Source organism: Vidua chalybeata, chromosome 22 (assembly GCF_026979565.1).
Source record: "Vidua chalybeata isolate OUT-0048 chromosome 22, bVidCha1 merged haplotype, whole genome shotgun sequence".
NCBI lineage: Eukaryota > Metazoa > Chordata > Aves > Passeriformes > Viduidae > Vidua > Vidua chalybeata.
This window is the reverse complement of record NC_071551.1, coordinates 7,216,473-7,495,484: the sequence shown is the minus strand read 5'-3', so window position 1 is coordinate 7,495,484 and position 279,012 is coordinate 7,216,473. Positions and strand designations below refer to the sequence as shown.

General features: G+C 49.7%; 5 protein-coding genes and 2 long non-coding RNA genes across 16 annotated transcripts; 5 read left to right on the top strand and 2 right to left on the bottom strand.

Annotated features, from left to right (window-relative positions):
- Positions 1-19,145: 19,145 nt before the first annotated feature.
- On the top strand, positions 19,146-30,903 carry GPR157 (G protein-coupled receptor 157). 4 transcript variants are annotated; one of them, XM_053963037.1, is made up of 6 exons: positions 19,146-19,755; positions 24,320-24,445; positions 24,890-25,103; positions 26,472-26,666; positions 27,102-27,406; positions 29,141-30,903. In XM_053963037.1, exons 1-5 carry the CDS (start codon positions 19,379-19,381, stop codon positions 27,369-27,371), a joined length of 1,182 nt encoding a protein of 393 aa, XP_053819012.1. In that variant the 5' UTR covers positions 19,146-19,378; the 3' UTR covers positions 27,372-27,406; positions 29,141-30,903. The 4 variants fall into 4 exon arrangements, with proteins under 4 accessions (XP_053819012.1, XP_053819014.1, XP_053819013.1 ...); XM_053963039.1 differs by lacking the exon at positions 29,141-30,903 and adding an exon at positions 28,993-29,083; XM_053963038.1 differs by lacking the exon at positions 29,141-30,903 and adding an exon at positions 28,845-28,865.
- Positions 30,904-31,056: 153 nt separating this feature from the next.
- On the top strand, positions 31,057-40,740 carry LOC128798995 (solute carrier family 2, facilitated glucose transporter member 5-like). 2 transcript variants are annotated; one of them, XM_053963035.1, is made up of 13 exons: positions 31,057-31,739; positions 32,235-32,364; positions 33,938-34,036; positions 34,403-34,563; positions 35,045-35,169; positions 36,941-37,093; positions 37,179-37,304; positions 37,585-37,772; positions 38,137-38,247; positions 38,525-38,626; positions 39,006-39,081; positions 39,343-39,470; positions 40,092-40,740. In XM_053963035.1, exons 2-13 carry the CDS (start codon positions 32,308-32,310, stop codon positions 40,317-40,319), a joined length of 1,554 nt encoding a protein of 517 aa, XP_053819010.1. In that variant the 5' UTR covers positions 31,057-31,739; positions 32,235-32,307; the 3' UTR covers positions 40,320-40,740. The 2 variants fall into 2 exon arrangements, with proteins under 2 accessions (XP_053819010.1, XP_053819011.1); XM_053963036.1 differs by lacking the exon at positions 32,235-32,364.
- A 441-nt stretch (positions 40,741-41,181) lies between these two features.
- CA6 (carbonic anhydrase 6) lies at positions 41,182-60,573 on the bottom strand. Of its 3 annotated transcripts, XM_053963033.1 has the most exons (11): positions 57,994-58,017; positions 57,388-57,672; positions 50,522-50,613; positions 49,403-49,585; positions 46,445-46,593; positions 45,985-46,080; positions 45,342-45,408; positions 44,714-44,871; positions 43,057-43,180; positions 42,534-42,632; positions 41,182-42,046 (listed from the first exon to the last, which is right to left on the bottom strand). In XM_053963033.1, exons 3-11 carry the CDS (start codon positions 50,598-50,600, stop codon positions 41,433-41,435), a joined length of 1,569 nt encoding a protein of 522 aa, XP_053819008.1. In that variant the 5' UTR covers positions 50,601-50,613; positions 57,388-57,672; positions 57,994-58,017; the 3' UTR covers positions 41,182-41,432. The 3 variants fall into 3 exon arrangements, with proteins under 3 accessions (XP_053819008.1, XP_053819007.1, XP_053819009.1); XM_053963032.1 differs by having other exon boundaries at positions 57,388-60,573; XM_053963034.1 differs by lacking the exons at positions 57,388-57,672; positions 57,994-58,017 and adding an exon at positions 52,445-52,531.
- Positions 60,574-60,896: 323 nt separating this feature from the next.
- ENO1 (enolase 1) lies at positions 60,897-73,110 on the top strand. Its single transcript, XM_053963045.1, has 12 exons — positions 60,897-60,985; positions 64,264-64,357; positions 65,644-65,739; positions 67,944-68,002; positions 68,632-68,701; positions 68,888-69,021; positions 69,170-69,392; positions 70,919-71,116; positions 71,351-71,552; positions 71,696-71,804; positions 72,203-72,261; positions 72,644-73,110. The coding sequence occupies exons 2-12, from the start codon at positions 64,273-64,275 to the stop codon at positions 72,711-72,713; spliced, it is 1,305 nt and encodes a 434-aa protein (XP_053819020.1). The 5' UTR covers positions 60,897-60,985; positions 64,264-64,272; the 3' UTR covers positions 72,714-73,110.
- A 10,715-nt stretch (positions 73,111-83,825) lies between these two features.
- Positions 83,826-257,523, top strand: RERE (arginine-glutamic acid dipeptide repeats). 4 transcript variants are annotated; one of them, XM_053963019.1, is made up of 22 exons: positions 83,826-83,907; positions 139,499-139,969; positions 149,337-149,407; positions 169,955-170,060; positions 172,125-172,221; positions 174,887-174,991; positions 187,316-187,364; positions 189,777-189,901; positions 190,680-190,779; positions 198,086-198,184; positions 216,788-216,868; positions 243,055-243,217; positions 245,252-245,344; positions 246,089-246,288; positions 247,367-247,528; positions 248,690-248,800; positions 249,455-250,830; positions 251,046-251,268; positions 251,711-252,434; positions 253,689-253,835; positions 253,999-254,179; positions 254,603-257,523. In XM_053963019.1, exons 2-22 carry the CDS (start codon positions 139,645-139,647, stop codon positions 254,634-254,636), a joined length of 4,572 nt encoding a protein of 1,523 aa, XP_053818994.1. In that variant the 5' UTR covers positions 83,826-83,907; positions 139,499-139,644; the 3' UTR covers positions 254,637-257,523. The 4 variants fall into 4 exon arrangements, with proteins under 4 accessions (XP_053818994.1, XP_053818993.1, XP_053818991.1 ...); XM_053963018.1 differs by having other exon boundaries at positions 248,687-248,800; positions 251,714-252,434; XM_053963016.1 differs by having other exon boundaries at positions 248,687-248,800.
- An 87-nt stretch (positions 257,524-257,610) lies between these two features.
- On the bottom strand, positions 257,611-264,611 carry LOC128799001 (uncharacterized). Its single transcript, XR_008434621.1, has 3 exons — positions 264,166-264,611; positions 259,457-262,314; positions 257,611-258,500 (listed from the first exon to the last, which is right to left on the bottom strand). It is a non-coding gene; the product is annotated as an uncharacterized LOC128799001 (long non-coding RNA).
- Positions 259,494-263,038, top strand: LOC128799002 (uncharacterized). Its single transcript, XR_008434622.1, has 2 exons — positions 259,494-259,576; positions 262,552-263,038. It is a non-coding gene; the product is annotated as an uncharacterized LOC128799002 (long non-coding RNA).
- Positions 264,612-279,012: the final 14,401 nt, after the last annotated feature.

Genomic DNA, 279,012 nt, shown 5'->3' with positions numbered 1-279,012 from the left:
AAACCTTGAATTTTGTGTGATTTAATGCAGACTTTATGCAGCACACTCACACCCTGTTACTTCTGTTCCTTACATCATCATCTTAATGAGCAAGGAGACTCAAATTCATTTGTACAGTACTTATGCATTTGTTTGTGGCATTCATGGAGAACTCTCAACTGGTAGAACAGGAGCAAAGTAAAAGTAACTGAGCTAAGAGCAGGCTTGGTGTAAATCACCGAGGGGCAGGGAATGCGCCAGGGTGTTCCTACATTGGGGTGTGCAGAAAGGTTCTCAGCACAAATAAGTATCAGTCTCTGCCTTGAGGAGAAAACACACAACTGCTGTGAAACTGAGCAGAACAGACTCCCCAGAGGTGGTACAAGTGGGGGAAGCTGCTGCATTGCCTGGAGTTCTGCCCTCCAGAAGTGGGCAGACAGCCTCTCATGTCTCCCCACAAAGCTGGCGTGATGAGTGTCCAGCAGAGGGAAAATAAGAATGGTTGTAGAGGGTGAGAATGAGGCAAATCAGAGAACTGGGGGCTTCAGCTGGAAGCCCCTGTGTTGAAGTGTCATCTGGTGATCAGGTGATGTGTAGCTGGTGCCCTGCTGCTGTAGGGAAGTTCATGGCAAAGACCCCTTCAGTGCTGAGCCGTGGCAGGAAGAGTCCCAAAAGACAAAATAACACCAGAGTGCCAAGGCAGGGAGGATGCACTTCCTGCTATTTCTCCTCTTACATCCTCTGCTGCTCCAGCAATTCTTGCTTTGCACACCTGGGAAGGAGCCCTCAGCACACATTAAATCTTAACAGGAATTCACAGCCCCTCCAGTGCCACCTGAAACTCCTGTGCTGTGCCTACAGCAGCCCGTGATAGATCCCCAGGCAGTGTGAACATAACCCCAGCCAGGTTCTGAGCAGCCTGGGAGCAGAGATTCAGTGCCTCTGACACCTCAACTGAGCTGTGCCTGATGAAAGGCCCTATTTCAGCTGATTTCTTCCTCCAGTGCCAGTCTCTGATGTGGAAAGCAGTGATCCTTTCCTGTCTGCCATAGTGAATTTTAGGGTGAGTTTTACCATTTTGGTCTGCCTGGGGTATTCGCTCCTGCTGGAGCCTTTTCTTTTAATGGGAGTAAAGTGTCTTGAGAAAGTAGTAGCTTTATAAAATGTGAGGAGTTCATTCCTCGTGCTGATGAGCTTGCACAGAGAGATGCCATCTGAAATCCTCTGGCTACAGCAGCACTGCTACCAGCGCCTCAGACAGCTCTGCTTCACCACATGCTTAAGGAGTGGGACTTCAGCTGTGCTTTGCTTGTTGCTACTTGACTTTTCAGTTGTTTCCAGGGGCTGGTACAGAAATGTTCCTGAAGGACTGGGTCAAGTGGCAGCATGTATTTTTGGAGAAGGTCACGGGTCCTGTGCCTGGTGCCCCACTGCAAAGGGCAGAGAGCCATCCAGTATCTGGGTGTATTTGTCTGAACTCCCTGGTGCTGCCCAGGCAGGGCAGGGCAGTGCAGCAGCAGGCTGTGGGCTCGGCTGCAGGGATGGAGCTCCTTTCCAGGCCAATTTGTGCTCCTCATTCCCTCCCTTAATTTACGACAGACTCTGTGGGTATTGAGCAGCACTGCAGCAAACCCACGTGCTCCAAGTTTCTTTCTTCCAAGAGCTCTTTCTTCCAAGGTGTTATCATGAGTGAAGGAACCCAGAAGTGTTGTGAGGAAGGGTCTTCTATACAAAGTGGGATTTAAAAATTGTTCCTGGACCCCGGTGGAGGGTCACTGGCAATGCCTGTTCCTGTGAGGGATTGGGAAGATGCACTTTTCCTTCCTTTTTAATGGAAGGCTCACTTTCCTGGAGACCTGGAACTCTCAGGTTGGGGCAAGGAGAGAGGCTGCTTCTTGCAAAACCTCTGCAGGTTCTTCCAGTTGGCTTTTCCCTGCAGAACTGGAGTGATCAGGAGTGCAGGGGGTGGGCAGCTCGTTGGCTCAGTCCTGTGCTGTGATGCACCAATGTATTAAAAACCCTCACCAGCTGCTGCCCATCCCCGCCTGACACGTGAACACAAGAATTCCCATGTGCTGGGAATCTTAATGTTTCCTTCTCCTACCTCTGTGCCTGGGCATAAATGTCCTTAAGATGTAATTTTTCCAGCTCAGCCTTCAGAATTTCTAATTATGCCGGGAGAGCTGAGCTGCAGTGGGGCTGCCATCCGGCTGCCCTTGTGCCTTTCCCCTGCTTCCCAGACAACTGAGCTTTTGAGAAGGGACAGCCCCTGCTGCTGAGGGAGGGAGAACTAAAATTTGGCAAATCTCAAAGAGTTTTCACTTGCGTCAATATTCTGCAGCAAATAACTTTGCACATTTGTAAACAGAGGGCAAACTTACCACATTTTAAGGGCTTTCTTGGGCTGAATTGGGAGTACTCTGCTGTTGTCTGACAGAACAAAATTCAGTGAGGGATGTGCTTATCGAAGATGCCTTTCACTTGGCTTAGCAGCAGAAATTGTGTTGAATCCTGTGGAAACAAAATAAGGTCCCTGCCCTAGAAAACTCACAGACAAGAGCTTGTTCAAGAAAAGAGTGGAAATGGCCTTGAACTGTGTGTTGACCTTGAGTTGTTGGTGAAATTTTTGGTTTTAAAATCTTGGAGGATTGTAACTGAGCATCACTCATAAGCCCTTTGCCTGGCTGGTTGGTACCGTTTGATGAAAGGGAGGGGAGTGCTGTGGAGAGCCATTGTCCACTCTGAAGGTCACTGGCAGACAGGGCAGGGCAGGGCAGGGAGGAGGGTGCTGGCTGAGCTGTGTTTGGCCCCTGTGGAGCTCCCAGGCCCTGGAATGTTTCCCCACAGCCCCATCTCCCAGGGGACACCCGAGTGTGCCTTCACTCAGTAATGAACACGCTGCTCTTGGCAGCACTCGCTGTGCCAATGCAGCGCCATGGCAGAGCAGGTGACTTCCCCTGTGTCCCTTGCAGGGTTTGCAGAGGTGTTTGACGCTCAGGGAGCACCCCCCGACCTGCTCGAGGCAAACAGGGCCCTCAAGGAAAGGTCCCTGAGGTGAAGGGCAGGAGACAGAGGGCACACGAGGCTTGGGAGCAGCCTGGACACGGAGCTGGGCGAGCTGGAGCAGCGGCTGCAGTCCTGGGGAGCCAGACCTGGGGCCGAACACCAGGGGATGCTCCTGGAGCCAGGGAAATGGGCTGCTCGGGGCAGAGGGGCTCTGCAGAGGGGCCGTGCCAGAGTGCTGGTGGCACAGGGAGGGTGGCACAGGAGCCTGGCTGCTCCTGGAGCTGCTGCTCCTCGGAGGCTCGGTCCTGCCTCAGGGAGCCGGTGTCCGGTTACCGAGCATCAGCTCCGTGTCTGGGGGAGAGGGGAGAGCAGGGAACACTCTGTGGTTTGCTGGCAAGTCACCCGCTCTTTGATGCACTGCAGCAAAAGCCCTGTCTGAAAACTCCTCGGCAAAAAGGACATTGCAGGGAAAGGGGAGGGGGGACGATGGACGCCCGGGACGCAAAGATGCTGCTGCAAGGGCTGTGACAGCCAAGCCTGGCCTGTGCTGCCTCCCCTGCAACCATTTAGTGATTGAGTTGGCCAAGCCCATTGCCTCGTGTCCGTGGGTGGGTGCAGTGTCCTTTCCCTGGATGTCCTTCAGGTGCAGGAGGGACAGGACCGCGTGCTGGTGCGTCCCCAGGGGCTCAGGGCAGCGATTCGGGGACCTGCCAGCGCGAGGGAGCAGCTCCAGGAGGTGCAGTGAACTTTGAGAAGCCACCACTGCAGCAGGCGCTCTGCAGTCGCCTCAGGCAGGCTGCTCCAGCCCCGGGGACACAAGGGACAGACGCGGCGCCTGGCGGAGCAGCAGGGCTGGCGGGAGGGAGCCTGAGGACCAAGGAGAAGCCTCCTGCTGATGCAGTGCAGGCGATCCTTGGCTCGGTGCTGCAGCATGTGCAGGGCACCCTGCCTGTCCTGCAGGGCACGAGTGAGATAAGGGCTGGTTCCTGCACCTTATCTACTGGGGTTGAAGCTCTTCCCTTTCAATGGCCCTTTCTGGCCCCCAGCTGATTCCCTGTTGCTGCAGATGAAGACTGCAACCTGCAGGCCACCCTGTCAGATCTGTTCTGCCCCTCTTGGGGCAATTACACCCGAAGTGACAACCCAGGGATGGGAGAAGATCCCCCTGGCCTCTGGTGCCACATCTGGGCAAGTGCAGGGCTGCTGGCCACAGTCTGCCAAGGATCACAGGAGGGCTCAGGAGGGTGGGCATCCCAGCTGGACCTCTTGGCAGCACAGCAGAGCAGAGTGTGTCCACCTTGCTCAGGAAGGAGTTGCAAGGGAGTGTGGTAGGGCTTTTTAACCTGGTGTTTCAAAGCAAACCTGTTATCTTAACTCCTTATACTACAGAAAAAATAGAGAGGGAGAGAAGGGGGACGCTTGCTGACGTTACCTGAGGTGCAGCTCCTTGTGGTGCCAGTGGCTCATACTTTGGCATTGGAGAAGCAAAGTTTGAGGAGCCCCTGGATGCAGAAAAGCCTCATAGTTCTGCTCCTGATGCTTGTTGTGTGCAGTGCCCCCTCAGTGGCCTCAAAGCTGCTTCTCCCCAGGCAGGAAGGGACAGGGAGTTCGGAGAAGGGTGGATTAGGAAAAGCATTTCTTTCCATGGCTGTCCTTTCAAGGAGAACCAAGGGCTTGCAGTGGCAGGAGAGGAAGTGTGCACAGGTGAGCAGTGGCAGTTTTCTGCTGGCCTTGCACCACCCCTGGCTGCAGTGCTGCTGCTCAGACTTCCCTCCCTAAGCACCTCTGCGTGTGAGGCACTGAACCTGACCCCTTTTCTTGGTGGAAGCTCTGTCGGTTCTGCAGATGTGAGCGTGGAACAAAGTAAAAACACCTGCAGTCTGCTGACAGCAAAAAGCCCAATTCTCTTAAACTGATCCACCAAAGAGACCCTTTGCTTCCAGCTCTCAGTCTGAGCTTCCCCCAGCTGTCACTGAAGGAGAGTGTCCCATCTGCACCCCCTGCCACCCCGGGTGCCTGCAGGGCCCTGGCTGGGGGGTGTCTCTCCAGCAGCCTGGAGGAGGCCAGGAGATGTCACTGCCAGGACAAGGTGTCCCCTCTGCCTGGCTCCCAGCAGAGGGAAGCAGCAGCTCACCAACCTGCAGCCCTGAGCTGCCCTGTGCTCCTCCAGCCTTGGTGTCACTGAAACAGCCAAACAAACCCCACAACACCTGCCCAGGTAAAGATTGATTTCTCTTGCTGCTGGACAGTAAGACTTTTGAGTAGCAGGGGATTGCTACCTGTAATTGCACCAGCTAATCCTACCTGCAAGCTCTGTCCTTCACCTCAGGTGCTATTCTTAGTTCAGTCCCTGCTGGATTCCTGACAGAGCAAACGCTGAGGCTTGGTCTGTGCCTTTGGATAGATTAGTAGGATGAGTGAATTGGGAAGGATCTTCCCTTTTATTCTCCATTGTGCAGGAGAATAATGGAGACCCTGCTTTTCTGAGGGAAATAAGTCCAGTGCTGATGGAAATGCTCAGAGAGTGGTGGGAGTGCAGATGGATGAACTTGGTGAACTGTAGCTGGCCCTAACTCAGCCCGAGGGAGCAAACGGAATGGCTGCACTTTCTGGTGACTCTGCTCTTATGACCTTAGCCCAAAAGTCTCTCTTTTCTCTTTTTGCCTCTTTTTGATCTGAAATTGGGTCTCCAGCTTGCTGCTCTCCATTTTTTCCACCAGCTAATTGGCAGGATCCCCGTGCCACCCAGGCCCTGCTCCTGTGGGTGAGTGTGACAGTGTGACCCTGGAGAGGAGGGACACAGTCCAGGAGGAGATCAGCAGCTGTTTAAGGGGTGTCTGCTTGCTGCAGGAGTGATGTGGCTGCCATGTCCTCAGCAGCATTTCCCTCCTGAGACTACAGGAATAGGTTTTTCCATTGCAGGAGAAAAGCAGAAAATATGTTTAAGTCCCTCTACTTTAGGCTTTTGCAGCCGAGTGGAACTCAGTGTGTCTCAGTCCCTCAGTCCTTTCTAACAGGGCAGCAGCAAGACGTGTCAGGTGTTGAGATGTACCTGCACCTGCCAGCTGAGCCTTCCCAAGGAACACAAATCCTCCTCTTGCAACTGGTACATGTCTGAGCAGGACCAGACTCTCAGAGGGAGGAAGGCACTCGAGTGTGAGCAGCCTGATGTTTCACTGGGAGCACACTCAACTGCCTGGAACACCATCCCTCGCTCTGTGCTCGAGCTGGTCCAGATCCTTGTGCTGGCCCTTCTGTTTCCTGTTTCTGCACAAGGGGAAATGTTCATGGGCTGTTCTATCTGCAGTGTTTTGGGAAAGCTTTTGCCATGATCCTGGGGCTCCCTGATCCTGGTCACTTTGCTCCGTGTTTACACCTGTGCACCTGAAGAGACATTGTGCCCATCTCATAATCTGTGATTTGCCTCTGCAAAGTGTGTGTGCAGTCGTGCATGGCTGCAGCAGAGGTGCCAGAGGGATCTGCAGGGCAGCTGAGCAGAGCTGGACCTGCACCTGAGCTTTCCAGGCAGCGCGTTCCTGACAGCTCGTGTTCCTGGAGCAGCCTGAGGACTTCTCCTGTGCTGCTGCTCCAGTTCCAGCTGTAAATGTCCCTAGCCCCCAGGCCCTGTCCCCTCCTTGCTGTCAGCACAGCAGCAGGAGGCAGCTGCAGGGGGAGGTAATGACAGGTTCAGGCTGCAGCGGGGTGGATCGCTCTGGAGAGGGAACCAGGTGCCTTCGCCTCCCTCCACAGCCTGCATTTCTAACAGCGGGTGCTGGGGGGAGAGGGGGACCTTTCTGGGAGATGGGCTTCATGGACGGGCAGAGGAAATCCTCCAGAGCCTGTGGGGTGAGTTTGGGGTGTGTGCTCCAGCCCTGGGTCCTGCACTCAGGGAGTTCAGCTGCATGATGGATGCACCCCAGCTCCCAGCTCCCTTTCCCAGCTCCTGGAGCCTGTGAGCGGATTTCAGAGTTGGGGGTGACATCCCTTTGCCAGGAATCTTGCATCCCTCCTCCTCATATGAAACACCGCATTCAGCCCTGGCACAGTGTGTGGCACTTCAGCTGTGGCAGGAATCAATCCGGAGCTGTGGCAGGAACCTGTGCTGTGACAGGAATCAGGAGCTGTGGCAGGAATCAGGAGCCGTGTCAGGAATCCCGTGCTGTGACAGGAATCAGGAGCTGTGGCAGGAATCCCGTGCTGTGGCCGGAGTCGCTCCGTGTCCGTGTCCGTGTGCGTGTGCGTGTCCGTGTCCGTGTCCGTGTGCGTGTCCGTGTGCGTGTGCGTGTGCGTGTCCGTGTGCGTGTGCGTGTCCATGTCCGTGTCCGTGTCTGTGTGCGTGTCCATGTCCGTGTCCGTGTCCGTGTCCGCGTGCGTGTCCGTGTCCGTGTGCGTGTCCGTGTCCGTGTCCGTGTGCGTGTGCGTGTCCGTGTGCGTGTGCGTGTGCGTGTCCGTGTGCGTGTGCGTGTCCATGTCCGTGTGCGTGTCCGTGTCCGTGTGCGTGTGCGTGTGCGTGTCCGTGTCCGTGTCCGTGTCCATGTCCGTGTCCGTGTCCGTGTCCGTGTCCGTGTGCGTGTCCATGTCCGTGTCCGTGTCCGTGTCCGTGTCCGTGTCCGTGTGCGTGTCCATGTCCGTGTCCGTGTCCGTGTCCGTGTCCGTGTGCGTGTCCGTGTCCGTGTCCGTGTCCATGTCCGTGTCCGTGTCCGTGTCCGTGTCCGTGTCCGTGTGCGTGTCCGTGTCCGTGTCCGTGTCCGTGTCCGTGTCCGTGTGCGTGTCCGTGTCCGTGTCCGTGTCCGTGTCCGTGTCCGTGTCCGTGTCCGTGTCCATGTCCGTGTCCGTGTCGCCGCCGTCCCCGCGGGGCTGGCTCTGCCTCCGGCCGGGCAGGCTCAGGAAGAGCCTTCCCGGGGCTTGTCCGGGCTTGTCCGGGCCTGAGCCCGCCTCTGGCCGGGCCCGCGGGGGCTCTGGCTCCGTGTCTGCGGCAGCCCTGGAGCCCCGGGAGAGCCCCGGCGGAGGAGCCGAGCCCGGTGCGAGCCCCGAGCCCCGGTAAGCTCTGACCCCGGTACCTGCCCCGAGCCCCGGTGCCTGCCCCGAGCCCCGGTACCTTCCCCGAGCCCCGGTACCTGCCCTGTGCCCCGGTACCTTCCCCGAGCCCCGGTACCTGCCCCGAGCCCCGGTACCTGCCCTGTGCCCCGGTAAGTTCTGACCCCGGTACCTGCCCTGTGCCCCGGTAAGTTCTGACCCCGGTACCTGCCCTGTGCCCCGGTAAGTTCTGACCCCGGTACCTGCCCCGAGCCCCGGTAACTTCCCCGAGCCCCGGTACCTGCCCTGTGCCCCGGTAAGTTCTGACCCCGGTACCTGCCCCGAGCCCCGGTAAGCGCCGAGCCCCTGCTCGTCTGCCAAGTCGGGGTAAAGGATGTTTCCTTCTCTTTTCTCTCCCCTTCCTCTTCTGTCGCCCTTTTCCTTCAAGCCCCTCGTGCAGAAGCGCACACTGGATTTGGGGATGCTGCTCTGCTTTTGGGGGATCCCGGAAAGCTCGCACTGACCGTGTGGAGCTGGGCAGGCAGGGCTGGGGGCTGCGGAGCCTGGGAGTGGGGAGGGATCCCGAGGAGCTGCGTGAGACCAGGCACCTGGACTGGTGTGGAATTAGCCTCTCTGTGAGGCGTTGTCATGTCAAGTGTTTGCATGGGGAACACAAAGCTGGATGCTTAATTCTTCCTGAGGAGCTGGCAGCTGCTCCCCTCTCCTGCCACCCTTGGCACAAGCTGTCCTCTCCATCCTGTTTCCAGTGCTGCTACCTGGCTCAGTGTGTTGCCCCCAGTCCCCTTTGTGCTGAAAGGATAAACAACACAGCTCAAGTGCTCACATGGGGGAGGAAAGCTCTGTTTTGCCTTTATTCTGAAGACAGGCCCACCCTGCTTTCTATCTGATATAAAATGCATTCATTGTGAGCAGCCTACCTCTCATCTGTACAGTCAGTTTGATATTTTATTAGCTGTATATGTGCCAGGGTGTTTTGGAGTTTCCAAAAGCAGTCAGTTTTGTAGGCATGTCTGTGTTTCCTTGTATTTTGAAGGTAAACCACCAGTAATCTTCTAGGAACTGGTACAGATCATTTCTTAATGCAAATGGAGAGAAATTCATAACACATGAGCCATTGTTTTGTTTCCAAAGAGAGACTCAGCTGAAGGGGCTTATACAAGAGTGGGGATCTAATTCAGCTTTCAGTTTTATACATTTCTTTTTGTTTTCATTTGAATACATTGTGGGAGAAGTGACCAGGCATTCAACCTATGCCCAGCCTGCCTGGAGCAGCCTTCACCCTGAAAAAAGAATCCTGCACCCAGTGGACCAGAGAAGGCTTTGGTAAGAGAAAACAGAGTTTTAAAAACTGCATGCTACTGAAAATGGAGTTGGACTCTTTTCTGTGGAGCCTTCCTGCAGATGTTCCCCCTGGTGATGGAAGTCTGCTGCTGTACCCCCACGGGGGAAGCAGCTGAGGTGCAGGACTCTTTCCTTGTCTGCAGTATTGCACTGCACTCCTGGGGAGCTGATAAATGCATTAAATGCATCTCCCAGGGGTGATGGTCCTTTGTTAGGGAGGTGTAGCCAGGGTCAGGCTGGGAGGAAGATGTGGGAGCATCTGCGGGTAACAAAGGTAAAATTGGGTGGGTCTGGCCTTGGAAGAAAGGAGAGAGGCATGTCCAGGGGGTTCTCCAGAGATCCCTCAAAGTCCTGATAAAGGAGAAGGCTGAGCCTAACAAGTTAACAGAGGTGCTGTGGCAGTAAAATCTCTGCAGGCTGATCTGGGGGCCAGGTCAGGAACATCTTGACTTGGATAAACTTGTTTTTCCAGGCCCACCTCAGCTGTAACCCCCAGATCCCTGTTAGGGCTGACGAGCTGGAGCAGGGACGGGATGCTGAGAGCCCAGCCTGGCTCCTGAGCCCAGCCTGGCTCCTGAGCCCAGCCTGGCCTGCGCAGTGCTGGGTTAATGAGTCACGGCTCTCCCTGGCTGCAGCGGTCTGGACTCTGCCCAGGCTGTTCCGAGCTCCTGAATCAGCAGAATCCCTCAGCCTGCTGTCCTCAGGCTGTCCTGGCTCTGCAGAGCGGGGCTGGCAGGAGCAGGGGCAGCTTTGCCTGCAGGAGCATCCCTGCAGCCAGGCTGGCCTGGCCTGGCCTGGGCTGGGCTGGGCTGGGCTGGGCTGGGCTGGCAGCAGGCTCTGCTCACAGCCCAGAGCTGCAGGGTGCCATGTCTGCACCACAATTAACAGCTCTGGCAATTAACAGCTCTGCTCAGCTGCTGGTGGAGCTGGGAGCTGATGGGGTGGGCTCCTCAAAGACCTTCTCCAGAGGCAATATGGGCAGAGCTGGTGTCTATGGTGTCTGACAAGTGACCACAGAGCAGCTTTGGCAGAGCATTTTGGCTTCTGCTTAAACCTTTGGGCTCAGTCTGTGTGTTTTATCTAAGTTGGCTGAGATACAGGGAGGGAGTGGTGTAAAGGGAAGAGAACATGCACCAAGTCCATGCACTAAGGTGTGAAATACATTCTGGGTGGCACAAAGGTGCTCTTGTGGTCACTGAGGGCTGCTTTAAAAGCCTTACAGTCAGAGCTTAGGATGCTGCTGCTGGGCATCTCTGATCTCATTTGGGAGAGAAGAGGGTGGAAAAAGGTGATGAAAGTTCTGTTACTCGTTGTTACTGCAAGGGGAAGAACAGGAATTCCTAGAACGTGGAAAGCAAAGTGTGGAGTTTTTGTTCTCAGCCGCCTGTGGCTCAGGGCAAAGGTGTTGTCCCATTTCCAGCCTGGGCCCGGCCTGGGAGTGGTGGCAGTGCTGGGAGGAGCCACAGCCCCATCAGAGGGTGGAACTGCCCGGGTGTGCTGGGAGCTCAGGTGCCTGCACCTGCCCGAGCCTCCGCTCCTCTTCCCTGCCTCGGAGCAGGAGCATGGCATCACCTGGGAGCAGGAAGGGGGGGTCACCTGGGCCTCCAGATGGACCTCAGGGACTGCTCAGCTGGACCAGCTCGTGCCACAGCCCTGGAGGGAACTGGTAAATCGCTCTCCTCTCTGGGGAGTGTCCATTCATCTCTTAGGGGAACCTTGTGCCGTGTGGTTAATTAAAGAAAGGCCAACGGGAGTTGGTAACTGCTGTCTCATATTTGGGGAGTGAGGATGCTGTGGGGAGCTTGGAGGAGAGAGAGCACAGGGAGAATACAATAATAACAGGGCTCAATAAGCATTGCCAGGAGTCAAAGCCCAGAACCTTTTTCTGGATGATTTGGTGGGATATGGCAGGAGAAGGTGGGACAACACAGCACTGACCTGAGAGTAAGATCAGAGTGTAAAACTCCACTTGTTGACAGCAGGAGGAAGACACAATGCTGGGAATGAGCTGAAACAAATGTGCTTGGTTAAATGAAGCTCGTGGTATCACATATTTCTGTGCTGACAAAGTGATTGCTGCAGATCTTACCTGACAGGCCCTTTTACCTTTCCTGGAATGCAGAATTTCTGTAACAGGAGAGTTTTTCCACCTTCCACACCCCTCAGCTTGTTGTTTTACAGTGAGGATGTCTTCATAGGCTAATTCACTGTTACATGATCCACCAAACAGCTTTTTCCTGCTGCTTTCTCACCCCCACAGTGAGATTTAGCACGAGCTGGCATGCAGCCTCCTTCCCCAGCAGGCAGGGGGGAGTTGCTGTGATTTCTGCAGGCTGGGGCACCTCTCTCCAGGTGGGGCACCCCAGGAGTCAATAGGAAGTGAAACAGGTCATGTGTTATCTTTTCTCTAAAGAGAAAATGGCCATTTTGGGGCAAATGGAGCCCTTAAATGGAAAATTCAACAAATTGTGACCATGTAAACTTTGAGTGGCGCCTCTTTAAATTGTGCTTGTGAATTTATTTTTCTCCTTTCCTAAAGCACTAGGGATTCTTAGAGGTAGCAAGCAGCAGAGGGGAGCTAAAATGATTTGAAAAATTAATAGCAGGGTCGTTATCTTGCTGCAAAGATGTTGCCCAAAACATCTTTCCCTGGCCCTGTCATGCTTGGGTTTTAGTGGCTCAAAGGAAAGTTTTACAGTTCCCAAAACAGGAATTCTGCAGCCTTGTGTGTCCCCCGAGGAGGATGAAAGATGAAGCAGGATCTTCCTCTTCTGTACCAGGTTGTTTTGCTCTCCTGTGGCTGTGCTTGTCCCTGACCTGTTAATTGCCTTTGAGACAGTCGGGCTTGTGCTGGTGCTGATGGGAGATGTTGGGGGGATGATGAGGGCAGTGTTTGAGCAAGACAGCTCCTTCAGAGGGGGACGTGTTTGCAGGACAGGCGGGTACCGGGTGCTCTTCTCTTCTCGGGTCTTGGTCCCGGTGTTTGAGAACCGTTTGCTTTTTTCCTCAGGGTGAAAAGGTCACGGACAAGACGTGGTTGTTAATGACTTGGTGTCGCAGTGCCTGGTGGGTGTCGCTGCTCTCTGCTGTCCTGGCGGGTTGGATGGGCAGTCACAGCACCCTGTGTCACCTTTGTCTGCCCCCGGGTGTCAGAGCTGTCCCCACCACCTGCTCTGCCATCCTGGCCGGGGGACTCTGGCAAGAAACCCAACAGCTCTGTCTTTAATCTCTCTGTGTCTGCTGTACAAACATCTGCCCGTGCTGGGGAGAGCCAGGAGTGTGGGGCTTTGACATCTGCTCTCCAGCCCGAAGTGCTCACCCCTTTCTCTGCAGGACGCCAGGGTTTGCTAACTGGGTGTAAGAGGAAATGTAATTTCACTGTGAGCAAAGCAGGGTGAGAGCAAACAAGAGCCCAGAGTCTCAGCTCGCTCTGTCTTGCTGTCTAAACACCATCCAGATTCTGGAGCTTTTGGAATTTGAAACGTGGTGCATCGGGGCAGGGGGGATGGAGGTTTAAGTGTCTGGGAATCCACAGGTGTGGTGTGCCACTGAGGCCCTGGCAGGAGCCAGAGGCTGGGGGAAGGCACAGGGCTCCTCCTGGGCAGCACCTTTGCTCTCAGGTGTTGCACAAGAGGCCCTTGGGCAATCACTCACCTGCTCCCGAGGCTGTGGGGAGAGGGGTAACCCTTCCTGTGTCCTGCAGGTTGTCTTCTCACGTGGTCACGTGTTTCCAGGAGCTGAGGGCTGCAGGAATGCTGGATAAGCCCAGACCTTGTGCAGCCCGGGCTGTTGCAGTGTCTAACAGCAAAGTCCAGTGGACAGGTGAGCACTGGTGCCTCTCTCCTTTGTGTCCCCAGTGAATTCTCGTTCTGCCCAGCCTGTGTGCCCCCTCTGCAGTGCAGAGACCACACCACCAGTTTAAAGAGGTTTGTACCTTAAACTATTCAGCGTTCGGAAACACTTCATTGTTCCACTGCCTTGCCTGAATGGTGGTGTGGGAGACTTGGGAGCTCCTTGAGATAAATACTGATTACAGACAAGTCAGCTGTGTTTGTCTTGTTAATATTGCTAATTTTAGAGGCCCTAACCAAGATCTGGGGGTAAGGGACAGGACAACTGTTGATTTATGAGTTTGAGCCTCTTCTCCCGTGAAAGCTTTTTCTTCAGTACTGCTGCAGCTGCTTCCCTGACTCTTTGTTTGTCCCCAGGCTCTGACCCTCTGTGAGTGAGAAGAGAGGAGGATTTCAGCCCACCTGCCCCAGCTCCCCCCTTGTTTGATGCCAGCTGTGAGTGTTTCTTTGGCAGTGTCTTAGCTGGTTGTTGTGAGCAATAGTCAAGGAAGCAATCAGCAAGTATACTGCCCTAGAAGTGCTGCACATTGTTGGGCTTGCCTCACCCCTGCCCCTGCCCCCAGGCTGGGATGCTGCCCAGGGGTCTCTGAGGAGCTGCAGCTGATGGCAGGAGTGCCACGGGATGCCTGCTGTCCCTGCATCAGAGGAGAGGAAGAGCAGGAGGAGATGAGCACGCTGCTGCAAGTTTTGTTCTTTCTTTGTCCTTCCCGAATGCCTCTGGAGGGCTCTGTTGCACCCTTTCCCTGCAGCAGAGCTCTCCTTTTGCTGCCTTGCACTTTTTCTGTTCCAAATCACTTGTGTGAAACAACTGGAGTGAGGCTTCAGGGCAGCTGATGTGCATCGTGGCTTCCTTGCAGCCTGAGGCTCTCATGATCAGCTTTTCTGTCTCACCCGTGCTAAAACCAACAGCCTGTGGGCAGCCCTTTCCCTTGCACAGGCTGTTCGATTGGCACCCCAAAAATCCTGCCATGGTGCACTCCATACCTGGCTATTATAGACAAAGAGAATGTTAGGAAAATACCAGTGGAAGCTCCACGAAGATCACTGCAGGGGCAGGCTCTGCATTCTGTGTAAATGCCCTTTCCAGTGCCCTCTCCCAGAGTGCCACCCCTCCCTCCCTGCTGGAGTCTGGGCTGGTGGGTCTTATGATCAGGTCTTAAATGTAACTTTTGATGTTTGTTGGTGGCATGCTCTGTTTCATTATGGAATGTACAATATTAATATCTTTACTTTTCTCCACACAGCTGCAGCATGAAGGAATATCCCATATTAATCCCCTAATTTAAATTTGGAATTAATAACCATCGCAACACTTGGAGCATCCTTTAATCCATTGATTGCTGCTGGCTTGGTTCCAGCAGTGCCACTAATTACATTCTGCCTGCAAAAAAAATCCTCATTGCTGGTGGCTTTTCTTCTGAGAGCTGCTGGCTGGAATTCTTGTGCCATCTCTGCAGCCTGAGACACTTTTTAATGCTAATGGGACTGTTTAAACTGACTGAGCAGCTCTGCTTGCTGGAGGAGAAGCCCCTGGGCTTGCTGAGGGGTGGGGGCTTGTGTGGGGTACAGACTGTCTGCTCTGGGGATGGGACAGGACAGACTCAATCCCGGGCTCAGCCTCACCCAGCAGCTTTTTCCAGGGTCGTGTTTGTTCCTCCATCCCCACCTGGGCCTGCCAACAGCTGAAGGTTTGCTGCTCCAGGAGCTGCCCCTTGTGTTGGTCTGGTAAAAGGGCGCTTCCAGAGGACTGGGAATAAATTAAAATACCTTTAATTCAACTTGTTTTCAGTTAGTGGATCCAGAGGACGTGGAATAAGCTAAAACTAGCTTTAATTCCCTCATTTTCAGTTACTGTGATGGCATGAGGGTGCCTTGGGTGGTGCTGCCCCCACGCTGGCTTGTGCTGTGTGACACATCTGGCTCCTGGAGGAGAGTGTTGGAATTCAGGGTGGGTGGAATGTCTGCTCCTCTTTAACTGCCTGCCTGCCCTGCTGCTCCTTTTTCTTGGTAGACACTCAGGGAAAGTATTTCCTTGTGGGGTTTTACTTGAGTCTGCTGAATCTCCTTGAAGAAAGGTGTCTGGAGGGGGGCAGCTGCTGAGAGATGGCTCTGAGGGCTCTGAGTGATCATTTCTGGAATTTTCTGAGCAGCCCTGGATGTCTCTCAGCAGTGCTGTATCAAAAGCTGTTGGTATTAGTGCCTGTCCAAAATGGAAGAGAAGGGGTTAATGAACTCAAGGATTAGGTCCTTAATCTGTGCCAGGAGTGCAAGAAGTGTAGACTTTTTTTTTTTTTTTTTTTTTTGTCACATGCTAGAAAAAGCCACAAAGGACAAGCATGAGGGCTTTCTCCTCTCTCGGGAGCCTTCTCTTAACCATGCTCCCCTGGCTTTCCTTTCAGCCCACGCAGTGACCCCGAGGATCAGGTGCTGACTTGGGAAAATGCTCCCATTCTCCTGGAAATGAAGAGCCCAGGTGCTGGTAAAACTCTTGGCTGGCTTTCTTTCTGAATTGTGCTCCAATTCCGGAGTCAGGTCTCTGTTTCAGGTTTGTTCCCTCCTGCCTGGGGTCTCACACAAACCCTGCGTGCTGAGGGTCTGTGGGAAATGGATTTCTGGAGAATTCCCTGTGCCAGGGAGGGTTGTGCAGGATGCATTTCATTCTGGATTCCTCTGAGAAGGGTGGGACTTGTGTGTCTCAGCTGTTCTTAGCCCTGAGGAGCTAAGGAGTGTAAGAGGCAGTTGTCCTGGCTTCCTTGGCTGGAATCAGCTGTGTGGTGTTTGAGAACTCAGACATTGAGGGGTTCTGGTTATTGCAGTGCTCATCTGCTTTTTAACTTTTTTTTTTTTTAACGGGTTCAATGAAACTGGACTCACCTCCTTTTCCAGGCTCCCACCTGAAAGTACTGCTGAGCTGAGGGAGTGATGCAGGTACAGAAAAAGGTGACCAAGGCCCCTTGGCTGCTGTTAGAGGCTCCTGCCTCTGTCAGAGGCGGGGAGGAGCTGGTGATGGGAGAGCAAGAATCCCTGTGCCTGGGCCAGCAGTGACCTCTTGTGGGTGCTGGGCTGCTGGGGACACTGGCTGTGCTGGCACTGGGGTCAGGGTGTTGATCCATCCCTGCCTTCAGGTGAGAGGGGGGAAGGCAGCTCGGGCTCTCTTGGCTCAGCTGTCAGGAACAAAATAAACGGTGCAGAGGCTGGGATGTGAGGCAGTGGTAATGGCTCAGGAAAAGCCCGGGCTCTCCTCCCTGGCCAGCCCAGAGCTGGCTTTGAGCATTTCAGGGCAGTAAAACAGAGCCAGAGCAGAACTTCTGCTGATGTGCTTCTCCCATGGAGTGTCTTCATCTCTGATGAAAGTGTCTCGCTGGTGTGGCACTAGATCCAGGAGAGCAGCAGGCCCTGTGAAGGCACTGTCTGTGATATGCAGAGGTGCTGTGGGGTCTCAGCTCCTAATCTTCACTTAAAAGCCCCAAGGCACATGACCACGTTCCCAGTTAATGGAGAGCTGTGCCTCAGCCCAGCTTCCTACCCAGCTGCAAAGGCAAAGTAAAAACTTCTTCTTGAAGCCATGAAAAAAAATAATTTGAAGGTTATATCAGTACCTTCTGTCTCACAGTGGAGGTAAATTTATGTAGTTACAGCTCACCCAGTGCTTTATAAGATGCAGAGTGCAGCCTGTGTGTCAGAAAGCTCTTTTAGTAGTTGGTGGGGTGAATTCCAGTCATTAAAAAAGATTTTCTGTGTCTTTTCACCAAATACCATGTTGCTTTATCTCCCTATGCTGTAAAAAGCATCTGAAGGTGAAATTCTGAAAGGAGAATTTTCATTGTTGCATTGCTATATGACAAGCCACTTCTTTAGACTTTTGTTCCTGAGCTATAGACAATGCTGCCTTTGAATTGAGATGTGTCTTTGGGCACTCTCCAAATATTCCTGTTCTCTGGGCAGCTGCAGATTCCTTGGGGCTGGAGGAGGAACAGACAGCTGCTCCCCTGCCCTGCAGTGAGGAGGAGACAACATCAGGTGACAGGAATGCCACAGGGATGCTGAGAGTCTTGCACGTGGAGGTGCTGAGAAAGGGGAAGGTGATGGGAATCTTCAGTAAGAATTCTTTGCCTTTTGTCGCTCAGTTTTGAAGCACAAACTCTGAGAATGGCCTGCTGTTGAGTGGTGACTTCTGTGTGCAAACTTCCCATACCCCTATTTTAGAAAACAGTGAGAGACCCGGCAGAAAATCCTCTGCCTGTCCTGTTTCTGATTGTTGAGGCAAAGATCCATTTCTCTGGTTTTTATTTCAACAATTTATGATGACCTGAGGAGCCTTTTTTTTAGAACTGAGGGGAAAGGAATATCAGAATCACAGCCACAAGTCAGTGGAAATGCAAGTTCTGGATTTGTCTTGGTTCCCTATCTGGCAAGACTTAATTAAGCTGTGTTGTGGAGCCACATCCATCACCCAAAATAAAAGCAGCTCTCACCGGGCAGGGTGTTTGCTGACGTGGTTTGTCTGGATGTCTGTGGTAGGTGGGGCTTGTTATAAAAGTGGGGAAAAGGGAAACCAGGGAACAAGGAGGAAGCCAAGAATGTGTAAGAGCAACAACTGGGAATGCAGCCTTGACAAAACTTTGTCTCGTGGGGTTTTTTTGAGGGGTCAGATGGTATCAGATTGTGTGGGGGGCACATGGAAGTTGCTGCAGCTTCCTTTTTCCTATAAAGAACATGCAGGAGGCATCACGCTCCAAAATAAATTCCAAAAAAAGTAAAGGCTGCTTGACTTAAGTTTAACCGAGTGGCAATTAAGGTACCTTGAAAGAAGATCTTGTTCCCAAAGGCAGCAGCTTGTGTATAAATCTGTGTCTAAATCCCGGTGGCTGTGGCTCAGCAGGGAGGGCTGTGTGCTGTCCTCGGGGAAGGAGGTGTCCATAGGGAAGGAAGGAGACAGCAGCAGCCCAGGGGTTTGTTCCTGTCTCGCTCCCTGCTGCCGCGCTGCTCCCGCCGGCCAGGGCGGCTTTTTTGATTGAAAGGAAAAAAAGGGGAAAAGGATTTTCCGGGCTGCGGGGCCGCGGTGGGTGCGCTCCGAGCGCCCCGGCGGGAGCGGCTCCCGGTCCCGGTCTTTGTCCCGGTCCTGGTCCCGGTCCCGGTGGGGATTCCCTCGGCAGCGAGGGGGCCGGGCCGGCCTCACATGACGGCGGGGGCGGGCCGGGCCCCGCCGCTCCCGGGGCTCTCCTGCGGCTGCTGCGCTGCCTTCCCGGCCGGTGCCGGGCTCCGGCCACTGCGGACAGAGCGCTCCGGCCACTGCGGACAGAGCGCTCCGGCCACTGCGGACAGAGCGCTCCGGCCACTGCGGACAGAGCGCTCCGGCCACTGCGGACAGAGCGCGCCCGTCCCGCGGGGCTGCATCGCTCTGTCCCCTCGCTTCTCTCCGCTGTCCCCCCGCTCCATCCCGCTGTCCCCCCGCTGTCCCCCCGCTCCATCCCGCTGTCCCCCCGCTGTCCCCCCGCTCCATCCCGCTGTCCCCCCGCTGTCCCCCCGCTCCATCCCCGCTGTCCCCCTGCTGTCCCCCACTCCATCCCGCTGTCCCCCCGCTGTCCCCCCGCTCCATCCCGCTGTCCCCCTGCTGTCCCCCTGCTGTCCCCCCGCTGTCCCCGCTGTCCCCGCTGTCCCCCCGCTGTCCCCCCGCTGTCCCCCCGCTGTCCCCCCGCTCCATCCCGCTGTCCCCCCGCTGTCCCCCTGCTGTCCCCCCGCTGTCCCCCCGCTGTCCCCCGCTCCATCCTGCTGTCTCCCCGCTGTCCCCCCGCTCCATCCTACTGTCTCCCCGCTGTCCCCCCGCTCCATCCTACTGTCTCCCCGCTGTCTCCCCCCTGTCCCCCCGCTGTCCCCCCGCTGTCCCCCCGCTGTCCCCGCTGTCCCCCCGCTCCATCCCGCTGTCCCCGCTGTCCCCCCGCTGTCCCCCCGCTGTCCCCGCTGTCCCCCCGCTGTCCCCCCGCTGTCCCCCCGCTGTCCCCCCGCTGTCCCCCCGCTGTCCCCCCGCTGTTCCCCCGCTGTCCCCCTGCTGTCCCCCCGCTGTCCCCCCGCTCCATCCCGCTGTCCCCCCGCTGTCCCCCGCTGTCCCCCCGCTCCATCCCGCTGTCCCCCCGCTGTCCCCGCTGTCCCCTGTCCCCCGGGCCATGCCCGCCCCGCTGCCCCCCACGCGGCTGTTGGCCGCGGAGCGCGGGGCCGTGCTGCTGTCGTGCGCGCTGTCCTGCGCGGGCTCCGCGCTGCTGCTCTGCACCCACGCGCAGTGGCCGGAGCTGCGGACGCGGCCGCGGCAGCTGCTGCTCCACCTGTCCCTGGCCGACCTGCTCTCGGCCCTCTCCTACTTCTACGGGGTGCTGCGGGACTTCGAGCGCACCTCGTGGGACTGCGTCCTGCAGGGCGCCCTGTCCACCTTCGCCAACACCAGCTCCTTCTTCTGGACCATGGCCATCGCCCTCTACCTGTACCTGACCATCGTCAGGGGCTCGCCCACGGGCACGGGCTTGCTCTGGGGCTTCCACGCCGTGAGGTGGGTGCTGTGTGCTGGGACCCCCAGGCACCCCCACCCTGCTCTGTGACGGAGCCTCGGGCGTCGCTTGAGTCTCTGCGCTTGCCTTCTCCTCTTCTTCCCCTCGGGCTCCTCTTGAACAGGGGTTCTGCTGTCTTTTAACTAACCGACCCTGCTTGTTCCCCCTTTCCCTTCCCAAGTGAAGAGTTGGAGACGTGGAAAAGTTGAAGTTTTTTTTGTTCAAGGTCACTTAGAAAAATCTCTGGCAAGTTCTAATGGCTGAAAATCCTGGCTTCTGCTTTCCCCGCAGTCTGCTCTGATGTTCTAGAAATAACAAAACAAACCTTGTGTCTGTGATACCTGCCTGCTGCTGCCCAAGCTTCCGTGTTTGGGATCTGTTTCCACAGGTCCCCAACTTCCCTGTCAGCCTGGTCTGTGGATCCTTCCCCTCTGCCCAGGCAGGTTGCTGTAATTCCATACTCACAGGAAAATGTTGCCCACAAGTGATGAAACTGCTAGAGCAGCACTCTGGAGGTTGTTGTGGCATGTTTGATTGTAAGCAAGACAAACCAGTCCACAGTGTAGCTTTATGTCTCAGTTTCTGCTATTTAGGGCACTGATTTTCCACATCATGTTCAGTAAAAGCTTTCATTATGCAATTGGAGCTTGTGGAATCATGTGCTACGTCCACGCCGAGCAAAGCAGTGATCCTTTAGTCCCCCGTGTTGCCAAGCTTTTGCAATAAATTATAAGAGGAGCGATCTGGTTTAAGAGGGGGGAAAAAAAGCCCTCAGGACAAGTAGAGGATTTTCTTTGGTTTCTTAGTCAAATATTTGACACCTTTTTGATTGGCAGATGATTGCAGTAGAGCTGAGTCCAGGTGAGGATGGACCAGAGGGACTTGGAGTGTCTTTGAACTTCAGCTCCTGCCCTGCTGGAATTGCTGCGTGGCAGCAGTGTGAGGAGCTGAGGGGGCTGCACGTGGCCCTGGGCACGCCAGGGTGGTGCTGAAGCTGGGACAAGAGGCACTGGAGGAGCATTTCTGTTATTCCATCTCCAGTAAACGGAGAGTTGCACTCTGAGAGCTGTGCTGAGGACAGGGTGCTGGTAAAGAGCCACGTGTTGCTTAATGGATATAAAATCCAAGTCTGACTCCTTCCTGGGCATTCTGGCTCCATCAGGCACATCAAAGAGCTCAGGCAAATCTGGCCCAGTTGTAATTTTCCCGCCTGCTAATTGCTTGTGTGGCTTTTGTCTGTGCTTCAGTTTCTCCATCTGGATTAATGCTCCTCAGCCTTGTCAGATACCAAGTGTGGAGTGAAACAGAGCCACTGAAACTGTGCTGGCTGCAATCTGTGCACTCCCTAAAAACTGTAAAAGTCCTGGGAGAGAGATTGCTCTGACCCCTGACACGGAGGGAGAGGTGCTCAGACTGAGCTGCTTCTGGGTGAATTTGTTCTGTTTATTTTTGGTTCTTTACAATAAAAATGAAATGCCATCTTCAGTCATTGCTATTGATCAGCACCATCTGCTCTATTTAAAGGCTGTTGAGCACCTGTGATCAGGTTCTGCTTTGTAAATGCCTCCTGTTCTGTGCAGAGCCAGTGTTCAAAGCTGCCTCTGATTTATGATGTGTCTGAAAAGCCAGAGACAACAAGTCAGGACGTGTTCTCTGCCCATCCCCTCGTGACACATCATCCTGCTTTCCTTCCCTGCACTTTTGTAGTTACCTGAGAAATGAAATTCTGGGCATAATGCTTGGAGATGGAGCTGACTAAATATATGTTGGAAGTCAGAGCCTGGAATTTTCCTGAGGGAAATGAGGATGTCACAGTGGATCAGACCCGTCGGACAGGTTTGTGCCACAGGGGTGCCTGTGGTAACACATCCACCAATTCTAGGCTGGAGAGCTGCAGCCTCTGCTTTGGTTTTAAACCTGTTGAGCTCGGATGAGCTTTGAAAACAAGCCCACAGCCAGCTTTGGAAACACTTACGTAGCTGCAAAATGTGAGTTCTGGCATCCAGCGTGCAAAGGGCCAGGCTGCCTCACTGCTTCTGAATTTCCAAGTGTCAGGTGTCATCTGGTTGGAAAACATCACCTTTGTTGTGAGAGAAGTTGATCCAAACTCGGGGTGAGGAATGGACCAGACAGAGCCCACCTTGGGATTGTTTCCTGCTTGGCTTTTGATACCAATTGCTGACAACATTTGAAGGGTTTCCATTTCATGATCAGGCTGTGCAGATCATTATAACCATAAATATACTTACTTTTAAAAAATCTATAACATATGCATGCTTATATACTAAAATATATGTTTTTTATATATATATACACACATTTATAACCATGCATATCTGTTCATGTCCATGGAGTGCCTGGGGTCCTCTCATGCACTACTGCACTGCTCATCTCACTCCTTCATGGGCTGCCTCCTGCAGGATTGAATTTGGGCAGATTTGGAGTTCTGGTTACAATGTGTGCTCAGAGCTCCTTCCTGGACCTGCCTGGGATATCCAGGAGCCTGATTTTTCCCTCCTTACAGAGTAAAAATTCCTGTCCCCAGAAGGAACTGCCTGCAGGATGGCTCCTTGTCTAACCTGTGCAGGCAGGTGACAGCAAAGCACCTGCCTGTGAGAGCCTCCGGGGGGGAAAAGCTGTGCAGCATAAATCAAAATGTGGTTATTGGGCAATCTGACCCCAGAAAACCAGGGCAAGTCGAGCTGAACACTGCTGGAGCTGAAGGGTGCTCACCTCGCCTTGTTTTGGTGTGGCTGTGCAAAGATCTGCTGGGTGGGATGATTTTTTTATTCCTAGATCACCAGGAGCTGTATTGGAGGAGTAAGTACTGCTGTGTCTGTGTTACAGGGTGGATTTCCAGCCTTTTTGCAGGAAGGAGGAGTCATCTTCCCTTCTCTCCCACAGTTTGCATCCAGGTGTGCTGTGGAGAGGCCCAGCCTACCAAATTGCTCCTTGGGGCTCAGAGGAATATTGCTGCTTCTCTGTTATCTTGGATCCTTTTGATTCCAGTCCTTACACACACCTTGGGTGATGATCTGTCCTGATTCTTCAGTTCCTCCACTCTCCTGGTTCACTAAAAGCATTGACATTTGGCAGCCCTCCTGAATCTCTCACTTTGGAGCTCTGAAGAGCAACTGAATCACCAGTCTCAGTTCTCCTTTCCAGCCTGCTGAAATGGAGCTGAACTTCACAGAAATGTCTGGTTCCTTCCTGGGTCCTCTCTAATTTCACTTTGTTGGTAATCCTTTTGCCTGGTGTTAGTGGTAAATATCCATCTGATCCCAGAAGGCTGTTCCAGTGAAGATTAATTCCTGTTAATGCAGCAGTTTTATTCTTCCTTTCACCAGTTATCTCCTGAAGGTTTTTAAGTCCCTTTCTCAGGGGTGAGTTCTTTCCCCCTGTGGCCTCTCTGTGCCTGTACTTACACTGTCCTGTCTGACATCCACACACCATAATTTGACCTGGTTTTATCGTCATTCTTTTGCAGTTTCAGCTCACTGATGAGATCATTATTTAGGCAAATTAGTTTCTTAATCCAGTTCCTTTTTCTTGCTGCCTTCATGCCTTTACATGGTTTCTTTAAGGAAGTGCCATTTCTCTTGAATTCTCTACCTTAGTGCTCAGTTCTTGCAGGAGTGCTGAGAATGGAATGTCTTTGCATTTGCAGTTGTTTTCTGAGAAATCACCCGTTTTACCAAAAGGACTCCTGAATTGTGTGGAAACTTTCATGGTGGTGGTGACGTTTGGGATGTTTTTAGAAGTCTGCTCTGATAACAGAGTGGGGAGGGCTTCCTGCAGCACAACTGTCCTTAAATAACAGCACTGGCTTGGAATAGCACTGCCTGTTCTGAGCTGAACCCTGAGACAAAATGTTCTAAACGGGCTGGAGAGTTGACCCTAAATTTTTCTACAGCCTTATATTTATATTTGTTTATTTTGTGAGTAGGTGAATCCAGACATTATTTAAGAGTAGGAAATGGGGCATTTTTGAAATCTAATATCATGGGATTATCTCTGGTTCTACAGTTGGGCTGTGGAGTTTCAGATAATCTGGTCAAGGCAACTGCTGTTTGCCCACCTGGTCTGGTGCCTGATTTTTGGGGGCAAGATCCTTTCCATGCTCCCTGCAGCTGCTCCAGGCTGTCAGTGGAAGGCTGTACGAGAGCAAGGCAGTCGTGGATTTGTTTCTGTGCACCTGGGGCGAGCAGGAGGGTTGTGCTGGAAGCCCAGCCCGAGCCCCTGCCCCTCTCTGCGGGGCGGCCGTGGGGAGGGCAGGTGACACCCTCAGCTGCAGGCAGGGCACTCTTGGGGTGGAATTTTTGTTTGGGCTGGTGGGATTTCTCTGTTCTTCCTCATGGTTTCTTGTGGGCAGCCCAAGCTGCTGAGTGACTTCATTCAAGTGTGTCATCACAGTTATTTTTCTTCTAAAGGCTTCCCTGTATTTGCCTCTGCCATCAAGTGAGAAGCCAAAGTCACAGGTCCAAGTTATGTGGATGTGGCTCCTCTTTGCTTTCTTAGCTTTTTGCTGTTACTACCAGTACTTTTCCCTGGCTCTTTGTCCTTCAGAAACCATATTGTTGCTCCCAAAATACTGACTACATCTCCACTTAGAAGCAAAGCAAACAAACAAACCAGTGGCAGAATGAAGCTGTGGATTGCTTTGTGTGCAGAGTTTCACTTTGGAATCAGAAGGTGGGACTTGGCTGCTTGTGCTCCGAAAGCTCGGGATCAGCTGGCTGGGTCCTGCAGGAAAATCACATTTTACAATGCCCTGGCCTTGGCAAATCCTCCACCTCCCTGTGTCCAGGAGGGAGTGGAGAAGGGCAGGAGGTGGGATGGTCCTGCTGCCCTGGCTGCACCCTGAGCGTGCAGCACATCCCTGCACCTCTGCCCTCAGGGCTGGGCTCACACTCCCACCCTGGGTCCCAGGAGGTGGATTTGCAGTCCTGGATCATTCACTGCCCAGAGCCTGCTGGCCACTTGCCCTCACCTGGTGCAGCAGTGCTGCTGGTCTGGGATAAGTGCTGGAATCCTGCCTGGGGGAGAATCCCTGGGTCTGCCACCCATTTCCTGAGGTGTGGGGGGCTCAGCTGAGGGTGTTCCTGGCTTAACCCCATTCTCTGTGTCCCCCCTCAGCTGGGGTGTCCCCCTGGCCATCACGGTGGCCGCTGTGGCTCTGAAGAAGATCGGCTACGACGCCTCCAATGTTTCTGTGGGCTGGTGCTGGGTCAACCTGGATGCTGAGGATCGGCTGCTGTGGATGCTGCTGACAGGGAAGGTCTGGGAGATCCTGGCCTATGTCACCCTGCCAGTGCTCTACATCCTCATCAAGAAGCACATTAACAGAGCAGTGAGTATTTTGCTGGGTGATTCCACCCCCCCACGCTCTGCATTTCTTGCTCCTTGTTCAGGCAGGAGGTGCTTTGTGACACTGAAATGTCCCTGGGAGAAGCAGTGCCCTGATCCAGCAGCACCGTCACACAGTGACTGAGCACAAGCAGGATGCAAAAGCTCTTTGAAAACGAGCAGGGGTTGTGGGATGTTCATGAGAGAACTGCTACAGTAAGAATTGAAACAGAATGTGAAGGACAAATTCAGCTTTAATCAGATTTCTGCAGTTCCACTTGTACCAAGATTGGAATTCTCAAGCCTCAGTCCTTTTAGTGTCTCCAGTGATAGTTTGTGTTTGTGAATGTCATTTTGTACTGGCAGCTCAAAGCTCCATTTGGGAGTCCAGGCACTGGATGGCTCTGGGCACCATACAGGAGACTCCCTGTCCTAGCAGGGGTTGGAATTCAGAGCTTCAGTTGCTGCTGTTCCGTGTGAACTCACAGAATCCAGACATCTAGGACAGCATTTGCACAACAGACAAATCCAGATGAGAGTGGCAGAAGGAGCTGCACCCAGAGATTCCTTTTCTCTCTGAGCTGGGTTAGGGAAAAAAAGCCCCACGTGTGGGTAGACGTCCTTCTGGAAATTTCTGCCTCTGCTTGTGGTGCAGCTGTGGTGCTGGTGGGGATGAGCACAGCCCTGGTTAGGGCAGGATCCTGCAGATGATTTGGAAGAATCAGGCGATTTTCAGCAGCCCTGAGTGTCCAGGGAAGGGAAGGGAAGGGAAGGGAAGGGAAGGGAAGGGAAGGGAAGGGAAGGGAAGGGAAGGGAAGGGAAGGGAAGGGAAGGGAAGGGAAGGGAAGGGAAGGGAAGGGAAGGGAAGGGAAGGGAAGGGAAGGGGAGGGAAGGGGAGGGGAGGGGAGGGGAGGGGAGGGAAGGGGAGGGGAGGGAGGGAAGGGGAGGGAAGCAGAGCTGGGGAGGGTTTGCTGGTGCCTGTCAGCATCACCTGGCGTGCAGCAGGCAGGACACGATGTCCCAGCCCGGGCAGAGAGAGCAGCGTGACCTCCTGGAAACCTGAGCCGGGCTCCTGCCTCTGCCAGGGAATGCTGGGCACGCTGCTGTCCCTCCCCACTGCTGGGGGCACTGCTGGGGGCACTGCTGGGGGCAGCTGGCCCCGTTGTCCCCTCGGCTTTAGGGCAGCACAGGGAGCAGTGCCGCTGCTTGCCTTCAGCAGGAATGTTGGCGTTCCCAAAGGCAGAGTGTGGCTGCTGCTCTTCACTCCCCTCCTGAGGGACTCCTTTGCTCTGGGAAGGAGCCCTGGAGCTGTCCCATGTCTGCGGGCTCCTGCTCAGGCCCCCGTGCCCGTCCCTGTCCCCCCCTCCTGCAGCACGCCGCGCTCTCCGAGTATCGCCCCATCCTGCCCGGAGCCCCTGCCCTGCAGCCCCGCGCCAGCGTGGCAGACAAGAAGCTGATCCTCATCCCCGTCATCTTCATCTTCCTCCGCATCTGGAGCACGGTGCGCTTCGTCCTGACCCTCTGCGGCTCCCCCGCCGTGCAGAACTCCGTCCTGGTTGTCCTGCACGTGAGTGTTTGCCGGGAGCTGCATCCCGGGGGCCGCCTGGGCCGGGCAGGTCCGATTTGGTGCTCCCAGTACCTTTTCCTGGTGGGACGGAGCATTGCAAGAGCGCCTGCTGCCCTCAGGTGCTGCCTGGGCAGCAGCAGCGCTGCAGCAGAGACAGAAATGCAGCAGGAGCTGTTGCAGCAGCATCTAGCGGCTGCAGAGGAAAGCTGCACTGGCAGGGAAGGACGGGGTGACACCAAACACTGCGGGAATGTTGGGTGTCCGTCCCGCAGCAGGGGTCAGCCTGCGCCTGCCCTGCACACAGCAGCCCCCCGGTCTGCTTTTGGGTGCTTCTTGGGGAAAAAAACCAGCTCATTTTTCTCTGACCCGGTGCTTGCTGTTCTCTGGGCGTGCCTGTGGGAGCAGCCCTGGGTGAATCCTTTCCTGCCCTTGCAGGGAATTGGGAACACGTTCCAAGGAGGAGCCAACTGCATCATGTTCGTGCTGTGCACGCGGGTGGTGCGGGCCCGGCTGCTGGCCCTGCTCTGCTGTGGCCACTGTGGCGAGCTGGCCTGGGCTGGCCAGGGATCCCCCAGCTCCTGGCAGCGCCCGCAGCCCCACGGGGACAGGGACAGGGACAAGGACAAGGACAAGGACAAGGACAAGGACAAGGACAAGGACGTGCCTGGCCCCGGGCAGACGAAGCCGCTGCTCCCCAGCACCTGAGCTGGCCCTGGCTGCTGCTGATTCCTTCTCTCATGGTAAAATTCCAGAGTGAGCCTTTCCTCCTGTCTGTGCCCCTGCCTGTGCACCCATGGGAGGGCTGGGGGCAGGGACAGGGGGCAGGGACAGGGAGCAGTCACAGGGGACAGGGACAGGGAGCAGGGACAGGGAGCAGTCACAGGGGACAGGGACAAGGGGGCAGTCACAGGGGACAGGGACAGGGAGCAGTCACAGGGGACAGGGACAAGGGGGCAGTCACAGGGGACAGGGACAGGGAGCAGTCACAGGGGACAGGGGACAGGGACAGGGAGCAGTCACAGGGGACAGGGGACAGGGACAGGGAGCAGGGACAGGGAGCAGTCACAGGGGACAGGGGACAGGGACAGGGAGCAGTCACAGGGGACAGGGACAAGGGGGCAGTCACAGGGGACACGGACAGGGGGCACGGACAAGGGAGCAGGGACAGGGAGCAGTCACAGGGGACAGGGACAAGGGGGCAGTCACAGGGAGCAGTCACAGGGGGGTTCTGCTGCTGCTCTGGGGTTCCCTGTCTGACTCTGCAGCCCCATCACGCTCCCACGCCGTTTACAGAAGTGCCTGTGAAAGGAGGAACTGGGCTGCAGGGCTGTCTGGCCCACAGGAGCAGGCACCAGGCAGAGCTGAGGAGGAACTGGTGGCTCTTTTTAGTGTGAAGTGCCACGTGCACACACATTTTGTCAGCACTGCACAGATCAGATGTTTGGTGCCCCAAGTTCTCCCCACAAGGCGATGCCTCTGTGGGCAGAGGTGACGCCAGTTCTTTCCTGAAGCCTTGGCATTCACTTTATAATTATATTAGTATATTTAAACCCTAATGTGCCCAGGCTGTGTAAACACTCGTGAGCCCATTTCATGGGGCTGCAGAATGGCTCTGCTCTTCAGCCTCCCTGGAGCCTTTGAAAGGAAGATGGAAGCATCTTATCTGTGCCATAGATGACTTCAAGAGTTGTTTTTGCTCCTTTCAAAAGGCTTTTAGAAACTTCTGAAAGCTAAATAGCAACCTTGATAGCTCAACCTCTTGTGAGTCCCACAAGGCTTGGAAAGAGGAGATGTGTTAAACTTCTTGCAGAAAGGGTAGAAATGTTTAAATTTTATGAGACTTAGCATCGTGCTGTGTTCAGGTGTTTTTGGAGCCAGCCCTGAAGAGAGAAAGTAGAATTGTCACCAACTTGGCTTAAGGGAAGACAAAACAGCCGAAAAAACAACACCAAAAAAAAAAAAAAAAAAAAAAAAAAAAAAAAAAAAAAAAAAAATCAAAACAGATTCCATGTCCTCAGTTTGCCTTTTTCCATTACAGAAATGGAAAGAGCTTTGAGAAATGCTTTTGGAGGAATGGGCCAGGGTTGCATTTCCAGCTCCAGGGCTGTGACTGTCACACTGCACGCAGCTACAGGGTGGTGGCACAGCCCCACAGTGTGACTGTCACTGTTCCTGCAGGTGCAGGGTGGTGGCACAGCCCTGCAGTGACTGTCACTGTTCCTGCAGGTGCAGGGTGGTGGCACAGCCCCGCAGTGTGACTGTCACTGTTCCTGCAGGTGCAGGCTGGTGGCACAGCCCCACAGTGTGACTGTCACTGTTCCTGCAGGTGCAGGGTGGTGGCACAGCCCCACAGTGTGACTGTCACTGTTCCTGCAGGTGCAGGGTGGTGGCACAGCCCCACAGTGTGACTGTCACTGTTCCTGCAGGTGCAGGGTGGTGGCACAGCCCTGCAGTGACTGTCACTGTTCCTGCAGGTGCAGGGTGGTGGCACAGCCCCACAGAGGGAGCTGCAGCCCGGGGAAAGCGGCGCTGGAGAGGCTGAGCCCTGGACAGGTCCCGTTCCTCACTCACCCCGCAGCCTCTGCTCCTCAGCCGTGTCAGGATCCTCTGGAACAGACTGCACTCCAGTTTATCTCCGCTCCTTCCCTCTGCCTCTGCTGGGAATCTGAACATTATTTGGGGTCTCTCTTTTCTGCCTGCCGAGGCCAGTGCGTGGTGAGTTCTGAGCTGAACAAACCCCGGGGCCAGGAGAGCTCCAGGAGCTGCTGGAAGGACTGGCCTGGGCATGGCTTTCACTCGTGGTGTGGGAGCCCTCCCGGGGGCTCCAGCCTGGCTCTGTTCTTCACTTGAACAGGGACAAAATAATATTTATTTTGTGGTGCTGATGGATGGTGCCTCTGGATGTTTACCCCTCCGTGGTGTTTAGGGGCTGTCACCACTGGGGTTTGTGGTGCAGAGTGGGGTTCTCCTGAGGGAATCAGAGCCCTGCAGGCTCCCTCGGTGCTCAGGGATGTGGGGATGTGCCCCAGGCTCCAGCAGGGACAGCCCCTGCCAGCAGCAGGACAGTGCCTGGCTCAGAGCTCCCGGGCTTTGTCTGTGCCTTGGGCCTGCTGGGTCAGACTGGGGAGGGCTGGGGCTTTGTGTGCCATTTGGAGATAACGTTTTACCTCATTCACAGCTCCTCACTTGCTTTTTTAAAGTATTTTCTCCAACTTTTACAAAATAAAGCTCAGTTTCTTTACCAGGACATGCCCAGCATTGCATTTGTGCAGCACAAACAGGATCTCATCTGGCTCTTGGTCCCAGAGCCCCAGCTCTGCTGCTGTTCCCTGCAGAGTCCTTCCTACTGCTGGGGATCAGACTCAAATCTCCCTCTCCATGTCTGATTGGAAGCCATTTGGAAGCTGATAAATCAGGGTCTGTGTACAGCTTATTTTCAGGCAGACCATTAATTTCTGAAATCCTTGTCTCACCTAAAGTCCCGTTGTCGCTCCGGGGCCCAGAACACTGAATTAGCTTTGCCTGAACATGCAATTCCTTCCCAAAATGCAGGTGAGAAGGTGTCACTTGTGGATATATTCTGAGGGATGTCTCCTCAGGGTGGGCACCCTGCAGCAGGGCTGGCTGCCAGCTCCTGCTCAAACTTCACATTTTAGAGCTCACCACTGACATTCTCCAGCACATTTACTGTCCTGCAAACTTAGTTTGCCCTATTAATCATTTTTTCCCCCCAAAGATATCAGGGTATGATAGGATCCAGCCTTGAGCACAGATCATTAGGCTGAGGGTGGATAAATCCCTGCACACGTTCCCTGCAGGGGAACTCTTGCCATGAGCTGGGTGAGGGCAGGGGGGACACGGAGCAGACTGGAAGTCTCCAGGCACACATGCTCTGGGGTGAAGATGTAAAACTTGGGATGTGCTGCAGCTGAAATGGAAAACGTGCTTGTAAAATGCCTGTAAAATCAGCTCTTTGCTCGTTCCTGGCTCTGTCCTTTGCCAAGTCCAACAGCATCCCAGCTGCTGAAGATGTCACACCCCTGCAATTGCTTTGAAAATCCAAGCAGTTGATTTACCATCCTGTCTCCCTTCACCAACCTCTTCCAAGATCATCCCGGTGCCAATTACAACCACAGAGATGTTGTTGCCACGCTCCTGCTGTGTTTGGAAAGTATTCCAACTGTTCTGCTGCCATAAGCAAATATCTACTCTGATGAAGGGGTTTTGATGGCAAACATGTGTGTTCTCTTTGATTCCTGCATGTTTCAAGACTATTTCTTCAAGTTGAGGAACAGAGTTTAAAGACCATGATAGAGAATTCTCCTTCCCTGTATTTGCTGAGTGTCAGAGCAGCTGTTATTCTGCCAAGAGCTGCCAGAGGGTGATACTGCTTTTAAAGGACTGGAATTCCATGATGGAAATTTGTCCTCTTTGCAGTTTCCCCAACTCTGGGGCAGAATTTTCCCTCTTGGCTTAAGATCTGTAAGGGTGAGGACAGCAGGAGCTGCTGAGTGAGCTGTGGGCTGTGACACAGGAGCGTGATCCCCACCAGGACACCTGGGAACAGTGCCTTCAGGCTGTTCACTGAAAAGAAATGCAATAAAAGAGAAAAGCCAAGGAGTCTGGGGACTGAATTCCTCCACACTGAGAGCAACAGGGCTCTGCTCTTCCTCCTGCTTCAGGGCATGCTGCTTCCACGTGGAGGAGGAGATGCTGCAGCCAGCCAGCAGACACGTGGAGAAGAGGTGTTGCTCAAGAGATGCCTTCATTCTCAACTGGCTGATAAAAATAGACAGACCAATAAAGAGCAGGTTTTGTTCTAGTTTATGTGGCTGCTGGGGCCGCCTATGAACTTTGCATTTCTCTGATAAACTCTGGAGTTGTAGTGGATGATTAACCAGGTCCTGGGCTCCTGGAGCAATCCCATAACAGAGGAGGTTAACAGAGAGCCAGCAGCACGTGGTGCATGGAGAGGGAAAGGAACTCAGGTGCTCTGGAAGAGACACGGCCACAGCTCTGGGAGGATGAGCTCTGAGGAGTGCTGGAGTGCCTGAGCCAGCTGGTCCCTGCAAGGTAGGACAAGGAGCAGCATTTTGGCCACTTTGTCTGCAGGGGGATTAAGGGGCTTCAGCTGCACTGCTGTGGCTCGGGGCAAACACCCTCTGTTGCCAGGGCTGCTGCCCGTGTTCCCTGATGCCAGCACAGCCCCCGGGCAGTGCCTCTGGCTGTGCCACCCCCCGTGCCCAGCAGCTGCAGCTCCATGGACTCTCCTTGTCCGTATGTCCAGATATCGGGGGGAAATTGGCTCATTTTACCAACTTTGGTGAAAGTCTGCCTCTTCCCCTTGGAGAGACGAGCCTCTCACTGGGCAGCACCTCTGTTTGAGACAGGATCTGGTAAAAGAACATCTGGCACTGGCAACAGAGTTGGAAGAAAATGAAATTGCAGCCGTGGGAGAGACAGGCAGAGGGAAGGGGATGATGGATCACAGTGCCTTACCCTGTCTGACAGAGCCTGTCACTGATTGGAAGGGTTTGGGAGAGTCACAGAAGGGGTTTTGCTGTGCAGGGCGTTTCCATGCCCCCCGTGGCTGCCGTGACTGGAAGAAGCTGTGCTCAGCATCTGTGATTCACACACCGGCATGGAGCTGAAAGGAGGGAAGCAGGACAGCTCCCAGGGCGGCCAAGGTGCCAAGGGGGTGAGTGTGCTGCCTGCTTCCAGCCTGAGTGTCCCACAGGGATACAGGATAAACCCTCCTGTGGGTACCTGTAAAGAGAGGAAAGACCCTGATCTTTTGGGCTGAGATGTTTCTATTCTTGAGCCCAGTCTGTCTGCAGTGTAGTGTTGCACCAAGTGATTGTCTGCAGCTCTCCCACCCCATAATTTCTGTGGCACTTTCCCCCTCTGTGGCACTTTCCCCTTCTGTGGGACTTTCCCCTTCTGTGGGACTTTCCCCTTCTGTGGGACTTTCCCCTTCTGTGTGTGTTTTCTTTCCCATTTTCCAATCAGTTTTAGGCTGCAGATGCTTCTGGGTGGGGCTGCCTTTCACAGCAGTGTTTGGGGAGTCTTGCACAACGCACTGCTGGGGAGTGCCAGAGGTTTTCTTGAAAGTGCTGGATGTCAATAATTAACACCAGTGGCTCTTTTGAGCTCCTGGGATTTGGTTAATGAGAGCAAGGCAGCTGCTTTTCTTCACCAGTGAGAGAATGTCAGCAGTCTCCTCCCAGAAAACAGACCTGGAAGCCCGAGCTTCCTTCCAATGCTTCGGCTGAGATAGACCCGAATTTCCATCTCCTGTAACACCTTAAACTCTGCAGATCCCTGGAGCTGAGCTGCCAGAGATTCTGAGGAATAGAAGGAAGCACCAGCAGCTATTTGGACAAATGTTCAATTAGGGAAATGACAGAGCCCTCTGAGTGCTGGGACGGAAACCCTCGCAGACATTAAGGCCATTAAGGCTGGTAATGGTGGCAGCAAACGAGATGAAAATGAAAAATGACTTTATTGATGTAGCGGCAGCGAGATGCATTAGTGAGCTATAAAACCCAGCCAAACAAAACCCCAACAACCCAGCTCTGTCAACACAGCCCGGGGGCTGAAGGGCAGCTAAACTGTTGGGGAAAGAGAGTGGTTTTGGTTGTTTGTGACGCTGGGGAAGATGTGCCCACAACGGGGTGTTGATCCCGCTCCAGATGGCAATTCCCCTCCTCAGTTCTGGTGCAAAGTGCAGCTCTTGTACCCCACAGCCAAGCACTCTGGGGGTTGCCTGGATAAGTCCTAATTGGCTTCAGTGGCAATCAGTTAGATCCATAAATAGCCCTATCCCAAAGTACAGAGGAAGAAAAAACAAACAGGAAAGAGATGTTGCCACTTGATGCAAAAATCACTTCTTTTTAAAGCTTTCCTGTGCCAATATCCTGTGTTATTCCACTGCCCAATTTGCACATTGAAAAGGAATAATTGCATACAACCTCTTTCCCTGCAGGGTGGTGTTTTAAGAATGGTAACTTGAGAAAAAAATTAATCATCCAAATGATTCATCAATACCAGCAGAGCAGAGTGAATTACTCTAATGACTGTGGGCATATCAAGCAGAACAAAATGAGTTGTAATGGAAACAACCCATTGGGCTTCTACATGCAGCAAAATGAAGGCAAAAACACACAAAGCAAGACTTTGTGTATTTCTTTGTTTTTACTGAATGGTATTAATGCCTAAGAGCCAGACCCACTTCCAAGGTGGTGTTCATGGTTTTTTCTCTCCCTCTGCAGAAAATGACACTTCCCCTGGCCCTGGTAGCTCTGATTTCTGCCTTTGGATCTTCCTTCCAGTACGGCTACAACGTGTCTGTGATCAACTCTCCTGCCCCGGTGAGTGGCCCCAGCCTGGAGGGGGTTAGAGCAGAGCGAGGCAGATGTAAGATTCTGGAAATTAAATGTACTTTGTGGGTGCTTGTGGGCACGGGCTTGTCCTCTCTCTGTGCCCGGGACAGACGAGCTCTGGATGCCAGGCACATCCTGAAGGGCAGGACAGCCTGTAGGAACACAGGCTTCTCCATCCTTCTCCACGCCAGGCTTCTCCATCCCTCTCTTGCATTCATTTCCCAGTTCACCCATTCAGTTTTTTTCTCAGGACAGTTGTTTTATGGCAGAGCTTTATGGCAGCTGTTGTTATCTAACCCTCAGAGCACGAGAACCGTTCTCACTGTGCCAAATCTGCTTTGTGTTTCCTGCCAGTACATGCAAGACTTTTACAACAGAACCTACCTGGACAGGACTGGAGTGCCCATGGACAGAGGCTTCCAGACGCTGCTCTGGTCTCTCACTGTGTCCATGTTCCCTCTGGGTGGCCTCTTTGGGTCACTCATGGTGTGGCCTATGGTCAACAACTGTGGTCGGTAAGCGAGAGCCCAGTCTGAGCTCCTGCCCTCACTCTGGGAGCAGAGAGCATTTATCTCATGTCACTGCACCTTGCCCAGCCCTTCAGCAGCCTGAAATTCCCCCACACACCTGAGCCTAAAGCAGGTGGGATGAGGGGGAGCTGCTGGGCTCAGCCACAAGAGTTGTCTCCCCAGTGTGAAGGGATTTATGGGGTTCTGGTATGGCCAAGGATGTGGGCTGGCCACTGAGCCAGTGGGGAAAGAAAGTCCTGGGGTCTCAGATCAGGCCCAGCTTCTGCTGCTCAGGTTTCCTGAGAAACTTCACTTCTTTCTGGAAGCCTTCATTGCCTGCAGGAAAAATGTGGCAATTTCCATTTCCTCCTTGAGCAGTGTTTGGCATGATGATTAATTTGAGTTTTGGACAGCATGGCACACAGGGGATCTTTCTGCAACTTAGAAATGCCCAGCTGAATCTACCTCTTCTCCTGTTACTTTGCAGAAAGGGCACTTTGCTGATAAATAACCTCTTTTCCATCACTGCTGCAATCCTTATGGGAACCTCAGAGCTGGCAAAAACCTTTGAAGTAATCATCCTTTCCCGGGTTGTCATGGGAATATTTGCTGGTAAGTGGATGGTAAAGGGAGAGCAATAAATATTTCTTTGGCTGTGTAAAGGTGTTTTTATTCTCCCAACAGAAGCTCTCACAGGTATCACACTTTGGGATCTGCATGAGGAGGCTGTGCTTTAGCCTGGTGCAGAAGTACTAAAGATCTTGGGGAGATAATGGCCCTGGGACTGGAATTTAAGCTGCAGGGAGGAGATGTGTGTCTGTAAATGCAGCAATAAACATCTGCTGGGCACTGCAGCTCCAAACCTGCTGAGGATAATCTGTTTTCCCAGACAACTTAAAGCAGATAGTCTACTTCTTTTCTTTTTCACATAACCAGAATAATCCATCAAAAGCATTGCCAGATCCAATAATCCAGCCCTGGAACTGACTGTTCTTCCTGCAGGAGAAAAGAAATGTTAAAAGGGAGAGCAAAGGGCTCAGAGCCACTGGATTTCCTGCAGAGGTAGATGGAAGCCAAGGATATCTGTGTGTTCCTGGTGTGAGTGGCTGCATTGGAGCTGCAGGAACAGAACAGAACCATGCTGGGTGCCCCGAGCACAGCCAGGTCTAGAAGGGTCCTAAGAGCATTTAGGCTCAATTAATTGGCTTTGGGCTGGTGAGACTGGCACACTCCATGGTTTGTTAATGAGCTGGGGTAGCTTGTAAAAACAAATTTCCTGCCTCACCAATTGTAATTGCTGCATGTACAGATCAAGTTGCTTTCCTGAGCCAGTTTCTTGTTCTTCATTTTTTTTTTAATCCAATGGTTTTACTTTGGCTTTTGACTCCCTTAAAGCTGGCAGCTGCTCTCAGCACTGGAGCTTGGAATAAATGCCAAGGGTCTTGTTAAATGTGATCCCTCTTTGCAGTTATTTATAACCAACAAGCAAGTCCAGCCTGGCTGCCCTGGCTTGTCCTTCTCAGGCTGGCCTGGCCTGAACTGTGCCTGGGGAGGATCCCAGTGAGTGGCACCCTCTGGCACTGCTGGCACTTGTTTCTGTGCCTTTTTGGCCTTTTAGCTTTCAAAAATCAGCCTGATCACCTTTGTAACACCCGGCTCCTGAAGCCTAGGGACTCTAGAAATGTCAGGTAAGAGTTCCCCGTGGTCATTTGATTCCAGGAGTTTGGGAGCTGCCAGGATTTCCAGCGTAAGCACAGGAGCTGGCAGCTCGCTGGGGTCACTGTGGGCAGCCCTAGAATGTTCCTAAAAATAACCCGTGTCCCTGGTGCCCTTATTGGAGCATAAATACCTATTCCAGCAAGCCACCTGCAAGACATCACAGAGCAGCAAAGCTCTGAGCACAGCCTTAGTGAGCAGGGAAGTTTTAAAAGCCAACACAAAGTCATTTCCTTCCACTTTCACACCAGCATGTTTGGATACTGATTTGTCTTCTTGTTTGAGAGGAAGCAAAAACTTCCTCTCTTATACTTGGAGTTTGTTTCCAAACCTGAAGCAGCACAGTTTTTCTTTGTGTGCCTTGTGCTGTTCCTGGCAGAGCCTGCTGGGAGAAAGCTGCATTCAGGAGGGTGAACCCTGAACACTCAAACCAAGACACCCCCAAATCAGCTGCTGGCTCTGTAGGCACGGCAGGCTAATCCTGTCAGACTCCAAAAGTGCTTTGCTGCCCAGCAGCTGATAACCCAGACACTCAGAGCAGGAGGGTCTGAGTGTGAAGTTTCTGTGCATCCTGTGGTTCATCAGGAATCTCTTCTGTTGCACGTGGGAGATCAGCAGCTTGCTGGAGGCTGAGCTGCATGTCTAACACTGTTCTTTTAACTTCTAGGTCTGGCTTCCAATGTGGTTCCTATGTTCCTTGGAGAAATGTCCCCCAAAAACCTGAGAGGAGCTATTGGGGTGGTCCCACAGCTCTTCATCACCATTGGCATCCTTGCAGCTCAGATCCTTGGTCTCAGCAGCATCCTTGGGAATGCTGAAGGTGAGGCTCTGGCTCAGGATCTCTCTGTGGGCTCCCCAGGGGAGGATTTCTCTCTCTCAGCTGACGTGCTGTGACCTTGCTGCAGGGTGGCCTGTGCTGCTGGGGCTCACTGGGATCCCGTCCCTGATCCAGCTCCTGACATTGCCCTTTTTCCCCGAGAGTCCCAGATACCTGCTCATCCAAAAGGGCAACGAAGAGCAGGCACGGAGAGGTACAGTCCCCTTCTCCCATGGGAGGGCAGGTGGGACAGGGTGGATCTGCTGAGGGACACTGCTGACAGCACGAGGCTGGGAAATTCTCCACTGATGTGCTGCTGGAGGGTGGGATTCTCGGGGCACTGCTCCTTTCCCTTTCACCTGGGGTGTGTGGATCCCCAGGTGCCCAGCACGGAGCCACGGCTGCCCAGGGTCACACGCTGCTCTGTCCTGCTCTGAAGCAGGACAGCTCTCTGTAGACCTGGGGCTCGTAGCTCCCTGTGCTCTCCCCACCAGCTCTGCAGAGGCTGAGGGGCTGGGAGGACGTGGATGATGAGATACAAGAGATGTACCAGGAGAACCGGTCCGAGAAGGAGGAAGGGCAGTTCTCTGTGCTCAGCCTGTTCACCTTCAGGGGCCTGAGGTGGCAGCTCATCTCCATCATCGTCATGATGGCAGGCCAGCAGCTCTCGGGGGTCAATGGGGTGAGTGGGGAAGGCTGGGGGGTACAAACAAGGGCTGGAACTTCAGAGGGGTGACGGGGGCAGTGCTGGCACAGGACACACACCTGGGAGTGCCCCTTCACCCAGCACATGTCACACGGGGGTGGGTCAGCCCTGGCCAGCACCCCATCCACGGACAAGGTGCAGGGTCAGCTGCCCTGTTAATGATCACTGGAGCGTTTTTAGAGCAAAGTGCTTGTGCCCAGATCCAAACCAGCGTCTCCAGAAATGGACAAATCCTGTCCTCGGGCTTCTGTGCACCAGTGCTGGGATTTAAAGCAGCCAAAAGGGGGATGCCCATGTTCTGCCTCGGGCCTGTATTAACACAGCTGTGGTTCTGCTGCAGGTCTTCTACTACGCAGACAGAATCTTCGAGTCAGCAGGGGTGCACAGCAGCAGCATCCAGTATGTCACCGTGTCAATAGGTGCCATCAACGTCGTCATGACTCTGCTGGCTGTGAGTCTGTGCTGGGGCTCTCTGAGCTCTCACTTCCCTGCTCTCCCCTCGCCCTGTTTAAATCAGGTTGTGCTCATGGAATCCCACAGTCACACAGAGTGGTTTGGGTTGGGAGGGACCTTAAAGATCATCTCACCCCAAAAACTTTCCACTGGAGCGTTATTGGCACACACTGGGAGATGTTTTCCACTACAGATGCCCTGTGGTGTCCCTTGGACAAAAACATCTGCAACAGCTGCTGAGCCCCTGGTGTCTCCCCCTCTCCTGTCTCTTCCAGGTTTTCATTGTGGAATCCCTGGGGAGGAGGATCCTTCTCCTGGCTGGCTTTGTGCTGTGCTCTGCCTCCTGTGCAATCTTAACTCTGGCCCTCAATCTCCAGGTACGCATGAATGGCTCAGCTGCTCCCTCCCATGATTTCTGGGCTTTCCAGGGAACAGGCCATTGGAAAATTTTGGGGATGCTTCTACACCCTGGGGAGGAGGGGACAGCATGGAAGTCTGTGTACTTGCATATCTGCCTCAAAGAAAGGCTGTGATCCTGCTTGCCTGGATGCTCCTCCCAGGATGTCACGGTCCCAGTTCCTGCTGCATCCCTTTGGCAGCAAGGGCCACACCCAGGCTGTGCTTTCTGTGTCTCATTATGGCTCTGAAGGGTCACGCTGCCTTTGAATGCCTTCAGATCTTCCTGTGAGCAGTGCCTTAGTGTGCTGGTGATGTTCAGACAGGAAGCACCCCTAACCTGTGACTCAATCCTCGCAGGCCACTGTCCCCTGGATGTCCTACCTCAGCATAGTCTGTGTCATTGCCTACATCATTGGACACGCCGTCGGACCCAGTAAGTGCCCACAGCCCAGGTGCTGTCTTCAGTGTCCAACCAAAACCTTTGTGGAGCTCACCCAGGGAGGCTGAATTTCATCTCTGTGTGGCCATGCCCTGTGCAAGTCATTTAATTGCCCCGTTTTTTCCTTTAAATTTAATCCGTGTTTGATTTACTGGTAGTTGAAACCGCTGTCTGCCACTGAAATGAGCAGCCTGATTAGGGATTCAGAGTGAGGGGATTGCCTTTGGGGTTTCCTCACCTGCAGCTGCCTTGCAGGTCCCATTCCTGCTGTGATGATCACGGAGATGTTCCTGCAGTCGTCCCGACCCGCGGCGTTCATGGTGGGGGGCTCTGTGCACTGGCTGAGCAACTTCACCGTGGGGCTGGTGTTCCTCTACATGGAGGTAAGAACCCACCCCGGGGCAAAACCTGGGCTGCACATCGGCCTCTTCACCCTGTGTTCTTACAGAGAGCCTTTGAGGAGTGTAAATGCACTTGTTGGTTCCCAAAACCTGTGTGAGGGATTGCGTCAAGGGCAAGAGAATGATGCTCCTCAGCATTTTCTCATCACACCTGGCTGTTGCACAGGCTTTAAAAGAAAGCAGTTTGATTGCCAGGTCTTATCCTGAGCTCAGGAACTTGGAGAAGATGGTAAATTCCCCATCTTCCACTGCAGGATGTGCCTCGAGGGGACAATTTTAGGTTCTGAAATGTGGGTGCCTGGTTAAACTGCCCCCAGCAGCAGTGACCCATAAACTGCTGCAGTCCCTGACTTTAACCTGAGTTTCGTTTGAGTTACAGAGCAGACCCTCACCCTCCTTTCCCAGTAAGTTTCCAGTAAACCTGTGGTGGTGGTTTGAGAAGACAGAATCTAAAACCACCCCAACTTTGAGTTGTTCAGGTTAAAACATGAGCACCTCACCGTGGCTGTTTCCACAGCCAGTGCCGGGTGCAGCAGGGCCAGAGCAGGTAACTCCCAGCTGGAATGTTGCCCTGACCCCTGCTCTCTCCTGTCACTGCCCTAGGCAGGGCTGGGGCCCTACAGCTTCCTCATCTTCTGTGCCATCTGCGTCGCCACCATGCTTTACATCTTCTTCATTGTTCCTGAGACCAAGAATAAAACCTTCATGGAAATCAACAGGATCATGGCCAAGAGGAACAAAGTGGAGGTTCAGGAAAGCAAAGAGCTTAAAGATTCCTACCCCCTGAGCAGGCAGGAAGAGAAGAAATCGCTCTCCAGCAGTGAGATGTGACCCAGCTGTGTTTGGCCTGACAGGATCTGTTCAGCAGGAAAACAAATACAGGGATTCCTCCTTTGATGCTGATCTGACAAGCACAGAACTCTTAAGGCTGGAAAAGACATTTAAGATCAAATCCAACTGCAAACCTAATGCTGCCAAGTCCTCCTCTTGTTCCAAGGAAAAGGAAATGTCCTCAGCCAGCCCAGTTCTGTGACCAAGTAGCCAATGGCACGAGCTGATGTGTGTCCCTGGTGTCCTGGTGGCACATCCCGGGGGAAAAGGCAGCCCTTGGGCTGGGTGTGGGGCAGTCGTGTGCAAGGAGTGCACTAAACTCCTCTGAGGAACTGTCACTTGTGTGTTTGAGGGTCCAGTAAGGGAAAATTAAATTCAATTTGGTATAGCAGTGTGCTGCCCTCTGTTTTGAAAAAAGCAGAATTGTTGAGCAGCTTGGCATGGATTTTGTGTAGTAGATGGAGAATCCTTTACATGATTTACTTTAACCTTAGAAAATCAGTTTATATATACAATATACCTGTGCTCAAGTTTGTAGTATATGTGTTGAAAAAGGAGCTGTTTCTTTGCTCTGTCTCTACATCCACTATAGAAAAGAAGGCAAAGCTGTGCCACAGGCCAAGGCACAGGGATTGCACAGGACCTGTCCTGGGACCTGCCCTGCCAGAGCTCCACATCCACTCTCCTATGGGATACGACTGCAGGGGAAGGGGTGGTGAGTTGGTGGTGACAAACAGAAGGAGAGACAAGCAGGGAAGATGATGAGAAACTGAGATGGGGTGAGGGAGGGGAGAGAAATTTTATTTGAGAAAGCAGCTCCTTTGACCAGAGAGCACCTCTTTGGCATGAAAAAAAATCTGTGTGTGGGGATCTAAATCAACCCCCTGGGAGGGACGTAACAACCCAGGGTGCTGGATTGTGCCAGATTCTGCAGTTCATTGCTTTTATCTCACAGATGAAGGCTTGGTCTCTTGGAAAAGCACCCTGGAGCACCAGGAGGTGCACAGTGAGCCTTTACAAATCAGGAGGAGGAACAAGCAATCCACCCCAGTTTTTCTCAGTTTTCCCAAGAAGCAGTTCAGACTCTCTGGACGCCTTCAGAGGAGGCTGTGCTCACTGGCAGCTGGTGTCGGGCTGCAGAAGCACCCCCCCGAGGAGGGCCATGGGGGTTTGTCCCCAGGCTACGACGTCCCCCGTGGGCCGCCCTGCTTTGCACAGCGCCAGCGCCCGAACCTCCGTGGCGCTGAGGACTCGGCTCCACAGGTTCACCTGGCTCATCCAGCCCGCAAAGCCATTGGAGAAGGTGCCAAGCAGAGCGTCCCTGTCCTTGCCGAGGACCAGCGTCCCCCCAGCCCGGCTCACGTAGCCCTTCTGGACACTCTTTGCTTTGCCAGCTGCCCCGTTGAGCCAGAGGCTGGCCGTTCCCTCCGCGGAGGCCCAGGTCACGCAGTGGTGCAGCCAGCCCCGAGCCTCGTGCTGCAGGGGGAAGCTGAGGAAGTGGCCTCCTACCCACAGCCCCAGCTCTGTGCCCACGGTCACCACCAGCTCGTGGTCGCTCTCCCCAGTGGAGTAGGACAGGATGGTCTGGCTGCCGACGGGCTGGGCTCTGCTCCAGAAACACAGCGTGAAGGCTTGCAGAGACACAGCACGGAGGGGATGAACCTCCACAACGCTCTCAATGTTTTCCACGGGGAAGTAGAAAGCTGGAAAGGTGCTGGATTTTGTACCTGAAATAACCCAAAAGCCAGCAGTTACATTTCCTGTAAACAAGTCAAATTCTGGAGAGTAACACCCACAGAACTGGTAGGGCTGTGGAGTCTGAGTTACTGCTGTGTGTTGTGCCAGCAGGGAAGGGCTTTGGAATGATGAAAAGCTGAGTTCCCCCACACAAATGTTTGGGAAAATCATGGTTTCCCCTCCTTCCTCCTCTTTTCTCATGTTGTATAAAATAGAGGTGATGGTTATTTATCCTGGGGGAACTGAGCTGAGCATTTTTACTCTCTGTAAAAATGTGTTCCCGTGTGGCAGGAGAGAGCTGTAGCTGGCTTAGGGCTGGCCTTGATGATGGTGAAGGATTTCTATCAGCAGGCCCAGATATGGGACAGAATTCTACCTGTGTGTGCCTGTATTAAACCTGTCAATGATTTGGGCCACCAAGCTCAGCAGGGCTCTTCATCCTCACAAGGTGAGCTGGACTCAACCTGTGTTTCTTACCTGTGTGGCTCAGTCCATTCAGCAACTCTGTCTTCATGTCCTGGAGCTGCATCTGGATTTGATCCAGCCTGAGGGTGAATTCCTCTGGATGACACTGTGCTGGAGCAATCAGACAGCTGGATTTACAGAGGGCTGGGACCTGCACAAGCTGCATTTTCTAGCTGCAGCAAAAGCTGTGTTCCAACACGCAGCTCCTCTCCTCGGTGTGGCTGCCCAGCCAGAGCTGTTCCCACAGGCCCCATGCACCAGACACACCTGAGCTGGGGGTCCTGACGTGGTGCCAGGTAGCACCAGCTACCCTGGAGGTGTGACACTCAAAAGGCAGGGCTGGCACACCCCTTAAACAAGGGGTGCCAGCGGGGAGGCACACGGGACACCTCTGCCTGAGCAGGGACACTGCCCTCCCACACAGGGGATTCCAGCCCGTCCAGCTGCAAGGACTGGCAGTGTCCAGCTGCAAGGACTGGCAGTGTCACACCTTCCCCGCGGGTGTTTGTCCCCCCCCCGGGGCCCCTGGCCCTACCCTGGCCCCGCTGGGCTCGGAAGGAGGCCTCCACCACGCGGCCCTGCAGCGGCTGCGCGTGCCGGTAGTCGTTGCGCAGGGTGCGGTTGTGCCAGTCCAGCAGGGTGTTCTCCAGGAGCTGGACCTGGCACAGGGACAGGGACAAACACAGGGCACAGTGGCACGGGGACATCACTCAGGGCACGGGGACATCACACAGGGCACAGGGACATCACTCAGGGCACGGGGACATCACACAGGGCACGGGGACAGCAGCTCTGCCTGGAGCTGGAGTGCAGAATGGCACAGGGACATCACACAGGGCACGGGGACAGCAGCTCTGCCTGGAGCTGGAGTGCAGAATGGCACAGGGACATCACACAGGGCACGGGGACAGCAGCTCTGCCTGGAGCTGGAGTGCAGAATGGCACAGGGACATCACACAGGGCACAGGGACAGCAGCTCTGCCCAGACTTGCAGTGCAGAATGGCACAGGGACATCACACAGGGCACAGGGACATCACACAGGGCACGGGGACATCACACAGGGCATGGGGACATCACACAGGGCACAGGGACAGCAGCTCTGCCCAGACCCGCAGTGCAGAATGGCACAGGGACATCACACAGGGCACAAAGGCATGGGGATATCACACAGGGCACAGGGACAGCAGCTCTGCCCAGACCCGCAGTGCAGAATGGCACAGGGACATCACACAGGGCACAGGGACATCACACAGGGCACAGGGACAGCAGCTCTGCCCAGACCCGCAGTGCAGAATGGCACAGGGACATCACACAGGGCACAGGGACATCACACAGGGCACAGGGACATCACACAGGGCACAGGGACAGCAGCTCTGCCCCGAGCTGCAGTGCACATCCTGCAGCTCGGGATTGGCCTGAGGATCACACAGGAATCCTCAGGGTCTCTTGCTGAGCAGCAGCTGGGGAAGGAACAGGACTGAGGGCTCTTCTCAGCTAATTCACGATAAAGGCATTTTTGCCTGGGGGAGTTCTGAGCACCTGCCTGATGATAGCATGGATGGAGATTTTGCTGCTATTCTCTACCTTTCTCACTAGTGCCTTCCAGCCTTTCTCTGACAAAAACAGTATTTCTTTTTCAAAGAGAGCACACTGTGATCCTCCACTGCTGTGGTCTCAATTTTATCTTTTTCTTCTCCTGGAAGAAAATGTTTCTGATGCTTCTTTATTATTTATTAACTTAAAAGCATTACTTCCAGTGTGAGTCTAGACACAGAAAAACCCTGAAATACCTTCTAAAATCTGGCAATTATTCTGTAATTATTTTAATGTTATTTATGGTTCTTTTTTGGTTAGGTTTTTGTTTTTTTTTTTTTTCAGGGGGACTCTCTTGCAGTAGTTTTTGCCTTGTTAATTCTCACTGGTCTCTTCCTTTTTTATAGTGCTTCAGGGTGGCTGAGCTTAGCTGAGCAGAGAGTTTTGTTATCAGTCACCAGACCTCAGGTCACCTGCTACACAGCCTGACCCTGCTGCCATGCAGAACGGCAGGCACCTGTAAGTCCAGTTTTTCAGGAATCCACCCCAAAAGCTCTGTAGGAGAGGTGCCCTAAGAGCTCTTCTGTTCCCAAGATCCCTGGAGGACAGAAAGGGAAACGTTGAGAGGGAAGAGGAGCTGGTGAGAGGCAGCACTGACCTGAGTGTGTGACAGGACAATTGGGGAGTGGAAGATGGTCCAGATCACGCTCTCGGAGCACGGGGGGGTGGTCAGCGAGCCCTGGTACCTGTAGAAGTGGGAGAGGTCTTCTGGCAGCATGGCTTGGATGTCCAGAGAGCTGAGCGTGGTTGACTGACCTCCAAAGGAAGCAGAGATGGTATCAGACGTTAATGGGCAGGGAAGAGAGAGGTGGAAATGCTCTTGGAGCTGGGGTCAGCAAATCCCTCTGCCCAGAGCAGTGGCTCATCAGACTTTTTGTGGAACTGGGAGGAGATGGAGAGGCATGAAAGGCCCTTTCTGGTTTGTCAGTCAGACGTGTCTGGGGGTGCTCTCAGTGCTGCTCTCAGTGCTCTGCCAGTCCCTGGGGTGCTCCAGGAGGCATCAGGGGGTGTGCAGGCTGCAGGAAGCTGATACTTGGTGCTGCACAGACCTCCAGGAGTGCATTTATTGCTGCCCTGAGCACCTTCCCACGGCCCTGGGCTGGAGTTGTGCGGGGCTGAGGATGCTCTGCCAGCACAGCAGCAGGAAAATGTCTGTTCCCAGAGCCAGAGTGTGCACACAGGCTGGGAGCACATCAGGGACAGAGAAAGGCATCCCCAGGTCTTACCTGCAAACCTGATCCTTGCCAGTTTGGAAATGAATTCGCTGTAGTAGGTGTTCTCAAAGTGCCCATCCTAAACACAGCACAGACACCTGATCAAAAGGAGTGGCCTGCCAGTCCTTCTCACTGCTGAGCACTTGTGGTGGGGCTAATTCATCAAAGAAAACAAATACCACCACAGATCTCCTGATGGGCTGGACAATGGTCAGGTTTGTACAGCTTGGGCAGAATAGTGAACAGGATTCTTTTTTACTGCTTTTAAATCCACACTGAATCAAGAGTTCCCACTGGCAAAGCAGAGCAAGGCTCGGAGGCACAGCAGGGAAACCCCACCTGATATTCTTATAACACCACCTGATATTCTTATATATGGGATATATATATAGATATATATGTGGGAGATATAGATATAGATATAGATCTATATATATATAGATAGATATAAAATACTACTTATGGGGCAGTTTTCTGGGGCTCCCAGGGGGTATTGGCTGGAGCTGTGTGAAGTCCAGATGCCCAGGGGAAGCAGCACAGCCCCCTAAAGTGCCAGACCCCATCTCTGGGGACAGCTGAACAAACCGGGCTGCTGGTGTCTGAGGGAGGTTTTAGCTCAGGCAGTGCCCCCTGCCCCAGCCTGGGTCACACCTACCGTGTACAGGAAGGCCAGCACAGCCAGCCCCTGGGGCTTGTCTTTGGCTTCTTCAAAGCTGGAGTAGTTAGCAGAGTTGTAGTGCACAATGTGCAGCTGCCAGGAGAGAGATGGGGTCACTTAGCAGGAAGTGATGAACGGCTCCTGCGTGTTTAGAGGGGCACACTGAAGGGACAGTCACCACCCCAGTTCGTGCTGTTTGTGCCTCATAGCAGGCCAAAGGGACCTCTGGTTTAACAGAGGTGACTTTGTGGTGACTGTGGGGGAACAGCTCCACCTCTGAAGGACACGAGTGCTCTTACCATGGCTTTTCTTGGAGCCTTCTGTGCCAGCACTGTCAGGCTCAGCCCTCCCATTGCCCTGCTTTCCCCCTTGCCTCCCTGCAGGCCCTGTGGGATGCAGCCCCCCCTTTCCCAGTGAGAGCCCCAGAGCCCTCCCTGCAGCCCTGGGCCGCACGAACCTCGGCGAAGTAGCGCATCCCGTCGATGGTGTGCTCCGAGCCACTGGTCTCCAGGTCCAGCCCTCCCCAGTGCAGGTGCATCTGGACAGCTGTGTAGACACCTGGGAGCCCTCTGGAGATGTTCATGGTGGGTGGCAAATCGATCTGAACTGAAGAATGACAGGGCTGGAGGCAGCAGGGGGTGCAGCCTTGCCCATCCCCGTGGTGGTTCCACCTGGAAGGTGGCACCTCCTGGAAGGAGCAGGCACGGTCAGCACAGCACCCCGGTGTGGGAGGGAAAGCAGTGAACCTTAAAGCTGGGTGTGCTGGAAACCTTTCCTGGGCTCAGGCTGGTGCAGCACACCAGGCACAAGCAGGACTGGGCAGTCCCCAGCTGTGCCTGCAGAGCCCTTCTCCCCCTGAGAGCTCTGGCTCTGGCAGCAGGCACTAATGAAAGCTTCAATGCTCACTCTCACCCAGCACAGCACACCTGGCACAGGTCTGTTAGGCACCTCCTTTCCAAGGCAGGAAAGGGGAGTAGGAATCAGCACAGAGTGGCCTCATCTGTTATCACAATTCCCAGTGAGGCCCAGCCATTCTAGGAGCACCCTGTGGGTTTGAAAAGGCTGTGTCACTGCTGAAGGATTTGTGGAGACAAACCTCTTTTCTTCTCCTTGCCAAGGAGAAGTCACAAACCCTTTGTCTTCCTGCTAATTCAGTGCCAGAAATCATAGATTATGTTAATAAATCTAGGAGTGAAAGTGGAGAATTGCCTCATCTCAATGAAAGCCCCCAGCATGTTATAAAAACTAGCAACTATCCTTGCAAAATGCAACACAACATATTATTAATTAGTCATAGTTTGTGTTTCTGAGGAGTTTCTTTTGTTTGTGAACTGTTTATAGACAGACAAGACGAAAGCATGTTTCCTTTTAATATCCCAAAGGCTCTAGAGTGGGAGGGATAACATAATCTACCTTTTTCATAAGTTCCCTGCTGACTGCCTTCCATAATGAGGGTTATTTACTTCAAGTACCTCACCAGGGTTTCTACTTTCTACAAAACACAGCCAGGGATTTGTGTTGTGAGTTTGTAACAAGCTTAAGGCCCCTCTAAGATATTCTAGGCAAATATTTGCTGCAAGCACAAGGCAGGGAGCAGCCTGGCTTGCTTCTGCTTTCAGGCAGAGCGTGAGCGGGGAGCGACTGCTCCGAGCTGGCAGTGCCTCCCTCCTGCTCTGCCCCGGCTCTGCCAGGCGGTGGAGAATCAGCTGGGCTGAGCAGGGCGAGTGCAGCTGAGCCTTCCCCAGCACTCCTGCTTGGCCTCTGGCCATCGCTGCCCGCAGGGACAGCCAGCCTGGCTGCCCGGCTTGGCCCCTGGGCAGGCTCACTTAACGGGGCACACTGGAGGCCCCAGTTAAATCTGCTCCTGGAGGAGGATGCACACATAGATGATGTTTTAATTTTCCTTGTCCTCACTACCAGCTGGAGGAACAGCCCTCTTTAAAACAAAAAGAAAGCTTTTTGTTTTAATACAAAAAAAAAAAAAAAAAAAAAAAAAAAGGCTTTGTTAACCCCAGGCTGTCTGTGTGAACACTCCCACCACAGCAAACAGGCATTTTCAGGTGGGATTTAACCTGGTGCTAACAGACCTGCAGAAAAAATGAACCTGGTTTCCTTGGTGAGGCATTTGGGGTTTGGCTCTGAGAGTCTGTAAGGAGAGTCCTGCTGATAAATCCCTCTCCTGTCCCTTTCAGATGTGCTGAGTGCTTTCCCTGGGAGATTCTGCTGCCCTGTCCCATCTCACTGAAGCCAGTAGAAAAGCCCAGCCTGACTCACAGGAGCTGTGAATAGCGACAGTCGTTTGTCTTTGTGCTTTAGGAAACTGCCCTGCATCAGAAAATCATTGTTGGGAAGTTAACAAAAGAATGGGCAGATACACACATGCAGTCAAAAAAGCTAAACCTGCAAGAATTAATGTCTAGGCAGGCAGGGCAGAAGTGCTGACAGAGAGCTCCGGGCTGAACGCTGAGCTTGTGCGGGCCGCACAAAAGGAGGTACAATTTTCAGGAACACAGTCACAGCAGTCTTCCTCTGCTGGCACTTTGTCCCTCGGCGCTCCGCTGCCCTGCCCTCACACCGATTTCTCTCTCTTTGTTGCAGGCAGGAAGAAAGCTGCTGTGCAGGACTCAGGAGCCGAGAGCTTTATGTTCCCGACACCTTCCCAAAGCGCTCATCCTCTCTCCCCTGCAGCCATCAGAAAATTCTCTCATTGCTCATCTGTAGTCCGAAGGCGTTATCCCAACAGTACCAGCTGATGAATTATTTAGGCAATGAATTACAGATTGCAGCGGGGGAATCTGGGATCTCCTAAATTATAAGCATTGCCCGAAAGGGTGTAGCCAAAGGCCAGGGTTTTAACATGTGCTGTGCTTCAGTTTCCTTTCCTGAGCCCCAAAATACCAATCCTCTGGCTTGTGATCCTCCTCCGTGTTGTACTTAGGGTGACCTACATCCAACCAAACCTGGGAGGCAAAGGTTCCATTCCTGTCACTTCTGATTCATGCCCAGGCCAAAAGATGAATTTTCTGAATGCAGAGGAGTCAGTGTGCCCCAATTACCACTCACTGCTGCACTCCTGTTGTCTTGCAGCACATTAAAGGAAAGGATCAATCTGGAATTCTCCAGCTGCATTTTATCCCCTTTCCATGTCCAACAGAGAAAATGCCTTGCAGAAACCTAACTGCCTTTTATTTATTTGATTTATTTATGTATTTATTTGATTGATTGATTGATTGATTCTGATTTATTTATGTATTTCTGGAGAGCTTTCCTGGGTGACTGAGGAAAACAGCAAACCTAAGGGAGCAGAATGAAGCGAGACGGCAAAGTGAGGTGAGTTCAAAACACGGGCATTGTCTGGGAATGCATTTCCACAGCTGAAACAAAAGATCTGTTCCCGCAGTGCCCTGAGCCTTACCAGAGTGGCCGTTGTTGGTCATCCTGAGCTGGCCCTGCAGGGGCCCATCGTAGCCACCGAGCTCCAGCTGCAGCAGGGGGTTGTACCTCACCTTCCTCCTCTGGATGTCAATCGGGGATTGCTGCTTGCCAGCACAGTCTGGGAAGTGCTGTCCCCAGTGCTCTTCATCCAGCTCTCCTTCTCCTGGAGCGGGGGCAAGGCAGGTGACAGGGATGTGCTGTTAGTCAGCAGCCAGAGCACTGCCCTCCTTTGCCAGCGGGAAATGCCAATCTAATTATTGGAGCGCCAGGAGCTGCAGCCAGAACAGGTTGCTTTGCCTTCCCCAGAGTGAAAATGCACATTATTGTGTCTGCAGGACAACTGTGCTGCAAAGAAAGAAACCTGCATTGCAGCAGCGGCTCGGTGATCGCTGGGGGCTGAACCCCCACCAAAAGAGAAGCAGTGTTTACATGGAAATGGGGATTTAAATGGGTCCCAGCTGCCAGAGGTGTGGAATTGGCTTCTTAACCAGTGCGAGTGAATAGGATCAGGGCAATAGGCAGGAAGGCTCAGCTTGGGATCAGGAACTGACAGCAATTAGCTATTTTTAACTAGGGAGAGAGCAATTGCAATATTGCAAGTCTTCAACAATATCCTTTGTTGTAAGCCCACTGAAGATTATAAAAGGATTAACACTTCAGTGAGCTCTGCAAACAACCCCCTGACACAAATGAAATTTAGATAAAAATTCACCCAAAAAATTATAAATACCTAAATAAGTACTTCTTAGTGCTCTGTACTGCCTGGTATATAACAGTAAAATAAGAAGCAGGCAGTATTTAAAGCTCTTCCTTGCAGGATCATCCAAAGGGCAGCTTTTCTTCTAACACATTCTGAAGATTTCCCCCATTGTTTGAACCTCGTTGTGCTGCCAACCCTGACAACGTCTCCTAACCACACAAAGGAGTAAAAAGAGGTGACATTGAGGAGAATCACTTTCAAGACACTGAGGCATCAGTGGAGTGGAATAAATCAGCTGCTCTGTGATCTCTCACTAAGGGACAGCCAGGCTGCTCCTGCGGCACAGAAGGGAAGGGAGCCTGTGCAGCAGCAGCAGCCCCAAAGCAGCCCCGTTTTTACCTGTGTACGTCCAGGGCACCTCGTGGCAGTGGCTGAGGGCCACCAGGAGCAGGCGGAGCAGGAGCGCTGCCATCAGCATGTCTGTGTTGTACCTGCAGCACAGCCGAGGGAGGGACTGGTTAAAAACCCCTCAGAAACCCCAAATGCTGATTTTCTGCAGGCCTGGCCTTTCCAGCAGCCCTCCTGCCCTCCTCCTCACCCACCCGAGCAGCAGCAGCGAACAATGCCGTGCGGATCATCGGCTTGGCCAGTCAGCTCTGCTGGCCCTTTTGGCTAAGCTGTCCCCGCAGAGGGGACAGGTCCCCCCGATGGCCAGAGCTGATGGCCTCGGGTCGCTGTCTGACCCCTGCACAGCTCTGCCCACTCTTCCTGTCCATTCATTGCTCATGAATGGGTTGAAAAGCTTCTGGCTGCAAGTGTGGGTACAACAGAGCTTCGTAAGCAGAAATACCCAGCCCAGACCTCAGAGCTGCTTCCTTTACTCAGAGCGAGGACCAAGGCAAAGGCATTCAGAGGACTGGATTTCAAAAGTGCAGAGCATTCACAATCCTACTAGGAATCAAAACTGTAGACGCTTGGCTCCTCTGAAAATCGGAGACGGGGTTTAAAAGCACTCCACACCCCTAAGCCTCAGCATTCAAAGCATTTTGCTTTCAGCACCTTCCCTCATCACTGAAAATCCAGTTTTGAATGGGAGAGATTTGAAACCTTTGAAAAATTCAGAGCTCTCAAAAACTACTTGGACTTGAAAGGTGCAGGCACCATACAAGAGACTGAAACCCTGATGGCTTTTCAAAAAACGTGCAGGAATTCAAATAAAAACTAGCAGGTGACAGGTGTCTAAATGCTCTTGTGGACTTCTGTGTCTCTTCAGATACTCAATTTCCTCAAAAATGTGTCCCAAGCAAATACTTGTCTATGGTCCAGTAAAAGTCATTTGGCAGAACAGGGAACAGGCCCTGGATTCTCTCCCTGCCTTTTTGTATCCTGTCACCAGGCAAATGCCATTCCCTTTGAAAATCCTCCTCCTCCCCCAGGAATGACACACTGCTGGCAGCCCTTTCTTCCCAGCCTGGCCCCAGCTCCTGGACCCGGGGTTTCAAAACAAAAGAGGAGCAGAAATCTCCCCAGGAATGGAATTTTTACCTTCTATGGAAAAGAATTAGAGATTCCAACAAAAGCAGCATAGCTGGGCTGTTGGTTTTAGGTGACAGGCAGCAATATTAAGCACGAAGCGATAAAACTCAGATCAGTGAAATCTCAGCACTTCTGTTCCCAGTGTCCCTGCCACTTGTGATAAAATTGGCAATTATTTTCAGGAACAAGGTGATTTTCAGCCACTCAGCGAGGTGGCAGCAGCTGAGGTGAGTCTGGGGGTGAGGGTCAGGCTGTGCTGCACAGAAGGCAAGACCTGGCCTGGCAGTTTGGGGGGCAGTTTGGGGCAGTTTGGGGCAGTTTGGGTGGCAATTTGGGCAGGACAGGCCCCAGGATGCTGCAGCACAGGCAGTTTGCTCATTCTGTGATTCTATGAATAATAACAGCAATTGAACAGTAAGAGGCACAAGTGAGCTACAGGTGCCATGGGAGCTCAGGTTTCTGTGCTGAAGAACAGAAACAGGTATTTTATACTCAAAATCTTATTCTTTGCAAGTGAATTGTTAACATAAAACTGCCTTTCCTGGGTTGCTGGTTTGTGCAGTGCATATTTAATCTTTGGGAACTGCTGTAATATTGAGCTGATTAACCAAATGTGTTTTTTCCCTCTCTCCTCTGAAGAAGTCATTTATTCTGACAGTTGCACTGAACTGTGTAAGGACCAAACTAAGCAAACCTGCCCCGCAATGCACTTCTTAATCCTTGTGTATCCAGTTGTGTAAATAGGCTTTGAAATTTAGCTGAGGGTGAAATTTTGGGGGTTTATACCTCTTTGCACTTCAGGATTCCACAGAGCAGCACAGGAGGGTGTGAAGAAGAGTCAGGCACAGGGGGTCACCTCTGTGCTGGAGCACCTCTCCTGTCACCTGCAGGGGAGGGGAATGGATGTCACCCAGTGACAAGCTGCTTCCCTTGCCTGTGCTTTATTGATCAGCCAGCCCAGCCTGCACAAAGCACTTGAAATGAAGCCCATTCGGGAGTGTGCAGTGCCAGGAAACTGGAGATGACAGCAAATTCATTTTTAATGGAGCTTCTGCAACATCTGTGACATTTTGCTTGACATCAGCAGGGGCTGTGGGTGCTCAGCACACCCAAAAGCCACATCTGTGTTAGCTCAAATTCTTGTCTTTAAGGTCCCTTCTAACCCAAGCCATTCTGTGATTCTGTGAAGACACAGCAATCCGTGGAAAGGATTTACTAAGGGCACAAAGCATGAATTTGTTTTGGGGTTAGGACAGAACAATAATTTTAATTAAGTTCTTTAAATGTATTTGGATGCTGAGCTTCTAACTAGGAGCTGATGGCCTAGTTAGAAGCCTAGTTAGTTATGGAAGTCCTCCTGTGTAAAGTATTGTCCACGTCAACCAGTGGTTACTGGTTCTTGGAGCTTTTTTAGTGCATGTGGTATTAAACCTGGCTGGCCTGAGGCTTGTCTGGGTCAGCTCTTTTGCTACCTGGACATAATTTCTGGAGAGAAGAATGGACATAGTGCCTGGGAACTCCAGGCAGCACAGCAGCACCGTGCCTGAGGTGAGCTGGGGGTTCACAGGTGGAGACTGGAACAGGACTCATCTCTGCACCGAGATTCAGCCAGTGAGAAAATCTGATGTCCTGTGTGTCAGCCATGAATATTCTTGGCATGGTTTCTTTCCAGAGACAGGGAACTTTCACACAGACCTCAGCCCTCCCCCTCCTGCCTCAACTGCAGTAGGAAATAAGCCTTTTATCCCACATCGTTGGCTTCCATGCACTTCACTTTTATCTCTACAGTTTCCCCTGATTCTTTGCCATCTTTTAAATCCTGCTTCTCCCAGGCTATTCTCTCTGTCCTCGCTGGCCTAAAGCTCAGCTCAAGTCTGACATTCTGGTGGCCACATTAAAACCTTGATGTGGCATTGAAGTAGCTGGCTCAAACCTCAGTGCTCCTTTGACCCAGAACTTGAAAGGGTTAACTCCTCTGCCTCTGAATCAGCTGGAATTCCATCAGGGCTTGCAGTAAGAGCTGCATCACTGCCAGCCCAGCAAACATTTGACCAGGAGCAGGCTGTTTGAAGTGAGATGGACAGAGTGCCTTCAATCAGGCCATTCGGGTTTTTCTGAGTGAGTCTAAAACCTCTTCAAACAGAGCTCTCTCTGCTGAGGTTGTGCTGCATGAGTGAAGGCATCCAGAGCCTACACAAGTTTTATGAAAGGCAAAGATCAGCCAGTGCTGGCAGGCCCAGACCCATGAGGAAAGCTGACAATAGCTGTGCGGATTGAAACACGAGATTCTTTTATTCAACAATTCCTGTAATGTTTCTACATCTTATTTCCAAAACTGGCCCTCTTTTCTTTGATATTTTGCCCAGGTTCTTTTTTTTTTTCTTCTTCCCTTTTTGCCCCTGGTTTTCAAGTACATACAGAGATCACAGAGGCAGAAAAGCACTGGAATTCATTTCTCCAGTTCACACAATCCCTTTAGACCTCCTTCATCTTACACAATATTTTGATGTATTTAACTAAATTTAATCATGGAATCAGAATGGTTTGGCTTGGAAGGGACCTTAAAGAATATATCTAGTCCAACCCTCTGCCATGGGCAGGGACACCTTCCTACCTTCTTCTGATATAAATTCAGACACCTTTATGATTCTGCTGAAGCTTTGTGGAAGAAATGGGCTTTGAGGCAGTCAGAGACAGACACCAGAGATCTACACCAGTGCTCCTAAAGGCAGGATTTGCCCATTTAAAAGCAGAGAGGTTTCCTCTGCGAATTCCATTTCACGGTCTAACAGATCTCAGCATTAGCTACCTGCACTTCATTGTCAACCTAAATTTTCTTTTGCTCAGTTTCAGCCAATTACTCTTAGTTATAGCTGTAACCCTTGGATTATCTTAAAATAGTTTCCCTTTTTAATGTTCACATCACTTCTGGGGTGGTTATCACCTCGCTGCACCATGGGCAGGAGCAGCCCTTCACTGCCATTTCCCCAAGGTGGAGAAAAGGACAACGTGATGCTATAAAAAGGAGAGAACATGGCCAAATAATCCCTCTTCATTTTCATTTCCAGGAAATGTCATTACAGCCCTTGTAATGTCTCTTTAGGGCTGCTCTACAGACTTTGCTGAAAGGGGATTTCACATTCTGGATCTCTGCTTGAGACTTTGGAAAAAAGCAAAGCGTGAAGGCAGGATTAGGAAGGGAGAGGCCAAACTTGCCACTGCATTGTGTGTGAGGAGCACTGGAATGTGGTCTGAGTGTGGGGATCAAAGGAGCTGTGTGAGAGAGAGGAGGAAACCTTGGAGAAAGGTTTCCATCATCCCAGGGCTCTGAGCTGTGCACTGGGTGGGACAGAGAAGGAATAACTCGGTGAGAAGGCAGCCTGGCAGCATGTGCCAGTACCTGTTCATGGTGCAATTAGTGCTTTATAGCCACCTGCACTGCTCCCCTAAAAATGTTCAGTTTGCTCCTCATCTCCCAGTGTTATGGCAGGCAGGGGAAGCACAACTGCTGCTCCATCTCTGAAAATGGACATTAGCAGTGCACAAACAAAGGAGAAGACCCCAAGGCCCTTAACAAACAAACACAGTGCACAGAACAAGAAAAGGCTCTGGAAAGTGCTGCTGCTCATTGCTGGGTAAGCACTTTCCCTTTCTGCATTGTGTGTTGAGCAGCTGTGACATCCAGTGGCCAAACACAATACGGTTGGGTCTGGTACAGACCTCTTCATACGTGGTAACAATAACAGAGCCCTTCCACGGCACTTTTCATCTTCAAAAAGCTGTATAAGCAGGAATTCATTAACCCTGCACAGCTCACGGGGCAGAGCAATGCAGCGATCCCAAAAGTCCACATAGGAGGGGACAGCACTCTCCAAAGGCATGGCAATCAGCTCTCCAGGCACGTGGAGAACCTGCTGCAGGAGCAGAGTGCAGGACCTTCAGCCCCAAGGCAAGGAGCTGAGAGATAAGGGATCAGAAAGGTGCAGCTCATTCAGCACTCCATGAAGAGGCCACACCTGAGGGATGAGTTGTGCTTGTTTTCCCAAGAGCAAAAAAGTCCAAGGAAAAAGAGGGGAAAAGATGGGGAAAGGTGAGAGATCCCAGCAGGACCAGAGCTGCTTTGGAAGAGATCCTTTGTCAGAGGCCAGGCCTGAGGAAAAAGCTTCAGCAGAGATTTTCTGAAAACATCAGAGGACATTGCTGATAGATGTGGAAGGTAGGGAAGGCAGCACAGATTGGATTTGGATTAAGAGATGCAGTGGTGGAATGGAAGAAATGTGACTACAAGGAGATGCCACCCTGAACTTCCTTTCCAGCCCATGCAGCGAACCAGCCTTGAGATGCTGTGTTTTATGGGTATGTCTGGCACCAATGCAGACATGCCTGCTCCTCTTGATGATAAAAGCAGACCTCAATGAGATGCATTCAGAGATCCAAACTGGGGACAGATGCACCCAGTTTCAGTGACCAAGGGACCAGTCCCTGCTTTCCCAAGGTCATCAGTGCCCAGTGTTTGCTTGCTCAGCTCTGCAGTGTTTTTATTTCTGCAGGCAAGGTCATTGCAGGGACTTTCAGAAGGAGCAAAGTGCCCACAGTCCCTCCTCTCCCAGCAGCTCATCCCCACTGCACTCTGAGGAGCTAAAAGTGATGATGGGAGCTGAAAGTGTTTCCCATGAGAATGAGGTTGATATTTAAGGCAGGAAGACAACATGAAGGAAATTTAAATCCTACTGTCTGTGTTGTACCTGTTCCGTGGCAAGAGGATCCTGCTCGATAACTCTTGTGCTTTACATAAGTATTTTGCACCCATTAAGGAAACAAATGAGTTGCTATTGGACTACTCTTTTTTTTTTTTTTTTTTTTTTCAATTTATCATTCAAAAAAACCCCAATCCTAAACACCAAATACAATTTCTTCATGGCAAATCAATTCCTAGCTTGCTTTCCCCTTTATAGTGGAATACATTTCAAAGAGAGGGGGAAGGCCCTGCTCAGCAAGGAGCCTCAGACACTCTGTGAGAGGCAGAGCAGGACTTGCACTCTGGCCTCCATAAAGAGGATTACTGCATGGTTTCAGCATGGTTGCAACAAGCAGCTATGGCCTTTGGATCCACAGCTCCTGGCAATTAATATCCAGCTGGTTCAGAAGCTTTCAGTCTCCCTACAAATCACCGTATCAGATCATCAGCTCCTGGGAAATGTACTCTTTGGTATCAGCACCCTGATTCATGCATTGGTTCCCTTCCAAATGACCATTCCCCGTGCCCTGAAAATGGATGTGGTAGTTGTAAACGTAGGTTAGCATTTCCAGTAGTACAGAATATCCTGCCTGGTACCCGAGGGTCTCACACAGCCCTCGTGTGCTCAGGGAGGCTGATGATGGAGCCACACTGCATTTCACAGCTGCACACAGACCCACACTAACCAGCATGGACTAACCAGCCCTCCCCTAAAGCCCTGCAAGACAGGATAATGAAGACTGGAAGTTAAGAGCATTAAGAAAGCCATGAGGTCTGTCACCTCCAGCCATTTCACTATTCATGTGCCTAAAGGTGCCTCACTGCAGGGTGACGCTGTGAGACAAAGGCATGGCAGAAAATGGGATGAAAAGTGGGGGAGAAGGATGTAAAGTCAGAGGAGGTTCTGAATGCCTGGAAGAAAACATCTCGAACAGTCATTCCACAATCTAATAGATACCCAGAAAGAACATTAGTCAGACTCTGCCATTACCTTTCCAATGGATGTTCCTTAAAAACACCAGGATCTGCAGGGTGGATGAAGAGCAGAAATCTGAGTGACGGAGTGCTCACGTCTGCATCCAGTGGCTTCCCTCTGGAGGTCCCCGCTGGACTGAAGTGAGGTGCAAAGCCTGGCTCCCTGAGATGCAGAGCTGCCCTCCCAAAGGAACCTGCTGAGAACACGAACAGGCTGGCACTTGCTGAAGTGTCGGATGGAGCGGGTGAGGGAGGTGCCAGCGCAGCCACCCAGGCACATCTTCAGGTGTTCTGGGAGGCACTGGGGGGAAAGAGAAGTCCCTGAGCATGCAGGAAGTGCTTTCAAGGTGCTCTGAAAGCTCACGCCCTGGAATGTGCCCTGCGCTGCTAATGGTTATTAGCACTTGAATGCATCGCAAACAAGTTCTGATCTGCGGTGGTTCTGCTCTGCCCTGGCACCCTCAGCTGCCTGAACCAGTGATTTCACACTCTGCAGAGCTCAGAAGGCTCCTGCCGAGCTGCTCTAAACAGGGCAGGGAAAGGCTGGCCTGGCTGCCTTCTGGGTTCATCGGCGTGTTGCAAGCCACCAAAAAATTTACATTTATCACGCTTGCAATTTTACCTGTAAAGCACAAGGAGTGTGAGGCCTTGCACTGGAGGGATTTTGCTCCTGAGGGTCGTTCTCCATTTCTGGCTGGTGGATGCCTGTGAGCCAGGTCTGTGCTGGTGGTTTTTCCCCCCTGCTCCATCAGCAGTTCCTCTGCTGTGTGAGTGCTCCTGCGTGGGCTGTTGAAGGGGAACACTGGCTTTATGTGTCCCCAAACTCTCTGTCCCCATTAGCCATACAGGCCCCTTCCAAACCGTGAAATATTTAAAGAGTGTACTGAGTATTTGATAAACTGGTAACAAGCTTGGATTCCCGAAGAAACTCCTGCTTCCTAGAAACCTCATAGCCTTGGGGATGCTCTTTAAAGCAAGACAAAATGAAAAATCAGGCAGGATACACGACAGAGCTGCAGCACTTTTAACATCAGCTCTGAGTTTAATTTTAACATGTATGGCACAGTGCAAGTTTAAATCTGCTGATCCAGGAAAAAAAATTATACCAGCACCTGAACAGGGCTTGTGCTCAGGGATGCCTGAGCACTGCTGCCTGCAGCCCCAGCGTCCCCAGCTGTGCCTCCTCGGGGACACGGGGCCAGCGTGGCTCCTGGCACCCAGTCGCTGGCCAGGGGTCCTGCCGGGATGGGGGATGCAGGCTCTCAGCCCTCGGCTCATTGCCCGGGCTCCAGACGAGGAAATCTGCTTTGTGCTGCCTCTGTGCCCTCAAGGGAAGGAGGGCGAGGCAGGGGACAGGTCCTAAACTCCTCCTGACAAGTTCTGAGCTCTTTCTCACAAGGAGGGGTTTAGGCTGGTCTCCCACCGCCAGCTCTCCCTCACAGCTTTGGTTTGCTTGAATGGGAATAGGGCAAGAGCTCAGTGCTCCGGGCAGGGGGTTTGCTTTAAACCCCACTTCTGCCTCCCACCAGGCTAATTATGACCTTTCAGAAAACGTTTTGTCCCCAAAGAGCACCCTGCTGTATTCAACATCAGCCTTTGCTGGCTACTACAATATTTAATTTCCTCAGCCTCAGGCTTTCTTGTGCTCCATTTTCCTTAGCTCATTATAAGACTCGACACCTCTGTGTGATTTTCCTGCACGGCAATAAAGGCACTTTTACGAAGTGCAAAGATAGTGAAGCATCTCTAATCCAGCAGTTAACCAGCATAAAAATGCAGCTTTAGGATTTTCAGCATCCGGAATGTGTTTTTACAGGGAATGTTCCCCTCTGGTGCCCTCACACCAGGCAGGGTGAGGCTGCAGGATAAGCCAGCGCTGCCAAGGACGCAGCTATAAGGGGTACAATGTGCAGTTTTTGGGGGGGGCTGGCGCTTCAGAGAATTATCTACCTGTGACAGTTTAATTCCAAGGGCTTTCCCTGCCCAACGGTGCCTTATCTCAGCTGGGTACAACCCAGCAGCATTCCGACCTGACTCATGGCTGTGCAGGCACACGGATGTGCAGGGAAGGCACAAAGCCCACACACAGTGGGACACAGGGCACTGTCACAAAGCAGCCTGGCTGGCACAGGGCTTCTCCCTCTGGGGAGGCTGCTGTCCCAGCCCGGGGTCACAGCATTCCCGTGCAGTCCCTCGGGACGGTCAGTCCTGCAGACTTCCTTTGCTCTTTATTAGAATTTAAGCTTGTCCCGAGGGGATGTTCTCAGGAAGGAAAGAAAAATGTGCCCAGAAGGTACATCAGGCACAGGCTGGCAGGGCGAGGCAGGGCTGGAGCAGCACGAACTTCACTGATGTGTGAGCAGTAAAACCGCTTCGTTGGTGCAGTCAGGGTGAACTGGGCACTGCCACATCCTCACAGACAGAACACAGAATGCTTTGGCTTGCTGCGACCTTAAAGCTCGACCCATCCCAGCCCTGACACGGGCAGGGACACCTTCCACTATCCCAGAACAGAGAAGTTTGTGCTCCTGCTGGCACACTGGTGTGAGCTGTCACAGCCATCACCTTAGTGCTCCTTCTCCCCCCCTCCAGGAAGTGTGATGGTTATTCACTTCAAAATCTGAGTGGATATTTATTGCGTTTGTAATTAACCTTTTCCTGGAGCACACACATCCCTTCCAGCCTTCCTCCTTCCAGGTTTACTCGTTATTCCCACACCCCCTCAGGCTCCCTGGCACTACCCAGGCCCAGCCCTGCCGTCTCTCCTCATCAGGGAGATGCTCCAGACCCCAACTTTGTGGCCTCCACTGGATCCTCTCCAGTAGCTCCTTGCCTTTCTTGTGCTGAAGAGCCCAGAAGTGGACACGATTGTGAGGAAAGGCTGAGGGAACTGGGATTGTTCAGCCTGCAGAGCTCTGGGGCGGCCTGGTCACGGCCTTCCAGTGCCTGAGGGGAACTTAGAGATGGGGAGGGACTGCCTGCAAGGGCGAGTAGTGGCAGGACAAGGGGAATGGGTTCAAACTGACAGAGGGCAGGTTTAGACTGGAGATTAGGAAGAAATTCCCCGTGAGGGTGGTGAGGCTCTGGCACAGGGTGTCCATGGCACTCTGGATGGAGGATAACTCTGAAAGCATCCCAGGCCAGGATGGACGGGGTTTGGAGCGAGCTGGGGCAGTGGGAGCTGTGGCTGCCCGCGGCAGGGTTTTGGCACGGGCTGGTGTCCAGCGTCGCTCCCCAGCCAGAACATCCCCTCCCTCTGGCGTCCCTCACGCCGCGCCCGTCCCTCACGGCTCCCCCCGCGCTCCGCTCCACATGGTCCCGCCCGCTCCCCCCGCCCGCATGCGCCGCGCCGGCCCCGCCCCCTCGCGCGGGGATTTTCCACGAGGCCGCGGCCGGGCCGCACGTAGCGCACGCACGCGAGCCCGCCGCTGGCGCGAGGCGGCCGCAGCCAATCGGGGCGCGGCGGGGGACGGCGCTGGCCAATGGGCGCGGCCGGGGGGCGGGCCCTGCGCGCGAGGGCGGCTATAGGCGGGCGGGCGCGGAGCTGTTGGGCCTCAGTCAGAGCCGGGGCGGCGACAGCGGTGCGGCTGCGGAGCGGGGCTGCCGGCACAGCGGTGAGTGCGGCGGCTCGCTCAGCGCCCCGCGGGCCCACAGGCCGCGGTTCCCTTCTCCGGGCAGCGGCCGCGGAGCCCCGCTCGTCCCCGTGGCAAAGGGCCGGGCCGAGGCTCGGTGGTCCCAGGGGGGCGCAGGCCGCTGTGTGCTCCTGCAGCACCGGCGGGGCGGGGAGGGCCTGCGGCGGCCTGAACCCCGGCAGTGTGCGGGGGTGGGGATTAAAAACGGGGGGGTACGGTGGGTCAAAGCGGGGGCAGAATCAGGGGGATACGGTGGGTCAAGGCATCCTCAAAGGCAGAGTTTAACCTCTTTTCTCTTAATCATTAACAGTCGCTCTCGGATTGCGTGTGGTGATTTGGACCTTCCCCTCTTTAGTGGATGTCCTTCAGCTTCCCATCTCAAATATTTAACGTTTGCTAGCGCTCCGTCTGTGCCTGAGGTGTCTTGGTGGGTGTTTAAGCGCTGGTTATCCCGAGGCAGCGTTGCTGGGGAGCAGCAGCTGGATGTGCAGGTGTGGATAAGGAGCTGCCTGTTAAGCATCTTGCCTCGTGCAGGGCTGCCAGAGAGGATCCTGGCCTTTCTCCTGCTCCGTTACTTGCCTGCTGAGTCACAGGGTAGGGCCATGGCTCTCTGAGCCCGGCAGGAAGTACTGAAGTTTGTCATCCAAACCCACAGGCTGAGCCAACGCAGTTTCAGGCCTCCATCTTACCAAACGCAGAGGGAGAAAGTGGTTGAACGTGTCTGTGGTTTGCTCCCTGCCAGGCATCCTTTAGAACCCGGTGGATCACGTTGTAGAGGTGGATTAATACCCCGTGGAGTGCAGAGGAGCAGGCTTGGAATGCGCACATTTGTCCAGTTTCAGGGAGTGCTTTGGCAGGGGAATTAATACGTTGGGATCTGATAGAGTGCACTCAAAGGTCTCAGCTTTTTTCAGAGCACTGGTGGTATGAGAGTTACGGTCATAAGGACCTTTAAGTGTCAAGAGAGGCTTCCACTGATAAATGTGGCAGGCCTGTGTAATAAGACACTCACTAGGGCAGTTATTTCTATGGCTAAACTTTAGTGTTGCTTTTTAAATCTCCATTCAGATGCTTGCAGTGCTCAGCCATAACCCTGTATTGATTTTAGAGAAGTTTGGCTGCAAGATAGCTCACAAGGACAGGTTTTGGTGGTAGGGTTGCCTATAAAAAAATGTTGGGAAATAATTTTCAATTGGAGTAATCTCCAGTTGAGAGTACTGCATTCCCTGTGCAGGGTCAGATGAGGAATAAGTGGTGATTTCTTAGACTTGAGCTGGTAGTGAAGAAGGTCCTCAGAGCTGGCAGGGGTTGTAGCTTACCCTTGGAGTAGGTGCTCCTGGGCAGGCCAGGCAAACTGGAGCGTGTGGCTTCCCCTGAAGGGAGACAGTGACCTTGTCAGCCGATTATGCTGCAAAAAAAGGTTTAAGGCAGCGTGCTCGTTAAATGCCACCGGGGTGTTTGCGTGTTTGGCAGAGGACAAAGGTCCTCTCTGCCTTCAGTCAGCATTTCTGTGGTTAAACCTGGGCACGCAAGGGCTGACCCTTGTGTTCTGGATGAGTTGACTGATTTGATTGAGGCAGAATACGTCGTGGTGAGCTAAACAGCATCAGTTTTACCCTATAGCTCAAAGGGAGGCTTGTTTCTTGAACACAGGAGTAGGGAGTTTGCAAAAGGAGCATCAAGGATTTCTGGGGTAATGCAGTGCTGTGAAATGCCTCTTTCTGCAGAGGAGGGAGGGACTTGTGGTCCTTTGTCGAGGATGGAGTAATGTCTGACCTGGCAGACATTCCCAGTGGAAGTTGTTGCAGTGTGTGTTCCTGAAGTGCCTCCTTCGTGAAGGTCAACAAACAGCTGTAGCACTGCACTGAGAGGTCCTGGAAACTGGCTGTGCTTTCAAAGAATGAGCCACCAAATTCTGTGGCAAAGCAAAAATCATTCTAAAAAATGAAAGTAAGGTTTAGCAGGTGATAAACTCTGAAAGCCCTTCTTGGATAAGTGGGCATTCTTCCTGTTAGCCATTGCTCAGTGCGTCTGCAGAGAGCTAAGTGTGGGTGGGACTGATAAGCAGAGCCTTGCAGGGATTTATTTCTAGCTTGTGTGTTCACTGATAGAAGCTGGGTAGTGGCAGCGTGAAGGTCAGCTTGAAGAAGCTGTCTTGTTTCATATTTTAGTCATATCATGTGTCAGTGTGGGGGTCTGACTGAAATCTTAGACAACATGCAGGGGCAGGACAGCTGGAAGGGACACGGGAAAGCCAAAAGGGGGAAAGCAAAGGTTGCCTGTGCTTTTGACCTGGGGAGGGCAGAGTTTGCTGTGGGGGAGGAACGAGTGTGTGCAGCTACCCCCTCACAGACCGTGAGCCAGCAGCAGCATTTCTAAGGTCATGGTTTTTAAACTTTGCAGTAACTGTGGAAGGATTCATGACCATTTCTGTAAACAGGGTTGCCACCCACATTGGCTTGCCAAAAAAACAGCTTCCAGATAGTTGTGCTTCTGAGGCTGAGCTTTTTTCTGTGCAGATGGGCTGGGTTTGGTGCCAGTCGATGGCTTACAGGCATGTGTATGACTTGATTTTTAAAATGTAGCTGGGCTTACATAAGAATTCCCTTACTGCAGTTTTCTGAAGTGGATAAATGTAAGAAGGGGAAAAAGGAAGTATTCAAAAGACTAGGGGGATGGTTTTTTTTTCCTTTTAAGATGAAAAGTTAAGAGGAAAAACTATTTGTGTAAATGCTCAACAGGGTGTAACTATCAATGCAAGTTTTTAATGAGAGCTGTGGCTGCTTCTCTTTCGTCATTGGTTCCGTTTGGCTCTGAGCAGCTGCTGTGCATACTAAGAGCACTCTGTGCATGCTGAGAGCTATTGCACTCTGGTCTCTTATCAAAAAGAACTCTTAACTGATAGCAGAGAGTTGCTGTTTTGGGAGCTCTTTGCTGCTCTGACATGGTGAGGTGATGTCCCTTTAGATTTGTCATCTGCTCCTGCTGCTCTGTCTAGTCTAGGGTCTGATACTGCAGTTCAGGTCATTTGGAAACATCAAGAGATTGTCCCTTGCACATAAGGAAGTGATTTTTTTTCTTTATAATAAAAGTCATGGGACACTGGAAGAGCTTGCCCAGAGAAGCTGTGGCTGCCCCATCCCTGAGAATGTTCCAGGCCAGGCTGGATGGGGCTCATGGCAGGGTGTGTGATGGATTGAGCTTTGTGGTTCCTTCCAGCCCAAACCATTCAATGACTAATTCTAAGCTCCTTTTTTCAGGTACTAAAGATGTCTATCACCAAGATCCATGCCCGTGAAATCTTTGACTCCCGTGGCAACCCCACTGTTGAGGTAGACCTCTACACCAACAAAGGTGAGTCCTCAGCTGCAGGTGTTTATCCCTGGCCTAGAGCTGACAGAACTCCAGGCAGGCAGAGTATACAACCTGTCCTGTTCTAGCAGTGGAAGTGTGCTGACGTCTTCCTCCACACATAAAACTTGTTAGAACTTGCTGTGAGTCTTGCAGAAAAAGCCTCTGCCTCATTCTGTTGGATGAGTTTGCTGAGCTCGAGTTCCTGGCCTGGGCAGTGCAGAGTTTTTTGGAGGGTGCTGCTTCTTACAGCCTAAACTGTGGGAGAGCTGTTCCAAACCTGCCCTCCTTCCCTTGCCCCAGCATAAACTGGGAAAGCTCCTGGAAACTCTGTTCTTGAGCAGCTGCTAATGGCCCTGGTTGTCAGTGCTCCCCACACTCTGTATGAGTACACTTGAAGTTTAATTCTTAATTTGTCTGCAGTGGCTTTCTGTAATGACAGAGTCTTCTGCTGCACAGTTGAACTTTGGGTAATGATTTCTCCTCTGCCTAAGTATTTGGGCATGACTAAAGAACTTGTCTAATTGGGCTTTCACATGTAGCATCTTATATTTTTAATTACTGTAGGACTTTCCCTTGGTTTGTTAGTTGTTCATCCCACATCTTGATAGGATCTGACAAAAGCATTGTGCAACCTCATACCAATGTGATTTGGTGGAATGAGCAAACACAATGGCTGTAAATACACTGACTAAAGAGCTGATCTTTCTGCCTCAAAAGATTAATGCAGTCATTTAATGAGACTGCCCCCACTAAGCTCTTTGATTTAGTGGGATAAGGGAAAGACTGGAGGCTGAAGTTGGCATCTTGAGCCCCAGAGCAGGCTCCAGAGTGCAGATTTGCTCCAAGATCAGCATCCTTGGCTGAAGGAATGGGCTGTCTGTTCTCAGAAGAGCTCAGAACTCCTGTGAACAAAATAGTTCTCTAATTGTCCCTTTTATGCCATATCCTAGAAGAATTTAAGAGCTTGCCTTGCCTGAGCTCAAAAGCAGATGCAGTGAATGAAGCAATCATTTTTGGAAGGGGAATGGATGCCTTCCTTAACTCTTGAAATGTAGAGGAGGATTCAGTTTGCTGTTGATCAGTGTGAGGGAGATGCTGATAAATCGGTGATGCTGTAAATGAGCAGAAAGCCCTTGTGGGATCACTGTGTGTGAGCAGAGGTGTGGTTTGGAGCCTCCCTCTCCCAGCTGCAGGGCTGGAGGTGTGTGGCAGGCTGGGATGGTGTGTGCCTGGGGGGTGTTTAGTGGGTTTGAGTGTGCCAAGGTGTTTTTTCCTGTTGTGAACAGGTCTGTTCAGAGCTGCTGTTCCCAGCGGTGCCTCAACTGGAATCTATGAGGCTCTGGAGCTCCGTGACAATGACAAGACACGCTACATGGGCAAAGGTAAAGCTGGGCCCTGTCACTGCTGGGCTCCTGTCCCACTGTCTGTGTTCTGCACAAGGCCTGGCAGCTGAGCAGGGCCAGAGGGGACAGACAGGGAGTGACAGCAGCACCTGGCAGGCGTGGGCTGTGAGCTGGCCAGAGGCAAGGCAGACGTGGCTGGTTTCCCTGGGCATGACCTGGAGGGTGACTGCCTGCAGCAGTGCAGCTGCCTGGTGCTGCAGGGCAGGGCACCTGCTCAGGTGGGTGTGTGGAGCTGGGCACACCCAGCCAGGTGACAATGTCTCTGGTACAATGTGTCCAGGTGTACTTTGTTACCCTGCTCCCCTTGCACTGTGTTGAAGCGTGGCAGAGTGCTTTACCAGTGTTGTAATGGCATCTAAACTGCCAGCTCCAAAAGCCTCAGTCATGCTGCAGTTAGTCACAAGGTCTTTTCATAGCCCTTACATCTGTCAGCTCTGAGACTGCAGACTCCTTAGATCCCAGCATGTTAAATCCTGACCCTGAGCTTTTATGCCAGCTCTGTCCCCTGTGAATGTGCAGCTCTGCACTGCTGGTCCTGGAAGGTGCCTCTATTTCAGACCCCACAATGGCTACAGCCACTCTGGCTTTTTGTCTGCCATTACAGGTAGCCAGGATACTTAAGTTTGTGTTAGTGGTGTAATATTTTACTTGTCTGGAGACTGGCTGTGCGTTCTGAATAGAACCTGAACCCAGCAGTCACCAGGCTGGCTTGGGAACAAGTATGGGTGAGAATGAATAGCTGCAAACAAGATGCCATTACCTCATAAACATCCCAGTAGTACTTCTGGTGATTATTCTGAGAGCTTGGACAGGCAGGGCTCCTTCTTAACTTGCTGCTCTAAAAGCATTGATGATGCCTCTGAAGTGTGAGCAATCATCTTGACTTCTGGCTGGAAGAGAGAATTATTTTCAAACTTTCCTGCCAGGCAGGTGAAAAGAAGCTGAAATATTTTTTGCCTATTAAGAAAGAACAATTAAAGTGGATAACTAAATTGAACTTGGAGAGCCTTGTCTTAGGAGATTCATGGCTGTTAATATCTTAACAGAGAATAAATGCCTGGATGACTGAATGTCCCAAAAAACCTGAGGCTCTTATGCTCTTTACCCAGGGCACTTCTTCCTGCAAAGAGTAAATGTGTATTTACCCCACTGTGCTAAATGTGTGTGCTTAGACCTCTTAAGTCTGATCCTATGGACAGTTCTTAATGGCATTTAATTAGACTGTAGTTAACAGGCTGTAGCTGAAGGGCTTTGTCAGCTGGGAAATAACACGAGTTATGAAAAAATAATAATCAAATTGGAAGAGTTGCAGATAGCTGTTAGGCCTTTTGTAATAGAGGTCTGCAGACTTAGACCATTTGGAAAAGCAATTAATATTGTTTAGGATGCAGTCAAATAGCATTCATCATTCTGAAGCTTGGGTTTTTGGAAGTCTTTAAACACTGCACAGTAAATAAGGTGATGCTATGGCAGAGTTACAAAATAGTGTCAGGTAGTGAAGTGCCTGAGCTGTTGCATGTGTAACTTCTGGGGAAACCTTTTCCCTCCCCTTACCCCTGGATTCTCCGAGTTGGTAGGAGAGCCCATCCTAAAACCTTCCCTAAAAGCTGTGGTTCAGGCCCTTGAGGTTTGGGCTGGCAGTGGTGATGGCAGAGTTACAGAGACCTGGGTGGAGAGCCCACACAGGGCCTTGCACAGCTTCCTCTGCTCTTTGAGCCCTTTGTCTCTAGTCCACTGCTCAGTGCCAGGCTCCTGCTGCCTGTTTGTGTCCTCTGCTGCATTCCTCTGGGGTTGGCTGGGAGTTGTCACCTGTGCCTTGACTGGGGTGTCCGTTTCGCTTCTGCCAGGTGTCTCCAGAGCTGTTAAATATGTTAACGAGTTCCTGGCCACGGCCCTGTGCACACAGGTAATGGATGTGCTCCCAGTGCAGCCCTGGCACTCGGATGAGTCTCTCCAGTGCATGGCCTGGCAGACTAACCTGGCATTCCTGGACAAGTCCTAGCCAACGCCTCCTTCATGTGCCTCCCAGTCTAGCCAGGGCCTTTCAAGTGTTCACACCTGGCCAGAAGCTCAGCTTGGGCTGGGGTAGCATGAGGTGGTTTTCCTGGATGTTCCTGAGTTCCCCTACTAATCCCTGCATAACCTGTGTGTTGACCAGTGTCTGATTTGCTTGTTCCTTCCAGGTGTCTCAAAAGCTGTTGAGCACGTCAATAAAACGATTGCACCTGCACTGATTAGCAAGGTAGGAGCAATCTGTCTTCTCTTAACATCTCCCACAGCCAGGCAGTGTCCAAACCATCCTCTGGTGGGGTGTCACCTGGGGGGTGTCAGCCTGTGTGTTGGAGTGCATGTGAACAAACTGACCACAGCAATGGTTTTACTTAATTTACTTAATGAGTGCACATCTAACACGTAATGAAACCTTCTCCAGCAGCCTGGTGTTGTAGTGTGCAGAAACACTTCAGCCCCTGGGAGCTGCAGTGGTGCAGCTAGGATACAAGCTGATTTATGCTTCAAAGAGTGGCTGAATGATGAGGAGGAGCTAGGTTTTATCCAAGCAGCATAATTTGAAGGGAAGATCTAGAAAAGTCTGCTTGAATGAGACTCCTTTGTGCTTTGTGGGCACCAAGCCTGGCCTACAAAGGCTGATGCAGACCTAAGTGATAGTGGGTAAAGCGATGGCACATCCAGCTCAGCTGTCAGCCCTGGCCTGCTGCTGTGTGATAGTGACAGGAATTGGTCTGGTCAGCTCTTGGTAGCTGCCCTTGAGCAAGTGTTGGTGCCTGCCAGGGGTGTCAGTGCTCTGGTGGCTAGGTGAGGGTTTGTGTGCCTGTGCTTGGTGTCAAACTGTTTGTTTGCTTCCCTCTGCAGAATGTGAACGTTGTGGAACAAGAAAAGATTGACAAGCTGATGCTGGAAATGGATGGGACAGAGAACAAATGTGAGTGGGCTTTGTGTTGCACTGAGGGGTGAAAAGATAAAGATGGGTCAGTAGAATTCTATTTACCAGAACCAATAGCCAGTGTATGGCCATGTGCTGTGCACTGCCACAATTCCAACCACGGGCTGGTATTGCCGAGTCTCTTTTTATAACGACACTTCTCTAATCAATTTCTTCCCATTTCAGCCAAATTTGGTGCTAATGCCATCCTGGGTGTGTCTCTGGCTGTGTGCAAAGCCGGTGCTGCTGAGAAGGGTGTTCCCCTGTACCGGCACATCGCTGACCTTGCTGGAAATCCAGAAGTCATTCTCCCAGTTCCCGTAAGTCCCTGGGTGGGGCAGGCTAGGCCTTGGTTTGACTTTAGCCTGGTGCTCTTGGATCAAGCTTTAGAGTACGAGGAGTGTGACTGTAAGGGCTGTTACCACGTCCCCTGACATGTTCCAACCTGGCTTTTCCTGGTTCATTCAGGCTTTCAATGTGATCAACGGGGGCTCCCACGCTGGCAACAAGCTGGCCATGCAGGAGTTCATGATCCTGCCCGTGGGGGCAGAGAGCTTCAAGGACGCCATGCGTGTCGGGGCAGAGGTCTACCACAACCTCAAGAACGTCATCAAGGAGAAGTATGGCAAGGATGCCACCAACGTGGGGGATGAGGGTGGCTTTGCCCCCAACATCCTGGAAAACAAAGAAGGTGAGAATGAGCCAAGTGTGGGAGGAGATGTAACTGACAGCTGGGGAATGAGCTGATAGCCTGCCCAATATAATGACAAGCAGGATCAATAGGATCAAAGGTGTAGAACTTCCTGCTTTGTCTTTACTCTGTGTCTTACCTTGGCAGACATCCTAAGATGCTCTACTGATGTGGTCGGGTATTCCCTTGGACATCAGTTTATGCAGTTGGACAGGATGCTTTTTACTTCAGTGCCTCATTACTCTCCTTCCTGTAGCAGCTTAAGGGAACCTTGTGCCCTTCCAGTTGAAAAGTGATGTGGGAACTTCTGTGCACTGCAGGTGTTCCAGAAGTCAACAGAGATCAGTGGAGTTGTTTTTCTGCAGACAAAGAGGGAAAACAGCTTGTGCTCTGCCTGGTTGTGTGTGGGAGGGCACGAAGGCTTGCCTGGGAAGCTGAGGCAGTTGCTGCTTCCATGGCCAAACAGTTCTGTTCAGGAACCTGTGGGAGAGGCAATTTGCCTGTGGGAAGCAAAATATCTGTTCCTACAAAAACTGTACCAGAGGAGCTTTCTCTGCCTCTCCTGAAATGGAGCTGCTCACAAGGCAGTAGGAGAGGAGCTCAGCCCAGTTGCTTTTTGCTTTACAGCTGTTGGTTATGTTACTGTGGAGGGGACTGGTGACCTGTACTGCCTTTTTTGAAGATACTGAGACAGCACCAGCAGTTGTGTCATTTCTGAGTCCCAGTGTCACATGCAGCTTTGCTGGGTCTGTACCCTTGCAGACATCAGTGAAGATGACCTTGAATGACAATTACATTCCAAGGAATTTTTGTTGCTGGCAGCAGCTGCTTTTGCAGTTTGTGCTACATTAGCATCTTACAAAACACAACCAAACCCACACAAAAAGATCCCAAACAACAAAAGAAAACACTTTATCTGAGCTTCCTGCTGCAAACAGAGCCCAGCTGATCCCTGCTGCTCCCCTGCAACTCAGGGTCACTGGGACTCTGACAAATAGTAGCACACTGGGCAGTATCCAGAGACTTCTGCTGAGTGGTTCTGTCCCCTCTTGTGCAGGTAAATGTGCACGTGGAGAACAGGTAGATGCCAAGAGGGGTCTCGTCCTGGAGGCAGGCTCTGTCTCCCTGCTGCCAGGGTTTGGATGCTCACCACTTCCATGGTGAACACCTGCTCTGGAGCTAAAAGGGATTAGAGTGCAGGCACTGCTTCCTGCCCACATGCATAAAGTTGAAAGAGGATGTGGTATCATCTAGTATTAAGCTTTCTGGGCTGACATGTAGTCCTGCCTGAAGAGATTAGGAATCCCATAATGGTGTCTCAAGGGTATTACAAGCTAAAAGCAGCATTAAAGTAATATCTTGTTCCAGTCAGTTCAGAAGTGGGAGAATTTTAAGAACCTTTTCCTTTGGGCTTTCTGAAGGGGTAAGGGAGCTCCTTTGCCAAGTGAGCGTGCTGCTGTTGGGCAGTGAGGGGCTTTGGGGTTAGGATGCCTGCAGGCACTCAGGAGCCCCTGTGTGTGTTGCAGCTCTGGAGCTGCTGAAGACGGCCATCGCCAAGGCTGGCTACACTGACAAGGTGGTCATTGGCATGGACGTGGCTGCCTCGGAGTTCTACCGCGACGGCAAGTACGACCTGGACTTCAAATCCCCTGATGATCCCAGCAGATACATCTCTCCTGACCAGCTGGCCGACCTGTACAAGGGCTTTGTCAAGAACTACCCTGGTAAGTAGCTCATCAGTGAGAAACACAGTAGTAGTGGTGAATCAGGGTTGATTGCTGAAGGAGGGAGTTGGTGTGCAGCCCCTCTTACAGGAGAGCTTGAGAGCTCCTGCTTTACTCAGCCTCTCGGGGTCTCGGGAATGTTCTGGGAAGTGGGTAGCACTTGTCTGCAGCACTTTGGTACCAAAGCAGACCTTAGTGCTGGCAGCATCCTAAAGCTGCTGTGTCCCTCCACAGTGGTGTCCATTGAAGACCCCTTTGACCAGGATGACTGGGGTGCCTGGAAGAAGTTCACTGGCAGCGTCAACATCCAGGTGGTTGGTGATGATCTGACTGTGACCAACCCAAAGAGAATTGCCAAGGCTGTGGAGGAGAAGGCCTGCAACTGCCTCCTCCTCAAGGTCAACCAGATTGGCTCCGTGACAGAGTCCCTGCAGGCGTAAGTTCTGCCCTCTGGGCCAGGCCAGGGTGGGGAGGTGGATGTACAGAGCAGAGTCCTGTGCTGCTCCTTGGCAGTGCCACTGGAGCAAAGGCTGCTGGGCACAGGGCATGGTGTGAGCTGCTTCTCTTCATCTCTTGCAGCTGCAAGCTGGCCCAGTCCAACGGCTGGGGTGTGATGGTGAGCCACCGCTCTGGAGAGACAGAAGACACCTTCATTGCTGACCTGGTAGTGGGTCTCTGCACTGGCCAGGTTGGTATCTGCAGCTGCTGCAGTTTGGCTGTTTGCTTCATGGGATCATTTGGGGGTGAAGCCAAAGCCATGGTGCACTGCACTGCCTCCAGGGGTGCAGATTTGCTGTGTCTGTTTGCAGGGAGGTGATTTGTTAATGGACTGTGATAAGGGAACACTTTATCTTTTGCAAACTCGCCTTTAACCAGCAATGTCAAAGGTCTTGGCTCCAGTGGCTGTACTGGGGTTTCCTGGTCCTGCAGCTGACAGCAAATGCACAACCTCTATTGCTCCCGAGACCTGTTGTGTTTGCATGTCTGAGCCTGATGCCCAAGCAGAGCTTGTGGTGATGCTCATCACTCTGAGCAAGTTTTGTGTTGGCACTTCGAGTTCTTCACTAACTTTGTGATTTCCCTCAGATCAAAACCGGTGCCCCGTGCCGATCCGAGCGTCTGGCCAAGTACAACCAGCTGCTGAGGTGAGCCTGGGGCTGGGAAAGGGCTGCTCTGGGGCACAGCTCGGGCTTTGCCCCTCAGAAACTGCTGCAGTGCAGCGCATGGCAGAGGTGCTTGTGGGTGCAGGTGGCTGCTGGGTGGGTGAGAACAGGATCACACCATGTGATGCTGCACTGTGACACTCCTCTGTGCATGAGGCTGTTCTCTTGGCAGGCATCTCAAACGTTTGGGTGGAGTTGTGTCAGATGTGTGGCACTGCCCCACTGTGCAGGGGCTTGGTGGGAGCTGCCTTGTCAGTGTAGGGCCCCCAGGACCAGGTGGGCCAGGTGTTTCAGTGTGAAGCCTGTGCTAGTGCAGGGGTTCTCTGCTGGCTGCTGACACCCAGTGCTCTCTGTCCTTCATCAGAATTGAGGAGGAGCTCGGCAGCAAGGCTCGCTTTGCTGGGAGGAACTTCAGGAACCCTCGTGTCAACTAAGCGTGGAAGAGTCCCCTCTGTTCTGGTTCAGCACTAGATTATTTTGACTTAGATCACCATTACCTGTACTAGAAAGATAAGGGCAGCTGAAGGAAAAGACCAGTCTGCAGGTCCTCATCCTCTAGATGATCCCTTCACCCAGTGTTTTCACCAACTCTGGTCTGTTAATTGTAATGCTCTGCTGCTTCTGTAGAACAGTCCCTGGGGGTGTTCTGTGTATTTAACACCCTCGGGGGTCATGACATTGTGATTCTGGGCATAAACACTTTAGTTCCCTTCTCTGCCTGTCTCATCTTCAACGTTTGGAGCCGTGTGATTTGCAGTGCAGCAAGAGGTACCTGCAGACAGAGACAGTAGTGTTTTTACATGTGGTAAATAAAAGCATCAAACAACCCAACCATGTGTGTGGCTTGGAAGTATTTGGAGGCGTCTGGGGAGCAGGGATTCCCCCCTTTTCATCATGGAGTCATGGAATGGTTTCTGTTGAAGGGACCCTAAGGCTCATCAGAGTTTTTGGGGTGTCTCTGTCCCCAGAGTGGTTCTGTTACTGTGTGGGTACTGTCACAGGCAGCTGAGTTGTGACCTCAGTCCATTCCCAGACAGGAAAAAACAAATTATGACACAACCGAGCGAGAGGATGTCTAAGGCAGTTCTTGCTGCCTTTTTTTTTTCCGCGGTGGCAGGTTAGTAAGAGCGTAATTAATTCCCGATTCTGTTAATGACTCTTGCCGCTGCCCTGGCGCCGGGCTGTGCCCAGCACTGCCCCCCGGTGGGCGCGCCGGGCATTGCAGCGCACTGGCACAAACGCGTTCTGTGTCCTTGAACGTCGCGGTACAGCCAGCGCTGCTGCAGGGCACGTGTCACCCCGCCGGGGAGAATATCCTCCCTTCTGGGGTGGGAATAACAAGGAAACAACCTTCCCTGGGCACCTGGCAGCTCTGTTTCCTTAGGAGGTTTATCTCCTTTGTCAGGCTGCTCTTAAGAAGAGCTTTGCTATAAATACCAAATTTACCAGCCCCAGCTCAGCACCGGGCCAGGGCCTCCTCTCTCCCACATTTGTCCTTTCCCCAGGCCTTGCTCTGAGCTGTTTGCACTCCGTGGCAGATTTGAAGCCCACTGCACTTTTCACACTTAGCTGATCTCTGAATTAGACCTGTTAAATGAATAAACCAGCTAATTACACACAAATCCTATCAAGGGATTTTTCTTCTCTCAAAGAGGCAGCTTCTAATATCTGCAGAATGGTTTAGGAAGCCTTTTAGCAGAGCTGTGTTCAGGAGCACGAGTAGGGCTGTTCCTCACCTGGCAAGTGAAGTCCAAATGCTCAACCCCTTACCTGGGCCTCTATTTCCACCTGGTGGTTTTCTTTTAATAAGCATCAGGAAGCAAAAGGAGCTGGAAAATCAGGTCACTGGTTGCCATAAATCGCTCAAACCCCGAAGGGCAGTGAGGCTGTGATGAAATGAGTGACAGGAGCAGGGCCTGGCACCTGGGCTGCTGTGCTTGTGTGCAGCCACATCATTGTGGGGGAAAGCCAGGCTGGAATCCTGCTCTGCTCAGAGGAAGAGCTCAGTCCCAGCTCTGACAAAAGCCCCTTCCACGTGTGCTGGTTAACACTGCGGGCATGAATTCATTATCGTTCACACCTTGTCAGAGCAAGGTGGAGAGAACAGTTACAGGTCAATTACCAGGTGTGCTGTGCCTTAAAATAACCAGGAAATGGCAGGGTTGGAACATTGCTTGGGCTGTGCAGCCCAAAGCTGGAGTCAGCTGCCATTGAACCGTGTGTTCCTCCCTGCACTGCGAATCAATCCTGCCGTGTCAGATGCTGTGCTCACCTGTCCCATCAAACCCCTCACAGAAAGCTTTCAAGTTCAATCTCTGAGAGTATTTGGGCCAGATCAGCGAGGTGCTTCCAGCTGCAGCAGATTCAGGCTCTCCCTAATGAGGCTGCAGCGTTGAAAGGAGTCACTTGCAAAGGAAGAAAAGAGCCCCGAGTGGGGAAGTGCTGGAACGTGGGGCTGGGGTTTGTAGATAAGAATTTTAAGCGTGTTAGAGAAAAGTGAATGATTGGTAACGCTGTGTGTGTTTGGAGTGAGGGGAACAAGATTTGATTGCTGAAAATCAAGACCTAAACCTGAAGAGCTGGAGAGGGGGGGAGCTGTGTCTGCTCCTTAATCAGGGCTCAGCTCCTGCTGCTCAGCTCCTCACCTTTCCCTGCTGTCCCCATGGAGTTGGACTCGAAAGGCTGTGCTTTATAACAGAGAGGAAATGTGGCACAGCCAGTGGCTTTATTACTGCAATAATTTGCAGGGATGGCACTCCTTGGAGCAGAGGAGGCATCAGCTTAGCAAACACGAGCTGGGAGGCTGCTCTGAGAATAGCAGCCAGGCTTAAAAGCAGAGCTGTGGTGACTGATGGGCGAGGGGAGAGGCAGGAGGTGCTCTGGGAGCTGTTTGGGAACAGGATTTATAATGGGGTGATGCAAAGGAGTGCAGTGGGAAAGCTCTCCCATTACCCCTGGCTGTTTCTAGGTGTGTAGGGCTGGCTTTTCTGCCTTTTAGCCCAGCCTGCTCTTAGCACTGACTTCTCGTGTTGGTTTTGAGGCCTGGCACAGGCCCTGTCCCAAAGAGTTTGCCCTGGACAGGACGGAATGTTGCCATCCCTCAGTGATCTTGAGAAACCAGATGATTCAACATTTGGCTTTCCTGCCAGCCATCAGCCCCTGGTGGGAGTGAGGACATCACTCCTGACCATCCCTCAGCAGCTGGGGCTGAGCTGGGACACCGAGGGTGGCCGTGCCACGGGGACAGGGCTCAGAGCCAGCCCTGCCTGCCCCCAGCAGCTCTGGGGCTGTGGCAGCACTGGAGGAGCCGTGCCAGGCACCAGCTCAGGCCCAGCACTCCCTTGGAAAGCTTTCACTGCTGTGCATTTGTGTTGCAGGGTGAAATGATTTCCCTGCAGATAGAGCTGTGGGTGGGTGTGAGAACGCAGGAGCCTGGCTCCTCTGAGCAGGTGGGAATGTGACCTCTCCCTGCAGCTGCCACCAGGGTGGAGCTGGGGCTGGCCCAGCCTGGGGAGCCCCGCCCTGGTCCCTTCTGCAGGGAGAGGGACCCAGGGGGACCCAGGTGCCATCAGATGTGGTGCACTGTGCACGCACCTTGTGCTCCATGGATAGACACTCGGAGAGGGGACGTGCAGGGTGTGGAGAAGGGGAACAAGGAGAAGAAATAAAGCCAAACCAGCTGCAGACCTCAGTTCTGCTAGGAAAGCCTGGAGGTAAAAAAAGACGGAGGAAAAAACCCCACAAAAAAACAAGGAAGAGAACTGAGGAATGGAGGAAGAAAAGGGGTTGAATAAAGAACTCAGATGATAAAAATGACACATACAAAATAAACTATGAGGAAGAAAACAATCACAATGCCCAGGTGACTTCCTTGAGCCACACTTGAAGTGTGTGGTGAAATCTCAGGCCTGAAGCACGAGGCACAGGCGCAGCTCTGTCTGGAACCACACACATTTAATCATCCAGGTGCCACTTACAGGCTTAAGTTACAGGAGAGAGGAGGAATACGGGCTAATTCTGCAAAATAAACCCCTTGGACAAAGGCCAGGCAAGCTGACACCGTGCTGACAGCAGCGTCTGCAGGAGCATCCCGGGGTCAGTGTCCCCCTGCCGATGGGGCTGGCAGCAGCCACGGGGCCAGCGGGGGCCTGGGGGTGCCTGTGGCAGCCACGGGGGTAGGGTTCCCTTGGAAAACGAGCCAGGGAAGCACCTGGCCTGGAGCAGTCCCAGAGCAGGCTACGTGCTCCCAGGGAGCTCCAAAGGGCAGCTGTCTGCAGCTCTGAGCCTGTCCCCAGCCCCACACAGGAGCGGTGGGTGGCTCTGGCCAGGCAGACAGGTCTCTGTGGTGCTGAGCAAACCCTCCCAGGCTCCTGCCCAGCTGCTCGGGGTGAAGGGTGTGAACATCCAGGCTGGGCAGTGAGAGAGGCCCCGCCGGGAGCCGCAGGTGTGAGCCCTGAGCACCCAGACCTCGGCTCTGCTGTGTCATTTCCCTGCTGCTCACTTGTCTCACCTGTCCCCAGGGATGGGTGACACTTCCCAGGGCGCTGGGGAGGATTCCTCAGTCGGTTTTGTGCAGTGCTTTGAAGATAACAAGTGCTGAGGGGGAAAAAGAGATGGTGCTTGAAATGGAAATGTTCCCATTGCCGAGGCTCTGTTTTCTCTCCCTTCAGAAAAGTCCATTCAGAGGTGCCATCAAAGGCAGCAGTGTTGCAACAGCAGGAAAAGAGCAGCTACAAGGGGGAGGTGGGAGCCAGGCACCTCCTCCTGGAGGAGCAATTTGCAGTGGGAAGGACAAAAATGCAAATCTGAAATCAATCCATCTCTCCCTTGACTGCTTTGGTCATTTATAACAGCTCAAAGGGAAGTCGGTCACTTAGGACAAGAAGGGAAGCTTGTAAATGCATTTACTGCTTCCTGCACTGGAGGAGCAGTGTGCATTTACAGTGGGGTGCAGAAAGTGCCCAGCTGGGGAGTCCCACCTTAGCAGGAGAGGGAGGCTCAGCAGTGCCAGAGCAAACCTGTGAACAACCAGAAAGCAGCAGGCCAGCCCTGGCAAGCAGCCCCTGTTTTGGGCTCCTCTTCCCTCCCCTGGATATCAGATTCAGCTGTTTGACATCTGCTTCTATTGTGAGGGCTCAGTCGATAATTGATTATGAGCAATCAATTGATATTAACTGTAAGGAATGTAGAAGTGAGCCAGCTCTGTGCTGTGCTTGTGGCTGACAGTGCATTCCCTTTAGCAGAGTCCAGGAGTTTAGAAGACACTGAAATTGCCCCTCTTTGAGCTGTGTGAGGTCCCCACTGCATCTGCACAAGGCACCTTGTCCTTGTCCCTGTGCATGGCCTGGTGGAAAACTGCTTTGCTGTTGGAAAGGAGATGGAGAAGCCTCGAGATTTGGTGTGTGTGGCCATCGAGCTGGATGTGAACGTGCCCCTGTGCTTGTGTGAGTGAATGTGCATGAGCTCAGTGCCCAGTGGCTGCTCAGACACGAGCCTGGGAGCCTTGAGGGTGAAAAGGCACCAAAAAAACACAACAAAAACTCACCCCAAATCCTCCGGTGCTCGGATCCCTTTTCCATCTCCCTGCTTCAAAGGGCTGCTGCCAGTTTGTGATGTTGGTACAACCCAGCAGCTGGTTGGGGTTGAAAGCAAGTTAGTTCTATTTAATTTGTTTAGCAGGTTTCAGCTGGAATGTAAATCCCAGAATGGGTTCCTGTGCCTGTCCCTAGGTGCAGGCAGGATCCAGAGCTGAGCATCAAGGGGTGATGCAATTAATCCCACTCCTGAGGAAAGACTCATTAGTCATTTGCAGCTTCAGCACTGGTGCCTTTCAAGGTGCACAAATCTCTCGTTAGACACGTTTCATGTTCTGCAGATGCCATTTTGTCCCTTCTCCACATGCACTGGAACATGCCCAAGTTTACAGAAATGAGAGGAACGATTGTTAGGGCTGAAATTTTTTTGTTCCCTTTCAATGGGATTTTTTTTCCCTTTGCACGGCGCACATCCTGGGCTTTGATAAATGAGTCTCACCAGACACTGTGGTAAGCCAACCTCTGCTAATATTCATTATGCAGAACCCACTAGGAAATGGTCTGAGTCAGGGAAATTGAAAACCTTTAAAAGATAAAAAGGTTTTAAATTTTTTTTTAATTTAATGAGGAAACTAATTTATAACATTTTACATTTCTGGGATTTAAAATATTCAAAATATTAAACCCAGAAATTTCGTGGTTGTATGTGCTGTGTGTTAGAAACCTGCGAATGGTCACACAGGAAATAGAGCTCTTCCCCCCAAATTCCTGAGGTATCTGGGAGGTGTGTCGGGACACGGTTTGGTGGTGCACTGGGCAGGGTTAATGGTTGGACTGGGTGATGTCAGAGGGCTTTTCCACCTTAAGGGTTCTGTGACCCATGCCTTCAAAACTTCCTGGCCAAACAGAAGGGCTGAGCCAATACAGAGACAAGGCCCCTCCAGGCGGCAGGAAACGCGTTAGAAGGTGGCTGAGGATGCCTGGGGATCTGCAGGGAGCCCCGAGGTGGGGCTGGCTGGGAGCGGGTCCCCAGCTCCCTGATCTTCCCATCCCCAGGAGTTCTCCCTCTCCCAGAGGGACACAGAGTGGCTGTGGTCACCTGCCAGCTCAGCCCAGCTCAGTCCTGCTGGGAACTCGTTCCTCCAGCCTCCGAGAAGTTGCATAACTCAGGGAAGAGCACTGGGCTTTTTCAGGGGCTCTGCTGAGCCCCTGGCACTTGCTGCCCCCTCCAATGGCTGTGAATATGCCCAGACTGATTTAAATCTCATTTCCATGACTTCTGCTTCCACTGCAACCCATACAGCCACTTCTAGACAGAGATCTCTGTGGCCAGGGGGAGTTCACACGTATCCAGAGCACTGGCCTCCAAGTGGGATGAGCCTTCCAAAAATTCCCTGGTAATATCTGTGGAAATGAGATTTTAAATTCCTGAGATTTCTACAGTAAACAAAACAAAGCAGAAAACCCCCCAAAGCAAACAGTTTTCAGCTAAAGGGCTGGTATTCAGATATGACAAAGGGAAAGAAAGAATATAATCCTTTTTTGTGAGTGGAGTTAGGTCATCTGTAAAAGCCTCTCAGAATATTATCTCCCGAGCTAATCGCTGTATTGACATTTGCCTGTTTCATTAGAGCTGAGTTTTTACTGCATTGCTGAGGTTACAACCTGTCTCATCTGTCATGGTCAAGGACTGGTTTGTAATTTCATGACTGGAGAATTAAAGACCAAAAAAACCCCTCCATTATTTTAACTAGCTGGGCTGAAATGGTGATCACAAAATTCCCGGTATTGGTGTGTTTTTACTTCATAGTTCCTCGTTAGATTTTTTTTCTCATAGATTTTTGTTTCAATCAGTTGGCAAAGTGTCAGTTATTTAAAAAAAGAGCTACGTTAAAACAGATTTGCAGAGAGATAATTTTAAAAAGTTAAATACACCACATACACTGCCATATGGATGTCAAATAAAACAGGTGCAAGGGTTGGCAAAGGGAGAAAGAACCACCCAGTGGACTTCTGCCACTGTTTGGTTTTGTTCCCCTGAAATGAAGGGGATGGAATGGTAACAGGTCAAATGTGGTGTGATTTTTCCGTGACGACACCACCACCACCACCATAACAGTAATAATTTGAAGGTCCTGATGTTTTCTTGCCTCAGTGGATCTGGGGGTGCCCAGAAGAGCTGAACTCTGTGACTGAGGCCCCAAGGCCCTGGGAGGGTGTGGGAGATGGGAACCAGGCAGGGGCAGGGGCAGGACAGGGAGCCAGGAGCGCTCAGCAGAAACTCTGCTGCTCAGATCCTCACAGGTATCCAGGGGTAAGGAGCAGGGGTGTGAGGATTAACATTCTGTGTGGGTCCCCCACCCCGTGTGGCACGCTGCAATTCAGGTGTCTCTGTGGATTTGGCCAATTAGGCTTTCTCTGTGCCAGCAGTTCCCACCTCCCGGGAGCGCTGGGGGACAGAGGCACAAACATCCAGAGATTCCCACTCTGCCTTGCCAGAGCCTGCCAGGATCTCACAGGGACAACCTGCATCAGCATCAAGTATTTTGCACACAGAACATAGAACATGCCCACCCATCCCACCAGCCACCTCTCTCCACTTGGGTGTGACCCACGAAAATCTGCAGTGACCACACAGAGGAACAAAGGCCTCCCTCAGCAGCATCTGGGGGTTCCTTGATCTCCCTTGTGTTAACTAAACCCCGTGGCTTTAGCTGGGAGAAGATTATGGGACAAGCTCTGTGGCTTTGTTTATTATTGTCCACAGGGAGAGCTGCATCTTTGACCAAAAAAAAAAAAAAAAAAAAAAGACAACCCAAAAAAAGCAGCAGCTTCAAGTGCTATTCCTGCAGCAATCCCCTGGCTATGAACCAAACTCATAATTGGATCACTTGTTCGTGGTGTGAGGATGTGGCTCTGCCTGCTAGGACTGGCTGGGAATAATTTTGGGGGCTACACAGATGTTTATTACACAACAGAATCCCAGAGCCCCAGACTGGCTTGGGTTGGGAAGGACCTCAAAGCCCATCCAGTGCCACCCCTGCCATGGCAGGGACACCTCCCACTGTCCCAGGCTGGCCCTGGGCACTGCCAGGGATCCAGGGGCAGCCACAGCTGCTCTGGGCACGCTGTGCCAGGCCTGCCCACCCTGCCAGGGAACAATTCCTGCCCAAAATCCCATCCAGCAGTGGGAAGGCGTTCCCTGTGTCCCTCCAGCCCTCGTAAATCCTCTCTCTCCATCTTCCCTGCAGCTCCTGCAGGTCCTGGAAGGCCACAACGAGGTCACCCCAGAGCTTCTCTTTTCCAGGGTGAACAACCCCAATCCTCTCAGCCTTTCCTTGTGCCCCATCCCTCTAATCAAGGTGGTGGCCTCCTCTGCACTAGGATACACACATTATACATATATTTATGAGGCTATTCCCCCCCCAGGAGTGCTTGGGTTTGTTTAAGAACAAAATCTGGCATCAAAACGTTGTGAGTAAACATTTCCAATCCTTGTGTGGCCACTCCCTCAGCAGGGCAAAGGAGAGCAAAGAGGAAGAGAAGGGAGAGAGGCTGCTGTGGAGAATTTCCCCATCACAGAGAGCACGACTGGGAAAAGCTGAAGGCAAACCTGCCACCGTGGCAATTCATGGAGATTTTAATGCAGACATCCAGAGGCCAAGGAACATGAAATTGTAATTAGTGCAGAAAATAGGAGAGATGGAATCGGGCTCTATGAAGGACAGCCTAAGTGCAGCTCTGAGATGGCTGTGTCAGCCACTGAGCTGATGTGCATTTCCAGACCCTTATCTAAATTAGTTATTAGAACACAATCAGCTCTGTGTCTCACCCTCTGGTGGCAATGCCCCCGAAGTTATGCTGGGGATAAATTTGTCCTGCATGTTCCGGGCAGAGAACCGAATTCCTCTGATGTGCCGAGCTCAGATCTCCCTGTGTGTTCCCTTCTCTTCAGTGAGAACAGTTCCCACTTCCCCCTGCTGAAGGCAATAACAGCCTCAAACTTACCTCTGCAGCACCACTGGCACCGACCACGGAGACAGTTTACAGAGACAGCAAACAGTTGGGGTTACACGGGTGTAATTGAGGGCAAAATCTGCCCTGACATATCCGAGTGCCTTTTCAGAAGGAAGATATAATTTCACATGAAAATGCTCAGATGCCCGGGAAGAATGTGTGACTTTCTTTACAGCCATGTGATTTATTTTGCTGGCCTGTGGAGGAGAGGTGAGGTTAATGTTAAATAACAAGTTTGCTCTATTTTCAGCTCTGGTACCTTCGTGTTATCTTGTCTAAATATGTGATAACTCAGAGATGAAGAAGCTTAAAAAATCTCCTAAGTGACCAAGCGTTTTATTAATTGCTACCCAGTAATTTGGAATTCTGCTGTTGTGTCAACTTCCTCGCTGCACAGAGCAGCAAGAAGCAGCATCAGCTGTTTATCCAGAAAAGCACTTATGCATAATCTGAACATTCAGTGCAGGGCCAGCAACAGCAGCTGAATGTGACTGATCCAGAGTGTGAACCTTGGAGGGCTGATGGGCTGCAGCTTCTGACAGAGCCATAAAATTCCCTGCCTCGCCTCCCATTGAAGACACTTCACGCACATTTACTCCTAAGGCTGATGACTGTTCACTAATTCATGAGAACGAGCCAGCCCGGGGCAAACGGCGCACGTCGGACACGTCCAGGACAGAGGGACTGAGCACAGCAGGGCTGCTCAGCCTGGGGCACCGGGGTCATCCTCACCGGGGTCATCCTCACCGGGGTCATCCTCACCGGGGTGAGCATCCCTGAGTGTCCTTGGGCACAGGGGTCATCCTCACTGGGGTGAGCATCCTTAAGTGTCCTTGGGCACAGGGGTCATCCTCACCAGGCTGACCATCCCTGAGTGTCCTTCGGCACTGGGGTCATCCTCACCAGGGTCATCCTCATGGGGCTGAGCATTCCTGAGAGCATCCTTGGGCACCGGGGTCATCCTCACTGGGGTCATCCTCACGGGGCTGAGCATCCCTGAGTGTCCTTGGCACCGGGGTCATCCTCACCAGGCTGACCATCCCTGAGAGTGTCCCGGGACAGGGGAAGCTGTGGGATGGGCTGGGATGAGATGGGCTCTAAGGCCCCTCCAAACCAAACCATGCAGCGGCTCTGTCAATTTCCCCCTGAGCAGCACCAGGGAAGGCTCGGGTGGGACCTCTGCAAGGCCTGTGCCGCCAGGCCGGACCTCTGCAAGGCCTGTGCTGCCAGGCCGGACCTTTGGACGTTGAGAATTTCCTCACGTTAAGGGTGGTCGGACGCCGGCAGGGGCTGCCCAGGGGGGTTTGGAGTCCCCATGGCCGGAGGTGTCCCCATGGCTGGAGGTGGCTCTCAGTGCTCTGGGCCGGGGACAAGGTGGGCATGGGGTCCCAGAGCTCCTTTCTAACCTCACCCACGCCGTGACGGCACAGCCGACACCTGGGCTGGGAGCAGCGGGGGACAAAGACACCTCAAAACAACCCCGGTGGCGCTCGGGACGGCGATCACGGAGCCGGCCCGCAGAACCGGGGGAAGGAGGGAGGGAGGGAGGGAGGGAGGGGCGGCTCGGCTCGGCCCCGGCGGGGCTCCCCTCTTTCCTTCTCCTTCCTTCCCCTCCCTCCCTCACGGCCGCCTTTGTGCCCGGCGCCGCCCCCGCCTCCCCTCGCGTTTAAATCCCCTCCATCCCGCGCCGCCATTGGCCGGCGGGTCACGCGGCGCGGCGCGGCGGCCAATGGCGCGCGGCGATACTGGCGGGGCGCGCGGCCGGCGGCGTTGCTGGGCGCCCGCGGTGCGTGCGTGCGTGAGGGCAGGGGCGGGCGGGGGCAGCGCGGGACCGGCCGCTCCTCCTCCTCCTCCTCCTCCTCCTCCTCCTCCTCCTCCTCCTCCTCCTCCTCCTCCTCCGTCCCCTCCTTGTTCCCCGGGAAGATGCCCCTGGGCTGCCGCTGCTGAGGCACCGCGCGGGGTCCCCGCCGCTCGCTTCCCCCCCACCCACCCTCGCGCCGCCGCCGCCGCCGCCGCCGCCGCCGCTTTGTCCCGGCAGCGCCCCGGAGCCGCCGCGGATGGTGTAGAGCCCGCCGAGGTGGGTGGGCCGCGGTGGCGGGGAGAGGCCGCGGCCGGCCCCGGGGAGCGCGGGGAGGGCGCGAGCCCCGCCGGGGCTGCGGGGATGCTCCCGCGGGGAGCTCCGGGCGGCTCGGCGGAGTTCTGCCCGCCGGGGCTGGGCGCCGTGTGCTTGGGGGTTATTTGTTTGTTTTATCCGCGTTTCCGTATTGATTTCTTTTATTTTACCGCTCGTCTGCCGTGTCTGCCTGATGCTCCGCGGGAATAATGTGCTCGGGGAGAGGCTTAACTTGTGAACCATCCGAATAAAGGGGGTGTATGGCTTGTATTTGATTTAAGTGCACGCACACGGGTGGACGGCTTAGCTGTTTAAAAGGCACGCTTGCTTTCGTGTGTGTAGGTATGGAATCCTGAAATGAAGATTTTATGCAAATTGATTTAATCATAACATTTTCGGTAGCATAGGAAGGGGTGGGGTTTTCTCTTCTTTTTTTTTTTTTTTTTCTTCTTTCGTTTGTTTTGTTTTGTTTCCATTTCTCTTTCTAAAGCGTGAAAAGAAGATGCCCAGAATCAGGAAAGTAGTAGGAGGTAGACAACATTGGAGGCTTCATTGCTGAAACTGACTGCTCAAGAAATTGCTGGGAAGAAAACAATATGATTCATTGTTGAGGTGTCTCTGCCCTTAGATTTATTTTTACAGGCTGCTTGCAGTTATTTTGGTTTGATGAGTTCTTATGCTGAGTTTTTCCTCGAAGCAGCAGCGTTCTTGGAGATGAGGAGCTCAGAGGGTTTTTATGCAGTCAGCAGGCTGCTGTCTGATGGCTGTTTACTCCTGGCTTACACTTGGCCAATTATTGAAATCAGAGGTGTTATTTCGCTTGTGCACCCGTGCAGCTGAATTGAGGAGCCTCGTGCACTAGGTCATCCTGTTAGAATTCAGTAAAAATGCGTTCTCAGAGCAGATCTGAAGTGACAATTCAGGTGGTGTGCCTGTTCTAAAATGTGGGGTTTAACCGGATAAAAATGAACACCGTGTCAGAAGTAGTTCTTGGTCGTGAAAGGCACATGTCAAATTTTTGAATAATGTGCAACGTACAACATATTATTGTTTTGTTGTTCTGCTATTGCCGGGCAAACATTGTGGGGCTTTCTTCCTTTTTTTTTTTTTAATTTTTTTCCTTTTGATACCCAGCTCCCTTAGACTCGAGAAACCCATGGTGGTTTAAGAGGCGTGGAAACGTTTCTGTGATAATAAAAGCACTTGTGGTAAAGCCGTCTCCTGCTGGTTTCCGTGCCCGAGTTTGCCCCCGGGATGGCGGAGGGGGCTGCTGTCCGTGCCCGGCTGGCCGGGGGGCGGCTGTTTTGGGTGTTTTGGGTGTTTTGGGTGCCGCGCTCCGGAGGGCAGCGCAGGAGCTGGCTGCACACAATGCCCGGGCTGCGAGCTCATTGTTCTTGTGCGCCCGCCGCCGCCGGGACTCCGCCGCCTCGCACGGCGCCTTTCTCCGCCGAGCAGGGGCACACCGAGCCCCGGCGGCGCTCCCTGCCCTTCCCCGCCTCCCCAGCACGGCCTGTGGGTGCCTCGGGGAGGGGGAAAAGGGGCGATGGGCGGCCGCAGGGCGCGGATGCGGCGGGAGCACGCGAGGTGAGGCCGGGAAGCGCCGTGCGCTCCATTGAACTTTCCTTCCTTCCCTGGGCTCCGCTGCTCCGCGCGTCCCCGCGCTGCCCGTGGGGCTGCGCCGAACTGCTGCCAGGGCACCGCGCGTCGCGTAAAAGCCTCGGGATGACAAAAGCGAGAAGGAAGTGCAGAGGGTTGACTCCAGCGTGTGCGCGGTTTCCCTTCCTGGCGATTGTTTCAGGCTTTTGTTTTGCCGGCAGCAGCTGGGGAAAGGCCCAGAGCAGCTGTGTAGAATTGTGGGGTGTCTGGAGCTGGGGGGCACCCCCAGGATCACTGAGTGCAGCCCCTTCCTCCTCGCAGGGCTGGGCTGGTGCTGAGGATGTAAAGGAGCAGCTGCTGGCTGGAGATTTGGGGTTGTTGGGCTGGTGAGGCACGGTAAAATCTCAGCTGGCTAGCTGGTGATGCTGAGGTTGCAGAAGGGAGTGCAAAATAACGTGGTTGTTGAGCAAAAGTTGCCAGTGTGCTGGATCCTTTGGAAAACAGGAAGCAGTGACTGTCACAGTTTAATCATGAGGTCCCTGAGTTTTGGTTTTGCCTCTTTAGCTGACTTCAGTGTGTAATTGGGGCGCATTACTTCATTTTCCTCACCTGAATAAAATGTGGTGGTTGCCTCTGGATTGAGGACATTTTTGGGTATTTTTCTCCCACTCCCGGCTTTGGTGTGGCCAGAGACTGTGGCTATTGTCTGCACGGATGCTGTGGTGTGAGGTCAGAGAGGTGCAGTGAAGCACTTGTGCTGCCTCTCCGTGGCTCTGGGATTCCTGTGCCGTGTGAATTTGCACTCTGCAGAGCCTGGGGTGGGTAACTCTGCCCCTGGACAAAGCTCCTGACGCTCCTGTGCAAAACAGGGAGCATTTCCTGGGCAGAAAAGGCGAGTGGGACCAGGAGAGACAGCCCTGCCCTCAGCAGTCATCCCTGGTGGCTTAGCAAGCAGTGATTTCTCTGCATCCAGGGGTTTGTTTTACCTTGCTGGGGTTTGTTTGCTTCCTCTGGAGTCGTGGCTGCAGATTCAGGGCTGCCACAGCAAAGTGAGTGACAGCATTCATGGGTTTGAAGAGATGTGTGTGTGTGATTTTTGAAGCTGTGCCAGGGGAGGGTCAGGCTGGATTTCAGGGAAGTGTTCTTCCCCCAGAGGGTGCTGGGCACTGCCCAGCCTCCCCAGGGAATGAGGCTGCCGGAGCTCCCAGAGCTCTCAGGGATGCACTGGGTGGGATTTTGGGGTGTCTGGGCAGGGCTGAGAGCTGCACTCTGTTCCTCATGGTCCCTTCCAGCTCAGGAGATTCTGTGACCCTGCAATTGTTAACACTGGTTGCAGCTTAGGTGAGAAAAAGGGCATTTTGATGTTGTGCTTTAATAACTGACTTTTTAAAATAGCACTCAATCTGTAAATTTATTCTCACAGCTCCGAGCTGCATCTTTCTGTTGAAGCCACGCCGGGTGGTTGTTTAGCCCATGAAGAACTTCTTTCACTTTTGGGAGCGGGAGGGGACACAGGTGTGCCAGGAGCACACGGAGTTTAGAGTGTGTGTTAGTGGAGGGGTAATGGCCCTGCAGAAGGTGCCTTGTCCTCCCAGCAGGGCTGTTCACAGCTCGCATTGCCCGAGGGGGCTCTGACTTCATTCCGAGCTCTGTGAAGGACCCTGGGAGCCTCAGTGCCAGGTTACACTCTGCTCTTGGTGTGTGAACAGTGCCCGGATTGTGCTTAATTTCTAGTTGGAAAAATAATGACAATTGGAAAACAATTAGTTATTATGTGATCCTGAAATGAGATGAGGGAGCAAGGACATAAATTATAAAGCGGTGGCTGGGGTTGGAGTTAACCATTAAAAAACCCAAACAAACTCAAAACAACCAACTCTAAGTTCCTAATGAACTGGTATTTGGGTTTTTTTTAAGTGGCATCCTGGCTAGACTAACTATTTTTAATGTTCAGCTATTTTTCACTCTGGTTTTAGTATATGTTGCAGTTGTCTCAGTTGCATGAAGTCCTGCTTCACTTAAAGGGATGCATACTCTCTGATTTTAGCTCAGAGCTTAAATTTAAATCAATAGGTTTAAAATGCGGCATATTTTTAAGCGAAACCTATCTTTGAACCGTAACAGAACAACCCCCCTATTGATTGGAAACCTGTTTATTTAATGTGCTTTTTTTCAAAGCTGCCTGAAACGAAGTTTGCAGGTTTGGGCCAGGGAGATGGGGGGGGCGAGCGTGATCAGCTGCTCTTTGGGAATGGCTTTTCCAGCCAGCTGCTGGGGAGAAAACCCGCGCCCTCCTTGCAGTGATAGAGGTGTTGGGCAGCAGGGTCCACAAGGCAGCTTTGTGCTCCGGCTGTGCCTTTGCCAGCAGCGTTTTCCACAGGCTTTGCTAATGTTGGTGGCTGTGCCCAAGTGCTCCTTTCAGAGAGGCTGATGGGGGAACAAAGGAGCAAACAGGATCTGAATGCTGCACTGGCTCCTTGTGCCTTCGCAGCCCACGGGGGCAAGGGCTGCCTGCAAGGGACTGAAAAGCACAAGCAGATCGAAATATTGGCCTGGCTGTGCCTGCCTCAATAGGTGTTGTGTGCCTGGGCTTCGGGTTTGTTTTTTAATGCAAATGTTTGTTAGTTCACTGAGCACCCGCAATTGTACACTGACCTAGAGAAAAGTGAGACTAGCCAGGGTACAAACATCACTTTTCCCTCTGTGCCCAGCGGGAGTAATGGTCACCGTTTTTATTTTGTAATTCTTAGAAACGTGTATTTGGAATGCACTGTGTCAAGGTGCTGGTTTTTCTCTGGATTCCAGACAGAAAGGGTTCCATTTGCATTTGCCATCTTAATTATATTAGAAGTGCAGTTCTGAAAATGTGGATCACTTTAGGTATCATATCAATGCCATAGATTAAAAAGTAAGTTTTGATGATTGAGTTACTGAAAAATGGGCTATTCTCTGACTGTGTAGGTTGTCTTTTGTTCTTCCTTCAGAACATGAGGAAATGAGAGGCCAGTTCACATTATAAGATTCAGGATAAGTGGAGGAAAATGAGTGCTCGTTAATTTTGAGGTCTTAGTTAATCTATGTATTTAATCTACTTGTCTGTAATAAAAAAAAAGTTACCATGGTATTATTAATCCCTGGTACTGAGAGTCACTTTTGGCCTGTTTCAGATATGTAACAGGATTTCTCTTTTATTATGATGGCTGTTCCGTGATCATTTCTAGTACAGGCAGTGAGGGCTGGAGTGTAAATTTATTTTCCTGATCAGCAGAACTACTGAAGGTTCTGCTTTAGTGTTTCTGCCGAGGAGACAGGAGCTGATAAGTCCTGAAGTTTGCTCCCTCCATCCCTGCTGCCAGTGAAATCCTCTTTTTTCCACTGTCCTTCCTAACAGTTGAGTGGGCAATAACATGGTTGTGCCTACGGGCTCCTGGCTGCCAAGCAAAACCCCAAATGCTGCTTTCTGTCTGGCCATGCCTTACTGGGGATGTAATTAATTAGAGGGTTTTTTCCTATCCATCTGCTGGCTTGCACAAAACTTTCAGGAATGTTGGTTATTGCTGAGATGACTGTCGTGGCAGGCTGGTTGGAAATTCATTATGCACTACGAGTTACTGGCATGAAATAAGAGAAGGAGGGAATTGGGGAAGGGGGAAGGGGGAACTGAGGTGAATTAGGGAAGTTTGTTTTCTCTGAGGAAAGGGGATAAAGAAAGAGAAAGGAAGTTGTGTCATCCAGTGCTAATAAATATTTCTGTCTGGGTGATGAGCAGTGTCTCCTTTATGTTGGTCCTTTTCATGTGGCCAACTGGTTTGGAGTGGAAGCAGACAAATTGTTGGGCACTGGGCCCATCTTCCTGCAGATTTTCCTTCTTTTTTTTTGGAGCTCTTTGGAAGCACTGTAGTGTCAGCTGGTCTGGGAGCAGGCATCTCCTGCAACTGTTGGTAAAATGCATAGGGGAAACACTCTTGTCATGTACTAAAAATGAATAAAATCAGTAAGGAGCAGAAATTCTTACTGGTGAGAAGGCACTGTTTAATCTTTTAGAAAGCCCAGCTTTTCCTTGGTTTGATGTGAACCTGTGTGTGTTTATGCCATTTTCCCCACAAATGCCAGTGTTAGTCATGCAGCAGGTGTTCACGGCCATGGCAGCACGTGGAAGGTGCCAATTTTCCTCCCCTGAAGGACAGGTGACTTCCAGCAGCCCTTTTGTGTCTGTGCTTTAGGAAATGGCTCTGGACACTTGACTCAGAGTGGCTCTGACTCCTGGGATCTCAGCCCTGCACTCAGAGCTTGGCTCAGCAGACTCTGAGCACTGCCTGTTCCACAACCACCCATGTATTGCACAAACTGACACATGGTCTCATTTTAGCTAATGGCTTTAAAATTTTAACAAAAACTGAGCCAGAGAGGCCTTTTCTCTATTGCTGCTGAGGTCACAGTGGTCTGGAGGGAGCTGGTAGGACTGCACCATGGTTTAAACCTGAGCACCTACAGTAATTATGTGGTTGAATTGCAGAGTAAAGCAGGATGATCTAGACTTGAGTGTTTTGGTGTGGTGAAATAGAGAATTAAACCAGAATATGATGGTTTCTGTCAAAGCTTACTGTTCTGGCAACCGGTTTATTCCCTGGTTTAAAGAAAAATGGCAAATTCAGTTAGTAATTAACTATGCATTATAGGGTGTTAGGGGATCAGCAGCTTTGTGCTAAATATCAAAGCTATTAAATGTATGTGTTTAAGAATTATGACTCTTCTTAAACAAGTGCATATATGGCAGTAGTCTGCTGATGCCAGCATCCACAAGGGACTGGAATATGTTTACATGGAAAGTGTCATGAATATGAAAGAAGAAAGTGCTGTAGATCATGGAATTCTAGTGCTTGAAGGGTCGTATTTCCCTGAGAAATACCCAGTAAAAAATGGTGGTGTCAGACAATTGGGACCTTCAGATGGGCTTTGAATGAAGAAAGAAGCCAGGTTCATCAGAGCAGCTGCTCCCTGCTTTAGGGGAAGGAAACACAATTTCCCAAAGGCTGTGTGTCCTTTGGTGCCTGGTACTGCCGTGCCAGGGGTGCAGCCTGGGTAGGAAGGAATGCAGTGTCTCCATTAGAGATCTTCTAATGAGGTCGGTGCAGGAGACTTAAACACTTAATCCTCATTTCTACAAACTGGGAGTGAGATGCAGGAAATCTAATTTATGTCTCTAAGGTCATTCATTTTCATGAAACTTAATAGACCTGGCTCTGACTGCTCCTTAAACCACTGAATTATGTTACTTGCCTTCCAACATGAACCCTTCAGATGAGAACCTTTACTCAATGATTCAACAAACCTATTTACCTGTGCACTTAAAGATTGCTGTGTGTCAAATGCCCAGCTAATAACTCCCCAGGAAATAACTGGCTTACCCCCTTGGTTTGCCCCTCCTGTCGGTGGCTGATCAGGGAAACCTTGCTCTTGGAAGAAAACTGAGGCAGAATCCAGGTTCTCTTCTGCTCTGCTGGAACAGCCCTAGCTGCTGTTTGAATGCTTCAGCAGAGTTCTGAGCTATTGCAGGGCAGTAGGTGAAAAGGCAGTGGTGCACACAGTCTGGTGATCTGAAGGCTGTTTGTTAATTGCACTAATTCATAGGGAGGATCTGGATTTATCAGTGACGCGTTCCTGTATCTCACACGTCCTTTAGCAGGTCACTAGAAATGTATGTGACTTGTGACATGTTTATTTTGTACCTCTGCTTAGGTGTTTTTCATCATTCTGCTCATTTCCCCACTGTAGACTTTGAGATTCTCCCTGTTCTGCTTTTTGGTGATTTATGTGAGTGTTTGAGGATGTTTCTTTTTCCCCGAGTCTCAGTCCCTGTCACAGCTCACCTTCCAGAGCTGGCTTTGTTAAACAGCCTGTAAACAGCATATCTGCTCATTCTTCTGGCTGGAAAAAGTCATTTGATTCTTATTTCCTGCTTGTCTTCATGCTGAATAGCCTCAGTCCTTCATTGTTGGGTTTTATTGTGTAACTGCTTCTCTTTGGAGCGTGAGCAGCGGAGCCGCTGCTCGGTTCTCTGGGTCCTCACTGCTCTCTGCAGCCCTGCCTCAATTAACGTGCTCTTCCCTGCGCTAATTAGTCAGCAAATAACTCCTTCCACAGCTTTTGTCCCAAAGTACGAGTTGGCAAGATGTGGAATGTAATTACTTTTGTGTATGTTTAGTCAAGTCTTCGGAGTCCCCAGAAGTTCCTTCACGCTCGTCCTTGCTGCCCTGCCCAGATGAACATCTGGGATGTTCTGGGCAGAGGCGAAGGCTGGGAGGGATTCCTGGTGAATCCCTTGTTCAGGACGTTCTGTTGGAACCTGAGCACGTGTCCTGCCTTAGATCCCCAGGATGTTACACTTGGTAATAATATCTGTAATTCCTGGAGAGGATAAAGGGCCAGGGTACAAGCAGGCAACAAGAGAGACCGGGAGGATTCCAGGTTAATTCCTGACAAGAATTTAGATGTTGGTACCACAATATTTGGATTGTGCTCCAGACACTTAAAGACGCCAAACTCATTGCACCAAGTATCTCATTGCAGCTGTGTTGTTCTGCTTACAAGAGAGGTGTGAGGGTGCTTTGTTATCAGGGAGCTTTACAGCTCTTGGGCAATGAGAAAGTGCCAATTTGCTGTGTCTGTTTACTCTGCTAATCTAAAAATGTGTTTAACTTAGTTAAACGCGATGTTTCCTTTTTGCAGTGATCGTAAAGCAGGTAGTTAATGAATAAAGAGCATATATATATATAAAAATATATGCATGTAATGGTATATTTGCATCAAAACATCACTGAGCTCTCTGTTCCCTGTCACTGCAGATCGCCACGTTCTCGCTGGACCTTTGAGTTTAAGACATTTGCTTTTTTACTTAAAGGCCTAATTCTGATGGCAGCTGTATGTTGTATCTTTGCATTTGTTATTTTGTGTCCCGATGTATCTATTTGGTATTACTTGGCCATAGCAAAGTAGTTTAGGATTTTGCCATACCAGCAGCTGTAGAGAATATCTAATTCCTTGGTATTGAATGGAAATTATTCTTATTGTTTTTTAAATGCCTCTTCTGTTAGATGCCAAATTTGAGCTATATTATTTTTTTTTCCTTAAAGGTTTTGGAATAAATTTCTGGTTTGTTGTTTTCTGTGATTTTCAGAACTCTTTTATGTCTTGTCCTGGATCATGTTTGCCTTTAAAATAAGCTTTGTAGGAATAATCTTGCCCTTGGTTTAGGTATTTGTGCATTCAGTGGAGCAGAAAGATGAGGCAGGACAGCTCTGAGCGTTCCTGGTGCTGAGTCCTGCCCTTGGTGTCCCTCCTGTTCCTGATGGGCTCCTGCAGAGAGCCCTTCCCAATCAATATTGGAAATACTCCCTGAGGATCCTTCTCTCTACCTCCTGAAACTGCAGGGGTTGGGATTTCACTTTCAGGTGCACAAAGGTGAAGTTCTGAATGTTGAATGAGCCTTCCAGGATGGAAGGAGGTGGAGTCACCCCACTGGAGGAAAAGCCAGGGGGATATTTGCTGTGTACATGTTTGGTTTTAATAAAAATATGTTCTGTAGAATCCAGTTCAGTAGGAACATAATTTGCACCTCATTTAAATAAGGCTCTTTAAATCAGTCTGTGGTCCAGTGGGTGTATGAAGAATCAAATCTGTGTTCTCTCTTCCCTGGGGAGAGGAAGGGCGGGCTCCGGGGAGGAAAATGAGGCAGAAGAGATTAATACTTGTAGTGCAGGAAACACTGATCCCTCTGTGATCTAAAGTTTCTGTTTGAAGTCCAACCAGGTCTATTCTCTGTGTGCCTGGATGTGTTTTTGAGCTGCTGTGGCCTTTCTGTCTGGGCTGTGATTAGAGAAGAGGTGGTGGCTGTAGTGAGCTGGTGTCTCAACTAAGACAAAATAGTCCTTAAACTCTAAAATAAAACTCAAGCAAACAATTATCAGGGAGAATGGCTGGGGCAGGAGGGTTTGCTTCTCTTGTGAGTGTACTTAGGCATGTGCATGAGTTTGCCTCATTTATGGACTGGGACTTATTTTTTTCCCCTCTAGTTGGGTTTTTTTGAGGTCCAGTGCATTCATTTTCTACGTTATGTTGATACAGAAAGACAGCAGACTTAAAAGGTACCTTAAAAGTACCTCTTGGCAGCAGCAGCAGCAAAGCCCTTGTCTTCAGTGCTCAGGCAAATGCCTCAAAAAACACTTTCAGTTTTGAGAGGAGTGGATTTTGTGCGGGCAGAACCTACTTGAGTAGCATCCTTAAGCATCCCTGGGAGATTGCTGCCTGCTTAGTTCCTTGATGTTCCCAGTCCTCAGGTCATCAGTTCCTGCTTGCAGAAATAGTTCTTCAGGGGCCAGCCATCCATAGCACAGTTTGACTTGTGCAGCTGTGGAGAAATGCCTGGTGTTTCAGAAGGCTGCAGATGTTAAGTGTTTGTCAGGAGGAGCTGCCGAGCGTGGCACGTGCCTGATGTGCTTGCTCTGGTGACTTGATTAGCTCTGGCTTTGGACTGCAGATAAATTGGCTGTCAGGGAGGGCTGCCAGTGTTGTCTCTATAGCACAGCGCAATTTTTAGCTGGTTTGGTTTTGCGTTTTGTTTTTAAGCCACTGGTATCAAAACAAGCCCCGAGTGCTCTGGGGACTGAGCTCTGCCTGAGTTGGAAGCTTTCACGTTCGTGAGAAGCGGAGCTGAAGGGAGCACTGGGAGCCTGACATTTGGGGGTAGCTCTGGGCAGTGAAATGCATCAAATCATTTAGAGCAGGGAGCTGCTAAATGCTGTCAGAGTGCAGCATCTGAAGGGGTTGCCCTGCACGTGTGGAAGCCCTTCCTCGGAGCCACAGCACCCTCCCAGATCCCTGCAGGAATGGGGATCCAGGGGAATTGCCTTTGGCTGCTGCCAGCAGTGGAGTGGGCTCCTGAGAGGACAAAGCCTTTGTATAATCTGGCTTTTATGATCATCCCGAGCTTGAGGAAACCCACATTTCTCTGTAGTGGTAACTCATTCAGCTGTGTCTAAAATTTGATTTTGTCTTGTAGGAGGCAAAAATATTTGCTATGCCTTTAGTTCTCAGTGAAGTGTCAGAGCTGAAATGTGTTAAAAGGAATCTGTGTTAGATCACAAGGTTTAGTTTTGCTTGCTTGTGCACTTTTTTTCTCCAGCATGGGATTTCTTGCTATTTTCTTGGTGTGAAAAAGAGCCCTTACAGTGCCTTTCACCATGGCACAGCCCCATCCAAAAGGAAAATGGAAAAAAAAACCTGTGGAAAACGGAAGGGTTTGGGGAATGTGCTTCTCAAAAAGAATGTGACAGCTCACCTACACATCACTTCATTCTGTGTGTGTCAGGAGGGTTCATCAGAGATGTATTTGCTCATCTGTGTTAAAGAGAATTCCTTCTGTGACTCTGAGCAACTGTAAAGCTCAGAGTTACACAGCTGGTGGTTGAGGTGAGAAAGTGATTCAGGTTTGGGCCACAGGTAGGTGCCACTTCTGTGTTTGTGACAGTTTGATTGTTGGAGTGAAATTCTGGATTTCATTATTCCCAGAGCAGCGAGGAGCTGGACACACCCGTGACCACTGACTGTCCCTGGAGTGGCCAGTGTTGGCCTGCCTGGACTGGTTGTTGCTTGCCACACGGTTGAGGCAGTGACTGTGGTCAGAGTAAGCAGAAAAAGCTTTCTGGAGGCTCCCAGGCAGTCGGAAATATTTCTGACTGGGTTTAGGAGAAGGGGAAAGAGCTGTGCAGATGATTATTAGGGGAGCTTGGGAGTGCAAACTGTATTTATTGGAAAGAAGCCAACTCTTAAACAGAACTGTAAAGACCCGTGCTCTGATCAGCTTTTGAATGTGGAAAGAGCTCCCCGGTCTGAATTACAGGGCTCTGGTTAAATGATTACATGAGGTATGTTTAAAAATAGCAAATGTCTTTTATGTCCAGTCAAATAAGGTTCTTGGCAGTCAAATGAAATCTATGTTGACTTCCATCTGACAGCCAAGTGACTCAAATTCTATGTTTCCTAAAGGAAAATGGCTTTTTTATTTTTAGTTTCCGATTAATTCCATTGTAGCCTGTAACAATAAATAATCTTGTACTGGATTTTCTTCATAAAAGTAGGATCCATAACTCTGCAAGCAAGCGTTAGTTCAGCTGTTTAAAGCAGGGGGGGTTTAAGTGCTGTGCTAAGGCAAGCTAGAATTTGTGAGGGCTCTTTTTTCAGTGGGAAATGGTCTGTTGAATGCTTCTCCAGCGTGTTCCTGTGCACTTCAGTTTGCCAGATTAACGGAGCTATTAGTAATAGCCACTCCTGCTCCTTCAGCCTGAAAGAGTTGGTGAGCACGGAGCTATATGTAGTTTGTATTTTTAATTAAACTTGTACTGGGATTATCTTGTATTACCAGCTACCTTCTAGAAGATTATGTTCATAAAAGGTTCATGAGTTGTTAAGTGGAAGAGATTAAAGTGATTGTTGGCGTGTTAGTAGAATTATTTGTTGCCTACGCAGCATTTGTTCATAGCTTTAATTTGCCAGTAATGGAAGACAAGTAAAATGCAAGCATCTGACTTTTAAAATCTACACTAGCTGACAAAATGAGGCCATATTTCAGAGTGATTGTCTTTTGTATTATTATTCTTTTAATGTGATGTTTGGTTGTTCAGAAATACTGAGTGGAAGAACATTGTTTTCAGTGTTTTCGGCGCTCTTACATTCTGGTGATGCTCTTCGTGGTGTGACCAGAAACGTATTTTATTAAAAAATGGAAAACCACTTAAAGCGTGGAGGGGATAAAGGAGCACAAAGAACTGATGAGCAGATGCTGGAGGAGATGGTTTCTATTATAGTGGACTTGTAAATCCTTGCTGTGTTGGTCATTTAATCAATACAGGAGAGGTGTTGGAGGGATCCTGTGCTGGGGGAGATAATGTCTTTAAACGCAGTGCTTAGGATGATTTTATGCATCCAGATCTGTTTAGAACGAACTGTGAAATAGGTCGGGCAGTGAAGAAGAATACAGCGGGTGTCTGTGCTGTTATCAAAACCCATTTGCCTGCCTGAAAGGCTCCCTTTGTGGGGCTGGGGTCCGTCCCGGAGCAGGCAGAGCCTGGCCTCGCTGGGCCATGAACGGTGCCTGTGTGCTGCAGGCACAATGCGGGCACAGTGGGAATAAACATCTGCTGGCTTTAATAATGGATGCCAGGCAGCCTGGGGAGCTCCGGGCTGCACTTGCGTGTGTTTTAGACCCAGCGAGTTAAAACAAACAGGACAAACTTAGATCGTGTGGCTCTGCTGTGGAAACGCGGGTTGTTACTTTGAGAGATGATCTGTGGGACGAATTTCTGTGTGCAGAGTGTTAATGGGTAGAGTAAACCCAGTTTCCAGTGCCTTCAGTGGTGCTGCAGGAATGTGTTGCGCTGTTCTGCTCTGGATGTGGTGTAAAAAAAAAAAAGGATATTTTCCCCTCTCCTTTTTACCAAGAAGCTGCCTTGCAGTTGTTTGGGTTGGCTGGGGGCAGGAGCAGGCTGGGCTGGTGCCCCTTGGCAGGGCTGTGCCAGAGCTGCAGCCCCAGCTCCACATCACCCCCGCCTCTGCCCAGCCTGAAGCTCTCCACCGTGGGGATGCTCGAGATGATTAAGGATTCCGATGGTAATTGCTCTTCGGTTGCCAAAAATGTATTCTGTTAACAATACATCCAATTTCTGTTGCTGCAGCTCTGCCTGTGCCCGGGGTGAGGCTGCTCTGGGCTGGCACTGCCAACGTGTGCCTGCCTGGTGTTAGGGACTGGCCAGGGGCCGTGTCCAGGCTCTGGGTTTGACTGGAAAGCTCATACAGCACTGACCATCCCCAGGCTGCTCTTTGGAACTGGGAAAACACAGCTCCTCTCTGGAGCAACCTGCAAACAGGTTTTCAGGGCCAGGCTTGTGAGAAGTGCATCGCTGTGTTTTCAAACACGGTCCTTGGTTTCTCAGTGCTCCTCCAGGCAGGCAGTGGATCAGGGCAGTACGCAGTGCATAGGGCAGTCACCACATGGTGGCAATTTTCTCAGGAAAGCAATCTGTGTGGATAGAAAGCCTGAACTTCCCTTGCTCAAACATGAAGAATGCAAGTGTGCTTTAAGTTAGGCTGTGAACTACATTGATGGCTCTGTTTTGCAGATGTGGTGAGTTTGAGAAGGTCCTCAGATCACAGGAGACTAAAGAGAAATTAACATTAGCTCTGCCATTGAATTTGGTACTTCATGCATGTCTAGCTGGTAAAATGCTAAATGCAATTTTTTCAATTATAAAGGCTTAGCAAGGCTTAGAGATGATTTTCTGAGATTCTAAAATATGTACTATTTAATACATAATGCAAAAGGAAAAGCTGGTTTCTTAATGTAAGGACATGAAAATGGAACCAGCTGCAACATTATGCCACCCTGATGCAGCTTTGATGCTACACTTTTAGCAGTGGATTAAATATTGATACCTCTTTCTGCCCCCTCACCTCCCAGTACACTTAAAGCTTTTGCAGTTGTTTTAAAGTGTTTATAGAAGAGCTGGTCAAGTTTCTGTAGTTTGTCCCACTAGATTTTTTGTGAAGTATTAAGAGTTTATGTTTGTAGTTTGGGAGGAGGAATGTATGAGCAATTCTCTTCCATAAATACATGGATTTGCTGGTGAGCAGGAGATCTGTAGGACTTTGTAAGCTCCACCTTTAGATGGGTAAGGAGGAGCATGATGTCCCTTGGCTGCAGTAAGATCAGACCCCAGATCAAGTAAACAGTATATGAAATTAAACTATAAAATGGAAAATAAATGTGTGATTATGTCACAAATGAAAGACAGATGTGAGGAACTCGGGGATTACACGAGCTGGTATGAAAACCATGCAAAAATCTGATGCTTGTTTGAACCATATATTAACTCAAGTGTGAGTTACATCCCCCTGAAACTGTTCAGGATGCTGGGGAAAAGTTCCTGTACTGCCAGGGATTAGGAAAGTGGGGAGGTTAAGAGGAGATTTATAAGGCTGTTGGAATATTCAGCGAGGAGTGGAAACTCTGAGTTCAGCTGGACAAGGAGCTGCCTGGCAGGGTTACAGTCAGGGGCAGTTCTCACCGTGTCACTGGTGCCTCTGAGGCTGAGCAGCTCCCCGTGGCCCTTGTGCCAAGCTTAGTCCATCCCCAAATATCTCAACCTCTCCATAAGCTAACTTGTATTTGTGACACAGATTCACTGGAGGATCTCTCCCTGCTACCAGAGAAGCTGGGATTTCCCCATAGTTAATAGAATCATCTTAGTGAGCTAAAGGTGGCTGCAGCATTAAAACTGGAGTTGGATCAGGATCACTGAAGATGTTTCTAGGTCCTGCTGTAAGCTCTGTAAAATACTTGGTGTGCTAAATTTTGATGTCTTTATTTAGTCCTCGCTCTGGTGGAAATGAAGTCAGTGGCAGATGTTGCATGTCTGGTCCATACTGACCCAAATATCAGCAAGCTAAATTTATTCTGTTTTTCAATTTCTGTACATTGCATTGCCTTGCTTGTTTCTGCCCTGGAAATGGTGCCTGACTTCCCTTGCAGGATCACATCATTGACATTCCAGGGATGGAAGGCAGTCGATATTCCCTGGTCCTAATAAAATGTGGCAGCTTTGCAGTGAGAGCCCAGGATCAGCCTGGAGACTCTCCCATTTACAGCACTGCCAGGAATAAGCCTTCTGACCTTGTTTTTCTGAAGAGCCACGAGCACTTGTGTGATGCTGTGGGTGATTCCTGTAAGACAGGTGGTTCCTCTCCACCTGGCTCCCAGACTCCTGGATGTTCCTGCTGGAATAGTGGGAAGCAGTCAGTGCAGGGAATTTGGGTGTTCCCCACAGTCTGGCTGCTTCTTTGCATGAGCTCTCCCGTGTGTTGGGGTGTGTGAAGTAGATTTATCTGTGCCTTGCCTGCTGAAAGCTCTGCTGGGATGGAGAGGGGTGGTGCTGTGAGAAACCACTGCTCCAGAGCTGCTGTGGGAGACAGGCAAGGCAATAAAAGTGCAGCTCCACGGCAGAATGCTCTGTTCTGAAAAGCAGCATGAGGAGAGAACAGTCATATTCTGTGACAGCAGAATCAATAGGGCCTCTGTGGAAACAAATGAGAGTTTTATCTCTCCAGGCTATTGTTGAGGGCAGACTGAGGCAAATGTCTAATGGGTTCATGCTTTTGAAATCATTCTGTAACTGTAAGGGAGAGGAACATGCTTTTAAAAATGGAGTGAGCAATTATGAAAAGGAGGTTACTCTGCACTCCTGGAAATGGTGTTTTGTCGGGGCTGGCTGTTGGGTGTTTGAAGCAGCCACGGGCAGGCAGCAGTCAGAGCTGCCCCAGAGTGGCTCTGTGTGTTTACACTCGTGTGGGTGGATTGGTGTGCCTGTAAAACCTGGGTGTCTGTGCTCAGGAGAGCTGAGCCTGTGAATTCTGGGAACCCCTGCTTTCCCAGGGAATACCTCTGCAATTATAACCTCAGAGAAACGGGATGATTTGGCAGCATCCCTGTCATCCCTGAGTGCTGGCATTTGGCTTGTCCCCCGGGATGGCTCTGAGGAGTCTGTGCTGCTCAGCTCTGAACACGCTGTTCTGCAGCTCTGCAATCCAGAGCCCATTAGTGACTGCAGAGGTGTCCAGAAACGTTTGGGAACAGGAATGGGAACGTGGATTACTCACAGGAACGCTGTGGTGCATGGGAGCAGGGAGGAATGGGCTGTTCTGAGTGTTTCCTGCTGCAAAGCAGATGAGAGGAACAAATGATTTGGGAATACAACACAGACATGCACCAAGTTTTACCACAGCCTGCACTTGGCTGTTGGAAAGCTGTGATGCTTCTGCCAGCTCATGGAGTTCTTGGGTTGTGGGATTTTTGATAGAAAACCTGGGAATGTGGGGATGCTCTGTGTTTGTTTTTGATGAAATAACTGGATTATGTGGTGTTTTGGCCAGGCACACAGCTCACTTTAACTTCGGAAGGAAGAGTGAGAAATTCCAGCTGGAATTTCTTGTTTATACAACACATGTGCTGTGGCTCTTGCCTCTTCCTTACATTTGTGTGTGTATGTGGATATATATATACACATATATATATGTATAGCTGTGGTACTGATTATGCAAACAAGGAGAGAGGAGCACTCACTGGATTGCCAGGGTTGTTTGAGCGTCAGCAATTTATTCAAACTTAGTAATTTCATGTGAGATGGGAGATGTTTGCTTTGGCCGCTTGCCAAGTTTGAAACTTACTTGTTTTGTTTTTAAAACACTTGGAGTGCCAAAAGCCTTTGTTACATCCTCACTTCTGTTACTGGAGTGGGAACCAGGAAAGAAGAATGCTATTTTTTTTTTCCTTTTAAATGAAAGAATAGCCTGAATTTCAGAAATACTAAGCTGAAGTGATTTTTTTCTTCCCCCTTTTACCTTGTCAAATTAACATGATTGCATGTTTCACTTTTTATGCTAAGGAGTTTCTGATCTTCAAAGACAATTTTCAAAAAGACATGCTGGTTCAGCCAAGGAGACTAATATTTTAGAAGGAATATTACCAGTAATAAAAAGACAGAGTTATGATAGTTTGCATTAATTTTAATAACTTTTTGTGCGGCTCTCGAGTCGAGATGTGAGAAATTAAAGGGAGGCAGTTCTTGCTTGGCCTGCAGTGGTTTGTTCCTGCATTATCTCACTCAGACATGGAAAAGGCTGCAGGGAGCCTGCTGGGCTCCTGAGGGGTCACTTCAGATCCCTGGGCAGCAGTGGCACCATCCTGTATCCCCCCCTTGTCAGCTCTGCCCTTCAAATGGGACAACACAAAAATTCTCTTGGATTTCAGGAGCATTTGGGTTAGCAGAGGGTAAAACAATAATGTGCTCTGTGCTGCCTAAATTCTCAGTATTAGTAATTAGCTGTGCAAGTCGATTCCTTTAAAACAGTGGGGTCAAAAATACCAGTTCAATATCTACACTGTGTGTCTTCCAAAGAGATGTAAAATCAGAAACACTTTAAATCTGGGGTGTAAGTAGAATATCTAATGAGTTCCTGTGAAATGTCAAATCTCATTTATCATGGTAACCATCAATAATGCACCAGATGTTTTGACTGCATTTGGTTTTGTATTAAATTAAACATAGGCAGGGGTGCATGAAGTTCATCATTAATGCTGCCAAGGCTGGTGCTGTGACAACCACTCTGTGTTCTGGGGGCTTTGGTGCTGCTGGTGGCTCTGTGTGTGACTTGTGTGTTTGGAGGTGTCTTGCTTGTAGTACAGAATGGCTCTGAAATTGGTTGTCTTCATTCAGCTGAGCTCATACTCAAGTTAAAACTGCTTTGAACCGATTTTTTTTTCCTTCCATCCTGTCAATCAGGTCTTACATTATTAGTTTAGTGAGTAATTACATTCACTGTTTGCATTTTACTCGCTGAGATGGAGGCAAGGTTCTAAATGGTAATAATTAGATATAATACCTCTGTTGTGAGGTGAGCAGGAAACTTCAAATGCCTGGGATCTTGTAGTTAATGACACCTCTGTCTGGGATGCAGCCCCCTGGGATTTGTCAGTGAGGGAGTGATGCACTCGGGGTTTTTGCTGCTCAGAGCTGCTCTCAGCCCTGCCCTGGCTGCTGAGGGGACAAGGACATCTGTCCTGAGCCTGAGCCACGTGTGGGAGCAGAGGGTAATTAAGATGGCAAACCTTGGAGATCCAACATCCCCTCCCTCTCTCCTTAGAAAATCAGCTACATCACTGAAACAAGACTTGAAAAGCGTGCTCTGAAGCCAGAATAAACACCCTGAAATTTTTATCATAATGTTGCTTTTAAAAGTCCTAAATGTCCTCTATTTAAAATGAAATTCTTTTGTATTAACCTGCTTTCATATGCTAGCTTTCACCAGACTGCAGAATTGCCTGATTTGACTTTCTAATGTAACTGTAATGAATCTTCTGGGAAATGGAGCGATTGAGTGCATACACTGTGCAACTCCATTGTGAAATACTCTGTTAGATCTGCTAGATTCCCGATTTTATTTTTTCTAAGGGGTGGGGTGTCCCTGTCAAGGATTAAAATTGAAACCAAATGCATTCTCTAGGGGACCTGGGGAGCTCAGGCACTCCAGCGGGTAACATTGCCTTGATTAAATATGTTTGCAGCATCACACACATAAATATGCTGGGTGATGGTGGCACAGTTAGATTAAATTCAAAGGCGTGCATTTGGAGAGAAAAGAATAAAGATGAAATTTATTGGCAGATACCCATGTACCTCCTTTGAATACCTACAGGACAGATTATTTTTAAAAACGTATCAAAGTGCACACAAAACTCTACATAGGGAGTGTATTTTTGTGTTAAAATGCTATGCCTTATTCTGCAGCTGTACTTGCACAATGTCTGCCCTGTGAACAAGACGACCCTTTGAAGAATATTGCATATATGATATGTGAAAGGGAGGGGAGAATCTGAGTATCCAGTGCTCAGCTTGGCACCCAACAGCCATTCCTTTCATAACTGATTTCAGGGCCAAAATGCCCATTTTTTGCACTCTTTGCAGTCCACTCCCAGGGAAGGCCATACCCAATTCTCTCCTGTCTTGCCTTTCTTGATACCTTTAAAAATGGTATATGTAGTCCTGGGGTTTTTAGTTTCTGTGTCTTTGGGCTTTCAGTTTCTTTTTTGCCATTTCTCCATAGATTTTTTTCAAGTTTACAAAATACTAGGGCTACCATTCAGCTTAGATCTGGTACTTAAAAAGGCCATACTTGAGACAAAAATTGTCCAGCCCACCTGGGCTTGCTGGCTGTTCCAGAGGTGACATGGAAATCACAGTGCTGGGTGGAATCTGCTGCACATCTCCCTGTGGTGGCTTTGGGAATGGGGTCAGGATACATCCTCCAGCAGGGAGGACAGGAAATACTGGCAGCTGGAACTTAAAGCAGCAAAATAATAGAGGGAAATTATCTGTAAGTGCCAACTTCCAGCTCGGTGGCTCGTACAGCTTCTCCTGGGAGGTCAGTGCTGCTTAAAGGGGGATTTCCCCACTGCATATTCACCTGATAAGGGCTGATCTGTTCATTCAGAGCAGCTCTGTACAGTGCCCTTTCCCTGAAAGAAATGGAAATTGCTGTGAATAAAACTAGACACAGTTTATATATCTGTGGGGGAAAAAAATCAATATTTTCTTTGGGATCTGATGCTGAGTCCACTTAAATCTGTTTAACTTCAAAATGCAGGTAGTATATTGTAAGATGAAGACAGATAAGTACAAAGCAGGTTCTCAAGCCTTGGAGAATGTTAAAAATTCTATATTTTTCCTGCAGATAACCTTTTTCTTCTGTCAGTTGAGTTGGGCAATTGAAATAAAGGCTGGAGTTGCACAGAAAAGATGTTTTGTGGGCTTATCTCCAAATTGTGTCAGCGTTTTCTGCTCCCCCCTCTCCCCTGCCTGGTTTCCTTCCATATCAAATGTAATTCCTTAAATCCATCGTAGTAGGTGGATTTGCATGTCCCTGTGTGTGAGAGGAGTTATGGGCACGCCAGCCTTTGGTCAGGGTGTTGGGGACAGGACTGGGGACAGGATTGGGACAGGGGGCACACCTTGTCCCCCCCCGTGTCCCCAGCCCACTCTGCGTGTCCTGGGTGGCGAGCGTCCCTCTCGTGTGGCTGCCAGCTCCCTGCCAGCTGTTGCCATTTTGCATTCTGCTTTTGTAATCACCCTTTCTAAAATGGCTTTATTGTTGGCTGATCAGGTGTATCCTGACATAAATAAAACATTGGCAGTAATTGGCTGTGACAGCTCCGCCGCCGCCGCCCCTGCCGGCTCGGAGCCCCGGCCCCTCTCCCCGGGGTAATTGGCTTTGACGGGTTCTGGTCGCTGCAATAATCCTGATCCATGAGCCTGTGTGAGCTGCATAATGCCTCGAGGATTTTGTACCCATCAATATGTCCTCAGCTTGAATCATTTTTTTCATACTTTTTCCGTGGCAGTTTATTAAAAGGAATGCTTGCTGCATTTACTGTGTGTTTGGTATCTACACAGCCTCAGCTGTCATGGCAGATGAAAACACCAGCCTGCAATTCCAAACGCTCCTGTGTGCCTGCTGCTGATACAAAGCAAACCCCCCTGCCATTGCCCAGAGACACTTGCAGTTCAAGTCTCTTATTTCTGTAGGTACGCTCATGTTTTAGAATGATCCGTGATAATAAAACGCGATAATCTGTTGGCAAGAGCGCAACTGCTTTTGTTTGCAAAACTTAATAAGCTGTGAGACAAACACAGAAATATGCAAAGGCAGAGCTGTACGTGCTAAGTGAGGCCTGACAGTTTCGGTTCTAACCACAGCTGAAGGCGTACTGACTTGTTTGCTACCTTGGGTAATAACTCAGATTTCTTTTGTGGTGTCTGGTGGAAAAAAAAAAAATCAAAATCTCGTATTTGCTGGTATTGGATCACACTTGATCTTATTAGGCCATTCTGAGAAATGTAAATGGCAGCAAATCCAACTTGGTTGGATCCTAATCAGTTGCAACACCAAAGTTATTGGATTCTTAACCAGAATTGGCACGTAGAGCTGAAATTCATTAAAAGTAGTTCTTAAAGTGGGATTAGTTTTTCTCGGTTACAATTACTGCTGGCTCATCACGGAGTGCAGAATTTCTGTGGGTGAAGTGTGCCCAGAGTAATTCACTATCCCAACAGGAGTCGTGACTCCACTGGGAAGGAAGTTTGTATAAATATCCCTGTAAACTTTGTTCCCTGACAAGCTTAGGGAATAATTTCTAAAGGATTCCAGGAGTGATTCAGGAGCCACTCCAGAGCAGACCATGTCTGCAGTGGCTGAGAGGAAGGCATTCCTGCTCCTGAGGAAGGGATTCCTGCTCCTGAAGAAGGGATTCCTGCTCCTGAGGAAGGCATTGCTGCTCCTGAGGAAGGCATTCCTGCTCCTGAAGAAGGGATTCCTGCTCCTGAAGAAGGCATTGCTGCTCCTGAGGAAGGGATTCCTGCTCCTGAGGAAGGCATTGCTGCTCATGAAGAAGGCATTCCTGCTCATGAAGAAGGCATTGCTGCTCCTGAGGAAGGGATTCCTGCTCCTGAGGAAGGCATTGCTGCTCCTGAAGAAGGGATTCCTGCTCCTGAGGAAGGCATTCCTGCTCCTGAAGAAGGGATTCCTGCTCCTGAGGAAGGCATTGCTGCTCATGAAGAAGGCATTCCTGCTCATGAAGAAGGCATTCCTGCTCCTGAGGAAGGCATTACCCCTTGTTTGGAGTCAGATCCTCTGGGCACCCCCAGGCCAGCCTGCTGTGTGCTGCAGGCTGGAGCAGTGATGCATCCTTGGGAATGGCAGTGACTCAGGCAAAGGGCAGGGATTTCATCTCCTGTGATCCCGTGCCAAGCTCTGCTCCTTCACTAAAATCACCTTTTTTTTGAACTGAAGTGTGCTGATCCTGACGTGGGTTATGGGGTTGTGCAGTACCACAGTGCTGATGGCTCTTGTGGGGAAATAGCAGATAATTCCTAGTGGGATAATCTGCACCTTTATTTTTAGAAACAAAACCCTTCCCAGAGAAACAAACCCTCTGCTTGCGTTATGTCATTGTGGGGACGTCTGGCAAAGTTTTAGCTCCTTGTGTCATGAGCTCAGCTGTGTCTTGATACTGGAAACAAAAGTTGTCTGTTTAATTATGTGCTACAGAGAGGAGGTTGATGATCAATGCCTGGCTGCCTGTTCACTTTTGGGCTCCAGCTTTCCGTGGCAACAAAAAATGTTTCCTACTCAGCTCATACTTTGTTTTTATAATTGTGTCTTGAACCTTCAGGCAAAACCCTGAAGCAAAGTATTCCTCACTCTGTGTTCCTTCCACTGGTGTTTTGGAGGAAAAGGTACTGAAATGTCATTCTTTCCACTAGATGAGCTCCCAGTGCAAATAAAATTTCAGAATGGGATTTCCCTTATTTTTGGTAGATTATCTCCCCTGAAAATTACAGTAATCACTTGGGTACAAGCTTTTCAGAGGCAGAAAAATACAGTTTGAGGAGCTCACTTGTGCATTCAGAAGTACCTAGAAACCAGAATGTGGCAGGGTAGTGTTTGAATCCCTTTTCAGCTTGTGTGCACTGTGAGCACTCGTTCTGTCCCTGTTCTGGCCACTGCAGATCATCTTCTGTGTTCCAGGTAAACCTGAATTTGGGAACATGAGGATATTTCAAACCATTCAGCCTCTTTTGTAGTCTGGCATTTTTATCCATCCCATCCCAGGAACCAAAACCAGGGAATGTCAGTTTGTCAAATATACCCAGCAAAGTCTTAGGAATTAAAAATAGCAAAATGCAATTACAGGCTAATTGATGAATGTAATTAGCTGTAGATTTGACCAAAACTAGGTTCTGCAGCATTAGCAATTTAATTACAAAATGCCTTGTGATTGTAAAACTAGCGAGAAATACTTTGCTGGTAGCTGTAGCTGCTCTTTCACATCCTGTTTTTCACAAAATCAGCTTTAGGAGCCATCGTATGAGCAAGTGAAATATTCAAATTTGCATCTGAGTGAATCTTGCTCTGGAAACTTAAGCACAGTTCGAAATTTCTTACCAAATTTAGACTTCAGGAAGCAGGGAGCTGGCGCAGGTGGTGACAGGTGGGACAGGACACAGAGGGGAGATGCTGCTCTGGCCAGGCTGGCATTATTGTTGGAACAGTGTCAGGGAAGGGCACAGTCCTGCTGAGCCACTGGGAAAGCCACACAATCTCGTTAGCAGACACTGTGCACCCAAAGAGGATTACACTGCAATTATGGTTCGTAGGGCATCTTCTCATTGCTCTCCAAAGGAGATTGATTTATTTGTCAGGTGTGTGAATGACAAAACACAAAACTCGAGTTAAGTTATTTTCTTAATAAAACGTACATTTCATGTAACACTTGAGATGGGCTCTTCTAAATAACCTCATAATGATCTACAAGCTTGCCTTGCCTTAAGAAGATTAAGGAATTAATGTCAAATTACAGACACAACTGCAAATAGTACTTGCTGTGTTCAGTGTGCAGGAGGGGTAGGCAGTTGATAAACATGAAATATATTATTACATTTTTTGTTTTCTTAGAGGAAGAGTGTGTGAGGGGAAGAGATGCCCTGGCCAGTGAGACTGTCGTGGTCTGAGGGGGTTTGGCTGAGGATGCAGGCAGAGCTGCTCAGCAGCTGAAGGTGTCAGCTCAGCTCTGCATCAGGCACTTGCTGTATGTCAGCACAGGGGGTGAGATCACAGTTCCACAGTCAGTGTTCTGTGTGCAGGGCTGAGTTTTGGGTGACACAATGACAAAATGCCTAAGAAGATTGTCTGTGTTACATAATGCTAATGGAATTATGGTTGGATAAACACATTAATATAAGGGAGGGAGAAGATGCCCAGACTTCAGCTGTGGGAGGCATAAATGTTGCTGCTGAAAGCCATGGCATAATTTCTGGAAACGGTTTTAAGTTCAGTGTAGCTGGTTAAAAATAACACTTCATAAGTTTTCTTTTTCCGAGCTGTAAATGGCTTACCTTAATCTTTCTATTTTGGTCAAGTGAAAGGAAAATGAGGTCTGAAGAATTGCTCTTTAGCAAAAGATGTGAGAGGCACCAAGATTACTGCTCTGTCAGTGGAATTGCAGGTGATTTTTGTTAGTGCACGGCAGTTTGCTCACGCTCAGAATCAGAGCAGGGGGGTTACAGAAAGAAAGGGTTCTGCTAAAACAGGGGCTGCACCATTGGTCCTTTTTGAGGAGAGTCTGTACTGAGGGCTGGATCTATCACAGGCTCTAGGTTTGTCTTTCAATAGATGCTGGTTTTACCTACTGTTCTTAATGCTTTGTTGATGTTCTAAGGTAAAGAAACTTGTGAGAAGGCTTGGGCTTAAAACTTCACATTGCTTCTTGCACTGAGTGTCGTAGAACTGCAGATTCTGTGAGCAGGAAGTCTGGCAGATACTTTGGCTGGCTGTGACACTTAATTTTGGCCTTAAAAGCTGTGATTCTCTTGCAGCAAGTGTCTCTGAGGAAGACAGTTTGTGATGGAAGTGTGCTGTATCCTTTTTGTACATCAGCGTTTCCGCCTGTTTGTGCTGGCAAGGATTTTTCTGACCTTTTCCAAATCCTGATTTTCCTGGCAGTGACTTTGTGTTGAAGAGACAAAATTATTTTCTTCTGCCTCTTTGGCTTTATGTTGAACTTGTTTAAATATTTTAAAAAATCATTTTATTTAAACTCCTCATTTCCCCTATGATTTACTTTAAAGGCATGGTAGTTTGGAGGTAGCCCTGAGTTCTGCCTGTGTCCAGAGGAAGGTCCTCAGGAGATGGCTCTGAATCCCCCCCGATGCAGGATGAGTGTCCTTGCCAAGGCAGATGAGAAGGATAATTGTAGATTTTCTGAAGGATAGGTTCAGGTCTCAGGGGTGTGAGTGAAGCTCTGTGTGTTCCCCTGCCTTCGTGGGCTGGAGCCTGTGGCCCTGGCACTGAGTGAGGATGAGGGTGGTGGGGTGAAGGAACAACATTCCCCCTTATTTCAGGATTGCCTGCACAGCTCCCTGGGAATCCCTGGCATTGTGTAACTCGTCCTGTGCCCTCAGTCAGCACTTGTGAGCCTGCCTGATTCGGGGGATGAAACCAAAAAGACATCATGAAATTCTGCAGTCTGGCTTTTCTGGGGCCCTTCTCCTCCTAAGAGCTGGGATTTGGAAGAAATGAATCCCTAATAATTGAATTGATGAATAGTTCCTGGTTAGAGGCTCTCTGCACAGCTCCTTGTGTCACTGTGTCCTTTGCATGTACCTGCTTGAAGCAAAAAGTTTACAATCAGTGAGTGAGAGTTTAATGGCACACTTGCAGTTACCCTCATTTGAGGTTGAAATGGGTCATAGTTTGATAACTAAGTGGATTTTAATTAACTGAAATCCTCTGCCTTAAAATCTTTCACTTACAAATAATAATTAAAAGCTCCAGTTCAAGGATGGCTCCTGCAATCCATCCTCGGCCTGATATGAAAAATCTGGGAAGCAGAAAAGCTTCTTTATTCACTTCAGTGAAAGGTGCATGTGAAGTCTTGGGAAACAAAGCTGGGTCTTTATTCAGGATGAGGTGGTTAATTCTCTTCCAGCTGAGAAACAGTGCCTTATTTTTAATAGCTTTGTACTTTCATCAGAGGTGGTGTCTAATTTTGTCATCAGCACACGGCTAGGACTTCAGGGAGAACAGAGATGAATGTACACTGGGTGTAAATTTAGAAAATACATTTATTCCCTGAAGCGTGCAAAGCGCTGCTGAGTTTCCCGATATATAAAGGTAAAATATTGCTGATTTCAGAGCTCTGCAGGGAGCGGGGGCTGTGCTGAGTGGGACACCAGAGTGGTGTCAGGGATGAGGAGTTGGCTCTAGAGGGTGCTCTGAACCAAGGCAGCGCCTCCTTCCCCTCTCTAACAGCCACTGGTGACGTTTTCCTGTAGAAAAACAATAAAAATCTCTCTGCCTCCCTCCTGCCCTCCTCCCCAAGCACATGGGCTTGCACTTTATTGGAAACCTGAATATTAGTTTGGCCTGGAGAGTTTTTTCTGGAAGATGCTGCTTAATTATTTAGCTCTAGGGGGATTCCTGCACTGTGAGCTCCAACATCCTTCCGTGTGTTCTCATGCTGATTTAAATAATTTGGATGTTTAAGTGTCTTTGGAGGTCTTTAGAGAGCATAAATAAAAGGATGAATGGTTCAGACTTGATGGCATTTTCTCCCTTTCTTGGACAGGAGGTGAATCACTGCATTTTTGCCTCAATATATTAACAGAGAAAGAAGCAGTGTCTTGACCTGCTGTGATTTTTAATATCCCTTTCTAGCAGCCAGTAATAACTGGTAGTAAAACATGTAATAACAGACAAATTCCACAGTGAGATTTCACACGGGTTTTTTTTTTTTTTTTTGCTGTTGGCTGTGTCTGTGTGACACTTTGATCTTTTCCTTTCATTTTCCAGTGCTGTGACCCTGCCCCAGACGTCCATGGGAGGGAATTTCCTGGGCACTGTAAAACCTCGAGGTGCTGATGGTGCTCAGGGCTGGGCTGCAGCACAGGGTCACTCCCAGGTCTCTAATTCAGGTTGAGTTTTAATTGATTTTTCCTCTAAGCATGGCAATTGTTGCCAAGAAAAAGTTTGAAGCTGGAGTTTTTGGCCAAGGAATATTTTACATCTGCAAGTGTCACATCTGTCCAGATCTCTTGTCTCTTTGCTGGTTTTTGGCAGGGCTGTTGCTCTTCTTTTCTAGCTTAAAAGAAATCCTTGGGTGCCAGCAGTGCGTGGCCATTGTGGCACATTAAAAACCGGGGGCTGTGATTGTTTGGGCTCTCCTCTTTTGTTCCACTGATGGTACTTTGTGTTTTTCCTCTGGAAAAATGTAACTGTTTCCCTGAATATGCAGTCGGGTAATAGAAATCTCGTAATTTTTACCTCTGACTTGAGTGGTTATGAGGACGGTAATTGTTTCAGCCTGATGGAGATTAAAACTTGTCTCCCATGTCAGTTATTAAATGTGGAAATAGCTGCAGGGTGTGGAATAAAATATTTGATTTACAGTGCAACTCTGTGAAAGGCTGTAACACAAGAGCTGTATGGATTTGTTTGGTTTAAAAGCTTCATGTGAGAGGAGAAGCAGCAGCCTCTGACCATTTCTGGTTGTGATTTCTATTTTAGTAGGTGGGAGCCCAGTGTGGTGATTTGTGTGGTGTAATGATGATAATTCTGAGCTGGAAGATGAGTTCTCTGTAATTCTGAGCCTCTCTCAGTGCTCCAGCTTCTTATCAGCAGAGTTAACTGGGGCTGAACTGCCTGTAATTCATGGAGTTTTCCTTTTCCTGGGTTAAAGTTATTACAAGCACGTGTGTGAGCTGTTGTTGGCATTGCAGAGTGCTCTGGATGCTTGCACATTATTGCTGTGGACATATTTTTCTACTTAACGTGGTGAGCAGTTGTTTAATTGGAAAAGCTGTTACTTCTCTTGATCCTGAGCATAGTAAAAATCAATGTCTTCTCTGCAGTCTGAACTAATAGGAATCAAACTCATTGAAGGATGGAAATGGTTTAATCAACAGAGAGGTGTCTTAAAGGTTATTTAAAAAACAAAAGCAACCACCAAGCCCACAAACAAACCAAAGAGCCCAGGCCAGGTCTGGAGCCAAAGAGGAGAACGTGGTGCTTGCCACCTCCAGCTGGACTGGCAAGGGAAGGGAGGAAGGTTTCCATCTGCCATGGATGGAGGGATATCCTTGGGAGCCGTTTGATTTCAAAGGCTTTTCTTTTAAACACCACTTGTCTGTATCTTCAGCCTTTGTATGAACTGACAAGAATGAGGTCTAATGATGGGTTTCTTTGTAGTGCAAGCCATGAAAGGGACTTTGTCTTTTCATTCCCAGAACTGAGTCTAAGGCGATTGTCAGCCTTGTTCTTGACCTCATTTGTCCAGCGAGCTCTGCTTATTTCAGATGCATTTCAAATGCAGTTTCCTGGCTGGCTACTGGTACCCCAAAGGGGAGATTTCCTTGGGAAGGGAGTAGCAAGAGGAATGACAGCTGCATGTTTACCTGCTTGTGAAGTTACACAGACGTGTGCTACAGCAGAGAAATGTTCAGAGTTTTCCTCCTGGAACCTGATGGCTGAAGGTAATAAAGAACAAAATGGATAACCTGGCGTGTGTTCTGTGGCTGCTTAATGCTGATTCTATGAAACTGGGACAAAGTGTAACCTTTAAATTATGATTTTACCTCTTGATGTGCCACACCAGCATGTTCAGATCCTAAAAAGCAAAGCAGCAAATCTCATTTCATGAGGAAGTTGCCTGCCAAGCTTTACTACAAGTCTTAGGAATGGATTGTTAACAAGCTCATGATGTGACATGTGTACTTCTTTCTGATAAAACATTAGCATGAAAATTGAGCAGTTCCTGTCATTCACCTCTCCAAACCCAGACAGAGAGCTCAGAAAGGGAGGGAGCAGCACTCAGAAAGGGAAGGTGCTCATGGTTTGCTCTGGGAATCACAAGTTGGGATCTGCCTGAGCCCCTTCTGGGTTCCTGAGCCCCCCTGGGTCCCTGTGCCCTTTCCAGGCCCCTTCATCTGTTCCCTGGTCCATGGCTCGGTGCATGAGGGCACTGGCAGCTGAGGGGAGCCGGGCACCTTCGGGGCTTTCCTGGGATGTTGCTGAGCCTGTGCTCTCTGGATTTTTGTGCTTTATGGATTCCTGTGCTCTGTAGATTTCTGTGCTCTGTGGATTTTTGTGCTTTATGGATTCCTGTGCTCTGTGGATTTAGGTGCTCTGTGGATTCCTGTGCTTTATGGATTCCTGTGCTCTGTAGATTTCTGTGCTCTGTGGATTTAGGTGCTTTATGGATTCCTGTGCTCTGTGGATTCATGTGCTCTGTGGATTTAGGTGCTTTATGGATTTCTGTGCTCTGTGGATTTAGGTGCTCTGTGGATTCCTGTGCTCTGTGGATTTAGGTGCTCTGGATTCCCGTGCTCTGTGGATTCCTGTGCTTTATGGGTTCCTGTGCTCTGTGGATTTAGGTGCTCTGTGGATTTAGGTGCTTTATGGATTCCTGTGCTCTGTGGATTTAGGTGCTTTGTGGATTCCTGTGCTTTATGGATTCCTGTGCTCTGTGGATTCCTGTGCTCTGTGGATTTAGGTGCTTTATGGATTCCTGTGCTCTGTGGATTCCTGTGCTCTGTGGATTTAGGTGCTTTATGGATTCCTGTGCTCTGTAGATTCCTGTGCTCTGTAGATTTCTGTGCTCTGTGGATTCCTGTGCTCTGTGGATTCCTGTGCTTTATGGATTCCTGTGCTCTGTGGATTCCTGTGCTCTGTGGATTTAGGTGCTTGGATTCCTGTGCTCTGTGGTCTCTCCCTCGGTGCTCTCCGTGGGGCTGCTGGCAGCACTGAAATCCCATTTCCAGTTGCAGTCCCAGCTCTTCCCTGGGTGTGCAGTGCCCGGGTGGGCTCCCACTCTGGTTTAAGGCTGGCACCAGATGGCAATGCCCTGGCACCTCCCTGCAGCCCGGGCACAGCTCGGGCCCTTCTTCTTCAGAGGCTTTTGCAGCATCTGCTGGCTCCAAAGCTTTGTTGTTCCATTGGGAATTGCCTCCCATCCTCTGGAACCCCCCATCCCTTGCTCCAGGAGGGTTTGTTCTGCCCGTGGGTTTCATGCAGGACGCCTAAGGACTTCCTTAAATGAGTGTTTGTTTCATGGAATTGACCCTCTGTGCGTGTGTTTCAGGGCTGGGTTTGCAATCTGCAGGAGGTTATTTCATCCCAGCTGTAATGCCTGGGACACGGCTTAGCGTGGCGGGGAATGGGGCTCTGGTATTTTACAGCTTGCTGCAAAGGCTTCCAAGGAAATTCCACAGAATCCTCTCACACATCCTTACTGCTAGGATGCCTTGGAATTATGTGCTTGCCTCATCCTGGTGGGGGGTTATGTATTTGAAGCTTTTGCTGGTTTATCTCCATATCACAAGAAGCTAAATAGAACACCTGGGATGCCTTTTATGTTGAATTCTTTAATAGGCCACTGAAGGAACCATGTAAAGGAAAAACTGATGTGTTGCAGGTTTAGCCTTCCTAAAAATACAGAATTTAAACATTCCTGTAGTAGCTGAGGTACACATGAAGCCAACATAAATGGAGTTAAGACTATTGTGTGTTTTACTTGAGAATTTGAAGGAAGTTCAGAGTCAGGACACAGCCATGAGAATGGGATTTTTAAGCCTTCAGTGTGATTCTGTTGTTTTGTGTTGCATACTGACAGGAAAACGTGCATTGTGTTGACAAGCAGCATGGAGCTGATTTATGCTGAGATATACAGCAGGATCCTTTGCTTCTGAGAGGGTTTGCTAAGTTGGTGTAAGCCCTGCTTGGCTATTGCCACCTCCTCATCTCCAGCGTGAGCAACATTGTGAAACTAATTTTGAAAAGCTTTTTTGGCTGTTAATTGGTTGATAGCAGCTATCAAAAATCTGCTGCTTCCTTTCAGTTGACTCAAAGTTCCTGTGTAGGTGGCTGCAGACTGAGTGCTGTGTGAAAGGCAGCCCTGCACCAGTAAATCCCTGTCTGCTGAGAAAAAACAAATCAAAACGAGTCCAGCAAACTGCTAAAATAATAATGCTTCCTGTGGGAGTGAAGCTGTCTAGTTTGCTTACTCTTGGAAGCTGTGGAGGGAAGAGAGGAGGGATAAACTGAGAATCTGTGCGTGATTCCATGATCTGGGCATTCTGGGGAGGTGTGGAGGAGCAATGCCTGGATGAGTTCCATCCACTGAGTGCCTTGTGCTGAGACTTTGGGAAGGGAAGAGTTCCTTCCTCCTGTAACTGAACGGGAGCCGAGTGGTTTCAGACTGCTGAAATTTTTTTCAAGACTACAGTAGAAACTTCCTGTTTTTAGAGCTTATCTCCCTGTCTGGAGGGAGAGGTTATTATAGGTACGGTCACATCCTGTGCTTGTTGTCACTTGTTAAAAAAAAAAATCATTTGAATTTTCAGAGGCCTTTGAATGTGTGAGTGATTACTGCTCCAAAAACTGAGCTGCAGCCTCAGTTCCCATCTCCTCTGTGATCTCAATAAAAGGCTGTAAATCCATTGCAAATTTTACATCTCTGTTAGTTCCATTTCTGTGTTGAGAAAATCCCTTGGTAAAGGATCTGTCTGGCTCTGGAAGGAGGATTGCAGAGGGAGCATTTGGGAGTCATTTCCTCCAGCGTGAGTACGAGCATGCTTTATGCTATAATAGTTTAAACATTCCACGGGCTCTTGATGGAGGTATCAAGTTTTCCATTCCCTGAGTTACTTTTAGTTTAAACTGGAGGGAAGAACAGGCAAACTCCCATTGTTTTACAGCTGCTTTGATAGAGCTGAAAAAGATGCAATTGCTTAATTCTTCCTTCTCTCCTTTGGCTTCACCCCTCCCACACACATTTAACTATTGAGAATTTTATTTTGTTTGCTTTTTCATATTCATCTGAGAACAAAGAGCTTCTTGTTGGTTTTAATCCATTTGTTACATTTTCAAGTATGTAAATTTTTCCTTTTAAATGACTTTTTTGACAAATATTTGGATTTTTTTTTATTTTTGTTCTATGTAAGATAATACGTTCTAAAATGAGTTGTGTGCATTCCTTTGTGTTAAATTCAAGAAGCTGCTGAACAGGTTGGTGTCTTGCCGTAAGTACCACAAAATCTGGCAGACACACTGCATTTTGTTTTAATATTCTTGGCTTACAGTTTACCATTCTGTAATCTGGCGTTTCCCAGGGCAGGGATTTTTTACAGAAACACTTTTGAATTTAAGTGTTGGTCCCTACAGAGAAGAGGAAACAAACCAGAGGAGAAGTACCAGAAAAAAAAGTGATTTCTTTTCCCCCCTTCTGTCTTCCCAGAAAAAGCATCCTGTACTTCTGGCTGAATTCTGCCCCCCTTCTCTGCCTCAGGTTTGCTTCTCTTGACCACGGGGGTCAGGGCCCAGGGGCTTCTGTCCTGGCACAGCTGGGTGTTCAGGAGGGTTTGGGGTTTGGGGTTTCTGTCCTGGCACAGCTGGGTGTTCAGGAGGGTTTGGGGTCTGGGGTTTCTGTCCTGGCACAGCTGGGTGTTCAGGAGGGTTTGGGGTTTCTGTCCTGGCACAGCTGGGTGTTCAGGAGGGTTTGGGGTTTGGGGTTTCTGTCCTGGCACAGCTGGGTGTTCAGGAGGGTTTGGGGTTTCTGTCCTGGCACAGCTGGGTGTTCAGGAGGGTTTGGGGTTTCTGTCCTGGCACAGCTGGGTGTTCAGGAGGGTTTGGGGTCAGGGTTTCAGCAGGATTTGGGGTTTCTGTCCTGGCAGAGTTGGCTGTTCAGGGGGGGAGAGCAGGGAGCAGGGGCTGGGCTGGCACTGCTGGGAACACTCTTTTCTTTGTATGGGCACCTGGGAGTGAACTGTGACAGGGCTGGGCTCTTTCTTGTTGGGCTGTGGTTGGTTTTTCTGGTATTTTTTGTTTGTTTGTTTTCCCCGACACTTCCTAAGCCAGGCCTTCCTGTAAAACCCTGCTTTTCTCACTGTTATCATGTGAACTGCTTTCGTCTTCACAGCTCCCTGGGGGAGCCAGCGTTGCTGTTTCATTCCTGCTGTGACAGAAGGGCAGCGTGCACAGGATGCTGTGCACAAACAGCCCAGGGGATTTCTCCCAAGCACACACAGAGAGCAGTTGTGTCCTTGTCCCCTTTCTCAGGGATCCTGTGCCAGTTTTGGGCTGTGTCACAGCACCAAGGCTGAGGGGCAATCCCAGGCAGCTTTTACCTCCCAAGGAGCAGCAAGGAGCACAGGTGCTGGCAGTGAGCTGGGTTTATTTCTGTGGGAGGCTTTGCTCTGTGTTTGTGCTTTGCCTGAGCTGCGTGCCTGCGTGGTCAGCTGGGTTTGTCAGAGGTGTGACCCTGTAGGGCTGGCATGGGGCAGTTGGTGGCAGTTGCTGGTGACAGTTACAGGAGGGCATTGCCTGCAATTGTGGGGCCCAGGGGTCGTCAGGAAGAGGCTGAAGTTGCTCACACTGTTCTGTGCTTGGGAGGGCTCTCTGACCCCAGAGTGCTGATGTGGTGCTGGAGTTTAACAGGACCTGTGAGGGCTTAGAGCTTGGTCAGAGGTCACCTGGAACATCCTGAGCACCAGGCAAGTACAGGGAAGGAGCCACAGTTCTTGAGCCATAAAATGTGCGATAGTGTTGGTAATTCGGTTTAACAGGGGGAACCTCACCCCAGCAAAACAAAATCTAACCCAGCAAAAAAAGCCAAGCCTCTTAAGGTCCATGGTGTGTAAAGGGTGCAGGTTCCTTTTGGGGATTGGAAAGAGGCAAGGAAATGGCCCATCCCAATGCCAGCAGTTACAGTGTAAATGAAAATACAGGTTTGTAAGAAGTGCTGTGTGTGTAAATGTGGTGCAGCAGAAGTGGCCGTGGCTGTTTAGCTGTGTGCAGAGTTTACAGCAGAGTTCACAGCACTTACAGCCTCCCTGGGCTGGCACTGCAGCACCAAATGGCCTTTGGGTTGTGCTGGGGCAGGAACAGCAGTGCCCTGGGTTTCCTCTCACAGGCTGCGTTCAGCGGCTGGAGAAGCACCCTGGTGGAACTGAGGAGCAGGGGCTGGGTTGGTGCTGTGGCTGCTGCAGCTCAGAGCAGGTTTCCTGTGGGTGCTCACAGATCTGCAAGTGCAGGCACGACTTCTCCTGCTGCGAGCGGATTTGAAGAAATTTGTGTGCAGACAGCAGTAACTGTCTTGTCAAGAGCTGGGTATCGGTTCCTCTCGCTGTTTGTGCCAAGAAAACAGCGCATTATTTACACAGGAACAGAGCCTCACCTCTCACCTGACCAAAGGTTTTGTGTTTAGATAGAGCCCAGGTGCTTTGATGTCCAAGTGCAAACAGTCAGAAATGGGTTACAGACACTCAGTGCTGCTGCTGGGAGCAGAGGGAGGTGACCTTTCCTGCTGGCAGCCCAGCCAGCGATTCCTCTCCCCTGCTGAGAGATCTCCAGGTGACCGCTGGCCCCTGGAATTCTCCAGCTCACTTTCAGTTTAAGCTGCCTCTGTGTCAGGTTTTTGTTTTACTGGAGGCACCGTGGGGGTTTTGGCTGGGGTTACACCACTGACAGAGACTGGGAAACTTGTGATGAGCACTGCAACTGATGACACACAAGGAAAACACTGTTGGGACAACACGAAGCTGTTAGTTTGTTCTCCATGAACCTACTCCCTTCCTCTTTCCCCCCTGCCCAAGGCCAGATCTGAGGGGAGACCTTGATTTAGTGGAGCTCTGAAGGCAGTGATAAGTCCCCTTTTAAAAATAGGTCCAGCTTAGCAGGGGGTTAGTGTTAGCCTCGCTGCTTGCCTAAGCTGGGAAGTCGTGTTGGATTGGCTTTTAGGAAACACTTGTTCTGTTCATGTCTCCATGTGTTCCTAAAAGGAGTTTAAGGCTTCTTTGTGTTCAGTCTGTGTGAGCCACCGGAGTTCTCCAGCCTGCTCTGAAACCTGACTGCGTGGGTGAGCCCCGAGTCAGAGGGAGCTGCTCCCAAGGGTTTGTGGTACCTCTGAAAAAAACCAACTTAATGTACCCGCTTAATCTGTATAATCTCATTAAGCCTGTTTACGGCTAGTTTGTGTTCCAAGTGTTTGGATACCTGGGAGAGCCGGAATTGCTCCTTTGGAGCGGCTTTTCCAGCGGGTGGAATGTTTGTGTGTGCTCGATGGCTCATTCTGTAAGAAGTGGGGAATGCTGCTGATTGATAGGTCTTGTGTCTTGGAGGGATTACATCTTTATTTAATATTCCTCCAATTTGTGTGTCTGTGTTTAATATTCTTCCAATAGGGTCGGACTGGTGCGAAGTTATGAATTATTCGCGTTTGTTATGAGTCGTGTGTCTCGAAAGCAGCACATTTTCCAGCCCTTTGAAGATACACTGTCTGTCACTTCTCAGTGCTCAATCTTTCATGAGCTGAAGTGCGTGGGTACAGGATACAAAGTGTTACAGGATTCGGGGAAGCGCTGAAAGCCAAAGCTGTGAGTTAACAGGTGCTTCCCAGATTTTAGCTGCGAGAAGAGAAGGTGTGCAGGGCTGGATGTGCACACGCCTTTGAGCAGTGTCAGGAATTACTGACAGCAAGTCAAAGCCTTATTTCTTCAGATTTCCAGCTTCTGTTGTTTATTGTCACGACCTTAATGTTTCTTCAGCTAGGTGTTCTATTTAATTATGATGTTTATAGTAAATATCAGCTCCCTTGGCTGTGTGCTCAGGCCTGTAGCATGCGGAGTGCTTTGCTTGTAACTGCATCCCTTGTCTCAGTTCATTATCTGTTAATGGTACTCGACATGACAGGCTTGTTTTGATAAATGGAGCCTGCCAAGAAAGCTGGGATGGATTTTGCAGGCGCTGGAGTCGAGCTGTGTTCCATTGTGCAACACCAGAGGACTGATGCACGCTGGACCAAACACCAGAGAGTGCAGTGAGAGGTCTCTGGGCAGTGGTTCCAGCCCTGTCCATCCAGGGGATCTCCACTCAAGGTCTCCTCTTTCCCCAGAGTATTTTCCTGATCCATGTGGAAGTAGATTTTGCCTGGTCTTGATGGGCTTTGTGAATCTGTAACTCACATTTCCCCCTCCCTTTTCAGATATCCAGCTTTCAGAAGGGATACAAAAAGAAATGCTGTTGTAAGTTTATAATGTTGTGGCTAGCAAAGGTGTATTTCATGGCCAGGAAAAGATCTTTTATAGTCCATTTTCAAAAGATAAAAAGTCCCTATTGCAAAATGGAGCTTGAGGCTGTACTCTGTGCATGTTTTTTTATTTTAGTCTCTGAAATGGGGGCAGATCTCCATATCTCCTAGGAAAGCCAATTAGTGAAAGTTGAGTTGTCTCTGATGTCGGTGATTGAGTGCTGTGGCTGTTCTGCTCATTCAAGGATCTCCAGAATGCTGTGTACAAACAGATGGGACTTGAGATGATTTCTCTGCCATCTCACACACTGCTGAATTCAGAAGTTGGTTTGTGTTGGATTTGCAAGACAGTGTCTGAGATTCAAGAATAGTCTCCAGTTCTGTTGCTGTGCTCAGACTGCCAGATGCTGTGCTCTGCACTGTTTGGAACAACTTTCATCCTAACGGGATACAAAGAAATCCACGCATTTTAAAATTATTGTTATTATCTGAGTGCATTTTCCCAATGCATACTGACTTTAGGGATTTGTGATTCAAGCTGGCTGAGTCACCTGCCCTAGAGGGATAAGGTATTTTTGAACAACAACCATCAAACAGGGTATTTTTCAAATGATGAAACCTGGCCTGAATTAACTTCCTGCTGGAGAGCTCTTTTGGAAGTCATTAGGAGGCTGATTTAAACACGCTCTGGAGCAGTGAGTTCCCTTCTAGGATCTGCCAGGTGTTGGGCCACATTTGATGAGGAAATTGAGGAGCGATGTGGTGGCTTTGTGCTGACTGGAGGATTGAGTTTCAGCTCTGGCAGCTTTGGGGCTATCACACGGCTCCTTGGTTACAGAGCGTGTTTTGCACCAGCTCTGGCCAAGGCAGGCTCCAGTTCAGGAGCTGTTGTACCATGAATATTGCAGGAGTGCAGCTCGTGCTGCACCACCCTCGATTTGTATTGATCACAGCAGCCCTGCGACGCGGCGAGGGCGCGTTGGAATTAATCAGCTTTTAGGGAGCTATTTCTAGAAAGTACAGAATAAATTTCAAACTTAGATCTTTGTCTGCTGAAGGACTCCTGGGCTCTAGTATGAAAATGGTAGAAATGGGCATGGATAAATAGCGGGAAGATACACAACTACAAATAATTAGCATCCTCTGGAAAGATGAAGTTGGCAGGCAGTACTTGAGGGTGTTGCTCCAATTAACCGGGTCTGTGAACCTTAATGATTATCATTTTTTCCTATTTTTTTTTTAACTTGGCTTTGTAAAACTAGCTCAGCTGTGGCGTACTCCCATATTTATTTTATAGGTAAAATATTACTGTACAGCTAGGAAATGGATTTGCTCGGCAGGAATAAAGTGTATGTTGCCCCAAGGTAATGGATTACACAGATGACTTGTTTTGCATGTTGTTCTGCAAGGGAAATAGCTCTAAAATTAAGGCGGTACTGACAACTGAAAGGTCATGGCTGTGGTGTTGAGGACCAACACAAGACATTGGGAGATGAGTTACAGGTCTGCGTGGAGATACACAGTCAGATAATTATTCCTTCTTTATTAAAAAAAAACAATTAAAAGCAGACGAATTTCTGCTCCTAATGGGGGGAAGGAAGGCGTCGTAGGATAGCTTTTGAACAAAATGGCTCACTAATTGAAGGCAGCGCAGCCAAATCCCTGTGCAAAGTGGCTGAGAACGTGGCCCCGGCCCGGATCGCTTCCCCGCCGTGCCGGGGCTGCCTTATCTGCATTTCCCCCCCCCCGTCCCGCGGGCCGGGCCCGGGGGATGCTCGCCGCTCCGCTCGCCCGTGCCATTTCCCGCTGAGCGCGCTGTTGCAGCGCTGCCATCAATCACGGGGCTCCCGGTTCCGGCGGGAGGCGGAGCGGGGCCGGGCCAGAGCCGGTGCCGAGCCCGCCGCGGGAGCGGGGCCGGGCGGGGGCTCGGGGCCCGGGACGCTCCGCTCGGCTCCGGCCGCAGCTGCCGGCCGCCGGAGGGGCCTCCTTTTGTTCACCAGCTGCGCCTGCCGGCGCCGCTTCCTCCGTGCCTGCCCTTCCCGGAGCCCTCCTCCTCCTCCTCGGGCTCCTCCTGCTGCCGCTCCTCCCGCCGGGCTCCGCCGCCGGCAGCGGGGCCGGGCTCGGGCTCGGGGCTCGGGGCTCGCCCGCAGCCGGAGCCGCGGTGAGTGCCCCCCGTGCTCCCGGAGCCGATGGATCGGGTGACTCGGTGCCTTGCAAGTTGTACTCCCAGCAGGAGAATTAAGGCTGCTCTGCAAGTTGATTAATTGTTACCTGGCTAACGATAACTGCCTGGATGGAGGAAAGGCTTGGCTTAATTCCCTTTTTCGCTTTGGGTTGCTCCAGTTTTTTTGTGTGGTTGTTGTTTTTTTTTTTTTTTCCCAGAAAAAGTTGGATCGACTTGGTAGGTGAGACGTGGGTAGGTTGTTATTGGCCTGGGAAGTTCAGAACGCTCTAAAGGCTGCAGGGTTGGTTGTTTTGGTTTTTTTTTTTTCCTTTTTTTTTTTTTTTCCTTTTTTTTTTTTTTTTTTAATTTTTATTTTTCCATAACAAATGCTTTGCCTCCCTGTTCTAAATATAAACAGTTCGGGTAACTGGACTGCTGTGTTTAATTCTGTTTTTTGAAAGCAAATGGGATGAGGAGATAAGGATTGCATTTTCTTTTTCCTGGAAGAAAGTACTTTTTCATTACGCTTGGTACAATGGAATGCCTTTGAAGCACTAATTGGGACAGTGTGTGGTATAACTCTGTAAACGATGTTTAATGGTGTTTTAAGATAGTGACAGGAGACCCGCTCGGCCACTTTGTTTCCTGAGGAAGAAGCCAGCTCTGCTTTGTTTTGCAATTGGTTTTAAGCTCGTCTGAGTCCATGTGGCTTTGCCCTGCGTGGGGCATTGTGTGGCTGGATGGTCCTTACAGCCATATGGGGCTGCTGTAATTGTCGGGGAGTGGAAATGGCGCTTGACAAGGCCACTTAATTCCTTTCTTTGTTGTTTTAAACTTAACGTTAATGTTTGGCCTGAAGCAGCAGAAAGTGGCGAAGAGAAGCCCAGTGAAGTGCAGTTTCAGATGCTGCACAGATATGTTTCTTCTGGGAAGCCAGTTTAGAGTCAGCCGGGTTTCAAACCCCACAGACAGCATTTTCCAATGGAAAGCCGTTAATCTGCAGGCAATTAGTTCCAGACGTGCAACCGACTCCACATTTTTCCCAGTTTTTGTTCTTGCAGGCAGTGGCGTTTTCGCATCCTTGTGCCCAGTGACTCTCAGCAGACAGACGTCTGAGATGCCTGACAGCAAGCTGAGCATGGTGCAGGAGCAGCATTTAAAAGCTCGTATTTGTTTTTCCAACGCTGTAATTTGGTAGTGCTTAAACTATTTTATAAAGATCTCCGGGAGCAGTGAAAGGTGGTTTTCAGTCCCGAGCACTTGAGTGCTCATTGTGCTCTGGCAGGCTGGGTGCTTGGCAGGCACTTCCCGAAATGTTATTTGATCTGGCAGCACGATAGAATTCACTTGGATTGCACAGCTTTTTTTCACCTCCCGGTTGCTGTTTGGAAGTGATGCATCAGCGAGTGTTGTTCGAGAGCGTATTTTAAGACCCAAACTGCGTGTATTGGCTTTAAACAGGATTCCAGAGAGAGGCAGTTCAGAATTTGTCTTGTTTTGTGGTTAGGATTTATGAATTGAGGCGAGGGCTGACGTAATCTATCCGACCACTTCCTTTGTGTGTGTTTTAGAGTTGATAGTGCTTTGTTTTGCTTAAAATAGCCAGGACTGCTTCTTGAATACTTTTCTATCTCCTTTCTGCTGTGGCCTTCAGTGTAAGCAGACAGCTTGTTCCAGTTGTGTGTGATTACGTCCCTTTGAGGAAATGGTTCCTTCCTTTTGTCACTAAGGTTCAGTGAATTGCTTGTATGCTAAGTAGATGAGACTTTAATTTTAATTAGCATAATGATGTGTACAGCTGTTCTGTCAGAACGCATCGCCCCTCTTTGCAATTTTACTACAGGTTGTAGAGAATGCCTTGATGTGCCTCTCAAACCCTCTTTTGCTTACTTTTGTTTGTGTAAAGGTGACAAAGATGGGGCTTTGTCTCCTGATGTGTGGTTAACAGCTCCCTGCCAGAGAGCCTGGGTTTGATTTCTGTGTGGGGAAGGAAATAAGCTGTTTATCACTGACCTAATCCTAAACCTCCTTGTCTTTCGGGTGGAGGGGGATTATGTTACCTATTGTTCTGCTTCAGAGTAGGCAGAAGTGACCTCTACATTTCTTACTGTTTAATTCTTTAATGGCTCTGCAGCTTTATAGAGCTGGCTCTGAGTGTTGGGTCAGTGTGCACATGTTAATTGTTAATTGTTCTGGGACTTCTTCGGGAGATGTTGGGGGTTCTGCTGATATGGTGTATGTTGGATTAGAAGGCACACACTGTTTAGTTTTATAACAGTGCAGAGCAGCATTTTTTGTCACTTGTTGATGTATGTGGCTGACAGGATATTTCTGAGAGCCAGTGACTGGTAAGAAAAGCAGCTGTGAAGGCAGGGTGCAGAAATGGGTGCAGGATGTTGAGGTTGTGCAGTGCTGGTTTGGCCAAGTGCTTTCCAAATGAAGGCTGTGCCTTTGGAGCATTAGGCTGGGCTCTGACACAGTTAGGGTTAGGTTTCACATCCAAAGGTGAGAACTCAAACTCCAGGCAAACTTTGGAATAAACTCTATTTTAGACAGGTTAGAAGGTGCTGCCTGGGGCTGCTGGAGTCCCCAGCCTGGTGGCTGTGTCACTCTGGCCAGTGGCCACTGACAAACCCTGCCTGGAGCTGGGGTTTGGGCTGCTGCTGGTCCCAGGCAGGCCGTTGGGTTAAAGAATTCCCCGTTGGGTTAAAGAATTCCCCGTTGGGTTAAAGAAATCCCAGTCCTGCTGAGCTGAGAGCTGCTCTCAGGGCTGTGAGTGGCCCCAGGGCTGAGGGTCAGGGATATGGGACAGGAGCAGCAGCATTTTCTGGGCACTGGCAGCAGGAATTCTGCAGCCTGTGCTGCTGGAAGCACTGCCAAGCCCGACTGCTTTCCCGGGGGTGGCTCACGCCTGGGACGGGGTCAGCAAGCTGCACATCACTTTTATTAGTTTTTGTGAGCTGTAATGTTTTGGCCTAGACACCTATTCCTGCTCTGAAGTAACTTTTATTTTTGCTCAAACCTTGTGTATTTAAAGTGCCAGACTCAGTAAATGACACGTGAGAGCACTGAGCAGTTCTGTTTTGTGTTTTAAAGGTAAATAAAATGAGAAATGGTTGCTAAAGCGCTGTAGGCAGGCGCCCTGCTGTTCTGCTGGAAGTGGATATAAACCTTCAGTGCAGTGGGGAGGCCTTACCTGGAGTAATCAGCAGCCCCTGACAGGCAGATTAAGGTGCAAATCTTTATAAATGTGTATAAAAGCATGTCAGGAGGGCACTGGGGAAGCAGGGCTGTGTCAGCAGAGCTGCATAATCCAAACTCATGTCAACTGGACCTTGCTTAGCCTTGCTCCTTTGGCTGCTTCTCCAGTACTTCAGAGCACAGGACAAATTTCTCTGTTACTAAAGACTGGAAAAGCCTTTAATGATGTGATAAATAAAGAGGACCCATAAAATACATGCTATCGGAACAACTGCATGAAAAATAATGTCAGGAATCTTGAAATGAATCAGAGGGAAATCTGGTTTATCATACTTCAGCTGTCTTAGCAGAAGTGAAACTCTTTCCAGAAGAGTGGACAGAAATAGTATTCCTTCCAAAGTTTGCCTGGAGTAGTGGTTTGAGTTCTGACCTTTGGATACAAAGTGAGAACAAATAGGGTTGGAAAATGTAAATGATTAAAACAAGCTGGCCTTCCCTAGGAAACATTTGTGTCAAGTTTATCCAAGGAAAGGGCTTGGTAATTGGAGAAATGTTTTACTAGTGGATGGATAGTATTTGATTGTGATGTGTAGATTTTGTCATGATGTTTTTTTGAGTAATTGGTGTGTTTGGAATTCAGGCATTTTCTAATGTTAGCAGAAGTACAGAAGAAGTGGAGGCTGTAAATTCAGCATTAACGATGTAGCTGTGCTCTTCTCTTGGGAAGGAATGGCAAATTTTGAGAGGAAACTTGGTTTAATTAGTCTTTGAATGTGAATGGATATCACTTTCATTTTCATAAGATGACAATACAGTGTGAAATAACAAATCTGGAATGTGTTAGTACTGGGATCTAGAAGTTTTGATACTTACAGGTTTTTCATTCCTTATTTTTCCCTTTTTTAAAAAAATGAGCTGACTGTAAAAAGCTGTGATTAGGTAAAGCTTTTACTGAAAGCAACCAATTTTGGTGTAGATAATTGCTGCTTCTGTAACACCAATTTTGTACATGAAATATATTTTGTCTTAAGTGCTGATTTGAATTTTCTTGAGACTAGCAAGAAAAAATGTCTTGGTTTTGGCAGTGTTTCCTTTGTGAATCTGCTTATTTGCAGAGATCAAAATGACTTGGTTTTTTTTTGAAATAAAACTGAAATTTTGCTAATAGGCAGTAAGTGTTCCAGCAGCATCTGCAGTTCTGTCCTTACTGTGGGAAGTTCTCTGCTTTTCTGTTCCTGCCCACAGCAGATTTTTGAAGCCAGGCACAGATTGAACCTGGGAACTCAGTTAGCTGTGGTTTCTGCTGAGAAGTTTCCTGGCTTTGCTCAGTGCCTGATGAGCACAGTGCCCCAGTGAGCAGTGAGATCAGTGTGGAAATGACTGAGCCATAACATGAGTCAATACAATTCAAGCACTTAAGGTTGGGGATTTTTTTTTCCTGAGTTTGACATAGTAACAGATCCCTACAGAATTTATTCTTTCAAGCAGTCAAAACACACCGTATTTGCTCCTTTTCCTATTGAAATCTAACAAAGAAGCCAAAAATCAGATTTCCATTTCCTGGTAATAAAGCTATTCCTTTGAGATTAGAGCTGGGAATGGATTTTTTACATATATATATGGCAGTTCCTGCTTAATAATTGAATGTTCTTTGATGTCTTGTGTGCTGAAGTGTGAGAGTATGTGAGACAGAACTCATTTTCCTGTGTGTTTAATATCAGACTGCTGTAACTGGCTTAGAATTGAAGCCCCAGCCCAGGCTTGTCGTTAAAACTGGTATTAAAGAGTTAAGAGCAGCCCAAGGTTATCAGATTGTTGGGAAAGCAATTGCCCTTTCCCAGTGCAATAAAGTCATTATGAGTGGTGTATGAAAATGGGGTGCAGGCTGTTTGCACATTCTGGTGCCTGTCTTTACCAGGAATTGCTTCTCCCCTTTGTGTTGATCTCATCATTTGCACATTCAGAGCATGTTTGGTATTTGCCACTTGCAGCTGGAAATGCTAAGCAGCATTTAAAACCCAAATGATGCCATCTGTTTCTGCGGGGTTTCGGGGAGGTTTTTCAGATCCTGACAGTGTTTCACCTTGGGTCTGTTCTCTTTCTGCTGGGGGAGTGCAGCGTGTTCTGGCTTCAAGTGAAGGGATGGAGGAGCTGCAGGGCTTTTACAGCTTCATCTCTTGGTGCTTCTGTGCTGCCCTGGCAAAGCAGAGGTGGTGCTTGGAAAAAACCCACTCACAGTGCCCAGTTTGTAACTCAGGAGCACGCGACCCAGTGCTCCCGTGAAGTTTTTAAGATTAAAAAAATAATAAGTTTTAGTCTTTAGTGCAAAGAAAATGAGATCTGTGGTTTGAATTATTGTAGTTTGTGACTACAGTAACGTGCAAAATAAATACAGCTGTGATTTTTAAATCAAACTAGGCCTGATTTACCTTGGGGTTGGTAGTTTCACTGGAATTTAGGAGGGTTGGGACCTCGTGTGCCGTGCCAGGTGTGTCCTCTGGTGCCTGTATTTGCCCTAGGAAGATGTACAGCCTCCACGAGTTGCTAAAAGCAGTTGCTGTGGATTTTTAGAGCCTGTAGTCAGCAACAGAAATGGGAATGCAGCTAAACATGTACACGCTGAACTTTAGACTTTGGCTTTTTTTAACAAACACTGCTGTATGAAGTTCTGTTTTGGCACAACACTTGATTGAATCCACGCTTTTGGCTGGGCTCTTCTCTTCCCAGGGCTTGCTGTGGCATCTGAGATGCCAAAGGTGAATATTCCTCTGGTTCTGCTCACCCGTGGGGGCTCCACCGTGGTTTAGGATTCCAGGAGCGTGACAGAGTTCCTGCCAGGGAAATCTCTGCTCAGTGCACAACTCAGCTGAAGTGGAGAGAGTTGAATTAGGAGCACTGTGTGTCAGGTTAATAAAATTCCGAGGGCTTTTCCTGCTCTGTGTTACCCTCACTGGGGTGGATGTAGAGCTGCTGTGGCTCTCACATCCTTCCATGGATGTTTAAAGTGTTCTACCTGTTCTTCTCGGGCACATAAACAAGTGCTTCAGCCCTGGAGAGATGCAAAATAAATAATAAAAACCTCCTGGTGGTTATCTTTAGGAGAGGGTTGAAATTTTCCTGCCTTTTCCAGCCCAAACAGTGCTCGGGACAGCTTCGGTGTATTTTTGTTTTGAAGCATAATGTGTGAGGAAGATAGTGGTTATGTTAGGGGATTTTTTTATTTTTTTGTCTAGATTTATATAGGGATTTTTTCTTAGAACTCTTGCTGTGGTTTTTGCTTTGTTTGGGGTTTTTGCTTTGATGTGTTGTTTTCTGGAGGTTTTGGTTTGGTGGTGTTTTTTTTTTTTTTGTCCCCTCTCCAAAAAAACTGTTATGGGAGTTTTTTTTTTTTTAAACTCTGAGCAGCAAGTGTGGAGTTATCCCTGTCTGGGAAGCCATGGACAAAGAAATAATACACACAGCACTAGTGGGAAATAATGAAAAGTTTCTCACTTGGCCATTGGGCTGAGAGCTTGAGAAATACCCTTCGAAAAGTTTCTTTTTTCTTGGTCTTATCAATACCATTAGATACTAAAATGCTCGGCATTACTTCTTATTTCATGTTTTGAATAAAAAATAGTACATAACTTTGAAAACAGTTTTGAAATGTCACTTCTAGCCAAGTTCATTCTGATTCAAAGGCCAGATCAGCATATGTGAGAAGCAGTCAGCAAGTAATAAATCTGAGCATAGCTGTGTGTGTTATCTCAGGGGAGAGGCTGGAGGACGGCAGGAGAGAGCTGCCTAATCCCTCAAGTGCTGGCTGCATTTAATTAGGTCCCAGTTGCTTGGGCAACTGGCACCTAGTGAATTTTCCTGTGTAGTATTTTGAAAGTAGCTCTTAAGTCAGCTCCTGATTAGGTTAGTGTTTCAGAAAACACTGCCTGACAGGACATCCTTCTCACTCCTGCTTGTTCAGCTGCTCTCTGCTCACGTGCAGGAAATGATGGAAACTTCACAGTCAAGAGTCTTCAAAGCTGAGCTTTTACAAGGAAAACTTCAGTGCATCAGATCCCTAATAAATCATGTAATTTGTTTGGCTGTCTTTGGTTGCTGAGGGATCACAGGTTTTCATTTGAAAGAACAAGGAGATGTGGTAACCCCAGTTTGTTATTGTGGGAATAAAAAAGGTCTTGAAAGACTTTCCTTGGTCAGAGATAGATCAAACACTGCTCTGAGCAGTTTATGGTGCTCTGCTCAGCCTGGTGTCTCCTGCACTATAGACTGCAGGTTGCTTTATTAAACATTTAGTGTTGTTTCAGAGCTGTTAGTGGTGTCTAACCTTAAAGCTTCACCTTGAAAATAGAGTCAGGAGTTTCATATTGCTTCATTTCAGGAAAATAGCCTCCATTTGGAGGGTGTTTTCAGTGTGAGACGTGGCTTGTGTGATCTTCATTTGCATGTAATGGAGTATTAGTGTGTCATTACAAAAGCTGGGAAGATTTCTTTTTTATTTTTCAGTTTTATTTCGTGTGTATGAGGCCACAAACCCAACCTGCTGCCACAGGACTTCTGCCACGTCCTGGCTTTGCTGGTGGCAAGTGATGAGGTGTGGTGGTACCACAGCGTGAAGGAGGCCACCACATTTCATGTGTAGCTTAGTGGTTATTTGCATTGGTTATTCTGTGCTTAATGGCTTAAGGTCTTACTCTGCAGCCTTGTTCTCAGCAGCTTACAAGATCAGACCCAAATACAGGGATCCAGCTCGTGCTGCCACAGCAGATCCTGCCTGAGCCACGCTGGAGTTCAGAGCCTCTGCTGAGAGCCCTGCCAGGAGAAATGATATTAATGTCTGAAGCGTGACCACAGCCAGAAGTTATTTCATGCAGTGTTAAAGTATTTCCTCCTGGTGTAGATTAGAAGCAGATTAATCACTTGGAGCATTTCTTTAATATTTTTTTTCCCTCTTCTCGTGGAAGTTGGGGCCAGTGGTGAAGCCCCTTACAGGTGGGCTTGTTAGCAGTAGGTAGCTGGGCACTGATGGGGTCACTGCTGTAGCAGAGGTGTTGCTGTTTGAACAGAATTTTATAGAGTTGAAACCCCCAATGTGTGAGAGCTGGTCCTTTTTTAAAAAATAGTGCTTAAAATTACTCAGGAGCTCAGTTGGTTGTAGCCCAGGAGCAGTGATGTGGCTGCAAAGAAGGTGAATTTGTCAGTTGTCTTTGAAACTATGTTCTTTTTTTTTTTTTTTTTAGAAGGAACCTTTCTGACTTCCAGAAAAGCAAAGCAGACTGAAGGGAAAAAGCCTGTGAAAGTCTGTGCAGTGAGAAGCCATTGGATGGCCTTGGGGCACTGGGAAATTGGTGTTTGTGGGCTTTGGGAGCTGGGCAGTGTGGGGCTTCTTTGGGAAGTTCACCTCGGGCACTGGGATGTGTGGGAGACTCCCAGACGCAGTTCTGGGGTGAAAATATGTTGGAAGTCAAAGGCTGACATTGACAGCTTTGGTTTCTCTCACTTAAGGTCATGCAAGAGCTCATATGATCCCTTGAAACACAGACCCTCTTTGCAAATACCTTTTAACACGTGTTTGGAGCCCTTGGGCAGGAACCCGGAGGGATAAGGAGCTCTTGTGTAGGACTGCTGCTGACCAACTTATTTTTAAGCAGTGCACCTTTGTCTGACAACTTCGTGCTTATTCTTCCTTGCACAGGATTGTGTCTGTTTGCTTCTCAAATCATTTTCCTGCTGCCTCGTGGCAGAACCTGCTCGTGCAGCCGGAGATTAAAGATCAAAGGTCACCCTTGCAGCAGCGAGGTTTTACTGCTTTAAATGCTGGGTATTTATTAGTGTTTCTGTGCGTGCAATAAAGGAAGCCAGGTGTAATTGAATCCATCTCAGTTGTTAAGCATTCTGAGCTGATGAGGAATAGGCTGCAGCCAGGCTCTAATGTGAGACAGGGCTCAGGCCTGCATTTCACACATGAATAAGCACACTTAATCTCCTGATTACAGCAGCTCGCAGGGAAGGGAACTCTGACGTCTGCTCTGTCATTAACCAAAATAAGCCTCTCCTCGGAGAAAATGAGACCAATGGCTGAAATTAAAGGCAGCTTCTCCAGACAGAAATATCATCTGTCTTCATGCTTATGCATAAAGTGTTTAAAACAGTGGACAAGAAAAAAAATGTCCTCTTAATATCTCTTGCTCATCCTGATAACCTTGTACCATCCTCTGCCCTTTGACTGGGAGCAGGATTTCTTTGTTTCTGCTGGTAGGGAATTGATGGAGCGCTCAAGTGGCACAGCTTTAGTTAGTCTTACACATGGTCTCTAAATCTCAGGATGCTGCTTTCTTTAGAGAGAAATGGCTTTAATTATAGGCACGTTTCCCTGGGCATGTCTGGTCAGGCAGCTCGTGGTGGGAGCCCACCCTGCACTTACTCTTCCCTTTTGAGAAGCTGGGATGCACAACTGTGTCTGGAGTTAAATAAAACAGCTCATGTGGCTGAGGACCAGAGGTTTTGCCTTTCCTGCTCAAAGGGGTTTTCCAAAAATAACCTGATCTAGTTCTCTTTTGGGCGATTTAAATAACTATAGTTTGAAGCTTTCTGGAGGATGAAAGGATTGTGAGGGGACAGCTGAGTGTTCAGCCATTTAAAAATGAAACTTCCAATGGAGAAAAGCTCAGCTAAAAACATGCAGGGAGGGACAGTTTGGTAGACACGTTCCAGAGATGGAGGCACCAAAATAAAATCTAGGATGGAAACTGGAATTAGTTGAGAGTTGGAGATGAGTTCCACTTGCAAAGCAGCAATGGGCTGGTTCTATAAACACCACAAATGAATGTGGTCAGTATTGTGCAGAATTCATTTTTGTCTTAAAATAAGTGACCTACAGGCAGCAAAGCGTGATGTACTGGTGGCTTCAGTAATCAGGCATCCCATAAAACCAGAGGGACACATGGTTCTGTTCCATGGAAGGATTCTTTCCTGTTACCATTAGCTTGGCTGTTATTGTGTGCCAGGAATTTCTCTTTATGCTTTGATTTCTTTGTTGATATTTCCCAGATCTGAATTTACAGCACTTTGGAGTGTTTTTATTTCACCTATTTTAGTAACAATACTACAGACTTCTCTGTTTTTGCCACAGACTTGCCTGTCAGGAAATCCATATGCATGCTTTCAGGCTTTACCCTTGTTGCTTCTCAAAGTCTGTCTATCTATTCAAAATAGATTGCTGTGCAGAACAACAAGTTTTTGTTCAACTTTTTTTTTCCTGTTTTCAATGTTGTTAAGCAACCTCATAATGCAGATGTTTTCATGGCTCCAAATGACTTCAGGTTCCCCAGATAATTGTTCTTGTTCTGCAGGTCCCGTGGGCCTGTTCTCCCCTAACAGGGGAGTTATCCTGCATTATAGGAGGGAGTTATCCCACATTATATGGTCATTTTTTAAAGTTCTGGTTTTTAATGGTGTGATGGGATGACTGTCTACATTACTCAGCCCTGTATTGTGGTAATCACTTACATTAAGGCTGAATGACTTCAGAGAAGGGTAAATACACGGCTTCATATTTATTGTCTGTTTGCTCCCATGTGTTATGAGTATAGAGGCCATTAAAGCAGCTTCTGAAACGACAGCAGGAGCTCTGAGCAGCCACTTAAGGCACGGATCAGTGCAGTGGGCTGGGAGCTGAGGCTGTGCTCCACTCCTGCCCCTGCCCCTGGGCTGCTCTCTGCTCCTGAATCACCCCACAGCAGCCAGCTGCAGGAGCTGGAAGGGGATTTGGGAGGGTGATGTGAGTGTCACAGCCAGGCAGAGACCCGAGCACAGCCCTGTGTCACAGCGAGTGTGCAGGCTGCCCCTGCTGTTCCCTGCCTTCCTCACCAAACACTAATGGGACAGAAAGCCTAGCTAATTGATCTGCTAATTTTGGCAGTGCAGAAACTTTCTAAGATTGCATTGATCTTATGTTGCTGCTCTTGAAGCAGCGTGGAGAGAAAATGTGGCTTATTTGGGATGACAGTACTTTCATGGGAGCCTGTGTGTAAAACTGACCAAGAGCAGGTGTTGTCACATCACTGTTGTGGATGTGGTGCATAAATTGCCCATCCATTTTTGGAGGAGGTAGGAGCTGCTCTGTTCACTCCAAACCTCATTCCCAGCCCTTCAGTCTGCGCTGGGGTCAAAGCTGACTCTTGTAGAATTTCACTCCCAGTCCTTACTGAATTCCTGACCTCTCACAAATAGAAAGCTGTTCTATTTGTCCTCCCCATGCCCATTAGAATAACACAAAGGGAAATGTTACTTTGCTGTCTTGGGTCCTCAGGATTGCCTGGTGTTCCCTGGCAGTTCCTCTTGTGACTCTGAAGACACACCAATAACCTGTCACTTTTCTCTGGGTAAGTGCAGGGATGTCTTTGCCCTGTGAAATCTTGCTTTGCTGCTCTTCCCCCGTTCCTGTGAGTTGTGTAGCATCAGGGCTGTGTTGAAGAGAGGGGCTCAGGGTCTTATCTGAGCTGTCAGCCTGCATGTCTGGTGTGTCACACAGCCCCTCGAGCCGATCTCTGCCCAGCCAGGGCTGTGTCAGTGTGGGTGGAATGTGCAGGGGAGCCGAGCCCTGCCTCAGAAATGTGAGATCTCCTGTTTGCTTTGCTCAGGTCAAGTTGGGTAAATAGCAGGGGGGAAGGAGAGGTCACTGCCTGTCATGGGAAACACCTGGAATTGTGTGCCTGGGCTGGAGTGGCAGTGACCTCCCTGCTGATGGAGCAGGGCTGCCTCTTTCCTCCCCCTGCCCTGGGCATGCACAGAGCACCCAAAGGGAACAAACACGCTTTAATTCATGTACTGACAGGGCTTCCAAGGGCTGGGGGCTGTAAAAATGGAACTCACAGTGACCAGTGCTGGCCACAGTGCTCCAGGGCTGTGTTTGTGTTATAAACTCCAAATGCCAGGGAAGGAGATAAGGGAGACAACTGATTAGAGGCACATACATTACTGGAGAGACTCCTTTTTAAGACTTTAAGCAAATCTTTTTTCCCCAGGAGGGTCCCTGAGCATTCCAGAAGAGATAGTGGGACCCCTTCAACACCCACTGGGCACCAGCAGGATTGGCACAGAGGAGGAAACTGAGCATTTTTACTGACTGGGGTATTAATGTTATGGGGAAAAGGTTTTGTGTGTGTCTGTGTTTACTGGCAGGGAGAGACCTGTGGTTTTGCCCTGTGTGTGGTGGTTGGAAAATTCTGTAGGTAAACCCAGCAGCATCTGGATTTTCAAAGTTGGGGTGAGTGTCTTTAGCAAAATCTCACCCAGCAGTGAAAAACTGTCCAAGAACAGTGAGGTAAAACTCTTGCTGAACTCCCTTTTCCTTTTTTCTTACTTTTTCCTCCTTTTCTTTCTTCTCCCCTCCTCTGCTGGTGTCTCTGAGTTTGCCCTCAGTCTGCAGCTGCTGGGTGTGTTGTTGTCAGTGCTGGCAGTCTGAGATGATGAATGGACCCTGGGAGTGGGGAATATTCTCAGGGATATCCTGCAGGAGCTCTTAGTGTACTTGGTCCCTCTGAATATCTGCAGCTCATATTTTCCATGGCAAACAGGGATAGGGGAAGAATGTGGGAGAAAGTTGATAGCACACGTTCCCAGTCTCTCCTGAAAGCTGAAGGTTAAAGGTGTGTGGCTCCCCTGCAGTTAATGAGCTTTATCAGGGAGCTGGGATCAGGGTGGGCTGTGTGGAAACTCCCCTGCTCGGGCAGGGTGTGAGGGTGTGAGCCCCTGGATTCCTGGAGTTCAGCTCTGCTTCTCTCTGTGGCACCTGAGATTTCCTTTCCTTCATGATTGACTTACCGGCGTTATTTTTCCACAAATGATCTCAAAGCTTTTCTTAAAACCTTATAAATATATGGGGAAACCTTTATGGGCTGTTTTCTCTGTGCCTTTTTTTTTTTTTTTTAAAGTTTTAATCCCTTGCACTTAAACTGAGTTAAAATTCTTCCTTGACATCAAAATTAGAAAAGCTCTGTGGCAGGAACTCTAGCAGTGGCAGCACATAGTTCCTTTAATCTGGCATTTGCTGAAAACATTGCCTTTTTATCTGGCAATATGAGACTAAAAGCTTACAGAAGAATGGCCCTGTTGTGTTTATTAAGACTGGTAACACATGACCAAACAAATCTTGTTAAAAGATTTATCTGTCTAGCTTAAACAAGAAAAAGGAGCTCTTCTCCATATTTTTAGTTGCCCTGCATTCTTAGATGCCTTCCTGTTACAGTCTTGTAGCACTTCTGGTGCTTGCTTTCACATTATCTTTAAAACCTGACTCTTTAATTCTGGTTAAGAGGTTTAAGTACTTAATGTGCAGTGGTGCTATATGTGCCCTTTGCTCTCACAGGGGTTTCCAGGTGTCCAGACAAAACAACTCTGTGGAGCAGGTAACTTGTAGGAGTAGCAATGTCCTCCTCTCCAGGCTGGGATTGGAGTGTGAGAAGGGTTTTGTGGCTGTAAAAAAGGTTGAAACTTTAATTTGAACTAGATTCAAAATGCTGGGGGGTGTGTGGGGAAATGAACCAGGTGAACACGGGGTAATGATCAGTTGAAAATAATGGTTATTAACTTCTGCACTTCAGATTATTAGATGAAGTTAAAGGTTAAATTGTGCCTGCTGGATTTCTCCAAAATCCTGGTGGGAAATTCTCGTTTCCTCATCACTGGAGACCTGAGCATTTTAACAGGAATGTCAACATTTGAATATGATGGGACATTGTCAGTATCTGCATTTTCTGCTACAAAGCAGAGAACAGGAGACTTTAGTGAGTAACTCTGCAAACACATTTTTGGCTCGTGTTTGATCTCTAAACAATTCAGGATAAAAAAGACCTTGCAAGTCTGATAGCAGAGTGGGTGGAGATAAAGAAACTTATCCCAGAGTGCATGTAATAAACTTATTGAAATGGCATATCCTGAGGATCCAGTTAGAAAATAACAACAAAAAGGTCTTAGGGTGTGACTGCAGCGAAGTTAAGGTTTTCCCTCGGCTTTTTCAATTTGAATTGAGCAAATAATGGATGGGGGCTGTTCTCTGCATGGCACACTCAGCTCCTGTGAAGTGATAGTTCCCTTTGAGCTTCCCTGGCTTGCTCCCGGGGTGAATTCCCTGTGCCAGGAGAGTGCATTGCTGCCAAAGGCAGCCCCTGCCCCGCAGCCCGTGGTGCTGTACCCTGCACGCCTTGGCTGGGGCAGAGGGACACAAGCAGCTGCTCTGGTGGGGTTTGGTGCAGAGAGAACGAGCAGCTGCCAGGGAAAATGCCCAGAAAGCCACAGCCCAGAGCTTGGCAAACCCCAGTGCAGAATTTAGTGCTGCCCTAATCCCAAATCCAACGTGTGTTTCATTGCTGCAGGGAGCAGGGAAGGAGCTCCCAGTGCTTCTGTGCTTTCTGTCACGGTGGTTTTGGGGTCCCGTGTTCATTCCTCATTGCACAGACAGCGGCACAAGCGCTGAGCCCACTCAGCAGCTGGAGCTGGTGAGTGATGTTGAGTCAGCAGAGCAGTTTTCACAGTGCTCACATAGGGAGTGATCAGGCAGCACGTGGAGTTTGTAGCAGCTTCCTGTTCTGTGGTGGGTGAAAAATGAATGTGAGAGGTGTTTTTTTCCTGCTACAGCTACTCTGAAAGTTATGGAGCTGCTTTATTCTTAGACAGAAGTAGTCAGTGCTTCATGGTGATGTTGGTTTAATCGTGCAAAATCTTTCAAGTTGAGTATTGGGGGCGAAATCGTCTTGGAAATGTGATATATTTATGTAGGAAAGCAATGGCTGTGAAAATTATTTTTTATGGGATCTCCCTGAAATGGGAGCTGGGAGGAAAGTGGCCATTTGAGTGGAAATTTCACAGATGAACAGACTGAGCAACGTGTGGCACACACTGCTTCTTGCACAGCCCTCCAGTGAATGAAATAATCTGAACATGGTGTTTGTTTATTCAGTGTTACTCTATGCAGAGCTGTGTTGTGCAAAGAAATTAAACCCAGGAAAAAAGATCCCCGTAGCAATTGGACTTGTAATAAAAAGACTGAAGGATTTCTGTGAAGTGCTTTACCCAGCAGGCACCCGGAGCTCACTGGGTTTGCTGTGGTGTCGGCCTCAGGACAGGCTCCACTGCTGAAAAGTGCTTCACTTGACATTTACTTTCAAATTAAAGTTTAGCAAGGAGCAGCCTGCGCTGGAATTGTGGCTTTCTCAGAATTGTTTGCACAGCTCTGGCTCCTTGAGACTTACACAATACGAGGTGGGGCTCAGAGTGTTTCAGATGCAGGTAAAATAAATATGGATGCATTATCTGTCAGTTACTAATCAACTTCTTTATTTGTCCTTAAGACAGGAACTTTTAAAATCATTTTGCCTTTAAGTTTAGAGGTGTGGGGTGGTTGGCACCTTCTTAGCTCTTCATCCTGAGGCTTCAAGGAGAAGCCCTGGAGCTGGCCAGGTTTCAAACTTGCTCTTTCTGTCATTTACTACCCATCCTCAATAATGAAATGGTGACTGATGGGGATTTTTAAAATTGGAAACGGTTTAAAGGAAAAAAATGGACATTTTGCACTTGTCAGTCCAAGGAAGGTGCTCATGCCAGAAGAGGGGTGTGATCCTTTCACTGAAGTGATCTTTGTATGAACAGCAATAGGAAAAAACCCAGGCTTTGCTGCTGGGGAATTCCCTCCCCTCTGGAAATGTGTGAGGTTTCTTCCTGAATCCCTGCAGGCTCTCAGCATTCCCTGGCAGCTGCCAGGCTCACTGGGGTGCTCTCCACTGCAGCTCCATCCCATCCCCTGGGAGCTGGCAGAGGTGCTGGGGGCAGAGCAAACAGCATCATTTCCTACCTGCCCCCGAGACCCCCGGCACAGCCTCTCTGCAGCAGCACAAGCAGTCTGCCCCTTCCTGTGTCTGTGTGTCCCTTCTTCTTGTGTCTGTGTGTCCCTTCTTCTTGTGTCTGTGTGTCCCTTCTTCCTGTGTCTGTGTGTCCCTTCTTCCTGTGTCTGTGTGTCCCTTCTTGTGTCTGTGTGTCCCTTCTTCCTGTGTCTGTGTGTCCCTTCTTCCTGTGTCTGTGTGTCCCTTCTTGTGTCTGTGTGTCCCTTCTTCTTGTGTCTGTGTGTCCCTTCTTCCTGTGTCTGTGTGCCCCTTCCTGTGTCTGTGTGTCCCTTCTTCTTGTGTCTGTGTGTCCCTTCTTGTGTCTGTGTGTCCCTTCTTGTGTCTGTGTGTCCCTTCTTGTGTCTGTGTGTCCCTTCTTGTGTCTGCCTGCCTCTTCTTCTCCCTGCCTCCTCTGCTGCTCCCACTGCTGCAGGAGCAGGAGGGACGGGAGCATTGAGGGCTGAGATCTGTGTAGGGCTGAAGGAATTTCCAGTGCACGGGATCGGGGACTCCTCAGCTGACTTCTCAAAAATCAAACCAGCCTTTTTCCTTCTCTGATGTGGTTTCAAAAGCTTAATGCATGAACAATCAATGTTCTCAGGTCCCTGCCTTTCAGACATTCTACACCATGGGCTAATTCTGAGTTGCACCACGTAGTAGCTTCCTGGAAACTTAGGAACTGGATGTGGGCAGATTCAGCATTATTGGTGGATTAGGGGGAAAAAAAAAAGGTAATTTGTCTTTGTGAGTTGAACGCCTCCTTTTGGAAATATCCTGCTTTCATGAAAGGTCCTGCTTTTATATATGGAAAAGCAGATTTCATTAGTGCAGTTGTGACTACTGTGGTTTGGTTCTGTTTCAATTAATTAATTCCTGTAATCTGTGGATTACAGGTTAGCTCTATTTTTGGCAAAGCAGGGTAGGGGCAGGACTTGCTAACAGATTGCCCTGGAAGTGGCAGATGGCATCCCTTACCCTGTACCAGCTTTGTAGGGCATTGCTTGGGAGCGGTGGTGAGATGTAAAACAATACTGCCATTTGCTGAACTCCCTCATTTGCTTCCAGAGGAAAGCTGGAGCCTCTTCCTCTTTGCACTTGTCCTTTCTGAAATGTTTTATGGGTTTTGTTTTTGGCACTGGCATGCTCCCTGTTAGCTCCAGGTATGAAGTGATACCTGCTCTCAGCGGGCACTCCCCATCCCAGAAGTTATTACGTGTCTGCAGTGAACTGGAGAATTTTTTTAAGGAATTGAGGGATCTTTTTTGAGGATGGAGGTAGCTTCAAACATTTACAGACACTGAAGTTACCATTTCTGTGAAGTCTTCAAAAGGTTGCTTTGTATTTTACTGCTTGTGCTTTCCACACTGAATTGCTGTAGGATGCGGGGTTTTATTCGGTTTTAATTTTTATCTTAAGGGATTGAAAGAATTTGGAATACTAACGTGGGCTTTTTCCCTCTTTCTCTCCCCTCACCTCTTCAAGAACCTTTTTAAAACGCTGGGGTTGTTGGAGTGGTTGAATTTTTCCTGGCTTTGAGTGAGAAATTCAGAAGACTGAAGCCCAGGCTCACTGTCTACCTTTCACGGAGGCCCAGCCGTGAGAGGACAGAAGAAGGCACGTGGCGAATCATGACAGCGGACAAGGAGAAAGACAAAGACAAAGAGAAGGACAGGGACAGGGACCGGGACAAGGAGCGGGACAAGCGGGACAAGGCGAGGGAGAGCGAGAACTCGCGGCCCCGGCGCAGCTGCACCTTGGAGGGAGGCGCCAAGAACTACGCGGAGAGCGAGCACAGCGAGGACGAGGACAATGACAACAACAGTGCCACCACCGAGGAGTCCACCAAGAAGAGCAAAAAGAAACCCCCCAAGAAGAAGTCGCGCTACGAGAGAACGGACAATGGCGAGATCACGTCCTTCATCACCGAGGACGACGTGGTGTACAGGCCTGGAGGTGAGCAGCTCTCGTTTCGTGTTGTCTCCGGTGCCCCAGAGCTGCTCGGTGTGCTCCTGGGAACTGCACTTATCCCTGTCCTGGGCCAGGCTGCAGCCTTCCCCTTGCAGGCAAGTGTGGCCGTGCATGGGAAGCTGCTGGCTGTATCTGGTGGTGTCTGATTTGTGGGAATGAGCTTAGCTCCCCTTTGGAAAAGAGCCACCCTTTTTGCTTCCTGTTGCATTAATTATCTGTGCATCACATGGAGCCTCTGTCCCTGGGAGTTTGGAAACTAAATTGGATAATGCATTAAATGCTTCACTCCCACTTTGGAGCGAGACCCACCCTGAGCTGGGGGGATGTGCAGACATCCTCAGCCTTTCTGGCAAGCTTTTCTGGGAATCTCTGGTTGCTCTGTGAAATACAACCCCGATGAGTGAGGGTCTCAGAGCTGCTGTTGCACTGGTTCCACCCCTCGTTCCTGCCTCTGCCTGTGCCCAGCTGTTGGGCAGAGCAGTGCTGGAATCAGGGATGTTTTGGGGACAGCACCAGCAGCTTGCAGTGTGCTCTGCACATCTTGGATGTGCCTCTGAATTACTGCCAAGTTCACAGGAATTTTTTAGGCTCTCATGTAAGGTTTCAAGGTCTAACCTGTGGCTGCTGCCAGGGAATGTTTTCCTCAAACTGCGCTTGAGATTACCCAGCTCCCATTTGTGGGTCCAAGCCTCCCTGTCTGTCTGCCCAGCACTTTAAAAGTGCTGCCTGGAGTTTGTTCCCCAAGGCTGGGGTTGTGTTTGGCTGCTCTGTTGGCAGCACTGCCTAAAGGGCCCTGGCAGTTTCATACCCTGCAGTGGCACTGCTGGGGCAGAGCAGAGATGGTGTCAGGCTGGAAACAGGGAGCCAGTGAGGTCAGATCCTGTCTGATTTTCCACGAGGAGCTGCTCAGCTGAGCTGCAGCAATCTCCTGAGGTCAGAGGGGGTGTTGGAGGTGCTGCATGCAGTTTTAGTGGCTGTGAGTGCTCGTGCTGTGTGTGGGGACACGTCCAGGTGGGATGTGCAGCGTTCCGTCCTCCTCCTCCCACGGGAGCCTTGAGCAGCCTGGCTTGCACTTAGCTCTACCAACATTAGTCAGAATAGCTTCTCTCTTGAAATGCCTCAGCTTCAATTTCAGCTCATTTCATCAATCACTGCAAAGGAGCTGTTCTTGCCATGGTGTCAGGGCTCATGGCTCAGTAATATTTGTTTTTCAGCAGGGGCAACTGGGAGCCTGCAGAAGCGTCAGCTTTGGTGGCAATCTTATTTTCAGTGTCAGAGGATGAAAAATAATTCAGAATCTGTTGAGAACAGCTGTTGTGTGGGCCCAGGAGTACAATGTGATTCACTGGCTTTATTGCAAAAAGAGTTTGCTTAAAATGAAGATGGGAAATCAGTTTGTGGTCTCAATTTTATCCTGTAGAAGGATGGAGCAGTGGCTGTGGCTGATCTGGAGGAGGCTGTCCAGGGAAAGAGCAAGGAAAGCCATACTGTTTGTGACAATGGGGACATTTTGTAGCTGTCCTGTAACTGAAATCCCTGCTTATTAAATTTTACATTTTGTCAATAGTAATCAGCATAAGAGATGTACCCTGGCATTGACACTTTTCTGTTGTGTGGGCTCTTTGTGCTGCTGTAAGACTTGTCTTGGAGACTGCTGAGAGTGATGAGAGCAAACGTGAGCTCAGCTCTGGGGAGACCTGGGCACAGCTGGAACCTTAACTGAATACACCCACTTTTAAATTTGATTTTAAAGGGAATTTCTTGTCAGGAGTGAGATCTTGACTCCACATCCCTGTGCTGGAGGTGTTCTAAACCAATGTTAGCATCCATTACAGAAGGAGCTCTTCAGCTCCTTACATACACGGAGATGTATTTGTGGCTAAGGGTGAAAATTACATTAATTTTAAGAGGGTTTAGAGAGTTTAAATTAATGAGACACAGCAAGGATTAGAAAGATGAAAATTAAAGGTGTGAGCAGAAGGGATAGCTATCTTCAGCTTACATCTTCTGGGCTTTAAGGAGAGGAAATCCTTTCCAATCATTTGATTCTTTCTCTTAAGTGCTCTCATCTGACGTGGACAAAAGTTCAAGGTCTGCATTTCTTGGTTAAAATCTCATTCTGTGCTTACCCCACTGCTGTAGAGTACTTAATCCAGCACTTAATTCTGCTTTTTTTCCTGTGCTGAACTCAGCAGCTGTATTGGAGTAATAGCAAATAAACTGTAAATAAACAGATAATCAAGATCATTGAATTTTTTTAGAGTGAAAGGTTTCACTGTATTGTTACCATGTAAATACTGCTCTTATTAATTTGCATAGATATAATGAATGTGAGCACAGCTTTAAATAATGTATTAAGAAGAATTGAGTAGGGCTTAGACAACACTATGCAATTAATCTTCTCTACTTTGCTGGAAATCACACAGGCCTATCCTAAAAGCTTGTTGGCCCAGTTCCCCATCTGTCCTCTCAGTTTCCACAACCTCCCTCCCATTTCCTTCCAAATCTAATCTCTGGGGTTTTCCTTCTTTTTCCCCTTGCAGTTCTCACCTTGCTGTTGTCAGATTGCCTGTTGGAATAACATTAATTTTTGTTGCACAGGGTATATTCAAATTTGCTTTAGGCTTCCTAAGCACAGGGAGATGACAATGAAAGAGAGTTGTGTTAAGACTGAGAATTATTTTTTTTTCTTCTCTTGGATTTCAGTTAGATCATTTAATGCTGATTTTCCTTCCATTTCCCATGCAGACTGATCCCTTCTATGTCCCTGGCTTTTGGCAGAATCCACCTCAGGAAGGGCTGTGATTGAATTAAAGGCACGGAATGGGTGCTGAGGATATTGGTGCTGCTGTGGGGTGCTGGGTGAAAGTCTGACTTGGTTTGGAGCCTGGGCAGAGCAGGTGACTGTCACCTGGAGATGGGGACAACGTTGTTTGCTTTGCCTACGTAGAACCATTTAAAAGGATCTGCAGGAATTAAAAGGATTTGTGAGGATCTGTTTCTGCAGTGACATCAGTGGCTGTGCAAGCAGCCCTTCAGCAGGAGGTAAGGCAGGGTGAAATGCTGAAATGCCCTGCTGAGCCTGCAGGATCCAGCAGCACAGCGTGCCAGCCTGCAGGACAGGGAGGGGAGGGCACAGGGACACCTGCCCTGGGCACCTGGCAGGGTCTGCCTCAGAGCCATGCCTCACATCAGCACCGTGGCAGCACATCCTTCTCTCTCGCAGGATTTGTCATAGAGGAGCACAGAGGGAAGAAAGAGAAAACAATTTCTATTCCTGCTCCTTGTTTTCCCATGTGGAATGTGTTTGGAGAATTGTTTACCTGGGGTGGTTGCTTGGTTGGGTTCTGGTGAGGATTGTTTGAACCTGGTGGCCAATCCAACCCAACCCAATCCAACCCAACCCAATCCAATCCAACCCAATCCAACCCAACCCAATCCAACCCAATCCAATCCAACCCAACCCAACCCAACCCAATCCAATCCAACCCAATCCAATCCAACCCAACCCAACCCAATCCAATCCAACCCAATCCAACCCAACCCAATCCAACCCAATCCAATCCAACCCAATCCAGTCCAATCCAATCCAACCCAACCCAATCCAACACAACCCAGCCCAACCCAATCCAACCCAACCCAATCCAACCCGATCCAATCCAATCCCATCCCATCCAATCCAATCCAACCCACCTGTGGCTGCACTCTCAGAGAGGGTCACGAGTTGTGAGTGGGTTAAAGATGGGAGTTAGAAAAGCAGGTTTGTAGTTTTAGTATCTCCTTTAAATAGCATATTAATGTGTTATAGCATAGTTCTAATAAGGAAATCATTCAGCCTCCTGAGCTGGAGTTGGACATCAGCATTTCTTCCCACCAGCTTCACCTGCATTTACAATAAGCACTGCACAGGCTGGGGAGCAGCTCCCATGTGCAGGGACTGACATGTGCCACTGCAGCTGCTGAGAAAAGTGGCCAGGCCAGAATTCAGTATAAAAATACACATAACACAAGCAGGAACTTCTGCTGTAAGCTTTGACGTTCTGGCAAGTGTATTTTGGGCTGCTGGAGCTGCAAGGAGGAAAGTTAATTATTTTCTGGGTGGTTTTAATTTTAATTTGTTGCTTGGGCAGAAGGAAGGAATGCAGGGAAATGATTCTTTCAGCTGTACATTGTAATTTTAGGAGGTCTTTGCCCAGACTGTTGTGTTCTGTGCATGTTGTGTGGGTTTGTGATGTGTATTTTTGCACATGTGGGCTTCTCTTCCCTCAGAAGCTCCATAGTTGATATGAGCATGTGCTCTAGAATGGTGCAATCTGTATTTTCCTCTTCTTTTGAAAGTCTGTTAGCATTGTGATAGGAGATTGTTGAAATAATTCAGTGACAGACTTTCAGCTGCTGTAAATAGGAGTAACCTTAGACTGTGCTGCTTCATGTGGTTGTGAAAGTCCCCTTATTTTTCACACTTCCACCACTGTTTTCAACTTTTCTGCATATGTGAATAGTGGTGAGGAAAAATATTATCTTCAAAACTTTTGTTTTAATGGAAACAAATGCATTCATTGCCCATTCCTCCTTTGGTAATTAAAAGAAGGAAGAACATTAAAGAAAAGGCTTGGATTAGTAGCTGAGCCTTAAAACATGCCAGGAGAGTTAAGAAAATGCATGAGAGCATCACAGGAGGGTTTTCTTTGAGGCTGATTGAAGTGTGCAGGGCAGGAACAGCCTGTCCCAGGCTCTGTCCTGTGCTGGGACATCCCAGGGCTGGAATTAGTGACCTGGCACTGGGATTTTAGGGCTCAGGTGGAGAATTCTGAGCATGGAAGAGAGCAAAGGCTGCACTGGAGCCCGGCTCAGCCCCTGGTGCAGAGGTAACTTTTGTCCCTGCTGTCAGTACAAACAGTGAGCAGGAGCCAGACTGGATTAAAAAAGACATTTACTGAGTTCACATTTCCTTCTAGCAGGGAAGGCACTGCTGTGTCCAGGGCAGCTGCTGGGGCCTGACAGATGGAGCCTTAAGTGCAGATCAAGGTTGAGCTGGCAAATGGATTCCTCTGGCTTTGTTTGGCTCTGGATAAATTGCAGAGAGCAGCTCGGAGGGGCTGGGGGTGCCCAGGCTTGGGTGTGTGGCTCTGGGGATGTGGATTCACCATTAGTTTTCCATCCTGACCTCATCATTAGGCTTGAAAATGAAGGAGCAAGGTGCCAGTGCTGAAAGGAAATAAATACACTTGTGCTGCAAGCTGAGCTTCACAGCTGCTGTACTGTTCCCTGGGAAGGGCTCCTCAGAGCCTTTTACAGGCAGGAAAACTTCTCCTTTCAGGAGACACGTGCTGCTTGTGAAACGTGGGGTGATTTTGCAGGGGCTCTTTGCAGGTGGGCAGTCTGGGGCTGGCAGGCAGCAGTGGGGCTCAGGGGTGTCAGGGTTTGGGGCTGCACTGCTTCTGCTTGAGGACACCCAGGTGAAGCCCATCACATGCTGATGAGGTGTGCTGTGTTACACTTCAATTCTCATAAGGACAGCGGAGGGAGAGGAGTTCAGGAGCCACTTGGTGTTGGTGACGGGCTTGGGAATAGCAGAGTTCTCTTGGTGGGCTTGAGGCTGTTGAGAATAAATCAGGTGGGGTCATGAGGTGCATTTTTGGTGCTCTTTGTCCTTCTGTCCCCCACACTGTCCATGAAGAGCTGTGGGAGGCAGGTGGGGTTTCACGTGGGGATTTGTGAAGCATCACTGAGGAGCACTGGGGGCAGGTGTGGCACCTCCAGCAAAAGTTTTCTGTGGCCTTCAGAGGCCAGAAAAAGCCTGTCAGAGGTGGCACACGTGCTGCAAAGCTTATCTGCTGCTAGAGGAGGAGTTTCAGACGAACTGGTTATTTAATTGATTTCTTTTATCAGCCTGGATTCTTGTTCTCACCCCTCCTCCCTTTTCATGTGTTTAATTGAAAAAACATCTCCGAGGCAGGAGGAGCCCCTGGCACGAGGTGGGGGCTGAGCAGACACGATGCCTTTGCTTGCAGCGTGGCATTTTTGGTGACACAGCTTCATGTAAAAAGGTGCTTTGTACCAGATCTGTTAATGAAGGATGTGTGGATGCACCTTACAAGGAGAGCTGTGCAGTGTTGTGGACATGCTTGAAAAGTGCAGGAAAATAATTGGTGTGGGAAATGATGTAGCTGGGGGCCTGAGCTGCAGAACAGTTGCTTTTATGAAATTGGGAGCTGCAGAGTACAATTAGCTGTCATTAATTTTGTTGAATAGAAATATGTTCCATTTATTGTACAATCAGGAGCCAGGCTTGAATGAGTTTAAATAGATGAAATCTAAATTATACTGACAGTCCATTAAACAGCAGCAAAACCCCTTAAAGAAAATGGATTCACTATGATACCGGTTTATAATAAAATCATTTGCCAAATAAGAACTATAGTCCAGGCACTGGGAATACTCCTGTGAGCTTCAAATGAACACAGTAAATTGCTTGAGCCATTTATTGCAGAGCAGGGCTCCAGCTCGTCGTTCCCTGACAAGGAGCCAGCAGCGTTGCTTGAAATCTGCTCAGCAGGAAGTGACACTAAAAGATCAGACTGGCAATTTGTTTGTTGTCAGCCATATGGGGGAAGAGAGGCAAGTGCACAGCTCCCTACCTGTCAGTGGGAATGCTGCTGGAGCCCAGAGCACGTGTTTGGCATTGCCAGGGCCCTCCTCGCTGCCTCTCCGTGTTTGTCACTGAGCCACCTTCCAAAGGCATTGCTGCTGCTGCTCGAGGTTTGTCTCCACTGCTGACCTTTGTGTGCAAGGCTTTGGCAATTTTCCTGAGCTTGGGCTGCAGGCAAGTTCAGATTTCAGCCTTTCAACTCCCTGAATGTTGGTTCTGAGCCTTTGGAAGGTACCACTGGCTCACTGATGATCTGTGAGTGCTGGCACCCTGCTCCTAATCCCATTTAACTGCCCGTGGGGTGCTGACATTTAACCTGGAGCACCTGGGAGGGTCCTGGGCTTCCCACTGGCTCTGGCAGAGCAGTTTCTGACCAGGGTTGCCTGCTCAGGCTTCCTCAGGGGCTGGCACAGGGCTCTGGGGCTGCTGAGCCTTTTCATTTCAGGCACCAGGATGAGCAATGTAAATAGTCCTGATTTCAGGAGTGTAAATATCCTTCAACTGCTGGTGCCACAGCTTGAGTTCAGGGTTTATACATGTCTGTAGACACATGCAAGGAGTGAGCTGGAGACCTGAGGGGGAGGGATTGTAGAGAATTCCTTGACAAAGGCTTTCAAGGAACATCCTCCCTGTGGAAGTGTGTGCTGTGCAGAGAGCCTATGGCTTTGTTCCTTGGATGATGGAAGTGTTGACTCATTAGGTAAGACATGAAAGGGTTCTAATTGTGAAGCTGGTTACTACAAAAACTGCAGCATTTAAGCTGCTGAAGGTTCAGAAAATGGAGCTGGTTGGGGTGTTTTTCCAAGAGAATTTTTTACGTCCATGCATTGAAGCTCTAATTTTAAAAGCAGCTTTGAGTGTGGGAATATTAATGTAACCCTTCAGAACTAGGGCACATCTGGTGAATATCACAAGCCCAAAGGCAGAATGACTCTGTACCATGTGTCAGGGAAATGCTTCATCTCCAGTGGGACGTTTTACACGGAATAGGGAAGTGAGCAATGCACTCATGGCTGCAGACAGGCAGGGAATCCAGTGGCTGTGCAGGGGACTCAACATTTCCTTACTCTTTTGCAAAGGTTACAGAAAGCCCTTTTCTTTTTATTTTTATTGTTAATTTTCTTTCAGAGCATTTGCTGGTTTGTCATTGCTAAACTCTGTGATTGATGTTGAGGTTGACATTCAGATGTTGAATTTGGCCGAGTTTTGAGTGGCTGATGTGAGTGCTTCTGTAAATACTCTCCTTTTTCTGGAGGGCATCTTTCGAGTTTCTGTCATCCCCAACCTTGCTGTGCACCTGGATAAACTTGTTTTTCTTATCTGCCTGGCCTCTCCTGCTTTGGAGCCTTGTAACTGGATGTCATCATTGTTTTAGGGCTTGGCAGGCAGCCAGCAGTGCCTCCCTCTAGTGCAACCCAGAGCAAGTCTTTATCCTTGGGAGATGCCACATCCCCTCACTCTGTGCCAGCCATTCCACAGGGCTGCTCAGCTGTTGGTGCTGCCTGATAAAACTCTGGAAAATGAGGCTTGCACAGCCCAGATACCGAGGGGAAAAAAAAGAAAAAGCTCTTGCAAGTTGTGGTGCTCTGTGTGTGGAATCTCACTGGCTCCCCTGTGAGTCCCCAAGAGCTCCTGGAGGAGCTCCTGGAGGAGCAGGACGTGCGTGGATGGTCCCTCTGGGTGGCTGCAGCCGTGTCCAAGTGCAGTGATCAGCCAAGGAAATGTGGGATAACCAGGGCTGTGGGAATACCTGGGTGTGGTGAGATTGCTGGAGCTTCCAAACGAGCTGGATTTGAAACGTGTCTTACAAAACTCCGAGATTTTGGAGGTTTTCTGTAGAAATCCAAGAAAGTCCACGGAAAATCCCTGCTAGGACAGTGGTGTTTGTTGTCTCTCCTGTGTTTTGAACAGCAGCTCCTTATCTGTGTGTGAGAGGGGTCACCAGGACGTTCCTTTAAATATTTGCTTGGCTTTGGGGTTGGCATCTTTCTGTTTAGCAAGCCCTGTGTGAGTTTGCTGAGTTCCAAGGTCAGGATCATTAATCAGGCACTTCTCTCCCATCCGTGCTGTGTTTTCATTCCGAGGGCACTGCTTTTGTTGTAGTTATTGCCAAGACTGTTTTCAACACAACAGACCTTATGTTACAGCAGCCTTGGAGAGCCCAGTTGTCAAAAGCAAACAAAAATAATTACTGTGTTTCTGTCTTGTCAAATGTAATTCGAGAAAGCGCAGGCCTTCCCCGAGGTAAATCTAATTTAAGTTTGCTGTGTTTCATCTATGATTGGTTGCCTTGGTTTTCTTCACAATTAGAAGAGAAAATATGTTAGTGCTTGGTTCTTAATGGCAAGCTGACCACGAAAAATCTGATTACTTTCCTCTCTTATTTTGGTCTGGTTCATAGGCTGTGACCTGGTCATTGTTATTAACTCAATCCAGAGTGGTCTTTAAATTCCTCTCTTTTTGTTTTCCTAGCAAAATGTCTATTCAAATCAAAGTTATTTTTTATGCAGTTAATTCCCTTATTTATCATCATAAACGGTTTCTATTTTTAGCTCACACTCAGAATAAATTGCACAATATGCAAATGAACTGGTGATTCTTTCAAAGTTTAAGCTGTATTTGAATTTATCCTGTTGTTGTGTTCTTTCTTGGAGGCACAGAAGTTAATGCCCATTATTCTAAAATCTTGTGTTTTTAAAGATTGCGTTTATATCGAAAGTCGCCGGCCGAACACGCCCTATTTCATCTGCAGCATCCAAGACTTCAAACTGGTAAGGAACATTTTCACATCTCCTCCTTTCCCCTGCCTTGGGGGAGGGATATTTCTTAGCCTGATCCCTTCCTGCAGCTCCTCTGAGTGACCCTTTACCCTCTGAAGCAGGAGCTGGTTTTTATTAAGCCCCAGCTCTGTCTTTGGTGCAGCCTCAGTTCACTGGGGGCGTTGAAGCTGTGATCCCTGTCGTGTTTAGCTGAACACAGACGTGAACTTTGAGTTGTCTTGTGGGGAACTTGTGGCTCAGGAAGTTCAGTTTGGCTGTGCCTTCTCCAGCACAGCTCTGGGATCAGGGCTGGCAGCCTCTGCATCTCAGCTGACACCACGCCAAGGCGAAAAGAACGTTTAAGGACCTGTTAGCACTTCATCCTCTAGCAGTGAGAAGTCAGGGAGCTGAGCAGGAACCAGTCAGAGCAGGGTTTTTGCCCCTTTCTGTCTGACTGCAGCCCTGGGGGTTCAGCCTGTCCCCCCTGGCTGCAGCAGGAGCTGCTCACGGGCAGGGCACGGGGCTGGCACCTGGCAGAGTTCTGCGAGCAGGACATCTGGGCACTTCTGGGAGGTTGTTACTGCTGCTCCTTATTGCTGTATTGAAGTCCTGAGCACACAATAAACTCTCCTTATCAATGTATTGTCCAGACATAGATCACCACAGGCTGCTGCTATCAGAATAAAGCAACCTTCCTTCCGAGCTTTTCCAGGGTATTCTGTGAGAATCATGGAGATGTTCCTCGGTGCTGATGTCCCTGGTGGTACTTGGCACTTGTGGGCTTCTTCCCTCTTTCCTCCCCCTGTTTTTAGGGAGTCCCTGGGTTTGCAGTGGGTTCAGCCCCAGCTGGGCCACTCCAGCCCATCAGCAGGAGAAAATTAACAAAAGCAGCTGCTTTTGGGTCTGCCTGAGTGCCAGGGGGCTCTGGGTTTCTGCTGAGCTGCAGTAATTGCTCAGGAGGTGAACAAAAGCCTCTTGGACTGGACCACAGGTTTCAGCTCTCTGCAAGACTCTGGGCAGGGAATTGCAGCTTTAGTTCCTTGACAAGGTTTTGAAGTGCTTTCTCTTCACTCATGTTTTCAGCACGCAAAGGACTTGGCACGAGGGCTGCTGGCAGTTTTGCATAATTTCTGACATGGAAACAGTGTCTCTGTTCTATGTTTACTTTTGCCTGCTCGGAGTTCTCAAATTTCTCTGTTAACTTAATTTTTCTTACTGACATAATGCATAAAAGGAGCTTGTATAAATGAGAAAACCAAAAACCTCTTGATGCTGATTATACCAGCAAAAAATAAATCCCCAATTTGTGTGTGTGGCTGTTGATTTTCCTGTTGGGGGAAAGGGAGGAGGAGCAGTGGAAAGGACACTTGATTTCTCTTCTAGTGTGAGATACCAACAGGAAAACAGCCTTGTTTTGCCTTCAGCTAAATATGTCAAGTGAAGCAGGAAAGTTAAAGTCAACAGCTTTGAAATGTCACCTACTAATTAAATACATTATCATGTTGGTTGTCACAAAATAAAAGTTTTTGGCTGCGTGTGTGAACCTTACCTTATGCTTCCCCTGGTTCTAGGTGCAGTCTGGGTACAGGAGTTGATGGGGGTGTTTTACTGATAAAAACAGGAATATAAAGCTGTATTTAAAAAAATGAGAGGGAGTTAAACATGACACAGCCAATGCTGTGCAGGGTGAGAGGTGCTGAGGGCCATGGAGTAAAGTACCACTGAGTTTCCTTCTTCAAATAAACTGGGGTTTAATTTGCTGTTTCCAGTAAGATCTGAAATCACAGTGGGATGATTTTATGTTTTTTGCTGAACTGGAGGTGTGCCTTTCACTGCAGGATCAGCAACACCCCTCAAAATCACTTCCAGCAACGTGCTGGAGGGCTCAGATGTTTTTGGGGAAGGAGCTAAAGGGCAGCAGCACTGAGAAGTGCTCTGCCCTGACTGTTCCTGCAGCTGGAAAGCCACTTGGAAAAAGCTGAATTTCAGTCCAGTGTGAGCCCCCCAGAGCACTGCTGCTGTGCCACGTCCTGCTGGGGTCACCCATCCGTGCTGGAGCAGCTCTTGGTGGGGAAGAGCTGCGAGATGCAGATGGGGAGTGATTCCTGTGCATCCTCTCGTGCTCAGAGAAGGAGAAATTTTTCCCCCAGCTGCCCAGAGAGACGAGCTGCTTAAATAAAAATGACATGGCAGTAGTGCTGCAAAGGGATGAGAAGGGTGTGTGGTGCTTGAAGGGAACATCACTTTCCTCTGCAGGGGCATCTTGAGGTGGCCCTGGCCCAGCCCTGGCCCTGGCCCAGCCCGGGGTTGGCTCCCACTGAAAAGCAGGATGCCCTTGCTGGACCAGGGTCACTGGGGTGGTTTGGGTTTCGTTGGGAATTTTGCAGAACTTTGAGCAGTTCTCTGGGAATCCACTGGTTTATTTTTGCCCTGCAACACTGAAATGTTGGAGTGTTGGTTGGTAAAAGTGCAGCTGCTTTTTGTTCTCCTGACGGAGGAGGAGGGGCTGGCAGGTCAGGTGAGAAGGTGTGATGGCCACAAATGCTCTTCTTTGTTTGCTTCACTTCACCTGTTTGAATTATTGAACTTAAAACATTTTAAGAGTGAAATTGCTGTTGGCTCTCAGAAGAGTATGAGATAGTTGTCTGTATTTAGAAAAAAGGCACCAGATGATTTTTTTTCTCTACTGATTGGGTTATTTTGTGCTGTCTGTGTCCCAGAACATTTTATTAATCTCTTTTTGGTGCTAGTTCATTTTCTTTGGATTAATACTATCCTCTTTCAGGATTCAAGACCAGATTATTCTTAAGGACTTTGATTAGGAACAAACTGTGGTGAAGCAATGATTAAATCAGAGTTTGCTCTATTGCCTTACATGTTTTTATTAGTTATCAGCTCCTGCTTCGTTGCTGATACTCAATATTTGCTCTCCCTCCTGATGGGGCAGCTGAGCCAGTGCTTGGGTTCAAGTGGTCTCCTGGAAATCTGGATTATGCAAGGTCATGATTGGCTTTAGAGCCACTTTTCTCACCTTGTTTTTCCCTTGGGGAGCACTTCTTTCCCCAGTTTAAGCCTGTCCTATCCAGCTTACCATGTCAGTTACTTTAAAAATGTTGTTTTTAAAAACAGGAAACAGCAAAATGTAATTGGGAAGCTGGAAGGTGGAGAAGCCTGGGCAGAGTAATGTGGCTTTAATACTTTCCTGGCATTGCCTGTTGAACAGCTTTAAGGAGGAAAATGGTGAAAGTGGGATCCTCAACATGGGATTCAGGTTTTGCTTGCTGTGGGTGTTTTTGTTCCAGAACAATCTTACAGCTTGGGGTTTAAATTACACAGGCAAATCAATAAAATGGAAGCAGTTAATGCTCCAGTGCATTAAAAAAACATAAGTTTCTCTGATTATTTTTTTTCGGTGAGAAAACGTTCAGGTTGTTTACATCAGGAATTGTCTCCTCGATGTCAATCTGCTGCTTTTCCCTTCATTCTGCAGCAGCACCAGTGCATTTTTAACAGTGCAGTTGTTCCCACAGCAGCCTGCTGCTGTCAGAAATCCCCATTTCCTATTCATCAGGAAGTTAGGGAAGCATACTTCTCGTTCATTTTAATTTGGCACGAGGCAAGCATTTTAAAAATCTACAGGCTTGACGAAGTATTCCTTAAATGCTCTTTGCTGCTACAAATACCTTGATCAAAGCAGAGCCAGCAGAGCAGGGCTGGCTGAGCCCTGTTTTAGCTGGCAGAGCAGGGGAGGTGAACTGGGAATTGGCTGCAGCTCTGACAAGAGGAGCTGAGCTGGGACTCCAGTGTAGCTTCACCTCCTCAGTGTTAATTTTTCCCAAACTGATCCAATCTCCACTCGTTTCATGCCCTTCAGCCTGGCTGCAGTTGCTTATCCCGTTGTTGTGGGCTCTGAGCTCTGCTAGGAATTCATCAAACCTGGCCAAAATCTCTTTGATCTCCGGAGTTTCTGGCACAAGAGTGGCAGCTGGAATTTCTGGAGGAAATAGCAGAGGGTCTGCTCAGCCAGTCCTGGCTGTCACCCACACCCAGCACCTTCTGCTGCTTCCTTCCACCCACCACCACCCCGCTGCCCCCAGAAGGGAACAAGTCCTTTTGTCAAAAATTCTCTTTTAATTGAAGAGTGCTGTGTTTCAAAGTGGAAATTCTCACTGAATTTCTTTTCAGCTCAGGCCATTTGAAGAAGCAGATTTGTATTTTCTTCAGGCTGAGGGTATGGCTTCAGAGCTAAAGGGTTTTTTTTTTTTATTAAATAGTAGTATTTAATGTGTTTCTTTTGTAGTTTACACTGATTGTAATGCAAGGAATTATGAACAGTGAGATTTCCTTTTATCTCTTTGTTTGTGGTTAACAAGTCCTAAAATTCTGTCCATTCTCTTTATCTTAATTAAAATGTTGATTGTGATTACTTCTGGATGATGAAAACACACAATTAAAACTTAGCTGAGTGGCTTGTGTGAGAAAATCCAATAAATGTGCAGAAATTCAGTTCCTGTGTGCCCCCAACGGGTCGAGGGACATTTTATAACCCCACACCCCCCAGGAACAGAAATTGAACCTGCTTTAGGGAGGGCTCTGATGCACTGTGGTGGGAAATCCAACAGGAATGTCCTCGTGAATCCTTGAGGATCTCAGCAAAGCTCTCTCTGCACAGAGCTCAGCCAGGGGAGCTCTGTCCCAGGCTCTGGGGTGTCCCTGGTGAAGCTGCCTCCTCAGGAGTGGTTGTGAGCAAAAAAAAACCCCTGCAGTGTTGGTTACAAGATTGTTTTATCCCAATGAAAGTGTCTTCCTCACCTTAAATAGCCAGATGTTGGCTTTAAATATATGATGCAACAGCAGTAATTACATTTCAGATATGAATATATTAATTATGTAGTGCCTCTAAACCCATGCGTATCCAGCTTTGATTAAGGCTCAATTTAAATATCAAAAGTAGTGCAGAGCCACGTCTGTGGGAAAAAGGGCTTTATCTGCCTGCAGAGATCACAAGTGGGAGAAGTTGACTGAATGTTGGAGTTCTGGGAGAGGGGCACGAAGCGCCAGGGGGCATTACCTGAGTGCTGAGCCCTGCCAGGAGGGCTGTGCTGCTTTGGGAGTGATCCTGGAGCATCTCCCGGGGGCTCTGATGGGCGTGCTGGGACCAGCAGCTCCTGCTCAGCCCTGCCTGAAGGGGAAGGGAGACACCTGCACAAGGACAGGAGCACTGGGGCTCTCTTCCAAGGAGCTGCCCTGCCTTTTCCTCGGGGACAGCAAGTGGAGGTGAAGGGAGAGGTGGAGAACGAAGAATCAAAGCCCACGGGGTGAGGAGTGACAGCCAGAGAGAGCCAGCTGCTGCAGGAGCTGAGAGCAGCTCATTCCTACAATTACACTCATTTATTTCTGCATCCCCACGAGCTGCAAACCTGCCCTCCCGTCCTGCCGTTTGGACCTTTCCTGGTGCGAATTTCCAGCTCGGATAAATGAGTCCAAATTGCCTTTTTAAGGTTTTCCTGTGTTCCAGAGGGACCCAGAACGCGACCAGCAGATGGATTTCAGCAGCATGTTTGTGCTTTCTCCTATCGTGGCTTAATTTGATGTCACATTTAAAATGCTAATGGCCACGCTCTGAATCGGAGCATCAGAGGGAAACTTTACAGCAGAAAAACGCTGAATTTGCCACACAAAAGGAAACGTTATTAATTGTGATGCAGTTGCCCTTTGTGCCTGTGTGTTTACTTGATTGAAGCATCTTGACTGTGGAGCTTTCTCCTTGAAGCCTGATTTGAATGGAGTATACAGCTGGATTGCCCCAGGGCCTTGTAACAATTTATAGTCTGGATGGAAAGGCAGAAGTGCATAAAAAGACAGTTGTGAAATGCTGCTAGTGCCCTGTAATAGAAAATCTGGGTATGATGACCTTGGCTGCGTGGGCCTCTGGGATCGCTTTGCTCCAATCCAGAGGATTATAAAATGGAAAGTATTGCATCTCACCTGGAATAAAGGAGGGGGAAAAAACCAAAAGAAATTTGTTTTTCTAAATCGTGCAGTTCATGCTTCCTCTCCTTTGCATTCCTCCTGTATATGGCTTTGCATTTTAGCAAACATGTTAAATTTACATCTGTTCTCCTCTGCACTGTTACAGGAGCTGGGGGTTTTTGCATGCAAATATCTGGGTGAGGTTTCTGTAGCCACAAGCATTTATGTATTTAAAAGCCTCATTCTGTTTGCAGATGAATTGATGTTCTGTTCCTGAACTGCAGCTGAATTAATTTGTGGCAAATTTTTCCTGGCCAGTTCCGAGGCAGCGTGACCTTTCCTTTTTGGTGTGGAAAAAATGCTGATTAGTACAGATTTCCTTTCCTGCTCCTCCAGATCCATCGCTCTTTCTACGGCCAAAAAAAAAAAAAAAAAAAAAAAAAAAAAAGATTTTCTTCTTCCTCCAAATCACTGCTAAACCTTTTCAAGGCGAGGTTGGACAGGGCTTGGAGCAAGCTGGAGCAGGTTCTTTCCAGGCTGTTGCATGGCTCTGGAAGTGCTGCCCCGTGGCTGCTCAGTCCTGCCTCAGCTCAGCTCACTTTGCCATTGAGGGGCAGAGCAGCCTTGCTAACAGGAGCCAGACGAATGGGGCGTTTGAAGGAGCACTGAATTATTTAAAATACAAAAATTTAGCCTGCGAGTGAGATTGGCTTTCGTGCCCGATGTGCAGCGGGTTGAAGTGCTCTGTGCTTGCAGTGGGGCACGTGTGGGGTGGGAGATGAGGGTGGGGATGTGGGTGCAGGGCTTTGGAGGCAGAGTGATGGAGGAGCAGAGGTGACAGTTTAAGGATTGCATGGCAGGGGCTGCACAGTGATTAAATCCACTGATGCTGTCACTGAGCCGTGAGGCTGCAGATAACATTCTCTCCCTGTGCTGGAAACAAGAATCAATACAAACTCCTTGACAGGGGCTAAATTATTAAATAGAGCCTTCCTTACAATGTTTCATTATCTGGGATTTACCTCAGCTGGTGATTTGTCAGCAGCACAGGGAGATTTGCTGGGCGTTTTGTATTAAAATAATTCCAGATGCATATGAATCCATTTTGATAATTCCCCTCCTTTTTACAATGCTTCTCTGTGTATTTTTTTTTTTTTTCCTTTGGTTGCTATTACCCAGATGCCACTTTGAATTCTCACACAGATCCTAAGCTGTGCTGCACAGTGAGGTTTGGGCTTGTCACATCTGTGTAAAAATAAATCCTTTTTGTATGGCAGACTGTTCTCTAAGTGCTGCTTTCAGGCTGTTAAATTAGCAGGGGATTTGCAGTGTCTCTCAGGTGAGCTTCAGAACTGAGGGAAGAGGCACGAGGCTGCTCTGTGGATTTATGGGTACTGGAGTTTCACTGGACTCGGCTGAAATATAGAGCAACATTGCTTTTATTTTGTTGTACATCTTGTGAAGGAAGGCAGGAGCAGGAGCCATCCATTCCGAGGCAGCTAAACCAGAATATTTTGTACTCCCGAGGTGCTCAGGGCTGTGTGGAGATGCTGTGCTCAGACCTGGCTGAGATGTGTCATTTCATCCGTGCCATTATTTTGCCAATTAACGAATGTTTAACATTTTTGTGGGATTTTGGGGTTGTTTTTCCGAGTAGCCTTGATAGTGTAATGCACCAGTGCAAGTGAATGAATTCCTGCAGGGCTGCAGTGTTGTGTCACAATTGCATCATGTGGAGAGGCAGTGTTGATATTTGGGGGTTTAAAGCAGATGGCAGCATTGTTCAGAGTGAGGATTAACAGCTGGAAGTTAAGGCTGGATGTGTGTTTTTGAGGGCTCAAATCCAGCTCTGCCTCCATTCCTTCCATATGGCCTGGGTCTTTGCAATTGCAGTCCAGACCTTACAACTTAAGGGCTACATAAAAAAACCCAAACACATACACAAAACAAAACAAACAAACAAACAAACCCCACAGAATAATCCACAGGGGGTTGTTTTGATTTTTTTTCCCTTTTTGATGTGATTGCCCTGTTTGTTTTTGCCCCACTTGGCATCCAGCAGTTGGGATTTCTGTGGCTGGCTTGTTGGCACAGGAGCACTGGAGGCTGTGGGGGATTATTCCCCCCAGGAAAGGCTCCTGGGCTGTTTCCCTGAGCTGATATTTATAATTTAATTAAGCCCTTTGTCATGACAGTGTGGTCTTCACCACCTTTAGCTTTTTATTTTATCTTTCTCCTGCCTTGTTTCCTCCCCCTTACCCGAGGTAAACCTGTTTCCTACACCTGTGCTGAGATAATTGAGTGCTAAATAAATCATTGTGTGCCAGCTGGAAAATACCGAGAAAAAAAATGTTATCTCTAGCTTTTAGGGGGGAAAAAAGTATCAAATTGTACATTAGCTGGGTTTTATGTAGCAAGAGAAAATGGAGTTAGAATAAATGTAGCCATGTCCTCTGGTGTTGAATAGTGAGAGCATCTGTCATGTTTAATAATGCTTCTGACCTTTAGGATTATTGAAGTCGAAATTTTCTCTCTGGTCATTTGGGGCTACTTGAGCACTGTCAGATTTCTTGTGTGTCTGCTCAGCCTCCAAAGACACATTGTTATGCTTTGTGAGCTGCTGAGGATAATTCATTAAAGAAATTTGTTTTCCTGCTTTCGGAAGGGTTTCCTTGAGGAATGTGAAATGTCACTGTGGCCACTGAGTTGCAGAGTGTGTCCCATCCCTCAGGGATGTGCTTGGAATTGCTCTTTGGGCTGGAGGTGATGCTTTCGGTGCTCCTGTGGCAGTAAAGGGCTCAGGGCAGGTTTGGGGTGTGGGACACCCTAAACCTGGCACTGCCAGCTGGCCTTGCAGTGTGACCTGAGCAGGGCAGGGTGTCCTGGCAGGGCAGGGGTGCTCGGGGGGTGAGCCTGAGGTTTGGGACCACACTGTGCCAGCAGGGCTTGGTTTGTGCAGGATCAAAAAGTGCTGGGAAGGGTCTCCACAGGCTGAGAGGGACAGAGGAGCACGGGGAGGGGAAAAGGGTGTGGGTGCTCCCTGAACAACTGCTCTGTGCCTCAGTGGCAGGAAAGGCAGAATCTCCCTTTTTTGAGTACTTGTTCTGTGCCTGAGTGGCAGGAAAGGCAAAATCTCCCTTTTTTGAGTACTTGTTCTGTGCCTCAGTGGCAGGAAAGGCAGAATCTCCCTTTTTTGAGTGCTTGTTCTGTGCCTGAGTGGCAGGAAAGGCAGAATCTCCCTGTTTTGAGTACCTGTTCTGTGCCTGAGTGCCCTGAAAGGCAGAATCTCCCTTTTTTGAGTGCTTGTTCTGTGCCTGAGTGGCAGGAAAGGCAAAATCTCCCTTTTTTGAGTACCTGTTCTGTGCCTGAGTGCCCTGAAAGGCAGAATCTCCCTTTTTTGAGTGCTTGTTCTGTGCCTGAGTGGCAGGAAAGGCAGAATCTCCATTTTACTCAGCAGGGACTGATGGAGCCACTTAGGGAAATGCTTCAAGTCAGCTCCACCTTGTGCCTGACAGAGCTTCAGATGCTCTCAGGCTGGGTTTTGTCCCCTGGTGTCACCTCTGGGGAGGGTCCCTGCCCAGCACTCACAGCCAGGGGTGTGATGGACCTGCATTTTTGACACTGCAATCACTGAACACTAATCCGTGGAGGATTTGGACTTGTAATTTTGATTAAAGTGATTGATTTTTAAAGCAGCCTCGGTTCGTTTTGGGCCATTAGAGGGTATTTGAAAGGAAAACAACTCTTTAATTTAATTAGTAGTGTGTAAGCATCCTGCTCTGCATTCTAAGCAGAACTTCTGGGGGTTTTGAAATCATATTCCCTTCAGTTGTTTGTTGGCACATTTTAAGGTTAAAAGTGATGCAAAATTATTAAGACCAACAAACTCGTGCTGAGCAACTCTTAAACTTCAAATAAAGTTTTTCCTTTGGGAAAACACCCAAGTTGTGTTGTTGTGTAAAGCAATTCTTGTCCACCCACCTGGATGTGATATTAATAAACCCCACGGAAGGAGCGCTGTGTAAACAACAAAGTGCTTCCCTTTTATTTGTAAAACATCCTTTTTAGACTCCAAACACGTCTAAAACGTTCAGTTTATAGAGAGAATCAAATAAGTAAGATAAAAGAATGTGTATGTTTCAGTGCTGTGGAATAGAGAGACATAATTTATGCTCTGTATCTCCCGTCGTTGCGATTAGTGACCTGAGGCTGTTGAACTTCCTCTTTATGGATTGGGAAAATGCTGTGACAGTTTTCAAGGGAATTGCTCTCTTTGAGTTTAAAGAGATGAAAATGGGTCTGCTAACAAGGACCAGCTTCAGCGTGTGCTTTCATATTCCTCGTGTTTAAAAAAAAAAAAAAAAAAAAAGAAGGCAAGAAAAGAAAAGGCAATTGGGTGCTTTGATATGTGTGAACCCCGGGACCCTGGCAGGCAGAAGCTGCAGAATGTGGAATATCAGACAGGGCTGCAGGGAACCTGCAGGAAGGTGTTCCCTGGGGTGCTCTTTGCTGTGGCTGAGGAGATTGAGAAGGGTGTTTTCCAAGAGGGGAGCTGCCATTTGGTGCCAGTTTTCCTGTTCTGAGCTGTTGTGGTGCTTCCCATATTGATATTCCAGGACATTCCCAGATATTCCCAGAGCCAGGAATTCCCTCTCCCTGTGTTGGGCTCTTGATCCAGGCTGATGATCACCAGCCTGGACTGGGGTTTAGAGCTCCCCTCCCTCAGCTGGGGCAAATTTGTGAGAAAATACCTGAAAACTGCCTCCTGATTTCAGGTGTGCATTCGTGGGCTTTGCTGCACCCTCAGAACACAAACTCTGGGAGTTTTCAGCTGAAAACTTCACGCTCTGAAGTGCAAAATTCCATTAACTGCGGTGAAATATCATCATAAATCTCTGATCTGGAGGTGATTAAACCAAGGGGCTGTTTGTTACTAAAGACATTGGGCCAGGAAAACAAACAGCTGGGAGCACATCTGGAGCATGGCTGCGTTTGCACCAGGCACGGTAAATATTGAAATTGGAGCTAATACTGCGTTCTGTTACAGATTAATTTATCACGTGCTCCTTGGGAAGCACTTGTAGGACGAGTGCTGCAGTTTACACCAGTTCAAGTGCTGGGAAATGCCTTTGGATCTGCCAGTGTTGCTTGTGCCAGTGCATGAATATTTGATTCCACTTCTCCAAGGTACTGAACACTCAGGGAGCTCCAGGGCTTTTGGGGTCAGGCTCCCAGGGAGATGGCACAGCCAGAACTGCAGACAACTGCACAGGCAGCTGAAATATGGGCTTCACTATTGATCCAGGCTTCTCCCCTTAACTTGTGTGTCACGGAGAGGCAGAGCTCCTCTTTGATGACACAGTCTCTAGCACTTCCATTTTCCCAAAGACAGGCTCCCGCTCAGCAGTGTGCAGAAGCAAGTTCATGGAAGTGTTAAAACCTTTCTGAGAAGATTGTCTGTGGTGAAAGGAAGCTGATGGAAGTCATGAGCTCTCTCTAAACCATCAAACCAAGTTTTGTACAAATTCCCTGAATGGCTTCTGGTCATTTTTCTGTTTTGTGAGGTTCCCTGCCAGTTTTCTGCATTGCTGGGTGCTGGCAGCACGCAGAATCCTCCTGTTCCCAGTGAGTCTGGAAAGAACTGGCTGTGCTGCTCCCCTTGGGGTGAATCCTTGTGCCCAGGCATGGGGGAGAGGCAGCAGCCCTCATCATCATCCTCAGGAGGATTCTGGAGTCAGAACCTTTGAATCTGGCACTGATGGGTTCCATCCAGTGCCTCCAGTAATAGAGGAAATTAATTTGAGTTCTGCACAAGGACTGAGTGCTTTCTGCTGCTTGGTCTCAGAGCTTTCTGCTGCTGGACCTGGGAGTGAATTAACACCTTGACTTCTTTAATAGAAGTTATTAGTGGCTTCATTTGTTGAAGTTGTAATGCTGTGGTGATTATATGGCCCAAGACAAACGATTAACTTTGGGATTGTGCATTAGCTTGGCTGGCTGTGCTCACTGCAGTTCAAAGCAGAGTGCCCATGGTGGCCACGGGATGTGCTAGAGGTTTAAAAACCACATTTCTCTATTTCAGAGCTTTTTCTCGTGGGCCATCCCAGTTGTCTGTATGTTCACACTTCCAGCATCCAAGAAAAGTGGTTTTTTTTTCTTTGTATCTCTCTCCCAACTTTTCCTTTGAGATTTTTTCTATTCTAGCAGGTAAATGCATCCTGTTTATTCTCAGTGTAGTTATTTCTGATTTTAGTGTTTTCAATATCTGGCTATTTCCAGATGAATGGAGAGCATCTTTCCAATCTTTCTATTCAGATTAGATTGCAGCCTGTGGAGCTGGTTTGGGGTATGTTTATTTAGTCCCGATTTACATATAAATACAAAGAAAAACTCTAAAGCCCGGTGTTGCTAATTGAGCTATTGATACCAGGGCAGGCAGCACCAATCTGTGTTAAAATTCCCTGTGTGGTGAGATACAGCCTGTCTCCTGCAAATTGACATTTTTAAGATTGCTGCTTTGTTCCCTTGATGAGCTGCTCTGGGTGTTGCCCATTAATTACGGGCAGGGTTTTTGTCGAGGCTGTGCCTGGCCCTGTGTGTCAGCCCCCTGTGTGAATTCTGGGTGAAAAGCTGGTTTTGCTCTGGTTCCAAACATCAGCTGGTCACTAACACGCGTGTTGGGGCAGTTTCTGAGAAGAGGTAAACATTTCAGTAAGTGACCATTTCCCCGGTAAATGACATCCTCTGGGGAGCTGCACAAGGAAACATTCACTTCCCAGGCATTTCTTTTCCAAACACACTTTGTTTCCTCACAGGAGCAGCGTTTGCTTTGTGGTGAAACAGCCAAGTCACAGGATCTGGCTGACCAGTGCACTTTCTTTCCTTTTCTTTTTGTAATTTCCAACCCCAGCCTCTTGGCAAAGGTGCTTTAATTTTTCCTGGTATAAAATTGCCTCTCCATGAGGTGATATTTTAGCAGGCAGCAACTGTTCAAACCCGGGGCTGGGTTTGCAGAGCAAACTGTCTCCTGATTGTTTTATCCTCCAGCTCTTGGTGTGTCTTTGTTCAAAGGTAAACCCCTCAGTGAGACGGTAAAGAAAATGTGGCCTCTTGATATTTAAAAGGTGAGAAATCTATTTAAACTGTGTATGATGGCTTTGAATAGCCCCACTGCTGAGTGCTGCTTGTTTTAATAGAAGTGATAAATACTGTGGCTGGTGCTGCTCTGCAATTAGATCTGAGCTATGTGCTATAAATGACATTTAATGGCAAATGTCAGGCGGGGCCCGAATGGTGTCTTCATTTCAGTCTTGCACTTCTTTGGCATAATGCTAAAAAAACCTTAATGGAATTTAATTACTGGAGCATCCATTCAATGATCAGTTAAATGCATTTGTGATCCCATTAGGTGGTGGTGGCTGCTGGCTCCTGGTGCTGAGCTGAGCAGGAGATGCTCAGGAGGGTCCCTGGCAGTTCTGGGTCAGCAGCTCCCCCTGAATCTGCTCCTGGGGAAAGGCAAAATCTGTAATCAGAGTGGGGCTGGGAGAGGCAGAAAGCACGAGCAGGGATGCTGTGATCAGAAGTAGTGCTTATTGCTTTCTGTCTCAGTGGTTTTAATTACAGCCCATTAATGACTCTGGCTGTGTGTCTCGTTTTGGGGTGTTTGTGCAGTGACAGCAGAGATGTGGCACCTCCATGGCTCACCGGGGAGCTCTGAGTTCATCTGAAGTACATGTTGGTGAGTTTATTGTGAAATAGGATTTCCCTGCCCAGCTGGGTGCAGTGTGATCCCCTTGAGGGGCAGCAGCTTTGGGTGCTGGCAGCACCTTCACCTGGACAAATACCTGGAATTAATGTGGAGAAGTGGGGAGGAAAATAAACCCAGGAATCCTGGATGGGGAAAAAAGGAAACGGAGCAGAAAGAGACCACAAAGGGATTAAATGAGGTAGTAAGCAATGACCCATAACCTTCATGCAAGATCTTATCATAGTTTTATTTTAAGCCAGTCAGTTTTAAAGCATAACTGCTTTTTTTTTTTTTTTTTTTTACAAGATGAAATTATCTTTTGTCATCTAGGATCACAGTGAAATTTTAGGGGTATTTTGTACCTAAGTGTATTTCACTTAAATGAAAACAGGTGACTTGCTGGTTCTCAGCACAGTGAGCAGCTTTGTTTCTGGTAAAGCTGGAAAGCTGATGGAATAAACAGTAGAGTTTATTTTAAATACAGACATCTCTCACGGCCATTACCTGAAATGAATAATGTTCTTTTTCTCCTCTAAAGCCCTGGATGAGGCTGTGCTCAAGGTGAGACATACGAGTGCCACTCAATAAAATAAAGGGCTGTCAGGTGACACTTGTTCCACGTCAGTCAGCTTTTGCAGACCGTGCTGGGTTCCCTGAACTTCCTCAGGACTGCAGCACAGGGAGCTGCAGTGCTGGCTCCTGCTGAGCTGGGTCTCACTCTGCACTCGCCAGGCTCGGTTTGGTGCTGTCCACTGCATTTCCTGATGGGGCTGTCCCCGCTGCAGAGCTGCCACAGCTCTTGTGCCATGTGCAGCCCTGGTGTCCCAGCAGAGCACGCCGTGCTCACGGAGCTCTGCCGGAGCTCGGGGCTGTGCTGAGCTGTGTTTTTCAGCAAGTCTGGCAGCTCCAGTGCCAAACACCCACGCTGGGAGACAGCAGATGGCATCTCCTGGGCATTAACTGCGGGGAGGGCGGGCACCAGCGCCGTGTTCTGGAGAGCTGCAGCCCTGGGAGCTGGGCTTTGGGGCTGGGGCTGCCTCACGTGCACAGGCAGCCCTGCAGCTGATATGCCCTGGCATAAAGGGGGGTTTGGCCACCCTGTGCAGCTTTTAAAGGTGTGGACACACTGCTGGTTGATACTTGGGTGGGTCAGCGTGTGCCTGTAGGCTCAGCTGTGTTTGTCTGGTACCTTCCCCTGTCCTCCTGTGAGGGACAAGGCCACAGATGACCTGGTTGTGATGGTTGCAGACAGTGCTGCTTCCCATTTTGTAGGTACAGAACAAACGCTTCTCTGAGCAGCGTCTCTGAGGTGCATCCCGTGGGGTCTGGGCCAGGTGTGTCCCTGCAGGTGTGCAGTGCTCTGTGCACCTGTGAGAGGCTGGAACCCAGGGCAAGGTGAGTGTGAGGAGTGCTTTACGTCTCAGAGTTCCTCCTACGCCAGGCTGAATTCATTTCCAGCGTGCTGGGGCGACTGGGTGAATCCCAAAAGGAGTTTTATTTGTGAATAAAAAGGACACGTGAAAAATTCCTGCTGTAAACAGTCAGAAAATGTCAGGTGCGAGCCGTTGTGAAAAAACCCGATATTGTTTTGTCAATAAATTCCTCTGTGCCCTGCACAGATCACAGCAATGGGCCTTTACCCTGGGAGCAGCAGTGTTTGCTCCCCCCGAGCCCGTTCCCAGCTCAGCTCCCACCGGAGGGAACGCGCTGCTCCGCGGCTTCCCCAGGGCTTCTCATCTCCTGCCTCCCCTTGCTGCGCTCCATCAGCCCCAGGCACAGCCCTGGTGCCCTGCCCCGTGCCCAGCTGAGCTCCCAGGACCTGCCTGTCAGAAAATCCTGCTGGATGCAGCAGTCATTAGATAACAGGAGCAGGTCTGGGGGCTGCAGGCTTGGCCCGGGGTAAGAGGACAGCCCTGCCCTGCTCCGGCCAGGGGCACAGAGGATTAACCTGCAGGTGGCCACATTACTGCTCTTATTTCACATTTGTATTTCTTGCTGAACGCTGACAATGCTGCTCTGTTTGCAAGGAGTAATTATGTGTTGCTATGCAGGCGTCTGAATTAAATAATCAAGCTGCAAAAATAACATTCATTTGTAGTAATAACCTCTGCATTTCCAGGCTGGGTTTGCTTGGCTTACAAACAGCTGATCGGTTTTCTTAATTAATTAGCAAACAGCCTACAAAAAGATACCCTGAGAACGTGGAATCACACGTGCTGCTGTGGAGAGGGAAGAGAAATAATCCTTGCTGTGTCTCTTTAGCTCCTGATTTCCACATGGGTTCATTTGTGTCCTCCTTCTGCTTTTTTTTTTTTTTTCCCCACAGTGAATCTGAGTGGTCTTTATTTTTCCCTTTCTCTCCTTTGACTGTTAGTAAATGTCAGAATTGACTGAGAGTAAAATCCAGTTCTACAGCAGGAGTGAGGATTCATGGTGGCAGACACGTTGGGAGGGAAGCTGTTCTGCTCCTTGTCCCTGTTTGCTGTTTGTTTCTCTGGAATTGCTGCTAGTCCCCCCATCTGTCACCTCCAGCATTTGGCTCGCTGTGCCCAAAGCTAGCTGTGATTTAACGTGGGTCTAAATAGGGCAAGGAGTGAAGTGCAGTGATTAATCCCTCTGGGAGGATCTGCAGGACATCTGTGGTGGTTTGCAGGGTTTGGCTCCTCACCCCCCTGGAGATCTGCTCTGGGTGTGCAGGAGCTCTGTTCTGAAGCGTGTCCCAGGGAGAGCAGGCACCTTGGAACTGCCACCAGTGCTGTGGGAATCAGGACATTCCTGCTTTTTAAAGAGAACTTGCAGCATTATTTTTTTCCCCTTCAAGGCAGAGGCTCATTTTAAACAGAAGTTGACCAGATGCTTGTGAACTGGGATGCTTTAATCCATTTACAGATCCCATCTAATTCTTGTTCAATGTCCAAAACTGATTCATGCTGTTTAAAAGGAACAAAACCCAAAATGTCAGCGAGAATAAAACCCCCAGATGAGCACTTTGTGAGCGCTGCAGCAAAAGACAATATTTTCATTAAAGGGGAGAATGTGGTTTTGCAGCACGGGGAATCGTTTTGAGCTGACAGAAAGACACTTGAAATTTAAAGCTCTTGCCATGGCTGCAGTTTCTGCAAGCCTGGATTTGGCATGTGACTGTCTGCAGCTTTTCAGATGTAAAGGTGTAAAAAAGGAAAAACAAAAAAAAAAAGTCACACTTCTAGGAGGTAGGGGACACTTCTTTTGTGTGCACATGGTTTGAAAATAAATAGTCTGCCACAGAAGTTGGCGCCTTGACACCTCTGAGTGCAGTCTGCTTTATAAATGACATACGTATTTAGGAAGTTGGCTGACAAAATAGCATGTCTAGGAATTTCTGTGCCATGAGGGATGTAAATGTGAAAAGGGAGACTCTGACAGACGGTTTGTATTTTTAGCAAGATTGAAGCTTCAGGTTTAAACCCCACAAAATCGTCTGTGCTGGAGAGCGGGCACAGAAAAGGGGGTGTCAGGGTGCAGCTGTTAAATGAATTGGACAAAAATGACCAGTGGTGGTAAAAAAAGGATTTAGGAAGGAGATCAGCTCATCTTCCCCCCAAAAACACCCCCAAAGAAACCCAGAACCCACAACCCAGCCAACCCGACCCCAAGTGCAGCATTGTCACAGACTTTTCTGTAAAGGGTTCCTTGCACATCTCATTGTAAATGGTATTTTTGTCGCTGCTTTGCCCGTGTGGAGGCACGGAGCCATCCCACAGGCAGCATTCCATGCTCCAAACGGGCACTGTCAGCAGCACCAGTCTGAGAATGGCTCTGGTCTTTACCTTGGCCCCGTTTATCTTCTCATTTCTGAATCACTTCAAATGCCTCTCTGATAGAATTTAGGTGTTAGGAGTTAAAAGCTGGGAAGTGGGGGCAGCCCTGGCTTCTCTGAGAAGCGCAGCACATTTGGGTTGGCTGGTTTTGCTTCTATCACCTGCTTGGTTCTAACTCTAACTTCATGTGTTTTCTCCATAGCTTTAAAAGACACATGATGGTTGTTTTCTGAGGTGGAAGAAAAGCCAGTTCTGGGTGTTAGGGACCCCCCTGTAAGCTCCTTTGCTTTGCAGTGGTGCCCTGGCAGTGGCATCAGTCCCAGCCTGACGGGCAATCTCATTTCTGAGTGATAAAACACCGCAGGACGCCGGAAACTTTGTGTTCACTGTGAATGTTCCTGAGAAGCTCTTGTGTGATCCCTGCTATTCCAGGTGTTAGCACACACTGGGTGTTTGAGCTGGGGCTTCCACGACTTGTGGCAACCAGCAAAAACTTCTTTTTGCCTTGCCTGAAGGACCAGAAGGATCTTTTGGGAGGTGGGACGGAGTGAGGTGCTCCCTTATGGCAGCAGGGGGAAAACCTCACTTTGAACCACGGATTTCTTCCCTCCAGTGCCAGAACGAGTGTGAGTGCTGCCCTTGGCCTTGTGCTGTGACAGATGACAGGGAAGGGGGTGGTGGCATCACCGTGTCCCCTCAGCCTTGGGCTGGGTGTGGTGAACCCAAAACAAAGAGCTAAGTGAACCAGTGCATGACATACAGCCAAAAAATCATATATACGTTAAGTCTCTTACAGAAAAGACTTTGGAACCACAGTGAAAAAGACCATTCCAAATGCTCCTCACCACCTCCACCACAATCAGGATTAAGAAGCAGAATGCCCAAATCCACCACTCTCAAATGAAGCAGGCCCCAGAAGCCCCTTGGAAAGTGACACCAGGAAACAATGAACTGAAACTAAAACTTATCCAAGCAAAATGAGTATATTGGGTGAGGGGTAGTTTGTAATTATATTTATAAAATTGTTTTATGTATAATTGTAATTCAAGTCCTAGAATGCCTCTATCTGAAACAGGGCAGTGGGACACTGGCAGTGCCATCCCTCCTTTCTGTGGGATCCCCTCGGGCATGCAGATGCCAGGGATCACCTGCACACAGATGTGGGCACTGCCAGAGCTCCCCCTGCACAGCTGTGCCCTCCCAGCAGGGTCTGGAAGGACACTCAGCCATCCCTTCACATTCCCTGCATTCCTCCTTTGCCCAGCTGGAGCAGCTCCCTCTTTCCTCTGCTCTCCTGAGTCTGTGGGTGCTTGCTCACACCTGGGAGGATCTGGGGTTTGTAGGGAAGCTTTGGCAGCCCCTCCCTGGCAGATTTCCAGTCCTCCTCCTCCTCCCCTGCTGCCATTTGCTATTCCAAACCAGCACCCCAAATTCCAGGCTGGATTTTGCACTCCTCCCTCATGGCTCCATGTGCAGATGTGCCTGTGCCTCCTTCGCAGGGCTCTGAAACACTCCAGAGGCACAAAAATCAGAGCCTTGGTGCTTGTTGTGAACTGTCCTTATGTGTGTGAATGGGATTCGTGCCAGGGAAGCTCTCTGAGCATCCTCTCAGGGTTTGTGTAACAAAAGAGTGGGGTTTTTGTCCTCTCAGCTGACAAACACAAAGAGAATTTGCAGAGAAATGCTGGGTTGATGTTTCCCATCATTGCTGCGAGCTCCACTAAGAGAATTTATGAACTCTTAGCGAGAGGCTAACAGATTATTTACTTGGACTTTTTTTGTCTCCAGAATTCAGAGAGACTGCTCATAAAAGCTGTGGTGCACAGAGCATTATTTCAGGAGAACAGCCGAGCCTGCAACCCCAATTTTTGAACAGCAGGCAGCAGAAACCAGAGCCGCCTCTCACTCGTTGTCCTTTTGATTTTTTTCCCCTGCGTTAGACAAGCTCGTTGGCTTTGATTGCAGATGTGTTGTTTCAAAAGGCTCGGGCTGCTCCTGCTCTGCCCGGGGATGCTCAGAGCGGTCTGGGGACGTGCAAGTGGCTCAGTCCCAGCTTTCCTGGCACAATGCTGCCACTGGCAGTGGTGTGCTGGTATTACACGGGCTCTGCTCGGGAAATGCCTTTGCCGGGAGGGTTTGGATGGTGTTTATTCAGCAGAAAAGCTCTGACACCCGGGCTGCTGCAGGGGAGACAGCAGAACCCCCCGGCCCAGTGACCTGCGGCGTAAGCCGGGCTTGGCAGCGGCTTAGGAGCAGCCTTAGACCGGTCTGGAGGATTGCAGTCCAGGGCAAAACACGCCTGCAGCTGCCTCATGCCAAAAGAATGTTCCTTTCCCTTCAGCCCTTTGTTTCTTCAAGGGTTTGGGAGCAGCAGACCAGGGGGTTTGGAGATAAACTGAGCAGAGTCTGGAGTGCCTTGATCTAAAAGTTCTCTTTGAGTGGTGTTTATGCTCCGGTTTCCTTCTAAGAAGGAACAAATTGGTGGCTGGAACCTCAATGAAAAAAGAGCATTTAGGGAAGATAGTTTAGTGTAAATTTTGCTGTGAGGTTGATGAGCAGTCAGAGCCTGTAATTATTGTGATTCAAGTGCAGCATCCTATTCTTTTGTGTAATAAAGAACATCTATGATTATGTCTGGATCCATCTGTCCTTGGGGGGAAAAAAAATCTATTATCTCTTGGTTTTCACTGCTAAGAATGGTTGCACTGAATGGTGTTACTGTGGATATTCTTTTTTGCATGTTTGGCCATAAATACTTCTTATTTGTGGAAATCAGCAGACTGCATGAGGCCAAAAATTGCAATCCTTGTCTGATCCCTGCCTCTTTCCTTGGGTTAATTAACATGAGTGAGTAGATTGGGGTTTGCTGGTCAGATGCAGAGAGACAGGACTGATGCAGGGCTGGAAATCAACCTGTCACCAGCACAGGCTGCAGAAAGGCTTTCCTGCCTCTGGGTCTGACCCGGGGCTTTCCCCAGTGAGGGCTGTGGGGCTGTGGGCTGGTTTCTCTCTCAGTAACGCCCCAGGGTTGTTTTGCAGAGCAAGAGGGACCATCTGCTGATGAACGTCAAGTGGTACTACCGCCAGTCCGAGGTGCCCGACTCGGTGTACCAGCACCTGGTGCAGGACAGGCACAACGAGAACGGTGAGTGGGCTCTGGGCAGCCTGCCCTGCCCTGCCCTGCCCTGCTCTGCTCTGCCTCAATCCCAGCTTTAGCAGGGCCAGTCTGCCCTGCCCTGCCCTGCTCTGCCCTGCCCTGCCCCAATCCCAGTTTTAACAGGGCCAGCCTGCCCCAATCCCAGTTTTAGCAGAGCCAGCCTGCCCCATTCCCAGTTTTAGCAGGGCCAGCCTGCCCTGCCCTGCCCTGCTCTGCCCTGCCCTGCTCTGCCCTGCCTCAATCCCAGCTTTAGCAGGGCCAGTCTGCCCTCCCCTGCCCTGCCCTGCCCTGCCCTGCTCTGCCCCAGTCCCAGCTTTAGCAGGGCCAGCCTGCCCCATCTCAGCTTTAGCAGAGCCAGCCTGCCCTGCCCTGCCCCAGTCCCAGCTTTAGCAGGGCCAGCCTGCCCCAATCCCAGCTTTAACAGAGCCTGCCCTACCCCATCTCAGCTTTAGCAGAGCCAGCCTGCCCCAGTCCCAGTTTTAACAGGGCCAGCCTGCCCTGCCCTGCCCCAGTCCCAGCTTTAGCAGGGCCAGCCTGTCCCAATCCCAGTTTTAACAGGGCCAGCCTGCCCCAATCCCAGCTTTAACAGGGCCAGCCAGCCCCAATCCCAGCTTTAACAGAGCCTGCCCTGCCCCAGTCCCAGCTTTAGCAGGGCCAGAACACTTCTGCACTGGGTATGGAACCAGGGCATGGTGTTAGAAAAGGGCTGGTGGTTTCTCACCTGCCTGGTGTCACTGCTGTGTGTCCTGTTCCTGTAATCAGGGGTGTTCCAGGTGTGCTGGAAGTGCTGGGCTGCATTATTAATAATAATTAATAGCAGCAGCAGCAATATTAACAATAGATTCTTATTCTTACTCTTATTCTCTCCGTGAGAGAGGATAGAAAAGCAAAATCACCCTGGATCCTTGGCAGGCCTCCTGGACACTGTACTGATAATGAACTGAGCACCAAACTATCTGCAGAAATTGGGGATCTCCTCTGGTTTTTTGGTTCTGCCACAGGTTCATGAGAACTGTGTCTTTTATAGTCGTGCTCCCTTGCACCTGTGACTATTCCCTGTGACTGATATTGCAGTGAGGGATGGAACTGAAGCACTTGGAGCTGAGTTTCCCCTTTTCTCTTTGCAAAAACAAGTGTGATCTTGTGTTTCATAGAAGCAGAAGAAACTTTAGTACATATCCCAGTGTCATTTATCTCCTGCCTCCAGGGAAGACATAACATTTGCTTCTGTTCTTACCAGGAAATTTCCTTGAGGCAACTGTTAAAAATTCTGAAGATACTCCAAGGTGAACTGTGATGATAAAAGTTGATGATTGAAATATGGAATGCAGCAACTTTCTGGTGCCTGACAGACAAAGTTGAGCACACGCTCCCCTTTTAAAGGACATTTTGTGTGTGCTTTTAGCAAAAGCTCCACAAATCCAACATTTCTGTTACTAATTTATTTGAAACTTCTAACAATGAGATTACAGGCACAGTGTCAAAAAGTATTTTTGATAGCATGGCTGCTTTTTAATGCAGTCTCCTGTGTGTGGAGAAGTATTTTTGTGTCTTCCTCAAAGGTATTAGAAAGAAGTCATGGAAAAAGTTGTCTTCCAGTTCTTTTGTTAACTCAGAATTTTCTGTGTTTGAACATGAATGTCAATATTTACCTCAAAGCCAGAGAGCACTATGCATTACCACTGTCAGGATTTTGTTGAAGATTTGACATTAAATGTGCTCAGGAACCTTTACCTTATCTGGACACCAGAACAAATTCATTTCCTTGGTTCCTTCCACGGGGAGTGAGTGCTCCCAGTGCTCCAGATGAATCACCCAGTGCCCTTAGAAAGGTTTTTCCCTTCAGAAGTCCTGGGAGCATTGATGGATGAGAACAGAGATGATGTTCTTCCACGGGAATTCTCACATCCCACACCCGACTGACCCCACAGAGGGCGTGTTTGTCCCCCCAGAGTGCATCTGAGGAGCAGCCTGGAGCTGTGCCCTGCTGGGGCAGTGGCAGTGGTGGCCCAGCTGCTGTGTCAGGGCTGTGTTTGTGTTTGTCTCTGGCAGATTCGGGCCGGGAGCTGGTGATCACAGACCCGGTGATCAAGAACCGCGAGCTCTTCATCTCCGACTACGTGGACACCTACCACGCTGCTGCCCTGAGGTCAGCAGGGCTGGGGCCAGCTGGGGACAGCTGGGGCCAGCTGGGGACAGCCTGGGGCTGGGGGAGAGCCTGGGGACAGCCTGGGGCTGGGGGACAGCCTGGGGACAGCCTGGGGCTGGGGGAGAGCCTGGGGACAGCCTGGGGCTGGGGGAGAGCCTGGGGACAGCCTGGGGCTGGGGGACAGCCTGGGACTGGGGGACAGCCTGGGGACAGCTGGGGACAGCCTGGGGCTGGGGGACAGCCTGGGGACAGCCTAGGACTGGGGACAGCCTAGGACTGGGGACAGCCTGGGGACAGCCTGGGGACAGCCTAGGACTGGGGACAGCCTGGGGCTGGGGACAGCCTGGGGACAGCCTGGGGCTGGGGGACAGCCTAGGACTGGGGACAGCCTAGGACTGGGGACAGCCTGGGGGACAGCCTGGGGCTGGGGGATAGCCTGGGGACAGCCTGGGGCTGGAGGACAGCCTGGGACTGGGGGACAGCCTGGGGACAGCTGGGGACAGCCTGGGGCTGGGGGACAGCCTGGGGGACAGCCTTGGACCAGCCTGGGACTGGGGGAGAGCCTGAGGACAGCCTGGGGCTGGGGGACAGCCTGGGGGACAGCCTTGGACCAGCCTGGGACTGGGGGAGAGCCTGAGGACAGCCTGGGGCTGGGGACACAGGTGTCAGGGGCTCTGGGGGCACAGCCAGGGGGCACAGAGGTTCCTGGGGGTCACTGAGCCCCAGCCCAGCCGTGTCCTCTCCCCTGCAGGGATGTGTTCTGTGCCCTGGCCCAGCTGGGAGCTGCAGCCCTGCCAGGCAGTCAGTGGTGCCCAGCAGCTGCTGTGTGCCATCGCTGCCAGCTCGGGGCATTGCTGGTGCCTGCAGCAGCCCTGCCCTTCCCTCAGCCTGATCTCCCTGTGAGCCTGGCACCTCCTGCAGCCCTGGCTCTCTGGGTAAACTGCATCAAAGGCAGTTCTGAGTGCTTTCCCTGGCCACAGCTCAGCCCAGAGCTGGGGGAGATCTTGCCTGCCCTGCAGGGAACGGCCCAGGTGTGTGCCCTGCTCTCTGCCCTGCCCTGGAGCTGCTGCTCTTCCACCCTCCAGCCTTTTGGCTGGGCTGCCCAACCTTGACAGCCTCACTTCAGGATGTTTTCAGATCCCGACAGCAAGGCATTATTTGTCAGCTGATTTTCAGCATGCCAAACGTGCATGGATATTGTCAAGATGCAAATTGAATAATCTCCCTGATAATGGTGCTCAGATGGTGTTTCACCACAGCCATCTGGAGACATTTTTTTGTTCAGAGTCACTTTGCTGAAGCCACTTACTTGAAGACAAACTGGCTTCTGTTCTGGTGGGGGAAAGTCTTTGATTTACATATGAAACCTTTCTTGTGAACTCGGAGCATTCCAGCGGTGTGCCAGGAGCCCCTGGGACTCCACAGTGCCTCTGCTGAGTCCCCTTCCAGGCTGCCGTCAGCAGCCAGGCTGGAAATCTGCTCAAACCCAGAGAAGCTCAGCTCTGTGGCTGCAGTTTTCCCTGGGACTGTTCTAGCTCCCCCTCTACGTCCTTTCAGTTCTTTTTCCCTTTAAAGAAAGGATGGGAGCGGAAAGATAAAAATGGAATTTACGTGTGTGCCAAGCAAACTTGGAAAATAACCTCTGAGTGTACAGGATGAGCAGAAGGATAATTGCACATGGTGTTCTTGCAGAGAACATGGGGGAGGCACAATGTGTCGTGATGCATGAAAGGTTAACACGAGATTCTAATTTATTCTAATACCAGATTATTTCTCTGCCCTCTGCAAACAAATGGCTCTGGACACACAATGAACTGATGACAAACTGGGGAATAAAACCAGTGATTGTAACGACCAATATTCTGCTCTAACCAGTGGAAAAATTTAACTAGAGGGCAGTTGTAGATCTCTGGGGAAGTGTGTAATAAACATGAAGTGCTTTTTACCTCTCTGGTAAATCTTCTGGTGAAATGCAGAACTCCTGGTCTGGAGTGCTGGGAACAGGAGGTGCTGCTGCCATCCACAGAGACAATGCAGCTTATCTGGAAAATGCTTATTAGCTGCCAGGTGAATTATGGAAAGGAAGCTAAACCTCTTTGCCCAGAATACTTTTAAAATGTGAATTCAATGTGAAATATCAAAACAAACCCCCCTGCTCTTTTTCTGTCTCTCTAAATGACTAAACTTGGAAAGCAGTGTCAGCCTGCAGGGAGAAAATCAGTGTTAGAGAGCAAGGCTGGCACTCGGGGTGTGTGTGGGGCCTCTCACAGACCTGCTGCTGGTCTTTACTGCAGCAGAGTGGAATTTTGGAAGATGGAACTGTAACAGCTTTGCAGATTAGAGATTGGGGCTGCATTTCGAGCTATTGTTTGTTGGGCTGATGGTATTTGGGCTGCTCAGGACTGTGCTGGCTGAAGGAGAATTAATGAGTGTTTGCAGAGCAGCATCTGAGCCTCTGTGACTGCATTTCCTTCCCTTTCCACCGTGGGAAGAAGCCACACTTTTGTTAAAGGATTTTTGTTAAGACAGCCTTGTATTTATGATGTTTTGGACATTTATGAGAGCAGGGCTGCCAGTGGCTTCTACCCAGATTGCAGTGGCAATTAAAGTAGCTGTTACTCAAGCTAGAATTCTAATGCCATTTTCTCCCCTTTCTTCCTTTCAGAGGAAAGTGCAACATCTCCCATTTCTCTGACATATTTGCTGCTAGAGAGTTCAAGGCACGAGTGGATTCATTTTTCTACATCCTGGGCTATAATCCAGAGACAAGGTAAGTGAAAATGGCTTTTAAACTCCACTTCACCACTGACCTGAGCTGGTGTTCACTCAAAGGCTGGACTCGATCATCCTGGAGGTCTTTTCCAACCCTAATTCTGTGAAAATCACTCAGGGGAAGAAAGGTTAAAATCCAGCTGGCAGGAGGCTGGGGTGGAAGGGATGCAAGGGAGAAGCTGCATCTTTCTGAGTGTGTGTTTATACAGGAGAAAAATAAGAGTAGGAAATAAAATTGTGCAGTGAGACCTGATATCCAGGTGCATCTCTGGGTGCTGCTTCTAAACAGCTTCTTGGAAATATGGAAGTTTTTTAAAACCTCCAAACTTCAGCAGGAGTTCTTGGCTGTCTTGTTGGCTGAATGTACATCCCTGAAAATACTTCTAAAAATCATTTGCATGTTCTAGTCGGCAAAGTCGGAATTTAGGCCCTGGTAAGAAATCAAACTGAAAGTTTTTAAGCGTGGAAATTCCTGCTTTCATGTGTAAATAATTGTCCAGGGTCCCATATCAGGAATTCCTGGTTTGTGCTTTGCTGGCCTGGAACAAATGGGAGGCACAGAAAGAACTTTTTTGGGAATCAGTTCATATTTGAGGAAGGTGTGTCCATGCTCTTCTGCCTGGCTTTGTTCAGCCAGCCTTGCTCAGCTCTGTTTGGAAAGCTCAGTCCAGGCTGTGGCTTTGTTATTTTCTGGGTCCAAACACGACACTTTCTGCATTTATGGGATTTTCTAGCACAGAAAATGCCTCACAAGTGCCAGCCTTGAGGAGTTTGCTGTTGAGGGGGGTATTTCCATCAGCACTCCAGTGAGAGATGAATAATTTGGCTCAGGTCTGTGCCCACTGGCAGGGATTGTTCTTTGAACACAATCAGCTGTGCACCTTGATTTCCTGAAATATCCTGGAGGAAAGTCTCCTTGGAAGTGGGGGTTAGATAAGCATATAAATAATAAATAATTGACTTGTTCCGTGGTGGATTTACTGTTTCTAAGGCAGATCTGGATCTTTGTGCTTCAGGATCTTTGTGCCTGCAGGTAGGAAGGAGCTCCCTGCGTGGGTATTTGTTATTAAATTGCCTCTTTATGAGGCTTCCTTGCCTCATTCTGAGGTGTCCCAGTCTCTCTTGGTGGCTGGGAGGGGATTGGACTGGTGAAACTCCCTCCCTCGAGCATTTCCCAGTCCCTTGCTGCTGGTGGATGGTGCTGAGCCCTGGGGACATCCCAGATTCCAGCACCATACCCCAAAGTGCTTCAGGGACATCACTGGTGCCTTTTCTTTTGAGCAGTCCATGAGGCAAGGCGTGGTGAGGTTTTCATGGAGAGGTTTTCACTGGTGAGGTTCTCATGGTGTATATTGTGTTACACCCTGACCCCTGTGTTTGTCACTGTGCTTCAGTCTTGGGTTGGAGTGTTGGTGTTGGTGCCTAAGGGATGATTCCTCCTGTGAAATGGCTTTTTTTTGTTGCTGTCAGGGGGTTTTAAACCCACTTTCAGGGTAGAGGAAGCTGTTAATTCTTCCAGCTGTTAGAGGATGACTGAGCCTGAAGGGATCAGTGAAAGGACAGAGCAGAGCACTCAGTGATCATCTGGTCACTCAGAGGGGCCACTGTTGCCCTGATTTTTAAAAGTGTTACGTTTTCTTTTATAGTTCTTTTGAAAGTTTTAAAGTTCTTTTAAAAGTTTTCTATGCCTTCTGATGTTTCCATATTTCTACTGCAGTTCTCCTGCACTGTTCATATAAATAATGATTGTTTTGCATTCTCCTTTGTGGGAGGAGAGAACTGGTGGATGTTGGTTTGACCAGTGTGGCTGGAGAGGTGGCAATTCCATCCCCCAATCCACTGTCACTTTTGGAATTCTATATATTGCAGAGTCAGAAATAAAACTGGCTCTTTTTCTCTTTTGAACTCACCAAGCTTCTGTGTACCCATTTTGTGTCTGATAGCAACAGGCCAGCTCTGAAAAGTCAGTTTGTCCTCATCTGGTCACAACCAGGTTTCTTTTTCTAATTCAGGCCTGTACTTTGTCTTGGGATGGAGGAGTTCAGAGAGAGGAGCCGAAGGGAGGTGCTTTGGTGGTTTTTGAGCTGTGAATTTCTGCTGCCGGATTTCCTTGGCTGTGGGAAGTGAAAGTGTTTCAGGGCACATTTCAGGCTGGGGGTTTGTCAGTTCCCTCTTCCACTCGATCTGCTTTCCTAAAGAAGTGTTTTGGTTCCGAGGGAGGGTGAGAAACGCTCCTGCTTGTGTGGAAGTGTTGTGGGAGAAGGTTCTGAAGGCTGCAGTGAGCCTGGGGGGTTTGGGGTGGGACCCCCTGAGCCCAAACCACCCGAGCTGGGCACTGTGTGTGCAGAGGGCATTTCTGGGCTCACCATCAGGGGCTCAGGAACTTTGCAGCACTCTCAGACTCAGCTCAGCGTGGTGGGGATCTATTTTAGCGTGTTTACCTGTTTGCAAAGAAGCTGTTGTTGTGTGTTTGTGTTTGCAAAAGAACTTGAAAAAAACCCAGACTGCAGAAACATCCCCAGCACTGGGGGGATGTGTAGGACGAGGCCCTTGTGTTGGTGGAGGACACAGAGCTCAGGGAAAGGTTGTTTTGTCCTTTCTGTGCCGTTTGAAATTTGTGATTCTTGGTTTGCCTTGGGGGGATATCAGCCCTGGTCCTGGTGTTGGTTGTTCTCTGCTCTGGAATTGGCCAGCCTAGGCCTTTTGGGATAACTTTTAGGATAACTTTGGGGTACTTTAGGCTGGGTTTTCTCTACAGAGTTCAGCACAGGACTACAGCCAGTGTGTCAGTAATTCTCACATCCCTGAGAAAACTCTGGTTGTGGAATAAACCCCTGAGCTCATCTAAAAGGTAGAGGCTGAGTGTTCTCACCTGGAGCAGTGTTAGCCAAGCCAGAGCTGCCGTGGTTCCTGGCTCTCCAGAGGGGGGGATGCATCTCAGCACTGCCAGCTGAGAGCAAAAATTCATTTTATGTCAAGGGCTCGAAAAGAATTAATTTAGTGTCTCTTCAGAGGAGTGCCTGCTTTGACAGTGACTGATTCCACTGACAGGAACCCCACTGCCACCTCCAGTCCTTGCTTCTGTGCACCCTGTGAGGACCTGGGGGACATCTCTGAGCTCTCCTGGAGGATGCAGAGGTGCCACGGGTGGCAGTGGCTCCTTTGTGTAATGCTGGCACCTTCCCAGCCAACTCTGCTTTGGTCCCAGGAGTAAATAAAGATACCATAAAGTTCTCTCTGGCACTGACATCTCTACATATAATAGACTGAAAATCTGCTGAATTTTTGCTTGGAACTAGAAATAACCAGGTATTATTCTACAAAGAGTTTCATAGATCAAAATTACTCCTCCCCAGCATTGTTTGGTGTTGCAAAAAAAAAAAAAAAAAACCAAACATTTGAGGCTTGGGTGAATTTCAGAATGGATGTTTTGGGAAGTGTTTCTCTGTGTTTTGGTTGCACAAGGTTTGCTTTTCCTTAATTTTTAATCTTCTGGAGATTCTTGTTGGGGGGTGTTGTGAGCTAAGTGAGTTTTGGGGTGTCCTGTATCTTGGGGAATGGCTTTAGATCCTTTCAGCAGAGCCACAGGAGCTGAAACACTCAATTTACTGAATATTTCAATTATTAAGGCACGTTCATTGAAGGAGCCAGGCTGTTGTCAGAGGTTCCCAAGCAGGGTATGGGAGGTAACAGAGAATGAGCAACAAGGAAATTGTGTATCCACCTCTGCTACAATGAAAATTCCTCACCGGGTTGTTGTACAAGAAAATTAAGGAATGTTCTGGGGCCTGATCTGTTTTGTTTACTCCGGCTTTCAAAATACAATATTTGGGGAACTTTTTATCCCTCTTTAGGCTCATGGTGGATGGAGGCATCTCAGAAGCTGGAAAACAGAGGGATGCATCCCAATTAAAGCCGTGGGTGCTGGAGGGGATGTTGCCTTCACATAAATGGGTAGCCAAGAGCATATTTATAAATACCCCCAATAAATAGAGGAGTCAGAGATGCAGGCTGGTGCAGGAAGTTCAGGCAGGGAGAATCAAGCCTGGTTCCTCGGGTGCCAGAGAATATTCCTTAAATGGGAGAGGAATGTTCCTTAAATGGGACAATAATGTTCCCTAAATGCTTCCTGCTCTGCTTTCCCCGTGTGTTCTGACACGGGGCTTTAGCCCCTGCACCCCGGAGCCTTGGCACGGAGGGGATTTGGGAGCCTTGGCACGGAGGGGATTTGGGAGCCTTGGCACGGAGGGGATTTGGGAGCCTTGGCATGGAGGGGATTTGGGAGTCTTGGCATGGAGGGGATTTCCTTTGCTTTGGGGCCGCTGCTTGGATCACTCCTGGAGCCGGGCAGGGCTGGGCTGGGTGCAATGAGGGATCCCCCCAGCCAAGGCCCCTCATCCCTCCATCCCCTCCCTCAATCCTCCATCCCTCCATCCCCTCCCTCAATCCTCCATCCCTCCATCCCCTCCCTCAATCCTCCATCCCTCCATGCCTCCCTCAATCCCTCCGTGCCTCGCAGATCCCCTGTGTATTTATCAGCAGATCCCCTCTGTATTTATCAGCAGATCCCCGCTGTATTTATTCAAAGATCCCCTCTGTATTCACCAGCAGATCCCCTCTGTATTCACCAGCGGATCCCCTCTGTATTTACCAGCAGATCCCCTCTGTATTTACCAGCGGATCCCCTCTGTATTCACCAGCAGATCCCCTCTGTATTCACCAGCAGATCCCCGCTGTATTTACCAGCAGATCCCCGCTGTATTCACCAGCAGATCCCCTCTGTATTCACCAGCGGATCCCCTCTGTATTCACCAGCGGATCCCCTCTGTATTTACCAGCAGATCCCCTCTGTATTTACCAGCAGATCCCCTCTGTATTTACCAGCAGATCCCCTCTGTATTTACCAGCAGATCCCCTCTGTATTTACCAGCAGATCCCCGCTGTATTTACCAGCAGATCCCCTCTGTATTCACCAGCAGATCCCCTCTGTATTTACCAGCAGATCCCCGCTGTATTCACCAGCAGATCCCCTCTGTATTCACCAGCGGATCCCCTCTGTATTTACCAGCAGATCCCCTCTGTATTTACCAGCAGATCCCCTCTGTATTTACCAGCAGATCCCCTCTGTATTCACCAGCGGATCCCCTCTGTATTTACCAGCAGATCCCCGCTGTATTTACCAGCAGATCCCCGCTGTATTTACCAGCAGATCCCCGCTGTATTTACCAGCAGATCCCCTCTGTATTTACCAGCAGATCCCCTCTGTATTTACCAGCAGATCCCCTCTGTATTTACCAGCAGATCCCCTCTGTATTCACCAGCGGATCCCCTCTGTATTTACCAGCAGATCCCCGCTGTATTTACCAGCGGATCCCTGCCGTATTTATTTACGGAGCGGCGGCGGCGTGGGGAGCCCGTTCCGGAGGGAGGAGGAGGAGGAGGAGGAGGAAGGAGGAGGGAGGGTCACAGCACATGCTCAGTGCCGCCGGTCCGAGGGCGAAGTTTCTGCGTTCTGCGTGCGGGCTTAGGTCACAGCACAAGCTCAGTGCAGGCTCGGCGAGGTCTCCCAGCCCGCATGTGCCTCCATTTTGAGTTGGTAGAGGGGAAAAGGCAGAGTTTGGGCTGGGAATAGAGGGCTCAGCAATCCATCCAGCCCACGGGCGCCTGCCACAGTCATGGATGATCCATTCAGCCCCTGCAGGTAGGCTACATCACTCCGGCCTCCCCGAAGCCACGGCGATTTTCGCTGCCGTCCGTGGCTCCTGCGGTGTTGATGGGCTCGTTCCGTGGCTGTTGCATGTTCCCGAGAGCCCTGCCAGCCCGGCTGCAGCTGCTCCCGGGGCTGGAGGCCACTGCCAGGGGCTGTGCTGGCTGGCTCTGGGGGGATTTGGGGCTCCGGCGCAGCTGCAGCTGTGCATGCAGGTGTGAGCAGCTGCAGCGCAGCGCAGGTGAGGGGTGCTCGGGCTGGCTGGGTGCTGTGACAGGAGGGTCGTGCAGCTCCCAGGATGGCTGGTCCCCGGTGATGGAGGGCACTGATCCCTGGCACTGAGCCTGTCAGTGCCACGCAGGTAGCACTGGTGCATCTGATGCAGCAGTGCTGCCCCGTGCAGGATGGCAGCTCGGGGGCAGCTGTGCAGCGCCGCAGAGGCTCAGCAGGCTGATGGAATAAAGGGCAGTGCTCGGGCTCTGGGTCCCTCGTGGGACGGCCAGCAGTGTCACTGCTAGCTGGAAATGGCTGTGAGGGGACCTGGGTCACACCTGTGTGTGCTCTCATTGCCAGGCTCTGTCCCTGTGCCCGTCCTGCAGAGCTGGGCTCACTCAGGGCAGCTTGTTCTGGGGCTGTGCAGGTTTGGGTGGGAAGGGGACAGGACTGTGTGTGCTGCTCACGGTGACACCTCTGGCCTCGGGAGCAGGAGGGTGGCCCTGCACACATTGTCACTCACCTGGCCGGGGCTGGCTCACGGAGCCACAGCGACTGCTCACCTGGGCACAGAGCGACAGACAAGGGGGAGCAGCTTCAGACTGACAGAGCAGAGATTTGGAGGAGAAGTGAGGAAGAAATCCTTCCCTGTGAGGGTGGGCAGGCCCTGGCACAGGTGCCCAGAGCAGCTGTGGCTGCCCCTGGATCCCTGGCAGTGCCCAAGGCCAGGCTGGACAGGGCTGGGAGCAGCCTAGGACAGTGGAAGTGTCCCTGCCATGGCAGGGGTGGCACTGGGTGATCTTTAAGGTCCCTTCCAACACAACCCAGTCTGTGATTCTTGTCTGAAGCTGAGGAATGAGTGATGCATAAACCTGCAGAATTCTGCCCGTGTCAGTGCCACGTCCATGTCTGTACCCTGCCCCAAGTGTCATTCCTGTAACCATCTCCTTTTATTCCTGCAGAGCATAAAAAAAAAAATCAAGAACACCTCTTTCATGTGGATCACTTTGGCCATTGGCTGATGCAGAGTCCTGCTAACGATGACAGAGCTCAGTTCCCCTGAACTTCAGCCTGGCTGCATCTCCTCATGGTTTAGAGAGGAGTCTCCATAGGCCTGAGCTTTGGGCACATTCTTATTCCTAATAAAGGAGCTCCTTGAGTGTGTGCAGGAATCCATCAGTGCTCTGCAGGAATACAGGGATGTGGCAGCTTGTGTCCTTAACACTGGTTTTAAAAGTTCACTTCTGGACAGAAGATAAGGGCTTGGGCAGCCAGTTTGTAACCAAGCAGCTCCTCAGGTTTGTGTGGAGGTGTACCCTTGGCTTTAGAAATAAAACCAAACAACATAAATGGAAAGCCAACCTCCCTGCTCCCCCCACCCAGGGCAAAGCCCCAAACCCCACAGCCCTCCCCAGAAGAAGCAGCCCTGGCTGGCAGGAGGGTCAGGCTGTGCTGGTGCTGGTGCTGGTGCTGGTGCTGGCAGGACCTGCAGTGCCTGAGCTGCCCCGTGCTCCCTGGCAGTGCAGCTGTGCTCCTGCAGTCATTCCCTTCCTCAGGGACAGCTTTGTCCTGGCTGGATGCCCAGCAGGTCCTCCAGTCCAGGCACTGCTGGTAGGTGGTCTGGTGAGGTAATGCCACTCCAAACAGCTGTTAGAGATTGCAGATGTATCATGGGAAGTGCTTGAATGTTGTCCTTTGGATGAAGAATAGTCTCTTCCTTTTGTTCTGCCTTCATTTCAGCTTTTTTTCCAGGCATAAATCAGCAAGATTACCTCTTTCCCCTTCCTTCCAATTCTTTAGGATGTAATTTGTTTTAATTAGAGCTTGTTTCCAGGTGCATGGTGGAACTAGGGATACCTTCCAGCTCCTTTCATGCTTCCCGTTCTTCATGCTTATCACCTCTGACACGAGCTGTTGCTTCTGCCCGTGTGTGCTGCTCAGGGGAGCTGCAGATTGCTGTTGTCAGGCAGGTTCAGAGCCCAGAGGTTGATCACTGCTTCTGATCTGACAGAGCTTTGTGGAAAAGCTCCCACTGGCCTGCACAGGAGCTGGGGCTGTGCTGGAGCAGGGCTGCTGCCGTGGAGCTCAGGCTGGTTCAACAGTGAATATTTGCTCTGGGAAGTGCAAAGGCACTGCCTGGCCATTTTAGAAACTGTACAGGACAAACACCTCAGCAGCAGCAGCAGTCCGTGCTGGGCTCATCCACAGCTCACTGTTCACTCCAGGGTCAGTGCTGCTGGTGAACAGCACTCTGGTTCTATCAAAATCACATGCAGGCAGATAAAAACCTTTGCATCACACAGTGGTTCCCAGGAATTCATTTATTTGAACTTATGATCAAAATGCTGGTGTCTTCCTTATCTGGAGGTAAACAGGTGTCAGAGAGGTGCTCCATGGCACCTGCCAGCAAAACACTCCCCACACAGGTACCTCCTGTGTGGAGAGAACACTTCCTTCCTTTGCATTAATTGGCTGAATTACTGTCACCTCCATCCCACTTTGGGTAGGGGACACCACTGAGGACTCTCTGTAGGCTTTTTTTTTTTTTTTCCCTCCTCTATAAACATGATGAAAAAACAACTTTGTCTTGAAAAAGCTTTTCCTGTGTGGCTCGAGCTTGTGCAAGTTCTTCCTCCTGCAGCCCCTGCCCTCCAGGGGTGCCCCTGCACCAGGAGCAGGCTGGGGCTTGCTCAGTAGGTGCAGCTGTTGGGACACGTCTGTTCCTTCCTGCTTTGGCTGAGCAGGCACTGAGAACCTGCCCTTAGAAGCTCATTTGCCTGAAATACAGGTGGGATTTTTCACCCAGAAGACAAAATTACTTCTGCTTTTTAAAAAAAAAAAAAATTAAATTATTACAACACACAGTTACAACAGGTTTTAAATGAAGCAAGCTTAAGCATACAAGGGGCAAGGATATTTTCTGAGCATTAGGATGCTATTTCTGTAAAATGAAATTTAAAATCTTGCTTAAAGAGTGAAGGTTTAAGACACAGGTGAACTGAGGGGACTCGTTCCTCTGAGGTATTTAGCTCAGGTTTGTGGTAGTTGTGGGGTTTTTTGGTTAAAGGGTGAGCGGCCTGAACGTGTTTGTGTTTGTCCCTTCTGTACTTTGGAGTGTGCAGTGTTTGAACATGACATGCATAAGACAATTTTGGGTTAAAATTACGGATCCCCTTGGCTCAGTGTCCTGCCCCCCAACAGTGACCATAAACAGATGCTCTTGGCTGCAGTGCCAGTTGCTTTCAGGCCCTGATAAACTGGTTTTTAATCTGCTGAAGTTGGAGCAGAGTAATTCTGTTCTCCCCTGTTTTGTCCCTCTAGAGATGGAACAAAATGATCCTTGCCAGATGTTTTTAGAGCTGCCTCTGAAGAGCAGAGGTCTTTCATCTTGGGTATTGGACTATTTGAATTAAAGGATTAAAAAAAAAAAAACTTTTCTTGGGACTTTCTTGAGAGTTTCTATTGATTTTACAGAAATCACAGGTATCTAGGAATTGCTTTGCTGTGTCCCACTCTCAGTGGGTGTAACTGATTGTCTGGACACTAATAATGGCTGGTGAATCAGTGCCAAGTGTGTGACTGCACTTTATAATCTATTCTATAACACACATACCTAACATGGGCCTGCTTTTATTCAGCAAAGCCACTGATGTTGATACCAGGCTTCACAGACAGCCCCAAATCTCCTAAGATTCATTGCTCAGTGCTACAGCTTGTTATTGCCTGTTAAAAACAAACATATCGGCCAAGCCCCTCGATATCCTGCCTTGAAGATGTGCCTGTCCTCTTTTACTCTTTGGCTATATAGAAATAATGACCTTTTCCAGCTGGTTTTGGACACTTCCTTGGCTGTTTGAGAGGAGGTTTGTGGCTGGGTTAAAAACCTTCCTCTGTTGAAGCACCCCTGTAATTTACTTGGGGATCACCTCAGTCTGCAGAAGCAGGGATGGCGATGCCCGGGGTGGTTCCGTGGGTGGCACAGAATGCTGTCCTGTGTGTGATGTCTGGGTTCTGCTTTTGCTCTGGCGTTTTGTTTGGGTTGTTTTTTTAAACTGAAGGGCAGCACTGAGTTATCTCTGGGGTTGGAGCTGTTGCTGGCTGGCAGAGGGTGGCTGAGAGCACTGCGGGCAGGGTGACCACAGCAGGACAAATAAACCCAGGCTGCTGCTGGCTGGAGGGAGCTGCAGAGGAGCACATCTGGGCCCTGTGGTGCTGCAGCAGGGTGAAAATGTGAAAAATGTGGAGTTGCTGCAGGGCAGACCTGCTGCTGAGCTCTGGCAGTGAAAAGGGAAAGGTGGAAGGAGCAGCAGCACCGTTGCAGAGGTCCCACCTTGCCCGGTGATCCCTGGCCCTGCAGGGCCAACGGGGCATCCAGCCTGTGTGCTTCCATCAGAAACCTGCCAGCCTCTGGCCAAGGGCCTCCCTGGGCAGGGAGCTGGCTGGGAATGACATCAGGGACAGGGCAGGGCTGTGCACAAATGCCCAGGGCCTTTTGCCAGTGCCCCCAGCCTCGGGAGAGCTTTGCTGTGAATTCCCAGCCCTGCCTCCTGCCCTGCTCTGGGCGTTCTGTAAGAGAATCCTCAGCCCAGGTCCTCCCCAGAGCTGTTCTGCTGTGCCTTGGGGCAGCTCTGGTGGCCGTGTCCCAGTCCTTGGTGGCACTGTGTCCATGGACAGAGCTGCCAGCTGTGCCAGCTGTGCCAGCCTTGGGGAACTGGGCAGTGGTGGGGACAAGGCAGGTGACAAACAGAGGGTGAAGCTCATTTCTGTGTTGGGAATTGTGCAGGCAGTGCTGTGCCAGCCTCATTTCTGTGTTGGGAAGTGCTGTGCCAGCCTTCTCCCTGTCTCCTCCTTCCCCGAGTGGGAGATGAGAGCAGTGCCCAGCCCTGGCCGTGCTCAGCTCCAGGCTGCCCTGGCTCAGGAGGGAGAGGCCAGGGGGAGCAGCCTGGCTGGGGCTGCTCCCTGCCCTGCTGGGGCTCTGTGGACACAGCTCTGTGCCTCAGGGCTGTGCTGCTTGCCCTGCTCTCCTCCTGCCTTTTTGATATTCCAGCACTGGCTCCCAGCTCCTTTCTGACCAGCCCCTGTTTACTTTGCAGAACACAACGTTGCCATGGCAACAGGTTACTTTTCAAAGGGAACATCTTGTCATTATATTTAATCCACTGCAGCTGAGGAGGACTGAAATATTAAGTTGTTGTTGCTATGGATACTGCTTTGTTACAGCAGTTTCTTTTGTGTCACATTTCATATACAGTGTTGGCTCCTTTTTTCCCTTTCCCATCGAATAAACACAGGATGCCATTCCATTCTCATTGTAATTGCTCTCACCAATATGATTTAGCTTCAGATCTGCAGTGCATTTCAGTTTCCATAGCAAGAATTTTCCTCTCCGTTTGAAAGCCATTCCTGGGGATGTGGAAGCAGAAATCACAGAGCAGATCGTGTGTCCTTGAGGAGCCAGGGCTCTGTGCCCTTTTCAAATCCAAGTGGGATGTCAAGCAGCCTGCCAGGGCTCCCTGCACAGCAGCTCAGCCCAGCCCTCACCTTTCGGGCAGGGCAGGGAGCCCCTCGAGGTGTGAATGTTCCCAGGAAATGGGCATTGGGTGATGGACAGACACACAGAAATATTTCTGTCCATGCTTCACGAGGAATGCCTGGAGAGCCCCGCTGAGTTCCCACAGAAGGAGTTGGGAGCACAAGTCCCATCCCAAACTTTGATTTTAACTTTGCAATTACAGGATGGTCCAGCCTTGGTTCTTAAATGTCTATTTATCATATTGAGTGTGGGGCAGCTGAAGAAATTGGGAGCTGGGGGATGTTTGGTTCTTCCTGTCTGAGCTGAAGCCAGCCCAGTGCTCAGGGTGGGCACAAACCCTGCACAGGAACGTTGTCAGCAAGGCCTTAAAATGAATTCTGGGAGGAAAGCAAGAGCATCAGCATTTTCTGTTGTCAGCTTCCTCTTTGCTCCTCACAGGGGAGAATTCTGACACCTTGTAGTAACCTGGTATTTAATGTATAACTTTGTAAATAGAAAATTGATTTCCTAGTTCAGTCATTTCCTTGCATAGCCTGAAAACAAGAAAACAGTGTCAGGTTGTCTTGCAAAACTATGCATTGGGGGGAGGTATTTGACGTGTTCTGATTGTTTTCTGGAGGCTTTTGGCTCATATTTGGAGTGGATTTGTTTCCTGGGAGGGTGGCACTGGCCCAGCCCCTGCCCAGGGACACCTTCCCCAGACCAGGTAACTCCACACACCTGAGCACATCCCCTCTTGTTCTCTGAACAGTGTGTTATTTCTGCTTCTGCTCCATTTGCATTGGAAATGCAGTGACAAAAAAGGGTATGACTCTGAATTTCATTAATTGCAATTCTTTCTCATTGCTGTTTTTTCCTTTGTACCTTAGGAGGCTGAACAGTACCCAAGGTGAAATCAGAGTTGGACCCAGCCACCAGGTAAGGGGTTTGGTTTGTGTTCAATATCCAGAGATGCTTTGGCCTCTTGATCTGTGCAGATGACAGTTGTTTAAAATTGCAAGTGCTCAGGCACAGTGAGGGTTTTTAGAATCATCTTTAGGTGACTCACTTTAGTGAGTTCTTCAGCCTTCCTTAGCTCAGTTACTGAGATTTTTCTGTGTCAGATGTTGATATGTTAATGATTTTTCAGTAGCAGAAGTGCTGTTGGGTTAATTCTTGAGTAAGATTGAGGGAATGTGAGTAACTGCTGGAAGTTAAAGAAGTGCTTTAAGTCATTTGGATTGTTAAAACAGAAATTGAGGGAGCTGCTGAGTGTGTTCACACACTGGGAAGCAGAGTAAGGTTAAGACTCTAGATGTTCCTGGTATGTTAATTCTAATTTCAGAGAAATCCTTCATAAGCATTGAAAATAATCTGTTCTTAAAGAGCATTAACATGCAGCTTGCTGTGGTTCATAGGGCCACATCTGTCACTGGGAGCTGAGGCCTCTCCTTTTCCTGAGGAATTGACTTTGTAGTGTCCAAGTGCTGGAGTTTTGCATCCAAGTGATGAATATTCATTCAGACCCTCTTAAAAATCTTGTTTAAGAACTAGTGAAAGTAAATATTTATGGAACCTGATGTCACATTCTTGAGGATGTTTTGCCTTCAGAGGAAAAAAGTCCTTGGCAATTAAACCTGTAGTGTTCTTTTCAGTAGTCATAACGAGAGTACTGTAAATGATACCTTCAAAACAACTTTCATCTCAAATTGTCATCTAATATTTTGGCAGGCATTAGTCACCCTGCTCTAAGGTGTAATTACCACGTGCATTTATGGATGGGGAAGAAAAAGGAGGAAGAAGGTCCATTGATTTAGAATGCTGTTAATTCTTGCTTGCTTCATGTTTTACACTTCCATTGTTCCCTCACTCATCCTTGTTTCTGACTAATGTCATCACTGACACCCCCCTCAGTGAGCTGCAGGTGGAAGCAGCAGAATCCAGAGGCTGAGGTCCCAGCAGAGGTTCCTGCTGGCCCTGGAGCCCTCCTTTTCCCTCAGCTGAGCACAGGACAGGTGTCAGAGGTGTTGGGTCGGGGTCTCCCCAGTGCCCTGATCCCCCACGCTCCTGCCCGTGTCCCCACAGCAGCAGGGGACACGAGAGGGGACAAATGTTCTGTAGGGCTGCAGAGCTGTGAGAATTCACCTCCCTCTACTGAGTGTGCCCCTGGGACAGCTTCTGGCTCCAGGTGACAGCCAGGGAGGTCTGGAGTGCCCAGCCCTGGAGGTGGCACTCAGTGCTCTGGGGACAAGGTGGCCACGGGTCACAGCCTGGGCTTGGCCATCTCAGAGCTCCTCTCCAGCCTCGGTGGTGCTGTGATGAGGAGGAAGCTGCTCCTGGGAGTAACTGCAGGAGTGCAGCACATTCCAAGGGTACAGGAGGCTGAACATGGGCTCGTGCAGCCCCCTGCTTGCTGGAGTGCCTCTCTCACAGACATCCCAGGGCTGGCTTATCCCTTGCCAGAAGAGAACTTCAATGACAGACCCATTTTCCCAGGCAAGAAGTAAAATAAAGTACAGATTAAAGAGCAGAACATGAAAGACATCTGAACCTGTGACTTGTAATTACTGGTTATGTATAAATGTTGCCTCTCAAATACGTTTAGCGTTGTGAGTATAGGAGGTAATTATAGGGCTTAAAAGCTGTTTCTGAAGAGGCTCTCAGCTATCTCATCTCAGAGCAGGAGATGACTAAAGATGCTAATTGGGGCTCTGGATAGAGTGTAATACTTATTTAGAGGCAGTGTTCATTTTGCTGAGCTATCTCCCTTTCAGGAAATGGCTTTGTTTCCCTTCAGAGTTCTAATGATTTACCAAGCACTTCATTTTAAACTTGGTGTCAAATCTGTGGGGTTTCTTGCTGATTTCAAATGGGACCCATCTGGTAGCTACCTTCCTGCCTTCCTTCATGTGTGTTCTGGGAGGGTTTCAGCCTGGCAGGCAGCAGCTGGATCAGCATCCCTGTGCCACGTGCAGCTGCTGTGCCTGAGGGGAATTGTCCATCAGCTCTGGACTCCAAACCTCGGGGCTGTGCACTACAAAGTGCTTTCCTGCCCATCTCTGCTGCTCCCGTGTACAGAAGGGCTCCACTGGCAGTGGGCTGAGGTGGTGTCAGCCCGGAATTACCATCAGGAAAGTCACTGCCCTTCTGAGGAAGGAATGCTGGATGAAGGGGATGGGCTGGGCTTGATGCCTCAGCATCCTCAGAGTTCTGAAGCTTGGAACAAATCCTTCACCTGCTGTTGTCTGAACATCTTCCACCTGCCAGGTGCCACTGTTGCAGGGAATTTGGGAACCTGTGGTGCTCCCGAGTTAGGAGCAGCTGCCATGTCTGTGTGCCCTGGTTTTGCAGGCCAAGCTCCCTGACCTGCAGCCGTTCCCGTCCCCGGACGGGGACACGGTGACACAGCACGAGGAGCTGGTGTGGATGCCAGGAGTCAACGACTGTGACCTGCTGATGTACCTCAGGGCAGCCAGGTGAGTTCAGCCACCATCCTGCTGTGCCCGTGGCCTGCTGGGCTGGGGGTGGGCAGGGTTCTGGTGGCTGCAGCCCCTCCTCCACTCTGGGATGCTGCGGGTGCCCGGGGCATCAGCTGAGACGTTGGCTTTGAGGCAAGAACTCCCAGATTTGGGCCAGCACAGCACCCTCCCTTCCTCTGTGGCTCTGGAGATAAAGTGCAAAGGCAGCAGTGTGGTGTGGGATGGGTGACAGGGGAGGAGCTGCTCTGGGTGGAGCAGCTGGGACAGCACAGGATCCCTGCAGGGAATCCCCTTGGGAGCTCCAGTTTGCATTTCAGTTCTTCCCTGGTGGGCTCAGCAAAGCACTGGTGGGCTTCACAGTAATTCAGAGGCTCAGTAAATTACTTGGAGCTTGCAAGAATTCAGAGGCTGTGGAATCTGCAGTTTCAGTCAGTATTCTGACATATTAAAACCAAGATGACAGCACAAAGTTTGCTGTCTGCTGAGACTGTTCTCCTGTCTGCAGGTTTCAGCTTCTGTAATCCTGCTCAGGCTCTGCTCCTTTGGCAGTGCAGACTTCTGGCTGATGAAAGCAAATTAGATTGGATTGTAATGCTGGATTTATTCTGTGTGCTGGGGTGACTCAGCTCTGCAGTTTTGTGGTGCCTTATTTGATGCACGGTGTCGCAAGGCCCCAAAGCCCAGGATTCCAGGTGTAAACACAAAGCCTGTGCAGTGCACTGTGAGTGCATCCAGCACAGCTGAGGAGTTTCCCCCTCTCCCCCTGCCCTTGCAGGAGCATGGCAGCCTTTGCAGGGATGTGTGACGGGGGATCCACGGAGGATGGATGCGTGGCTGCCTCGCGGGACGACACCACCCTCAACGCCCTCAACACCGTAAGTGACCCCGAGGGAGGAGCGCTGTGGCAGCACATCCTTCTCTCTCTTCTCAGGATTTGTCATAGAGGAGCACAGAGGAAAGAAAGAGAAAACAATTTCTGTTTCTCCTCCTTGTTTTTGCCATGTGGAATGTGCTTGGAGAATTGTTTACCTGGGGTGGTTGCTTGGTTGGGTTCTGGTGAGGATTTTTTGGGGCTGGTGGCCAACCCAATCCAATCCAATCCAACCCAACCCAATCCAATCCAATCCAACCCAACCCAATCCAATCCAATCCAACCCAACCCAATCCAATCCAATCCAACCCAACGTGATCCAACCCAATCCAACCCAACCCAACCCAACCCAATCCAATCCAATCCAACCCAATCCAATCCAATCCAACCCAACCCAATCCAATCCAACCCAACCCAATCCAATCCAACCCAACGTGATCCAACCCAATCCAACCCAACCCAACCCAACCCAATCCAATCCAATCCAACCCAATCCAACCCAATCCAATCCAATCCATCCAATCCAATCCAACCCAATCCAACCCAACCCAACCCAATCCAACCCAATCCAACCCAACCCAATCCAACCCAACCCAATCCAATCCAACCCAACCCAACCCAACCCAATCCAATCCAATCCAATCCAACCCAATCCAATCCAACCCAATCCAACCCAACCCAATCCAATCCAATCCAATCCAATCCAATCCAATCCAATCCAATCCAATCCAACCCAATCCAACCCAATCCAATCCAACCCAATCCAATCCAACCCAACCCAATCCAATCCAACCCAACCAATCCAATCCAATCCAATCCAACCCAATCCAACCCAACCCAACCCAACCCAATCCAATCCAACCCAACCCAATCCAATCCAACCCAATCCAATCCAATCCAACCCACCTGTGGCTGCACTCTCAGAGAGGGTCATGAGTTGTGAGTTAGATTTGGTAGTTAGAGAAGTAGGTTTGTAGTTTTAGTATCTCCTTTAAACAGTATATTAATGGGTTATAGCATAGTTCTAATAAAGAAATCATTCAGCCTTCTGGAGTTGGACATCAGCATTTCTTCCCCCCGGGTTCACCTGCATTTACAGTAGAGCAGCCTTCCTGCCACTGCTGGGCCTCCCAAGGCAGGGAGTGCCTCTGGCTTTAGCCAGATTTCGGGATCACATTTCTTGCTGGTGGCTTGCTCTCAAATGCCGAGTGATTTCCAGAGCTCTGAGCGGCAGAAGTTCGGCGATGAACTCGTGGCTGGTGCCTCGAGGGTGACCCCCGTGAGAGTTTTTGGGAAGCTGCTCAGGTCAGGGCCGCCAGCAGGAGCTGGGGCTTGCTCAGCTGCCCCAGGCCTGGCTCTTGGGGTCTAGTGTGGGCTTTAACTGGAGCTGAAATGCCTGCATTCTGCACAGGGAAATGCTCCCTGTGTTCCTTCCCCTTGGGATGGAGCCCCCCTGAGTGCCTCAGCCCTCTGCACTTGGCTGAGCTGTTCCCTGACATCCTTCTCAGAGACTCAAATTCCTGTTAAGGTCAATAATCATTAAAGAGCCTTTGGAATTGGAATTTCTTTCCCCTTATCTATAATAATAGGCTAATGCAGAAAATTCATTTAACTTCACTGCTCCTCTATCTACTTTAATTACTGCCTTTAATCGCTTGGCAGCCCGAGGAATCTGCACTTGTAGAGTTCTTTCTTCTGAAATTAGATGAGTCCCAAAATATTTTGGTTTTGTTCTTCTGGTTCTTTTCTCTTTGTGTTTCTAGTGCATCTCTATTTTAGGAAATGCTTTCCTTGTCCACTTGGAATTTTTCTAGAAAAGAGTTTCCTTATAAATAATAGTTCTGTCAGGGATATTTTAAGAAACTTTGACTTATTTCTGAGACTGCTTTTTTGACTTTAAACAAGTTTTGATAGGTCGCCTGTTGTCCTGACAAACTGGTACCTTTTTTGTCTTTCAGTTCACCACCTATTTAAAAGAGATCAGATTTATCTGATAAGTGATTTGTGAGCCTCTTAACCTGCACTAAGCTGTGTCTTTGTTTAGAAATTACCATATGCAACCCAGAAGATGAATGTAAAAGAAAATGGTGTGGTATGATTTCTTATTAGGGAAATCCAATAAACTTCAGGGTAGCACTTCACATAAATCAGTCTTGACAAGCTCCTTTGCTGCTGTTTTATTTATGTAATAACAGGTGCTGTAAGCCCCCAGAATGATTTATTGTTAATTATGCCAGATAGAAATGAAGATCATGGAAGGCACAATGCAACATACAGGCATCACATACATGTATTTACATCTCAGCTCACTGAAAGGATTATTCACTCAGCATTCCAGGTGAATTCCAGCTCCAGGTCCTTTGTTTGGCTGCTGCTGCCACATTTCTCACTGTAACCCTGAGGAAGGAAATGAAGTTTTCATTTGGAGTTTGCTGCCCTCCTGATGGGTGCCCCTGTGGGACTGGGGGGGCTGGAGGAGGGCACAGCAGCTCCTGCAGGTCTTTCACCATGATAATGGAGAAGAAATGATCCCAGAAAGCTCCTCCTGCTCTGGGGGGGAAGGTGGTGCCAGGTCTGCTAATCCAGGGGGGGATGGAGCAAGGTGAATATTGAGCACACACCTTGCTGCTGCTGGCAGTGCTGAGGAGGGAGAGCTGGGGGAATTTGGGAGTAGTTCCTGCCCCCCCTTCCTTCCCTCCTCTTTGCCTCCAAACTCTGATTTAGCCTCAGATGTGGTTTAAGATCCTTTCTGTGTCCACAGCAGTGCAAAGCCAGAAACTCCTGACCTCTTTCATCCTTGTGACCTGTGCCTGCTGGTCAGAGGTTCTGCAGTGCTGTTCCCAGAGATCCCAGGCCAAGCAGGGATTAATTCACTGCTTTGAGCTCAGCTTTGACAGAGCTGCAGCGGAAGAATTCATTCCCAGAGGTCAGCCTTGCCTGGTGTTCTGTGGAACAGCAAAGCCTGGAGCAGACCCTGGGGCAGGCAGGCTGCAAACTCAGTGTGGAACTTGGAATCTCTGGGGTTTGGTTCGTGTTTTTGCTGGGGAAATCACAGCCAGCCACTCCTATTTATCCTCTTAAGATGAAAAAATAGCACCACACCAGCTCATGTAGTGCTACGTGGGGGAGAGCCCAAACAATGATATGCTAATATTGTGTAAATCTCTCTTTACTAATAGTGTTGTTGTGCCTTCTCATGGCTCTGCTGCATGGGAACGTGTCATTATGAGTGACAAACATGACAGGCTAATCTCAGTGCAAGGAAATGCAGTTCTAACTAAGATGTCACCCAGACAAATTACTCCCTGTTTTAACTTGCCCTTAGACCAGATTTTCTTGTTCATTAACTACAGACAAGGTTGAAAGCATAAAAAAAAAAATTATTTAAATATATGTTAGCATTTCTCCTTCTGACTGGTTTTCCTCGTGGATGATGTTAATGAGCAGCTGCTCTCCTGGTTCACACGAGGCAGGGCCAGGCTCCCTGCCCAGGCCTGTCCCAGCCTGGAGCCACCTCAGTGCAGGAGCCAATCCTGCCACTGGAATTTCCATTCATCCTCATCCTCGCTCTCACAGGCAGCTCAGAAAGGGCCAAAACCCACGGCTGTGACTGCTGTTAAAATTTTGGGGGAGTATGCAAAATACTCCTCTGTTTTTTGGAAGGTGTTTTTAAAGTTGTGCAGGTAGTTGGCGAGTTCTTGCCCTGGCTCTGTGTGGAGCACTGGCCATGCCTGGGTTGCCCCACAGCTGTTTTGCAGCTGCATTTGGGCTGTTTGGCACCTCCCTGGCAATGCCAGTGCAAAGTGGCTGCATCACAAATACCAGGCTTTTTAATCTTCAGCAGCAGCTCTTTAGATGCTTAAAACAGATTAGAGCTGGGGGAAAGAGCTGGAAGTTGGGTTTTTTGTTTTTTGGTTTTTTTTAATTATTTTGTCTGATACACAAATTATACCCCAAAGGGCATTTGGGGCTTTGTCTTGCTGGGTTTCAGAAATGGTTGGTAACAATGAAAAGCAGCATATTCCATTTTCATAGTGGGACAAGATGTCCATAGCTGTACAGAATATCCACAGCCCACTGAAATTAGTCAGCTCTGCTACTGAAAGGAGTGGCCTGAGTTACATTTTGAATTAAATGAGGTGTTGGGTTGGAGTTATCACCCCCAGAGATGGAGCTGCTCGTGGCAGTAATCCCCATCCTGCTCCTCATTTTCCTTCTTTTTCCTTCTCCCTCATCTTGGGATGTGGGACCTATCATCATCCCACGGAAGAGCCAGTCTGGAACTGGAGAACTCTGGAATTCCAGTGCTGTCCCATCAGTGCTGGACTTGCTGCAGCCCCATAAAAGAGGGTTTGGCTGAACAATCCTTGTGCTTTAAGGTCCAACCCAAACCAGGCTGGGACCCCGGTGGTTCTGAAGCAGTTCAGTAAAACTCTGATGAGACAGCAGCAATTTTTCCTTGGAGAAAAAGGCTCTGGGATCTCAGTGCTCTTAATGGACTGCAATTATTTAATGCTGAGCCCTGAATGCAGCCTGGCTGAGCCGGGCTTTTCAAGGCAGAGCATAATGGCTGTAATTGCCAAAGGAAGCCTTGCTGGAGCAGGAGCTGCCAGCTGCAATGGCACTCTGCTCTAAAGAGGTCACAGGAAAGGGACATTTAAATTAAGTTATAAATTACAATTGAAGAACAATATTTTGATGAGCAAGCCCAGAGATGTCAGAGCTGCAAGATGTAATTCATGGGTTCATTACAGACTGGAGGTGCCTGACAGCTGAGCCATGCCAAAGGAGAATTTATTTGCAGCATCACCCAGACAGAAATGGCAGCTCTGCTCAGAGGCTGCAGTAGGAGCTGGGACCTTGTGGGAATGTGCAGCCTTGATGTGAAATCCCTTCCCTGGGACCTGGCTTTCTGTAATAGCAATGCAGAGGAGGCTTTTGAGCACGTGCACATCCTGAAATTTGCTTTAATCCTGTCCAGTGGTGCAGAAGTTGCTGTATTTTCTGTCTCAAGGTACGTTTGTGGTGGTTCCCTTTGTTGCAGTTGTTCACAGATCAAATCTCACGGTGGTGCCAAATTTGGATGCAGAGTTAATGCTAAAGATGGAGATTCTCTGGCTGGCTGGACAGTGATGCAGTGTTTATAGAAATACCTGGAGAAGTTCAAGCAGAAGTTAATGAAACCAGAGGCAGTCATCATTAGCTGTTATTTATACTCTGAATCTTGCCAATAAAGTGCTCAGGAATACTGAATGGCTGAAAGTAAAAAGCAGAGACTGAGCCAGACTGGAGCATGTAAATTTAACTCCAGCACTTAGAGAAAATATTTTTCCTTTCTGCTGCATTATTCTACTCCTGGCATTTATAAAACTTTTTTTTTTCCACTCCCACCTGCTAAAATTAACATTTTTCAGGAGACTCTAAGCTTGCCCCATGTTTTCACAGGGGTCTTCTCTGTCCCACGGCTCTTCTGTCACGTCTGTGCTGATGGGGTTTGGGGTTGTTATCAACATAATTTCTTGCTCAGAAGTTCATGCCCGTACAATCTGTGGCTGATCTGGGACAGCCTTGCTGCCCTGTGAACTTCTCTTTTGCTGGAGTAGCTGCCTGTCAGCCCAGGCTGTTCTTTCTGGGCTTGTCTGGTTTCTTTTCCTTGCAGATTGAGCTGCTTGGGCAGTGGGGCTGCCAGGGAAAAACACGTGTTGTCCTTGAGGCAAAATAAAGATGCCCTCCAAGTTACAAAGAGGCTTTGGCATTGCTCGTGTTCTGGGAGGGAGCAGAGAGGGGAGGGAAACAGGAGCACCATTCTCCTCAGCACTGTCACATCCCCTGAGTGAAAAATCCTCCAGGTAGTGGCATGTGCAGAAAAGAGGCGTTTGCAAGGTGAGCTGGCAAAACAAACCGTGCTTTTTTCTTTGAGATGGATTTGTTCCCAGTGCTGGAGTGCAAACAGGGAGGAAAATGAATGTGCACCCAGCAGAAAAGGCAACATCTTATTTCCATGCCTGTAAGTAGGCATTGCATACCACGGGAGCCTTAGAACTACTTTTTTTAAAGGTTTTTTGGTTTTTTGTTTATTTTTTTCAGGCAGTTTTGGTGCTTGAGCAGAGCCAGTGAGGGCTGGCAGTGCAGGCTGAGCTCAGGTCAGGGGGCCTGGGGTCCCTGTGCCCCTCAGCCCAGGTTTGCAGCATCCCCTGCTGTCCCCAGGGCACGGCAGGGCTGGAAGCAGGAGCTGTGCCCAGGCAGTGACACTCAGGGCTGCTGCTGGCCCTGATAGCCCTGCTGCTAGCCCTGCTAGCCCTGATAGCCCTGCTGCTGGCCCTGCTGCTAGCCCTGCTGGCCCTGCTGCTAGCCCTGCTGGCCCTGATAGCCCTGCTGCTGGCCCTGCTGGCCCTGCTAGCCCTGCTGCTGGCCCTGCTGCTGGCCCTGATAGCCCTGCTAGCCCTGATAGCCCTGCTGGCCCTGCTAGCCCTGCTGCTGGCCCTGCTGTGCTGGCATCTCCCAGAGCCAGGGCTGGAAGGGGGCACCAGGAGGAAATGAACTTCTGGAAGTTGGAGCACTGTTGTCTTTGGTTGCCCTGCATCAGTGCAGGGAATGAATTCCTGTAACCTCCCTCAGGTGCCAGATAAAAGCTCAAAATTAACAAAAACCACTGGGGCTTCGTTTGCTTTCTTGTCCACCCTCTGTCATCCAGGAACTCGTTTCTCTGCAGAAAACCTGTTTGTATTGTTGTTTTGGTTGTTGGTGAGGGAAGAAAGTTCTGGCTGCCAGTTGAGGACCATTTGTGTTTGTTCCAAAAACACACTGCATTTACAGCAGAGCTCTGTGCCCACGACTGAAGTACTTTTTATTTTTAGAAGTACTTTTTTTTTTTTTCCCTTTAAAATCCCCCCAAGTACTCCAAACTAAGGAATGCCCCAGTAACTTGGTGGAGGGGGAACCTTCAGCAGTTCACATCCGTTCCTGCAGCCGAGCTGTGTGGAGTACAACCCATCACAGATTCATTTCTATTTTCTCAGGGCTGACATCACTCTGAGCCCTGTGAGTGGAAGGGAGCAGTGTGACTTTGGCTTAAACATTCCCTGGGGCAGCTCTAGGAAGGAGGGGGGATCCCTGGTTTAATGCTGCTTCTTCCCCTCCTAAAACCTCAGTTACCCTTCAGGTTGTTTACATCTCACTTCATACCTCAACAGTAAAAATAATTAGGCAGAGAACATCTCATGTGGCTCCCTGTAGTGGTTTTTTTTTTCCCCTCCAATATCAGATCACTGCTAATTCCTTTGAATGATCTATTTGTCTTTATTTTTCAGCTACATGAAAGTAACTACGATGCTGGAAAAGCCCTGCAGCGCTTGGTGAAGAAACCTGTGCCAAAGCTGATTGAGAAGTGTTGGACTGAAGATGAAGTGGTAGGAAATGATTTATCTCCTCCAGCCTTTATGGTTCACCTTGCTGCTCTTGCTTTTTTTATGTTGTTTTTTTGTTTTTTTCCTAAAGAGGTTCTCTTTATGAGCAAGAAGAGGGCGGGTGTGTAAATAAAAATACACATGCATGGGTATATAAATGAAAAAAACCTGATCCAGTGCATGACAGAATTAATTACTCATGGAAAAGTGACAGGAGAAAAGTTTGGTTGATTTTTTTTTTTTTTTTGGCTTTGAGTGGGTCAATTTTTAAGCTGGTTAATTGGTGAAGTGTTTAAAGAAGTAAACAAAAATAAAAATGTGATCTTGTTAAGCTACTAATAAAGCTGGCATTGGTGTTAGGAAATAGAACTGATTAATGGAGGAAACTTTCCTGTTCTCTTAGTGGCTTTAATTATTCAGGCAATGGCTGGAGAGATTTTTTTAAGCTGTAGGTTCTCTGCAAGGCTTTCAGGGAGTTCTTGCAGTGCATGACGTGTGCTCTGCTCTCTCCTCATTTAAACCTTCCTGCAGGAGCTGGAGGAGGCTGGGCCAGCCCAGAGCCCCTGTCTGGGGCTGGTTCCAGGCCCAACAAAGACCCTTTGTGGCTGCCTGAGCCAGGGAGGGAGGATGGCAGGGCAGGGCAGGGCCTGGGACACGCTCCCCTGCTCAGTTCTGCACTTATCTCATCCCAAAAGGGAGCTTTGTGTGGGGACTGGCTGCTGGAACAAATCCTTGGAGGGCTGTGCCCTGGCTTGGCTAAGTTTGGGTTGAGATTGCTCCAGCCTGTGCTCTCTGCTCACATCCAGGGGTAAATTGTGCCAGCATCTCTCTTTTTCTCCCCGTGTAGCTTTTTTCTCATTTTTTTCCATCAGCTGCCCTGAGCTGTGAGCGCTGGAGCTGCTGCACTCAGAGGTTTTGATGGTAAATGAGAGAGAATGGAGCCTTACCAGTGGAAAAAAACAAAGTTTATTGAAAAGTGAAGCATTACTGCAGAAGTGCAGCCTGTGAGCACAGAGTAATGATCACTGACTCCATAAATCATTGTCAGCCCCGGCTCATTTTATCATATTTGTTCTTGTTCTGCTCCATCCAAGTTTCCAGAAACATTTGGCAGCCCTCCAGGCTGGGCAGAGCCAAAGATCAAACTGTGCTCTTATTTATAGACAGCAGAGCTCCACCTGCACAGCCTCAGAGCCTCTTGGTCCCTGCAGCCCCAGCCAGCTCCAGCCCCAGGCAGCTGTGCTGCATTTTGGAGCATTTTGGAGCCTTGCAGGAGAAGTTTCCTTCTTGCAGGCCCTGGGAAACTGAGGAGAGCTCTGACCCACAGGGTGCTAAGGCTGCAGAGGAATTCTGCAGTGAAGCGTTGGTCAGAAAATACTGAGGTGTCAAACCCTAAGTCTGGCCAAACCAATGAAACTGTGGTGACAGCATTAACCCTGTGTGTGCCCCTCATCTCAGGGTGGGTGGGTGACAATCCCAGAGAGCTCTGAGGGAAATGGAGACCCAATCCCTGTCCTTATGTGGGCTAGACTTGTAATAAAGCTCTTCTTAGCAGCCCAGCAAATGTGGCTTACTTAAATTTAAATACTTAGATTTAAGTTTGCAGTTGGGTAAATAAGCAGATCCTACACCTGATACAGAGCTTTAGTCAGTTAACCTGAATAATGATAATTATAATAATGATAATGATAATAATACCACCACACTTAAAACTTTCTTTGTGGACTCTCAGCTGCCCAAAGACAAAGCCTTTGTTTTCCATTAGAACAGCTCTGCTGCCTGTGTCCAAACTGTGAGGTAGGAGCAGCTTGGCAGTGTCAGACCTGATTAAAACAAAGGATGGGAGTTGTGTTATTTTTCCTGCTGCTGCTGTGGTTGCAGATGTTTAGATGGAATTAAGCAGAGGATAAAATTGGCCACTGATTGAGTTACATGAGGGCTGTGTAAATGTGCAGGCTGGGGTTTGTTGTTTCCCTCGTGCCTCCGAACCTGTGGCTATTTTTAAAGCTTTTTTTGTCCCAGTATGTAAATGCAGAGGCACAGGGGGGGAGCCAGCCTCGCACACAGCCCGTGAGCGTGGCCGAGGCACCTCCTGCACTGTGTGCAGGGCAGCTCCAGCAGCTGTGTCCTGTTTGTGGGGCTCCTTCCCCACCTGGCAGCATCCATTTCCAGCAGGGCTGTCACAGGCAGGGCTTGGTTTCTCTGGTACTGCTCAAGAATTCACTTCTGTGGGCAAGCTGCAGCAATTGTCCCATTTAATGCCTGACTGAGGCCTCCTGAGCACACACAGGGCCTCCAGCAGCATCTCCTGGTGCTCAGGGGCTGCAGCTTCCACAGACAGCAGGATGGAGGAGGGGGATTGTTTGGGGAGAAGCCAGGAGCAAAGCTGTCTTGGTTTGTGCCTCCTACAGGTTTAAATCTCCACCCAAACCCAGCCCAGGGTGTCAGAGCAGTGAGTTCTGCCCTGCACCTCGTGCTCACCTCCAAAAATGCCCCTGTAAGTCGTTGCCAGATGTGGGGTTTTGCCAGGTGTGGGGTTTTGCCAGGTGTGGGGTTTTGCATGCAGGCAGTCAGAAATCCTCCCTAGGGGTGGAGTGGTGCTGCTCTGCTCTTCTCCACTTGGAAATCCTTTGTGACTGCTGTGGTCACAAAGGTTTGGAGCCATGGGATGAGTCTGGCAGTGCCTCTGTTTCCTCTTGGTGCCTGCCCTGATGATGGAGTTGAGATCCCAAATCTGGAGCCAGGATCAGGAACTTCTCGAGCTGAGGTTAAATGAACATCCCCATTCCCTGCTGTGGCTCCAGTGGGAACATCTCCCAGGACAAACTGTCCTTACAAAATGACCATGAAAAATCCTGGGAGAAAATCTTCTCTGCAAGATGGCTTCTACATGTACAACACAGCCGTGCTCAGTGCAGTTCTGCCCCTGCACGTGCTCCAGGTGCAAAAATGAGCTCCCAGCTGGGATCAATAACCTGTCAAAGAGTGGAATTAATACAGGGTACAGGGATCATCTCTAGCTTTGGTAACCCAGTGGAAAGGCTTTCTGTGCTGGAGTGCTTCGTGTGCTGGAAGTGTGGAAGGAGAGGAGCTGCTTCTGACTGCTGCTCACCCAGCAGTTCCACCTCACACTTTTATCTCTTCATTCAGAATGTGCTTTTTTCTCTCTAGCAGAAGTTCTGATGAAATCAATAGGGCTTCCAGGAGAGAGGAATCCGAATCAGAACTAAAGGAACCTCCAGTTTATTAGGTTTTTAATTAAACATGATGAACACATTTTAAATACCACAAAGGCCTGGGGCCGAGCTGCATCTAATCGAAACAGATTAAGTCACCCGTCCACACTTGGGTAGTTATTAATTCTGTTTATTTATGCATGCTTGCTACAGGCAGAGTTTGCTGCTGCTCTGCTGCAGTTTATTGCACAGGGATGCTCTCCTGCATGGAGCTGTGCTCCTCATTAGCATTCAGATGTTGATTATGAAGAGCTGCTGAGGCTTAATTGAAGCACCTTTGGAACTCGGGGCTGTGTCTTCCAAAGTTGAAGGAGATCTGGGTGAAGCAGCACCTGAACATTCTTTCCTGGGCAATTCCACCCTTTTGCTCTACACTTTGCTCCATCCATGTTAAATTCTCCAAAGGAACTTGCCAGGTGTTCCTTAGCAAGGCTCTGTCACCGTATGCACCTCTGTGCAGAACTGGCAGTGCCACCCCTGATAACTGCCTTTTATCTTGAAATATTCTGCCTTTTAAATATTTTACATGGCTCTTGATGTCGAGTAGTTGAGGTAAACAACCTCCATTCAAACAACCTCCTCAATTTATGTGCAGGGGTAGTTAATCCTGGCTGGTGCTAAATCTTAATTGGCCGTGTACATCGATTTACACGTTCATGAATTTTAAAATATCCACACCTGGCTTCAGCTTAAACCTGTTTATCATAAAACACAAGTGGAGATCCTTCTGCCAGAAAGGACAAGATACAGCAAACTACTCTCCTAATATGTTTGCAAGTGTTTGTAATCCAGCGTGGCAGGTCAAGGAATTACTTATGCAAAACCCACAGACTTATTTGCTTGGCTTCTTTTTCTGGAATCATCCTCAAATGTCTCATCCACCCTTTTTGGAGTGCATGCTGATGAAAACATTGTTCTCATGTTCTCCTTTGAAACCAGGGCTCTTCAGATATGCTGGGAGATAGAGCTGGGGCAAAAACACCGTGGATTTTATTTACTGTTTATGTGGCAGCTATAGAAAATGGAATTCAGAGCCAGATTGAAACAGAGCCTCTGGAATGGTCGAGTGGAAAGAAATCATAAAGGGATATTGGAAAAGCTGAGCAGCATTGCAGGGCTGACTCCTGGAGCAGGCTTGGAAGGTTGAGACACCAGTTACTGCTCAGTGTCATTGTTCTACCCACAAAAAATAAACATTGCAGCTTCCCAGAGGAGTGAGAGTCCCACTGAATGAACATTTGCTGGAATTTAGTGATCCAGCCACGTCTGCAAGTGTGATAGTCAGTAACAATTGCAACTTAGCTGAGCACTGGGATAAAAACCCACCAAACTCAGGTTGCCCTGGCCTGCTGGGAGCTGTGTTTTAAGAATAAATAAGATTTTAGTTTAAGCACGTGCAGGAAGGTCTTGTCTGTGTCTTATTCTAAGAACTCAGAGTGGAAAAGAACCCTCAGCCCTCGCAGTCAAAAGTGACCAGTGAAGGATGAAATTATTCTGCTTGTGGGAAGAAGTTGTTATTTAAAGGTTGCATAAAATTATAGTTACTGAGTAGCTGGCAGGTTTACAAAATGCTGAGGTGCTGTGCTGGAAAATACAAGGTGTATTACAGCTCAAAAAGGGGAATTTGGTTTAAACACAGGTTCCTAGATGAAAGATAACAATCTTTTGTTTGTGATTAACTTGCATCAGTCTTTGATCCAAGCCCTTGTTGAGAGGGATCAATACTGCACATACAGCACCGAGTTTATTGTCAAGTCCTTTTGGAAATAAGGCAGTGAATTAAAAATCAATTATATGTGCAGAAAAGTTTGTGTAGGGCAATCAATTCTGTCCTTTTAGTTTGCCAAAAGATTCCATTGTTTAACCAGCTGTGAAAAGGAATGAATTCTAAAGGCCTCCAGCAAGTGAGGGAGCCCAAAGGGGCGGGGGGAGAGATTAAAAAAAATTATTTCAGCATTTCATGTTCTGCAAAGGCTCTTCAGGGATAAATCTATAAATCCTGTCAGTGACCTTGGCTTCAGAGTGGGTGATTTCAGAGCTTTCCCTGACGTTGATCTTTGCCCAGCTGCCAGAGAAGTTGCTGTTTCCTTAACAATATCATTTTGGGCTTTGCCTAAGTGAGTGTGCTTCTTGACCCGCCGTCTCTCTGCCCTCACGTGGAACATTTTTATCTGTCAAGCCCTTACCGTGCTGCTGATCCCAAAAAGCACCAGCTCAGCCCCTTGGCCTGGCCAGGAGCCACGGCTCAGGAGCTGTTTCTGTTTGGGATGGAAGAGAAACTCCAGCTCCAGCACAGCCCAAAGCATCCGTGGGCGCCTTCAGCAGCTGCTGCTGTGTTTTCCAGAGCAGGGTCTGCACTCCAGAGCCCCTGAGCTCCCTGTTGCCAGGGGAAGGGATGTGCTGCTCGTGAGATGAACAGACAGGGCAGAGGGCGATTGTCAGAGCCGCGATTTTCAGCTCCTTTTCAAGGGCATCCTGGAACTGGAGCTCGCTTGCCCTTCCCGGCGCTCCCCATCATCCCTGTGTGTGCATTTCCAACAGGGAACGAGTGCTGGGGGGTGAGGCACTGCACTTGCCCTCCCAGAGGGCTGCTTCCATAGACAGAGAGGGCCCAAGGAGCTGGTGCTGCTCAGCAGCAGGGTGAGTTTGGTGTCCGTGGGTCTGTCCCAGCCCGGGGCAGAGCAGAGCCTGGCAGAGCCCTGTGCTGGGCACACAACAGCCCCAGGTGCCTGCCTGGACCCTGATGTCTGCCAGGGACACAGCTCTGCCTGCACCACCCTGACCTTTTATCCAGATCCTATCTGCTCAGGGATCCGGAATCTGGGTTAAATATAACCTCCTGCTGTATCCTGTGCTGCTCCAGAAGGAAACTGAGTCACGACGTTCTAAAGAGCAGCTGGGGAGTGCAGGGATCATCACAACTGGGGATTTTCTGAGCTTAATGCTTTTGGCATAGCAGGAGAACCGAGGGAGGGATTGTAACTCACTCTGGTGGTTGTGGTGAAAGTGCAATTGAAATGGAGTAATAAATAATGAAGTGCTTTGATTTTTCTGGTTTTAGTGTGTGATAGAAATCTGCAGCTTCTTTCCAAGTGATTTTGGCTTAGTCCAAGGTGATATAGGTAAAAGCATCTCCTTTTCAAATGCTTATGTTGAAATTACCCTTTATTAAACTCCCAGAGCCCAGGAATGGACTACTTGACGTGGCAAATGTTTGTTTTATTTTGGAGGAGTTGTTTGCTGTCTAAATGGCAATTTGCTGTTCCTAACAATATTGCTTTACAAACACAAAAACCCCAACCCCTAAAACAAAGTGAGTGCAGACAGATGACAGCCTTGTCTGCAACTTGACAAGATGATATTTGATTTTTGAATTTTTTTTTTCCCTGGTAGTTTGGGTTTCTGTCTGAGTCTTGACTTTGATTCTTTGTTTGAACACAGAGGCTGACAGCCCCAAACCCCAAAACTTCCCGAATGTCACTGGATTCCCTGTGTTCTGCCCAACAGCTTAGCTGGGAATTATTCAGTCTGGCCCAGTGGCCATTGCAGCAGCAAATGACAAAATGCTCTTCAAATGGGTGTAGTGCCATAATTCCTATTGAAGAAATGTTGATTACTGTCACAATGTGGATGCTCTGTGTGCTTTAGTGCTCAGGGCTTATCTTTCTTGCACAACATAAGCAGTATGAATGCCAAAATACACCTCATTTGCAAGTGCTGTTTGCATGATAAATTTTATTTTTCTAATCTCCCCTATCAACAGAACCAATTTTTTTTTAATCTTTCCGATGACATAAAAATGCATTTTAATGAAGCAAATTATCAAGCTTTGTCTCTGCTGTGTACGAGCAGGGCGGCCACATTCAATTAGGCTGAGAAATGATCATTTGTTCTATTACAGGCTGTAACAGAGCGAGTGCAAAACCACCATCCATCACCAGTTGCTCAGCTTTATGTTACTTAAATCACTTGCCATCCTGTCAGGGGCTCGGAATCCTCCACGGGAGCCATTATTTAATTTAAGTTTGTAAAGGTGTCACTTGTTTGATAATAGGCAGCTTCTGTAGTAGATGAATAGGGACTAAATATTCATCATTTTCTGCATCCATCCCAGATCCCTAATGAGTTACAAGGATAGCAGTGCCAGTGGAGCTAATGATGATAGTGCCACGAAAGGGGTTTGGCAGCAATAAGGACTTGGTGCAGGGGAAACTGCACAGCTTGCAGGGGGAAAAGGCAGAGGGTGGTGGGCACTGAAAGGCTCCCCAGGGAATGGGGCACAGGGAGGGACTGCTGGGGTGTTCTGGGCAGGGGTGGTGTGGTAAGCACATTTCTCTCTCTCTCTCAAGATTTTTTTATTGAGGTGCACAGAGAGAAATGAAAGAGAAAACAATTTCTATTCCTGCTCCTTGTTTTTCTCTTGTGGAATGTGTTTGGAGAATTGTTTACCCAGAGTGAGTGCTTGGTTGGATCATGGTGGATTGTTTGGTCCTGACAGCCAGTCGGATCCACCTGTGTCTGGGCTCTGGAGAACAGGGTCACGAGTTGTGAGTTAGTTAGATATGATGGTTAGAGAAAGTAGCATGTAGTATTTAGTATCCTCTTTTATATAGCATATTAATGTATTATAACATAATTATAATAAAGCAATCATTCAGCCTTCTGACATGGAGTTAGACATCATCATTCTTCCCACTGGGTTCGCCGACATCTACAACAGGGTGGGAGTTGGCTCAGTGCTCCCGTGGGTCCCTCCCAGCTCGGGGTGTTCCAGGATTCTGTGAATTCTGCTGGAGCTGCAGAGCCTTCGTTTGTGAGCCAGAGCCAACAAGAGGGCTTCCAGATGAGCTGCAAGGAAACTCAGGTTTGGGTGTGCAGATTCCCCCTGGAAGGAAGTTGGGGTCCATCCCTGGCCGTGGAGGAGCTTCACCCTGAGCCCGTGGCTGGCCCAGCTGAGCCCAGAGCAGCTCCTGAGTGCCCAGCTCCTCTCTGCCCATGGGGAGCTGCCCTCTGCTCTCCCCGTGCTCTCTGCTGTCTCACGTGTGTTGATCTGTGCCCAGGAGGCTGCAGTTAAAAATCTGCTGCTCCTGCCCAGTGTTGTTTTTGTACTTTGTGCCTCGTGCTTGTGACTGTTTTGTGGTGAAGGCTTTGTGGTTGTGCTTCAGCTTTTACGGCCTCGATACCTGCCCTGCTCCCCCCGTGCTTGTTCCACCCTGGGTTTCCCCAGCCTTTTGTTCCTCCCTGCTCCCCCAGGCCTCTGGCTGCATCCCTCAGATTTATATGGCTTTTAGGCTGCGTGGGGAGATTGATCAGCCAGGCCTCATGCATTTAGAGGAGCTGATAAATGACACGGCAGCACATTCCCCTCCACTGCTCTGGAATAACTTCAGCGCTCAAATCAAACATCCCATTTGCCACAAATTGGGGACGGCAAAGAGGGCACCTCTGGTTTATTAGGGTGCATATTTCATTTATCTGTTATGGGAGGTATTGTCCAGTTCTACGTGTCTGGGGAGGTAATTCCAGAGTCTCAGCACCACTTCCCCCTGCCCCCCTCCACAATATCCACCTTCAAGGTTTCCTTTCCAGCCTTCACCTTTGTTACAGCTGCGTTTCTGCTCCTTCATTTTCAAATCTTTAATCATTTCCTCTCTTATTCGTGGTCCCTTTTTCCCTACTGGCCCCATTCTCCCCCTCACTGAGGATGTGTCCCTCAGCCTGGGATTTGATTTTCTCATCAGTATTTCTTCACCCAGCTTCACTCCACTGCAGCCAGTGGCAAACTTACTCTGAGAGGAATTTAGGGAGTTTCCAGAGGTTGCCTGGTATCATTTTGGCAAGGGTCAAAAGCTGGAGTTTGTATTTGGGTGCCTGAATTCAGCCCTGGGTATCGCTGCAGTCACAGCCCCTCTGTTAATGATTTACCTGGGAAGGCACCTACAGAAATCCCTGCCTCTGAGAGGGATCATTTCCATCTGGTCTCATTATTCTTGGATTTGTTCATTGCTCCAAAGTCTGGGGGCTCTTGAAGTGCTTTTATTTGTTTCCTTCTGCCATTTGCATAAAAATCCCTGTTTGACAGCAGAAACTGTCTCCAGAATAATTGACAATAATGGTTGAAATCCCAAGGGAACAACATTTCTCTAGTAGGGAACTTCACTGGAAATGCTGTGTTTGAGCCTTGAAGGATCACTCAAGGTATTTCTGGTAGTCCTTGAAAAGGAACAAGTCCAGCTCTTTCTTTTTACTTGCTCTTTGGTTTTGAGGTACAAGAAAGCTTTTTGTATATTAGCATTGCAACAGCAGTTTAAAATAACAGCCAGAAATGAATCTCCTTGTGTACAGAAAAGGCAATCTGAAGTATAATCAAAAGCTTTCTGTTGTCTCTCGTCAGCAGCACATTGTTTAGCTTTTCTGAGTCACAAATGTGCCAGACCTTTGTTCTGTTTAACTCCTAAAAGGCACCTTTAAAAAATCATTTATGTAAAAAACACACTCAAATCATTTTAGCTTTGTTAGCAACACTGAGAAGCTGTCGTTGCAGGAGGCAGAGGAGGCTGGATAAACAGAAAGCTCTTTTTTGTCAGCGAGGGCAGGCCCAGGACTTGCTGCTCCCTTTGGAAGGTCCTCCTGCCCTCACCCCTCTGTGCCTTGGTCTGGAGAGGGAACGCCTCCTCTTCCCACTCTTCTTCTAGCAGAGAAGAGGAAATTGCAAACGGAGGAGCCTTCAAGAGAGGGTTCATGTCTGCCTGCCTCTTCATCCCCTGCTGAAATGTGGGACCGTTAGTGACCTTACCTGGGCTGATAATGCCTGGGATAATCCAGGAGCTGTTCTTCCCAGAGTGGAGGCTGTTTATCCAGCAGCCCTTCCAGAGCTGCAGGAAAGGAAAGTCAGGCTTCCTTTTCTGCTGCTGCTGCTGCTGCTTTAATGCCCAGGGCAGGGTTTGATCCCAGCATCAGCTGCTGCTGCTGCAGCTCCGAGGGCTGGGCTGGGCTGGGGTTTCTGATTTTATCTCGGTTAGGGGATCACATTGCTGCTGCCACACTCTGTGGGATCTCTGGCTGATCTGTGGGGCTGCTGTGGGATCTCTGGTTGATCTGTGGGACTGCTGTGGGGCTGCTGTGGGATCTCTGGTTGATCTGTGGGACTGCTGTGGGGCTGCTGTGGGATCTCTGGTTGATCTGTGGGACTGCTGTGGGATCTCTGTGTGGTCTGTGGGATCTCTGGGTGGTCTGTGGGATCTCTGGGTGGTCTGTGGGGCTGCTGTGGGATCACTGCCTCCCACAGCTCAGCAGCAGTCGGGAATGGAGCAGGGAGCAGCTGTTCCTCACAGAAGCCTTTGGAGCTGGGTTTTACAGACATGCCCGAGCAGGGGCGGGGAGGCACAGGGACCAGTCTGGTGGTGCAGCCCCTTGGCCGTTTGTCAGCAGCTCCCATCCATCCGTCTGTCCATGCATCCCTGCATCCATCCATCCCTGCGTCCATCCATCCATCCCTGCATCCATCCTCCATCCATCCATCCATCCATCTCCATCCATCCATCCATCCATCCCTGCATCCCTGCATCCATCCATCCATCCATCCATCCATCCATCCATCCATCCATCCATCATCCATCCATCCCATCCATCCATCATCCATCCATCCATCCATCATCCATCCATCAATCATCCATCATCCATCCATCATCCATCCATCATCCATCCATCATCCATCATCCATCCATCATCCATCAATCCATCATCCATCCATCCATCCATCCATCCATCCATCCATCCATCCATCCATCATCCATCCCATCCATCCATCCATCATCCATCCATCATCCATCCATCATCCATCCCTCCATCATCCATCATCCATCCATCATCATCCATCATCCATCCATCCATCCATCATCCATCCATCCATCCATCCATCATCCATCCATCCATCCATCTCCATCCATCCATCATCCATCCATCCATCCATCATCCATCATCCATCCCTCCATCCATCATCCATCCATCCATCCCATCATCCATCCATCCATCATCATCCATCCATCCATCCCATCCATCCATCCATCCATCCATCCATCATCATCCATCCATCCATCCATCCATCATCCATCATCATCCATCCATCCATCATCATCCATCATCATCCATCATCCATCCATCATCCATCCATCCATCCATCATCCATCATCCATCCATCATCATCCATCCATCCATCATCATCCATCCATCCATCCATCCATCATCCATCCATCCATCCATCCATCCATCCATCCATCATCATCCATCCATCCATCCATCCATCCATCCATCCATCATCCATCCATCATCCATCCATCCATCATCCATCCATCCCATCCATCCATCCATCATCCATCCATCCATCCATCCATCATCCATCCATCCATCCATCATCCATCCATCCATCATCCATCCATCCATCATCCATCCATCATCATCCATCCATCCATCCATCCATCCATCATCCATCCATCATCCATCCATCATCATCCATCCATCCATCATCCATCCATCATCATCCATCCATCCATCCATCCATCATCATCCATCCATCCATCCATCCATCCATCCAATCCATCATCCATCCATCATCCATCCATCCATCATCCATCCATCCATCATCCATCCATCCATCCATCATCATCCATCCATCATCCATCCATCCATCCATCCATCCATCCATCATCCATCCATCATCCATCCATCCATCATCCATCCATCCATCATCCATCCATCATCCATCCATCCATCCATCATCATCCATCCATCCATCCATCCATCATCCTCCATCCATCCATCATCCATCCATCATCCCTCCATCCATCCATCCATCCATCATCCATCCATCCATCCATCATCCATCCTCCATCCATCCATCATCCATCCATCCATCCCTCCATCCATCCATCATCCATCCATCATCCATCCATCCATCCATCCATCCATCATCCATCATCCATCCATCCATCATCCATCCTCCATCCATCATCATCCATCCATCCATCCATCCCCATCCATCCATCCATCATCCATCATCCATCCATCCATCCATCCATCCATCCATCATCATCCATCATCCATCCATCCATCATCCCTCCATCCATCCATCATCCATCATCCATCATCCATCCATCCATCCATCCATCCATCCATCCCTGGGTCCATCCCTGCATCCCTCCTGCACAGGTTGCCTGGCAACCCGGCCGGTGCCTCCCGGTGCCTCTCAGCTCTCAGCTCGGGGATGATTTCTCTGATTTATGGCGGGGCCGGGCAGGGACCGGGAGGCAGCACTGGGGCTTTTAACGGGAATGGCCTGAGCTGAGGGCTTGGGAGCATTTGATCCAGGCTGTGCAGTGAGAGCCCCAGAGCTGATAATCACGGTGCAATTAGGGCAAACAGAAAGGCTCCTCGTTTAGACAGAATTGATTTCTTTTTTTTTAATTCTTTTGCTGTTCTGTTTTCTCTTTCCCACCGGGACTCCTCCAGACACAGGTACAGTGCAGAATGGGAATCAAAGCTTTGCCTGGTGCTTCGGGTGAACGTATAATCTTTCTCTTTATAAAAATAGCTCTGGTAGAAATCCTGATGGGAAAATACAGCTGGGGTCAGCACAAAAGGTTAGCAACACCCTGACAGCTCCAGGCCCGGGGTGAAGGAAGAGCTGAATTCTCCTGCAGCTCTGGAAATGTCTGAGAGCTGTTGTGTCACCTTCAATATCATGTTGCCTTTCATGCAGACTCTTGCATTGATCCCTGGCATTAAGCAGAGGAGGGGAAGAGGAGTTTTGTAAACTGGCATTTAGGGAGTGGTTCATGCTGTGGTCACAAGGAAAAAAAAAAAACCTCTCATCCCCTTGAAACATCACTTTGAATAAAGTAAATGGGAGAAAAGTGGGGCAGCCTTTGGGTTGAGCACCTCAGTTCAGCTCCTTCTGCTGGCTGGAGCCCTTTTCCCAGCCTAGCTGTGAAGAGGGGTGGGCAATCCATGCAAAGCATGCTGACAAGAGCATTTGTGTGTGTCTGAGGAGGCAAAGAGGAGAAAAAGGATGATGAATCCACTCTGACCTCCTGAATGGCAATATAAATACTTTATTGAAAATCCTAAATAAATGTGTTTGTAACCAGTAATCCTGCTCTGCATGCAATCTCATTTAGCCAACTGGGTATGCAAATGTGCTATTAATGTGTTTGCATCCAGTATAAATACACAAATCTAATCTGTTTATATGTGTCATTTACACACAGCTGTGCTCACGCTCACTTAATACCAATATTTCCAGCCAGCGAGAGGTACCATGGGAGCTCCATTGTTCCCAACAAAAGCAGCTCCGTGGAAGGGGGGTCATTATCATCCAGGATCTTTTGGCATTCCCTCGAGGGAGCTGTTAATGACTCCGTCTGTGGCTGCTGTGGGCACTCCAGCTCAGGCTGGGAGGTGCCTCTCCCGCAGAGCTTTGGGCTCAATCCCCCACACTTGGGGCCAGGCTCTCCTTTTGCAGTGTAATTTTTCAGGAAGACAAAGCGATGCAGTTGGGAGGGAGAGAGCAAATTGTTGGGCACCTTGAAGGCTTTCAGCTGATCTATTCCTTGTCAGTTTGTTTAGAGAGGACACTTGATCTCACGGGCAGATGGCCTGGGGAGTGTAGGGTTTGTGTCACGTGTGGGTGACCAGGGCTGCACTCTGCACAGGGGCTTTGAATTTCCAGTGGGAACATCCATGCCTTGTCATACAGACTGGTATCTAATGAACGACACCAAAATATTTTGGTTTTCTGTATCTTTGCGTGAGAGTACTGGGTGAAAACATGATTTTATTTTCAGATATCTCTAAATGTGCTGCACACTGAACAGAAGTTTTGCACCTTGTGAAGATCAAGAAAGATGCTTTCATGTATTTAGTGTTTATCTGCTGTTAATGAAAGCCCCATAAAAATTCCTGCCATATTCATTATAAAACTTTAAAATGCATATTAAATATGGAAGGTGGTGACAACTTCCATTGGCATCTGCCTGGAAAACCTGGCCTTTCCAGACATGCACTAAAGCTGTTGCTTTCATAATAGCAAAATCTCTCGTTTTGTTTGCTTAGAATTAAGGAAAAGGTTGAGAGAAGAACTTGCTGTTCTTGGACATAGGCTAAAGAGGTGATTTGATTTTGTTTTTTATGAGAAAGATGGAGAAATAAAATCCTTATTTCCTGGATTGAGAAAGATCAGAAGAGGCCCTGTGTGTAAATGTTTTTCATTTCACAATGCTCTTCACTCATTAACCAGGTGGAAATCATAGGGAGGGAATGAAACAGCACATGGAATTTCTTAGAGAAAATAATGGGCTCTAAACTCGATTGCAGCACCGCGTCAGAAGAGACACGGTAGCAGCAGTGATGGATCTGCCTGTTCATCAGAGTTGTGCTGCCTTTCTGAAGGTTTCAGTTGGAAACCTTCAGCTGGAGGTTGATTGAACAGGTTGGTGGCTGTTTTTGCAGTGGATGTTACTGGTGCACGCTTTCAGCAGCGTTATTTGGGGTTTTTGAGGCAGAGAAGCACACGGGGTGCAGGGTTTGCAGCAGCCAGTTCCTCCTGTAATCTGGGGATAATGGAAACCCTGACGCACGAGCTCAGCCCTGGCACTGCCAGCCCCGTGACAAACGTGCCAGCTGAGCTCTGTCAGGCACGGCAGAATGGCTTTGTGTATCTTGTCAGGAGGTTTGTTCCTCGGGATAAAATATGGGACCTGCAAGTAACACGCAGGCAAACATTAACACGCTTGTTCCTTGTTCTCCCCGGGTTATTTATAGCTCCCCGTGTACACGCAGGATGCTGCAGCATCCAGTGCATTTCATCAAATTCTCAAATGGCATCAGGAGGCCTCGTGCTGGGGCTGGTCCATAGCCATGGAAACCACCCCATAAAACAGAGCCCTGTCTGTCAGCACCGGCCGCCCCACAAGCCCTGGGATTTCCTAAAGCTGCTTCACAGCCCTCATTATCCACAGCACTTCTTTAATTGTGGCACAGTTTGTCTTCAGTGAGCGGCACAAACAATAATGCTGACAGAATCCTGTCATAAGCAATCTTTTAAAGTTAAACAGAAGTGGTAGAATTGAAGTGTTTGTCCCAAAAATCCAAATTACGTACTTGTAAAAATGAAACCATTGTGCTCCAGAGCCGCTTCCACTTCTTACCCAAACTTATCCATAGGTCTGAGCCTCGTTGCTCCCCCAGCCCTGGGTTTGAGGCTATTTTAGCTTGGCAGCTGTCGCTCTCAGATGCCTCCTGTGAGCAGTGCAGCATCTCCTGCAGCACTGGTGCATGTCATTTGTGCAGGGGAGAGCAAATTCAATCAGTGTCAGGCAGTCTGCTTTGTGAGACACTGGGGAGCAACAGGTCACCTCTGATTTGGTGTGCAACTATTTCGTTCTGTTCTGTTTAAAGCTGTTTTGAGGTCTGTGTAGGGCTTGACTTGGAGAAAAGGAGTAGCTGTTCTTGCTGCAGGGAGAATGGGCCATGATGCCTGAATTAACGGAAGTCTAGAGTAGGAAGGAAGATCTGAAAATGTTTTTTTAAAAAGCATTATTAAGCTCTAGAATTTCTGTCTGGGTTTCTGAATTATTTTTTTTTTTGTGTGTGCTTTGTTGTTATTTGTATATTAAGAAGTGTCTCTCTCTTGCTTTTCCAAGAGGCACAAGGCTCCTTTAGAGTTGGGTATCTCTCAGTGCCTCAGTGGCTCAGGGATAGTTCTGTATAACATCAATAAAGGTGACAGCAGAATTGGCCAGAAGGATTGACTTATTCCTACTTGAGAATTTGGAGCAGCATTCCAAGGCCCCTCTAATTCTGTTATTCAGATGGGCCCTGTGCTAGGCTTGCATTTCCAGAAGGGACTTTGGCATCCCATGGGGTCAAAGGAAAACGGTTTGTCATAGGTTTTATTAATAGAGTTGAATCACAACACAACCCAAATATAACAGAGTTTGGTTAAAAGGAATCTTAAAAAATAAATTAAACTGTTCCCTAGGAATTCAAGCGCACCACAGTAAGTCTTGGGCAAAATAAGGAATAGGAATTGGGTATTCTCATTTTATGCCACGGACCAGACTGAGCTCTCCTGTTTCCCTGAGCTGTTCCATCATTGGCTGGAGTGTTCCAGCTCTGGATTCTCCTAATTCCCCACAGCTTTTTGGGTCCCCTTTTGCTGTGTGTGCTGTGAAGTGATGCTGCAGAGGCAGCGTCCCTCTGAACCAGCCCAGGAGGCAGGGCCTGAGGGCATCCTGCAAAGTTCCCTTTGAGCGCCTGCCTTTCCATGCTTCCCCATTTAGCTGGTTTCCATCCTCTGTGAATCCCTGCAGAATTGCACTGCTCTTTGGGATGCTGGGAGTGGCGTTGGGCTGTGTTTGTCACTGCTGCTGTCACCTTCTCTTGCCCAGAGCACCAGCCAGAGGTTTGTGGTGCCAGGGGAGTGATGCCCAGCATAAAGAGAATTCCTTGGGGAAATTCCCCTGCTAGAAATGAGTGTGTGAGTGCACGAGGGACCAGCTGTACTCTGTGGGCACTCAGTATCCTGCTCTGCAGGCACTTGGTGACTTCTGCCTGCGTCTGGGGGCTGGTACCTTGCTCTCAGTAAAGCTTCCCGTGTTTGGGAGCTCAGGCACCCCTTAAACGCTTCACTCCCGGGTGCTGTGTGGGCTGCTTTGGAAGGAGCAGGTGGGTATGAGTAAATCACACACTGGAAGGGACTGTAATCTCCAAGCCTTTACAAGAGGTGGTTAATTCCCGTCTCCGTGCCCCCGGGCACGTTCTTGGCGAACTCTGCAGTCTTGCTGGTTTTGAGGGTCAGGGTTAGGTGAGGATAGATCCCTGTGGGAGCAAACCTGCAGGATCCTGAGCGGGAGGCTCCGGAGAGGCTGAGCTGGCGGCTGCTGAGGTGCTGAGAGCACCGTTTGAGCACTGAATTCACCTTTTTGGGAGTCCTCATGCCCTTCACAACATGGAAGCCTCTGATCCCTGCCCACCTCCTTCCAGTAGATGTTTGCAAAAAGATGCGATCCAAAATGCATCAAAGCCAACTTGAGGCTCGTTTCCCTCTAGGGGGATTTTAAAATCTCATCTCCCTCCCTCCCCTGGAATAGTAGGGCCCACGTACTCAGCATTCATTATCTTTTTTGCAGACAGAATTTATTTACTCGTTGTTTATACCTGTACACAGTGTTTACAGGAAAGGAAAAGGCCTTTGTTTTTTTTCTTGTTTCTTTTTAACAAATTACAAATTCTCATTTCCCTCCTTTCCCTGGAATAGTAGGGCCCACATACTCAACATCCCCTACCGGTTTTGCAGGCAGAAATTTGCTATTTGCTTGTTGTTTATACCCGTGTACTCCGCTGAGTAGGGAAGGAAAAAGGAAACACTTTTCATTTCGGTGTTCATGGGGAAGGAAGAAGTCCCTTCTCCAGCATGCCCCTTGCAGAGAGAGGCACTTTGTTCAGCCGTCCCTCTCCCGCTGCTGCCTGGCCGCGGGGATGTGCTGAGGGGGCCGTGAAAGGGCCGCGGGCAGGGCCCGGAGCCCCCCGGCCGCGGCTGTGCCGAGGGAAGGGGCCGGGGCGACGACGAGGACGAGCAGGGAGCGGTGCCGGCGCTGGGAGCTGCCGGGGGCCGGGGCCGGGCGGCGGCCGCTGCCGGGGCTGCCGGGGGCGGTGTCGGGGCCGAGCCCGGCGGGCGGAGGAGGCGGCGGCGGTGCCGGGGCCGGGCCCGGGCCCGCGGCTGAGGGGGGCCGGCGATCCAGGCCGCCTTTTGCGGCGCGCCCCGCGGAGCCGCCCGCCCAGCCCCGCCGCCATCACACGCTGGGCGCCGCCGCCTCCGCCCGGCTGCTCCGGGGCTCGGCTCCGCTCGGCCCCGCTGCCCGCCCGGCCCCGGCCCCGGCCCCGGCCCCGGCGAGCCCCGCCGAGGAGCGCGGGGGCTGCGAGCCTTTAACCCCTGCGGCACCTGCCCGGCGCCCCGAGCCCGGCGCCGCGCTCTGCCCTGCGCTGCCCGGCCGCGGAGCCGGCCCCGAGCGGCTCCGGCAGCGGCCCCGACTTCGGCGGAGCCGCGGGCGCTGGGAGCTGGACGCCGAAGGGGCTGCGGTTGGGATTTTTCGGTGTCTTTCCCAAGCCCTTTCCCCCCGTTCGCAGCCGTGTAGGTGCGTTCGCTTCCCCGGGCTCCCGGCGCCGCTCGGCTCCGCTGCTGATTCACAGCCGCCGTTTGGGGGATTTTTAAAAATTTTTTTTTTTTTTTACTTTTTTTTTTTTTTTTTTTTTTTTTTTTTTTTTTTTTTCCTGCTGCTGCTGACACGCTGTTTTTTGTTATCTTTTATCACAGAAGCGGTTTATTAAGGGTTTGAGGCAGTACGGCAAGAACTTCTTCAGAATCCGAAAGGAGTTGCTTCCCAATAAGGAGACCGTAAGTACATTTGGACTTTATGTAATTCGCTTTTTCTCTCGCTGCTTCGCTGTTTGATCTTGCGAAACTCTTTTCTCTTTTTACCCCGAATTCTCCTCAGATAAACGGAAGAGAAATCCAAAGCCAGCCAAGGCAGCTGCCGATTTTTAGTGCGGTTTTTAGGTCTTGGGCTATGAAAGATGTTACATAAAATAATCGTCATGGCTGGACGGAGCCACCGAGCCTGGGTGAAGTGTATTTATGGAGACCGAATCTAATTTTAAATTCTGACATTACGACGGGATAATATATTTTGTGTCACCCGGTGGGGCTCGAGTGGCATCGGGTAATTAAAGAAAACCTAAACCAAAGCAGCCCGAGGTCTGCCTGTGACCCGAACCCTGCCGGGCTCTGCTTAACCCTTCCCCTCCCTGGAACTCGTGTTTGCGGATGGATCCGACATCTCCCAACTTCTCAGGGTTGTGTAACCCTGTCATTCCCCCCAAAATCCCGGCAGGGCTGGGGGACTGCTGCACAGGAGCCGGGGTTGGGACGCCTTGGGAAGCCGCTCGCTCGGCCCTAAAGGAGCCTCGGTTTGTGTCCTGCAGGTGTCCTTTAACTGCGGGGAGCCTTTGGGAAAGCGGTTTCGTTTTTGTTCTGGGTTTAGAAGGGAGGTAGCTCCGTGAAAATGGAGTTGGACAGTTTTCCAGCAGTGTGTTAGCAATGTGGAAGGCGCCGATTCGAAGCGTCACGGAGCGTTTAGACTTTTGTAGGTGTGCTCTGGGGAAGAGCGTTGCTGTAGTAATATTTAAAAACCTCCCAGTTTCTGTGGGATGATTCCATTCTCCTCCCGGAGGTCCTTGTGAGACAGTGCTGTGATAGCACAAGTCTTTGGGTGGTAAATAGTAACACCGTGTGAGCTGAAAAGGAACGGGGGGATGAGACAATCACAAGTTCACTCATTCTGCTGTGAAAGGAAACTCAAATTACTGCTCAAGAGTTGGTGGACTCGAGGATCCTGTTGGATTTGGAGGCGTGGAGGCCTGGGAAGGTGACAGCTGGGAAGGAATGCTGGAATAGTGTGGATTTTATCAGCATCTGGCAAACCTAGCACATATCGTGCCTTTCCTCCAGAATATCTCCCGGAATGGGTTTAGAACAAATCAGTGTTTGCTTTTAGAAATGAATTCTGCTGATGGTAAAGTTGCTGAGGGGCAAAAGTCCTCTTCTAAGTTTGAATTACTCTCTGAAGTATATTGTGTCTTTATAAATTGAAATTTATATTTTAAATATGAAATGTGGTTGGTTTTTTTTTTTTGTTTGGTGTTTTTTTTTTTTTTTTTTTTTGTTGTTGTGATGGAGAAAAACATTTTGCAGAGGGGAGGAAAAAAAAAACCCTGAAAAATGGAGAGTTTGGGGCAGGTGCCTGCCCCTGTTTGTGCTTAACTTCTTACATTGGAGCTTGGACATCGGCCTTGGGGTTTTTGTAAAAGTTTTGCAAGTGGGGATAAACCTCACAGAAGCTCTCATTTTACAAGTGTTATATTTTTATTTCATTAGGACTAATTTTTTACTACAGAGAAGACTAAATATTAAGTCTGAGCCGTGGGAAGTATCATGTTGATGGGTTTGGGCTCAGGGGTTTTTTTAGCCCCTGTGGTAACTGATCTACAAATAACCTTTGACCTACAACGGGTTGTTTATAATCTCCACTTCCTATTTTTGCCCACAGGCCTCACTTCTGCTTTCTTTAATTCCCAATCTTTTTCAGCCAAAATTTGCAGCCATTCTGCTGTAGAAAGACATTGCAGCATAAAGGCTGCAGTAAATATTTGACTGTACAGTTTTGCTTCTGTTCCTTAAAGTGGGATAGTGAGTAATGTAAATGACGAGGCTGTGGGATTAATTTGTCTGCATTTTTTTCACTGCCAGAATAATTTCAGATACTTTGCCTGCCATTTTTCTGTTGCAGTGTGAAGTAACCCTGTAGCAATTCCAGAAACACCAGAAAAAGGCTTTATTCTCCTGTTCAGCCTCCATATTAACATCATTGAAACTCTAAAAAGTTGTTATATGGATACTAAAGCAACTTCCAGGTACTTAAAGATGTGTCAGGGGCACTCTTGGGGTGACTTGCCCTAATGGCTCTTGGACACCTGATTTAATTATTAAGAGTTTTCCTTACTGGTCACTGAAGGTTGTGGAGAGGGGACCCAGGGGGTTTTGCCTCTGCAATCCCCACTAAAAGTTAAATTTCCTTATTACGAAGATTTCTGTAAAACGTGTCCTTTCCTAGCCCCTTTGCTGGGGCAAAATTCTCCCTAATGTCACCCTGAACCTGGAATATGGAAACAGTGGGAGAAAAGGAGTACAGCAGAAATGGGGAATTCTTGTAGAGACCAGGCCTATTTGTGTTAAATCAAGCTGAGGCTGCTGTGCAGGAAGTCAGGATCTGGAGGTGAACATGACATTGTATTTCTTGTCTACTCTGGGAAGGTGTAAAGTGGCCGTGGTGAGAGATGAGAATCAGGCCGTGCTGTCCTGAGCTTTCACAAGTGTGTTAAGGAATGTCCTATTTGAGTTGTGCCTTGGCTTTTTTTTTTTTCCCTCCATAGTTAGTGTGCAATATCTTTGGAGAAAACCCTGTGTTTCTCAATGTGTGTTTTAACTAGTTGAACATAGTTTTTCAACAATTTAAAAGTAATTTCTTCTAAATGAGTAGTCCTCAAGGAGAAAGCTTTATGAAGGAGAATGTTTATTCCATCTCAAAGGTGTGTTTGTTTGGGTCTTCACTCTGCTGGTTTATTTCACATTTCCAGTTTATTTCCATGTTTATGGCCAGGAGGGGTTCCCAGTGGAACGTGGGAATAAAATGGATCAAGGAAGGTGCTGCTTTAATGTAGGATCAGTGTTAACCCAGAGGAAAAGTGCCTCCATGTACCTGAGCCATGAGGTTTTTAAATGACACTTCTGAAACTTCCTTGGGTTTCTCCTGACCCATCTGAAATGCACCTTCTCCTCTATTTCCATGCAGCTTTCTTCCTTTTATCTTCCCCTGGGTGGTTTCCCCTTAGCTGCAGCTGATGAACTGCTCTGCTCTCCTTTGGTTCCTGCTTAGCAGCACTTCTGATTGCTCTTCATGGGAAGAAGTAAATTTTGGAGGCTTTTCAGTGACATGAACAGTTTTCAATAATTACTTTCATTTAAATTCCCACGTTGTGAGAATGAAAGGTGCACAGCTGGCAACAGTTTTCTTAACTATCTGGTTTGGCTTTAAATGTGGTTTTATTCCCCTGCCATCCACCCATTTTGGGATAATTTGCTAAAACTTCGTGATAATACAGGATTTTCTGAGTATTTAACATTCTGCTCTGAATTCTTTGGATGATTACACTGAGCTACTTGAATTTGAGAGTTTTAGAAGCACCAGCATTGTGATAGGCCCGAGATAAAGGTACTTAAATGCCTCCAAGGTTGGGGATTGCCTTTCTGTGTTCATGGAAACAGCTTAACTCTGCGCTGGCTTGGTGCAGGAGGTGAAGAGAAGCAGGGAATGGACTCGTGCAGGGCAGTGGCTCCATCAGAGCAGGAGCAGGAGGGTGCCAAGTCCTGGTGTCACCTTGCTGGGACCCAGAGCTGGCTCCTGCTCCTCAGCCTGTCCTTGTGCTGCTCTCCCAGAACGGCTTCTGGCAGCCCCAGCTGCCCTTGCCGTTTGTCTGAGCTGCCCAAGGGCTGTTCCCAGCAGGAACAGAATTGTTTCCCTGTGCCTGGCGTTCCTGCAGCCTGCTGTGGGGCAGGGTGCTGTGTGAGCAGTGCCCCCAGAAGTGGGGATGTGTGTGACTGTCCCTTTCCCAGGTTCAGGAGTGATGGCCTGTTACCCTGCCACGGCCTTTGCTGCAGCTGAATGGAGGGTCTGGAACCACCTTGGTCCCCGAGCCCCTCTCTCCTCCTCAGCAGGCCTGCAGGAAGCCCAGAGGAGGACAGAGGATCTTTGTGCAGGCACGCAGACTCCGGGCTAATTCTGGGTTGAATTTCCCTGTCGAGCACATAGGTATCTGTGGTGTGTGTGATTTTTGGTTTGGCTGCTGAGCAAGAGATGACGGAGTGCAATCGAAAGATCTTGCCTCTGGGTGGATGCTCCTTTATTTAGCTCTAAAGCACAGTGTAAACAGGAGTTATGAATATTGCCTGTTTCCTGACACTGAAATACCTGCAGTGTGCTGTATTTATGCACATAAGAACTAAATATGCATCATTTCTTTAGGAAAAATGGTCTCTCTTCTGATAGTAAAATCTTCCTCTTCAAATTAAATGCTGCTGGGACTTACCTCAGAGACTAAATAAGCTGTGCTCTGTTAATGTTAGGAGGCAAAACGAGTGCAGTGTGAGCTTTCAGCATAAACTTCTGTTTAATTTTAGATTGGGGTTTAGATAAACAATTTTATTCTTGCCTCATTAATGCTTAATCTCGTGTTACATAATACACAATATTGGCTTCCTGAGTAGCACTTAAATATAGTGCAAATGTGTAGTAGCTGAAAGGTCAGTGCAGTTACCATATGTGCGGGCTGGCAAGGTGTCTGTCCCCTCTGAGGACAGACGGAGCCCTCCCCACGTCGCTCCTGGTGGCAGCCAGCAGCCCCAGGAATATTTGTGCAAGGCTCTCCTGAGCATCTGAAAGGTAGAGCTTCTCCCTCGACACGGTTGTTCAAATAGCACAGTGCCTGTGATCAAAGGAGGGGGATAATTAGATGAATATCTCTTGCTCTGTTGGTATAAAGTGATTACTTAGCCCTGCATTGGCTTTTTAATATTTGCATTTAGTGGTGAGCCTTGTTTGTAGCAGGAGCTGCGTTGTGGCTGTGGCGTGGGCTTTATCCCTGCTCTGCTCTCCCCAAGGAAATCTGGTTTATTTGAGGCCATATTCCCCTAATGATGGAATATTAATACAGTGCAGTCAAGGCACATTATTTCCTGCCTTGCCTTTGCTGCGGGAGCGTTCAGAGAGGGACAAGCTGTGGAAGCCTTTTCTGTTTGAAAGCTGAACCTTTTTCTTTAATAACTTGTTCTAGGCTGGATGCAGCCAGAGCTGAAATTTTCCATTAGAGTTTGAAGCGACTGCCAACATAAACAGCCACTGCTTCTTTTCATTTCATCCTGCTCGCTGCTGCTGCTGCCTCCAGAGCGTGGCCACTGCAGGCACAGCTTTGCTCTTGTTCACACAGGGGCCTTGGGCTTCACCTTCCCCAGATGATTTCAAATGATAGGCTGAGACTTTTTTCTGTAGTCACAGCAAATATCCTACTGGGCTTCAGTCCAGTTAGCAAAAGGGGCAGAGGCAGCAATTGCTTTTCCTGTGTAAGTGAAACCACCGAATCATTTGCATAACAAACTCTTCTGGAAGGAACCTGCCTTTTTTTTTTTTTTTTTTTTTTTCCTGTTTTTGTGAGCTGTCTCAGCTGAGGGAGGAGGAGCTCTGAATTAGTGTTTGACTCCAGGTGAGGCAGGGTGCTGAGGCAGCTCCAGCCAGGCCCTTGGTGCTGCTCACCAGGAGCAGGGTGAGGAAAGCCAAGGAATGTAATGACATGCTGAGCTCATAGGAGCTGAGCTCAGATGGAGATATTCCTGAATTTAAATGGCTCTGAGCTGAAGGCTGTTTGCAGAGGGATGTTCAGTGTGTGTGTTCGCTGTGATCTGGTTTGTTTTCAAAAGTTTAACTGTTAAACCTATTGCAAATGTCATAACTTTATTGGCTAATAAAGCAGGAGGTTTGGAAAGGCCCTTAAAGAGACGTAAAGGTTTAACTCACACACACCGTGGTGTCTTTCTTCATCCCTGAAGGGAATGCAGGGGTTCAAGTGAGCACAGCTCCATGGCTCATACACCACACCTGTGTGCCTTCAGTTCAGTTCCCTGGGTGTACCCTGTGAATTCCCAGCTCCTGGAGGTGCTCATACACCTGTGTGCCTTTAGTTCAGTTCCCTGGGTGTATCCTGTGAATTCCCAGCTCCTGGAGGTGCTCATACACCTGTGTGCCTTCAGTTCAGTTCCCTGGGTGTATCCTGTGAGTATCCTGTGAATTCCCAGCTCCTGGAGGTGCTCATACACCTGTGTGCCTTCAGTTCAGTTCCCTGGGTGTATCCTGTGAATTCCCAGCTCCTGGAGGTGCTCATACACCTGTGTGCCTTTAGTTCAGTTCCCTGGGTGTATCCTGTGAATTCCCAGCTCCTGGAGGTGCATCTTGCCTGGCTCTCCACAGCCCTTTCGCCTGTGCCACGTGTGTGCTCATTGATTAATGATTGATTAATGACTGGCTCCAGCTTCCAAAGACCAAAATACCCTTTCCCAAACCTGCCTGTCTCAATTCCAGCTGAAGCAAACAAAACCAAAGAAAGAGAGTACCTAAAATGTGCTTTGTTTTTATTGTTCTTGTTTTAAGTCTCTTAAGCGTTCTCTTAAGAGAATAAGAGGATTAATTTTCAATTGTATCACTTTACTTTTGTATGCCAAAGGTAATTTACAGCGTCATCAGCTCAAAAAATGAGCTGCTTGTTTGACTTTCTTCCTAAGAAACCCTCATGGATGGAGAGCATAAAAACAGAAGGTGTGTTCACTGTGCCAGCTGGACTCTAGAATTGACTTTAGCATGGGCAATAAATCAGCTCTGCACTCCAGTGGCTTTTTTTTATTATTTTACATTACAAGATTGGATCTCATTGTTTATTTTTCTCTGAAGGTTTAGAGGTAGGTAGGAGTAAAATATTGTTGCAAGTAAAAGAGGGCCATTAGGCAATTGCATTGAGTTCTGTCAGGGAGCCAGAAAGGACAATTTCTGCTTTGTAGGGGAAAGTCTGTAGTCAAAGATACAAGCCAAGATTATTTGGGTAATTGATACAATATTGTCTGAGCCTTCCTCAGCAACTGAGAGAACACAATGCTGCTCCTCAGAGTTCTGATCCATTGCATTTTCCTTACTTTCTGTTTATAATTCACCATCCTGAGGAATTTCGGTTTGTTTATTTTCCTATTGTGAATTCTCTTTTGCATCTGTGCTGAAGGGTGTGTGTGACTCTGGTTAAAATGCTTTTGTTCATCAACAGCTGTATATTTATTCTATATTTTCTTTCCCTGTGAGAAAATACCAGCAGCTTTTCTTCTTCCCTGGCAGTTGTCAGATTGTATCAAATAGTCAGACATCAACCCTGAGGTCCTGTGAATTGCAGGTACATAAAATAGGTGTCTGGTAAAGGATTTGTGCAGTTTATTTTCATGGTTGAGTGTCCCAGCCTGGCAGGACTTTTCCACGGCTGCCATGCATCAAACCCTTTGTGGTGTCCAGTCAGTGACTGAAGATGTGCTTTAAAGCTTGAAAATGGCTTTCAGAAAGACAGAAATAAACCAGGCCTGTGAGCAGCAGTGCTGTGTGTGGGACATCCTGTCCCAGAACAGTGCTAATGTTTTAAAATCCAGGTAACTCCTGGAAGAAATGCATCTGTATGATCCTGCCTGGGGACTGACTTTTGAAATGCCTTAGGAGAGGAGCACTGCAGGTAATCCTCTGTGTGCTGCTCCCCAGCTGTATTTCCAGTGTGTGAGACAGAGATTACAGTTTCAAGAGCTACTGCAGCAGTTTGCTTTGAATTTGGGAGTTCAAGGAGTAAATAAATACCAACAGCTTGGACGTGTTGTGAGCTGTGTTCCAGGGGAGTCAGAGCAGAGTTTGGTTCCTTAAACCCACAGGGAATTGTGCCTGGCTTGTGTGGGGTTCAGAGCAGCCAGCTGGGGCAAAGGATTGTGCACTAGGAAATACCCCTCTGCTGGCAGAGGATAAAGTGTGAGTGAGTGAGCCTGGCCACAGAGCATGGAATGAACTTTATTCTTCCACAGGAGATCAGTGGGCTCAGGCATCACCCCCTACCCGCCATGGCCCCCTAAGAACAGCACCCACTGCCTTCCCCTGGCTCCAAAGCAGCCCCCAAGCACATCAGTCACTCCTAAATATCCTGTAATGTGCTGCTGGAACGGGGAGAAAAGACAATAACAACTCCAGGAGACAGATGCACTCATTTTGTCAGTTTTGTTTCCAGCCAGCTGTAAAAAAGAAGCAGTGCTTGATTACCGGGGCTTTTTTGCTGCTTGGTTTTTTTTTTTTTTCATGCCAAGGAAGACTCCCAGGAATTACAGAGATGGTGGAATAAAGTGAGAATGGGGAGCTAGAAGAGAGGCTGTGCCATAGGGGAGGTGAAGCAGTTTCTGCATAGAACTGGCTCTGTAAGCAGAAGAAACATTTAACATCACACGTTGAAATCTGCTGCATTTGCTTCTGCTTTGTTTTTCCATTCTGTATCTGAAGGGAGAAGACTTAGGAGTGTGATAGAATTCAGATTGTCAGGACAAAAAGATGCTGGTGATTACTTCTAGGTGAGGGTGATGTCATTTTGGGTGAACTTCTCCCGTTTTCTCCCAGCACAGGGAAGAGAGGATTCCTGTTGTGCAGGGTGCCAGGAGGGCTGTAAGTGTCAGCCAGAGCCCTGCACACCTGCACCACGGTGGATTTATGGATATATGGCATGTGGAGGGCTTCCTTTCCCTGCCAAAAGGTGCATTAATGTCTCCTGTATGTGGAAAAGCTGTGAAGTGCTCAGGCTTTGGGTTTCCTACTCCTGCTGGGAGGAATAAGGATCTTGCAAGGCTGGGATCCCCCTTTGTGGTGTTTGTGCCTTTTCCCTGGAGTCAGGGCTGCATCCTGCAGGGCAGAAATCCAGCCTTCCTTCCCTTCCTGCTTCAGGCTGGGTAAGAGGGTGCAGGTGATGCCCCAGCAACCCCTGAGTGATCAAAGCAGATTCCACAGAAAACCTCCTGCTTCTGCAGCTCTTTTTTTAAATCCCAGAACGGTGCCCGGCGTGTTTCCTTACGATTCAGCTCTTCCAAGGTTAAGTTTGTGCATTGCCCTTTTCTTTGCAAACTTGGTGAGCTGGGGAGGTGTAAGTGAAGGAGCTGCTCTCAGAGTAATTGCTGCATTTGAGAACTTGGAGCCTTAAGAAGCAGAGTGTTACAGGAATGATGACAAAATCCCAGCTGCTGACAGTCCTGGTGCTTGGGAAATCTTCCTGACTGCTCACCTGGGATGGGGAGCACTGGCAGGGAGGACTGCTTGTTTTACACTACCAACCTCCTGTCCAGCAAGGAGAGATCTGGCATGAAGAAGGTGCTGGTAAGTGCTTTTATTGCCATGCTGAGCTGGTTTGTTCTTGGGTGGAAGAGTTGAGCTGATCCTCCCCCTCCCCCAGACACTCTGTGGGCTCCCTTTTCCCTTGCAGTGCCCCTGACACAAGCAGAGTGATTTTGTAGGATGCCTCCAGACCCTTCAAAGAGAGGAGAGCACATTCCAGGTTGTAAACCAGCTCTCTGCTCCTGCAATCTGAGAAGTCCTCCCTGGTGTTTAACCCAGAGCCTGCTTTGTGCCTCTTGTGTAAAGCACCAGGACATCCCACAGGAACTCTTGATTTATTTTGGTAACTCTGCCCTTCTCTGTGGTTCACAAACCTCTAATGGGCTGTGAAGCTCCAAGATTTCTGAGTTGAACAGTAGAAGTTTTAAGAACCTCCTCTACTACATGAAAGACTTAACACTTTCCACATGCTGGGTTTTTGGATCATGAAAAGCTGATCTCCTACAAATAGAGTTTGTAAAGCTGAGGCATCCTGGGCCAGGGCTGCTTAATGCTGTTGTGAAATTGGGGGGAAGGAAAAAACTGTAATGAAAACTCTGGGCTTTGGGCCAGCAAGGAAGATCTGATACAGTGAACGTGTTTCTGTTGCCCTTTGTTACTGTTGAGTTTGATTAGCTTTGTTTCTGGTAAGTTTGATTACAGTTCTTTTTTATTTTTATGGCTAAGGAGGGGATCTTTGCCAAAGCCCAAGTCTTTCATTACCTCAGTTGCAATGAGAGGGAACTGGAGAAATAAATCATGCCACCTCCCCAACAAACAAGCCAAAGTAAAACCAAAAGAAACCCCACTAAGCTATAACCCAACCCTTTTCTCTCTCCCTGCCCTGTTCCTGCAGTCTGCTACTTTCCATCTGTTATTTTCCCTTTCTGAAGTTGCTTTTAGGGTTGAGGGTGAATTTACTTTGTGCAGCAAGTTGTTGCTTTGCCTGGGCAGGGCTCTGCACCTGTGGTTGTTGTGCTTCCCTGCAGCTTGTCTGGCTCCTCTGCAGTTCTCTGTCACACAGACAACATTTCCTACATGCATTCCTTCATTGCACTGCAGGAATACAGCTGGAAAATGGCTCAGAAACTGGGAGAACAGAATGGACAGAAACAGGAGAGGTTTGGTTTGGGCCCTGGTTTTGCTCTGCAAAACATTGTCCGTTGAGATGTGATGAAAAATACGTGCCATAAACCTTGCACAGTCTGGACTCCAAAGGAGCATATGGAAAAACACATTTCTCCTGCTCCCCACTGCTGGAGGAACTCCAGGCTGTGGAACAGGACCTTCACCTTGCTGTGGAGAAGTGACAGGGACAAAGGCCTCCCTCCCTCAGTGCTGTGCTAAAGTTGTATTGATTTAACAATTCCACCTCGTGTTCTTACTCTGTGCCACTTGATGGGAGAGATTCTTTTTCTTGTTGCCTGGCTTTAGAAAAACATTGCTTTTAGAGCTTCTGAAAAGAAATTATCTGCTCTCTGTGGGCATAAAAATGCCCTTCCTATCTGCCACCTATTTATGCTGTATTAAGGTTCATAATGGTTTTGTTTCAGACAAACCTGTGTGTCTTAAACTTGGAAGACTTTAAAAATGATGCAAATGATTTTCAGCTAAAGGATGAAGAGGAGGGAAGTCTTGATGGATTTGAGTAACCAGCACTGCCCAGGAGATACTTGGAAATCCTGCATTTGACTTTGAGAAGGTTTTATTTAATAGGAGTGTAGCTGCTGTAGAGAAACAGGGGCACCGTGAGCTGCTGGTTGTGGTTGGGAGTGACCCCCCTGCCCCTCTCTTCTGGCTGTTTTCCCACGGAACACATGAACAGAGCTGCTGAAGGAAATCCACGGGGCTGCTCCGTGTGTCAGTGAAAATCCCCCTCCGGCTCCCACCTGATCCAGTCACTCCTTTATAGCCCTCCTCCCGTGTTTACAGTCCTGAGTCACAGCTCTGCCCTGCTGGCATTTACAGATTGCAACGGCACGAGTTTTCATTGCTGCAGCAATTAAGGAACACGTAACAGATGCTGTGAATCACCTCGGAATTGCTGGGGTTAGGGCTTTGTGTCTGCGCCAAGGCAGCGTTAAGGGCTCACATTTCTTGGAGTTGCTGAAGTTCTGCTTTGACCTTTTCAAGGGATCTTACATAGCAGAGGTATGGGAAACGTTTAAAAGTGAGTTTGGCGTTATGTTTGACTGCTGTAGTTGTCATCTCTGAGCTGAAATTGTGGATGGGATCCTGCAGGCTGTGGGTAAACAGCGTTTCTGGTGCACTGCTCAGTCTGGGTTTGCCATTCCATAAAGGTCACGTCAAAATGAGGGGAAAACCCCAAAACAAATCAGCAACAGCAACACAAAACCCAAACCCAGACTAGCAGGGACTTAATATTTTAGAAGTTCTGATTTTTCAGGTATTTCTGCTTCAGTCTCTCTCCAGCAATGCATCCCCTCTCCTTCAGCAGCGAGAGGAGCCCATGGTGTAATTGAATTCCCAAACACTCTGCTCAGTCTCCTGCTGGAGTTGTAAAGTTGCTGTGTTGGCAGCAGGGCTGCTCCTGAGGAGGGGCAGTTTCTGGAGTGGGGATAATTCTGCAGTTGTCTCTGTGCAGGTGGAGCAGGAAATCAGGGGATGGACACTGATGGATCTGCTTTGCCTGACCCTTAATGAGCCCTGCAGGGTGTGACAGGTAGGACAGGGCTGGGGACACCTGGGCCAGGCAGCTCCCTGAGGTCATTCCCCCACCTTGCCAAGGTCACCTTGATGTGCAGGAGAGAGTGGGGATTTCCCTTTGTTTGGGAAGGGCAGCAGGGAGTGCAGTCAGGGAATGCTGCATGCTTTGCAGCTCTGCTCCCCAGGATCTCTTGCCATGGGATACCTGCCCTGGGAGATGCAGGGAAAATAACCTGCACCTTTGAGCAGAGCCGAGGTGCAGCCAGTGCTGAATTCCTCTGGTGGGCTCAGAGCCCTTGTGCAGGAGGGGCTGAGCTCACCTGAGCCCACACCTGCTCCAGGCTCATGGGCTGCAGATTTTCCTAAGCCTGCTGAGGAACCAAAGCTCAGCAACCCCTGCCAGTGAACCAAGCCAGGGCTTTGCTAGTGTGTTTGACAAGCCCAGTGGTTTCACTTACGAGCCCACTCTGCAGTAGCACGTGTGTGATGGATTAGGGAAACAGAGGAGCACAAACCTGTCCTGCTGCTTTGGGGCTCTCTGGGGGAAGCCTGCTGGCCAGGGGTGGAGCTCAGCTAGGAGTGGGGGTTTGGAGTATAAAATACACCAAAATAAATGCAGCCACTGCAAGAGCTTAGCTGTTCTAATTTGGTTATGTGTGATACTCACTTACAGACCTTTTTCCACTTCTAATGTGGTTTTGAAAACTTGCATTTTTGTGGGTGCTGTGGGAACTTCTGCCTTTTTGAGCTCTGGTTATTGGGCGTTTTCCTGCTCAAGGTAACTGCTGTGACTGACTGTAAGGAAGTAATTTGTATTAGTTGCAGGTTTGTTGGGTTTTTTGTTCGGTTTTTATTTGCAAGGGGTGTTTCTTTGCATCTGCTCCCTCATCTCCTACTCTTTTTTAAATGTTTTAGTATTTGTCTAGCTTCAAGTGTAGCTCCAACATCCCCATTTCACTGGAGTGTGAGGGTTTGCAGCGCTGCCCTCCTCAGCTCCATCAGGATTTACACAAATGTCACGGGAGTTGCTCCCTGCTTTTCTCTCCAGTGTTGTACATGGATAGGTGGGAGTGGGTTCAGGCTCCTGAGTGATTCTGCTCCCCCAAGCTCCTGTTTTCTCCCTGGGGTGCTGCTCAGCTCTGCTGTCACAGATGCTCCAGAGCTGGAGGTGCAGAATTCCTCCTCCCTGCAAAGTCCCATTCCCGGCAGCATGGGCTGGGAAAGGCCCAGAATTCCCAGGTACTGTGTGAGGGAATTTGACATGCTGGAAAGTAAACACTCCAAGAATCCTCACATGCCTGAGCTGCCTGTCAGGTGTTTGTGGAGCCTCTTGAGCATGTTTGTGTATGAAAGATCCATGGGACATTTTAAAGAGGTGGCAGTGCTGCTGTGAGAAAGAACACCGGAAAAATTCCACTCAGATTCCAGGGGTTTAGTGCATCTTTTTCAGTGTTTTCCCTTTTAGTTTTATCATAGGTACCATTTGCATGAAAACATGGGTCTTCATTTGCAGCTTTTGTTTCCTTCCCACCCAAAGGTGCCACTTTTTGTCCTGTTTGCTGGGTAGCAGTTGCTGACAGCAGTATAGGCCCAGGGAATCCTGGTTATCCCCACATCCTATGGGAACGGGCTGAGTTCCAGACTGATTTCACACGTGAGGCCTGAGCAATAGAAATAATTAGAGAAATTGCCTGTTTACCTTACAAACAACACCTGCAAGGATGGACCAACACCAGATTCTGTGTCTTAGCAGTGTTACTGTGATGAGTTTAATGAGGGGGAAAGCAGGAAGGTTGGAATTACTTCTGGAGTGATACATGAGACATTCACAACTTCCCCTGTGCTTACATGTGGGCAGATCAAGCATAGCAAAGTGGGTTTTTTTAAGGAGAAAATAGCTTTTGTGGTGTGTCTTTCACATGGCACGGGGTTTCCTTTGCAGAGCTGTGTGATGTCTCAAATCCCTGTGTTTGCAGGATCTGTGCCTTGCTTGTGGCAGCTGCTTGGTGGTTGGATGTGTTTGTAATTAAACAGGAGCTGGCATCTTGAGTCTGTGTTTTTGCTAAGGCTGTGAAATTTGGGGGTTGTGGAGGGTAGAAGCAGCTTAGGAGAAGCTTTGGCAGGACCAGGATGGGTGGGGACAGGCAGGAGAGGGGAGCTGGGGGTCCCCAGGAAGGTTTGTCACAGCATGTCACCGAGCCCTTCTGAGGCTGGACGTGGTGGGGCAGCGCAGGCAAACCCCTCCAGAAGGTACAAGTGCTCATGTCTGCAGGAAATGCTCCTTGTGCCCTGCCTGTGGCTGTGTGCTGAGCTTGGCCACGAGCCCAAGCGCCGTGTCAAGCACTGCTCCTGTTTCACAAATGGAAATCTTGCTCAGCCGGAAGGGAAAATCAGAATGTGTCCCCCCCAAATCCACTCTTATCACTCCAGTTTCCATACATGCACATGGCAGCCAAATCAGCACCCTGAACTTCCGTGTCAGGCTTTTTTCCAGCACTCTGTTGTGCCTCTGGGTCTCTGCATCTTTCTGAAGAATTTATTTAGGGTGTGATATTTTGCTGTAGTCAGTGAAATCCAGAACAAAATGAAACCTTCTCATAGATGAAAGCTGTTGTGCTTTGTCTAGGACCACAGGGTGGCTGGTTTGTTTGCAGGGGAAGTAAACCTGTTTCAGAAAAAGTTTAAAGAGAAGAATGCAGTGGGGAATTTTGGCTATCAGGGATGAAGCAGAGCAGGAGGTTTCTGTGTGCAGTTTTGTTTGCAGGCAGTGCACGGGTTGGAGATTAGTATTCCAACACTTTGAGAAACTCTGTGGCTGCAGCTTATCAGTTAATAACAGTTTGTCCTTCCAAGAGCCCCACAAGTGGAAACATCAGCCGGGCTCCCAGAGGAGGAGGCCAGCAGGTGTTGATGGAACATGTCCCTTCCTGTGGGGTTGAAGTTCCCTGTTCTGAGGGCTCCTCTCCTGGGTTCTGACACCTCAGTGCTGTGCTGAATCCGAGCTCTGATCAGACTGACCCCTCCTGCCACGCTGGGCAGTGGGACAGCACATTTCCCTCTCTCAGGATTTCTCATAGAGCAGCACAGAGAGAAAGAGAGAGAAAACAATTTCTATTTCTGCTCCTTGTTTTTCCCATGTGGAATGTGTTTGGAGAATTGTTTACCTGGGGTGATTGCTTGGATTCTGGTGAGGATTTTTTGGGTCTGATGGCCAATCCAATCCATCTGTGGCTGCACTCTCAGAGAGGGTCACGAGTTGTGAGTAGTTAGATATGATAGTTAAAGTAGGTTTGTAGTTCTACTATCTTCCTTTGTATAGTATATTAATGTATTATAGCATAGTTATAATGAAGAAATCATTCAGCCTTCTGAACTGATGTTGGACATCATTATTCCTTCCCATTGGGTTCACCTGCATTTTACAGTTCAGGGCAGGGGATCAGGGCTGTCACCTCTGCCTGTGGAGCTCCCCAGAGTCACTGTCCCTGTCCCCAAGGCTGCTGGCACAGCCTGGCTGGCACAGGGGAGGATTCCTGGGTTCCTTCACGGGCAGACCCTGCAGTGTTTGTGTGAGGAGAGGGCTGGAGAGGAGGGCGAGGGCTCTGGCCTGAGCTGCACTTCCATTTGCAGGAGCTCAGGAGTCGGAGCCCTAAGCCATGCCCCAAATTCCTGCTGCCCTTTTCCTCTACCCCTGATTGTGGGGATCAAATTCACCTTCTGAGGGAGCAGCTCGGATTAATGTTTGCTGGAGACACCAGGGCGGAACAGAGCTGGAAAGAATTGGTAATTTCTTTCACTTCTGAGCTCACTGTATAGGTATTATAGTGAGCTACAATGAATTGCTCTTCCTAATGCTGCTTTACAACTCTTAGCTTTGTCTTCTAGTTACATTTTGCTTGCTAAGGATTTTTCCTGACAAAAAGAATTTGAGACTGGAGGGAAGCAACAATAACTGAGGGATAAGCAGCTTACGTGGCAGTTCTTTGTGGTTTGGGGGTGGGGGGTTGCTTGATGTCCTGCTTCAATATTCCTCTTTTCTTACATTGCTCTGATAAACAGGAAAACACTGAAACACCCCTCAACCTTCCACACTTAATCTAGAAAATCTACTGGTTTAGGGAGCTGTTCTTGGAGAGCAGCAAAAGGAAAACAGCTGTTCAGGGAGCAGATCTGAGAGGAGCAGAGTCTGTTTAAAATCAGGGCTTAGTGACAAGGAGTGTGCTGAGAGGTTGTGTTTGCTGTGTCCATAACTCAGGGCAGGAGCCCGTCCTCCCTCACCCTCTGTGCCTGGTGAGTTTGCAGTGATAAGCTGCTGGCTTGTCTGAGCTCAGTTGATACTTCCCAGGTGTAAAGTGGACGGGATTCTCCCTCCATCTGGCCTGCTCAGATGTTGGACATCCTGTGCTAGTGATTTTTATTAAGAGGTCACATTCTGTCTGTCTTCAGCATGGAATCAGAGGGGTTGATAGTTTCCATCGTGAAATAACCAGGTGTGAGGACTTGTAAAATTGTTGTTTCCAGGAGATTAAATCTTCCCATTCCTCATTAGCAGGGAGGATAATTTTACAGAGATTGTCTCCTGTATATAATTACCAGTATTTTCTGATTGCTGCTGTATTTGTAATAAACTCTCAAACCCCAGCAGCTCCCCCTCGGGTCACGAGCTCGCAAAGGAGGAAGCTGTGGCAGGGAGGGGAGTGTGTACATTTGACAAGCCAGGCTTTGTGTGATTCAGCACAGATGTGTTTGGAAAACCTAAAACATCTGGTGCGTGCAAGTGTGGAATGCAGGTCAGTGGTCAGACCCATCAGGAGTTCAGACTGTGCTGCTGCTGGCACCCTTGCCCTGCTGGTGGTGTCACAGGACCAAGTGGACCTTCAGTTCTGATTTCTGCATTTAAATAAAAGCACTGACACAATGTGACATCTGAGAAACAAGTGGCTAATTCTTCCTCACCTCTCAGCTCTCCTTGCCCTGTCGAAAATGGAAAGTGGGATCAAGGTTTCAGATTCTGTATTTTTTGTTCATTTGAGGTGGTTTTGTTTCCTTGGTTTTGCGGTGTGTTATCTTCTCAGTGTGCAGCACCTGGTAACACAAAACCTGCCAGTATAATGGATTCTAACTTAACCTGGGGAGGCCAGGAGACAGCTTCCTGCAAGGCAGCAAACAGAAGCAGCAGCTCTGATGAACAGGCAGGCAGTCCTTGGCAGCCTGTAGATGTGCAGGATTTACTGTGGCTGTTCCAGAGAGGCTGCAGCAGATGGAACATCTTCCAGCCCATCCAAAGTGCCCCAGAGGTGCTGAGGGATGATGAGTTCAGCCTGCTCTGCCCACACAGGGACCAGTGGGTGACTTAAACTGGGCCTTGGCAGGTGACTGGGAGCTCCTGTGCTCAGTGCTGGAGGCTGCTCAGGTGAGCGGGGCCAGGAGTGCTCTGCCAGGGGAAATCACCCCTGGAAATGCTCTCCTCACATCAGCAGGACGCCATCCATCTCACGTGGGGAATTTGCAGCTGGATGGGGGAATTCCCTGAGCTTGGGGTGCTGGTGTGGGTGGGGGGTTGTTTTACTGCCCCTCCCCAGTACTGCAGTGAGAGAAGGCCAGGGTGAGTGTGAGCTGCAGGCCAGTGTTTGCCCATGGCCCTGCAGGGTGTGTCACCCCAGCCAGGGCTGCAGTGATGAGACTTCTGATCCCAAGTGACACTTCCCTGGGAATGGGTTGGTTGAAATACCAACCGGAATTATGGCTGTGAAGTACTCACTGAGCAGCAAAAAAAAAAAAAAACAAAAAAAACAAAAAACAAACAAACAAAAAAAAACCTCACAGTTATAGCTCAGGAAGGGTTTTGGTGATTTTAGTTTGAGTCTATTTGTAAAACTGGCATGAGGAAATAATGAGAATATTTTTGAAGTAGTAAAACTTTCTTAATTATTACAAAACTAATTTCAGTTGTTGGGAAACAAATTAGCATCTGTACACCTTCCTGGGATGCAGGGGGATTAAGTTCCCTGCTGAATAGCAGAATTAAAATTTTAATACTTTGTTTAAACAGGAATTATGACAGTAGACAATGCTCTGTCCTTGTGTTCTGAGTGTCCCTTTCTCATGCACATGCACAAATTGGCCTTTCACTTAAATTAATGAAAGCTGACATGCAAACCACAACAACAGGCAGTCTGGGTGGCAGATGAAATGACCAAAATCTGTCGATATTTTTTTATTGGCTTGAGTAGCTGATGGTTCTGGATGTGGTTCTCAGCCCCTGTGTAAAATCCTTGGAGCAGAGGAGCTGCTGTGGCTGCAGGAGCTGTTCCCATTTCCTGGCAGCCATTACGTGCTGCCAGCACAAAACCAGTTCTTTCTTAACAGTCCTTTCCGAGGCTCAGAAATGGATTTTCCTCCCAGCCACTGTCATTCAATTATCACCTCAGGAAATGCACAGATATAACTGATGATCCCTTTCAAGCATCCTGCGGTTTTCCACTCCTCCCATCCTTCATTTCCCTGCCTGCTCCAGTCATTAGATGTAACATTGCCCATGTATATTTTATAGGGTGACCCTGACGGCTGTCGCTTTGAGGATGTGCAGAGATAATAAGATTGTGCATGTAATGAAGGGCAGATAAATAGAAAAATGTTTACAGGATGGAGTGTGGTGGTTGGAAGTGCTTTATGGCTTCATGGCTGGCTTCTCACTGACACACCCCCACAGGAGCCACGGCTCCCTTGGCTTCCCAGTGAAAATGGGATGTGTCTTAGGCTCTGGGAAAGGTGGCCAGCAGCAGGGAAATGGGGTTTTGTTCCTCAACCTGAACTCCAGCAATACCCAATCAAAAAACTTAATTATCGAGCTGGTGCAAAAAGAGAGTGCAGTTAAAGGGATAATTGGCACCTCCATTGAGCAAATCCTGTTCTGGGTATTGTGCTGCTAAATTCTCATTGTAATTCTCAGTATTGATGGGGAGGTGGAAGTGGAGTGGGAGAGACACAGTCCAGTGCAGACAATGCCCTGAAAGCTTTCCTCAATCACTGGCATCAATTTATCTGGGTATTTATCCCACTCTCCTTTTTGTCCTGGTGTGTGAGTTCAGCTCCTGAGATCCTGCCCTGAACCAGAGGCTGGCAGGGAGATGCTGCCTGGGCCAGCTGTGAGCCCGGCCCTTTGATGTGGGCTGTGAAATGGAACAGAAGCACTGCTGGCTCAGGAAAGCAGCACCTCGTGCCATCTTTCAGAGGCATTTCAGCTCAGAACCACGCTGAGCTCATTCCCTGCCCTGTGTGTGTGCTCAGGGGTGAGAACATCCCAGCAGTGCTGCAGAACTGGGCTGTGCTGCAGCTGGGCAGAGCTGAGCGCTGTGTGCAGCACCAGAGGCTAAAGGTAAATCATTGCAGGTAAAGGTGGTCGAGAAAATCAGGATTTCTGACCCCAGGCACGTTGATAATGCAAGTTGCAAAGGGAAAGCTGGGTAGAAAATAAATACTCAGCAAATGTGTATAAGGCTAAGGTCCTGAGCTGTCCCTGTTTTGATAACCCCGAGGTGGCTCCAGCCCCAGGGACGTTCCTGGTGACCCTGGCAGTGCTGCACAGGCCTGGGGAGCCACCACTGCTAAGGACAGGCTCTAATAATTAATAATGGATGCAGCCAACAGTGTGTGAGTTCCTGTGGGGATTGGGAACTCTGTTGATTAACAAAGAAGAGTCTCTGGAGGAAGAAGCCTTAATTACAAAAGCTTTCTTTCCATTCTGGCCTGATGCAGAGGGGGGCAGCAGCTTTTAACTGGGGCTCAGCCTTAAAACAATGCCCCAGTGTGCTTTGCATTTGTTTTGCAGAACTGTTTAAGCTGGTACTTAAATCCCTAAAAATGGAGGGGGAAAAAAGAGTTGTTTGCATAGCGAGGGTAAGTTCCATAAAACGTTAATTATCTTATTTGCTGCCAGTTTGTGCAACCTTAATTACAAACAATGAATAAGTGAACTGCATGGAAATGGCGAGTTAGATGTGGCACAGAGAGAAGTTACTGGTGTTTTGTCGGGGATAGTTTAGATTTCTGTGTGGTTTGCTAAAGCCATACAGGCAGGAGTGAAGCAGGGATATCCAGCTGTCAGAAAGAGCAGAAGGAAGGTGAATATTGAGCACTCGGCCAGTCCTGTGCTTTACGAGGCTGGATAAGGCTGTCCAGCAGGCCTGGCTTGGAATTGTGAAGGAGTTTCAGAGGCTGTCAGTGTTGGAGCTGCTCACAGAGTTGGGGTTAATCAGCACAGTTGTCCTTCCCACTCAGGATTGATCTCAGCCAATTTATAAATCTTCTGTCTCTTTGTTTCCCCACACCATAAAACTTCAAAAGGATGTGCTGGGACTTAATTTGTAAAACTTCATTGACTCTCTCATCAGATGGAAGATGCTGTACAGTGGTGGAGTGTTGCTGTGTTACTGCAGATAATGTTTGTTTCGAAGGAGAGATTATTTACATCCAGCTCATGTATTCATTTCCTTTTTGCCCCCAGACTCTGCAGTCCCTGCACTGACTCTCTCCTCTGACAGCGATTCCATTACTCACCCATTATGTGGGAGAATTAGTAGGAGCTAAGAAGGGCAAATGCATTCTCCTGGGGCAATTACAGAAGTGTGACCTGCGTGTTTCACACACAGTGGAATTATTCTAGTTTCTTCACTGCTTGAGGAACTTGGGAGTGAAATCTTCAGGTTCCAAGCTTATTTTAGGACTCCCAGGAGTGCCCCAGTTCCCTCAGGACCCGTGGCAGCTCTTCAGACAGAATCCTCATTTGTAGGAGAAGGAGCTCCCTCTTCCCTGGTGAGTGGAGGACTGAGCAGGGTACCAGTACTCATTTAGCAGAAACAATTAGAAAGCAGAAAGCTCTATCTGACTGCAGGTTTTTTCCACAACAAAATGAAATCCAGAAGATGCAGATGGAGCCTCGGCTGGGTTCCCAGGAAATTCTGTGACTGTTCCTGTGTTGGGAGTAAATTACAGCATAAAACCCAAGGAGTCAGCCTGGGTTTGTTACACACCTGTCTCCTCTTTGGAGTCCCACTTGCCCAGCCTGTTTGCCAGGAGTTTCAAATAAAAAATGAGACCAGGGAGCTTAACCTTGCTGTGTGCAGGGCAGGGAAACAGTGGGGGCAGCCAATCTCCCAAAACCGGAGGTGGAGTTCCTAGCAGGGGCCGTGGAGCCAGGGCTGTGCTGCCATCCAGGAGATAACAAAGGGCCAGAGGAGCTGCAAGGAAAAACGGCTGTACTTCTAAAATCTGCCAGAGAACCCAGACCTGCAGGGGATTCCTTAGAGAGCATCCCACGATTTTTAATGGGGTTTTTTGTAGTGTTAAGTAAAATATTGCTTGGTTTTTAAAAGCCTCTCTTAAAACCTCAGTAATGTGTTCGAATATGCAGGATTCCTGTGCACCCAAGGTGGACATTAATCAGTGCTACTGAACAAGCTGCTGAGACTTACTGCTTAATTAGAGCATGTGCAAACCTATTTGTCATGGCTGGCAGAGGCAGCGAGCCCGAGCTTCACGCTGGAAGGACGGCCAGGTCCAGCTCCTGGAGCTGCACACAGCTGCTCCTCTGGGCCCTGCTGCACTTCACAGTCCTTCAGCTTGTTCAGAGCCAGGCAGGAGTTCCACCTTGTCTCTCTGTGCTATGGATCCATAAGGAGGACCAGCCATAGAGTCATTAAGGCTGGAAAAGCCCTCCAAGATGATCGAGTCCAAGCTTTAACCCAGCCCTGCCATGGTCAGCACTGACCCGTGTCCCCGGGTGCCACATGCACCTGTTTGGGGAGCTCCTGCAGGGATGGTGCTTCACTTCACCCCTGCCCTGGGTGCTTTGGGATGGATATTTTCAGTTTTGTCTCCTAACAGTGCAGGGCAATACCCTGGGTTATTCTGTGAAGCTTTAGGAGCCAGACTGACCCTGCTCAGGCTCGGTGTGCCATGATCCAAACCCGTGTCCTGATCCTGCCCTGGAGCAGATGCAGGGAGCCAGCCTGTGCCAGAGGATCCACTGGAAAAGGGAAGCACTGGAGACTGGTTTTACTGCAGGACTTTACAAGAGTATTAGCTAAATTGAGTTGACTTAATAAAATCTTGGAGCATTCCAGAAAGATTGTGAATTCATTAAGGCCACAGCTGGACAATCTGTTCCCTCTGCTCTGCCATGGCTGGTTACAGCCATTGAGGAGTGCTGTCATTTACCTTTTCTCCCTTTTCTCTTTCATTACTGCAAAGCTATTCCCCTCCCCCATGATTTTTTTTTTTTCCCTGTCAGAGCTCGGCTCTGGGGAAATTAAACAGCAATTATTGTGTTTGCTCACTGTGTTATACCCTAACAGATACTTGAAGGGAAGTTGGGGTGTGTGTGATTGGCTTGCACAGGAGCTGTCGGAACCCTCCCGTCCAGGGATGCACACCCAGCCTTAATCCTTTGTTTACCAGGGCAAGCCTAAACACAAGCACGGGGCTCAGCTCGGGTTGTGGGGTTTACAGTTGAAAACCACTGATAAGAAGTGGAAAACCGGGGCTTGCTGAGGTGGAGGGGCTGCTCTGGTGGGGTGATGTGCTTGAGGAAGGATGGAGCTGGCAGAACACACAGGTGAGAGTGAAAAGAGTGGGACAGGCAGGGGAGAGGTGGCCCCTGGCAAGGACAGTCCCCTGCTGGAGCAGCAGGGCTGCCTTAGGCAGGTGAGGGCTGGGAGTGCTCCAGGTGTCAGCTGGAATGGCAGAGAAACCTCCCCGCCGTGAGCTCCTGCAACAGGGATCCCAGCCACATCTTCCTCTGCAGAAATAATCTGCAGAGGAGCTGAAAGGAGATGAAGTGTGACTTTTTTATGTGCACCTACAACGTGGGGTGAGATGGCCTTGGCAGGAGGAGGCAGGAGGCTCCAGTCGTGAGCCCTGCATGCATTTCAGAGCTGGTGAAAGCTGAACTGGTGTTTGTAGTGAGGAACATAATCCCCTCTGCCTTGTGAAACTTGGGAATGTAGGTGTTGTCAGGGAAATGTGGTGTGTTAAGAGCCTGAATAGTGCTCCTCATTTTGCTTTACGTGTGTTTGGGACAGTTCATCAGATGTTAGCATGGAAACATGGAGCTGTGTGTGCGGAAAAGAGGAGGTGGTGTATGGAGTGAAGGTGGGGCTGCAGGGACCCTGAATCCTGGAAGGGAAAGGAATCTTCTCCCCACAGGCTGGAAAAGAAAAAGCTGGGCCTTGCAGTTGGTTTGGGAGGGCATTAACAGCATCTTCCGTGGATGGGGCACGTGCAGTCACCCTAGAGGTTTCACCCTTCCTAATTAAGGAATAAATTGTATCTCGTTAAAGGGGTGTCACTCCCCCCCAAGCTGGGCCAGTCCAGTGGTGACAGAGGGATGGCTCAGGCTGCTTTACCTTGGCTTTACTGTGTGTGGCAGCAATAGCCAGCCTGCACAGAGCAGCCAGAGGACAAGGACAGTGTGTTTGGAGCAGCTGGCCCGGCCCTCCCCAGGCTGGCACAGCTCAGGGATGTGGGATGTGCTGACTTCGAGACCTTGTGGTGAGGTGAGGTGAGATCACCGGGAACAAAATGATCATTACAGGCCATTCATGTCAGTGTTCATGCCTCTCTGTTTGCTTGCAAGCAAAACCAGCAGCTAATTTGCAAGGCAGCCTTTTGTCCCAGGGCCTTTGATCAATGCTGGCCTGTGTTAATGTTTCAGGAGGCTATTGATTTCTGCAGCAGCTTTTGTTCCTGAATTTATGTGCCCTGGCTTTCAGCAGCACGCACTGTGCATGTTTGATTAAAGCTCATTTGACTTCCTTGCAGTGAGGCTGGAAGCTGTTTTTGCTCCCTGTTTGGGGAACCAAAGCTTGCCTGACTTAATCCTTTGTGCTCCAGCCTGTGCCACCCATGCAGCCACCAGGATGGTGGGTGTGATCCTGCCAGGATCACATGCAGCAGTCAATCCCTCAGGCAGACAGTGGCATCCTGGGGAGCCAGGTGGCCGAGGGCACCTTGCATGGAATTCTTTCAGTGGGGTACCTGTGCAGTGTTTCATTCTGTGTGTGCTCCCCCTCTGACTTCTCTTTCTCCCAGAGCCCTTTACTGAGTGCTGCACTCGTGCAGTCCAGCCACGAGCTGGAAGTGCAGAATATTCTTTAGTCCTTTACTCTGTCCATTGTAGCTGGGGTAAAACTGGTTGTTGAATAAATAGACTTTGACTTCATCTTTATCCGTGTGCAGTTGTGACTGCACTTCTGAGCGAGTCTCAGGGGGAAGAAGCATTATGGCCACGAGGTTGGCATTTTCTATAAATATCCACCGTTGCTTTTTTAAAGTTTGGTTTATGATCTGCATGTATAAGTTGTTAAACTTCCCTTGGGACCTGATGGCTTTGCAGTGTGTAAATGGAGCTCTAATAGGTTCCCATTCCCTATTTTATGATGGGAGGAGAACAGATTGCTTCCTACTCTGCTGTTGCCATGTGTCAGAGGACACGTTAATTCACTGACATAAAGACATGGGATTTACTGACCTGCTCCTTGGTGCTGACACCTCAGATTTGATACAAATGAATTTATAGGTAAAAAACGACTGGTTTCATTTGCAAGAGACTTTCTGCCTGTGCAGAGCATTGCAAAAGCCTCCCTGCAGAGCCCAGCCTGGCTCCTGGCACAGGCATATCCCCAAGTGGACAAACAGCTGGCCTGGGTGGACTTTGAGCCCACTTAATGGGCTCAGGGAAATGGTATTTCTAAAGCAAACACGTGCAGGGAACAGGCAGGAGCAGAGCAGGGTGCTGGGCTCAGAACTCCTGTTCTGCCATTCCTTATGTGCTCATCACCAGGCAGCTTCAGATCCTCTGCAGGAAACACGTTTTTAACATTTTTAGTAGGGCTTTTGTCCTTCAGAATCAGGAATTGTAGGTAACGTTTTGCCCACTTGCTCCTCCTCACCAGCCATCACTCTGAGTATGTTATTTTAATATATAACACACAAACACAGTTCAGCTCCATGGTGGGGATCAGTAGCATCATCCCAGTCTGTGGCAGCACAGATTAAAAATGATCTGTTCTGCCTGTTGCCAGAATGTGGTCGTGTTCTTTCTTCTGGGGTTTCTATTTTTAAATTAGGCACTGGTAAAATTCTTAAATGTCTTAAATGTCAGCAGTTAATGTCTAGAACAACATCCTCCCTTTGTCTTTGGAGTGTTTCAGTGGTGCAGGTATTGCTTGTGGCTGTAATTGCTTGTTTGGGGCCCTGGGGAGGGTTTGGATTCAGGCAGGGTCGTTATTGGAGTTAACTCCTGCTCTGCCCGGAGCAGGGGCTGCAGGATTTCCCCACGGAGGCAGCAGGCTGAGGTTATTTGATCACATAAAACACAGTTCAAAGAAACCCTTTTTGTGGGCAATTCAGGTATGTTTGTTCTGATGTTGATTTTTTTCAAGGGGCTGGTTAGAACTTCTCCATTTTTCTCTTGCAACTTGAAAGCAACAACACCTTTTACCTTAGAGGCAGACAAGTCGCCAGGAAATGATGGGGTTTCAAAGTAAGAGAAAAGAGATTAAAACCACATGCTGTTCTTTGGTTCAGCGTTGCATCCGCAGGTTTGAATGGCAGCTGCTGCACTTCCTGAATGTAAGCCAGATTCATTATGCTGTGAAATTATCACTCATTTCTCTAGGTGTGCTCTTCTAACTGCTTAATTAATTTAGATGTGGGTATATATATTCAAATTAAAACACGATTTAGTGTGGTAGGGTTGTGTTACGGTTATAGGCTTGTTGTTGAACATGTTTGTACTCAAACTTTCAGCTCCTTACGCGGGGATATTGAACAATACCCGTCTGTGGAACGGAGGTTGACAAAATGGCAGAGTCTCTTTGGGCTGAGCCTTGTTCTCTCTGTGGGCAGCAGGAGCTGTGGCAGCTTTGGGGTGGTTGTCAGAGCTCGCAGGGCTGAGGAGCAGAGGTGGCAGGGGATGCTGACAGTGACACAAGGGCACCCTCTTCTGAAGCACTGCTCACCCGCAGCATCCAGCTGGAGGCTGGCTCCTGGGGCTTCCCAGCCTCTTTCCTTTCCTAGGGGAGGAGTGAAAAAGCATTTATTTACTTATTTTCCTCCTCTGCAAAAGCAAGCAAAAAATAATGAGGGTTTTTTTTTTGTGTGTGTGTGTATTACCTGAATAGTTCTTTTTTTTGTTCTGGCTGAATTACGTCATGATTCTTCCTGGAAAAATCCCCGTGGGCACACAGCGAGCCAGGGGAGGCAGGAAGCTGACAGATCAGGTTTGCACGTCCCCCTAAGCCCCATGTTGTGTGTTCTGTGCTTGCAGGGGGAGCTGATCACCTTCTATTACTACTGGAAGAAGACGCCCGAGGCGGCGAGCTCGCGCGCGCACCGGCGGCACCGGCGCCAGGCCGTGTTCCGCAGGATCAAAACCCGCACGGCCTCCACGCCGGTCAACACCCCCTCCAGACCCCCCTCCAGCGAGTTCTGTGAGTGCAGGCAGGGCTGGGCACTTGCCTCTGGGCACTTGGCTCTGGGCAGGGGCAGGAACGGTGCCGCACCTCCCAGGGGACAGCAGGGAAATGGAGTTCGGGCGGTCGCCCTCTCTGTTCCTGCACCTTTCTGCTGGCGTGTGGAAGGTGGCTTTGATCACCCAGTGATTTATGCAGTCCTTAAACATAAAAGCATCCCGTAAGGATGGAAGTGCTGCCCTGGGATTGGATTTCCCTACTCGTTTTCTTGGTGTGGTGTTGTATTTTCTCCAGGCTTATTGCGGTAATGGGAATTGGAAAGCACAGAAAGAAGGAAGGAAGTGCTCCCTGCCTTCGGAAGGAAGTCAGGAAGTCTCTTCCATCCTTGTGGGTGACCCCTACCCTCTGCTGGAGCTCAGGCTGTGCTGCAGCCAGTCTGAGGAGGAGCACTGCCTTGCCTGGGCCAGAAGTGTCTAACCCAAGAGCAGTTCCCCAGAGCAGAGCCTGCTGCATTGCACAGGGTCCATACAGGGATGGAAACCTTGGTCCATATGGGAGGGTTTCTTAGCCTGGAGGTTTAAGTCTTTCTAAACTCACGTGGCTCATAGAGAAAAGGGGCTGTGGAAGGCAGATTGGCAGATGTAAAAATGAACGTGGGCAGGTGGAGGATGTGGTGAGCAGGCAGGACACAGAATTCTGGCCAGGATAGAAGGGAAGGAGCAGGAAAGGGCTGGGAGCTTTTCCCTGCTGAACTGGTAGGATTTACTGCTGGTCTCTGTGTGCACAAGGAGTGAGGATCTGGACTCCACAGCTCACTCCAAGATACTCAGCATGTGAGAGCTTGTGGCTGGGAGGACCCATCCTTATGGATCTGACTGCAGGATGAGAATAAAAATTCATTTAGCAAAAGCAAGTGCTAGCCTGGGGTCAGCTCTGCAGTCAGGGTTTGAACACCTGCAAGTATTAATGTAGGAATCAGGGCAGTGGAACCCTGTGTTAATTTGAAGGGTAATGAGTTGCTGACAAATGCTGATGGCAAGTACTGGAGAATCTGTGAGCTTTAATCCATAAACTGTAACCTGCATGTACAAAACATCCTCTTGGAGCCTTCAGAAAAACAGTGTTCCTGCATCAAGGACTTCTCTTCTAATTAAAGATTTGAACAGAAGAAGCCTGAGGGCTTCCTGCTTGTGCCAAATTATAGCCCTGTTATGTTGTGAATTTATAGTGGTGGGACTAGTAAAATGCAATGCTCTCAAAAGGGAAATATTTACTCCTGAGGTGTTTAGAAGGTAAGATACAGCTTTTGTGATGCCTGCATATTTTCAGTGGTTTAGATGCTGCTTTTGAGCTCATAGATGTGTAATCAGCTATTTTTCCACAAAGGAAGGGGACCCTTTGCATATCCTCTTCTTCTTCAAAACATGACATTTTTGCAGTGTGAGTGTGCCACAGGTTTAAACTTTGAGTCCTGCAGTAAGGACAGGAAAGCTGGTGTTGGTTATCCCTTAGTGCCTCTTGTCCAAAAGAATCTCAACATGGTTTTCAAACAGGTCCATTGTATGTAAGCACTGATTCCTCCACCCACAAACACTTCTACTGCTGGGCAACAAAATAAAAACCAGAAAAGCCACTACAGGACCTGTTCATGGAATCTTGTAGGTCTTAAATATAGAATATTTGATTTTAAATTTGACCAGATTCTAGAGATAAACGCCTTCTCTCTTGAAAATTGTGGGTTTGGAACACAGCCTCTTGAACTCACCACGGATGGTATTTGAATGACAGCTTACCTGGAAATGTACCAGGTGCTGAATCAGAGGTTCCAGGAGTTGTATCCCTTGGCACATTCCTGGAATCCTCCTTTAACCTGCAGCGTGATGAGCTCTGGGTTTGCTCAGTTTGAAAAGTCAGAAATAATGGCCGTGCAAGGCAGGGTGGGCGTGGGGAGTCACGATCTATCTTACTTAATGCTTATTTTAGCCAAGTAGGAGGAAACAGAAAATCCTGCTGAGTGTTCATTTCCCATTTTCCTCTTTCTCCCACCCTCAGTGGACCTGAGCTCGGCCAGTGAAGATGACTTTGACAGCGAGGACAGCGAGCAGGAGCTGAAGGGCTACGCCTGCCGCCACTGCTTCACCACCAGTATGTCCCAGTCCCTGCTGGCTGCTCCCCTCTGCTGCTGCCTGGGGGGTGGGTTCAGCCAGCAGGAGCAGCTCCTGAGCTGGTACAGCTGTTCACAGCAGTGTGGGGGTGAATCAGCTAAAATATGCAGCGTTCCTAACAGAGTTAATCAGGCTTTGCCATTGCAAATTAATACTGCAGTGACAAAGGAGAACCCTGAGGTAGACGTTTAGACAGGAATAAATCTGCATAATCCATAATCTATGTAATCAATTTGTGACATAATGAATCAGTGTTGGGCTGTGACTGTCACACGCAAAACTTCCTGATGCTGCACCAAATCTCCTGTGCATCGGCCCCGTTCCTGTGGCTGTTCCCAAAGGTTGCCTGATGTTGGGGCATTTGCAGCTGAAAGTGGAAGCCCCAGAATGGGGAAGGAAATAAGAGGTTCAGAACTCACTTCTCTTGCAGAAACCACAGCTTTGAAGAATAACAGCTGCCTGTTAGGTCCCAGGTAGAGCAGATGAGGTTTCTTTCTGTGCCTCAAAGCTGTAGTTTCTTCAGCAAACAACCACAGTTTGTAGAAATTGAATATTGAGGATGTGCACTGGCACAGGACAAACTTTTCCAGAAGCTTCTCCATCTCTGTTACCCATAGAAAAGCAGCTGTTTTTGTAGCTGTACCCTTTTCTAACAATTCCCTGTGTTTGTGCTGGGGCTGGGGTGCTCTGTGAGTTGCTGAGCTGTTGCTTTCCCTGCCCCAAGCCTCCAAGGACTGGCACCACGGGGGCCGAGAGAACATTCTGCTGTGCACGGACTGTCGGATTCACTTCAAGAAGTACGGGGAGCTGCCGCCCATCGAGAAGCCCGTGGACCCCCCACCCTTTATGTTCAAGCCTGTGAAAGAGGAAGATGATGGCCTCAGTGGGAAGCATAGCATGAGGACACGGCGCAGTCGAGGCTCGGTGGGTTCCACCCTCTTGAGTGCAGGGGGTAAAAGGAGCCAGAGCCCTGAAGTGGCTGGCTCAGGGCTGTGCCTGCTCCTGCTGCATCTGTGTGTGCCAGGGGGAGCTTTGCTCAGGCTGAGGCTTTCTGTGCAAAAAGGAGATGGAATTTCCCTGCAAGCTGTGTTATTTCTCTGTGATGAGTGGCAGTGGGCTGTCACCATAAGGGGGCATGGACAGTGCATTACAGAGCCTGTGCTGGTACATGTCCTCCTTCCAGCTGCATCCTGTCCGAGATACACCCTTGGGAGGAGTTAAAGAAAATCAGATGCTGTTCATGTGGTGTCCTCATGTTACTGGAGTTAAAGCCTCTTCCCTACAGAGAGCTCTGCTTTGCCTCCGTGGTTGGGGTGCTCTGAGTTGTGACTCGGGTGGGGCACCAGGAGCCTTCCTGGGAGCGTGGCACTTGTGAGGGCTCTGACAGCAGCTCTGGGTGATTTATCTTGGAGTGGGGTTTAGCTGGCAGAAAGCAGCAGATAGATTTCTTTCCTTGCCCTCCCCTCTCTATCTGTCTGAACAGGATGATGTGACCATTGATTCTAAATACCTTGTGAGGCTCCACTCTTGGGGAGTGTTGGCTCCATTGTTTTTTTCGTAGTCAATCCTCCAGAAAACTGCCAAAATGGCAGGGAAACAGCATTAATTATTGAAATGTACTCTACTGATCCCTTACTGCATAGCAGGAGCACGCTGGAACTGGGGGTTTAGACCTTGGCCTTGACTGCCAACAGATGGAGTATTTTTAATGGAACATGGGGGTCCTCTCCTGCCTCAGGCACCCTTGTGTGTGCTGTGCATTGGAGCATCTTCCTAAATGCCATTTCTAACAGACACTGCCGATTAAATAATCAACACTTAATGCTTGTGAGTAGACAGATTAAGGGTTGGCCTCCTTTTCCATTTGAGTGCAGCTGGGCTTTGAAGGAAGAAGAGTAACAAGGCGAACCGCTGCAGGTTTTTGGTGCCAGGCTCTGCCAGGGGCGCGTTCCCCGTGCCCCTGCCGGGGCCGGGCAGTGCTCAGCTGGCTGTGTTTCCCCAGATGTCGACCCTACGCAGTGGCAGGAAGAAGCAGGCAGCCAGCCCCGATGGCCGGGCCTCCCCCATCGCCGAGGACGTGCGCTCCAGCGGCCGCAACTCGCCCAGCGCCGCCAGCACCTCCAGCAACGACAGCAAGGCCGAGTCTGTGAAGAAATCCACCAAGGTAACCCTTCCCCCTGGGCTCTCCTGCTCCCTTCTCGGGCAGGTACAGGAGGTGCAGATCACAGGAGGCCCGGGAATCTCTCGGTGACTCGAAAATCCCTGTGAGTGTGGGTAAGGCACAGGTGGAATGGGGCAGCCTTGAGCTGCTTTGTGCCTGGCCAGGGAGGGGTGGGGGTGACCCAGCCTCTGCAGTAGCCCCACATAACCTCAGTGCTCTCACAATAAAGTAATCCCTCCTCTTGGGATGCAAATGCAAGCGTTAAGCTCAGGGGAGTAATGCGGATCAGAATGCTGAATTTAAGACAAGTAGACAGTTTTGGGGATTTTTTGTAAGCAGTACTTAGTCTTTGTTTACAAAGGAGTATGAACATTTAGTAATTGAGTCTGCTTCTGTTACTGTTTTTCTGGAGGTGTATTTGCTTGATTGTTCAGAGCAAGCTGACAGTTGAGTCTGTTCAAATGAATTAAGTGCCTTTCCAAGAGAATTCTAAAGAAACAAAGCTGCATGAAGCTGAAGGTTTACTATTAAGCATTGTAAATTGAGAAGTAGCAAGTTAAAAATAAATATTACAAAAAAAAAAAAAAAAAGGTCAAAATGAGCATGGAGCAAGTTTTCACATTATAAAACTGAAAACTTGGCAAAATCTAAAGTTAGGTAATTATGTGATGCACAGAGCTTTTCCAGGCCATGGGAGAAGGTAGTAATCTCAGAATAGCTATTCACTGTTGGCCCTGTATTTGAAGGGATCTAAAAATATTCCTCTCAAAATATCAAGAGTAGAGGAAGACTTTCATGTAGCAGAAGGAGGCTTATCCTGTCTCCTGCAGAAATTCTGGCTCTGTCTTGCACCAGTTAATGACTGGTGTTGGTCTCTGTTGGAAGGGTAACCTGGGCCAGTTGATCTGCTGTGGGTTCCTGATGGACTTGGTCCTGCCCAGCTCTGTTTAAAATACCCCTTCATATGAGGACTGCTTCATGCACTTTGCCTTTTTCCTGCTAGTTTGATGTGTATTGGATTGCTCTTAAATACTGACTGTGTCAGCTCCTGAGTTCTGCTGCTCCTTGATTTGTGTTAAACGGGGTGGCACTGGCCTACTCTCAGCTTACCTTTGCATTTACTCCGCTGGTAACTGTTGTGTTCCGTTTCCTTTGTGGCAGAAGATAAAAGAAGAGGTAGCTTCTCCTCTCAAGAACTCCAAGAGGCAGCGGGAAAAGGCAGCGTCTGACACGGAAGAACCTGACAGGTCCAATGCCAAAAAATCCAAAACTCAAGTGAGTCCCACAGAGGAGTATTTCCTCTCAGGAGAATGGTTTGAGGTGGGGAGGGGGTGCAAATCTGGTAACAAACCAAAAACATTAAATCAATTTAAGCCACAGCAAATTGTAACTTAATCTGTGGCTGGAAAGCGACCAATGTTATAATGTGTTCCTTCTGCTGAAAACAGTGCAGTGATACGGGGTAAGTCCAGAAGTTGGGTTTTTTGTTTGTTTTAATATGAACATCAACCATATAGCAGCACACTGGATTGTTCTCCACTCCTTTCCCCATTTTTTTTAAATTTAAATTTGAGGTTTTGTCTTCTCTGACAAGTTAGAAGGCCACCACTGGAGTTGTCACAAGACAAATCTTTTCCATTGCTGGTCACCCTCATAGTGAAGAAGTGTTTTGCTATGCTCAGCAGGACCCCTCCTGTATTTCACTTTGTTCCTATTGCCCCTGGGCGCTGTGGCAGGATCCTGGTTCTGCTGTCTTTGCACTTCCCTTGGCTGTTTGTGTTCCTGTGCTGGTTTAGGCCCTGTGAGGCTCAAAGGGCACCTGCACCTGTGTGTGCACAGCACGTGTGCTAGAGCCCATCCTGTGGCACACCGGCAGTGTCCTGGTGTGCTTTTCCTGGGCACGGTGGTCACTGCTACCTCTCCCCACAGGAGATCAGCAGACCCAACTCCCCCTCGGAGGGAGAGGGCGAAGGCGAGAGCTCCGACAGCCGCAGCGTCAACGACGAGGGGAGCAGCGACCCCAAGGACATCGACCAGGACAACCGCAGCACGTCCCCCAGCATCCCCAGCCCCCAGGACAATGAGAGCGACTCGGATTCCTCGGCTCAGCAGCAAGTGCTGCAGGCGCAGCCCCAGGTGCTGCAGGCCCCGAGCGCCTCTGCCCAGGCCGCTGCTCCCACCCCGCCGGCTCCAGCCCCGCTGCCGGCGCCGCCGCCCGCGTCCAGCGCCGCCCCGGCCCCCGCGCAGGCGTCGCCGCCGGCGTCGCAGCCCTCGGGCCAGCCCCAGCCCCCCGCGCCCCCCGCGCCCCTGTCGCACATCCAGCAGGGCCCCGCGCTGCACCCGCAGCGGCTCCCGTCGCCGCACCCTCCCCTGCAGCCCCTGAGCGTGTCCCAGAGCCAGCCCGCGCCGGCCCCGGCGCAGCCGCACGCGCAGCCCCCGCTGCACGGCCAGGCCCAGCCCGCCCCTCACGGCCTGCAGGCCCAGCCGCTGCTGCCCCACGCCGGGCCCGCCCAGCCCTTCTCCCTGCCCGCTCAGCCAGCTCAGTCTCAGGTGCCCCTCCAGACGCAAGCGCCGTCCCACTCGCACTCGGGCCTGCAGGTGACGCAGCCCGTGCTGCCCGGCGCGGCCTCGCTGCAGCAGGCGCAGCCTCCTCGCGAGCAGCCGCTGCCCCCCGCCCCCATGGCCATGCCTCACATCAAGCCTCCCCCTACCACCCCCATCCCGCAGCTCCCCGCTGCTCCGGCCCACAAGCACCCTCCCCATCTCTCCGGGCCGTCTCCGTTCTCCATGAACTCCAACTTGCCTCCGCCGCCCGCTCTGAAGCCTCTGAGCTCGCTCTCGACTCACCACCCTCCATCCGCGCACCCTCCTCCCCTGCAGCTGATGCCTCAGAGCCAACCGCTGCAGTCCTCACAAGCCCAGCCTCCCGTTCTGACCCAGAGCCAGAGCCTTCCCCCTCCTGCCAGTCACCCCCCCTCTGGACTCCATCAGGTTTCCTCCCAGCCCCCCTTCTCTCAGCACCCCTTTGTGCCCGGGGGCCCTCCTTCCATCACGCCTCCTTCGTGCCCCTCCACTTCCACGCCGCCCGCCGTGCCTGGCATCCCTCTGCAGGCCCCCATCTCCACGTCAGCAGCTTCTAGTGGGACAGTGCCCGTGGTGACAGCCTGCACGCTGCCACCCATCCAGATCAAGGAGGAGGTCCCCGATGAAGCTGAGGAGCCGGAGAGCCCTCCACCTCCACCCCGGAGCCCATCCCCAGAGCCCACGGTGGTGGACATCCCGAGTCACGCCAGTCAGTCAGCCAGGTATGGAGCTTTCATCAGTGCTCTGCTTTCCCTGTGTTTATACTCCACTGCCTGTGGACCAGTACGGTACAGTTAATTTTCTCCTGGCTTTCTGGGAAGCTGGTAGTGTTTGGTCTAAGTGTGGAATGATATTTTTTAGTGGACATATGGCTCTCAAATCTCACACTCCTGCACCTTTCCCAGGGCTGAGCTCTTCTCTCTCGCGTTCCTTTCAGGTTCTATAAACACCTGGACCGTGGCTACAATTCATGCTCCAGAGCAGACCTGTACTTCATGCCTCTGGCAGGATCAAAACTGGCCAAGAAGAGAGAAGAGGCCATCGAAAAGGCCAAAAGGGAAGCGGAGCAAAAAGCCAGGGAAGAGAGGGAAAGAGAAAAAGAAAAAGAGAAGGAAAGAGAGAGGGAGCGTGAGCGTGAGCGAGAAGCGGAAAGAGCTGCGGTAGGTCCAGTTCTGGCTCGGAGCTGGGTAAGGGAATTGATGGCTGGGTCTGACCTGGGTGATGACTGCAGGATGCAGATCCCCAGGAGCACTTTAATCCTGACAGGGGTCTCTGAGCATGGAGCTAGGTGTATGGGCTGAAATCCAGCCTGCTCTGAGCACCTCCCGACCTGCCTGGGACTGTCTTCTCTTTAAAGGAAATGGAGAGTTTCTGCCCCTGGTCTGCTTCTGTGGGAAGCCAGAGCAGCTGGGCACAACCAGGCCAATTGTCTGACACTTACCTTGCAGTAGGAGAGGACTGTGCAGACGCAATGAATGCCTTTGTGTCCCTTGCACTGCTGTGTCCTGGAGAAGGGCTGGAGGTGGAGGGGAGGTGTGTGCGTGTGGCTGAGTGCTCCAAGCCAAGCGTGTTGACCTGAGATTCTGTCCCCGTTGTGTGCAGCAGAAGGTGTCCAGCTCCTCCCACGAGGGCCGTCTCGGCGAGTCCCAGCTCAGCGGGCCAGCCCACATGAGGCCTTCCTTCGAGCCCCCCCCGACCACCATCGCGGCCGTGCCCCCCTACATCGGGCCGGACACGCCGGCGCTACGGACGCTGAGCGAGTACGCGCGGCCCCACGTCATGTCCCCGACCAACCGCAACCACCCCTTCTTCGTGCCCCTCAACCCCACGGACCCGCTGCTGGCCTACCACATGCCCGGCCTCTACAACGTGGACCCCACCATCCGGGAGCGGGAGCTGCGCGAGCGCGAGATCCGCGAGCGCGAGATCCGCGAGCGGGAGCTGCGCGAGAGGATGAAGCCCGGCTTCGAGGTGAAGCCCCCGGAGCTGGACGCGCTGCACCCGGCCACCAACCCCATGGAGCATTTCGCCAGGCACGGGGCACTGACTATCCCACCCACGGCGGGGCCTCACCCCTTCGCCTCCTTCCACCCGGGGCTGAACCCCCTGGAGAGGGAGAGACTGGCGCTGGCGGGGCCGCAGCTGCGGCCGGAGATGAGCTACCCGGACAGGCTGGCGGCCGAGCGCATCCACGCCGAGCGCATGGCCTCGCTCACCAACGACCCCCTGGCGCGGCTGCAGATGTTCAACGTCACCCCCCACCACCACCAACACTCACACATACACTCGCATCTACACCTACACCAGCAGGACCCCCTACACCAAGGTGAGCCCCGGGAGCTGGGCGCTTCCGTAGGGAACAGCTCGGAACGGGCCCGCTCTGACCCTGGCACTCAAACAGCAAAATCCCTGTCTTCATGTCCGTGTCGTGGTTCTGTGCTGTGTAAGGCTGTGATAACTGAAATGCAGTTGCTTTTTGTGGCATGGTAACACCACAGCGATCTTCCTTCAGACTCTCACTGTGGAAAGTTTGCTGGTTTGTTGTGGGTTGATGTTTTTTAAGTACTCTTGTCCTAGAGCAGCACCTTACAGTTGTAATAATACTCTCAGAAATGAATCTGTGCCTTGCCCGTTTCTGAAGCAAGATACGTGGTTACTGCTCTAGAGGTCTGGAGTCCTGGACATGAGGCACTCAGCAGAAATATTCACATTTTCTGGTGACAGCCTGGAGAGAACATGGCAAGCCAGGCACCAGGTGCTGCAGCTGCCAAGTGAGAGGAGAGGAAAGTCAGAGTCAAATGCAGGTTCTGGTGTCTGGCTACCAGTGCAGAGTTGGTGCAAGCAGATGTAGAATTCTTTGCCCTGGAGCAGTGTCCATTAAATGTGCTGGGATGCCCACTTTGGAGTTGGAGGGAACGTGAGTGCTGTTGCAGGAGCCAGACTGTACGGCAAGGAAAGCAGCAGGGTGGTGTGAGGATCTTGAGGGCTGGGGGGTTGCAGGTAGGAGGTGGCAGTGCTGGATATCAGCATTGCTGAAGCTGCTGAGGCTCACTGCAGAAATCACACGTGGGCTCAGTTGCAGGCAGGTTTGCAAACCCCCTGGCAGCAGAGGGAATTTGACACAGGCCCATGTCTGTACAAGGATTCTGTTGCCAGGTGAGTCAGTCACCGAGCACCTCTGTGCAGGTAGGTCTGGATGCTCCCCAGGTACTTGTTCTGCACAAAACCACGGCTTGTACATTGACCCTCCCAGTCCAGAGAGAGGCTGGTGCAGACACAGCCAAGGCAATTCACTGCCAAGTCTCTCTGTGTGTTTGAGGAGCAATTTGGCTTTGTGCTCTGCCAGGTTCAAGCACGGTGAGGGGCTCTTGGGTGGTTCTTGCTCCAGGTGGCTCCAGTGGTGCTCAAGGCTGCTACAACCCCTGTGTCTCCTTAGAGTGGGGATGAACAGAGGGTGGAGTGACCCCACATTTGTGCTGTGCACAGCTGAGGGAATTGTTCTGGCTTTGTGTTCCTTGCCCTGGTGGTTCCTTTGCAGTCCTTGGGCAGCTGATGGACGCTCTCTCTCCTTCTCTCTCAGGCTCAGCAGGACCTGTTCATCCACTGGTGGATCCTTTAGCAGCCGGACCCCACCTGGCACGTTTTCCCTACCCACCTGGGACCATCCCCAACCCATTGCTAGGGCAGCCACCTCACGAGCATGAAATGCTCCGACATCCAGTCTTTGGTGAGAGCATTTTATGGTCCTTTGATCTGCAATGTCACCTTTTATTGTGGGGTTTAACATTTCTCAGTGGCGGGGAGTCGGGCTGTGACTTTGGGTGGTCGTGGGGGCTTGTTGGGATGAACAAGAAGCAAACAAGAGTATAAAAGTGGTGCCTGTCCCCCAGGTACTCCCTACCCTCGGGATCTGCCTGGTGCCATTCCACCTCCCATGTCAGCAGCCCACCAGCTGCAGGCCATGCACGCCCAGTCCGCAGAGCTGCAAAGACTGGCAATGGAGCAGCAGTGGTTGCACGGGCACCCTCACATGCACGGTGGGCACCTACCCAGTCAGGAAGATTATTACAGGTGAGACTGTAATGGAGGCTTTTGGGGACCTGGGAATTCCATGGTATTTCTCCACATTCCTTCTTTTTTCCTCGGAATTTTCGCCTCTCTTGCTGTGTGCTGAGCCCTGATGCAGTTAGAGTCAAAGCTGTGCTCAGACCTGGTTTGGGCAGATGGGGAAGCGAGGTCCAAATTTCTGGCACAACATGAGAGTAGCCGAGTGTCTGTCCTGTTGCAGAATCCCCAGTCACGTCCCATCTGCAGAGCTGGCACTGGTGACCGTGCCCACGTGTGGGGTACCCTGGGCTGGGACAGTGCCCGGGGTGGTCACAGAGCCCACAGCCTGCAGCCCCTGCTCCCTGCAGGGGTGGCAGGAGGGCAGAGCAGGCTCCTGTGTCTCACACCTCCTTTGCTGTGTTAAAATGAGTTTTCTTTCTCTTGCAGTCGACTGAAAAAAGAAGGCGACAAACAGTTGTAATAAATTATTTATTTGTAACGCTGGCTATGGAAACCCCAGTCCTTGGGAAGGAGTGGAACATTTTTACATACAAGAAGAGCTACAAAAGGAAAAGAATATCTTATAAAGATTTCTTTATATATTTAAAACAGAAGCAACCACCCAACAAGTAGAGACTTATCAGCATAGTGTTCATTTGTAGAGAAGATTTCTCAAGACTGGTGTGGGTCTCCCTGCATGAAAACGTATTCAGAAGCCTATTGGAAATACAGGACTGTGTGGAATATTCAGAGAACTTCCTGCAATCTTGGTTTTTTTTTTTTTTTTTTTTCCTTTTCTTTTCTTTTCTTACTAGTTTGTTTTCAGTAGGTGCTAGAATCAGGTTCACAACACAAGTCACTGTGCGTGAAGGGACACTCAATGCATCTATAGGTAATTAAAAAAAAAAACAAGGATTGCAAGTAGGTGACATAACAAGCTCTGAATCCAAGTGCTATAATAATAAAAAAAAAATCTACTTTTATTTTAATACATTGTAGGAAATCTTCATAATTTTAAAGAGAGCTCAGTTCTGCAGCATGGCTTTTTAAGTCTGTAAATAACTGTTTTTGGGTAGAGGGGAGAAACAAAACAAAACAAACTCCAGAAACGTTTATCTTGCTTTTCAGTAACATCACAAATTGTGAATTCCTACCTGGTATTGACAGAATACAGAGTTGATTTTTTAATAAAATATATATATATAATTATCCCTTTAATTAAAGGGAATGATGGGTATCAATAATTTCAAATGGGTAAAAGCTTGACATTTGGTTTGATATCAACAATAAGCATTAAAGGGATTTGCAGGGATAATGTTGCAAATGACTGTTTCTGTTCTTGGTTTTTTGGTTGGTTTGGTTGTTTGGGGGTTTTTGTTCGTGTTCCATCTCTCTGTTCTGCAGCTGATTTTGTTGAGTTGGGTTTCTCAGCAGCTCAGATGTCCTTTGGACCCCGCTGGCCCTTTTGATGCCACCTTCAACTGTTCATTTTCAGTGTGGCCATAAAACACTTATTTCCCTTGACCTTTTGAAACTTAATCTAGCTCCATTGGGTTTAGACTTTGGGCAGAAAGTTCAGAGAAATAATCTGTTCTAAAAATCTCTCTTTAAAGATGTTCCATGGCTCAGACTAGTGCAGCCAGATCTTGTATGCACGTGCATACCTGGGGAGGACGTGCTTTTCCTGGCCTCCTGTTTGAAGAGTTCTTAAGGAGAGTGGACTTGGCAACTTGGTTTTCATTACGTTGTGTTGCAAAGACCAGTCTGTTTTTGACTGTTTGAGTTTGGGTTTTTTTAAACAAAATCTGTTTTAACTGCCCCCAGTGTTGTGTCCCTGAGTAACTGAGTGCTCTGGGACAGAGACACTGCCTCCCAACCCCACAGTCCCTGCAGGGTTGGCTGCTTCCCACCAGGATGGGGAGAGGAGAGGAATACACAGTGAGCATTAAAGGAGACAGCTCTGCTTACGAGGCGGATTTTTAAAGTTTTTTTTCCCCAGTTTTGCCACAGTTTTTCTTTGCTGGAGCAGAGGGTGATGTGACCAATGGACATCTGAACCTGCTGGTCATTTTTTTCTGCTGGTGCACAACTGCCCCCATTCTCTCTCTCCACTCACGAGTGCTCTCTCTGCTGTTGTAGCCTGTTCAGTGTGATGGTTGTGTCCCAGGACTGTACTGAGCCACTCTGACAAAGTTGTAGTTAATCAGCTGCAGGCACAGTGCTCATCCACCTCCTGCTGCTCAGCCCAGAGCTGCTGCCAGACCATTCACCAGTTAAAAATGTTCCAGGCCCACTAAGGCAAGAGTAGAGGGGAGAGCAGGGGATCTTTCAGCTGATTTTCCCTTTTTGCTGTGCCCCACTGCAGATTGCTCAGGGATGAGGTGTCCATCAGTCCTGCTGTGTTTAACTCTGGGTGAAGGTGTTGGGAGGGGCAGGTTGTGTTCCTGAGCTGGGGAACCACGAGGTCAGAGCAGAATCGAGGGAGGTGAAGTCCTTCTCCGTGGCTGTGGGCAGTGGTGGGGTGAAAAGGTTTCCCTGTGGAACAGGGATTATTTTTGCTCACGGCTGAGCAGCCAGGAGGATGGGCCTGCTCATCAGAGAGTGCCTCAGTTTGCTTTAAAGGTCTCATCAGGCACATTTCAGTTCAATCTCTCCCCTCCTTCTGTTCTACTGTGTGGAACTGGGGAGTTTGGGAGAGTTCAGCCATTTCTTCTAACCCTTCTCGTGCTGTTTTTTAGCCATAGTTCTTCAAAAAAGGAAAAGCTAATTCCCTCCAGTGGTCCTCTCTGTATTCCTTGTTTTTCAGCTGAAGTTGCAGTCTGTTCTAAAGCTGTTCATGGATTTATTTCTTTTTTTTCCCAGAAGAGCATTCTAATAATTTATGGGAGCTTTTTTGTTCACATCATTCAGCAAATAAGCACTGAAATTCCTCCATTTTTTGTGATTAACTACAGTGATTAACTACAACTTTACCTGCAGTGGCTTCTGAAGCCATCTCGGTGTCAATGACCTGTTAAAAAAACCAGCCCAGGCCTTTTGATTTTCTTTCAAGAAATCTCTCTTTAATTTTCCTCTGTTCCAAAAGTTTATTTTAAAATTTTGCTTTAGTGTTTTTGAAACGTCTCTCTTGTTCTATGTCGTCATGGTTGAGCTTGTTTCACTGCACCGTTAAAGCAGAGTGTACATTCTGACTGCTACATTTATATATATCTTGAAGCTTAATGTATATATGAGTAGTTTGCCATGGGATAACACAGTGTAAACAGAGTAGAAACCCAGAAATCGTGACTTCTGTGTTCTCTCCATTTGAGTATTTTGTAATTTTTTTGAAATATTTGTGGACATAAATAAAACCAAGCTACACTACAGCAGCCAGGTTTTGCCTGCAAGTGAAATGTGTCTCTTGATTGTTGTTAGTGGGAGAGGAGCTGTGGGGTGCTGGCATGGCCACCTTGTCTGATTCAAACCTGTCTTTTCTTGGCTTCATTTTTTTCCCTCTTTGAGATAATTTTGTTTTTAATACACAGTACACAAACGCCAACATCGTGTCCAGTTCCATCTCTGCATCCTCGAGTTGCATTGCTGCTCTGCTGCTCAGCTGCCAGTGCAATACACTGTGCATGCCCCAGGGGCTGCATTTTTGGGAATTGTTTTTTCCTGAGAGGAGTTATTTGTGCCAGTGTTGAACACAAGTGACCCCGAGCTGCCCTCCAAAGGGGTAACTGCAGAGAGGGAGATGCACAGTAACTCATCTGCTCGCTGCCTTCTGAAAAGCTGAAATCTGCCTTCCAGTTCCATCAAGTTTTTGTGCCAGGGTGGTGGCTGCCCCAGTGGGTGACTGGTGAGCGTTCAGGAGCTGGTGAGGATCAGCATCTCCAGAAGCCAGGGAAGCGTTGGGATGGCACAGGGAGCTTTGCAGAAGCGGTGTTTGGTCAGGAGGGAGGTGGGGAGGTTCCTCCCTGCTCTGCTTCTGCTGCGGGATTGATCAGGAATGGGTGTTTTGACTCCAGCTGAGGGTAATTGTTGCTCTGAGCACAGTGTGCTGTTGCTGCAGTGGGCTCGGGGCAGGCAGACAGGGCCTCATGACAAATGGCATGACAGGCTGCTCTATTTATACCCCGTGGCATTTTATGAGGGGAAGGTCAGCTCTTGTCTGCTGGAAATAGCTTCTGAAAGTGCTTTTTCCGAGCCTGTGCTATTTATTTTGACATTTCTTTTTTAATTCCTTGTGCTCAGTGTAGAACTTGAGCGGGCTCAGGCTGCCCTGTGCTGCTTAACAGGTTCTAAGTTTCCAGATGTAAAACGATGAATTCCACGGGGACGGGGCTGGAGAGGACTTTTACCCCTGGAAAAATGGAACAGTGCAGTTATTAACTTGTGGTTCTGCGTTAATGGGGTCGTGCTGTGGCAGGGTGAGAGCTGGAGGCCATCACCTGTGTGGCTTTGCCACCTGCACAGCCTGCGGGGCCGTGTGGGCTCCACCAGCACGGCTGGGGTTTGATCCTTCCCGGGCCGTGGATCCCCTTTGGAATGCCGTGGGATTCCGTGGCATGGGGTGGGCTGGAAGGGATCTCGGAGGCAGGGAGATCTCATTCCAACCCCACCGCGGGCAGGGGGCTCGCTTTCCCCACCTGGACTGGTTCAGGGATTTAACGAGGAGAGGAGGGGAAGGCAGGGGTTGTGAGGGGTTCCTGTGACAGGTAACGAGGATAGGTGGGAAAGGCAGGGGTTGTGAGGGGTTCCTGTGACAGGTAACGAGGATAGGTGGGAAAGGCAGGGGTTGTGAGGGGTTCCTGTGACAGGTAACAAGGAGAGGAGGGAAAGGCAGGGGTTGTGAGGGGTTCCAGAGCCAGGTGACAAGGATAGGTGGGAAAGGCAGGGGTTGTGAGGGGTTCCTGTGACAGGTAACGAGGATAGGTGGGAAAGGCAGGGGTTGTGAGGGGTTCCAGAGCCAGGTGATGAGGAGAGGCCACGCAGGTGTTGCTTGTTGGGAGTTTTTGGCACTTCTGAAGCCCCGAAGCCGCTTCGGGGGAGCTGAGGGCGCTCTGAGGGGAGGGTGGGGCCCTGAGGGGGCGGGGCCTGGCCCTGAGGGGGCAGAGCAGCACCCGAGGGATTCCAGAAGGTTCTGGAAGAGCCGAGCGAAGGCCTCAAGTGAGGTCCTTTCCTGTGCTGGGAAAAGGTGATGGGAGGACGGCAGAGAGATCTGGGGGCAGCCCAAGAGAACCTTGGGGCTCCCTGTCCCTCGGTGCTCCTCCACCTCCCCTGGTGTCCCCGTGTCCCCGGGCCAGCCCAGACCCTCACCCAGGGGCTTTTTGTCCTCTGTCCAAGTGGCTGCACACACGGCGCTCGTCCATCTGTCCCAGGCAGCTGTCCTGCACAAAATCCCAGGTGTTTCCTGTGCCGTGTGCTCCTGGGGGACAGGTGAGGCTGAGACAGCCCCGCTGGTCTGGGCTGGGTCTGGCCTTGGGGTGGTTTCTCACCTTCGGGGATCAGAAACGGCGTCTGAAGGGGGGAAGAGCCTTTGGAGGGGCCCTGCACGTCCAGGGCAGCCTTTGCAATCTGCTGTGCTGCTCGTGTCCCTCCTTCATTAAAGCTGATTTTTCTCATGGTGTTGACTTTGCAAAACCAAACTGGAGCAAAAGATAAAAGCAATGTAATGCAAACCACGGGTCCCACGTGGACAATTAGCCTGGTTATTTTTTTATTCTCTGCAAGTGCTGATCTCTGTAGAAGTGGTAACTTGGCCCCTGCAAATTCAGCTACTCTTTCCCTCTTTCTCCCTAGAGAAATATCCAGTGAAGGAATCTGGCAAAAAAAAAAAATTACCTGCGTGAACTCTCAGAGGTTTTTACAAAACTGAATTCTAGAATGGTCACCTGTGGCACCTGAATGCTGGTGCAGAGCAGGTTTCTGACACAACATGAGCCAGGCACTGTCCTCCTTGGGCCTCACAAATGAGAGAAATGAGTCTTCACAATAAATATTGATCCATTTTCTGGTCAGATGAGTCGTGGGAGAGGCTCAGGAAAAGACACCACAAAAGATAGCATTTAATGAGGGGAGGACACTTGGCAGGCAGGAGTCACATCCAGGACAGGATTTGATTGTTTTACACATTTCAGGTTTCTAAAGCCAGAGTATGTAAATTTTAGGACATTGAATCAAGCCCAGCTTCATGGTAAGCACAAATAACTTTGCTGTTTGTTAATATTAATGCAGTAGTGTGCTTCTCTAAGCACCAAGGCACCCTTGGGTGGCTCAGGAGTGCAGCTGTCAAAGATGAGGAAAGATTGAACTGATTGTTGCCTGTTCTGTTACTCTGGGTGACTTTGTTGTGTCTTTCCAGTTTCTGCAATTCCATTCCACCATTTGTTAGCTCTTCCAGTGTTTGTCCCGTGTCCTCACCTGTGGCAATGTCAGCAGGAAGGAGCGTTCTCTGCAGAGGTGCAGCTGTGAACCCTCCTGTGGCTGCCAGGCTCCGCTCCCTGCCCTGTGTGCTTGGCAGAGAAATCATGGATAAACTGATGGGCTGGCCTTGGGAAACAGCTCGGTGTGATGCCAGGGGAGCTGTATTTCACTTTGCCCGGGGTCCTGGTTCTGCTGGAACAGACTATTAGTCAAATCTGGAGGATGGAGGTTTCTCCGGCCTTGCAGTTTGTTGGAATGAGCCCCAGTTTCAAAGGCTGGGCAGTCACAAGGAATCTGCTGCTCTTGCCTTGGTAATGTGGCTGGATTGCAGCTTTCAAAATACCCTCGGTGGATTTTTGCTTCCTCTAAGTTGGATTGTTTTAGTGTCATCCAGCTGTCACTTTTATCCTTCTCTCTAGTTCACTCCTTCACAGCTTAGTGCTCTTTATGGAGTGGCAAATAAAATGGACATCAGCAGGAGTGTTTTAAATGAAATGGACATGAGCAGCAGTGTTTTAAATGGAATGGACATCAGCAGCAGTGTTTTAAATGGAATGGACATCAGCAGCAGTGTCTGAGGCAGGGCCAGAGGACCCCCAGGAGTAAAGGAACACGCTGTGGTGTCACCACTCTGCTTTCACATTCCTTTGCTGCAGATTGTGTGATTCCAGACTACAACATTCAGTGGATTGCAGAAACAAATTCTCCCTTTTCCATCTATGTTATTTAAAGCCAAGCTCCCTGGCTTCACTGATTTCTTCTGGAGACAGTAGCAGGGCCAGAAACTGTTGGGAGGTGTTGTGACAGAAATGCCTTCATCTAAATGTAAATGTTGCTGCCCTGCCTCGGGCTGCCTTTGAGAGGCTTTTTTCTGTGGCAAGCAGCTACAAAGTAATGGTCCCAATCAATTTATTCATGTCAATAAAAGGTCTTTTATATGTTTATTTGAAATGAATTCTGGGCTGATGGGACCGCGTTTGTTTTTCAAGCAGGTGTGTCAGATGGAGCGAGAAATAGGGAGGTAAAGGAGAAGGAAAAGGAATCGTGTCGGTCTGGCTGGCAGGAGTTACACTTTGGGGTCTCGAGCGGGGGAAGAACGAAGGTGCCTCAATAGCGGGACACAAGGGAATAGGAGAGAACGCCCGGTGCTCCTCCCTGAGCCTGGGACAGGCTCACATTGGGTTGGGGTGCAGCAAAGGAGTTCAGTACAAAGTCCCTGACACAAACAGAGTCACCCGAGTGCAGAAACATCTGCTTGTACATCTCGGACAAAGTCAGCTTGACGTTCTCTGACCCTTCCCCTCCTCTGTGCTGAAAAGGGAAAGCAGGTAAGAGGAGCCAAACTGCAAAGCACAACTTTTAAAACGTATTTTGTGTTCCGCATTGAAGTGTGAGTACTGTATGTGCATCTCCTGCCAGCACCACCCATGGGCAGGGCTTTGTATGCCTCTATTTAATTTCCTTTTGACCTGAGCTTCAGTTTGGGGTGACCCGAGTGTGTTCTGGGCCCGGGCAGGTGTTGATGGCAATTGGAACTGCTCTGCCCACGGAGCTCGGTTGTGTAATCCTGCCTGCAACTCCAGGCTTTTCTTTCTCTCCAGTAGCAGTTCGGCATTCGTGACAAATTATTTAATGGCCCACTGAGGGATAAATCTGTGCCCCAGGGCTGGGCGATGCCTGTGCCAATCTGTCCAGGTGCAGTTCGGTTCTGCCACCACTCCCAGGGCTGCTGGTGCTCTGCCTTGGCCTCCCTGTGTACAGAACAGAGGGAAAGTTTCTTACTAGCTCTAGATTACAGTTCTTTCAAAAGAGCTGCGAACAAACGGATTTCCACTATTTATGCAACAGAGATGGAAGAGAACTCAGTAAAGGGTTTTGAGAGCCTTGAATCTGAATGGCTTCAGGATTTGTAATTGCTGTGCCATAATTTCAGTGTGATTTGAACCTTGGCTGCTGGGGTTATTTACACCTTCTGTTCTGTCCTGCAGTTCTGTGCTGTTGTCCAAGACTGAGCACCAAGATGTTTCCTATTACCATCCGAGTAGCAGTTGCATCTGGACAGTTTTCCTTATCTCCTGTTAATGACCCATCAATGTCTTGCCACATGACTCAGAGATAACACTCTCCAGGAGCCAGTTCTGTTTAACAGGTGATTAAGAACACACCTTGTGACTCAAAATAACATCAGCCCATTGTGAGATGCTCCGCCCAGGGGGAGAAGCTAGGCATTCCCACCTGGATAAATCCAGGGATTTCTAGACAGAAAGGCAGCCTTTCCACAGGTTTCCGAGAAGACACAGCAACCACATCTGGCACTCCAAGAGGACTGCAGCCACTCCAATTTGGACTGCTACCAGCACGCTGGCCAAAGCGGGTGTCAGGTTGTATTCTGACTTTGCCAGTGGTCTTCCTTTTGTATCATTGTGTGTATTTTTGTCTTTTGTTTTCCCTTTTCCCAATAAATTGTATTTCTGACTTGGAGTCTCTCACTGGTTTTGCTTTCAAACCAGAACAGCTGTGCATCTGGCCCCTGGTGCTGTGCAGCCTGGAGGAGGGAATGCTGGAGCCTCTCCAGTGCTGCTCTCCACTGCTCCCGACCTGTGCCAGCCCCTGCTCTGGAGTGACCCATCACGGGCAGCTGTTGTGTTCAGCTGGATTTACCTGGAGAGAGGGAGAGCAGCGCTCACAGCACACCCCTGCAGGTGAGATCTGCGTGGGAGGAGAGCTGTTTGAGCCGCGGTCACACTCCTGCTCTCTGGGACACACAGAGCAGCAGCTGAGCCTGCGCTGTGACATTTGTAAAGCGAGATCTGCGCTCGTGCTTCTCCCATTGCTGCTTGTTCTGTGCAAGCCTCTGTAATGGATCAGGTCTCTCTCTCACAAAGACATCTTTTATTGGCTGAGGAATGTTAAACAGGCTCTGTCCTCAGAGCCCTAGTATGGGATTCCTCCTTTTTAGTCAGCAGTCTAACACGCTGGCAGTGCCTGCAAACTGCCCAGTGGATTTTCACCCGTGCCAGCCCCAGCCCTGGGCACTGCAGAACAGACACTCTGTGTCTGCCTGGGCCCCAGGGCTCGTCTGGCTGGTTTTTATTTACAAGAGTGCAAATAAGTAAACATGAGCTGTTGGCTGATGGCCCTGGCGTGCGTTCCTGTGCCCAGCTGGGCTGCAGGGGCTTGGCAAAGCTGCCTTTAGGAGGCCTCTGGCTACTGAGTGTGGCCCTGGGGCAAGGGGCAGGAGGGGAAGGACAGTGAGTGACATCGGGCCCAGGGATTGAGTAGGTTTGGGTTGAGCTGAACAAGTGGCCTGACTGCAGCTCTCGGTGTGATTGGAGTGTGGGCACTCACCAGGGCACTGACCAGGGCACACTGACCATGGCACTGACCATGGCACTGACCAGGGCACTGGCCACGGCACTGACCATGGCACTGACCAGGGCACTGGCCACGGCACTGACCAGGGCACTGACCAGGGCACTGGCCTGGGTACTGACCAGGGCACTGACCACAGCACTGACCACAGCACTGACTGGGGCACTGACCACGGCACTGACCATGGCACTGACCACGGCACTGACCACGGCACTGACCAGGGCACTGACCATGGCACTGAGGGGCTCCCTCCCTTCTCCAGGCGTGGCCGGGGTGCCATCGCAGGATTTGCCACGGGATGGCAGCAGATTCACGGGAAACAGGAATTCAACCCTCGAGCATCTGCGCCCTGCCTGGGAGCTCGCGGAAAGCAGAGACCTCCTCAGAGAGAGAACTTTGGGCATCCCCATAGCGGGGCGAGAGCCCAGTGGGATCCGGGGCACTTCCCATCTGCTTCCTGCTCTTCCCCTCCTGGGGGGCAGCTTTTGGCTCTACCTGGCCGTGCAGAGTGGTTTCTGTTTCACTTTGCTTGCTCCACGGCAGGGGCTGGCAGACCCGAACCTCTGAAGGGAGCTGCTCTGTGTGAGTGTGCACATTTCTATCCCAGAGGAATTCGGGCTGGGAATTCCTGTCCGGGCTGCTGGCAGCTGTGTGGCCGTGTGTGACACCACTGCCCCGTGTGTGACACCACTGCCTTGTGTGTGACACCACTGCCCTGTGTGTGTGACACCACTGCCCCGTGTGTGACACCACTGCCCCGTGTGTGACACCACTGCCCCGGGTGTGACACCACTGCCCCGTGTGTGACACCACTGCCTCGTGTGTGACACCACTGCCCTGTGTGTGACACCACTGCCTCGTGTGTGACACCACTGCCCTGTGTGTGACACCACTGCCTTGTGTGTGACACCACTGCCCTGTGTGTGACACCACTGCTCTGTCCCTCCCTCCGAGCAGTGCCTGGCACGCCTGCTATGGACACAGGGATATAAACACAAGGCAGCTGCACTGCGAGTGTTTGTTTCTTTTAGATGGCCTCCACTTTTGAACTTGAAAAATACACAAGCCATGCAATAATATTTAATAAAACCACCCCAGCTATCGGCAGCCCTCTTCCACACCTGAACACTGCACAAATGGACATGGAATGGGGCAGCATTGCTGAGAGAGCCTCCTTTGGCTTTCATGTGTCCCCCCAGCCAGGTGTTAAAGCTCTCCCAGAGCCCCTGCCTGAGTTGCCACCAGCTTCTATACATAGCTTCTTCTGGTTAAATTTTATTTACTGCCCTGGAAATGAGCCTACTTTAGTACCTTCTTCGTGTATCCATATATAAAAACATCCCCGGAATGGGCTCCTTTGAGTTGCCTTGCCTGTATCGACACGTAGGGATGGCCAAGCTGTTCTTGTCTTTTTTAATGGCTGAGAAATGGCTGCTGTTAATTCCGTGTGATGGCTGAGTTCACTGGGTGAAGTGCAGCTCTCTGCTCGCTTGTCTGAGCTCTCCTGTACTGTAAATACTTTTTTCAGTATGAAAGTCCTTCCTGCTGTTCCTGATGTCCCTGCTCCAATGGCAATATTGATTTCTTATATGAAGTGAACAAGATTTACTGCTGATTTTCTGGAGACATTTCCTTGGACTACACTCCATCATTCTTGCTTCCAGAACTGTCCTTTCATTTAACTTTTCCTGCAAGCCCCCCCCACCACTATTTAGTTCCCCCTTCTACATTCACGGCTTCACCTCATCTCCACTTTGGTTCAAAGACACAAAAAAGAGAACCAACCATGAATTCCCTGAAAAGGAAACCCAAAGTCTGTGATTTCAGCTGGGTAAACTTCTTGCCAGTTTCAAAGGCAGAGAGAGGACTTTGAGATCAACAAGGTTCAACCCTGGAGCCGGTAATCAGTGTTTGGAAAGGGACCAGAGGAAGGGAAGGGAAACAATTGCCCTCAGGTCTCTTCCTTTGTATTGCTTTTTCCATGTCAATATATAGGCTTGGCCAGGCTGTTGTTATCCTGTGCTTCCAGTGAAATGCAGGAATCATTCTGCTGATACCTGGACGTGTGGGTAAAATCCATCTGCTCAATGCGGTGGTCTCTGGGCAGCCCGTATGGACACGGAATGCTGCCTGTGGGTGGCAGAGCACTTCCCTGCTCTGCCTGGATCCGTGTGCCTCTGGAGAGACACCCAGGCCAATTAGCAACGGCTGGGGAGGCAGCTCGCTGTCAGGGTGAGGGTGCAATAAATAAAATATTAGCAAGAGTAGATGGGTGAGCCCGGAGATGCAGACAGGGCTGTGCAGAAGGGTTTTTCATAAAGAAACGCTGTGGGGAGCCCACAGTGAAGGCAAGGCTGTCAAAAATGCACACAATAATCCATTTGCTGCCTGCCCCGCTGGAATGCCTGGGATTATGCAGTCCTGGACTTCTGGGAAATCAATCCCATGCACATGACTGTGCTTCTCTTTTCCCAATAGCAAGGCAGGATTTCAGCACATGGTGGGGAAGAGACGTGAGGAGCTTCCCTAACTGCCTTGTGTTCCAGCATTCGTTCCATTCATTAAATGAGCCCTTTAAAGCCACTGGTGGAGGTTGTTGATGGTTCAGTGCACAGCGTGTTTTTATGAGGAGGTTTATCTGCCACTGCTGGCTCAGCCTTTCTCAGTGCTTCAGCTCCTCTTCTGCAGACCTGAGAGTGCTATGAAGTTTGCACTAAGGGTGGTTAAATGCTCTGAGATCTTCAGTGGAAAAGATTCTGAGGGGGCTCAACGCAATTTTGGGAAGCCACGGTGAAAACAGTTTGCCCCTGTGTCCTAAATGAGAGATGTGTTGGACTTTAGCCTGGTTACCAGCAGCTTAGGCAAGGATGAAGCAATGTGGAGAGGCTTTGGCCTAAAAAACCAAAACCCCTCAATGCTTAAAAAGTGGGTTCTTTCTTTTCTCCAGATGTGTAAAACAGGGAGCACCCAGGAGGGGAACTGCTCCTGGGGTAGAACAAGGTCAGAGAAGTCCTTCTAGGGCAAAAGAGCAGTTAAAAAATCATTTTGGTGCTTAACAGGGAGGCAGTGAGGCGACTAAAAAGCGGGTGTGATAGGTTCAGATAATCTTATATAAAAAAGGACCCTGGAGGCAGAAGAAGCCATGGTTAAAACCAGCAGCAGCCACTGGAAAGGCTTATCAGGAGCAGCAGGAAGTTGGAATAATCAGTCCTGGAAGGAACACGGTTCTTTGCTGCAGCAGGTAGAGCAATGAAACATTTCACATCTTGGTAGGATGACCTGGATTATCCAGAGTCCAGCAGCTGGATAAGACTTAACCCAGAAACAAAAAAAAAAAAGAAAACCAACCCTGACTCTCATTAAGAGTCATGTGCCACTTTTCTCAAGAGGTCTCTGAATCCAAATGCTGGAAAGAAAAATACATTCTAGAGCTCTGCTGGTTAGCTGAACCATTTTCATGTGTCCTGTTACTCCTGAACTGAGAATCTAAAGCAGAGGATATCAAAAAAGGCTCATGTGGAATTCACTTAGGACTCCTGAAGACTTGTGACTTAGAATTGCAAAGATTTGGGTTAACCTTACCCTCCTTCCACCAGTGTGGTGCCCAGTTTGGTGCCAGGGTTCCAGTCTGGGTGCTGAGGGTTCTGTGCTGCCCTGGGAATGTTTTCTCCAGCTCAGGCAGGTGAGCACAGCCTTTGTTCCTTTGCGTGGGTCTCAGCCCTGTGTGCAGGTGACAATATAAATATTTAGGTGGGCACGGCCAAACAGTTAAAGATTTGTGTGTCTGTGTTCACAGCCATAAACACAGGGAGGAGAGATCAGAAAACTTCTGAGTGAACGAGCGGGGACAGACGAGGGAGGGAGGACGTGATGTGCAGTGCAGGGCTGAGGGAAGCTTTTCCTGAGGAAAGAGAGAAGAGAAGCCATCAGCTCTGGAGCAGTGGCACACGGCAGCTGTGAGCCAGGCTCTGACGGTGGCATGACGGAAACGGGACAGAAGTTCAGCCTTACCTCTGGCTGAGCACGGGATAATGAGGGCACAGACAAGCACGGCCAGGCTCATTAGCCATTCTGCTGCCCAATTAGGCTGGGAGCTAATTGCTCATTAATGAGACCATACCTGCTGAGGCAGCTGGGCTTCCCTGGAACTCGCGGCTGGAGCGCAGCAGACGCTGGGGGGAACAGAAGCGAGGATTGAAGCCAAGGAAATGGAAAAGCTGCTCTGCCGCCGAGGAAGGGCTTTGCTGCTCTGCCACCACTCCCTGGGGACAGCAGCTTGATTCCTGGCAGTGAGCCCCGAGTCCTCAAGGCTTCCTCTGCCTGGATCCTGCAGCCTGGCAGGAGTGGCTGAGGGTGATGCTGAGCTGTGCCTCTCTCCTGAGCATCCCCTGTGGAGCCGCCGAGGCCTCCCGAGGGGAGGAAGGTGGTGATGTGAACCAGCAGCCCCAGCAAGGGTCAGCCCTGGGATGCTGGAGGCAGCAAACTGCAATGGTGCAGGCAAATCCAGCCCAGCAGGAGCTGGGCCGTGACAGCAGCCCCGGGAGCATCTCCTGGGAGAGGGAAGCTGGAGGCAGAAATGTGCTGAAGGCCACAGCTCAGCTGTGCTCGGACATAAACGTGGCTTGTTCAGCAGTGAAAGCACAGGGACTGCGTTGGGAATGAACTGTCCTGTGTGTCCCAGGTAATCCACAGCACAGGTGAGTCTGTCAGGTGGGAATCAACTGTCCTGTGTGTCCCAGGTAATCCACAGCACAGGTGAGTCTGTCAGGTGGGAATCAACTGTCCTGTGTGTCCCAGGTAATCCACAGCACAGGTGAGTCTGTCAGGTGGGAATGAACTGTCCTGTGTGTCCCAGGTAATCCACAGCACAGGTGAGTCTGTCAGGTGGGAATCAACTGTCCTGTGTGTCCCAGGTAATCCACAGCACAGGTGAGTCTGTCAGGTGGGAATGAACTGTCCTGTGTGTCCCAGGTAATCCACAGCACAGGTGAGTCTGTCAGGTGAGGATGAACTGTTGTGTGTGTCCCAGGTAATCCACAGCACAGGTGAGTCTGTCAGGTGAGGATGAACTGTCCTGTGTGTCCCAGGTAATCCACAGCACAGGTGAGTCTGTCAGGTGAGGATGAACTGTTGTGTGTGTCCCAGGTAATCCACAGCACAGGTGAGTCTGTCAGGTGGGAATCAACTGTCCTGTGTGTCCCAGGTAATCCACAGCACAGGTGAGTCTGTCAGGTGAGGATGAACTGTTGTGTGTGTCCCAGGTAATCCACAGCACAGGTGAGTCTGTCAGGTGGGAATGAACTGTCCTGTGTGTCCCAGGTAATCCACAGCACAGGTGAGTCTGTCAGGTGGGAATGAACTGTCCTGTGTGTCCCAGGTGAGTCTGTCAGGCACTGTGTGCACACTTGTGTCCCCTCAGCACAACTCGTGTTCCCAACTGCCCCAGGCTGTGCTCGAGGGAGTGCCATGGGGGTAGAGCTAAACATCCTATTTTGGTCTGGAGACTCCTTGTCTCAAAGGGAAGCAGAGAACCACTGCCTTGGGCTGCACACTCCTGTGGCTTTTGGAGCAGACCCACACGGATTTTCTGTCAAGAGGTGGCTGCAGGAGGAGGGAAGGCACAGGGAAGGAATGCATTTCTCAGTATGTGCTGTAGCCTCTCCGCTCTGGCAGCCTGAGAAGAGAAATTCTCTCTCCCTCCCCAGGCCCTCTACCCCCTGCAGCTCGCTGATTATTTTTGGCTGAGGTGGAAAGCACAACCCCAGCATTTTTCCCAACAGGGAGTGGCCCAGGCAGGAGGAAGGTGAAGCCTGGGCTGTTCCCTTTGTGCTCTCTCAATCAACAGCCACACTTTTGCTCATCTGGAGCTCCTTTCCTCTGAGCACACCAAAGAGCTTTAAGAGCTGTCCCCCAGGTCACCCTGACCTCAGCTGAGCAGGAGGGGTGAAACTGAGGCACAGCTCCCTGAAGTCACACAGGGGCTGGGACTTTCCATCCATCGTGCTGTGACTCCTGCACAGTGCTGTTGGTAATTCCTGTGGCTACAGATTTGAATGGGAACGTTCCTCTGGGTTGTGCCTTCAGTAAAATAGTCCTTGAAATAAATAAAATACTCCTGCTCTGCCAGGCAAAGGGCTTGGCTTTTGAGGAATAGCTGTGTGTGTATGTGGGAGTCAGTCTGACTACAGAACACGCCCAGGAGTTGCACTTGGAAAGCTGAATGGAGAAGAAAATTGTGTGGAAGGGGTGTCAAGGGCACCCCAGTGAGCCTGTGAGGGGTGTCCACTCCCACCCACAGCACCTCTGTACAGGGGGAAAGCCCAGCTGGCTCTCCCAGGTTCTCCCCTCTGCTCTCCCCATGCCACAAGCCGAAGCCCCGGTGCTGGAGCAGCCTGCCTTGTTTTCCCAGCTAATAGAAAGCACATGAGGAGCACAGTCAGGCACGGCCACAGCTGCTGGGAGTGATTCATCTGGGACACAAACAGGAATCGAATGCTGGCTGCTCCCTGGGCAGAGCTGTCCCTGCTCCAGGCCATTCCAGGGGTGACTGAAGCTCCAAGCCCCCCTCCAGCCCCAGCAGTGACTCACTTCCTCCAGCCTTGGCAGAAGGGCTGAGCACGAGGGCCAACGATGCTTTGGGGCATGAAACCTCCCAGAACTCTTCTTGCCTCTCCCCTGCCCCTTCTGAACGGGGCTTGTTCTGCTCTGAGGGCAGGGGCCATCCCTGGCTGATCTGCAGGGCCAGGAGGGGAGGCTGCACCACGGTCTCCAGGCAGAAGTAAACGGTGTTTTGACACACTGGAGCCAGCAGCAATGGGAACTGCACTGGGAAGGCAGGAATAGATCTTCTGGCTGGGGATCACTGAGAGATGGCAGCTCTCAGGTTTTGGGGTTTGTCTACTGTTTGTTCACACCTCTTGCTGGCCCCTGTTGATTTTCTGTAGCCTTGCAGGACCAATGCACAGCCTGTGGAAGGTACAGGCTGTCTGTGATGGCCTGGGTTGGGTTTTGCCTGTCCTTACTGCTTGTCTAACAGATTTATTGCCTGTTCCAAAGTCTGATATGCTTTGAAGCAGCAAAGTCAAGAACAGCAAGGCTGGAGCGTGTCGGGGCACTGAGAGTCCTGGCTTAGCATGAAGGGCAGCCTGATTTTTCCCGTCCTGACACCCCAGATCCCAGATCCCAGGGGTGGAAGCTGCCTGTCCCCTTGCAGATCTGCTCACTGCTCTGTGACCCAGCCGGCATCTGCTGCTCTGCATTGTCCCTCTCTGTGTGCCAGCAGCTGGGAATTACTGGAGCAGAAGAGACAGGCCGAGGTGCCACAGCCCTGGCACCAGCAGCAGAGCGAGCCAGAAAGGAGCTCAGCACTGGGAGCGTCTCCTCCCTGACCTCTCTGGAGGCTTTGCAGTAAAACAGATTTGGAAAGACCCCGGCTCCAGCCGCTTTTGGAAGCAGGAGGGCTCTGTTTTAGGAAGGCTGGCTGGGTGTGCAGGGAGCCGAGGGAGGCTGGGCAGGGATGGTGGCACCTGCTTTCCCCGGAGCTGCTCCAGGGCCATGTGTCACCCGCAGGAATCTCAGCTGCGGCAGGGGGAGCCTGGAAGGCGCCACTGCGGCCCCAGAGTGGGGCCAGGCTCTGAAATTGGACCCTCTGTGCCCTTGCTGCAGCAGCTTGTCCCGGTGCCTCAGCAGACGGAGCCCTGGATAAACTTGTGTCCCTGTCAGCTGCTGGGCTTTGCCAGAGACCTCAGTCCTGACCCGTAACATCTTCTGCTGCTCCAGCCCCAGGCTCTGACAAACATCATGTGCTTCCAGCCTGATTTGCTGCGCTGGCTCCCTCAGCCAGACACAGCTCAGCCCTGATCCGTGCTTTCTGCTGCTCCCACCCTGGGTTCCTCCCTTCTCTCCTGACAGATCCCATGTTTCATCGCTGGGAATGCACTCAGGTTTCTGCGACTCCAGCCTCCTCTCTCTCACCCCAGCTCCTGCAGGCCTTCTGTTCCTGTGGTTCTCAGTGCAGCACCTCAGGCAGCAGCAAAGGGGAGGCAGCCCCAGGGGTGTTTGCACCAGCCCTGTCCTGCCTTGCACCCTCAGAGAGGAGGGAACAGGCTGGGGAGGCACCTGTAGGTACCAAAACCAGGCGTGTTTGAAGGTGAGGGAGCTCCGCCAAGGACTCCAAGATGTGGGTGCTGGACTTGGTTTGTGGGATTGTAGGGTCAGTAAGGAGGGCATACAAGGCAGGAGACATCATGATCCTCTTTAGAACCAAGCCCCTCTGACATTTCCTGGTATTTACATTGTGATTCAGGTGCTGCTATTCACTGCCTGACCACTTCCATCCTGGCATCCTTTGGAGGGCAGTTTTGTGTTCTCTGGCTGTTGTCTCACCTGAGCATCCCCTCCCTGCTGCTCCACTCTGTCTGGGCTTGCCTTTCCCATTGCCAAATTCCTTGGCTGGACTGTGCCAGCCCTGCTGGGCTGCTCTGGGGATGGACTTTGTCTGTTTGGCTTTACTTTATTCTATTTCCAGTCGGAAAAGCAAGGCAGGGATTAGGGAAGGAGAAGGTAGCTATTTTAGATGTTGCTGGTCACAAGCCAGCGAGCAGGGGATGTGTGGGGTGTGTGTGGGGGGAAGCTGGGGTTTGCCAGCTCTGAAATCCTCTCCTGTTTCTGTAGGCATGAACGCAAACCCCAAACCAGAGGTGGGTTTGGTTTCGACCTTGTAAAATGAAAACACGAGGGCTGAGCTGCTGCCAAAGCCAATCCCAGCCGCCTGTGCTCCAGCCTAGCTCTGGTCCCTGCTCCTGCCACCCCTGCTGGCTCTCCTGGCAGGCAGAGGCAGCAGGAAGCAGGAGGCCTGGTCCTTCCCAGATGGGCTTTAACACATTCCTGCAGCAGCCGGGGCTGGGGGCGTCTCAGATGCTCCCAAAGCGCCGCTCTGTAATCACAGCTTCCTCTGTAACTTTATTGTGCAAACCTTCCCTGGAACAGGCTCTGGAACCACGTCTTGGGCTCTCCAGCACAGTTAAAGGCAGGAGCTTCCCCAGGCAGGGAGCAGAGCTGCTGGATTTGTTGGAAGGCAGAGCAGCCAGATGGTGACAGGGAAGGGGAGGGGAGGAGAAGGGGAATTTGCGAGGGAGCAGCTCCATATTCCAGTTTCCATTTGGGGCCCTGCTGCCGTGAGAGCGCCCTGACAGAGGCTGGCTGTGACAGGCTGCAAAGGCTGAGAGCTGGGGAGAAAAGGGAGCAGGGATGTGGGAAGTGAGGGCAGGCAGAGAGACACGGCCATGGCAGCACGTACTGGAATGAAAATTGATATATGCACTTGCATCTCCCAAATAAAAACTGCGGCTAATAGTGTGGGTTTGAGGAGTTTCCTGATGCTGTTGGGTGGACACATCAGAGTTTAAGGAATGAATTTGACTGCTCTGAAATCTTCTGGCAAGATTTCCACCAGAATTGGCCCAGACTGTGGTTTTATCTGTGCTACACCAGGAAAATGTTTACTGGCTTTGAAGCCACCCATCCCTAAACTGAGTTTAGGGAGCAAATTCTTATGGATGGGAGACATGAATGTGACCCTGTGTCTGCTTTAGAAATGTATTTTGGTGTTTTGCTCTAGAAATTGTCTTGTAGGGTCTATGAATGGGGTGGGTGAGATCAGGACCCGTTTTTTCCGTCTCTGCCTTTAGCCCTTGGTGTTTGTCTTTGAGGAGGATGGAATTTCCTACTGGGCATGTAAACAGCATGTTTGAGCTTAAGTCAAGCCCTGCATGTAGTGATGGGAATTAATCTGTTTGGGATGTTTGTTGTCTACACACAATTCCCCTTTTAAAAGGGGCTGCAAGTTTGGGGAGGTCTCAGCTCTGCACGATGGGGAAGATCAGCTATAAATAAATTTGTGACACAGCTACTGTGGATAGCCAGAATGGCTCTGAGTTTCCTGCAGGCTGCAGCAAGTGGTGGTTTAAAACAAAATCAGGGGAAAGGGGAACAGTCTTCCAAAATATGGAACACCTCATAAAGCTGGGGAGGTAGGAAACAAGCGGAGCAGTCCCAGCCATGGTTCAAACTCTCAGGAGGCAAACTGTACAGTACATAAAGCCCAGGGAATCAGCTCAGGATGCCAACTAATGAGCTTTTTAATTAGCTGCAATTGCAGGCAAGGTTTAAAACCCAAAGAAGTAAGTAAATTAAAGATTTAAAAGACTGGACAGAATCGATGAGGGGTCAGCACTTAAAATATTAAAATGCCAAAGCAGTTGACTTTAAAGGAAGTTTGCAGTGCTGCAGCAGAGCCCCTTTAAGGAAGCAGCAGGCTCTGGGGTTCTGATCCAAAGCCCTGTGGCTGGAAGCTGCCATCTGCAGAGATCCACAGATCACCCTGCACGGGCAGCCTGCAGTCCAGCAGCCTCTCCACGTGTGCTGGCCCTGGCCTGCAGCCTGCAGGGCGTTTTCTGCAGCTCCCCTGGGCTGCACCCAGGTGTTTCCCCCCAGCCACATCCCCGGGGGCCAGGGGAGCACGGCCAGGAGTTTTGCAGTCAGCCTGGCAGCCCGCCCTGCTCTGTGTGCAGGTTGCAGCCCTGACTCTCCTGACAGTGTCAAACCAAGAGGTGTTTGCTGGTGTCCAGGGGAAACGGGGCATTGCTGGCTCCAAGCTGCCCCCTTTGCCACTCCCTCTGTGTCACCTCTGTCAGGAGCAATCCCAAGTGACCAGGATGTCCCTTCCTTTGCAGTGCTGATGCTGCTGGCTGCCCTCAGGGGTGGAGAATGCTGACCAACCTCAGTCCCACCAGTACCAGGTGCTTTGGAGAGCCAGGCAAGCCCAGGCTGCCACTGGCTCCTTCTCTAGGCACCAATATCCCCTCCTGGTGCTTGGGAGAGGAGGAAGGGAAGGTGCCTGTAATCACCATGCTTAACTAAGGCCTCGTGTGAAGATCTCAAGCAGCCTTGGAAGTATCATCTGATACAGCTTAGCTTGCACTTCCAGGAGGATAAATCTTCCTGTCCTGGGGGAGGCCTGAGGCACAAAGAGGTCAGGGGAGAGCAGCAGAACTCTGGGGTGCTCCTGTCCTGCACTCAGTCCCGTGTTCCAGAGGCTGAACAAGGTAGGTGCTGTGTGGAATGGAAAAGTTTTGCTCCATTTCTCTCAGCTGTGGTTTCATTTGCCAGTGTCCTCCTTTCCTGCCTGCTCTGCATTCCCATCCTTGGGACTGCCCTGAGGAGAAGCTGCCCCCGGACCAACATTCCCCTCTGGATCAAACAGTGCTTTGGACTTGATAAACCCCTGGGGACTCAGGGTAGGATCTGACCCCAGACTCTGGAAAACTCCTTCTTCTTTTCCTTCTTGTTTCTTTTTCTTTCAGACAAGACAGTAACACACTAATTCAAAGCTGCTCCTGCTTGGATGTGCAGCCCACATTGTGCATAGGGGCCAAATGGGTTTGTTCAAATGAAGATTTACTAAGACCTGTGTAAAACAGGGGAGGAGAGGAACCAGAGGGGTGGGAGGCAAAGAAGAATCCAGCCCCCAGTGGCCTTGAAAGCAATCTGCCAGTGAGTGCTGTCTCCATGCTGATGGATTTGCTGTCACCTCTCCCTGGCTTGAGGTGACAGATCTCTCCATGGGATGAAGCCAGAACCAATAGCCATCCATCACTGCAGGACAGGCAGGAGCAGCAGGGGAAGGAAGCAAACCTGGCAAAACATCTCCACCTTCCCTCCCTGTCAGTGCTGGCTCAGGGGGAAATGGGACTTCTGCAGGCACATACTGAGCATGGAATACTGGGAGTGGATGGAATATTGCTGTGAGGATGGAGGGATTTGAACACCTCCTGTCCAGGAGACCTCTCTGAGTGAGTTAAACACAGCACAGGTGGCTCAGGGCACAAACTGGCACAAAACAGCCTCTCAGCTGGAGTTGAGGAGATGCTTCTCTGTGGCTTTAGGGTACCACAGGTGCAGGGGTGGTGCAGTGTGAGAAATTCATATTGTCTTCAAGATGAGTCCTGGTGGATTGAGGCAGGTGCACAGCTCTGTCTGTGATGGGAGGAATGGCAAACACTGCAGGTCCTTTCCTGCCTTGTGGGACTTCTCCCTGAGGAAATCACTGTCACTTCCATGTTTCCACAGTCCTGCCTGTGCTTTTCCCACTCCTTTGTCACGTGTAATAAACAGCAATGAGGTTTGGAGTGTGGATTTTGCTTTTGGGGAAAATCCAGAGACTTCTCTATATGGCTGATAAATGAGAGAATAGGCCAGAAACGTGGAATATTCCTACATGCTGAACAATCCCCTAAAGCCAAAAGGAGTCAGGCACTTCCTTCATTTTAATGATCTTCTAAATACTGCTAAGATTGTTTCTGAATCCTTTGTAATCTAAAGAACTGGGTAAGTCTGGCCCAAAAATCTCTGTGTGGAGTATTTATTTCCAAACTACTATTACAAAGAGCTAAAAGGGGGGGAAAAACCCCCACAGCTGTTTGCTGAAAAGCAAAGAGCACAGGAGTGTTCCTTTAAACTGAATTAGCATGCACAGAGCCTGGGCTGCTGCCGAAGCTTTGCTGCTCCCAGGCCTCAGACTCTGCATCTGCTTTTTCATTTCCAATAGGCTAATGTGCTCTGACACTGCACCCCTCTGGGAAGGTGCTGACAGGCACTGTCAATATTTCCTTCCGAAAAAAAAACCCAACCAATGCAGCCCTCCAAAGTGTTGCTTTTCAGCTTCAAATTATGCAGCGTGCAGCCTCCACCTGGAGAGAAGGTTCCCAGTCCAACCCCTGCATTTCCTGCATCCCTGGAGTCCTTTTTTTTTTTTTGTTGTTGTTGTTGTTGTCTTTTTCCTTCTGCTCCTCAGAAAAAAGGAAAGGAATGTGAGCATCATTCGCTGTCATTTTTGGCAGCTGCTGGACTGGGTTGTGCTGATGTCTGTGCCAGGCTGTTGTGCTGTCAGCTGGAAGTGCTCCAGTATTCAGGAGTCAGGCACCCAAAACCTGGAGTTGGCATGAAAGTCAGGAAAATGAAACACAGACGTTTGGAGGAATGTTTCCTTCCACTTTGTTTATGTTGTTCTGCTGTTTTACTCCTTCACTTTGACATTCTAGCAGTTCTGCTTTCAGATTTTTCTATAGTCTCAAAGGCCAGGAACTCTCCTTGAGAGTGAGAAAGATGCAGGTCTCAGACATAAGCACTTGACTCCAGGGGCGCAGGCTTTGAGAAACCCACTAAATATCCAAAGGCTTTGGTTGTAAATCACAAGTGTTGACAGCAGCTGAGGTGTGTTTTCCCTCTGGGAAGGTGGAATTCACACCATTCCTTTCCATCTGGACAACTCTGTCCATTGAAAGAGAATGAGAAAGGATAGAAAGGACACATCCCACCTTCACTGGTGGCATTGCTCCTGCCAGCACTGCCCAGTGGCTGATTCCTTGGTTATTGGAATTTTGGAATATTCCTTGGAATTCACTGAGCTCCCATAACCCCAGGCAGTGAGCCACCCCCAACCACAGCCCTCAGCAGCCTCACTTATTTTGGTTGGGTGTGCAAGGGTTGAATTCCCTCCTGTGAAATTCTGGCTGAATTCCTTGGGCTTGCATGGTTCATACAGAATTTGAAGCAGTTCCTCGTTCAGCAGGGAGCTGCTTCCCTTGGGGCAGCCTCACTGGATGGGCAGTGCTGGATTATTAAACGTCCTTTTAAAGGGACTCAGGGCTCCCAATCCTTCACACATCCTGCTTGCTGCTTATTTAGGTGCCCTTCTGGCTTAAGAGAACCTTTATTCTAAGTGCATTTCTTCTCATGTTAGTAGCAACTCCAATTTCCTCTTTGAAACTCTAATGACACAGGTTATATTTCAAATTTCATATTAATGGGACTATTGTCATTCTCAAGGATGCTGAGAGAATTTCATTCTTGTTGTCTGGACTGTCCTGATTTCATTCTACCTCCCTGGAATCCCAACCTCCTGTTGCACTGTCCAGAGTGGCTCAGTAATTAATGGGATGGTTTTGAATTCCACAACACCCCCCACCCCTTCTTCATTCCCTTTTCTTTTAGATCCCTATGAGTAAAGATCTAAAAGGACCTAAAAGAAAAAAAAAAAAAAGAAAATCAGTCCTGTGGCTACTGCATCCTCAAGTTGTGCCCCTTGAATCAATCAACACCCCTGTGTTTTCTCCTACAGTTTTAATTCCTATTAACTGGCAGAAGTGAATAGCCTGTGCCTGCACCAAACACAGCAACAATTGGGAACACAAACCCTGCGGTTTTCTCTTTGAGAAGAGCAGCCAAGCGCTGCCACGGCAGCTCCAGCAGGAATTCCTGCTGGATGCACCTGGAATGTCTGCATTGCCCAGCAGGGATCTCCCACCTCCCTCTGAACGAGCTCATCCTGACCCGGGAAAGAGAGGGAACTCCACCCAGGCTAATTACCTAATTACCCGGGACTCGGTTAATTAACCTGCCTGGATGGCCACGCACGACTCTGCTGCCTCGGGGCTCTCTGGGCTGTGTGGCTGGACAGCTCCTGTGGGGCTGGCTCTGCTATTTCTGCTCCCATGTGCTCTGCCATCCCCCTGCATGTACCAGGACCTCGTGAACGTTGAATTAATTAACTTTCACTCTGATTTCATGGCTATTTAATGATCTCTTTGTTATGGGTGGAGAACTGAGGCACAGAGCAATTAGGGACTCTGCCAAGGTCACCCAGGAATTCTCTGGGAGAGCTGGAGTTGGAATCCAGCGTTGCCTGCCAGTGGCTTCTCTTTGGAAGGGCTGTGGGCAGGGGCCTGGGCTGGGAAGCTGCATCCCAGGATGAGCTGCTGCACCTTGTCTGGGGTCTGTGGGATGATCAGCTCTGCAGAACTGTGGGTTCATCCAGAGGCTTTTGGATAAACCCTGGCTGTGCCACCGCAGCTCTGTTCAAATGCAGGAATGAGATTAAAGGTGAAGTTTCAGCCCAGAGCTCATCCCCAGGCAGGACAGAAAATAGAACCCAGTGAGGTCTCTGGGTTTTTCCCCAGCCTGGAGATGCTCTGTTGGCCAGAATGTCATTTCTGATTTTATTTGTGCTGTTCTCTCGT

Coding starts and splice junctions, on each gene's coding strand:
- GPR157 (XM_053963037.1), top strand. CDS start 19,379: ATGCCCGCCCCGCTGCCCCCCACGCGGCTGTTGGCCGCGGAGCGCGGG. Junction 24,446..24,889: donor TTTCACTTTGGAATCAGAAG/GTGGGACTTGGC, acceptor GTCCCCCCTCAG/CTGGGGTGTCCCCCTGGCCA. Junction 25,104..26,471: donor AGAAGCACATTAACAGAGCA/GTGAGTATTTTG, acceptor CCCCTCCTGCAG/CACGCCGCGCTCTCCGAGTA.
- LOC128798995 (XM_053963035.1), top strand. CDS start 32,308: ATGGAGCTGAAAGGAGGGAAGCAGGACAGCTCCCAGGGCGGCCAAGGT. Junction 37,773..38,136: donor AGCTCTCGGGGGTCAATGGG/GTGAGTGGGGAA, acceptor GTTCTGCTGCAG/GTCTTCTACTACGCAGACAG. Junction 38,248..38,524: donor TCGTCATGACTCTGCTGGCT/GTGAGTCTGTGC, acceptor TGTCTCTTCCAG/GTTTTCATTGTGGAATCCCT.
- CA6 (XM_053963032.1), bottom strand. CDS start 50,600: ATGCTGATGGCAGCGCTCCTGCTCCGCCTGCTCCTGGTGGCCCTCAGC. Junction 46,081..46,444: donor GGATGCGCTACTTCGCCGAG/GTTCGTGCGGCC, acceptor CTCTCCTGGCAG/CTGCACATTGTGCACTACAA. Junction 42,633..43,056: donor CCGAGCCCAGCGGGGCCAGG/GTAGGGCCAGGG, acceptor TGATTGCTCCAG/CACAGTGTCATCCAGAGGAA.
- ENO1 (XM_053963045.1), top strand. CDS start 64,273: ATGTCTATCACCAAGATCCATGCCCGTGAAATCTTTGACTCCCGTGGC. Junction 69,022..69,169: donor AAGTCATTCTCCCAGTTCCC/GTAAGTCCCTGG, acceptor TGGTTCATTCAG/GCTTTCAATGTGATCAACGG. Junction 71,805..72,202: donor TGGGTCTCTGCACTGGCCAG/GTTGGTATCTGC, acceptor GATTTCCCTCAG/ATCAAAACCGGTGCCCCGTG.
- RERE (XM_053963016.1), top strand. CDS start 139,645: ATGACAGCGGACAAGGAGAAAGACAAAGACAAAGAGAAGGACAGGGAC. Junction 139,970..149,336: donor CGTGGTGTACAGGCCTGGAG/GTGAGCAGCTCT, acceptor GTGTTTTTAAAG/ATTGCGTTTATATCGAAAGT. Junction 250,831..251,045: donor CACGCCAGTCAGTCAGCCAG/GTATGGAGCTTT, acceptor CGTTCCTTTCAG/GTTCTATAAACACCTGGACC.